At 45.6% G+C, this 222,519-nt stretch overlaps 2 protein-coding genes across 2 annotated transcripts; both read left to right on the top strand.

Annotated features, from left to right (window-relative positions):
- The first annotated feature begins 15,803 nt into the window (after positions 1–15,803).
- Positions 15,804–47,851, top strand: LOC141052949 (gastrula zinc finger protein XlCGF66.1-like). Its single transcript, XM_073550289.1, has 7 exons — positions 15,804–15,959; positions 29,118–29,247; positions 29,377–29,556; positions 29,639–29,762; positions 29,846–29,943; positions 30,683–30,773; positions 45,912–47,851. Exons 2-7 carry the CDS (start codon positions 29,170–29,172, stop codon positions 46,748–46,750), a joined length of 1,410 nt encoding a protein of 469 aa, XP_073406390.1. The 5' UTR covers positions 15,804–15,959; positions 29,118–29,169; the 3' UTR covers positions 46,751–47,851.
- An 18,742-nt stretch (positions 47,852–66,593) lies between these two features.
- LOC141052994 (uncharacterized) lies at positions 66,594–195,479 on the top strand. The gene is given in 25 exon segments (XM_073550317.1): positions 66,594–66,644; positions 77,149–77,279; positions 77,409–77,588; positions 77,670–77,793; positions 77,877–77,991; positions 92,986–93,022; positions 103,423–103,448; positions 116,269–116,353; positions 116,483–116,662; positions 116,737–116,860; positions 116,944–117,041; positions 117,240–117,330; positions 123,018–123,744; positions 133,355–133,700; positions 166,860–166,934; positions 166,937–167,026; positions 167,156–167,335; positions 167,419–167,542; positions 167,618–167,715; positions 175,739–175,846; positions 175,976–176,155; positions 176,231–176,354; positions 176,442–176,539; positions 176,733–176,823; positions 192,587–195,479. Coding segments are annotated over 24 exon segments (5,019 nt in total). The 5' UTR covers positions 66,594–66,644; positions 77,149–77,201; the 3' UTR covers positions 194,227–195,479.
- Positions 195,480–222,519: the final 27,040 nt, after the last annotated feature.

Below are 222,519 nucleotides of genomic sequence, written 5' to 3'. Positions count from 1 at the left end.
ACGAGGTGTACGGAGCGGAGCCGCGTGTGTACGAGGTGTACGGAGCGGATCCGCGTGTGTACGAGGTGTACGGAGCGGAGCCGTGTGTGTACGAGGTGTACGGAGCGGAGCCGTGTGTGTATGAGGTGTACGGAGCGGAGCCGTGTGTGTACGAGGTGTACGGAGCGGAGCCGCGTGTACGAGGTGTACGGAGCAGAGCTGTGTGTGTATGAGGTGTACGGAGCAGAGCCATGTGTGTACGAGGTGTACGGAGCAGAGCCACGCGTGTACGGGGTGTACGCAGCGGAACCATGTGTTTACAAGGTGTACGGAGCGGAGCCGTGTGTGTACAAGGTGTACGGAGCGGAGCCATGTATGTATGAGGTGTACGGAGCAGAGCCGTGTGTGTACGAGGTGTACGGAGCAGAGCCGTGTGTGTATGAGGTGTACGGAGCAGAGCCGTGTGTGTATGAGGTGTACGGAGCAGAGCCACGTGTGTACGGGGTGTACGCAGCGGAACCATGTGTTTACGAGGTGTACGGAGCAGAGCCGTGTGTGTACGAGGTGTACGGAGCAGAGCCGTGTGTGTACAAGGTGTACAGAGCGGAGCCGCGTGTGTACGAGGTGTACGGAGCGGAGCCGCGTGTGTACGAGGTGTACGGAGCAGAGCCGTGTGTGTACGAGGTGTACGGAGCGGAGCCGCGTGTGTACGAGGTGTACGGAGCGGAGCCGTGTGTGTACGAGGTGTACGGAGCGGAGCCGTGTGTGTACGAGGTGTACGGAGCGGAGCCGCGTGTACGAGGTGTACGGAGCAGAGCTGTGTGTGTATGAGGTGTACGGAGCAGAGCCATGTGTGTACGAGGTGTACGGAGCAGAGCCACGCGTGTACGGGGTGTACGCAGCGGAACCATGTGTTTACAAGGTGTACGGAGCGGAGCCGTGTGTGTACAAGGTGTACGGAGCGGAGCCATGTATGTATGAGGTGTACGGAGCAGAGCCGTGTGTGTACGAGGTGTACGGAGCAGAGCCGTGTGTGTATGAGGTGTACGGAGCAGAGCCGTGTGTGTATGAGGTGTACGGAGCAGAGCCACGTGTGTACGGGGTGTACGCAGCGGAACCATGTGTTTACGAGGTGTACGGAGCAGAGCCGTGTGTGTACGAGGTGTACGGAGCAGAGCCGTGTGTGTACAAGGTGTACAGAGCGGAGCCGCGTGTGTACGAGGTGTACGGAGCGGAGCCGCGTGTGTACGAGGTGTACGGAGCAGAGCCGTGTGTGTACGAGGTGTACGGAGCGGAGCCGCGTGTGTACGAGGTGTACGGAGCGGAGCCGTGTGTGTACGAGGTGTACGGAGCGGAGCCGTGTGTAGAGTGCTTATCCGTGTGTGTGACAAGAGATGAGCGAACGTGTTCGGGAAACGTTCGCCAATCTCAAATTCGGCATGAACGTAGCACATTCGGATTCTTGTTCGCTTTCACAAGCATTTTTACTCAAAGTCAGAAATATTCGGTCACAGTTTGGTAAATCATCACGTTTCCACTAATGCTGTTGTTATGACTTTGTCTAGGATAGTGCTGCTGTATGATGAGCGGGGGGACGTGTTTGATCATGGAAGGGAGTGTGGAGAGATTAGAGGAGCGGCGTGCTCTTTTTTCCCTTTAACTTTGTGTGTTGATTCCGGTGGCCAATCAGGGCACGCTAGATCAGATACATAGGATCCTGGGAGACTGTGAGACCGACCTTCCAGCAGATCAATCGCTTTTGCTCATTGTGTGACACCAGAGCACATTTCAGTATGGTCTTCAAGGGAGAATGAAAAAGAAGAGGTTGGACAAGGAAATGACATCACAGTTCTTTTTTTTTTCTGTTAAATAATATATCTTTATTTAGCTTACAAAAACGCAGACAAATCCGCATGAAAATCTGCACCAAAAACGCACGGATTTTCAACTGCGTTTTCTGCCAAGAGAGGAAGAATCTGCTCAGATTTTTACAACAGCAAATCCGCAACGTGCGCACATACGTGCTCCAGAAGGCACGGCAGATTTCTGAAGAAAAATATTTTGAGCTGGTAACATTTCTAGCCATGAATGAAAATACAAATTGCTTATGCTAATACTAGCGATAATATTCCTGAAACAAGGCTACATTTAAGTATAGAAATATTTAGCAACTAGCTGAAGAGCCCGGCGCTGCCCGGGCATAGTAACTAACTACGGTTATTTATAGCAAATTGTATTGATTATATCTATATATATAAAGCTGAGTGTATATCCCCGCCCACTCCGCATAGCCACTTTCACTATAATATCATCAGCCAGAGCCACCGGACTATTGCCCCTAATATCCCACATCCCGTCAGCCAGAGCCACCGGACTACTACCCCTAATATCCCACATCATCCCGTCAGCCAGAGCCACCGGACTACTAATATCCCACATCAGCCAGAGCCACCGGACAACTACCACTAATATCCCACATCATCCCGTCAGCCAGAGACACCGGACTACTAATATCCCACATCATCTCATCACTATAACTATCACTAATAGCCCACATCATCCCGTCACAGCCAGAGCTACCGGACAACTACATTTAATATCCCACAGCATCCCGTCAGCCAGAGCTACCGGACAACTACCACTAATAACCCACATCATCCTGTCAGCCAGAGCCACCGGACTACTAATATCCCACATCATCCCATCAGCCAGAGCCACCGGACAACTACCACTAATATCCCACATCATCCCGTCAGCCAGAGACACCAGACTACTAATATCCCACATCATCTCATCACTATAACTATCACTAATAGCCCACATCATCCCGTCACAGCCAGAGCTACCGGACAACTACATTTAATATCCCACAGCATCCCGTCAGCCAGAGCTACCGGACAACTACCACTAATAACCCACATCATCCTGTCAGCCAGAGCCACCGGACTACTAATATCCCACATCATCCCATCAGCCAGAGCCACCGGACTACTACCACTAATAGTCCACATCTTCCCGTCTCAGCCGCTGGACTACTAGCCGCTGGACTACTACCCATAATATCCCACATTGTCCCGTCAGCCAGAGCCACCGAACTACTACCCCTAATATCCCACATCGTCCCGTCAGCCAGAGCTACCGGACTACTACCTCTAATATCCCACATCATCCCATCAGCTAGAGCCACAAGACAAAGGGGTATTCTAGATTCCTCGTAGCGCCTATACTTATACCCGCAATCCCAGCCCCTAGCTCTCCTCCCCCTCATTACCCCTTATAAATAAATAAAGACCCAAGCCCAGGATGTTGGATAATTTGGCCACAGCAGCCATTTATTAACATAAACAAACATTTTACAGTAAATCACAACCCAGAGGGACGGTCTTCGAAGCCCGAAACCAAAATTCCAAGAAGTTAACAATCCCATATACCCTCAGGTCGAGTTCTTTACCTCCAGCCGTAAAGCACCAGCTCAGAGGCACCAAAACAACCCGCCTGACCAGAGCCATTAGCCTCGCCAAGATCCTCTCTCCCATCCTCGGGATACCTAAAATGGTCGTCCACTTGAGCCCGCGCTGAAGGGAGTCCAGGACCTCATTCCGATCTCCCCCCAGAGCGTCCAGCCTCACCAACTTCGAGGACCACCCCCGCGCCCGACTGCCATGACAGGAACTCACAAATAAACAAGAAAATGATTTGAATACACATACACTTATAATCGTAGACCGGATCCAAATAAGGGGAGGGTGGGTGGGAGATTCCTATTGCTACTAAAGGGTATCCAAAATGGTTGTCCCTCTAAAATGGCTTCCCTTATTTATACTAGCAGCCCATGACCCCCCATACCATGTGACCATCTTACGTCTTAGCCCAGCCCAGCCATGCCAGCACCGAAAATTAACCCCTTATTCTCCCTTCCATTTACCAATCACCTCCGTATCTACTTCCCTCTCTACCCTGTCATGGCGGCCTCCCTTTTAAGGCCTATGGCCTAGTACAGCCTCACTTGACAAAGGGGTATTCGAGATTCCTCGAAGCTCCTATACTTATACCCGCAATCCCAGCCCCTAGCTCTACTCCCTCTCATTACCCCTTATAAATATATAAAAACCCGAGCCCAGGATGTTGGATAATTTGGCCACAGCAGCCATTTATTAACATAAACATTTTACAGTAAATCACAACCCGGAGGGACGGTCTTCGAAGCCTGAAACCAAAATTCCAAGAAGTTAACAATCCCATATACCCCCAGGTCGAGTTCTTTACCTCCAGCCATAAAGCACCAGCTCAGAGGCACCAAAACAACCCGCCTGGCCAGAACCATTAGCCTCACCAAGATCCTCTTTCCCATCCTCGGGATACCTAAAATGGTCGTCCACTTGAGCCCGCGCTGGAGAGAGTCCAGAACCTCATTCCGATCCCCCCCCAGAGCGTCCAGCCTCACCAACTTCGTGGACCACCCCCGAGCCACCAACACAAATGTTTTGACCCCCCGCCTCAAACATTTGTGTCTTTCCACACCTGCAAGCCTTTTTCAATACCTTCTTGCACCGCTAGACACCACATATCCAACCCCACAGCATTGAGATGAATTCCATCTTTTCTCCAGAACTCCCCTTGTCCTGACTCCAAATCCAAATGACGCACTACTATCGCACCGTTTCATGCCATAAAACGAGCAACCGCCCTATTCACTTTAATTCTGGCCCTATTAACGCCCTGAACAGACCGAGCCCCATGCCATTTTCTTCCGTGGCCTCTCCAATGCGAAAAGAATGGCCACTATAGTTTTCGGACGGAATGCCCCCTTTCTCCAAACAAGCTCGAAAAACTGTCACGAACTGATAGCGCGACAGAAACGAACCATCCTCATGAACCAGAAGTGGAGAATCCGGTACCCCAACGTCCCCCCCCCAAAATTTTTAAACATGTAACCGGACACATGGGAGAACCCCTGACCTCGAAAAGAACAATCTTACAACCTTTACCGATTCTATCCGCTTTCGACCTCCGAATGAATATAACTAACCTATCCCCATAAACATCCAAATCCTGCCTCAATAGACCACCTTTCCTTTTCCTGGATGGACTAGGCTGGTTTCACACTAGCGTTTTATCGCGCAGTGCATCGTGCGCTATCGGGCGCACGCGCAATGTTCCCCTATCTTTAACATGGTGGTCGGAGGGTCTTGCGATTGTACGCGCTCAGCAGCGTTTAGTGTGCGCTGCGCATTTTACAGGTGTGTGCCCAGACGCTCCGTACGCTACATGTTGCATTTTTTGTTCCACCTACATCGTTAAAAAAATCACGCATGCACGTGGGAGCACGGTGTGCGCCCAAAAATAGCATTACAATCTATGGGGTCGCTGACGTGCGCTTGGATGTGCGTACGTCAGAGCTTTGTGCGCACACGCGATTTGAGTAAATGTCTAGACACTTGTCTAAACCTCCCCCTAAACAAGCAACATTGTTTGGGAGGAGTGTTGATAAAAGAAGGTGTCTTCAGGGTCAGACCAATACTCTACAGACAGCCTTGCAGAGACCAGACAAGAACCTACAAGAGCTTTCCTACTGTGGATTCAAGCTTCAGAAGCCAAAATATGAGTATTCTTCAACATAATGTCTGTGTGTCCCGTACAATTTTTTAATGTACTAATTTATTTCTTGTTTAAATTTCAGCATGTCCACTTCTGTATCGGTCTATTCGCCATCTTGGCAAGAACTGGCCCAAGCTGATCGTGAGGTGAGGATGTTGCTGCCTTTGTGTAAGTTTAGCTGCCTCTAGAAATGTGTTTTAACTTTTTTTTCTTTACAGACATCGGACACGGCCAGTGAAGGTGAAGTGCACGAGCGGTCTTAGCGGGAGCAGTTTGAACGGGAGGATTCTGAGCGGGAGCAGTGTAGTCAAGTCGTGGCGAGGAGATGCAATGTTAGTATATAATCTGTCCTTTTTTTCTGTCTTTATATTCATCTTTTATCTTGCTTCTTCTCTGTTTCTTTTTCTATCTTTTTCATTCTCCAAAATTACAAACATTCTAATAGTTTTTTTTTTCTAGATTCCACAACGGGATGACGAAGAAGTGTACATCGACAACGAGCACCTGATCCGCCTTGTTGAGGAGCGTATCCCGTTGTGGGACAGCCGTGACCAGCAGTACAAAGACACAGTGGTGACCCGGCAGCTCTGGAATGAGGTGGCCACAGCGATGATGGATGGCTGGGGCAGCGCCTCTCCAACTTCAAAAAGGGCGTTCAGTAAGTATAAAGATACTCTGTGATACTGCATTGATTTTTGGTCCAGATGGTGCTGATGCCTTGTGGAAAACAGTGATTGCTTTTTGTTTTGAACCGCTGTCTGGATGCTGCATTGATTTATGGTCCTGATGGTGCTGGTGTGTTTGTGGCAAGATATATTCTTGCATCAAACACACCAATGCCTTGTGGAAAACAGTGATTGCTTTTTGTTTTGAACTGCTGTCTTGAAGCTGCATTGATTTATGGTCCTGATGGTGCTGGTGTGTTTGTGGCAAGATATATTCTTGCATCAAACACACCAATGCCTTGTGGAAAACAGTGATTGCTGTTATGAATGAGTCACCGTAGGAGGCAAAAACAGAAATGCTAGCTAAGTCCAGAAAACCAGAGAAGTTGGCAGCTATCGGATTGCAGACCCCTGAACCTATCAACAACAACTAGCAGTAGCCGTGGGGGGTTCCTACGATGCCCTAGACCCCTCGATCACAGCCGGAGAACTGCCTAGCCTAAAGACAGAAAGGGAAATCTAAACTGCCTCAGAGCAGACCCCAAAGCAATAGGCAGCCCCCAACATATAATGACGGTGAAACAAGAAGAAAAAACACTAACACAGATAGAAAGATAGACTGAGCAAATGATGGGGCCCAAGCTAACTAGATAGGACAGGATAGGAAAGCTGCTGTCTGCAATCCGCGAAAAACCCTATGAAAATAAGAGCCAACAGACTGACAGGGAAAAAGGCCCTGAAGACGCTAGGCTTCAAAAAGACTATGTCAGTACTCAGGTATTTTCTGAAGACAGAGCAACCGACAAAAAAAGAATTCAGCTCACCCCAGCAGGGAATGGCAGAATCCAGAAAAGCAAGTCAAACTAAAACCAAAACACAAATGCAAAAAGGCAAAGCAGAAAACTTAGCTTTTGAGGAGCAGGAATCAGACTGGTCTCCTAGAATTCCACAGAGAATTCACCAGCGAGGAGGAAGGGCGTCGGCTGCCTTATATCCAGTCAGAGATCCCCATCGCCCAGTCATCCTCTCCCAGCTCAGGTGCTTGGTAATCAGCCTCACTACCTTCGTTCACCAGAAGAGGAGGTTCATCAGACCTCAATGTGAAGGGGAAAATGAACTCATAACAGTACCTCCCCCTTGAGGAGGGGTCACCGAACCCTCATCCACGCCACCAGGGCGATCAGGGTGAGCCCGATGAAAGGCACGCACCAATCTTTTGGCATGAATATCAGAGGCAGAGACCCAGGAATTATCCTCCTGACCATAACCCTTCCACTTAACCAAATACTGGAGTCTCCGTCTAGCCAGACGGGAATCCAGTATCTTCTCTACCTCATATTCCATGTTACCTTCAACCAATACAGGGTCCGGAGGTGCCACCCCAGGAACTACTGGTTCAACAAACCTCTTCAACAAGGACTTATGAAACACATTATGGATTTTAAATGTGACAGGAAGAGCCAACTGAAAAGAGACCAGATTAATGATCTCCAAAATCTTGTAAGGCCCAATAAATCTAGGCTTAAACTTAGGAGAAGCTACCTTCATAGCGATATTTTTTGATGATAACCAAACCATATCACCCACCTTAAACTGGGGACCAACGGTCCTATGTCGGTTGGAAAACCGCTGGGCCTTTTCCTGGGAGAGAGATAACTTATCCACCACTTGGTCCCAGATCTGGTGCATTCTCTCCACCACAGTGTCAACACCTGGGCAGGCAGAAGGCTCCACCTGCCCTGAAGAAAATCGAGGATGAAACCCAAAGTTACAAAAAAAAGGTGACATCAAAGTGGCAGAACTAGCTCTATTATTTAAAGCAAATTCGGCCAAGGGCAAAAATGAAACCCAATCATCCTGATCAGCGGAAATAAAACATCTCAAATACGACTCCAAGGTCTGGTTTGTTCTCTCCGTCTGCCCATTGGTCTGAGGGTGAAACGAAGAGGAGAAGGACAACTGAATTTCCAGCTTGGAACAGAACGTCCTCCAAAATCTAGACACAAACTGAACTCCTCTGTCAGATACAATGTTCTCAGGAATCCCATGCAAGCGAACCACCTGTTGCAAAAACAGGGGCACCAACTCAGAAGAAGATGGCAACTTAGGGAGTGGTACAAGATGAACCATCTTAGAGAACCTATCACAAATCACCCAAATAACAGTCATTCTCTGAGAGACAGGCATATCAGAGATGAAATCCATTGAAATATGGGTCCATGGCCTCCTGGGGACCGGCAAAGGCATCAACAACCCACTAGAACGAGAACAAGGTTTAGACCGGGAGCAAGTCCCACAGGACTGCACAAAATTCCTGACATCACGAGACAAGGCGGGCCACCAAAAAGACTGACTCACCAGATCTCTAGTACCAAAAATACCTGGATGACCAGCCAATGCAGAGCAATGAACTTCAGACATCACTCTCTTCTTCCACTGGTCAGGAACATACAACTTTCCACTGGGACAATGCTCAGGTTTGTCCTCCTGGAACTCTTCCAGAGCACGTCTCAAATCAGGCGAGATGGCAGAAAGAACTACCCCTTCGCCTAAGATGGTAGCAGGCTTGGTCACCACAGGAGAATCAGCAAAGAAGCTCCTAGAAAGAGCGTCAGCCTTGACATTCTTAGTGCCAGGAAGAAAAGAGACCACAAAATCAAAACGTGTAAAAAACAAGGCCCATCTAGCCTGTCTAGGGTTCAAGCGTTTGGCCGACTCCAGGTAAATCAAATTCTTGTGGTCAGTGAGGACCACGACTTGATGTTTAGCTCCCTCCAACCAATGTCTCCACTCCTCAAATGCCCATTTCATGGCCAACAGTTCCCGATTCCCCACATCATAGTTACGTTCAGATGGGGAGAACTTTCGGGAAAAGAAAGCACAGGGATTCATTTTAGATGTTACAGGATCCTTTTGGGACAAAACAGGTCCTGCACCAATTTCAGAAGCGTCCACCTCTACCTGGAACGGGTGTGAGACATCAGGTTGCCGCAAAACCGGGGCAGAAGTGAGTCTTCGCTTCAGCTCCTGAAAGGAAGAAACAGCCTCCAGAGACCAATTCAACACATCAGCACCCTTCTTAGTCAGATCAGTCAATGGCTTGGCAATACTAGAAAATTTTGCTATAAATTTCGGATAAAAATTAGCAAAACCCAAAAACTTCTGAAGGGCCTTCAAAGAAGTGGGCTGAACCCAATCATAAATGGCCTGTACCTTGGCCGGATCCATTTCAATAGTTGACGGAGACAAAATAAATCCCAAAAATGAAATCCTCTGTACCCCAAAAAGGCATTTCGATCCTTTGACATACAGGGAATTCTCCCTCAAGATCTGGAACACCGTCCGAACATGTTCCACATGAGAATCCCAATCCTTTGAGAAGATCAAAATATGATCCAGATAGATAATCAAAAATTTATCCACAAAGTCTCGGAAAATGTCGTTCATGAAGCACTGGAAGACAGAAGGGGCATTAGTGAGCCCAAAAGGCATCACCAGGTACTCAAAATGTCCCTCTGGAGTATTAAACGCCATCTTCCATTCATCCCCATGCTTAATGTGGATAAGATTATACGCCCCCCCTGAGGTCAAGCTTGGTAAACCAGCAAGCACCTTTAACTCTGGAGAATAGATCCGAAATCAGGGGTAACGGATACTGATATTTAATAGTAATTTTGTTGAGGGCACGATAATCAATACAAGGCCTTAATGAACCATCCTTTTTGGCCACGAAAAAAAACCCAGCACCTAATGGTGAAGAGGATGGTCTAATATGACCCTTCTCCAACGCCTCCTTAATATAGGATCGCATAGCCTCGTGCTCGGGTACAGATAACTCCTATGAGGAGGCAAAGACGCAGACTCATTCTCACTAAATACATCATAAAAGTCCGCCAAATAGTCAGGAACATCATGTGACTGAGGAGAGGTGGAAAAAACCGGAGCCTCACTAAGGGCACACCGACAACCCCAACTCACCACAGACACAGATTTCCAGTCCAAAACTGGATTATGAATTTGCAACCAGGGAAACCCCAGAACAATGGTATCATGCAAATTATGCAACACCAAAAATCTGCAATTTTCTTGATGGTTTGGGGCGACCCGCATTACCACCTGGGTCCAAAACTGAGGTTTATTTTTCGCCAAAGGAGTAGCATCAATCCCCCTCAAAGGGATAAGCGTCCACAGAGGTGTCATAGGAAATCCACAACGTTTAGCAAAATCCAAGTCCATTCAGGGCTGCTCCCGAATCCACAAAAGACTTGGCGGAAAATGTGGACAGGGAACAGATCAGAGTAATTGCCAGAAGAAACTTAGGTTGAACACCACCCACAGAAAACGTGTGTGCAAAACATTTCTCTCGTTTAGGACAGACAGAAATAATATGCAAGGCATCTCCACAAAAAAAACACAGCTTATTACGCTTTCTGAACTCCTGACGTTGCTCCCTGGACAAAACTCTATCACAATGCATAGGTTCAGACACTTGTTCAACAGGTGGCAACACCTCTCGTGCAGTCCTGCGTTCACATAAACGCCGATCAACCTGAATGGCTAATGACATAGAATCGTCCAGACCAGAGGGAACAGGAAATCCCACCATAGTATCTTTTACGGCTTCTGACAAACCCTTCCGAAAGAGAGCTGCCAAGGCATTATCATTCCAGGCAGTAAGGACCGCCCACTTTCTGAATTTTTGACAGTACATTTCTGCAGAATCTCGACCCTGGCTCAATGCCAACAGGGTCTTTTCAGCCTGATCAATAGCATTAGGTTCATCATACAACAACCCCAAGGCTTGAAAAAATGCGTTCACATTAGTCAGACTAGGATCATCAGGTTTCAAAGAAAACGCCCAATCCTGGGGATCGCCACGCAGCAAAGAGATGACAATTTTAACCTGCTGCGCGGAGCTCCCTGACGAGTTAGGCCTCAAGGCAAAAAATAATTTACAATTATTTTTGAAATTCAAGAATTTAGACCGATCCCCAAAAAACACATCAGGAGTAGGGATCTTTGGTTTAGCAGCATGTGAATGAGCAAGGTAGGCGGAAATTCCCTGCACTTCCGCAGCAAGCTGCTCCACACAATCAGACAATTGGTTTATCTCCAGTGAGAGGAAAAAAAAATCCCCCTACGGCCTCAGAGATATAGAGGAAAAAATATACACACCTTGTTTTTTTTTTTAAATTCTTTCCTGCTATTGAGTACCCTAGGATCTGCGGTATGGCTGGTGATTCTGTTATGAATGAGTCACCGTAGGAGGCAAAAACAGAAATGCTAGCTAAGTCCAGAAAACGAGAGAAGTTGGCAGCTATTGGATTGCAGACCCCTGAACCTATCAACAACAACTAGCAGTAGCCGTGGGGGGTTCCTACGATGCCCTAGACCCCTCGATCACAGCCGGAGAACTGCCTAGCCTAAAGACAGAAAGGGAAATCTAAACTGCCCCAGAGCAGACCCCAAAGCAATAGGCAGCCCCCAACATATAATGACGGTGAAGCAAGAAGAAAAAACACTAACACAGATAGAAAGATAGACTGAGCAAATGATGGGGCCCAAGCTAACTTGATAGGACAGGATAGGAAAGCTGCTGTCTGCAATCCGCGAAAAACCCTATGAAAATAAGAGCCAACAGACTGACAGGGAAAAAGGCCCTGAAGACGCTAGGCTTCAAAAAGACTATGTCAGTACTCAGGTATTTTCTGAAGACAGAGCAACCGACAAAATAGGAATTCAGCTCACCCCAGCAGGGAATGGCAGAATCCAGAAAAGCAAGGCAAACTAAAACCGAAAACACAAATGCAAAAAGGCAAAGCAGAAAACTTAGCTTATGAGGAGCAGGAGTCAGACTAGTCTCCTAGAATTCCACAGAGAAATCAACAGCGAGGAGGAAGGGCGTCGGCTGCCTTATATCCAGTCAGAGATCCCCATCGCCCAGTCATCCTCTCCCAGCTCAGGTGCTTGGTAATCAGCCTCACTACCTTCCTTCACCAGAAGAGGGAGTTCATCAGACCTCAATGGTGAAGGGGAAAATGAACTCATAACAGATTGCTTTTTCAACTGCTGTCTTGATCCTGTTTTCACTCTTGCTCCGGATGATACTGTTGTTTTGGCTGATACATATATTCTAGCAGGAAACATAACAGTGTGCTCAGGATCAACAGTGACTGCATTGTGTCTACAATTTATTTGTGCTGGAGCATTGACTGTTTGCAAAGTTCTATCAGGTGTGTGTGCTGATAATTATGTTGCCTTCAGTGCATTGTCTAACGTTTTTTAATTTTTTTTGCCAACAGTCAACAAAATCCGCACACGTTGGCGCTCGATAAAGGACCGCTTCAACACTGATGTTCGTGCTGAGGGACAGGTCCGCAGTGGTTCAGCGGCAAGGCGCAGAAGAAAGTACCGCTACTATGGAGAGTTGGCTTTCCTGAGACCGGTCCTTGCCAGAAGAGCGTAAGTATTTTTTTTTTTTATTACTATGTGCTTTTCTTTTCCACACCTGATGCTTCTTGTTAATGCATGATACTAATGTTTTCCCTTTCTTTCCACAGCACTTGGAGCAGCACCCTGCAAAGTGTCCCGGGAGCGGTTCTTCATCGATCGACCTCGGACCCGTCCCAGCCATCCGACAGCCAGGAAGCATCTTGCAGGTCAGCAACACAGAGAGCTGGTGAGTAGGAAGCTGGTCCATCAGGTGTTCCCCTATCCCAGGTCTCTGTCACTGGTTATGCGGGTGGGTCGCCCTCCGTCCCAGGGCTGTGGGGTACTCGGTACCGGGCCGGTGTCATGGGAATGTGTCACAGCGGCGGTGACCCGGTCCGTGGCCCTGGGCGCCCAAATCAATGGTGGTTTGTAATATAGTTTATGTGATAGTTCGTGACGCCACCTGTGGTGTTTGGCAAGCAAGATGTTAAGCCAACACTGCGTGCAGATCCTCTGGGGCTGATGGTGTGTTGCAGCATTGATGATGTAGCTCCCCACAGGTGAAGCTGTAACCCCAGGGCAGTGTAGTTGCACTAGATGAGGATAGGCGCAGGCAGTGTGAGGAATGTTGGTACCCAGATGTAGCAGTGCTGACGGTGTTAGCGCACAAAGGAATGGAAGACACCAGGGCTTGCAGTTCCAAAGCTTTACTCACAGTTCGTGGTACACACTGGTGCCTGCCTCCGTGCCACGTCCACCGGGGCAGAGACTCAATCCACCTCCCGGGCAAGTCAGGATCCTCCTCTCCAACACTCCGCCAACATGTACCTTTCCTGAACGACTCCTCTATTGCGCCTTTTAGTGTGAAGAGCTCCAGTACCGTGGTACTCTGAAGTTCCTCCTGTCAGATGTTCCTTACAACTCTACCCCTAATATCCCACATCATCCCGTCAGCCAGAGCCACCGGACTACTACACCTAAAATCCCACATCGTCCCGTCAGCCAGAGCCACCGGACTACTACCCCTAATATCCCATATCCTAACTTCCATACCGAGTATTAAGAGGGAAGATGTGCCTACGGGATGGAGGATGTGTGATGGGTATATGGGCAGGGAGGGGGTGATTCATTTCTGTCATGTGCTCTCTGCTTCTTTCTGGGGGCAGACAATGGCTGGTAGCTTATGTTCCCTGGGATATTAGATTTCTCCCACCATGGCAGTGTCTGCTGAGGTGTTGTCATGGAGTGAGAAAACTATTGCTCATAGCAACCAATCACAGCTCAGCTTCTTTTAAACAGCTCTGGTGAAATGAAAGATGCTTCTTGATTGGTTGGTGATACACACATACATACATACATTCATTTTTATATATATAGATGAAAAATGACACACACACGAGACTCCACTCCTTACATACACGGCTATACTTCGTACACCAATGGCTCCGCTCCGTATACATCATACACACATGGCTCCATTCTAGTACACCTTGTAAACACAGCTCTGCCCTGTACATCTCATACTCGGCTCCGCTCCGTACACCTCGTACACATGCGGCTCCGCTCTAGTACACCTTGTACACATACAGCTCCGCCCTGTACACCTCATACTCGGCTCCGCTCCGTACACCTCGTACACACGCGGTTCCGCTCCGTACACACGTGGCTCCGCTCTGTACACCTCGTACACACACGGCTCCGCTCCGTACACACATGGCTCCATACGCCTTGTACACACGAACCTCGTATACGGAGTGGCTCCACTCCGTACACCTTGTACACACACGGCTCCGCTCCGTACACCTCATACACATGCTGCTCCGCTCCGTACACCTCGTACACACGGCTCCGCTCCGTACACCTCATACACATGCTGCTCCGCTCCGTACACCTCGTACACACGGCTCCGCTCCGTACACCTCGTACACACACGGCTCCGCTCCGTACACCTCGTACACACGCGGCTCTGCCCCATACAACTTGTACACACGCGGATCCGCCCCCGTACACACACGGCTCCATACGCCTTGTACACACGAACCTCGTATACGGAGTGGCTCCACTCCGTACACCTCGTACAAACACGGCTCCGCTCCGTACACTTCGTACACACGCAGCTCCGCCCTGTATGCCTCATACACACGCGGCTCCACTCCGTACACCTCGTACAAACACAGCTCCGCTCCATACCGTACACCTCGTACACACGCGACTCCGCTCCGTACACCTCGTACACACGCGGCTCCGCTCCGTACACCTCGTACACACTCAGCTCCGCTCCATACCGTACACCTCGTACACACGCGGCTCCGCTCCGTACACCTCGTACACACGCGGCTCCGCTCCGTACACCTCGTACACACACGGCTCCGCTCCGTACACCTCGTACACACTCAGCTCCGCTCCGTACACCTCGTACACACACAGCTCCGCTCCATACCGTACACCTCGTACACACGCGGCTCCGCTCCGTACACCTCGTACACACGCTCCGTACACCTCGTACACACGCGGCTCCGCTCCGTACACCTCGTACACACTCGGCTCCGCTCCGTACACCTCGTACACACACGGCTCCGCTCCGTACACCCCGTACACACGGCTCCACTCCGTACACCTCGTACACACGCGGCTCCGCTCCTACACCTCGTACACACTCGGCTCCGCTCCGTACACCTCGTACACACACGGCTCCGCTCCGTACACCTCGTACACACTCGGCTCCGCTCCGTACACCTCGTACACACACGGCTCTGCTCCGTACACCTCGTATACACGCGGCTCCGCTCCGTACACCTCGTACACACTCGGCTCCGCTCCGTACACCTCGTACACACACGGCTCCGCTCCGTACGCCCCGTACACACGGCTCCACTCCGTACACCTCGTACACACGCGGCTCCGCTCCGTACACCTCGTACACACTCGGCTCCGCTCCGTACACCTCGTACACACACGGCTCCGCTCCGTACACCTCGTACACACGCGGCTCCGCTCCGTACACCTCGTACACACTCGGCTCCGCTCCGTACACCTCGTACACACACGGCTCCGCTCCGTACACCTCGTACACACACAGCTCTGCTACATCCACCCTGTAAACCCCTCCTGACCCCACACAGAAACTTCCCCTCATCCAGCACCATGACAACCAGCACAGCAGAGTCCTGCCTACACTGAGGCCCCTGATCATGTGACCCCTGACTTCTCCCCTCCTGTGACCTCATCCCAGGTCCTGTGCGCACAGAGCAGCCATATATGTGAAGTGCGGCTCTGCAGGTGGAGGTAGGTGCTGGAGATTCCCCATTACTGGGCACAGGGGGCAGTAACCCCTCCATTACTGGGCACAAGGGGCAGTAACCCCTCCATTACTGGGCACAGGGGGCAGTAACCCCTCCATTACTGGGCACAGGGGGCAGTAACCCCTCCATTACTGGGCACAGGGGGCAGTAACCCCTCCATTACTGGGCACAGGGGGCAGTAACCCCTCCATTACTGGGCACAGGGGGCAGTAACCCCTCCATTACTGGGCACAAGGGGACATTAACCCCTCCATTACTGGGCACAGGGGGCAGTAACCCCTCCATTACTGGGCACAAGGGGGCAGTAACCCCTCCATTACTGGGCACAGGGGGCAGTAACCCCTCCATTACTGGGCACAGGGGGCAGTAACCCCTCCATTACTGAGCACAGGGAGCAGTAACCCCTCCATTACTGGGCACAGGGGGAAGTAACCCCTCCATTACTGGGCACAGGAAGCAGTAACCCCTCCATTACTGGGCACAGAGGGCAGTAACCCCCTCCATTACTGGGCACAGGGGGCAGTAACCCCTCCATTACTGGGCACAGGGGGCAGTAACCCCATTACTGGGCACAGGAGTGCAGTAACCCCTCCATTACTGGGCACAGGGGGCAGTAACCCCTCCATTACTGGGCACAGGGGGCAGTAACCCCTCCATTACTGGGCACAGGGGGCAGTAACCCCTCCATTACTGGGCACAGGGGGCAGTAACCCCTCCATTACTGGGCACAGGGGGAAGTAACCCCTCCATTACTGGGCACAGGAAGCAGTAACCCCTCCATTACTGGGCACAGGGGGCAGTAACCCCTCCATTACTGGGCACAGGGGGCAGTAACCCCTTCCATTACTGGGCACAGGGGGCAGTAACCCCTTCCATTACTGGGCACAGAGGGCAGTAACCCCTTCCATTACTGGGCACAGAGGGCAGTAACCCCTTCCATTACTGGGCACAGGGGGCAGTAACCCCCCCATTACTGGGCACAGGGGGCGGTAACCCCCCCATTACTGGGCACAGGGGGCGGTAACCCCCCCCATTACTGGGCACAGGGGGCGGTAACCCCCCCATTACTGGGCACAGGGGGCGGTAACCCCCCCATTACTGGGTACAGGGGGCGGTAACCCTTCCATTACTGGGCACAGGGGGCGGTAACCCTTCCATTACTGGGCACAGGGGGCAGTAACCCCTCCATTACTGGGCACAGGGGGCAGTAACCCCTCCATTACTGGGCACAGGGGGCAGTAACCCCTCCATTACTGGGCACAAGAAGCAGTAACCCCTCCATTACTGGGCACAGGGGGCCGTAACTCCATTACTGGGCACAGGGGGCCGTAACTCCATTACTGGGCACAGGGGGCCGTAACTCCATTACTGGGCACAGGGGGAAGTAACTTCATTACTGGGCACAGGGGGCAGTAACCCCTCCATTACTGGGCACAGGGGGAAGTAACCCCTCCATTACTGGGCACAGGGGGAAGTAACCCCTCCATTACTGGGCACAGGAAGCAGTAACCCCTCCATTACTGAGCACAGGGGGCAGTAACCCCTCCATTACTGGGCACAGGGGGCAGTAACCCCTCCATTACTGGGCACAGGAAGCAGTAACCCCTCCATTACTGAGCACAGGGGGCAGTAACCCCTCCATTACTGGGCACAGGGGGCAGTAACCCCTTCCATTACTGGGCACAGGGGGCAGTAACCCCTTCCATTACTGGGCACAGGGGGCAGTAACCCCTTCCATTACTGGGCACAGGGGGCAGTAACCCCTTCCATTACTGGGCACAGGGGGCAGTAACCCCTTCCATTACTGGGCACAGGGGGCAGTAACCCCTTCCATTACTGGGCACAGGGGGCAGTAACCCCTTCCATTACTGGGCACAGGGGGCGGTAACCCCTTCCATTACTGGGCACAGGGGGCGGTAACCCCCCCATTACTGGGCACAGGGGGCGGTAACCCCCCCATTACTGGGCACAGGGGGCGGTAACCCCCCCATTACTGGGCACAGGGGGCGGTATCCCTTCCATTACTGGGCACAGGGGGCGGTATCCCTTCCATTACTGGGCACAGGGGGCGGTATCCCTTCCATTACTGGGCACAGGGGGCGGTATCCCTTCCATTACTGGGCACAGGGGGCGGTAACCCTTCCATTACTGGTTACAGGGGGCGGTAACACCTCCATTACTGGGCACAGGGGGCAGTAACATATAATGCACTGATAACTGTTAATAACACATATCTGGTGAGCAGGAGACAGACAGCCGCTCCTCTGTTATCTCTCAGTAATAAATGTACAATTACAGTGATAATGACGTATAGAGAATATTTTTTGTACGACTTTTCCACAATAATATCTCATTGCTCATTACTGTCCGCCTCTTTTTCAATCCTCCCTAAAGGTAAAGTGAAAATTATATACAAAATTACTGCGCTGCACAATATATAGAGCGAGTCATGGCATGCAATGCATGAACATACAGAAAAAAATTAACACCAGAGCAAAAACAACAAAGTAAAAGTACACAATAATAATAAGGCAGTACAAGTCTTTAACCCCTTAGCGACTGCCAATACGCTTTTTAAGAATAAGGGAATTGCACCTCCTGACGGCAGCAATTCCTGCGCCTGTCCATTGTACGTGTCAGCTGACACCCTGTCTGGAACCCGGACGGTTTTGTATCTTATCAGGGATGATTAACCCCTTAAATATCATTGTCAAACGCGACAGCGGTATTTAAGTTGTTGCGAGGGGGTTAGTAACGATCGGTCTTTCGAGATGAGAATCATTGGTCCCAATGGTTACTATGGTACCCTGAGCTTGTGTGATCCCCAGAGTACGGTGGCCTGTGAGATCCAGCTATAAGTTATTAACAGTCAGTGAGACAGTGACTGCTCTCATGCACTGCAATACACGAGGACTGCAGTATATGAGACCAGTGATCAATCTGAAAATTATACGTATCCCACAGTGGGACTAATTTTTAACTTAAAGGGAATCTGTCACCCTTTTTTGCCCTATCAGCTGCGGCATTGACATCAGGGGCTTATCTACAGCATTCCGTAATGCTGTAGATAAGCCCCCGATGTAACCTGAAAGGTAAGAAAAACACGTTCGATTTTACTCACCGGAGGGATGGTCTGGTCCGATGGGTGTCGCGGTCCGGTTCCTTCCATCTTCATACGATGCCGTCCTCTTCTTCCTTACTGTAGTGGCTCCGGCGCACTGCATAGCTTCATAGCCCATGTTTTTCCCAGTTTCAGCGCTATCAGAACCGGAGAAATAGATCTCTCCTGAACCGAGTGGAATAACTAGTCCAAGTTTGGAATCAATGGAAAGCTAATTTCAATTTTCAATATAAGGCAAATGAGGGTTCTGCCGATATTCTGCTAGGTTCTCAAGCCCAGTTATGATCGTTATAAGTTTTCAGAGCCAGATGTGTAACTCTGAGCTAGGGGAGGTCTGTCACAAGCCAGCCCCTTTAGTGATGTCACAAGCCCAGAGGTATAAGGTATCTGCACACAGGACAGCCCTCATTCTAGCCTGGGAAACTGCTGCATCCAGACCCCTCAATGCATTGTGACGTTTGGCTCCTCCTACCAGCATGGTTCTGCCTAAGATGATCTAAGCAACGTGTGAGTTTTATTCCTTCTCTTAATCCCCTTTTATTTGTATTCGCATTGTACATATTTTAATTGTCTCATTTTGTAAAATCTTTTTATAGCTCTGTAAACACTGCCTGTCTTTTGAGATTAAAATATAAAATTATTACTTCTGTCTCCATGCTCTATACCGAACTTTTACGTGACTAAAGTGATTACGCTACTAATTTGGGTTGGCTTCATACCCCTTTATTAATTTTAAATATTAATAGAGAGATTGGAAGCTGGTGGCAGCGAAGTGTGTTTTGGCTAGGTCGGTAGCGCTGACAGTGACAGAGCGGGTTTTATAAGCTGATTGTGTGGCTGCGGCCAAAGCATTTATAATTCCCTCTCTGCAGCGTGCCTAATAGCCAATGTACATCACGTGGCCCGTCCGGCGACTAATTATCCTAGGTCCAGTTCTCTAACTGACCTGAGGGTAAGGGGGCGCAGGAGAGCTACAAGTTCAAGAGTGGAACTGGAAAGTGGGATATACTTAAATCCCTGCAGTTCGTGACATAGAGCAGTGAGCAGTGGGATAACTCCAATAAGCTCCTGTGGTAAATTGTTAGGGCAAGACTAGCTTCCTGTTTTTCATCACTTTGTGGCAGTTGTGGGATAAATAAGATAAGCTCCCCTACACATGTGATAGCCGTGTGCAGCCAAAGGTCAACATACCTCCTATCCTTGACACTCAAGATCCATCTTCAGCCCTTTATCCTGGTGAAGACAATCAAGAGGCAGGGATGCTCCAGGCAGCAGATCACTGGTATAGTTGCTGGAGACGTGTGAAGAGAATGCCACCGCTTCCCCCTCTTCGGAGGCGAAGAAGACGACATAGCTGACTGAGTCTGATGCAAGGGAACCAGACACCTTTTGTCACTTGGTTGTTTCAAGCGAAGTACTTTGCTGGGTCTCCAGATATAAATGGGCACAAGGATCTCTGGCTCAAAATGACCCATGGGCACACCAGACAGCAAATGGAAGAGGAACTTCTTTGTGTATAATGCTCCGACCTGGAGCTGTAGTTGTCATTGCAGGACTAGACTGTTCTAAGAATAGGGCTCGGCCATCTCTAGATAACGCTCACGCCAGTTTCGGGAGCTGCAAGACAGAAACCACACACTGACTCCGAATGGCTGGCGGCTTAAACACACCAAAACTCCCTGAAGGCAGAGAAACAGTCATTGGCTTCACAGGGCAGAGACCGTCAGGATGTTCCTTCACAAGACCAGACTCGCTGCAAGCTTGCCAGCCCCTTTTTATTAGACCTCTTGAATCTTGCATGGGAGGCCGGCTTGGCAGGCTGTGGAACAGGCGGACGAGACGATTTACCCACAGGTTTTTTCCGTCTGGTCCGTTTCTGGAAGCTTGGGGGGGGGAAGACTTCTCAGGAGATGCTGTACTAGGCTTGTCGAAGGCTTTGCAGAAGGCCACCAGGAAGGCCGGAAGACTCGAGTGATGGGATCCCCTGCTTCCCAGAGGGGGTTAAGCCACTCCAAGGTATCTCCTGTTAGGTAGGACATTAGCAGACCTACCTTTACCCGATCAGTGGCAAAGAAGGGAGCATGCCATTGAAAGTACTGTAAGCACTTCTCCAAAAAGCGGATCCGAGGGGGGCTCAACTTTAGGAATGTCAGCCTCAAGTTGAGCAAACAGTTGATTGGAGACCACAATGGTAGGTGGAGCAGTGAAAGATCGGGCTTCAGACTGGTTAAAAAATTAATTTGATTGCTCACGCTGGCAGGGAAAAAGTTCATCATGCTCAGAGAGCGTAAAGACATGGGACTTAATGGGGACCATGGCCTGTGCAAACTGTCACTCTCACGCCCTGACTGATGGGCGTGAGCCAGGGGGTTGTGGCCCCACTGTGCCACAAACCAGACTACCCTGGAAGGGGCGTGACTAAGACAGCTGCCTTGGTTTTCACTGGAGCCTCTGATGGTGAGGTCAGGCTTGTGCGGCAGGTAGCTGCCAGGTGCCACTCCAGGGTGGTGTCTGGCTGTGGCTGCTGATCCCACTTGGGGAGACGGTACGGGCAACAGGCACGAGTATCAGACGGACAGATGAGCATGGCGGGCACAGCTGAGACACTGGCAGACGGGCACGACAGAGGCACTGGCAGGCGGACACGGCTGAGGCACAGGTCAACCAGGCACGGCTGAGACACAGGGCAGGCAGGCACGGCTGAGACACAGGGCAGGCAGGCACGGCTGAGACACAGGGCAGGCAGGCACGGCTGAGACACAGGGCAGGCACGGCTGAGACACGGGCAGGGACCAACTGGAAAGGCACCAGGACACGGGCAGGAAGGAGTGGTGTATGGAATAGGTAGGGTCTTGTTCACACAGTGGGTGCAGGTACTGGTACTGACAGGAAGGAATGGTGTATGGGGGAACAGGTAGAGACCTGTTCACACAGCAAGTGCTGGTACTGGCAGGAAGAAATGGAGTATGGAGGAACAGGTTTGGATCTGTGCGCACAGCAGGTAGAACCGCAGTATTATATACACTTCATGGATAAAATCACTTGCTCAGATTTGTACAGCTAGAATCAAGATACAATCACTTAGTAGCATTGTAAGGCTGGAGCAAAGAGATACATGTAAAATGGGACAATATTGAGAAAGTCGCACTAGAAACTGAATATAGAGAAAAAACAAACGACCGGAAATCTCACAAAAGAATATGATAATACAAAATATATTTTATTGAACAATCAATAAGACCAGAGCATGTGAAAAACACAGTGACATGGGAAATCCAAGTCTGCTTGTGCATGCAGAAAACACCAAAGGACACACATGTAGCGGGAGGGGGAAAGAAAGAAGTATAAAGCACATATGTAGTGCCTGTCAGCAAAGATAAATATAATTATACTTACTCGTAGCAAGATTGCACATCCCCCAATAGGCCTCATAGAGTCCACATCACCAGACATGTATCCATAATGGATAGCAAAATATGATGAGAATGTAAAATGTTAAAGTCATACCTGGTAAGGATAAGAGGCAACCCGCCTGGTGTGTGTCCCCCCCAGAACCGCAGTATTGCGGAGCACAGGCAGAGCCTCAAGAGTACGGAGCACAGGCAGAGTCACAAGAGTACGGAGCAAGCAAAACCGCAAGAGTGCGCAGCATAAGCAGAGCCGCAAGAGTACGGAGCACAGGCAGAGTCACAAGAATACGGAGCCAGCAAAACTGCAAGAGTACGGAGCACAGGCAGAGTCACAAGAATACGGAGCCAGCAAAACTGCAAGAGTGCGGACCATAAGCAGAGCCGCAAGAGTATGGAGCACAGGCAGAGTCACAAGAGTATGGAGCAGGCAGAACTGCAAGGGTGCGGAGCATAAGCAGACAGAGGGAACACAAGGAAAGACACAGCAAGGAATGAAGCCAAAGACAAGGAGAATGACAGAGGTAAGACTAAGGCTGGAGTCACACATAGCGACTCACCAGCGATCCTGACAACAATATCAATGTGTCAGGATCGCTGGTGAATCGCTATGTGATCGCTGGTGAGCTGTCAAACAGACAGCTTCACCAGCGATCAGCACAGCGACGCCGAGCGCACTGCGTCGCTGTGCACGTTAGTAACCAGCGCGCTGATGCAGGGAGCTGGTAACTAACGTACACATCGGGTATCCTAGGGACGTGCGTCCCTAGATACCCGATGTGTACGCTAGTTACCAGCTCCCTGCATCAGCGCGCTGGTAACTAACGTACACATCGGGTATCTAAGGGACGCACATCCCTTGGATACCCGATGTGTACGTTAGTTACCAGCAGATTGCTGGTCTCCCGCCTGTCACACGCAGCGATGCGTGCTGGCCAGCGGGAGACCAGCGACCAAAAAAAGTCCTGGCCTTTCCTGCATCGATCAGCGATACCGGCAGGGGGGCCGGTCGCTGATCGCTGTCACACACAGCAATCTCGCTGGTGAGATCGCTGTTGTGTCACAAAAATTGTGACTCAGCAGCGATCTCGCTAGCGAGATCACTATGTGTGACGGGGCCTTGAGTTCAGACAAGGTAACGGTACAAGACCAAGGACACAGGGACCAGGATAAGAAAAGACAAGGAATAATAGCAGAGGGACCAGGATATTCTGCCTCCTGGAGGGTGGACAGGAGGAGTACGAGGCAAAGCAATGAACAATAGCACAGGGACCAAGATATTCTGCCTCCTGGAGGGCGGACAGGACAGGTACAAAGCAAAGCTAGGAATTAAGCATCCGGAGAAGGCTAAACACAGAACAAGACCTGGCAACTCAGTAGCAAGAACTAACTGAGTTAACAGTGCACAGGCAGGGTCCACTGGGTGGAGCTGCCCTAAATACCAGAGACCGCTTGACGATTGGCCAGGAGTAGGAAGGTGCACACTGATTCCATAAGAACCAGAGAGTGCCGGCGCCGCCCCCTTATGCACACAGCCAAGAAACATGCAGAGAGCAGATGGGAAGCAAGAGGCACAGAGCATGGAGCTGGCAGCAGACAGAAATCATAACATGACCTGGAGCAGTGAGTAAGTTGGTGTGTGGGGGATGGGAGGCCATGCAGTGATGCCAGCAGGTTTGTTACATTCGCACTTCAATACCTGGAACTGCTGCTGGCACTCGGATCGGAGCATTCAGCTGTATGTATTTCTATGCAGCTGAACGCTCCGATCCAAGTGCCGGCGGTGCCAGGTATTGACTTGCGAGACTCGTGCGAGTTTCTCGCATGTGAGTATGAGCCCTAAGAGAAAATCAGAATAAGGCTCGGCTCGCATTTATCCTGCGCTCTCCGCAGAGCGCTTATGTCAGGGTTTCCCTGTAATTTCCCCAAAACAACGATTCAGACAAAACCCCGGATGGAACTACTTAATTATGAGGCAGATGAAGACACTTTGAACTAGTCTCTGATCCTCTAGTGTCTCATCATTTAAAGCATCTTTTTAGCGAACAAGTGCAGGTGACCACAGATATTTGCACGTCTAAAAAGATGGATCTCACCAGAGCAGATGCCAAATGGAATCCAAAGTGTTTCCATCTGCTTCATTATGGTGGGTGGTTCCATTGGGGGATTACTCTAAATCGCATTTTTGTGGGATTTACTCGGTAACCCCCACGTAAGTGCTTGGCGTAGAACACAAGAATGTGATCCCAGCCTTTTAAATAGCTGTAACAACCCTGCTGGCATCACTGCATGGCCTCCCATCCCCCACACACCAACTAAGGCCTGGATCACACTTCCGTTTTTTTAAATCCGTCCAAATCCATCGTTTTCCGTTAAAAAATGGATCCGCCAAAAAAACGGATCCAAACGGATCCGTTAGCGGCAAATAACGGAAACGTATCCGTTTGGCGGACACAAAAAAACGGATGTGTGAAACAGGGCTTACTTTCTGCTTCAAGCCATGCTGTGAATTCTGTCTGTTGCCAGTCCTGTGCTTCTGCTCTCCTGTATGCTTCCAAACTATGTGTGTATAGGGGGGCGGTGCCAGAACTCTGGTTCTTATGCAGTCAGGGTGCACCTGTGTAATATGTCCCTGACCAATCAACTAGAGCCCTTGACTATATAGTTCCACCACTCCCATTAACCCTTGCCTGTGCAATGTCTTTACTCAGCTCCTTGCTACTGAAGAAGCCAGGCCCTGTCCTTTAACTTGCCTTCCTTGAGAGGCTTTATTCCTAGCATTTCTAGTTCACTCTGAGTGCCCACCAGGAGGCTTATATCCTGGTCCCTGTCTTGTCCTAGCCTTGCCTGAGTACTTGCCTGGTACTTCTTTGCTCGCCCTCCAGGAGGCAGAATATCCTGGTCCCTGTATCCTTCAGTCCCTGTACCTTGTCTTTCTGTCGGAACTCCGTCTTCCCCTGTCCGTCAGTCTCCTTGTCTGTGGTTCCTTTCCCTGCTGTGTCTTTCCCTGTGTCCTCCCTGTCTGTACCTTGCACTCTTGCAAGCTCCGCCTACCTTGCACTCTTGCAAGCTCCGCCTACCTTGCACTCTTGCAAGCTCCGCCTGCTCCGCACTCTTGCAAGCTCCGCTTGCTCGGCACTCTTGCAAGCTCCGCCTGCTCGGCACTCTTGCAAGCTCCGCCTGCTCGGCACTCTTGCAAGCTCCGCCTGCTCGGCACTCTTGCAAGCTCCGCCTGCTCGGCACTCTTGCAAGCTCCGCCTGCTCGGCACTCTTGCAAGCTCCGCCTGCTCGGCACTCTTGCAAGCTCCGCCTGCTCGGCACTCTTGCAAGCTCCGCCTGCTCGGCACTCTTGCAAGCTCCGCCTACTCCGCACTATTGCTTTTGTCATATTCCACTCTCTCCTATCCATACCCGTACCTGCTATTTGAACAGGACCCCACCTGTTCCTCCATATTCCATTCCTTCCAGCCAGTACCTGTTCCTGCTGTGTGAACAGGACCCTACCTGTTCCTTCGCACACCACACCTGCCTTCCCTGTGTCTCAAGCCGTGCCCGCCTGCCCTGTGTCTCAAGCCGTGCCCGCCTGCCCTGTGTCTCAGCCGTGCCTGCTTGCCCTGTGTCTCAGCCTGCTTGTCACTTGTACCTGCCCTGGTGTCCTGTTCCCGAGTGGGATCAGCAGCCACAGCCAGACACCAGTGGCACCCGGCAGCTACCTGTCGCACAAGCCTGACCTCACCATCAGAGGCTCCAGTGAAGACCGAGGTAGTTGTCGTAGTCACGACCCTTCCAGGGTAGTCTGGTTTGTGGCACAGTGCGGCCACAACCCCCCCGGCTCGTGCCAATCAGCCTAGGTGCGAGCGTGACAATAGCGATATAAAAATATTTTATACCCCAAAATGTTACCAATAAAACCCCTAATTTATCCCGCACAAAACCAGCTCCCACTCAGGTCCGTCATCTGTAACTGGAGCTATAGGGGGTTCCCATGTTACTGGTAGAACAAAGACTCTGGAAAAGCGACATGGCTCCTGACCCCTCAAATAAAATTCTGTGAATTCTGCGCTCCCAAATCCAAATGCCCCCCTCTCTTCTGAGCTCCACTGTGCCTAAACTACAATAAGCGGCCATATGTTTGGTATTATTGTAGTGGGGAGAACGCACTTAACAATATACGGGGTATGTATCGCCAGAAACACAAGCTGGGCACAATATACTGTATGTGGACATTACAATATATGGGGGCTCTACACTGTATGGGGACACAATGTATGGGCACTAGACTGGCAGATTTGAAATTCTTCAGAAAAAAAAAGCAGGGCGTAGATGTTACAAAATAGTCAGTGCAGTCATAGATGAATTAATTGTGAGGTGCAATTTCTACAATGGGGTCATTTTCAGTACACCCCTATATGAATTCCTTGAGGGGTCTAATTTCCAAAATGGGGTCACTTGTGAGGGGTGAGAAATGTGACATGGCATTCACAATCTATCCCAGACCATTAGTGCTCTTTCCTTACCTAGCCCTGCCATATGCAGCATAAGTCGGAAATGATGCTGTGCTAGTGCGGCATGCGCAGAGAAGCAGGTGGACGGCTGCCTTGATGTGCATTGTTGATGTATGGAAGCAAGGGCATGGCCCAAAGCAAAGAGGAATAAATATAGGACTAATGTGGGAAATGCATAGGAGAGGCTGAAATAGTGTAGAACTGGGGAAAGAAAATGAGATGAGAATGGGGGAAGGAAGGTGAAAAAGAATGGAAAAAAATGCAAAAAGGAGAGATGACTAAGCAAAATGAAATGATGAAAAAATATAAATAATATAAAATAATAAAAAATGGAAAAGTAAAATAAAAATGAAGACATGGATGGGGAAAAGGGACACAGGTGCACTTACCAGGGTAGGATGTGTGGGAATCAGTGACTCTGGCAGGGTAAATATATGATTGGAAAGGAGGAAAATCCTATGCAAAAAATCCCAATACGTTGATTATGATGCATTGCTGACATGAATAACTGAAGGAAAATGCATTAGGCTCATTGGATGCCAATTGAGCCATGCGCTGCAGTTATATATTTTATGTACAGCAAACCTGTTTATACACAATCATTGTACCAGTAGATCTAGTTCCCTGTTGAAAACCCTTTGGTGATAGAGTCTGTAAGGCATGAATCTATTAAGTTTCCCTTTCTTTGAGAAGTTTTCTATGATTGCCTCCCCTCATCTAGGTCTGGGGACTTGTTCCAAAACCTGAAATCTGAGTTATGATACTGAGTGTTTAGCAGCCCCAAAATGATGAGCTGTTCTGTCCTTAATGTGTTCAGTGGTTTCACCAACGTAAAGTAGACCACAGAAGGTACCCATGTAAAAGCCTTTAATGGGGTGATGTCTTCCGGTGTGGGTGGATAACATCACTAGGCTTTATCACGTTGGAGCAAGCAGTGCAACCAAAGCACGGAAATGTGCCCATCCTCCTGGTCCCAAGGAATCTTTGTGTAGGTTGTTTGGACTGCTGCCAATATCGGCTCTAACCAGGTGATCTCTGCTGTTTCGTGGTCAAACGCCAAAAGGTGCATATTAGTGCTGGAGCTTTGAAAGCCTCTACATGTGGATAGGCTCTGGTTATTAGGGACCAATGTTTCCTATTGGTATTATATATTTTGGATATGAGAGGATGGTGGGTATCCCATTTGCTAGTTGCTTATTTGCATGACTTCTATATACGGTCCATTTTGATGTAATTGGCTCATTCCCTAGTATGTTAAAGACTCATACTGTCTTGATGATTATGTACTTTTTACCTTGCTTTTTGTTTTTGTTCTCGTGTTTATTTTTATCTATATGTTCATGCATTGCATGCCATGACTCACTGTATATATTGTACAGCGCAGTAATTTTGTATATATTTTTCACTTTAGCTTTAGTGAGGTTTGAAAAAGGCCCGGACAGGTCAAAACGTAACCTATTGCTTTCTGTCCTGATTCCCAGCACTGTGGTGAAATACTGCATTTATTTCAAATCCTCTGCGAGTGCTCCAGATTATCTCCTAGTGACTGCTTGGATTCTCCAATTCATCCTGCTCCCCCCTGCCAATGCTAAAGGGCCCGTTACACATAGCGATATCGCTAGCAATATCACTATAACGTCACTGGTTTTGTGACGCAGCAGCGATATTGCTAGTGATATCGCTACATGTGATACTTACCTCCGACCGGCTCCCCCGCTGGTTATCGCTGATCGCGCGAGAACGTCCTGGGCCATTTCTCGTCATCTGCTTCCTGCTGGGCTTCCTGCTGTGTCGACGTGTGGACGCGGGCGGGAGGACGTCTTCATCGCCTCATCTGACCGCTGTTATGTCGCTGGTGAGATCTGCCTGTTTGGCAGCTCACTAGCGACCACTTAACGATGCACCAGCGATCCTGACCGAGTCATATCGTTGTCGGGATCGCTGGTGCATCGCTAAGTGTAACGGTACCCTAAGTGCGCAACTCATTCTTCCAGACAAACGATAAATACAATTCTATTATCATTTATGTGTCACTTTATTATCTCTAGTAATTGTATTATTCGATGACATCTTTATGATGATATAACGGCCTCATTTTCTCATTCAAGTCAATATCTGATCCTCTCAGAGGAGGAAATTTTCCTCATTGACCAGTCAAGGATGGATAAAGACAGTAAAAAGAAGGCAGAGAGGATATTACACCTCACCCTAGAGATCCTCTTCCGGCTTACTGGAGAGGTGAGAGATTCTGATGACGTCACATTACATCATTCTTATCTATGGGAATAACAAATGGACAGAACTGGAGAGGTGAGGACTCTGGAAATGTCTGTAGTGAGATTTATTAATGTGTCTCTCCATAACCAGGATTACACAGTAGTGAAGAAGACCTCTAGTGAGCGCTGTCAGGCCCCTGTGTCTGAGGGATGGGGAAGACCAGTGAACCCAATCACATGTCCTCCTCCTCACCCCCTGATACATGAGGACATCAATGACCAGAAGATCCTAGAACTCACCTACAAGATGATTGAGCTGCTGACTGGAGAGGTGACACTGCTGTGAATGCTGGGACATTATACAGTAATGCTATGAAGGGATTGGGGGATGACGGTATCATTTTATGTGTCAGGTTCCTATAAGGTGTCAGGATGTCACCGTCTATTTCTCCATGGAGGAGTGGGAGTATTTAGAAGGACACAAAGATGTGTACAAGGACGTCATGATGGAGGTTTCCCAGCCCCTCACATTACAAGGTAATAGACAGGACTAAATACACACGGCCTATAATTATCTGTATGTAAAGAATGAATTCAGTCCCTGTATGTGTTTCCTATAGTTCTATCCAATAAGAGGACAACACCAGAGAGATGTCCCCGTCCTCTTCTCCCAGAGAAATGTAAACAAGAGAATCCAAATATTCCTCAGGATCATCAGGTAGAGGGTGAGAAGGTGGCATGAGATCTCCCCTATGATGTGTAGAAGGCTGTGAAGGTCTTGTGCTCAGTCTTATGTTTTCCATCAGTATTATGCAGCTCTGGCAAACATTAAGACAAGAGAACACTTTCAAATGTTCAGTTTGTCTGATTTTTCTCTTTATAGGTATATCTTTGAGTAAAATGTAAATTGTTCTTTTAGTCTACAAACTATTGACAACATGTATTCGAATTTCCAAGCAATAAATTTTGTCTGAAAAAGAGAAATGGTCAAAAGTAAAAAAAAAACAAGTGCTTTCAGACCTCAAATCAAATAATGCAAAGAAAACAAGTTCATAATCATTTAGAAGCAACAATACTAATGTTTTAACTCAGGAAGAGTTCAGAAATCAATATTTTGTGGAAGAACCATGATTTTTGAAAACGGCTTTCATGCGTCTTGGCATGCTTGCCACCAGTCTTTCTCACTGCTTCTGGCACAAAAATTTAAGCAGTTCTTCTTTGTTTGATGGCTCGTGACTATCCATCATCCTCTTGATTACACTCCGGAGGTTTTCAGTGGGGTTCAGGTCTGGAGAATGGGCTGCCCATGGCAGAGTATTGATGTGGTCGTCTCTTAATTTTTGCCAGAGCTCTATATTTTATACTTGTGTAATGAAAACGATGGAGATGGCAGGATTAGGGATGATCATAGATGTGACTTCTCCCTCTTTCTGTGATTTTTACAATATTTGTTTCAGGGTAAAGATCTGACTCATATTACTGCTACAGAGACATATTTGAGGGGTGATGAACAGTGTAAAGAGGAGATTTCTACATATGACTACCCAGGTGAGTAGTAACCACTAAAGGCATCACAGATTCTTCAAGTCATTGGCTGTTACTGTATAATCAGCACTGTGGAGTCGGTAAGCCAAACCTCCGACTCCTCAAATTCCATGACTGACTCCCTCATACCAGGGCTGTGGAGTCTGCAAGCCAAACCTCCGACCCCAACTCCTCAATATCCATGTCACCCACTCCAACTCCGACTCCACCAAAATTGGCTCTGACTCCGTGACTCTGACTCCACAGCCCCGGTTATGATACTGGTGGAGCACGACTGCAATCCAGTAGCCGGAAAAAACATGAGCGGGGAGCAGCAAGTGGTAGTTGAAGTTCTTGGAATTAGCACTAGGAATCATAGGCACAAGAAAGTAGAGGAGTGTTGAAAGTCTGGGTAAGACAGTTCTCAGGAGCTGGAGACTCAAATTAGACTAAAAGCTAGACAAAATATTCAAGCAATAATTGACAGTTCCATATAGCTATAAGTAGACCCCAAAAAACCAAGATGGCTTCCATAGTTTCGACATAGGCCATCTTAGGAGAGGGCGATGACAGAAACACAATAGAAGCCTCTAGTTGTGAAGAGTGGAAATGCAGTACAATAATGGAAATGACAGCCACTCAGGGTCAAATTACAGAAAAGAAACAGAATCCTGACACTGGCTGTGTCTCCTTTATCGACGGTGTAGTCTAGGCATATCGTAATCATATGATCACTATTCTGCCTCCAGACCACAACATTCTTCTTCATCAAAAACTGTTCAAATTACTTTGGGCATTGAAAATCCTTCTTGTATAGAGTTTAAAACGTACAAAGCCAATAGACAACGTACGTAGAATGTGCTGACAAGTTAGAAAATTAAAAGTTATTATGGTGGATCTCTAACAGAAAGCAAACGGTAATGGTGCTGTTGCCTTCCTAGAATCCTGGCATCATATAGGATGAAGCTACAAGACCAGGTCTAGTCTTTCTGGCCAAGCTTTGCTTTTATGATGGACAACATTAAATGTACAGTGAGGCAAAAGTGTGAATTTCTCTACAATAGCAAGATAGTTTCGCTTTATACTAACTTTTCAATTTCTTTTAAAACCATCTAACTTCAAAGAGAATTGCGATAAACTACACAAAAAACATCACATCTGTGCCATGATATATCTCTAAGCTTTGCGTGACTGCTGGCTCCGATATACATTTATTCACATCTGCAGGAGATGTGTTGTCATGGCTCGAGACCTGGATTCATGGAATCACTCCACGTCGTATGATTTAAATTCTAAGGAATTCAGATTACCTCATATTCATTCCTGAAATGGAAAGTACTAATACATTCTCTATGTCATGTCTCTGTTTTGGGATTCGATCTGATAACCTTTTCCTGCGTTGTTGGTTTCCCTCTCCGCTGGGCTACAGTCCTTTTCTTCTGTGTCCAAATGTTGATGGTTTCTTTTGTTCTCTTGTCTTTTTTTTTCTCTAGTCACCTTCCACGACGGTATACGGAGGTTGCCTCTTTGCCCTGATGGGGGACAGGAAACACAGAGAGGTTAAAAGGCCCTCCCACTCACCAGTGTCTTTCCTGTTCCCCATGGGTCAGGGAGAGGTCCGTATACTGTAGTGGCCGGCAGCTGCAGTTCCTCATGTTCACAGGTTAGGCCTGTAGCGCCGGGCAGCTTGGGTCGCGCTTCGCCTCCTCCTTCAGGCTGCTCCTGTCGTCCCCCGCAGTGGTGCCTCCCGCTGCCTCCCGGTCTTCTCCTCCTCCAGCGCGCACCGGCTCAGCGTCCCGGAAGTGACGTCGCTGGATCCGCATGTCACTTCCGGTTCTTGCGTTGCACTCTGGAGCGCACGTACTTCCTGGTTTCGGCCTGACCGAGTGGCACGCGGTGCTCACGGCTACACCGCTGATGGACCCAGGAGGGGGAGGGGAAATCAACGCTGGGGGCAAGTGCTGGCTCGTCGCTTAAAATCCTGCCCGAAGTCGCCACAGAGGTAAGACTTTGACCCCTGCCAGTATGGATGGCACTTCATGCCCTGAGTCTGCAGAGCCCAGCGCTGCCCCTGCTTCAGTAAGTGATGCAGGGAGGGGGTCCCGGGGGAGGGGACGGCTAGTTAAGGGTCCTATTGCTTCTGACACTTCTCTCCTCTTATTTTAGGGAGACAAGCCTACCCCCCAAGCCAATGTCAGGAAAAAATGCGCCATCTGTAATATTAAGCTACCCTCTCAATGGGATAAAAAGCTCTGTGAGTCATGTATCGACAAGTTAGTGAGAGCAGAGCAACCCTCTCTCTTGCAAGAGATTCGCTCACTAGTCAAACAGGAGGTGCAGTCTTCCCTGGCAGCATTCACTCCTCCACCACCCCTATCCCCGGGCAAAAAAAGGAAGATACAGGTCGAGGACTCGGACTCTGAGTCTGACCTATCTCATACATCATCCTCCAGTAGGTGGGAGGAACCCGCATCACCCAAAGCCTCTGAAATCAGAAAGTACCTCTTCTCTTCTGATTATGTTGAGGATCTGGTATCTGCACCATCGGGCTAGAAGAGGAGTTAGAGCCTCAGTCCATTCAAGATCAAATGTTTGGCGGGCTAAAATCTGAAAAACGTGTGGGGTTCCCAGTACATACTAACACGGACATGATTAATCAAGAATGGGAACTGCCTGAAAAACGGCTTAGCACCCCCTCCGAAATGAAGCCTGGATTTCCCCTGGAAGGTGATTCTGTTAAATTGGATGTTCCTAAAGTCGACGTACAGGTGGCGAGAGTTGCAAAAAGAACAGCCCTCCCATTTGAGGATTCCTCACAATTGAAGGATCCTATGGACAGAAAAATAGAAAGTCTCCTAAAGAAATCTTGGGAGACATTTACGTCCACCTTAAAGGCGAATATCGCCTCCACCTGTGTAGCTAGAGCTCTCTTTCGTTGGCTAGAGGAATTGGAATCCCATATATCTCAGGGTACTTCCAGGGGTGAGTTAATAGACTCACTGCCTATCCTACATAGAGCTACTGGGTTCTTAGCGGACGCCTCTATGGAGTCTATCAGAGTGGCCGCTAGATCTCTTGTGCAAACCAACTCTTCTAGGAGAGTTCTCTGGCTCAAAATGTGTAGTGGCGACATCACCTCCAAAGCAAGATTGTGTTCCATACCCTTCAAAGGGGAGTATGTCTTCGGGCCAGCCTTAGATTAAATCTTAGAGAAGGCCACCGATGAGAAAAAAGCCCTCCTGGAACAAAACTCCCCCCCCTAAAAAAACGTTTTTTTCGTGCCCCACAGACTCAAACCACCCAGGCGAAAGAGAAAGGCAAGACCGGGAGATGGAGCTACGCAAAAGGCAGAGGAAAGAAGAACATCCTCGTTCCACAGCAGCAGCAGTCCCAACCGGAGAAGCAATGATTCCGATCCAGTGGGGGGGAGACTATCAAGATACACACATCAGTGGGAAAACATCACCAGTTCCCACTGGATCCTCAATATCATCAGGGAGGGCCTATTGATAGAATTCATCTCCTCCCCTCCACAGGGTCTAAAAGTCACTCCAGCTCCAAAAGATCAAACAACACTGCTGTTAGGTCTCAAAGATCTTATAACATCAAGAGCAATCACTCCGGTTCCAGAATCCCGGCTATTTTTTGTTACCAAACCCTCAGGCGAGGCCCGCATTATTATAAATTTGAAGGGGTTAAACCGACATGTAAAATACCGCAGGTTCAAGATGGAATCTGTAAAAACAGCCATTCCCTTGATCAGGCCTCACTTCCTTATGTCGACCATAGACTTGAAGGATGCCTATTTCAACATCCCAATACATCCGAGGCACAGAAAATACCTCAGGTTTGCGGTACAGGGGAGTCGTCAGGTAGAGCACTATCAGTTCAACGTCCTTCCGTTTGGCATCTCGTCAGCGCCGAGAGTCTTCTCCAAAAGTAATGGCAGAAGCTGTGTCATTCATCCGGAGTCAAGGCGTCTGTATAGTGCCTTACCTGGACGACTTACTGATAGTAGCTTCTACCAAGACAATCCTGGAAACTCCGGTGTGAAATACTCTGGATACATTAACATCTCTGGGGTGGATCCCGAACCTGAAAAAATCTCAGCTGCGGCCCTCCAAGACCAGAAAATTTCTTGAGTACTTTTGGACTCTGCAAGACAAATTACCTTTCTTCCAGATGACCACCGTCTGACCCTAATATCAAAAGTCAGGCATGTCAGTGTTAGGCTTTATGCCAGCTTCCATACAGTCGGTAGCCTGGGCTCAGGCCCACTCCAGAGTCCTTTAAACTCACATCGTAGAGAACTGGAGCGGTCATCCCGGTACTCTGAACAGAAGAGTGCACACGCCAGGTCGAGTAAGAGCCTCTTTGGCATGGTGGATGAACTCCAGAAACCTCCTCAGAGGCGTAAGCTGGACTCAGGTCCCGCTAACCACAATCATGTCGGATGCCAGCAAAAGAGGCTGGGGGGCCGTGATAAACCATACTCCGTTCCAGGGACTCTGGGACCAGACAACGAGCGAGAAATCGTCCAATTTCAGGGAGCTGAAAGCTGTGGAAGAAGCCCTTCTGGCAGCAGGTCACCAGATTGGTGGACAACACGTCCGGATATATTCGGACAACATGACCACAGTTGCTCATATCAAGCACCAGGACAGTACAAGATTCAACAGCCTAAAAAGAGTCTCTGCTCAAATATTCTGTTTGGCCGAAAAACACCTACTGTCCCTGACGGTGGTCCATCTAAAAGGCACTTCCAACATACAGGTGGATTATCTAAGTCGCCAAGACATCCACCCAGGGGAATGGAGTCTAAACAATCAGAGCTTCCAAAAACTAGTAGACAGATGGGGCCTACCGGAAGTCGATCTTTTTGCGTCTCGCCAAAACACGCAGGTTGAGGCCGCCTTCTCCTTGAACCTCGGGGACAATCCCAAAGGGATAGATGCTCTAGCCCAGAGGTGGGACTCTCACCTGGCCTATGCATTTCCACCAATTCCAATTCTGGCAAAGGTTCTACGGAAGATCCGAGAAGACCGGACCCCAACTATCTTGGTTGCCCCGCTGTGGCCAAAAAGAAGTTGGTTCAACTTGATCATCGAGTTACAGGTAGATGGGCCGGTTCTATTCCCAGTAAAAGACGACCTCCTCTCACAGGGGCCCATGCTTCACTCAGATCCCCAAAAGTGGAATCTAGAGGCGTGGTTACTGAGGCCCAGGTACTGAAATTCAAAGGTTTGTCAGGCCGGTTTCACATTTGCGCTTTATAGCGCAGCGACAGCCTGCGCACGGCCGCCGCTAAGCCCCACCCCCTGCCGGCTCCCTGCCCGCCCCTGCGGGATTTTGCTGCGTTCGGCGCACACGGGCGCACCTTCAAAAGTGCGCAGCGCACGGCAAATTCCTGCTAGCGCACGGCCAGCGCACGATCTGCGCACCCTATGCTAAAGATAGGGTGCGCAGATTGCAAGCGCCCATGTGCGCTAGAAGGCGGTGATGACCGGAAGGGGCGAGCAGGGAGTCGGCAGGGGGCGGGGCTTAGCGACGGCCGTGCGCAGGCCGTCGCTGCGCTATAAAGCGCAAATGTGAAACCGGCCTCAGATCCAGTAATTGCTACCCTGCAAAAATCCAGAAAACGGGTAACCAATGCCATCTACAATAAAATCTGGAAAAAGTTTTCATCCTTCTGCCTACCTAACCTACCGGACCTGCTTAGTCCGAATATGTCACAGATCCTGGATTTCTTACAAAAAGACTTGGAGGTTGGCCTTAGGCCTAGCACCCTGAAGGTCCAGGTCTCAGAGCTAAGCTCTGTCTTTGACCAGGATCTAGCAGGTCATCGCTGGATCAAGAGGTTCATGGCATCAGCCGTTAGAATGAACCCTAAGAGACAGTCGATAGTCCCCCCTTGGGATCTAAACTTAGTGCTCCAGGGGCTCACAGGTCCACCCTTTGAACCGTTGTCTTCCTGTTCTCCCAAATTCCTTGCGTACAAGGCAGTCTTCTTGGTAGCCATAACCACGGCCAGAAGAATAGGAGAACTGCATGCCCTATCAATAAGGGAGCCTTATTTGCTTATTAGAGACGACTCAATAGTCCTTCGTCTCGACCCATCCTTCCTTCCGAAAGTAGTTTCGGATTTCCACAGGCTCCTAGGAAATTGTTTTGCCATCATTTTGACAAAATCCAGCAAACGCTAAAGTAGAAAAATTCCACACGCTCGATGTCTGACGTGTTATTCTGCATTACCTAGAGCAAACCTGTCATCACAGAATTGATCAGAACCTATTTGTCCATCTGTCAGGTCAAATAAAGAAGGTGGCAAAAAGCACTATCGCTAATTGGATAAAAAAAGCTATAGCGGAAGCGTATATGGCTCAAAATGAGCCACCCCCAATGAGGGTCAAGGGCCACTCAACCAGGTCCACATCAGTCTCCTGGGCAGAAAAAGCAGGCGCATCTGCAGAGCAGGTCTGCAGGGCAGCTACGTGCTCCTCACTGCATACTTTTGCAAAACAGACTGGACGTATCATCCAGTAGGGATCTAGTCTTCGGCCGAAAAGTTCTCCAGGCCATTGTCCCTCCCTACTGCCAAATAGTTGGTATTCCTCCGTATACCGTCGTGGAAGGTGACTAGAGAAAATAGAATTAGACTTACCGGTAATTCGGTTTCTAGGAACCTTCCACGACGGCACTAATTCCCACCCTATACTCCTGGATAAAATCTGGGAATCAGAAGATAACCGGTGCTATGGTCTCAGTTATAAGTCACTGGCGAGTGGGAGGGCCTTTTAACCTCCCTGTGTTTCCTGTCCCCCATCAGGGCAAAGAGGCAACCTCCGTATACCGTCGTGGAAGGTTCCTAGAAACCGAATTACCGGTAAGTCTAATTCTATTTTTTTTTTTTTTCCGGTTGGCTTCTCTTGACTTGTTTTCCATTTTCCTTTTTGCCTCTGTGCTATCACGTTTTGTGATGGGCTTTATATGTTCACTAGTGATGAGCAAACATGTTCGGATAAGATGTTATCTAAGTATGCATGCTTGGATAATATGTACGAGTCCCTTGGCTGCGTGATTTGCGACTGTAAGAGAGCCTCAACACGTGGTGATTGCCTGTTTATTATGCAATCCCTGCATGTGTTGAGGCTGTCTAACAGTCGCAAATCTCGCAGCCGCAGGGACTCGAACATATTATCCGATCGCTGCCAAGTTAACTCTGATAACACCCGAGCATGCTCAGATAACACCTTATCCACGCATGTTCTCATCAGTAATGTTCACCTATCACTTGCCTCACTTGCTGGCTATCATTCCATGTAGATTGTTTTTTGGAGTTCCAGCTTTTCTGCTAAGGGTTTACTTAGTCCGGTAAGCACCAGTTGTTTATCCTGCTTTGAATCTGTGGGTTCTCCTTCTTAGTACCTTTCTTTTATCCATGTTTGAAGGTCTGGTAGGTTTCACTTATTCTGTTTGGTGTTTTTTGTTCTCCTTATTTATCCCTGTCTATCCTTTGTGAACGTGTTTTATTTTCTTACCCTGGGTTCTCGCTTCTCCCTGCACGCTTTCCTCTACATTTGTTCGATTTGTGTTGCAGCGTCCCCTCTGGTTCATCAGGAGGTAAAAGAAACCCCTGAATAGCCTTTTAGGGAGCCAGGTTCGAATAGTTGTATTTAGTTATGCGGCTAGGGCCTTTCTTAGTCTGTACAGGGACTAGTAGGGTACAGGTGTGGCTACTTTCTTTGGTAGTTGGTAGTTCTTTCCCTCTTCTGTTACACTTGTGAGTGTGTGAGCACAATCATAACACTCTACCTTTCTGGTACAAGAAACTCCATGATAGCGGTTTAGGGAGCCAGGTCCGAGGAGGTTTATTCAGTTGTTCTGGGGCCTTTTTTAGTCTGTAGAGGGACTAGTTGGGTACAGGTGTGGCTACTTTCTTTGGTAGTTGGTAGTTCTTTCCCTCTTCTGTTACCCGTGTGAGCATGATCATAACACTCTACTTTTCTGGTCAGGACTCATAGTAGCTCCAATGGTCCATCATAAATAAGTTTAGTTTTAGAGATCTTCCACCTAAACATATGGCCTTATTGGGGATTTAACTTTTTTTTGTTCTATGTTTGATGGCTTTTTTACAGGTTCATTCTTTATTTTATGTCTGATTGTGGAGGTATTGCCCTACCCCACTTAAGTGAGTCTGCAACTCCCTGGTAGTCTTTAAAAATAAATGTCTCCATTGCCTCTGCTAAATTCATCTGATAAAAAATATTACTATAAGGGTAGTTTGGTTTGCCAAGAGCTACCAAGCCACATGCTTTTAATTACTCCAGAGATGGTTCCTCACTAGTTACTAATTTTTTTATTCATGAAGGGTCATGACTCAGCTGTCGGGTGACCCGGGACCAGGGGCTCCTTCCCTGTCTCTACCACTAGGGGGCGCCCTAGCTTGCCCTATTCCCCAGGATACTTCTGAAGAAGATGATGCTGGGGCCGCCACCCTTGCCTTATCTCCTGAGTTAGCCCACCAGCTGTTTTCTTCCCCCACCCAGGGGAAAGGGGCGCTGCTGTGCACCACAGTACACCAACCCGACAAACAAGACAACACAAACAAGGGTAACTGAAAATAACAGGCATACAAATATTCACAGGGATGCTGCTGGTTCCCCATGCTATACAAGCGATCAGCCTGCAAAAAATGATAGTTCCATAGTGGGACAAAGTAAAAAAGTTTTAAAAAGTTAGAAAAAAGTAAAAAAAAAAATAAAAATATATTGTACCCATGAATGAATATTTTTATAAAAAAATAAAAGTACACATATTTGGTATTGTTGCGTCCGAAACGACCCAAACAATGAAACTGTCCCACTAGTTAACTCCTTTAGTGAACACCATAAAAAATAAATAAAAAAAGGCAAAAAACAATTCTTTATCATCATACTGTCGACAAAAAGTGGAATAAAACGCAATCAAAAGACAAATAGAAATAAACATGGTACCACTGAAAACATCATATTGTCCCCCCCCCCCAAAAAAAAGCCATCATAAAGCTCCATTAGTGGGAAAATAAAAAAGTTATAGCTCTCAGAATAAAGGGATACAAAAATAGTTAATATTTCTATAAAGTAGTCTTTATTGTGTAAAAGCACCAAAACATTAAAAAATTATATAAATGTGGTAGCGCTGGAATCGTACTGACCTGAAGGATAAAACTGCCTTATCAATTTTACCACAATCGGAGCAACATACAAAAAAAATTCCTGAATTGATGTTTTTGTTCATTCTGTCTTCCAAAAATCGAAATAGAAAGCGATCAATAAATGTCATTTGTCTGAAAATGGTAGTAATAAAAAAGTCAACTTGTTCCGCAAAAAAAACAAGCCCTCACATGACTTTGTCGGCCGAAATATGGAAAAATTATAGCTCTCCATATATGGGGATGCAAAAACTAGTTTTTGCAATAAAAGCGTATTTTAGTGTGTGACAGCAGCCAAACATACAGACCCGATATAAATCTAATCTCGCTGTAATCACACCAACCTGAAGAATAAAGTCATCTGATCACTTATACCGCACATGGAACGGCGTAAAAAATAAATAACACCAATTCTTTACCTGTTTTGTACATTCTGCCTCCAAAAGATCACAGTAAGGCTCGGTGCATATTTATCCTGCGCTTTGCGCTGAGTGCTTACACCGGGGTTTCCGTGTAAAACTCTGAAATACGTGATTTCGTAGGAACCCCCGGTGGAAGATTTCCTATAATGAGGCAGATGGAAGCACTGTGGATGCCATAGGATCTGTGATCTGGCAGTGTTTGTCTTTTTAGGATCACTTAAAAGTGAATTTGGCCACAGTTTTGTGCATTTCTGAAAAGAAGGACTCCGCTGAACAGAGGCAAGACGGAGTCCAGAGTAACTCTGCTGCCTTATTATAGTGATTGGATCCCTCAGGGGTTGCATCTGTCACATCACTCGGAGATTTAGATGGAAACCCCAAAATAAGTGCTCAGCATAGAGTGTCGAATAAATGTGATTCCAGACGTTATGTAAAATGTTCTCAATAAAAGCTTCAAATCAATCCACAAGAAAAGCAAGTCCTCACTTAGGTCTGTCATCTGTTAATGGAAATCTAGGGGGTTTCCACGTTACTGGTAGTACAAAGGCTCTGGAAAAACGAAATGGTTCCTCACCTCTCCTCTCCCAAATCCAATTCCCCCCCTCCCTTCTGAGCCCCACAGTGTACCTAAACCACATATAGTGTACACATGATAGGCATTTCTGAAGCGATGAGAGCCTGCCTAACTTAGGGGTGCATGACTCCAGAAGCATGAGCTGTTCATAACATACTGGTCATTACAATGTACTGATCACTACAGCCTGCTGGTCACTGCAATGGCAGTTTGCAAATTTCATTCCGCAACATTCATTGCTGTTTGCTTCTGGAAAACACCCATGGTATCAAAATCATCACTACGCCTGTAGATAAATTCCCAAAGGGGTATAATTTTCCAAATGGGGACAGTTGAGGGGGGATCCTGCTCTTCTATCAATTAGGGGCTCTGTATATGGAATCCACAAACTATTGTAGGAAAATCTGCACTCCGGGAGGCAAATAGCGCTCCGTCCCTCTCAAGTCTCTCCATATGGCTAAGCAGTGCTGTACAGCCACATGTGGGGTATTGCCAGTAAAAATTGTGGGACAAATTATGGTGCCATTTCTTGTGTGAAAATGTAAAATCTGGGGCTAAAACAAAACATTTTGGTGGTAAAAATGTAGTTATTTTTTCTTCACTGCCCAATGGTATAAATTTCTGTAACACACCCGTGGTGTCAATATGATCACTGCACCCCTAGATAAATTCATTGACATCTAAACACATTTGTTGAGTCTAGTTTCTAAAATGGGGTTACTTGTGGAGGGTTTCTACTGTTAAGGCACATCAGGGGCTCTCTAAACGGGACATGGCATACACTAATGATTGCAGAAAATTTTACATTCAAAAAGTCATATGATGCTCCTTCGCTTCCGAGCCCTGACTTGCGCCCAAACAATAGTCTTCTCCCTCTTATGAGGTATCCGCGTACTCAGAAGAAATTTCACTACAAATTGTATGGCACAATTTCTCCTGTTACCCTTATGAAAATGCTAAATTTGGGGCTAAATGCATATTTGTGGGGATAATGTTATTTATTTTTTGTTTTCACGGCTCTACGTTATAAATTTTTGTGAAGAACCTGATGGTCCAATGTGCTCACCACACATCTAGATAAGTTCCCTGATGTTCACTGTTTAGGCACATCAGGGACTCTCCAAATGCGACATGGCATCCTCTAATTGTTCCAGCAAATTTTGCATTCAAAGTCCAGTGGCGCTCCTTCCCTACCGAGCTCCGTTGTGCACTCAAACAGTGGTAATCCCCCACATATGGAGTATCGGCATGCTACTGAGCAATTGCACAACAAATTTTGTGGTCCATTATTCCTGTTACCCTTGTGAAAATAAAAAAAAATTGGGTATAGAGTAAATTTTTTGTGAAAAAAAGTAAATGTTCATTTTGTAACATTCTGTTGGAAAAATGAGAAATTTCTGGTTAACTTTCTAACTTCCTAACAAAACAAAATTTATTTTCAAAAATTGTGCTGATGGAAAGTAGACGTGGGATATGCTATTTATTAACTATTTTGTGTGACACGTCATCTGATTTAAGGGCATAAAAATTCAAAGTTTGAAATTTTTCGCCGAATTTCCATTTTTTTCACAAATAAATGCAAGTTATATCAAAGAAATGTTACCACATTCATGAAGTACAATAAGTCACGAAAAAACAGTCTCAAAATCAGTGGGATCCGATGAAGCGTTCCAGAGTTGTTACCACATAAACTGATGGTGGTTAGAATTGTAAAAATTGGCCTGGTCATTAACCACCTTGGGGGGTAAAGGGGTTAAATGTGTATTCTCCTTAATCAGATAGTGATAACACACAAAATAGTTTATAAATAATATTTACCGTATTTCTACTTTGAGGCTGTGTGCCCACGTTGCGTTTTTGTAAGCGTTTCCGCAGCGTTTGTGCCGGATCAGACGCTGCAGAAACACTTACAAGATGCTTCCAATTAATTTGCATGCTTTTTTTGGCTTTTTGTGCCAATGCATGCATTTTTAAACGCTCAGGAATCGCTTAGCGGCTAAAAACGCAGCATGCTCATTAATTCCCGCATAGCTGAGCGTTTCCCCCAATGTTCCCAGAAAACGCGTGTCAAAACACGCGTCAAAAACGTGCGGCTTTTTGGCAAAAAACGTGCAAGAATCGCGCGGAAAAAGACGCGCGTTTTCTGTGAAAGGGGATTCGATTCCGCAGCGTTTAAAAACGCTAGCGTGGGCACATAGCCTAAGTCGACAGCACTTTTCCAATATCCCCTTTTATTTATTCAACATGCTTTTATTTTTTTCGGATGATAGAAGGCTTACAAGGTTATCAAGTTTTTATATATTCAATTAAAATTAGAAAACTAATTTTTTGAGTAATAAATCACTTTTGAAATTATTATGAAGAGCTTAGATTTTACATAGTTGCAACTCTTTTTAGTTTTAAAAACCACATTGAGGAATTAACACAAAGTGGAATACAAAACTTCTTACTTTTTTCCACTAAAATGATGTTTAGCCCCTATTATTTCATTTTCACAAAGGATAATAGGAAAAAAATGCACCTTACTAATTATTTTCCAACTTCTACTCAATCTTACAATATCCGATATACGGAAGGAGCTCCATTTAGCTTTTGGAACACATAAATTTTGTCATGGGTTTACCGCGGCGACAAAGAGAAGCCAGAAGACTGCATCATCTGATTTTCCTACTCCTGCACTGAATAAAAGCACTTCAACTTCATATTAAACAGTGCAAGATTCTTTTAGCAGTGCAGGGGTTAATCTGCTCAGTTGAGAGCTCCTGGAAGTTTTCCTTCAATAAGGCTCTCAGCTGTGCACTGTTAGCCACTCCCATCTCATATATAAACTGGGTCCTAGTTAGCACTCATTGACAGAGTTGCTTATGGTGCATGGCTGGAGATTGTTGTTGGCTGTTATTGGAGAAAGTGTTTGGGGGACTTATCTGTGAATGTTGCTAGATTTTGAGTGTGTGATAATTCCCTTTCTTCTCCTACTCCTCCGCTCCCTGGTGCATTCCTCTGTTGTTTGTGTTGTATATTTGGTATTTTTCGTGATCCCTGTTAGTATTATCTTGTTAGTCTGGTTTGTGTATTACGATACACTACTTCTCCACTCTTCCGTGGGTGGGGGAAGGGTACAGACTGTAGGAAGATTCAGAAGCTAAGGCAAGGTATGTGGCCCCCTCGTTTTCACCATCAGAAGTAATCCGAGAAACAGGGCGAACTAGGGCACCCCCTAGCGTTATGGACAGGAAAGGAGCCTCTGGTCCTGGGACACCCGACAAAAGTCGTGACATATTCCTGGAATAGTTTGCAGGCAAAATGTAACTGATTCACTGTACATTGTCACCTGGCAGCTCAAAAGATTGCATCTACCAACAGGCTTGGCACGAACTACTTTATTTTCCAGATCCCAGGGATTGCCCTACTTATCACCCTTATACATACTGAGACCCATAGGCTGCATCCACGTAGTTAGCTGCTGTTTGGTTGTGTGAAATGGCAAGAAATCAGGATAGCCGGGTCAGAACCAGGACGACAGAGAAAATACAAAATCAGAACACGCAAGAGTAGACAGTAAACAGGTCGGAGTCACAACAGGAAACAAATACACAAGCCGAGAGCTGAGCACAGATGACTGAACCAGAGGAGAATAATGCTGTATCAAGTGACTTCCAGCAATATGCTTTGAGCTTTATTAGAGTGTGGTGCTTTCCAATTGCCTATGGCAAGGAGCTGATTACTCTACTAGACTGCACACACCCACACTGTAGGAGTGGATGATATTATAGGTCCTGGCCACCCTAATGTTAGTGGCTGGACAGAGCCTGCTCCATCCAGAGCTTCTGGTTCCTACGTCTCTGCCATCATGAGCATCACAACAGAATGAATGAGGTGGCACCTGGCCATAGAAGCAGATGTCGCAGGAGCAGATCCCAGAGGAGATGGGACACACCTTTTGCAGAAGCCCTCATGTGACAGAATGGCAGAAAACCAGAGCAGTAGAAAACCCCATAAGTTACTCCATTTCTATAAGTGACTCCATTTTGGGATTTATAGCTCAGTGAATTCATCTATAGGAGTAGTGGCTGTTTTGACTCGGCAGGTACTCTTCTGAAATTATCAGGCAGTCGATGTTGGAGAGCAAAAATTGCAAATATTCCATTTTATTAGTGAATAAAAAGCCTTTTCCTCATCATTTTTTCTGAAAAACTTATTCCCTCCAGCATCACAGTCCACCCATTTGTTTATCCAACTGGACCCAATATCTCCTGGATGATTTATCCACCAGCCACAGGGCAGCAGCAGCTATTTTTCTTCATGCCTACATAGGAGTTGTGCCTGTCACAGCTTCATCAGTTGATTGTAACCAGCACTCTCGTACTCTCACTCCATAGGGTATCACCCTATTGTGTGCTCTGTTTCCCACTTATAGATTGACACAATTTAATACCCATCACATCGTTCCCAGAAGGTGCTCCAGAGATACGCACACCATAAATTAAGTGGGTTCTTCTCACTTCTGCAATGCCAAATACATGGATGCTAAATGTGGTTTGGGCACACTGCAAGTCTCAGAAGCGAGGGAGAGATTTGACTTTTGGAGATTGTATTTTGCTGGAATGCTTTATGGAAGGCATGCTGCTTTTAAACAGTCTTTGAGTCACTAACAATGTGGAAACCTCTGTTTTTACATTTACAGATGATGGACCTCAGTGGGGACTTGTTTTTTGTGGAATGAGTAGAAGTTTTTATGGGTATCATTTTCGACTACATAACATTTTTTGGTGGCTTTTTATTCCAATTATTGGGGGCAGAATGAACAAACAGTTGAACACAACACTCTACTGGTTCTTGCCATGAGTTCTACTATTACTGTGATCCGTCATTCTCATGGTGAATAATTCCATAGACAATTTAATTAGAAACGATAAAAAAAATATACATTTCAAGGCTATTTTATTCAAAATTAATTTGTTTTCTTTTTTTGGCAGATGACTGTACTAGAAGATCAAAAGGAATGATGACATCTTCAATTTTTAAACCAGATTACACAGAGATTACACACAATACAATTGAAGTGAATGCCATTACTCCAGATACACCATCATCCCTTCACCGCAAAGACCTATCATCTGATCCTTTGAAACAGGTCCTATCTTCTGATTCATTACAGACTACTAATACAAATAAAAGTCACAAAAGAGGCATTAGAAAACAAACTGCTCTTAAAGCAAAGAAGACCTTTTCACATTCAGAATATGGAAATGGTTTTCCCCTCAAAACGTCTTTTGTTAAACATCAAAAAATTCACACAAATGGGGAGAGATTTTCTTGTTCCAACTGTGGGAAATATTTTAACCGGAAAACAGATCTTATTAGACATGAGAGAATTCACACTGGCGAGAAGCCATATTCGTGTTCAGAATGTGGGAAGTGTTTTGCACAGAAATCACATCTTGTTAGTCACCAAAGAACTCATTCAGGGGAGAAACAATATTTATGTTCAGAATGTGGGAAATATTTTAACTGGAAATCGACTCTTGTTAAGCACCAGAGAATTCACACTGGGGAGAAGCCTTTTTTATGTTCAGAATGTGGGAGAAGTTTTACAGAGAAAGCACATCTTATCTCACATCAGACAACTCACACAGGGGAGAAACAATATTTATGTTCAGAATGTGGGAGATATTTTTTCCGGAAATGGCATCTTACTATACACCAGAGAAGTCATACAGGGGAGAAGCCTTTTGCCTGTTCAGAATGTGGGAGACGTTTTACACAGAAATCAAATCTTATCTCACATCAGAAATATCACACAGGGGAGAAATAATATTTATGTTCACAATGTGGGAAATATTTTAACCAGAAATCACCTCTTGTTAGGCACCAGAGAATTCACACAGGGGAGAAGCCTTTTTCATGATCATAATGTGGGGATGTTTTAACCAAAAATAGTACCTTTTTAAACATCAATAATCCAACATGGGGAGAAGCCATTACTATACCTAGAATTTCAGAAATGATTTACTTGAAAATATTTTGTTGACCATGAAAAATAACTTGCACGGGGGAGAAATTATATATTTTGTGAACAAATTGTAAAAATAAATATACGATAGTGGACTAAAGAAGAATGGGATATTAGTTAAAAACTTACCATTTTCCTGTTTCCAAGCTCCTGAATCCAAAAGAAAGACAAGAAAATTCTGAGTTGCTAATTCTCCCTGTCTTGTAGACATTTGGAGATGAAGCATCTTCAGCATCGGCTCTTTATCTCTCCACACAAGGTCTTTGAACACATTTTCTATGATTTTAAATGCTTTTTCTTTTTTTATCCAAACTGCATTATACTCGTATGAGAGCACAAATGGTGGGAACATATACCACTTTTTTTCCAATCACATTTTTTATCATGTTTTTTTAAAAGGGAAATTACAATAAAATATCTTTAATCACCTATTCTCTTCTCCCAAACCCAAAATACTAGGGTAAGATTATATAGAGACCCCATGTAGAGAAATAATAGATCTACAGCAACATCACCTATTATATACAGAAGAATAGCGCTATCTCCATAGTGCTTTGTACAACGATATGTAGATGAGACAAGGTCATCATATTTAGGCAGTTTCAATTATATTCATATGCTATTCATAAGAACAAGATCAGTGAGTCTCATTATACCAAGTAGAGAAGCTCCAGGGACAAAGACCTCATCTTCTACTAACACGCTGGTGGCCCGGAGTATCCAGCCACAGTGCACGGATTCTCTAATTTTTGACTCTGGCGTTTCTTTTAGAATAAATCACTTTCTCATACAGTCCTGCAGAAATGGCTTTTTTTTAATCTTTTGTAGGAGGGTTCACCTGAATCCATCTGTATGGAATTGATTTTATGTGCAAGAAGCAATAAACGTCCTACTGCAGTTTTACCGTGTGTGTCCAGTGTCAGATCTTCTACATTCCGCCATAAAATACCTTCGTGTCTCCGACCAAACCTGCTGATTATTATTTGATTATTATTATACAACTGAAATCATTTTACTCCAAAAATGTTGCAAGATTATAAAAACGTGTTTAAGATCAGCAGCTTCCGCTAGACACTTTGAACCTTTGGCCTCTGTACGTGTGCCAACATGTGGAGAAACAGAGCGTTTATACTGTATATCCACTATGGATGATTTATAGTTATGACTGTCTACAATGTTCCAGTAGGGATATAGATCTTTCTGCTTCAAGGATGCTTTTCCAATGGTTGTCAGTAGTGGACCCAATGTCCACTTCCCAGTTACCCATACTAATTATTTCTCGTTCCACTCATTGGGGGACACAGAACCATGGGATACATGACAATAGAAAAAGTATGCGGCACTCGCCAATAGCGTTCGTGAAGAAACTCCTTTATTTCATCAGACAGTTACAGGAAATTAGAAATGGCTTGCTAGGTGCAGAAGAAAGCGGGGAGAGAGTGACGTGGACGACGGCCGTTTCGCGTGTCTACGCTTCAACGGGTTCAGGTGAGTAATTAGTTAAAGATACTCCCTTCTTAAGGGCTGTACAAGTGAATCAAAAAACCATGTGTAAAACAGACACATTATACATAATCAAATAAAACTAACAAAAATTACAATCTTTTACAATGCTGCAGTATTAGAGGAAAAACATAAATCAATTGTATCAATAAGACCGATGGGACCTTGTGCTTGCGTTTTTAGAATCCATCTGGCTTCTTGTGTAAGCAATATATTATTACGATTTCCAGCTCAAGGTCTCTCGGTCTGAATTGTGGTGACTTTTCATATGGTTAATTAGTCTCAAAGAACCTTTTCCTGAGGAAATTGATCTATAATGCTCCCGAAATCTTGTTTTTAACCCCTCAGTGACAGAGCCAGTTTGCAGCTTAATGACCGGCCAATTTTTACAATTCTGACCACTGTCAATTTATGAGGTTATAACTCTGGAACGCTTTAATGGATCCTGCTGATTCTGAGAATGTTTTTTTCATGACATATTGTACTTCATGTTAGTGGTAAAATTTCTTCGATATGTCTTATGTTTATGAAAAAAACAGAAATATGGTGAAAATTTTGCAATTTTAAAACTTTAAATTTTTATGCCCTTAAATCAGAGAGATGTGTCACACAAATTTCTTAATAACTAACATTTCCCACATGTCTACTTTACATCAGCACAATTTTGGAATCAAAATTTTTTTTTGTTAGGAAGTTATAAGGGTTAAAATTTGACCAGCGATTTCTCATTTTTACAACAAAATTTACAAAACCATTCTTTTTAGGGACCACATCATATTTAAAGTCATTGTGAGGGGTGTACATGATAGAAAATACCCGAAAGTGACACCGTTCTAAAAACTAGAACCCTCAAGGTGCTCAAAACCAAATTCAAGAAGTTTATTAACCCTTTACGTGCTTCACAGGAATTAAAGCAATGTGGAAGGAAAAAATTAACATTTAACTTTTTTTGCAAAAAATTTACTACAGAACCAATTTTTTTATCTTCACAAGTGTTAAAAGAGAAAATGAACCACAAAATTTGTTGTGCAATTTCTCCTGAATACGCCGATACCCCATATGTAGGGGTAAACCACTTTTTCAGTGCACGGCAGAGCTCGCAAAGGAAGGAGCACCGTTTGACTTTTTCAACGCAGAATTGGCTGGAATTGAGATCGGATGCCATGTTGCGTTTGGAGAGCCCCTGATGTTCCTAAACAGTGGAAACCCCATTTTGGAAACTAGACCCCTTAAGGAACTTATCTAGATGTGTGGTGAGCACTTTGAACCTTCAAGTGCTTCACAGAAGCTTATAACGTAGAGCCGTGAAAATTAAAAATAATTTTTTTCCCTCAAAAATCATTTTTTAGCCCGCTATTTTTTATTTTCCTAAGGGTAACAGGAGAAATTGGACCACAAAAGTTTTTGTGCAATTTGACCTGAGTACGCTGATACCCCATTTGTGGGGGGGAACCACTGTTTGGGTGCATGGGAGAGCTTGGAAGGGAAGGAGTGCCATTTTGGAATGCAGACTTTGATGGAATGGTCTGCGGGCATCATGTTGCGTTTGCAGAGCCCCTAATGTGACTAAACAGTATAAACCCCCCACAAGTGACCCCATCTTGGAAACTAGACCCCCAAAGGAGCTTATCTAGATGTGTGGTGAGCACTTTGAACCCCCAAGTGCTTCACAGAAGTTTATAACGCAGAGCCGTGAAAATAGTCTTTTTTATTTCCACAAAAGTGATTTTTAGCCCTCAATTTTTAGACCACCAAAGTTGGTAAATGGTGGAAACCCCTCAATTCTTGCTCCAACCCTAATCCCAACCCTAACCCTAATCCCAACCCTAATCCTAATTCGCCCTAAACCTAGCCTTAACCCTAACCCTAATGGATAAATGAAAAAAAATATTTTCTTTATTTCATTATGTTTGCCTAACTAAGGGGGTGATAAACGGGGGGTTATTAACTATTTTTTTTATTTTTCACACACAGCGGTTTTTTTAGCGGTTTTCACTATAAAACCACTATAAAACCGCTAAAAATAAGCTTCCCAGTCATTTCTATTCATTTTGCACTTTTTGTGCACATCGATGTGTTTTTTTTTACCGCGAAAAAAAAACATCGCGGTAAAAAACGCAGCATGCTCATTAATTTTGCTGGTTTTTCCGCGTTTCTAGCTTGTTCAATGCGTTTTGAAAACGCTCCGGAAAAAAACGCCCAAAAACACGCAAAAACAGCGCAAAAAACGCGAAGACAAAAAAGATGCGGTTTCTGGGAAGGGAGTCAGGTTTTTGAGCAGAAATTTTCTGCTACGTGTGCACTTAGCCTGATAGTTTATCATAGAGATCAAAATGAATGAATGGAATCTGCCAGCCGGAGCCTGCAGATTACCGGCGGGAGCACTGCGCATGCGCCTGCCATTTTCTCCGGATCCAAGATGGCGGCGCCCACCGGAGGACGCCGGCGGGACGCAGGACCACCGGGAGGGGACCCTGGACCACGGAGAGGTACCAGGGGGTATCGGGGACCCTCTTTCTCCTCTGATGTGAGAAATTAAAAGTAAAATTGCGGCTTTTTTTTGCGGTCGCCGTTATAGGGTTAATAACGGCGATCGCAAAAGCGGGGTCGGCAAAAACCGACCCGATTCATGTTCTCTGGGGTCTCGGCTACCCCCTGCAGCTGAGACCCCGGAGAAAATCCGACACTGGGGGGCTGTGGTTTAAGTACCCTTAATTACCGCCGTTAAAAGGCATATCGGTGGTTGTTAAGGGGTTAAAGGTCTTATTGTTTTGCCTATGTAAAAAAATTGACATGGGCAGAATAGAATATAAACGACAAACTGTGTTCTACATGTAATAAAGTCTGTGACAGTGTGTAAGGTTGAACAAATACTTAGTGGATTAGCACCTTAAATCCAAGCGTTCAAAGCTGCAAAGCTCACGTATGGGAACTGTTGTGAATTCACTTTCTGGCATACCTCTGGTTGCTGGTGAAGGTAGTGGAGATGGTTGTATTGACAGAGGGGTCGTGAGTTCTTTTTCTGGGCTCCCTCTGGTGCTTACAGGAGGTAATGGAGCTGATCTAATTAACAGAGGCCTGCCACCTGATAATGAGGAGGACGATTGGACATTGGGAGTTTCTGACTGGATTTAAGACAGCCGACTCCCTCTATCCCTGCTGGTGATTTTTTCCTGCTTCCTGAGGTCTTAGATTCCAGCTCAGTCCCTGCATGCTCAAGCTAAGTGTTCTTTTGCTATTGTTCACATTTGATTTGGTTTTGTCTATTTCAGTTTTGTGTGGTCAGCCAGCCCCGGCTGGGGCCGTGCTGAATTTCCATCTTTATGTTACTGTTTGTGCCAGTTTGTTTTTGTCCCTTATTAGATTGGCCTCTCTTTACTCTGTTTTCAGAATATACCAGATTGCTGATATAGTGGGCGAAGTCTAGTGACTTCAGTATTTTTTCTATCAGACGTGTTGGACTTTTTTGCAGGGTTTTTTGCGTGATTGCAGACAGTGTCTTTCCTTTCCTGTCTAGTTAGTTTGGGCCCCAACGTTTGCTCAGCCTATTTTCCTACCCGCGTTTGTGTTTTCATCTTGTCTCACTGACAATATATGTTTGGGGGCTATCTATTCCTTTGGGGTCTGCTCTGGGGCAGTTTACATTTCCCCTTTCTTGCTTTGGGCTTATTTAGTTCTCTGGCAGTGTCGAGTCGTCTAGAATCATCGTAGGTACACTCCACGGCTATTGCTAGTTGTGTGGATAGGATCAGGGGTCTGCAATCCGCTTAGTTGCCAACCTCTCTGGTTTTCTGTGGCTTAGCTTGGTCTTGCTTTCCTCCTCGGTGACCCAATCATAACAGGGAACCACCCTCTGTCGCAGGGATTGTATTCAAAGTACACTGGTGCCACTTTCCATATATCTATTGACGTTCCAAAACCATGGGATAGTCTGCTTCCAACTGGAGGCTAACACTATTCTTGCATTTAAATAAAATGTGATGTTCCTCCCCAGCAGACTATATCTCGCCTGCTGGAGCCAGGTTTCATCAGTTTATTGTAGTGTCCGTTGGATGCAAGATCTGTCTCGTACCTTTCTTAGGTTAGGCACTAGCCAACCACTTTGCTTTTATTTTTCAGATGGATGTCTCCGGGTAACAGAGTATAATTGTGCACTTTGTTTATCGTCCACCCATGTCAGCGCCATGAAAGAGGGGATCTGCTCACCAAGGACAGGAAACCTTCAGGCTAAAAATGGCAACACCTCTCCCTATCATTAGTTGGTTTCTTGTCCTTAATAGGGAAACCTGTGCAGGCTTACCTTTGAAGATATAGACGACGAAAGTATCCTTCCCAGACCTGGCCTGCCGCCTTAGGCAGGAATCCCTTCTCTTCCTCGACAGATACAGGATGCCTGGAAGTGCCACGGTGGGCCCAAGGGAGGCTTTACACGTGAGCAAGCGCAAAGTGAGTGGCATCCCCTGACTGTGAATGGACGACTCTGGCTTGGCTCAGGTGCCTGGCCTGTCCTGCATACCCTCCTCACAGCACTGTGCAGCATGGCCAAAGCCGGAAGTGCCGCACTGCTGGAGCCAGGAGGCGGGCAGATGACGAGCGGTGACACGGTCAGGGGGGCACGGTTGATGTCCTAATGACTCACCCCGTGATGCGGGGTTACCCATCCAGAGTGCGACTGCACCAAGGAATCACACCGGTGTGCTCAGAATGCGGAGAGGCGCTACCTGCTGAAGGGGAGAAGGGTCTATGATGACGACACCAGGAGGCGTGTCAGACAGGAGCCCTGTGTCCTTGAAATGCCGGGAGTACCAGTGAGCGCAGGTGCCAGTATAAAAATAAGCTGGCACTTCTGCTCAGGCCTTCCTAGCTCACCAGTCCTTATTACCTTGGAGACAGATTTGGAGCAGCAGCATTGGAGGCCCCAGGAGCGAGTGGAGTGTCATCGTCCCCATCGTCTCCCTCAGTAGAGGGAGCAGCTGGTCGGCTATTGAGAGCAAATCCAATCAGCGAAGTTCCAGCAAGGTAGGCGAATGGGCAGCCTCCAGGGATGATCTCCCACCTGAGACACATTCGACCTTTAAACTGGTTCCATTTGATTACTGCAAGGTGGTAAGTGATCTTCGTGAAAGATCACTTTGTAATGTGGACTCCTGTCGGAAGAGGTTCTGTAAATCCCATATAAAGCCGACCTCATCAGATAGTGGGTCAGGCTGGCATTGTGGTTAGGCTAGTAAAATTGGTCAGATTCTCTATGGCAATTATGGACACTAGACCTGAGAAGTAAGTGCAGGATATAATGTTCCGAGGCATAGACTAGAGGAAACGAAGATGCTTGAATGAAAAGATCAGGACTTTAATGCAAAAAAGAATGGAAGAGGCCAGAGAGAAAGGGCTCCCTATCCCCTTCTGTTGTGATAACCAAGGCTTACAAAAGAGCTTCTCTGCACTTTGATGATAGGGGGCATTAATGGATCCCCTGTATAAAAAAGCAGACACCTTTCTTAAGGTGACTTGGGAGAAATCTGCAGGTGCCCTAAAACCAGCAGTAGCAGCGACGTACTTGGCCAAGTCCTTGATGATCTGGCAGGACAGACTGGAATCCCAGTTAAAGGGCAGGGTGTCAAGGGATGACATCTTGACCACCATTCATCTGCCTTCCTATGGGATGCCTAAACGGACTCTGTAAGGTTGGCGGCAAAGTTGGCCGCCTTTTCCAATGCAGCTTTATAGTAAAGGAGAGGTATAAACCATCTCACCCCAACTCAGGCGTGTGGACGCGCAGACTTCAAGCGACTGCTTGAGAGGGAAACCATATGAAGAAATGGGTCCAGCTTTCAATATAGGCAAAATGTATTAAAAAATTATTAAAAATGGTAGGTTATGCATAGTAACAGCAACACGTTTCGAATGCTAGTAGCGTTCTTTGTCAGAGCTGCATCCATATTGATCACATAACATTTTATACTAAAAACACCCTTGAATACACCCACAGCAATAACCTGATTGCTATAAAACCAACCCCTCAAATAGCAAATTTTAAAACGTAGGGAAAAAACCTACAAAGGACATAAAGAATACATATATATGCATAAATATCACTGTAAAATTGCATAGAAATGGGTCAGAGCCCACATCTGCAGAAACAAAATGAGCACTGAATTAAATACCACAATTCAGTAGTGGAAACAATAGCTCCCTGCGCATGTTTACATAGTAACATAGTTATTAAGGTTGAAGGAAGACTTTAAGTCCATCTAGTTCAACCCATATCCTATTCTAATTTGCCCTAACATGTTCATCCAGAGGAAGGCAAAAAAAAACCATGTGGCAAATAGTAAGCTTCACATTGGGGAAAAAAATTCCTTCCCGTCTCCACATACGGCGATCAGACTAGCTCCCTGGATCAACGCAATATTAAGGAAACTAGTGTATATACCCTGTAATATTATACTTTCAAGAAAGGCATCCAGGCCCTTAGATTTTAGTAGGGAATCACTCATTACAACATCATATGGCAGAGAGTTCCATAGTCTCACTGCTCTTACAGTAAAGAATCCGCGTCTGTGAGTATGCTTAAACCTTCTTTCCTCCAGACGTAGAGGGTGCCTCCTTGTCCCCGTCACAGGTCTAAGAGTAAAAAGATCATTAGAAAGGTCTGTACTGTCCCCGCATATATTTATACATTGTAATAAGATCACCCCTAAGCCTTCGATTTTCCAAACTATATAACCCCAAGTGTAATAACCTGTCTTGGTATTGCAGACCCCCCAGTTCCCTAATAACCTTGGTCGCTCTTCTCTGCACCCGCTCCAGTTCAGCTATGTCTTTCTTATACACCGGAGACCAGAACTGTACACAGTATTCTAAGTGTGGTCGCACTAGTGACTTATATAGAGGTAAAATTATGTTCTCCTCATGAGCATCTATGCCTCTTTTAATGCATCCCATTATTTTATTTGCCTTTGCAGCAGCTGCCTGACACTGGCCACTAAATGTGAGTTTGTCGTCCACCCATACACCCAGGTCTTTTCCAGTGACAGTTTTGCCCAGTGTTTTACAATTAAGCACATAATTATACATCTTATTTCTTCTGCCCAAGTGCATGACCTTACATTTATCCCCATTAAAGCTCATTTGCCATTTATCAGCCCAAGCTTCTAGTTTACATAAATCCTCCTGTAATATAAAATTGTCATCCTCTGTATTGATTACCCTGCAGAGTTTAGTGTCATCTTCAAATATTGAAATTCTACTCTCTCTGCCCCCTACAAGGTCATTAATATGTTAAAAAGAAGCGGGCCCAATACTGACCCCTGTGATACCCCACTGCTAACCTTGACCCAGTCTGAGTGTGCTCCATTAACAACCACCCTTTGTTTCCTATCCCTGAGCCAGCTCATAACCCACTTACACATATTTTTCCCTATCCCCATTGTTCTCATTTTATGTATCAACCTTTTGTGTGGCACCGTATCAAAAACTTTTGAAAGGTCCATGTACACCACGTCCACTACATTCCCTTGGTCCAGTCCGGAACTTACCTCTTCATAAAAGCTTATCAGATTAGGCTGACAGGAACTGTCCCTCGTAAACTCATGTTGATATTGGGTCATAAGGTTATTCTTCTCCAGATACTCCAGTATAGTATCTCTTAGAAAACCCTCCAGGATTCTACCCACAGTTGAGGTTAAACTTACTGGCCTATAATTTCCAAGTTCAGTTTTTGTCCCCTTTTTGAATATTGGCACCATATTTGCCATACGCCAGTCCTGTGGTACAGACCCTGTTAATATGGAATCTTTAAAGATTAAAAATAATGGTCTATCTATGACTGTGCTTAATTCCTGCAGTACTCGGGGGTGTATCCCATCCGGGCCCGGGGATTTGTCAATTTTAGTGATTTGTAGACGCCGCCGTACTTCCTGCTGGGTTAAGCAGGTGACATTTAATGGAGAATTTTTATCACTGATCATGTTATCTGTCATGGGATTTTCTTGTGTAAATACTGTTGAAAAAAAGTAATTTAGCATAGTGGCTTTTTCCTCATCCTCATCCACCATTTCACCCAGACTATTTTTAAGGGGACCAACACTATCATTTTTTAGCCTCTTACTATTTATGTAGTTAAAGAATATTTTGGGATTTTTTTTAGTTTCTCTGGCAATGAGTCTCTCTGTCTCAATCTTTGCTGTTTTGATTTGCTTTTTACAGAATTTATTTAATTTTCTGTATTTATTTAATGCCTCATCACTACCTACTTGCTTTAATTCTCTAAATGCTTTATTTTTATCTCTTATTGCGCCCCTTACAGCTCTATTTAGACATAGTGGTTTCCTCCTATTTCTCGCATGTTTATTCCCATATGGTATATATCGTGCGCAGGTCCTATTCAGGATGCTAATAAACGTCTCCCATTTTCTTTGTGTATTTTTATGTCTCAGGATATCGTCCCAGTTAATTGCACCAAGATCATCTCTCATCCGTTGGAAATTTGCCTTCCTGAAGTTTAGTGTCCTTGTAACCCCTCTACTACACATCTTATTAAAGGATACATGAAAACTTATTAATTTGTGATCACTATTACCCAAGTGACCTTCAACCCTTACATTTGATAGGCGGTCTGGCCTGTTGGTTAATATTAGGTCTAGCAGTTCCCCCCTCCCCTTATCTCTACCCACAGGGACTCTACATTTTCATTAGATTCATATATATTATCACACAGGATGGGTTTTAAGGATGATTTTACATATAAACACACGCCTCCCCCTCGTTTATTTGTACGGTCATTTCTGAACAGACTATAGCCCTGTAAATTAACCGCCCAGTCATGGCTCTCGTCCAGCCATGTCTCAGATATCCCCACCATGTCATAATTATGTTCCAACAACATTAACTCCAATTCTTCCATTTTGTTGGCGAGGCTTCTGGCATTAGTATACATGCACTTTATGTATCTCTCTGTACCTCTATTCTTTCTTAAATTATTAACTGTTCTAACCCTACCCCCCATGCCACTCCCACCCCCAATGTCATTATTTGTGCCCAGGTCTCTATCTGCACTGTCTTCCCCTCCTATAAAAGAATACCCTCCCCCCCGTCCCTAGTTTAAACACTCCTCCAACCTTCTAGCCATTTTCTCCACCAGCACAGCTGCACCCTCCCCATTGAGGTGCAGTCCGTCCCTAGCGTAGAACCTGTAGCCAACTGAGAAGTCGGCCCAGTTCTCCAGGAACCCAAACCCCTCCTTCCTACACCAATTCCTGAGCCACTTATTAACCTCCCTAATCTCCCGTTGCCTCTCTGGTGTGGCACGTGGTGCAGGAAGTATTTCCGAAAATACCACCTTGGAGGTCCTTGCTTTAAGATTGCAGCCTAATTCCCTGAAATCATCTTTAAAGACCTTCCACCTACCTCTAACTTTGTCATTTGTGCAAATGTGCACCATGACCGCTGGATCCTCACCAGCCTCTCCCTATAATCTGTCAACCCGATCAGCGATGTCGGACTCGGGCGCCAGGTAGGCAGCACACCGTTCGAAGATCCCTGTCTTTGTGACAGATTGCCCTATCTGTTCCCCTAATAAATGAGTCCCCCACTGCCAGCACCTGTCTGCCCTGCCCTGCTCTCCTATTTCCCCCCTTACTGGAGCAGACACTCCTCCGGCTTTCAGAGGACATGCCTTGCTGCAGCAGTGCTACTCCTGCACTAACACTCCCCTCATCTGCCAACTTAGCAAACTTATTGGAGTGTGCCAGATCAGGACTAGCCTCCCTGGTGCTCTTCCATCTACCCCACCTTCTAACTGTCACCCAGCTAGCTGCTTCACTGTCCTGCAGCTCCAACCTAGCATCCCCCCTCATCTATCCCATTGAGCGTCTGTTCAGTGAGCAGAAGACTCCTTTCCATATTGTCTATGGATCTCAGTGTTGCCAGCTGCACAGTTAGATCCAGTATCTGGGCTTCCAAATGCACAACAGCTGACATCTCACACAGCAGTATGCACCCTCGACTGGCTGTTCAAGGATTTCATACATGCGGCAAGACGTACACTGGATGGCATTGGCAATAGTGGAGCACATCCTAATGGGGATTGCACCAGACAGAAAAGATAAGTAAAAATAAAGAGAATTAATAAAATATAACAACAGTAATTCAGTAATACCTCCCTTGGAAACTCCCTGAATCCAAAGTCACTGAATCACAAGTCACACACTTACCACAGTTCACATTTACGCTCAGGTGAACCCCCACCCTTAATTAACCCCTTGTGAATATAGTTACACCTCAAGATTTAAATGCGATATAGTTAACCCTTAAAAACATAGATAGTAAAATAAGAGATTAACCGTGTAGAGAGAAAAAATAGGTTAAACAAGCCCTCCAAAAATTGAACAGGTAGAAAAGCACTCAGCAACCCACAATTCAGCAAATCACACCAATTCACACAGGTATTTGTTAAAGGTTTTCCAAATACCTCTTCACTGATTCACAAGTCACACACTTACCACAGTTCGCACTTACGCTCAGGTCACACTCAGCTCGTTCACACTCGCTCAGGCAGAAGATTTAAGAGATTTTTTTTTCCCTTTTACCAGCAAACCACCCTGCTGCTCAATGCACTTCCAAAAGGTCCATTTAGTCCGTTGGGACTGCACGTATTAAGATTGAACATCCAAAATGCTTCATGATCCCTGAGGCGCTTTCTTATGTCGCCTTCCCTTAATGTAGACGGGACTTTTTCAATTCCATACACTCGTCTCCCATTGATGCTATTGAACGAAGTGCCTGAATTCCTAAGACATGGAACAGAAAGAATCAGCGGTATTATAAATGTCAGGTATTCCGATACACATTTTTTCAGGTTCCTAGAAGTGCAACCAACATAAAGCTTATCACAAGTATTTAATGATATAGATGACATTGTCACTGTTACAATTCAAATATTGTTTAATATATTGTTGTGACCCACCCAAACTGGGTGCTATTCTCGTACCCATAGCAGTCTCAATCCCCTATATTCGTTTGTACACTACTGTCTGGGCACAAGATAACGGTCAGAAATTAAAAATGCTATTGGACCCCAGATTTTGCTGGGATAGTTTGGCTGCACCATTGGCAGACCAGTTAAGATACCAGAATGGCAGAAAATCCTATAAAGTGGCTCCTTGTCAGACATTATACCCCTCACGGAATTCATCTACTGTGGCATGTAAAAGTTTATGTACCTTTTATTGTGAACAGTTAAGCAAGTTGAAGATTATATGATCTCTAAAAGGGCTAAAGTTAAAGATGACAGATTTCCTGTGTGTTTTAGCCAAATAAAAATATGTATTGTAATTGTTTACATTTTAAAAATTACAAAAAGACAAATGGGCTAATGAAAAAATTTGGGCACACAGCATGGTTAGTAAATAGTAGCACCGCCTTTTGCAAGTATCACAGCTTGTAAACTCTTTTTGTAGCCAGCCAAGAGTCTTTCCATTCTTGTTTGAGGAATTTTCATCCATTCTTCCTTGGAAAATGTTTCCAGTTTTGTGAGATTCTTGGGTCATCTTGCTTGCACTTCTATTTTGAGGTCTAGCCACAGATTTTCAGTGATGTTCAGATCAGGGGACTGTGAGAACCATAGTAAAACCTTTAGGTTGCGCCTTTTGAGGATGTCTATTGTGGATTTTGACGTGTGTTTAGGATCATTATCCACTTGTAGAAGCCATCTTCTTTTCAACTTCAGCTTTTATTTTTACAAATGATGTTATGTTTGCATCAAGAATCTGTTGAAATCTCATTGAATCCATTCTTCCTTCTACCTTTGAAATGTTCCCTGTGCCATTGGCTGCAACACAACCTCAAAGCATGATTGATCCACCCCATGCTTAATGGTTGATGAGATGTTCTTTTCCAGAAATTCTGTCCCCTTTTTTTTCCACACATACGTTTGATGATTGTGGCCAAAGAGTTCTATTTTAACCGCATCGGTCCACAGTACTTGTTTCTAAAATGCATCAGGCTTGTTTAGATATTCTTTTGCATACTTATGACGCTGAATTTTATGGTGAGCACGCAGGAGAGGTTTTCTTCCGATGGCTCTTCCATGCAAGCCATATTTGTGCAGATGTCTCTGAACAGTAGAACAATGTACCACAACTCCAGAGTTTTCTAAATCTTTTGTTTTTTGCAGTCAAGCGGGTTTCTGATTTGCCTCTATCAATCCTACGAGCAGCTCTCACTAAAATTTTGCTTGCTTTTCCAGACCTTATCTTGACCTCCACTGTTCCTGTTACCTGCATTTAATTATATTTCAAACTGAGGAAAGAGCAACTTAAACACGTTGCTACCTTCTTATAACCTTCTCCTGCTTTGTATGCCTCCACCATTTTTATTTTCAGAGTCTAATGCAGCTGCTTAGAAGAACCCATGACTGCTGTTTTTTGGCACAAAGGAAGCTGTGTTTTTATAAAACTGGGAAATCTGCATCACCTGACATTTCCTAATGATGATAGTGAACAAGCCATAATCCTAACAGGTTAATTAAGGTCTGAAACTTTGGTCAACGTTATCTGAGCACACAAATAAGTGTATTCACAATTTTTACCTCACAGGCACTTTTTAAGACATTAGCACGCAGATGATGATTTTCAATAAATATTGAAAATATGTTATTTTAGTGCCCAATACATCGTGTCCAGATTGTGCTTCTGGAGAAACACACACCATAAATTGTAATTTGGGTAATCCAGCAACAGCAATGCCAAACTTGTGGACACTGATTTTAATTTAAGCAATATGCAAGAGCATTCGCCTTTTGGGAGCACGGCTTTTTGTGGATTGGTTTATGGGAGCCATGTTGCTTTTTAAGTAATGAGGGAAGCTCGAGTTTCCCATTGACAGATAATTGACCGAATTAGGTTTGGTTTTTTTTTCTTACTTTGGACTACATTTTTGATGGCTATTTTTCCAATATTTGAGAGGCAGAATGGAAAAAAAAAAGAGATGAACATTATGATCCGCTGGATCAAGGTCTGAGGTCTACTGTCAGACTATAAACTCTTTTTGCTTTTATGAATAAATGACTTTTGCTACATACTTTTCAATTTATGTGGATGTTTTATTTAGAAATGTTATAAAAATATATTTTTTAAGTCATTGTATAAAAATAATTGGTTTTATCCTTTGCAGATGACTGCTAGGAGTTCATATGGACATCTGACGTCTTCAATATTTAAATAGGATGAACAAGATATAACTGAAGTGTATGCCACTATTCCAGATATACCAACATCTCTTCACAGCAACTGATCCTTTTTTTCATATTCTATCTTCTCATGCATCATACACTATTAAGAACACTAAAAGTCACAAGGGAACTGAAAATCAAATTTCTATTATAGTAAAGGAGCCAATTCCATGAACAGGACACATCCAAAAAATCCCTCACAACTTCTTTTGTTACACACAAAATGATACAGAGGAGAAAAGATTCTCTAGTTCAGTGTGGACAATATTTTAAAGGGCATTCAGAGATTATCATTCATGAAGTCTGAACTTCAACTGCATCTGAATTGTTTTGTTTAAAATTCATTGTGGTAATGTCTAGAACCAAAATTAGAAAAATGTTGTCTCTGTCCAAATATATATGGACCTAACTTTATATTTACACTGGTCCTGTACAGTATTTAGGGCAAGCCAAAACATAGGGATCCATAACAGTAAAAAAGGGACATATCCAAGGGTGGCAGTGAGATAAATAACAAGTGGCATATCTCAATAGTTAGCTGTCATATTTAGACGGTGAGCGCAGGAGACCCGATCCAGCACCGACATCCACCCCAGGCATTTCAGAGCGGACTTTACGGCGAATGACAATGATGTCATACGCTGCCGACGTGCGCGCTGACGTCAGCTGCCAGCCTCCGATTGGCTGGCGCCTTTTAACTACTGCCGTGTGGGCCCGCACAGCAACAGAGTTTAACTGAACCTGCATCTCGAACGCAGATTCAGTTTCTGCACTGGCAGAATCCTGCCACTAGTGCCCGATGAGCAGAAGAGACGGGGCTCAATGCGGGCCTCCTCTGATTATCGGGCCCCATACACCGGACAGGGCATTACTGCCCTGATGACGGCCCTTCTCACCCCTCGGGGCCCCATTGCAGCCTCGTCGCCTGCTGCTTTGGCAATACGCCACTGAGCTCTGCTATGTCAGCATAAGCCTCATTCAGTCGTCCCTGCATTACAGACATTTGAAAGAGCACCACACTGACAGCAGAGTCGTGTATCTAATCCCATCTCGTGTGATACAGTCCACAGTGCCATGTATCTAATCCCATCATGTGTGATACACTACACTGAGTCCTGTATCTAATCCCAACACATGACTCTGCTCCACACATAGCATGCACATGCGGCTCCCCTCCGTACACCTCGTACACACAGGGCTTCGCTCCGTACACCTTGTACACACAGGGCTCCACTCTGTACACTTTGTACACACGTGGCTCCGCTCCGTGCACCCTGTACACACACACGGCTAAGCTCCGTGCACCCTGTACACACACAAACACGGCTCCGCTCCGTACACCCCGTACACACACACGGCTCCGCTCCGTACACCTCGTACACACACGGCTCCGCTCCGTACACCTCGGACACACACGGCTCCGCTCCGTACACCCCGTACACATGCGGCTCCGCTTCGTACACACACGCGGCTCCGCTCCGTACACCTTGTACACACGCGGCTCCGCTCCATACACCTCGTACACACGCGGCTCCGCTCCGTACACCTCGTACACACGCGGCTCCGCTCCGTACACCTCGTACACACGCGGCTCCGCTCCGTACACCTCGTACACACGCAGCTCCGCTCCGTACACGCCGTACACACGCGGCTCCGTACACCCCGTACACACACTGCTCCGCTCCGTACACACACTGCTCCGCTCCGTACACCTCGTACACACGCAGCTCCGCTCCGTACACGCCGTACACACACACGGCTCCGTACACCCCGTACACACACTGCTCCGCTCCGTACACACACTGCTCCGCTCCGTACACCTTGTACACATACGACTCCACTCTGTACACCTCGTACACACGCTTCTCAGCTCCGTACACCTCGTACACATGTGGCTCTGCCCCGTACACCTCGTACACACACGACTTCACTCCGTACACACACGGCTCTGCTCCGTACACCTCGTAGACACGCGGCTCCGCTCCATACACACACTCGGCTCCGCTCCGTACACACACTCGGCTCCGCTCCGTACACCTCGTACACACACGGGTCTGCTCCATACACCTCGTAGATACGCAGCTCCGCTCCGTACACACACCGCTCTGCTCCGTAAGCCTCGTACACGCATGACTCCACTCCGTACACACACGGCCCCGCTCCGTACATCTCGTACACATGTGGCTCCACACGGTACACCTCATACACACACGGCTTCACTCCGTACACCTTGTACACACGCGGCTCCGCGCCGTACACACACGGCTCCGCTCCGTACACTCCGTACACACACGGCTCCGTTCTGTACACCTCGTACACACGCTGCTCAGCTACGTACACCTCGTACACACACGGCTCCGTTCCGTACACCTCGTACACACGCGGCTCCGCTCCGTACACCTCGTACACACACGGCTCCGCTCTGTACACCTCGTACAAACGCTGCTCAGCTCCGTACACCTCGTACACACACGGCTCCGCTCCGTACACCTCGTACACATGTGGCTGTGCTCCGTACACCTCATACACACACGCGGCTCCGCTCCGTACACCTCGTATACACGCGCCTCCGCTCCGTACACCTCGTACACACGCGGCTCCGCTCCGTACACCTCGTACACACGCGGCTCCGCTCCGTACACCTCGTACACACGCGGCTCCGCTCCGTACACCTCGTACACACGCGGCTCCGCTCCGTACACCTCGTACACACGCGGCTCCGCTCCGTACACCTCGTACACACACGGCTCCGCTCCGTACACCTCGTACACACACGGATCTGCTCCGTACAACTCGTACACACGCGGCTACGCTCCGTACACCTCGTACACACGCGGCTACGCTCCGTACACCTCGTACACACGCGGCTACGCTCCGTACACACACACGGCTCCGCTCTGTACACCCCGTACACACACTGCTCCGCTCCGTACACCCCGTACACACACTGCTCCGCTCCGTACACCTTGTACACATACGACTCCACTCTGTACACCTCCTACACACGCCGCTTCTCAGCTCCGTACACCTCGTACACACGCGGCTCCGCTCCGTACACACACTCGGCTCCGCTCCGTACACCTCGCACACACACGGCTCTGCTCCATACACATCGTAGATACGCAGCTCCGCTCCTTACACGCCGTACACACACGGCTCTGCTCCGTAAGCCTCGTACACACATGACTCCACTCCGTACACACACGGCCCCGCTCCGTACATCTCGTACACATGCGGCTCCGCTCTGTACACCCCGTACACACACTGCTCCGCTCCGTACACCCCGTACACACACTGCTCCGCTCCATACACCTTGTACACATACGACTCCACTCTGTACACCTCGTACACACGCCGCTTCTCAGCTCCGTACACCTCGTACACACGCGGCTCCGCTCCGTACACACACTCAGCTCTGCTCCGTACACACACTCGGCTCCGCTCCGTACACACACTCGGCTCCGCTCTGTACACCTCGCACACACACGGCTCTGCTCCATACACCTCGTAGATACGCAGCTCCGCTCCTTACACGCCGTACACACACGGCTCTGCTCCGTAAGCCTCGTACACACTTGACTCCACTCCGTACACACACGGCTCCACTCCGTACACCTTGTACACACGCGGCTCCGCTCCATACACGCCGTACACACATGGCTCCGCTCCGTACACACACTGCTCCGTTCCGTACACCTCGTACACACGCTGCTCAGCTCCGTACACCTCGTACACACGCGGCTCCGTTCCGTACACCTCGTACACACGCGGCTCCGCTCCGTACACCTCGTACACACATGGCTCCGCTCTGTACACCTCGTATACACACGGCTCTGCTCCGTACACCTTGTACACACACGGCTCTGCTCTGTACACCTCGTACGCACACGGCTCCGCTCCGTACACCTCGTACGCACGCGGCTCCGCTCCGTACACCTCGTACGCACGCGGCTCCGCTCACCTCGTACACACACGGCTCCGCTCCGTACACCTCGTACGCACGCGGCTCCGCTCCGCACACCTCGTACGCACGCGGCTCCGCTCCGCACACCTCGTACGCACGCGGCTCCGCTCCGCACACCTCGTACGCACGCGGCTCCGCTCCGTACACCTCGTACGCACGCGGCTCCGCTCCGTACACCTCGTACGCACGCGGCTCCGCTCCGTACACCTCGTACGCACGCGGCTCCGCTCCGTACACCTCGTACGCACGCGGCTCCGCTCCGTACACCTCGTACGCACGCGGCTCCGCTCCGTACACCTCGTACGCACGCGGCTCTCCTCTGTACACCTCGTACACACGTGACTCCGCTCCGTACACCTCGTACACACGCGGCTCCGCTCCGTACACCTCGTACACACGCGGCTCCGCTCCGTACACCTCGTACACACGCGGCTCTCCTCCGTACACCTCGTACACACGCGGCTCTCCTCCGTACACCTCGTACACACGCGGCTCCGCTCCGTACACCTCGTACACACGCGGCTCCGCTCCGTACACCTCGTACACACACGGCTCCGCTCCGTACACCTCGTACACACACGGCTCCGCTCCGTACTCCTCGTATACACACGGCTCTGCTCCGTACACCTCGTACACACGCGGCTCTGCTCCGTACACCTCGCACACACACGGCTCCGCTCCGTACACCTCGTTCACACGCGGCTCCGCTCCGTACACCTCGTACACACGCGGCTCCTCTCCGTACACCTCGTACACACACGGCTCTGCTCCGTACACCCCGTACACACACGGCTCTGCTACATCCACCCTGTAAACCCCTCCTGACCCCACACAGAAACTTCCCCTCATCCAGCACCATGACACCCAGCACAGCAGAGTCCTGCATACACTGAGGCCCCTGATCATGTGACCCCTGACTCCTCCCCTCCTGTGACCTCATCACAGGTCCTGTGCGCACAGAGCAGCCATATATGTGGAGTGCGGCTCTGCAGGTGGAGGTAGGTGCTGGAGATTCCCCATTACTGGGACAGGGGGCAGTAACCCCTTCAGTGCTGACACTACTGTTCCCTCTGCCTCCCTTATCTCTGGTGCTGGGACCTTTCTCTTTCCTCCCATGTCTCTGGATCAGGTTTTCCTTATAAGGCCGGTCCCGAGTGCCGGCGGTAGTGCCAGGTGTTGATGGAAGAGACACGTGCGAGTTTGTCGCATCGCACATGGTAGTGTGATCTCGGCCTAAGGCCGGGGTCAGACTTGTAAGAAACTCGGACAAGTCTCGCACATCAATACCCGGCACTCGGATCGGAGGGTTCAGCTGCATGAATTTTGATGCAGTCGCCACGCCAGTCCCGAGTGTCGGTGGCAGTGTCGGGACGTATTGACGTGCGAGACTCGTCCGATTTTCTTGCAAGTCTGACCCCGGCCTTATGGGATGAGTTGTATTTTGTCACCATTTTCGGCTCCATGTAATGTAACTGATCGGCTTCTTTTCATATATCTGGTGAGCAGGAGACAGACAGCCGCTCCTCTGTTATCTCTCAGTAATAAATGTACAATTACAGTGAGAATGACGTATAGAGAATATTTTTTTGGACGACTTTTCCACAATAATATCTCATTACCGTCCGCCTCTTTTTCAATCCTCCCTAAATGTAAAGTGAAAATTATATACAAAATTACTGCGCTGCACAATATATAGAGCGAGTCATGGCATGCAATGCATGAACATGCAGAAAAAAATAAACACCAGAGCAAAAAACAAAGTAAAAGAACACAATAATAATAAGGCAGTACAAGTCTTTAACCCCTTAACAACTGCCAATATGCTTTTTAATAATAAGGGAATAGCGCCTCCTGGCAGCGGCAATTCCTGTGCGTGTCACTTGTACATGTCAGCTGACACCCTGTATCGGACCGGACGGTTTTGTATCTGATTGGGGCTGATTAACTCCTTTAATATTGTTGTCAAATGCGACAGCGGTATTTAAGATGTTGCAAGGGGGTCACAAGACCCTGTTAGTAACCATCAGTCTCCTGCGATGAGAATCACTGATCCCGGTAGTTACTATGGTACCCTGAGCTTATGTGATCCCCAGAGTACGGTGGCCTGTGAGATCCAGCTATAAGTTATAAACAGTCAGTGAGACAGTGACTGCTCTCATGCACTGCAATACACGAGGACTGCAGTGTATGAGACCAGTGATCAAGCTGAAAATTATACGTATCCCACAGTGGGATTAATTTAAAAAGGTAAATAAAATATGTAAGATACACAAAAAAGTGCACACAAATCACAATAAGCCCTTTCGCAACTACACTGCTCAAAAAAATAAAGGGAACACTTAAACAACAGAATATAACTCCAAGTGAATCAAACTTCTGTGAAATCAAACTGTCCACTTAGGAAGCAACACTGATTGACAATCAATTTCACATGCTGTTGTGCAAATGGAATAGACAACAGATGGAAATTATTGGCAATTATCAAGACACCCTCAATAAAGGAATGGTTCTGCAGGTGGGGACCACAGACCACATCTCAGTACCAATGCTTTCTGGCTGATGTTTTGGTCACTTTTGAATGTTGGTTGTGCTTTCACACTCGTGGTAGCATGAGACATACTCTACAACCCACACAAGTGGCTCAGGTAGTGCAGCTCATCCAGGATGGCACATCAATGTGAGCTGTGGCAAGAAGGTTTGCTGTGTCTGTCAGCATAGTGTCCAGAGGCTGCAGGTGCTACCAGGAGACATGGAGGGGGCCGTAGGAGGGCAACAACCCAGCAGCAGAACCGCTACCTCCGCCTTTGTGCAAGTAGGGACAGGATGAGCACTGCTAGAGCCCTGCAAAATGACTTCCAGTAGGCCACAAATGTGCATGTGTCTGCACAAACGGTTAGAAACCGACTCCATGAGGATGATCTGAGGGCCCGACATCCACAGATGGGGGTTGTGTTCACAGTCCAACACCGTGCAGGATGCTTGGCATTTGCCACAGAATACCAGGATTGGCAAATTCGCCACTGGCGCCCTGTGGTCTTCACAGATGAACGCAGGTTCACACTGAGCACATGTGACACACGTGACAGAGTCTGGAGACGCCGTGGAGAGCGATCTGCTGACTGCAACATCCTTCAGCATGACCGGTTTGGCAGTGGGTCAGTAATGGTGGGGGGGTGGCATTTCTTTGGAGGGCCGCACAACCCTCCATGTGCTCGCCAGAGGTAGCCTGACTGCCATTAGGTACCGAGATGAGATCTTCAAACTGCTTGTGAGACCATATGTGGGTGCGGTTGGCCCTGGGTTCCTCCTAATGCAGGACAATGCCAGACCTCACGTGGCTGGAGTGTGTCAGCAGTTCCTGCAAGATGAAGGCATTGACGCTATGGACTGGCCCACCCGTTCCCCAGACCTGAATCCGATTGAGCACATCTGGGACATCATGTCTCGCTCCATCCACCAACGTCATGTTGCACCACAGACTGTTCAGGAGTTGGCAGATGCTTTAGTCTAGGTGTGGAAGGAGATCCCTCAGGAGACCATCCTCCGCCTCATCAGGAGCATGCTCAGGCATTGTACAGTAGGGAGGTCATACAGTCACGTGGAGGCCACACACAATACTGCGCATCTTTTTCTTGTCATGAGTCATTTCCACTGAAGTCGGATCAGCCTGTAATTTGATTTTCCACTTTGATTTTGAGTATCATTCCAAATCCAGATCTCCATGGGATATTCATTTTGATTTACATTGATAATTTGTCACGAAGTGACTGGCCCTGTGTGACACGACCCAACAAGCGGTCGGTCACTAAACGACAAACAAACAAACAAGGGAAAACCGGGGACATAATTACAACGGTGGGCCTTGGGAACAGGGAAATGGACACCTCCTGAACTCTCCTGAGGCTGTGCCCTGGTCTATCCTGACGTCCCTATATGGCTTCTTTCAAGCCGTCGCTGAGCAGGATACCTTAGTCCTCACTTGCCCTGCACCTATCCCTCAATAGGGAATTGGCAAGTGCGGATACTGGTACCACCGCTACACTAATATAACACCAAGGGAAGATATACAAACAAGGTAAGACAAACAACACTTAGCTTTCTCTGCTACAATGCACCGCACAGCAGAGTTAGGCACCAGATCAAGGTAATAGCTGAAGTTCCACTGCACACAGCCAGCTCCTGACTCCAGCTTGGTTGGTCTCCAAAGAGGAAGTGTATCACCAGCAGTGAGCTGAAGGATCAGGTAACCTTTTAAAGGAAGGTGGGAGTGGTCACCACCTGCATCAGCAAACTCACTTAGCAATGCAATTACACCAGCAGCCACTGGGGGGGAAAACTGATATTAATCCCCAATGGCCTGAAAGGAAAAAAGGTTTAATATGCAAAGCAAAATCTGCCACAGATCCAAAGATGGATCATGACATAATTGTTATGTTTTATTGTTCTGAACACATTCCTCTATGCAATGAATACAAATTTGCAACTGGAATATTTCATTCAGAGATATCTAGAATGTGGCATTTTAGTGTTCCCTTTATTTTTTTGAGCAGTGTATAAGAATGGCATATTATTTCTTCCGTATGGCAGACACCATAAAAAGAATAAAAAAACACCAAAAAAAGTTGATTTTTCATCATACTGACTGACAAAAAAGTGAATAAAAAGCAATCAAAAGTCGTATGTTAAAAAAAAAGGATAAATGAAACCGCCAAACCATCACGCAAAAAACAAGCCCTGATGTGGCTCATTCGGCAAAAAAATAAAAAAGTTACAGCTCTCAGATTATCTGAATATGGCAGTGCAAAAACAAATTCATTTTTATAAAATATTGTTTTTAGTCAGTAAAAATATAAAAGCATAAAAAAATATAAATTTAGTCTCGCTGTAATCGTACTGACAAACAAATTGGTCTTGTCTCTTTTACCGCATGGTGAGCAGTGCAAATAATAATAATAATTGAATTCCTGCTTTTTGTTCATTCTTGAAAAATATGAATAAAAAGCTCTGAAAAAAATGATGTGCCCCAAAATGGTACCAAAAAAATCTGCAAGTCGTCCCGCAAAAAATAAGCCCTCATACAGCTTGCTAAAAAATAAAAAAGTTACATCTCACACAATATGGCGATAAAAAAACTTACTTTTTTATAAAAAAAAAATTATTTATACTGTGTGATAGCAGCAAAACTGGTATCACTGTAATCACACCAACCCGAAGAATATATTTGCCTTGTCACTTATACCGCACGGTGAACTGCGCAAAAATATAAATAAGGGCTCATACTCACATGCGAGAAACTCGGACGAGTCTCACACGTCAATACCCGGCACTGATGCTGGCACTCTGATCGGAGCATTCAGCTGCATGTATTTCTATGCAGCTGAACGCTCTGATCCGAGTGCCGTCGGTGCCCGGTATTGACTTGCAAAACTCGTCCGAGTTTCTTGCATGTGAGTATGAGCCCTAAGAGCTATTCTTGTATTTCTGTCTAGTAGTTCATCCTGTCTCCCAAAAATCAGAATAAGCCTCGGCTCGCATTTATCCTGCACTCTCCTCAGAGCGCTTATGTCAGGGTTTCTCTGTAATTTCCCCAAAACTGCGATTCAGACAAAACTACGGATGGAACTACTCACTTATGAGGCAGATGAAGACACTTTGGACTGGTCTCTGTTCCTTTAGTGTCTCATCATTTTAGGCGTCTTTTTAGCAAACAAGTGCAGGTGACCACAGATATGTGCACGCCTAAAAAGATGGATCTCACCAGAGCAGACGCCAAATGGAGTCCAAAGTGTCTCCATCTGCTTCATTATGGTGGGTGGTTCCGTTGGGGGATTAGCCTGAATCACATTTTTGTGGGATTTACACGGAAGCCTCCACATAAGTGCTCAGTGTAGAACACAAGAATGTGATCCCAGCCTTCTAAAAAGCGATATAAAAATATTTTATACTCAAAATGTTACCAATAAAACCCCTAATTTATCCCGCACAAAACCAGCTCCCACTCAGGTCCGTCATCTGTAACTGGAACTATAGGGGGTTACTGGTAGAACAAAGACTCTGGAAAAGCGACATGGCTCCCGCCCCCTCAAATAAAATCCAATGAATTCTGCGCTCCCAAATCCAAATGGCCCCCTCTCTTCTGAGCTCCACTGTGCCTAAACCACTGTAAGGCTACTTTCACACATCAGGTTTTTCCGACAGGCAAGATCCGGCTATTTTTAGAAAAACTGGATCCGGCGAAATCAGGCACTGGAACCGTTTTTCTCTCATTGAATTGTATTAGCGCTGGATCGCGCTGCATGGCCTTCTGTTTTTTCTGGTTTTCGCCGGATCCGGCAAAAATTTTGTTTCCGACATCTGGAAAAGCTTCTCTAGTAACGTTTTTTCTCTGTGGCGAAAAACCGGACAGCGCCGTATCCAGCGCTTCCCGCTTTTTGCCACAATGGAAGTCTATGGGCGCCGGAATGCGCCAGATCCGGAAAAAGACGGATCCGGCCACCGAATCCGTTTTTTTAAGACTGCGCATGCTCGGATCCAATTGGACAGCCCCCGGGAAACAGATATAAACCTGCTAGCCGGATCCGGCAGAAAAACGGCTCGTTTCTACAGTTCTCCAGAATTTATGCCGGATCCGGTTTTTCTAAAAATAGCCGGATCCTGCCTGTCGGAAAAAACCTGATGTGCGAAAGTAGCCTAAGGCTGCTTTCACATATCAGTTTTTTTACATCAGTCGCAATCCGGCAATTTTTGAAAAAAACGGATCCTGTAAAGGATGCCGCCGTATCCATTTTTTTCTCATAGACTTGTATTAGCGACGGATTGCGATGGATAGCCTCATATTTCATCCGTCGTTCGCCGTATCCGTCGTAAATTTAGTGTCCGGCGGCCGGAGACAACCAACAAAGTAAAGTTTTTTTGTCTCTGTCGAAAAGTCAGACCGTGACGGATCCAGCGCCGTACGTCGTTTGCTAGAATGGAAGCCCCTATGGGCGCAGGATCCGTCGCTGTCCATCAAATGATGGAATCCAGCGACGGATTCAGTTTTTTTTTAAACTGAGCATGCTCCAATTATTATTACCAGGTAGGGCAGTCGGATCCGGCGAAAAAACGAATCTGTCACATCAGTTATTCACAATCTGCTTTGGATCCGTCGAGCCGATGGATTGTGACTGACGCCAAAAAACTGATATGGGAAAGGGGGCTTAGCCGCCATATGTTTGGTATTATTGTAGTGGGGAGAACGCACTTAACAATTTATGGGGTATGTATCGCCAGAAACACAAGCTGGGCACAATATATGTGGACATTACAATATATGGGGGCTCTACACTGTATGGGGACACAATGTATGGGCACTAGACTGGCAGATTTGAAATTCTTCGGAAAAAAAAAAGCCTGGTGTGGATGTTACAAAATAGTCAGTGCAGTCGTAGATGAATTAATTGTGAGGTGCAATTTCTACAATGGGGTCATTTTCAGTAAACCCCTATATGAATTCCTTAAGGGGTCTAATTTCCAAAATGGTGTCACAGAAAGGACAAAAATCATATGCAAAAAATCCCAATACGTTGATTATGATGCTGACATGAATAACTGAATGGAAATGCATTAGAGTCATTGGATTATGCCGATTGAGCCATGCTCTGCAGTTACACAGTCATATGTTAAAGTTTGGGCACCCCTATTAATGTTAACCTTTTTTCTTTATAACAATTTTGTTTTTTGCAACAGCTATTTCAGTTTCATATATCTAATAACTGATGGACTCAGTTATATTTCTGGATTCAAATGAGGTTTATTGTACTATCAGAAAATGTGCAATCAACATTTAAACAAAATTTGACAGGTGCAAAAGTATGGGCACCTCAACATAAAAGTGACATTAATATTTCGTAGATCCTCCTTTTGCAAAAATAACAGCCGCTAGTCGCTTCCTGTAGCTATTAATGAGTTCCTGGATCCTGGATGAAGGTATTTGTGACCATTCCTGTTTACAAAACAATTCCAGTTCAGTTAAGTTTGATGGTGGCCGAGCATGGACAGCAAGCTTCAAATCATCCCACAGATGTTCAATGATATTCAGGTCTGGGGACTGGGATGGCCATTCCAGAACATTGTAATTGTTCCTCTGCATGAATGCCTGAGTAGATTTGAGCGGTGTTTTGGATCATTGTCTTGCTGAAATATCCATCCCCTGCGTAACTTCAACTTCGTCACTGATTCTTGCACATTATTGTCAAGAATCTGCTGATACTGAGTTGAATCCATGCGGCCCTCAACTTTAACAAGATTCCCGGTGCCGGCATTGGCCACACAGCCCCAAAGCATGATGGAACCTCCACCAAATTTTACTGTGGGTAGCAAGTGTTTTTCTTGGAATGCTGTGTTTTTTAGCCTCCATGCATAACGCCTTTTTGTATGACCAAACAACTCAATCTTTGTTTCATCAGTCCACAGGACCTTCTTCCAAAATGTAACTGGCTTGTCCAAATATGCTTTTGCATACCTCAGGCGACTCTGTTTGTGGCGTGCTTGCAGAAACGGCTTCTTTCGCATCACTCTCCCATACAGCTTCTCCTTGTGCAAAGTGCGCTGTATTGTTGACCGATGCACAGTGACACCATCTGCAGCAAGATGATGCTGCCGGTCTTTGGAGGTGGTCTGTGGATTGTCCTTGACTGTTCTCACCATTCTTCTTCTCTGCCTTTCTGATATTTTTCTTGGCCTGCCACTTCTGGGCTTAACAAGAACTGTACCTGTGTTCTTCCATTTCCTTACTATGTTCCTCACAGTGGAAACTGACAGGTTAAATCTCTGAGACAACTTTTTGTATCCTTCCCCTGAAAAGCTATGTTGAATAATCTTTGTTTTCAGATCATTTGAGAGTTGTTTTGAGGAGCCCATGATGCCAATCTTCATAGGAGAATGAAATAAGAGAACTACTTGCAAGTGGCCACCTTAAATACCTTTTCTCATGATTTGATACACCTGACTATGAAGTTCAAAGCTCAATGAGGTTACAAAACCAATTTAGTGCTTCAGGAAGTCAGTAAAAAGTAGTTAGGAGTGTTCAAATCAAGAAAATGATAAGGGTGCCCATACTTTTGCATCGGTCAAATTTTGTTTAAATGCAGATTGCACATTTTCTGTTAGTACAATAAACCTCATTGGAATCCAGAAATATAACAGTCCATCAGTTATTAGATATAAAAAGATGCATATTAGTGCTGGAGCTTTGAAAGACTCTACATGTGGATAGGCTCTGGTTATTAGGGACCAATTTTTCCTAATGGTATTATATATTTTGGATATGAGAGGATGTTGGGTATCCCATTTGCTAGTTGCTTTTTTGCATGACTTCTATATACAGTTGTGGCCAAAAGTATTGACACCCCTGCAATTCTGTCAGATAATACTCAGTTTCTTCCTGAAAATGACTGCAAACACAAATTCTTTGTTATTATTATCTTCATTTATTTTGTCTTAAATGAAAAAACACAAAGAATTGTCCTAAAGCCAAATTGGATATAATTCCACACAAAACATAAAAGAGAGGGTGGACAAAAGTATTGCCACTGTTCGAAAAATCATGTGATGCTTCTCTAATTTGTGTAATTAACAGCACCTGTAACTTACCTGTGGCACCTAACAGGTGTTGGCAATAACTAAATCACACTTGCAGCCAGTTGACATGGATTAAAGTTGGCTCAACCTCTGTCCTGTGTCCTTGTGTGTACCACATTGAGCATGGAGAAGAGAAAGAAGACCAAAGAACTGTCTGAGGACTTGAGAAACCAAATTGTGAGGAAGCATGAGCAATCTCAAGGCTACAAGTCCATCTCCAAAGACCTGAATGTTCCTGTGTCTACCATGAGCAGTGTCATCAAGAAGTTTAAAGCCCATGGCACTGTGGCTAACCTCCCTAGATGTGGACGGAATAGAAAAATTGACAAGAGATTTCAACGCAAGATTGTGCGGATGTTGGATAAAGAACCTCGACTAACATGCAAACAAGTTCAAGCTGCCCTGCAGTCCGAGGGTACAACAGTGTCAACCCGTACTATCCGTCGGCGTCTGAATGAAAAGGGACTGTATGGTAGGAGACCCAGGAAGATCCCACTTCTTACCCCGAGACATAAAAAAGCCAGGCTGGAGTTTGCCAAAACTTACCTGAAAAAGCCTAAAACGTTTTGGAAGAATGTTCTCTGGTCAGATGAGACAAAAGTAGAGCTTTTTGGGCAAAGGCATCAACATAGAGTTTACAGGAGAAAAGAAGAGGCATTCAAAGAAAAGAACACGGTCCCTACAATCAAACATGGCGGAGGTTCCCTGATGTTTTGGGGTTGCTTTGCTGCCTCTGGCACTGGACTGCTTGTCCGTGTGCATGGCATTATGAAATCTGAAGACTACCAACAAATTTTGCAGCATAATGTAGGGCCCAGTGTGAGAAAGCTGGGTCTCCCTCAGAGGTCATGGGTCTTCCAGCAGGACAATGACCTAAAACACACTTCAAAAAGCACTAGAAAATGGTTTGAGAGAAAGCACTGGAGACTTCTAAGTTGGACAGCAATGAGTCCAGACCTGAATCCCATAGAACTCCTGTGGAGAGATCTAAAAATGGCAGTTTGGAGAAGGCACCCTTCAAGTATCAGGGACCTGGAGCAGTTTGCCAAAGAAGAATGGTCTAAAATTCCAGCAGAGCATTGTAAGAAACTCATTGATGGTTACCGGAAGCGGTTGGTCGCAGTTATTTTGGCTAAAGGTTGTACAACCAAGTATTAGGCTGAGGGTGCCAATACTTTTGTCTGGCCCATTTTTGGAGTTTTGTGTGAAATGATCAATGTTTTGCTTTTTGCTTCATTCTCTTTTGTGTTTTTTCATTTAAGACAAATTAAATGAAGATAATAATACCAAAGAATTTGTGTTTGCAATCATTTTCAGGAAGAAACTGAGTATTATCTGACAGAATTGCAGGGGTGTCAATACTTTTGGCCACAACTGTACGGTCCATTTTGATGTAATTGGCTCATTCCCTAGTATGTTAAAGATTCATACTGTCTTGATGATTATGTACTTTTTACCTTGCTTTTTGTTTTTGTTCTGGTGTTTATTTTTATCTATATGTTCATGCATTGCATGCCATGACTCACTGTATATATTGTACAGCGCAGTAATTTTGTATATATTTTTCACTTTAGCTTTAGTGAGGTTTGAAAAAGGCCAAAATGTAACCTATTGCTTTCTGCCTGATTCCCAGCACTGTGGTGAAATACTGAATTTATTTCAAATCTGCGAGTGCTCCAGATTATCTCCTAGTGACTGCTTGGATTCTCCAATTCATCCTGATCCCCCCTGCCAGTGCCAACGCTAAGTGCGCAACTCATTCTTCTAGATAAACGATAAATACAATTCTATTATCATTTATGTGTCACTTTATTATCTCTAGTAATTGTATTATTCGATGACATCTTTATGATGATACAACGGCCTCATTTTCTCATTCAGGTCAATATCTGATCCTCTCAGAGGAGGACATTTTCCTCATTGACCAGTCAAGGATGGATAAAGACAGTAAAAAGAAGGCAGAGAGAATATTACACCTCACCCTAGAGATCCTCTTCCTTCTTACTGGAGAGGTGAGAGATTCTGATGACGTCACATTACATCATTCTTATCTATGGGAATAACAGATGGACAGAACTGGAGAGGTGAGGACTCTGGAAATGTCTGTAGTGAGATTTATTAATGTGTCTTTCCATAACCAGGATTACACAGTAGTGAAGAAGACCTCTAGGGGGCGCTGTCAGGCCCCTGTTTCTGAGGGAAGGGAAAGAACTCTGAACCCAATCACGGGGCCCTCACCTCAAATCCTGAAACATGAGAACATCAATGACCAGAAGATCCTAGAACTCACCTACAAGATGATTGAGCTGCTGACTGGAGAGGTGACATTGCTGGGAATGCTGGGACATTATACAGTAATGCTATGATGGGATCGGGGATGATGGTATCATTGTATGTTTCAGGTTCCTATAAGGTGTCAGGATGTCACCGTCTATTTCTCCATGGAGGAGTGGGAGTATTTAGAAGGACACAAAGATCTGTACAAGGACGTCATGATGGAGGTTCCCCAGCCCCTCACATCACCAGGTAATAGACAGGACTAAATACACACAGCCTATAATTATCTGTATGTAAAGAATGAATTCAGTCCTTGTATGTGTTTCCTACAGTTCTATCCAATAAGAGGACAACACCAGAGAGATGTTCCCATCTTCTTCTCCCAGAGAAATGTCAACAAGAGAATCCAGATGTTCCTCAGGATCATCAGGTAGATGGAGAGAAGGTGTCATGAGATCTCCCCTCCCCTATGATGTGTAGATGGCTGTGAAGGTCTTGTGCTCAGTCTTGTGTTTTCCATCAGTATTATGCAGATCTGGCAAAAATTAAGAGAACACTTTCAAATGTTCAGTTTGTCTGATTTCTCTCTTTATAGGTATATCTTTGAGTAAAATGTAAATTGTTCTTTTAGTCTACAAACTATTGACAACATGTATTCGAATTTCCAAGCAATAAATTTTGTTTGTTTTTTCCTGAAAAAGAGAAATGGTCAAAATTAAAAAAAAGAAGTGTTTTCAGTCCTCAAATAATGCAAAGAAATCAAGTTCATAATCATTTAGAAACAACAATACTAATGTTTTTAACTCAGGAATAGTTCAGAAATCAATATTTTGTGGAATATCCATGATTTTTGAAAACGGCTTTCATGCGTCTTGGCATGCTTGCCTCCAGTCTTTCCCACTGCTTCTGGCGCAAAAATTTAAGCTGTTCTTCTTTGTTTGATGGCTTGTGACTATCTTCTTGATTACATTCCAGAGGTTTTCAATGAGGTTCAGGTCTGGAGAATGGGCTGCCCATGATAGGGTTTTGATGTGGTGGTGTCTTAATTTTTGATAGAGCTGTGTATTTTATACTTGTGTAATGAGAACGGTGGAGATGGCAGGATTAGAGCCGATCATAGATGTGACTTCTCCATCTTTCTGTGATTTTTACAATATTTGTTTCAGGGTAAAGATCTGACCCATATTACTACTACAGAGACATATGTGAGGAGTGATGAACAGTGTAAAGAGGTGATTTCTACATATGACTACCCAGGTGAGTAGTAACCACTAAAGGCATCACAGATTTTTCCAGTCTTTGGCTGTTATGATCAGGGCTGTGGAGTCGGTAAGTCAAACCTCCGACTCCAACTCCTCAATTTCCATGACACCCACTCCGACTCCAACTCTGACTCCACCAAAATGGGCTCCAACTCCATGACTCCGACTCCACAGCCCCGGTTATGATACTGGTGGAGCATGATTGCAATCCAGTAGCTGGAGAAGCATGAGCAGGGAGCAGCAAGTGGTAGTTGAAGTTCTTGGAATTAGCACTAGGAATCATAGGAACAAGAGAGTAGAGGAGTGTTGAAAGTCTGGGTAAGACAGTTCTCAGGAGCTGGAGACTCGAATTAGACTTAAAGGTAGACAAAATATTCAAGCAATAATTGACAGTTCCATATAGCTATAAGTAGACCCCAAAAAGCCAAGATGGCTTCCATAGTTTCGAAATAGGCCATCTTAGGAGAGGGCGATGACAGAAACACAATAGAAGCCTCTAGTTGTGAAGAGTGGAAATGCAGCACAATAATGGAAGTGAATAATACAAGCCACTCGAGGTCAATTTGCAGAAAAGAAACAGAATCCTGACACTGGCTGTGTCTCCTTTATCGGCAGTGTAGTCTGGGCATATCGTAATCATATGATCACTATTCTGCCTCCAGACCACAACATTCTTCTTCATTGAAAACTGTTCAAATTACTTTGGGCATTGAAAGTCCTTCTTGTTTAGAGTTTACAACCTGGATGATCCTCCTACCCCGTGGAATTAGAAGATGCTGACTCTTACCGCCTAGATATGTAAAATACAAAGCCAAAAGTCAGTGTACGTAGAATGTGTTGACAAGTTAGAAAATCACTCGAAGAAAAGTTATTATGGTGGACCTCTAACTGCAAGCAAATGGTAATTATGCTGTTTCCTTCCTAAAATCCTGGCATCATATAGGATGAATCTACAAGACCAGGTCCAGTCTTTCTGGCCAAGCTTCATTTTTATGATCAACAACATTAAATGTACAGTGAGGCAAAAGTTTGAATTTCTTTACAATAGCAACATAGTTTCGCTTTATACTAACTTTTCAATTTCTTTTAAAACCATCTAACTTCAAAAAGGATTGCGATAAACAACACAAAAAATATCACATCTGTGCCATGATATATCTCTAAGCTTTGCATGACTTCTGGCTCCGATATACATTTATTCACATCTGCAGGAGATGTGTTGTCATGGCTCGAGATCTGGATTAGCATCACTCCACGTCATATTGTTTCAATTCTAAGGAATTCAGATTACCTCATATTCATTCCTGAAATGGAAAGTACTAATACTTTCTCTATGTCATGTTTTGGGATTTGATCCGATAGCCTTTTCCGGTGTTGTTGGTTTCCCTCTCTGCTGGGCTACAGTCTTTTTCGTCTCTGTCCAAATGTTGATGGTGTCTTTTTTTCTCGGTTGGCTTCTCTCCAGGTGTTTTCCATTTTCCTTTTTGGCTCTGTGCTATCACATTTTGTGATGGGCTTTTATATGTTCACTAGTGATGAGCAAACATGCTCGGATAAGATGTTTTCCGAGTATGTATGCTTCAATACTATGTTCGAGTCCCTGCGACTGCATGATTTGCGGCTGTTCGACAGCTTCAACATGTGGTGATTGCCTGTTTATTAGGCAATCACCGCATGTGTTGAGACTGTCTTAACAGCCACAAATCTCGCAGCCACAGGGACTCGAACATATTATCCGATCATTCCCAAGATAACTCTGATAACACCCGAGCATGCTCAGATAACACCTTATCCAAACATGTTCTCTCATCACTAATGTTCACCTATCACTTACCTCACTTGCTAGCTATCCTTCCATGTAGATTGTTTTTTGGAGTTCCAGCTCCTCTGCTAAGGGTTTACCTAGTCCAGCAAGCACCAGTTGTTTTTCCTGCTGTAAAACTGAGAGTTCTCCTTCTTAGCACCTTTCTTTTATCCATATTTGAAGGTCTAGTAGGTTTCACTTATTCTGTTTGGTGTTTTTTGTTCTCCTTATTTATCCCTGTCTATCCTTTGTGAACGTGTTTTATTTTCTTACCCTGGGTTCTCGTATCTCCCTGCACGCTGTCCTCTACCTTTGTTGTATTTGTGTTGCAGCCTCCCATCTGGTTCATCAGGTGGTACAAGAAAACCCTCAATAGCCTTTTAGGGAGCCAGGTCCGAGTAAGTGTATTTAGTTATGTGGTTAGGGCCTTTCTTAGTCTGCACAGGGACTAGTTAGGTACAGGGGTGGCTACTTTGTTTGGTAGTTGGTAGTTCTTTCCCTCTTCTGTTACCTGTGTGAGTGTGTGAGCACGATCGTAACACTCTACTTTTCTGGTCAGGACTCATAGTAGCTCCAATGGTCCATCATAAAAAAAGTAGAACTCTGGTTTAGTTTTAGAGTTCTTCCACCTTCACATATGTTTTTGTTGGAGATTTATCTTTTTTTGTTCTATGTCTTTTTTTTTTACAGGTTCATTCTTTATTTTATGTTTTGATTGTGGAGGTATTACCCTACCCCACTTAAGTGAGTCTGCAACTCCTTGGTAGTCTTTTAAAGGTGTCCATTGCCTCTGCCAAATTCATCTTACCACAAGCATAGTTTGGTTTGCCAAGAGCTACCAAGCCACATGCTTTTAATTACTCACTAGTTACTAATTTTTTTATCATGACTCAGTTGTATGGTGACCTGGGACCAGGGGCTCCTTCCCTGTCCCTACCACCGGGGGGCGCCTTAGCTGGGATACTTCGGAAGGTGAAGATGCCGGTGCTCCCACCCTTGCCTTATCTCCTGAGTTAGCCCTCCGTCTGTTCTCTTCCCCCATTACTGTGCACTTCAGTACACCAACCTGACAAACAAGGCAACACAAACAAGGGTAACTGAAAATAACAGGCATACAAATATTTATTTTCTCATTTATATAGCGCCGTTAATTCCACAGCTCTTTACACACATTATCATTGATGTCCCTGATGAGCTCACAATCTAAATTCCCTATCAGTATGTCTTTGGAATAAGGGAGAAAGTACCCAGAGGAAACCCACGCAAACACAGAGAGTACATACAAACTCCTTGCAGATGTTGTCCTTAGTGGGATTTGAACCCAGAACCCCATCGCTGCAAAGCTGCAGTTCTAAACACTGAGCCACTGTGCTGCACCACTCACTCACATATAACAGAGGAATGCACCGGGGAGTGGAGGACAGGGAAAAAACCTAAGTAGGAGACGGAAGGGAATTATCACGCTTACAAATTACACAACAGTCACAGAAAACTCCTTCTCATATGAACACCTCTCTTCCTAAGCCATGCAGCAAATGCTAGCTCTGACATGGATTAGAATAAGGACCCATAAATTATAAAGGGGATTATAAAGATGAAGGGAGTGGCTAACTGAGCTCAGCTGAGAGCTCAGAGTTTCCAACATTGCCAATTAACCCCATTCTGCCAAAAGAAATAAACACCATTAAAATGAAGGAGAAGTGCTTCTCAGTGCAGGATTAGGAGCAATCAGACGCTGTGGTCTTCTGGCTCCTCTCTGTTGCGGTAACACCGTGAAATGAAGACTGTGGAGTTTGATCATTTCAGTAGATGTGTTATTGTCTAAAGTCAGTTTGTGACTACAGTAGTTAGTTCCCAAAATACTCTTATTTAACCACTTCCCGCAGCCAGTTTTGTGTTCCTAACCATGCTTCATTTTTCTGATCTGATATTTGTCACTTTGTGGTGATAACTTTGGATGCTTTTTCTGATTCCAGTGATTCTGAAATATTTTTTCTGTGACACATTTTACTTCATGTTTCTGGTGATTTTAGGTTGATACATTTTTTTGTTTGTTTTAGAAAATACCTGAAAACTACCAATTAACATAGAAAGATTTGTAATTTTCAACCTTGGACATATTCATACACCCCTGTGACCCGGGTCTAATTGACCTGGGGCTTATGGATACATTCCGGCGATTTTGCGCGCACACGGACTGTGCATGCGCGATCGCCACCGGGTGTCCACTGATTCTGACAGCTGACACCCGTCACGAAGTGCTAGGAGCGGTCCCGCATCACTCCCGATGCTGTAACCCTCTAAATGCTGTGATCGATCGTAGCATTTCGGGAGCAGGCAGAGGGCTAACAGCCCCTCTGCCTTTGGATCAGAGACCCATCACTGGGTCTTAATCATTAGTATGGTGACACGATGTTGTCATGATGACATACGAGTTACCAGAGCTTGGAAAGTTGCTGATCATGTGCAGTGCATGATCAGCAAATTTGTCATTGCTGCGCTGACAGTTTGCATAGCATAGGGATGCTGCTGCTTGCCCATAGTATACAAGTGATTAGCCTGCAAGAAATGATAGTTCCATAGTGGGACAAAGTAAAAAAGTTTAAGGCTAAGTGCACACGTACCGGAACTCTCGCGGAAATTACCGCGAGAGTTCCGGAATTCCAGTCCGCGGGAAAATCGCATTTTAAATTCCCGCGATTTTCCCGCGGAAAAACTAGCATTTTGCAAGCGTATTTAGCTTGCAAAATGCTAGCGTTCTCCAAGCGATCTGTAGCATCGCTTGGAGAACTGATTGACAGGTTTGTCACACTCGTCAAACATAGTGTTTGACGAGTGTGACCAACTTTTTACTACTGAGGCTGCCTATGACGTTGCGCGAATGACCGCGAGAACGGACGCCATCGCGGGCATTTTCGCAAAGGATTACTGGGAACGAGAGCGTGAAGAGAAGCGGGAAGGCTGCGCGGGACGTCGGAGGGTGAGAATAACAATATTTTTTATTTTTAAATTCTATTTTTTACAGGGATATGGTACCCAAAGCCCGGAGGACAGTCTCTTCTCCTCCGGACCGTGGGTACCATCCGCAAATGTTCTGCTTACTTTCCGCATGGTGTGCACAGCCACATGCGGGAAGTAAGCGGAATAATGCATTCCTATGGGTGCGGGATCGCCGCGATTCCGCAAATTAATGAGCATGCTGCGGTTTTTACCACAAAGCGATTCCACCGCGGTAAAAACCGCAGCATTAGCACAGCATTGCGGAATCCCATAGGAATGCATGGGATGCTTATTTTTCGCGTTTTCGCGGCAAAATCGCGCGGTTAAAACCGCCGCGGAAACGCGAAAAAAACGCCACGTGTGAACTAAGCCTAAAAAGTTAGAAAAAATGTTAAAAGAAATAGTAAAATTATGTAAACAAAATCAAAAAATAATAATAAAAAATATAAATATATTGTACCCATGAATTAATATTTTTATGAAAAAATAAAAGTACACATATTTGGTATTGCCGAATCCGAAACGACCCAACCAATGAAACTGTCCCACTAGTTAACCCCTTTAGTGAACTCCATAAAAAAAAATAAAAAACAAGGCAAAAAACAATTATCATCATACCGCCGAACAAAAAGTGGAATAAAACACGATCAAGAAGACAAATAGAAATAAACATGGTACCGCTGAAAACATAATCTTGTCCCCCAAAAAACTAGACATCATAAAGCTCCTTCAGCGGAAAAATAAAAAAGTTATAGCTCTCAGAATAAAGCGATACAAAAATAATTATTTTTCTATAAAATAGTCTTTAATGTGTAAAAGCGCCAAAACATGAAAAAACTATATAACTGTGGTATCGCTGTAATCGTACTAACCCGAAGGATAAAACCACCTTATCAATTTTACCACAAGCAGAACAGCATTAAAAAAAATCCCGAATTGATGTTTTTTTTTTCATTCTGTCTCCTAAAAATCGGAATAGAATGTGATCAATAAATGTAATTTGTCTGAAAATGGTAGTAATAAAAATGTCAACTTGTTCTGCAAAAAACAAGCCCTCACATGACTTTGTCGGCCAAAATATGGAAAAAGTATAGCTCTCAATATATGGGGAAGCAAAAACTAGTTTTTACAATAAAAAGCTTCTTTTAGTGTGTGACAGCAGCCAAACATACAGACCCGATATAAATCTGGTATCTCTGTAATCGCACCAACCCGAAGAATAAAGTCGTAAGATCACTTATACCGCACAAGGAACGGCGTAAAATGTAAATAACCCTAACTCTATACCTGTTTTATTCATTCTGCCTCCCAAAGATCAAAGTAAGGCTCGGCGCACATTTATCCTGCGCTCTGCGCTGAGCGCTTACACTGGGGTTTCCGTGTAAAACTCTGAAATACGTGATTTAGAAGGAACCCCCGGCAGAAGATTTCCTATAATGAGGCAGATGGAAGCACTGTGGACGCCATAGGATCTGTGATTCGGCAGTGTCTGTCTTTTTAGGATCACCTAAAAGTGAATTTGGCCACAGTTTTGTGCATTTCTGAAAAGAAGGACTCCGCTGAACAGAGGCCACATGGAGTCCAGAGTAACTCTGCTGCCTTATTATAGTGATTGGATTCCTCAGGGGTTTCATCTGTCACATCACTCGGAGATTTAGATGGAAACTCCAAAGTAAGTGCTCAGCGTAGAGAGTCTAATAAATATGATCCCAAACTTTATGTAAAATGTTCCCAATAATAGCTTCAAATCAATCCACAAAAAAGCAAGTCCCCACTCAGGTCTGTCATCTGTTAATGTAAATCTAGGAGGCTTCCACGTTACTGGTAGTACAAAGGCTCTGGAAAAGCGAAATGGCTCCTCACCCCTCAAAAGAAGTTCAGCGCTCCGAAATCCAAATCCCCCTCCCTTCTGAGCCCCACAGTGTACCTAAATCACATATAGTGTACACATGATAGGCATTTCTGAAGTGATGACAGCCCGCCTAACTTACGGGTGCATGTCTTCAGAAGCATGAGCTGTTCATAATGTACTGGTCATTACAATGTACTGATCAATACAGCGTATTGGTCACTACAATGGCAGTTTGCAATTTTCATTCCGCAACATTCATTGCTGCTTGTTTCTGGAAAACACCCATGGAGTCAAAATCATCACTACGCCTGTAGATAAATTCCCAAAGGGATATGATTTTCAAAATGTGTACAATTGAGGGAGGGATTCTGCTCTTCTAGCAATTAGGGGCTCTGTATATGGAATCCAAAAACTATTCTAGGAAAATCTGCACTCCAGGAGGCAAATAGCGCTCTGTTCCTCTCAAGTCTCTCCATATGGCTAAGCATTACTGTACAGCCACATATGGGGTATTGCAACGTTCAGTACAAATTGTGGGACAAATTATTGTGCTATTTATTGTGTGAAAATTTAAAATCTGGAGCTAAAACAAAATTTTGGTTGTAAAAATATAGTTCTTTTGTCTTCACTGCCCAATGGTATAAAATTCTGTAACAGAAAATGGGTTGAACTAGATGGATGGACTTAGTCTCCCTTCAACCCTAAATACTATGTAACACACCCGTGGTGTCAATATGATCACTATACCCCTAGATACATTCATTGAGAGGTGTAGTTTGTAAAATTGGGTCACTTATGGGTAGGTCTTCTGTTCTGGCAACTCAGGGGTTCTCCCAGTGGGTCATGGCTCCCGCAAATCATAACAGTAAAATCTGCACTATAGTATGGCGCTCCTTCCCTTCTGAGCTTTGCACTGTGCTTGAAAAATATTTCCCGATTTAAGTAAGGTATTGGCGCACTCAGGAAAAAATAGACCTCTTTTTGTTGTAAAGAAATTTCATATTAGCACTTAGAAAAATTAAAAACTTGAGGCTAAAACAATTTTTTCTTTCTTCACCACTCAATGGTATAAAATTCTGTAAGGCACATGTGGTGTCAATATGATCACTGCACACCTAGATGAATTCATTGGGGAGTGTAGTTTGTAAAACGAGTTCACATATGAGGTGTTTCTATTCTGGCACCTCAGGGGCTCTGCCAATTGACATGGCACCCTCAAACCATTCCAGCAAATCTGAACTCCAATATTGCGGCTCTGTCCTTCTGAGCTTTGAACTGGGCCTCAAAAGTAGTATTCCTTCAAATATTGGGTATCGGCGTACTCAGGAGAAATTGCACAACAAATTGTATTGTGCAATTTCTCCTATTACCCTTGTGAAAATAAAAAAAAAATTGGGGCTAAAATAACATTTTTGTGGGGAAAATGTGATTATTTTATTTTCACCGCTCAACATTATAAACTGTGAACAACCTGGGGGTTAAGGTGCTCAACACACATCTAAATGCATTCGTTGAGGGGTCTGGTTCAAAAATGGGGTTACTTGTTAGGGGTTTCCACTGTTAAGGCACATCAGGGGCTCTCTAAATGGGACATGGCCTACACTAATGATTCCAGGAAATTTTACATTCAAAAAGTCATATGATGCTCCTTCCCTTCCAAGCTTTGACATGCACCCAAACAGTAGTTGTCTCCCTCTTATAGGGTATCGGCATACTCGGGAAAAATTGCACTACAAATTGTATGGCACAATTTCTCCTGTTACCCTTATGAAAATGCAAAATTTGGGGCTAAATACATATTTTTGGGGAAAATGTTATTTTTTATTTTCACGGCTCTACATTATAAATTTCTGTGAAGCACCTGAGGGTTCAATGTGCTCACCACACATCTAGATAAGTTCTCTGAGAGTGTCTATTTTCCAAAATGGTGTCACTTGTGGGGGATTTTCATGACCTTAATGAGTGGTACCATGTGACCGCTCAACACAGGAAGAGACTGCCGGCCCTGGAACAACGGAGGATGCAGGGGACTTTCAGCGATTGCACAGGAGGGTGAGTATGATGTTCCAGCCACCTGCTCCTGCCACTGCTCCCCCTCTCCTGATGGTTTCTGCACCATGACTTGTGTATAGGCCAAGGGGGCATTTTCAGCACAAAAAAATGTTCTGAAAATCTCGGCTTAAACACGAGTATATACGGTACACAAACCGGGAGCTGAGCACAGATGACTGAACCAGAGGAGAATAGCGCTGTATCAAGTGACTTCCAGCAATATTCTTTGAGCTTTATTAGAGTGTGATGCTTTCCAGTTGGCTATATCAGGGAGCTGCTTACGCCTACTAGACTGCCCACACCCATACCTCAAGAGTGGATGATATTACAGGTCCTGGCCACCCTAATCTTAGTAGCTGGACAGTGCCTGCTTTGTCCAGAGCTTCTGGTTCCTACATATGTGCCAGCATCACAACAGAATGAATGAGGTGGCACCTGGCCATAGAAGCAGAAGTCGCAGGATCAGATCCCAGAGGAGATGGGACCCACCTTTTGCAGAAGCCCTCATGTGACAGAATGGCAGAAAACCAGAGCAGTAGAAAACCCCATAAGTTACTCCATTTTGGAAATTATAACTCAGTGAATTTATCTATAGGAGTAGTGGCTGTTTTGACTCGGCAGGTACTCTTCTGAAATTATCAGGCAGTGGATGTTGGAGAGCAAAAATTGCAAATATGCCATTTTATTAGTGAATAAAAAGCCTTTTCCTCATCATCTTTTCTGAAGAATTTATTCCCTCCAGCAGCACAGTCCACCCACGAGTTTATCCAACTGGAACCAATATCTCCTAGAGGATTTATCCACCAGCAATGGTGCAGCAGCAGCTATTTTTCTTCATGCTTACATAGGAGTTGTGCCTGTCACAGCTTCATCAGTTGAGAGTAACCAGCACTTTCGTACTCTCACTCCATAGGGTATCACTCTATTGTGTGCTCTGTTTCCCACTTCTAGATTGACACATTTTATTGCCCAACACATAGTGCACAGAAGGTGCTCCAGAAATGCGCACAACCATAAATTAAGTGGGTTCTTCTCACTTCTGCAATGCCAAATACATGGATGCTAAATGTGGTTTGGGCACACTGCAAGTCTCATAAGCGAGGGAGAGATTTGACTTTTGGAGTTCTACTATTACTGTGATCCGTTGTTGTCTTGGTGAATAATTCAATGGACGTTTTAATTAGAAATGTTAAAAAATATATGTATCAAGCATATTTTATTTAAAAATAGTTTGTTTTGTTCTTTTTTGGCAGATGACTGTACTAGAAGATCAGAGCGAATGATGACATCTTCAATTTTTAAACCAGATTACACAGAGATTACACACAATGCAATTGAAGTGAATGCCATTATTCCAGATACACCATCATCCCTTCACCGCAAAGACTTATCATCTGATCCTTTGAAACAGGTCCTATCTTCTGATTCATTACAGAATACTAATACAAATAAAAGTCACAAAAGAGGCATTAAAAAACAAACTGCTCTTAAAGCAAAGAAGACCTTTTCACATTCAGAACATGGAAATAGTTTTGCCCTTAAAACATCTTTTGTTAATCATCAAAAAATTCACAAAAATGGGGAGAGATTTTCTTGTTCCAACTGTGGGAAATATTTTAACCGGAAATCAGATCTTATTAGACATGAGAGAATTCACACTGGGGAGAAGCCATATTCATGTTTAGAATGTGGGAAATGTTTTGCACAGAAATCAGTTCTTGTTATTCACCAGAGAACTCACACAGGGGAGAAACCATATTTATGTTCAGAATGTGGGAAATATTTTAAACAGAAATCAGATCTTATTAGACATGAGAAAATTCACACTGGGGAGAAACCATATTCATGTTTCGATTGTGGTAAATGTTTTGCACAGAAATCAATGCTTGTTAGTCACCAGAGAACTCACACAGGGGAAAAGCAATATTTATGTTCAGAATGTGGGAAATATTTTAACCGGAAATCAGATCTTGTTAGACATGAGAGAATTCACACTGGGGAGAAGCCATATTCATGTTTAGAATGTGGGAAATGTTTTGCACAGAAATCTTTTCTTGTTAGTCACCATAGAACTCACACAGGGGAGAAACAATATTTATGTTCAGAATGTGGGAAATATTTTAACCGGAAATCGTCTCTTGTTCAGCACCAGAGAATTCACACTGGGGAGAAGCCTTTTTTCTGTTCAGAATGTGGGAGAAGTTTTACAGAGAAAGCACATCTTATCTCACATCAGACAACTCACACAGGGGAGAAACAATATTTATGTTCAGAATGTGGGAAATATTTTAACCGGAAATCGCATCTTGTTCAGCACCAGAGAATTCACACTGGGGAGAAGCCTTTTTTCTGTTCAGATTGTGGGAGAAGTTTTACAGAGAAATCACATCTTATCACACATCAGAGAACTCACACAGGGGAGAAACAATATTTATGTTCAGAATGTGGGAAATATTTTAACCGGAAATCGATTCTTGTTAAGCACCAGAGAATTCACACAGGGGAGAAGCCTTTTTCATGTTCAGAATGTGGGATATATTTTAACCGGAAATCGACTCTTGTTAAGCACCACAGAACTCACACAGGGGAAAAGCGTTTTTCATGTTCAGTATGTGGGAAAGGTTATGCAGATAAATCAAGTTTTGTAACACACCAGAGAATTCACACAGCAGAGAAGCCTTTTTCATGTTCATAATGGGGGAAAGTTTTAACCAAAAATAGTATCTTTTTAAACATCAATAATCCCACACGGGGAGAAGCCATTACTATACCTAGAATTTCAAAAATGATTTACTTGAAAATTATATTTTGTTGACCATCAAAAATAACTTTCACTGGGAGAAATTATATATTTCTTTATCGCCTTATTGGGGGGACACAGATGACCATGGGTGTATGCTGCTGCTGCTAGGAGGCTGACACTATGCAAAACAAGAAACTTAGCTCCTCCCCGGCAGTATACACCCACCGACAGGCACCAAGCACCTCAGTTTGTGCTTAGTGTCTGTAGGAGGCGGACCGGGATCTCCCCAGATCCGCATTTAATCCTTTTCTTTTCAGGTTTTAGTTGTGTTTTTTTAATGATTTCCCCTTTCTTTTCCAGATACAGCATCAGGAAACGGGATGTGAGTTCATCCTGCTTTTCCTATTGATGCGGCTGAGCGAGCAATGTGGTATTGCCCACATCGCAACTCTCAGGCCTGCAGGCAGGACCTTTCCCTATCACCTTCGGGTGCTATGGTCCATGGATAGGTGTCCGGTCCTTGCCGATTCCCCTCCTCATCCCTCTCCCAGGACAGGGCTGAGAGGAAGACGGCGGTCGCCAGTGGTGATGTTTCCCGACACGGGGATTGGAGCCGTCTTCTGCACCATACGGCTGGTGCGGGTACTGAGGATCGTCTCCCCCAGCGGCCTGCGCTCTATCGTGGGCCCCTGTGGTCAGCCTCTTCAGGGACATCAGGTAAGCCTGTCTGAATGTTCCCTGCATCCCTGCGCTCACAGACCAATCAAGGACCACATTCAATCACGTACAGCAGAGTACCTCAGCGCTGGGGCTCCTCCTGTTTGAATTCCCCGCTCTTTTGACCCAGCGCCCTGACAGGCGCGCGTCCCTCCTGTCGCGAGGGGGGGGTCCGTCGGGGGGGGCTGCGCTTCCTCTGTCAGCGCTCCCGGTTCTCAGTATTCAGCCCGCAGGGAGCCCGGGCGCGCCGTCGCTAGTGAAAGCTGAGGGAGCGCTTTCACTTTCAAAAGCGGTCCTCCCTCTCCCTGCGCGCGCTTTCTTCGCGCGCTTCTACAGCCTATCTCAGGGCTGCTTTCATTTCGACCCTGTCAGTCTCTTTAACTGCACCCCTCCCCACTGGGGTCTCAGCCAATCACGCGGTGCGGTGGCTTAGCTCCGCCCACCGCCAGCGTTCCTTCCTGAATTGCCGAGCTTCTTCTTCCTTCTCTCCGGACCTTGCCTGGGGGACACATCGCTAGTTTCTTCTGAACCTCGGTAGGCTAGACGCTGACTATCCCTGACGCCTAACTTAGCTTCACCCCCGCAGTTTTTCCTCAGGTGGTGTTTTCTACCACTGAGACTTATGCCCAACCCTGCAAGGGTCTTCTACTCCAGACCCACCGCTACTCACTACGCCTGCGCGTGCTGTAAAAAGAAGTGGGCTTCGGGTCAGTCGTCTCCCCTCTGCCCGTCCTGCAGCCCTTCCACCATGTCTGCCCCTCAGGAGCACTCCGAACCCCGGGCGGAGACTACCCCACCCCCTGAGTGGGCCGTGGCGATGTCTCAGTCAGTTTCTGAGCTGACAAAGGTGTCTCAATCGCTGGTCCAGGTCTTAGAGCGGTTACCTCAGTTATCTGCAGTCACCTGTGCACCGACCGCCTCGCATAGTGAGTCGACAGCACCGGACCGTGGCCCTCAGACGGACAGACCAGGTAGGGGCTCTAGGAAGCGGGTCCTGTCTGGCTCTTCTTCCGGTTCGCAGGGTCCCTCCGCTTCTCTCAGGCTATGCTCCTCGTCTCCCTCATCGGCAGACGATCCTGGGTCAGACGAGGATTCACAATCTGGATCAGACTCAGAGGCGGACGACATAGCTAGAACTCGGGAGATGGTAGATAGTCTCATATCGGCTATATACCAAACACTCAAGATAAAGGAGGATAAGGCCCCCCCTCAGGAATGCTCTGTTTCCCTTAAGAAGGCGAGGCCTCCATCTCGAACCTTTCCTAATAAGGATTTCGACACTTCCTTAGCCAATCACTGGCAACATCCTGAGAAACGTTTCTCAGGCCGCAAGTACTTAGATGTACTTTATCCCTTCGATGTGGATCTAGTCACGAAATGGACCAAAGCTCCCGAGGTAGATCCACCAGTTTCTCGGATTTCCTCTAAGACGGTTCTTTCCCTTACGGACGGAGCTTCTCTTAAAGACCCATCAGACAGGCAAATAGAGTCGTTGGCTAAGTCTATCTTTGAGGCATCCGGTGCATCCCTCTGCCCTATCTTCGCATCCGCTTGGGTGGCGAAAGCCATTTCGGCTTGGGCGAAAATTCTGCGCAGGGGCATTTCAGCGGCAGCTCCTCAGGACGAGCTGGCAGATTTAGCAGACCAAATTAATCACGCAGGCAAGTACCTTCTGGCCGCCTCCTTGGACGCGGCAGGGTGCGTAGCTAGAGCTAACAGCAACATTGTGGCCGTACGCCGCATTCTTTGGTTGAAGTCTTGGAATGCGGATACCACCTCAAAGAAGTCGCTCACCAACCTGGCATTTCACGGCACTAGGCTCTTTGGCGCCAAGCTGGATCAGATAATCTCGGATGCCACTGGTGGAAAGAGCACTTCCCTTCCCCAGTCCCGCCCTAAGAGGTTCTTTAACAAGAAGGTTTCTCGGCCTTTTAGGTCCTTTTGCCCCTTCTCTCCCACAGACGGTTCATCCCAGCAGGACCGGAACACTTCTTCCAGTGACCGGAGAAAGCCATCGTATAAGCCGGCCCCTCGCTGGAGATCCAGGGGTCAGCCTTCCAGGTCCTCAGGCTCTCGATCCGGAAGGTTTTCATCTAAGTGACGGGTCACCCCCACCTGGAAAGCTTTCCAGGGTGGGAGGCAGACTTTCCTTTTTCAAGGACGCGTGGCTATCCGTTGTCGACGACGCTTGGGTCAGGGAAATCATCACATCCGGATACAAAATCGAGTTTTCTTCCCTCCCAAACAGTCGTTTCTGTCTGCCTCGAACCCCAAAACAGCGATCTCAGGTTCCAGGGTTCCTTCAGGCCGTCTCCTCTCTCCTTTCCGCCGGGGTCATCGTTCCCGTTCCTACAAACGAGCGGTTTTTAGGGTTCTACTTGAATCTCTTTGTAGTCCCGAAAAAGGACGGCTCTCTTCGCCCAATTTTGGACCTTAAGCTGCTCAATCGCCACGTGAAGATCCGCCACTTCAAGATGGAGTCTCTGCGTTCGGTAATAGCCTCTATGGAGCCCGGAGAGTTTCTCTGCTCGGTGGACATACAGGATGTCTACCTCCACATCCCCATTTCTCGGCGGCATCAGAGATACCTCCGCTTTGCGATTCAGAACAATCATTATCAGTTCGCGGCCCTTCCCTTCGGCCTAGCCTCCGCCCCTCGTGTCTTCACGAAGGTGATGGCAACAGTCATGGCCATCCTTCGATCCAGAGGGATTCTTATCATCCCTTACCTGGACGATCTCCTGATCAAGGGCTCGTCCCGCCAAGACTGTCTTCACAGTCTTCACATAACCTTGGATGCCCTCAGATGCCTGGGATGGATAGTCAACAAGGACAAGTCCACTCTGCGCCCTACCCAGCGTCTGACCTTTTTGGGCATGGAGTTCGATACGAATCTGGCCCGAGTGTTCCTACCGAGGGACAAGTTTTCAACCCTTCGCAAGGGGATCCAGTTCCTTCGGCGCTCGAGGATCATGTCCCTTCGGTCCTGCATGAGAGTCCTGGGGAAGATGATAGCCTCTATGGAAGCAGTGCCATTTGCACAATTCCACTCTCGCCCTCTCCAACTGTTCCTCCTGTCAGTCTGGGACAAGACCTCGTTTTCTCTGGATCGCCCCATTCTTCTTCCGCTCACAGTCAAACAATCGCTGACTTGGTGGACGTTGTCGGCGTCAGTTCTCCGCAGAAGATCTTCTCTCCCGCCTCGGTGGCAGGTCATCACCACCGATGCCAGCCTCCTAGGATGGGGGGCGGTCTATCAGAGAACGGCCCAAGGGCGTTGGAACCCCCAGGAGACTCTTCTGCCCATCAACCTTCTGGAGATCAGGGCAATCCTCCTCGCTCTCATTCGTTGGCAGCATCTTCTCGTAGGCAAACCGGTCCGCATTCAGTCGGACAACGCCACGGCCGTGGCATACATAAACCACCAGGGCGGTACTCGCAGCAGGCAGGTGATGTCAGAAGTGGCAAGGATTCTCCGCTGGGCAGAGCGTCATGTGCCGGCAATTTCCGCCATTCACATTCCAGGGGTGGAAAACTGGGCAGCCGACTTCTTGAGTCGCCAAGGTCTAGCGACAGGCGAATGGTCCCTTCATCCCACAGTCTTCAGTCAGATATGCCAGCGCTGGGGCACCCCGGACGTCGATCTCATGGCCTCTCGGATGAACAACAAGGTTCCTCACTTTGTAGCCAGGTCCAGGGATCCATTAGCCGTCGGTTACGACGCCCTAGTAATTCCGTGGTCCCAGTTCCACCTACCTTACCTGTTTCCTCCGCTTGCCCTGATCCCAAGAGTGGTCAAAAAGATAAAGTCAGAGGGTATCCCGGTCATCTTAGTGGTTCCAGACTGGCCGAGATGCCCTTGGTACGCGGAGCTGGTGAACATGCTCACGGACGTCCCCTGGAGGCTTCCAGACCGTCCAGATCTTCTCTCGCAAGGCCCCCTTTACCACCAGAGTTCTCAGTCTCTGAGTTTAACGGCATGGCCATTGAGGCCGCGATTCTGAAGGAATCAGGGTTTTCCAACCGGGTCATTCAGACCTTGATTAAGGCTTGGAAGCCGGCTTCCTCCCGCCTTTACCATAGGTACTGGAAGGCCTTTTTTCGTTGGTGTGACGAAAACGATGTTTTTCCACTATCATTCTCAATTCCTCCCATTCTTGGTTTCCTCCAATCCGGCTTGGATGCGGGCCTATCCCTCAGTACTCTCAAGGGCCAGGTATCTGCCCTAGCAATCCTTTTCCAGACGGATCTAGCTTCCTTACCGCAAGTGAAGACTTTTCTCCAAGGAGTCGCCCATGTGGCTTCTCCTCATCGTTCTCCGATAGATCCATGGGATCTCAATCTTGTTCTTGGCGCTCTCCAGAAGGCGCCGTTCGAGCCGATTCAGGATATCCCTCTGTCTTTTCTTTCATGGAAGGTGGCTTTTCTAATCGCCATTACATCCATCAGGAGAGTTTCTGAGTTGGCGGCCTTATCCTGTCCTCCTTACCTTATCCTCCACCAAGATAAGGTTGTTCTCAGGCCAGTTCCTTCTTTCCTTCCGAAAGTGGTATCCCCCTTTCACATTAACAAAGATATCGTCCTTCCATCGTTTTGTCCTGCGACTGCTCATCCTCTGGAAAAGTCGCTCCACAACCTGGATGTAGTGAGAGCCTTGCGTGTTTACCTTGCCAGGACTGCTTTCTTTCGCCAATCTGATTCCTTGCTTGTCATTTCTGAGGGTCGCCGGAAAGGTCTTCCAGCTTCCAAATCCACAATTGCTCATTGGATTCGGTCTACCATCCTGGAAGCCTACCGTCTTCAGGAGAAACGGCCCCCTCCGGGGGTGAAAGCCCACTCCACCCGGGCTGTAGGGGCTTCTTGGGCTGTGCGGCACCAGGCTTCGGCCTTACAACTCTGCAGAGCTGCGACCTGGTCGTCTTTGCACACCTTTGCGAGGTTCTACAGGGTTCATACCCAGGCCTCCTCTGATGCAGCTCTTGGTAGGAAGGTTCTGCAGGCGGCGGTGGCGCATCGACCGACCTAAGCCCTTCCTTATTTCGTTCTTTTATTGCTGTTCCCACCCTCGGGACTGCTTTGGAACGTCCCATGGTCATCTGTGTCCCCCAATAAGGCGATAAAGAAAGAGGGATTTTGGGTTCTTACCGTAAAATCTCTTTCTTGGAGCCTTCATTGGGGGACACAGCACCCTCCCTGTTTAAGTAGTACCGTGTTGGGTCTGAGAGTCCCTTGTTGAGTTGGTACATATGTTTATGGTTTTTGGTTGCTTCTCCTACTGCTTTTTTCACCAACTGAGGTGCTTGGTGCCTGTTGGTGGGTGTATACTGCCGGGGAGGAGCTAAGTTTCTTGTTTTGCATAGTGTCAGCCTCCTAGCAGCAGCAGCATACACCCATGGTCATCTGTGTCCCCCAATGAAGGCTCCAAGAAAGATTTTACGGTAAGAACCCAAAATCCCTCTTTTATCGACAAATTGTAAAAATAAATATAGTAGACTAAACATGAAAGTGAAATTACCGTAGTTAAAAAACTTGCCATATTCCAGTTTCCAAGCTCCCGAATCCAAGGGAAAGACAAGAAAATTCTGAGTTGCCAATCCTTCCTGTTTTGTAGACTTTTGGAGATGAAGCATCTTCAGCATCGGCTCTTTATCTCTCCACACAAGGTCTTTGAACACATTTTCTATGATTTTACATACTTTTTCTTTTTTTATCCAAACTGTAGTATTTGAGAGCACAAATAAAATGGTGGGAAAATATACCACTTTTTTTAAACCACATATTTTATCATGTTTTTTTAAAAAGGAAATTACAATAAAATGTCGTTAATCACCTTTTCTCTTCTCCCAAACCCAAAATACTAGGGTAAGATTATCTAGAGACCCCATGTATAGAAATATTAGGTCTACAGCAGCATCTCCTATTATATACAGAAGAATAGAGCTATCTCCATAGTGCTTTATACAACGATATGTAGATGAGACAAGGTCATCGTATTTAGGCAGTTTCCAGTATATTCATATGCTATTCATAAGAATAAGATCAGTGAGTCTCATTATATCAAATAGAGAAGCTCCAGGGACAAAGACCTCATCTGGTACTAACACGCTGGAGGCCCGGAGTATCCAGCCACAGTGCTCGGATTCTCTTAATTTTTCGTTCTGGCATTTCTATCAGAATAAATCCCTTTCTCATACAGTCCTGTAGTAAGGACTTTGTTTATTACGTTTTGTAGGAGGGTTCACCTGAATCCATCTGTATGGAATTAATTTATGTGCAAGAAGCAATAAACGTCCTACTGCAGTTTTACCGCATGTGTCCAGTGTCAGTTCTACATTCCGTTATAAAATACCTTCATGTCTCCGACCAAACCTGCTGATTATTATTATACAACTGCAATCATTTTACTCCTAAAATGTATTTATAATCTCTCAGCATGTGTATATGATCAGCATCTTCCGTTAGACATGTTGGACCTTTGGCCTCTATACGTGTGCCAACATGTGGAGAAACAGAGCGTTTATATATCCACTATGGATGATTTATAGTTATGACAGTCTACAATGTTCCAGTAGGGATATAGATCTAACGGATTCATGGATGCATTTCCATTGATTGTCAGTAGTGGACCCAATGTCCATTTCCCAGTTACCCATACTAATTATTTCTCGTTCTGCTCATTGGGTGACACAGAACCATGGGATACATGACAATAGAAAAAGTATGCGGCACTCGCCAATAGCGTTCGCGAAGAAACTCCTTTATTTCATCAGACAGTTACAGGAAATTAGAAGTTGCTTGCTAGGTGCAGAGGCATGCGGGGAGAGAGTGACGTAGACGATGGCCATTTCACGTGTCTACGCTTCAATGGGCCCAGGTAAGTAATTAGTTAGAGATACTCCTTTTCTAAGGGCTGTACAATTGAATCAAAAAACCATGTGTAAAACAGATGCCAGTGCAGAGGTAAGCTGGCACCTCTGCTCTGGCCCTGATGACCATGGACGGAATAGTACGTCATGAGCGATTAGCCGCGCTGACGGGTGGAGAGCGGCTGGGTGTCAGCGGATTCTCACAGCTGACACCTGGCACGGACCGCTCACGGCACTTTAACCCCCGGAACACTGCAATCAAACATTGCAGCGTTCTGGTAGCAGGCAGAGGGGCTGTCAGCTGTGACAGCCCCTCTGCCTTTGGATCGGAGACCCTGCGTCATGATGCAGGGTTCCAATCGCTGCCATGGAGACCCGATGTCGTCATGACGACATCCGGGTCTCCAGAGCTGTGAAACTTCCTGTCATGCGCAGTGCATGTCAGGAAGTCTCACAGGTCAGTGTACAGAAGCTGCATGCTATAGAAGCGATCAGACTGCACAAAATGAGTGTCCCATAGTGGGACAAAGTGTAAAAGTAAGAATTAAATTAAAAAAGTTTTTAAATAATTGTACAAATATTTTAAAAAAATAAAATCAATATTTATTCCATCAATAAATATTTAAAAAAAAATCTAAACAATAAAAGTACACATATTTAGTATCGCCACCTCTGTAACGCCCCGACCTATAAAACTGTCCCTCTAGTTAATCCCTTTAGTAAACACCATTAAAAAAGGCAAAAAAAACAATGCTTTATCATCATACCGCCAAACAAAAAGTGGAATAACACACAATCAAAAAGACGGATATAAATAAACGTGGTACCGCTGTAAAGGTCATCTTGTCCCGCAATAAAACAAGCCATCATATGGCTCCATCACTGGAGAAATAAAAAAGTTATAGCTCTTAGAATAAAGGGATACAACAATAATTATTTTTTATATAAAAGTTTTTATTGTATAAAAGCGCCAAAACATAAAAAAGATATAACTTTCGAATGAAGCCTTTAGTAGATTCTCCTGGATATACTCCGACAAGGCCTGGGTTTCGGCAGGAGATAGTGGGTATATTCTACCCCTAGGTGGGGTAGAGCCGTGAGCGAGGTCAATTGGACAGTCGTATGGTCGATGTGGAGGCAGAGTCTCAACCTCCTTCTTGTCGAAGATATGTGCAAAAGACCAGTAAGCCGCCCGCAAACCTGCAGGTGCCGAGGATGGACAGGCAGAACCCATCGTATGGACGAGCAGCAGGCATTTCTTCTGACAGGATGGTCCCCAACGGAGTACATCACCAGATCGCCAGTCGAGAGTTGGCTCATGTGCCCGTATCCAAGGGAGACCAAGAAGAAGGGTATGAGACAAAGTCGACAGGACGTAGAGGGAGATCTCTCGATGCAGAGCTCCAATCTGCAGCTCCACTTCTTTGGTGACCTGGGTAACGGTCTCCTGCAAGGGCTTACCATCGACCGAAGCTATCAGCAAAGGAGCTTCCAGAGATCTGAGAGGAATCCGATATTTATTCGGACTCCCATGACAGCACCACGAGAGAGGGGATCCGCCCTATAGGAACAGGAAACCTACAGATACAAAAAGGGCGGCACCTCTCCCACGCATCAGTTGGTTTCCTGTTCCTGAGGGGACGGGATCCTACAGAAGTCATGGAGTCATCCAGCAAGGAGGTTGGTCCCAGGCCGGCCAGCCGACTCCGGTAGCGAGGGGGTCTCCTACCTCGGCCTGGTTCGGATTTCCTGGAGGACGCCACGGTGGCCCAGGATGGGTGTCACGGCGGTGGCGTGGACAGCAGGGAGCGGCGTCCGGAGGATGTCCGTCTCCAGGAATTTAGCCGCCGCCGGTAAGTATACCCCCCCGGGGATTCCCGGCTCCGGCGGCGCATATGGGTTGGCAGCGCTGTGCGGGGGGCTGCGACCGGGCGCTGCTCCGGAGCTCCCGGGCGTCCCGCGGGGCTTCCGGCGTTTCCGGGGTAGCGGTGACGTCAGGGGGCGGGCGGAGGAGGCGCTTCCGGGTCAGCGCGCCACTGCGCATGCGCGGCGATTCCAAAATGGCGGCGCCCATCGGAAACACCGATGGCGCGAGTTCGGGCGCCAGCTGGGGTAGGGAGCTCCGTTAAGGGGGGGGAGGGGCGCGGCATGGATACTGCTGACCGGAGGAGGGGGTATTTAGGCGGGACCCGGGCAGGGTTCCTTGCCTTGGCCACATTACTACATGCAGCAGTGTGCAGCAGCAGCAGTGGTAATGGAAAGCGATCGAGAGCAGCAGCAGCGGCAGAAGCAAGGGCAGCAGCGGCAAACATCACTGCCGCCCCTGGATGACCTTCGGCAGGTCAAACAGAAAAAGAAAGGGTCCCGTGACAGTAATGCGGGACGAAGTGACCAGTCCACTCGTAAGAGCTCCTCCAGGCAGACAGGAGCATCGGCTGAAAGAAATCCCCCTCGTTCTCCGGTACTTGATTGTGGCACTGGTAAGTGATCTTCGTGAAAGTTCACTCAGTGACGGGACCCCCCTTCTGTGTTTTTTCTTTTTCTAGGGAAAAAAAGCTACAAATAAAAATAAGCATAGGGAATGCGCACTCTGTGCATGCCCATTACCGGACGCATGCCTCAAAAGATTGTGCCCCCCCTGTATTCAGCAGACGGTGGCAGAAGAGTCGCCTGCAGTAGCGGCGAGTTTGAGAGACATTGTCAGGGTAGAAATGAGGGAAACCCTAAAGTCCTTGTCTCAGCCGCAAAGTCTAGAATCATAGAATCATAGAATCGTAGAGTTGGAAGGGACCTCCTGGGCCATCTGGTCCAACCCCCTGCTCAAAGCAGGATTCGCTAAATCATCCCAGTCAGATGTCTGTCCAGCCTCTGTTTGAAGACTTCCATTGAAGGAGAACTCACCACTTCTCGTGGCAGCCTGTTCCACTCATTGATCACTCTAACTGTCAAAAAGTTTTTTCTAATATCTAATCTGTGTCTCCTCCCATTCAGTTTCATCCCATTGCTTCTAGTCTTTCCTTGTGCAAATGAGAATAAAGTTGAGCCTTCTACAATGTGACAGCCCTTTAGATATTTGTAGACAGCAATTAAGTCTCCTCTCAGTCTTCTCTTTTGCAAACTAAACATTCCCAAATCCTGCAACCTTTCCTCATAAGACAGGGTTTGCAGACCGGTCACCATTCTGGTCGCTCTTTTCTGAACTTGCTCCAGTTTGTTGATGTCTTTTTTAAAATGTGGTGCCCAAAACTGGACACAATATTCCAGATGAGGTCTGACCAAAGAGGAGTAGAGGGAAATAATGACTTCACGTGATCTAGACTGTATGCTTCTGTTAATACATCCTAGAACTGCATTTGCCTTTTTTGCTGCTGCATCACACTGTTGACTCATATTCAGTCTGTGATCTATTAGTATACCCAAGTCTTTTTCACATGTGCTGTCACTTAGCCCTATTCCTCCCATTCTATATATGCTTTTTTCATTTTTATTGCCCAGATGTAGTACTTTGCATTTCTCCCTGTTAAAAACCATTCTGTTAGTTACTGCCCACTTCTCCAGTTTATTTAAATCTTTTTGAATCCTCTCTCTCTCTTCTCTAGTATTAGCTATCCCTCCTAGCTTTGTGTCATCAGCAAATTTAATCAGTTTACCCTCAATTCCTTCATCTAAATCGTTGATAAAGATGTTGAACAATACAGGGCCCAGGACAGAGCCCTGTGGTACCCCACTTGAGACATTCTTCCAACTGGATGTGCAGCCATTTACGACCACTCTTTGGGTCCGATCACTAAGCCAGCTATGAATCCACCTAACAGTTGCCTTGTCCATTCCATACTTAGTCATTTTTTCAATAAGGATTGTATGAGAGACTTTGTCAAATGCTTTGCTGAAGTCAAGATATACTATATCTACAGCATTTCCTTGATCCACCCAATCAGTGATACCGTCATAGAAGGAAATTAAGTTAGTCTGACATGACTTATTAGTTACAAACCCATGCTGACTCTGTTTGATCACTTCATTCTTATCCAGGTATTGACTTACATGTTGTTTAATAATTTGTTCAAAGATCTTTCCTGGTATAGAAGTCAGACTCACCGGCCTATAGTTGCCTGGGTCCACCTTCTTCCCCTTTTTGAAGATAGGAACAACATTTGCTCTTCTCCAGTCTTCTGGCACTTCTCCTGTTCTCCAAGAATTTTCAAAGATTATGGAGAGTGGTTCAGAAATTTCTTCTGCTATCTCCTTCAGTACTCTGGGGTGTAATTCATCTGGACCTGGAGACTTGAATTCATTTAGGTTAGCTAAGTGTTTCCTCACTATCTTTCTGTTTATAGATATCCTGGATTCTTCTATTCCCTTAATAGGACAGTGAATAACAGTTGGTGTTACATTTCCTTTCTGAGAGAAAACAGATGCAAAATAGGAATTTAAAAGTTCAGCCTTCTCAACATCCTGTCTTACCATTTCATCATTTTCATCCTGTAAAAATCCTATAGCATCTTTGACTTTTCTTTTACTTTTGACATATCCCCAAAATCCTTTATTATTGCTTTTGACATCTCTTGCAAGCCTCAATTCATTTTCAGCTTTAGCTAATCTGATTTGTGCCCTGCAGATTCTGCAGACAGCATTATATTCTTCTTTAGATATGCCTCCCTCTTTCCATTTTATAAACATTTTTTTCTTCCTTTTTAGCATGTGCTTAAGTTCTGTGTTCACCCATCCTGGTTTCCTTAAATGCTTCCTATTCTTCCCTCTTTTCGGAATTGTTAACAACTGTGCTTTGAGAATTTCATTTTTCAAGATTTCCCATCCTTCCTGGACATTTTTGTCTTTAAGGATATCCAGCCATTGGATTCCTCCAATTCTCTTTCTGAATCCCTTAAAATCTGCCTTTCTGAAATCTAACCTTGACGTCTGAGTCTTCACAGGTCTTCCGCCTCTAGTTATCCAAAATTCTAAAATAGCATGGTCGCTACCTCCTAGGGTTCCAGCCACTTTTACCTCCTCAACCATTTCCTCCCTGTTTATAAGGATTAGATCCAAGGTAGCAGTTCCCCTTGTTTTCTCCCCTACCTTTTGGAAGATAAAGTTGTCAGCAAGAGAGGATAAGAATTTCCTTGACCTGTTAGTTTTGCCTGAGAGAGATTCCCAACAAATGTCTGGATAGTTGAAATCTCCCATGACAACTATGTCATATTTTTTGGAGAACTTGGCCATTTGATGCATAAAGAGTTCATCCATATCTTCAGCTTGCACAGGCGGCCTGTAGTAAATGCCTACAATGGTGTCCTTTCCATTGTTCTGTCCTTGTATTCTTACCCAAACAGTTTCCACAGAACTCCCAGTCTCTGAAGCTTCAATCTCTGTGCAGATATATGCGTTTCTAACATACAATGCAACACCCCCTCCTCGTTTATCAAGTCTGTTTCTTGCAAATAAGTTGTATCCTTCTAGTCTTGTATTCCAATCATGTGTATCGTCCCACCAAGTTTCAGTGATTCCAATGACATCATATTTCTTTTCCTGTGTTAGTAGTTCCAATTCTCCTTGTTTGTTGCCCATGCTTTGTGCATTAGTATAGAAACATTTTAGTTTGTGATTGGTTTCTCTTTCTCCAATATTTTTATTAATTAGATTCTTTCGTCTTTGTTCTTCCTTTCCACTTCTATTAGCAGAGTTCTCAATAGCATTTGTCAGGTGTATGGCTTTTTCTGGTCTTTTGCTTCCCTTCCCATGTTGTTCTAGTTTAAAGCTCTCCTTACAAGTGTAGCAAGGCGACTTCCAAATACATGCTTTCCAGTCTTCGTAAGGTGCACCCCATCTCTAGCAAGTAGTCCATCGTATAAGTAGTTCACTCCGTGATCCAGAAATCCAAATCGTTGCTGACGGCACCATCGACGTAGCCAGTTGTTCACCTGCAGAATCTTATTCCACCTCCTTGTTCCATGGCCATCCACTGGGAGGATGGAAGAGAAGACCACCTGCGCTCCCAGTTCTTTCACTTTCTTGCCTAAGTCTTCAAAGTCTCTGCAGATGGTTTCCAGGTCGTTTCTTGCGGTGTCATTTGTCCCCACATGTAGTAGCAGGAATGGGTAGTCATCTGTAGGTCTGAAGAGTCCTGATATCCTGTCAGACACATCTTTAATTTTTGCACCTGGAAGACAGCACATTTCTCTTGAAGTTATATCCGGTCTGCAGATAGCGGCCTCTGTTCCTCTCAACAGGGAATCCCCCATGACCACCACTCTCCGTTTCTTCTTCACAACATTTTTCTTTCTCCATCCAGGAGGACTCTGAAGGCGTACAAGGTTGCTGTTTGTTGGCAAAGTCTTATCCTGATGTATTTCTTCATCATTTTCCTGCGTGAGAGCCTGGTACTGGTTCCTGAGCAGTATGGGTGCTGACTGCCTCCTGATCCTCCTGCTTCTCTGGGTCACATGTCTCCATCCCTCTGTTTCTTCAGGTGCACTTCGAATTTCTTCTCTTTCTGTAACATGAAGAGATAATTCTGCTCTGTCCAAGAACTCTTCACCTTCCTTAATGATCTTCAACGTAGCCAACCTCTCTTCGAGATTTTGCAACTTTTCCTCCAACAGGGACACAAGCTTGCATTTGTGGCATGTGAAGTTTGGCTTTTCCACTGGTAAGTCTGTGAACATGTAGCAAGAAATGCAGCTCACCAAATGGCTCCTGGCCTCTTCCATCTTGAGATTTCTTAAAAACGATGAAAGATGAGCCAAAATTCTGATTTCCTCTTTTCAGCTGCAACGGCCAAAACCCAGTGATCGTTGAGCTCGCGGAGACTCTTCACTTATCCCAGAAGGCACTGGGAATATGCAAATGATCTCCTCAAGACTCTTCCCCTGGTTTTCCGATTTCCTCTTTTCAGCTGCAACGGCCAAAACCCAGTGATCGTTGAGCTCGCGGAGACTCTTCACTTATCCCAGAAGGCACTGGGAATATGCAAATGATCTCCTCAAGACTCTTCCCCTGGTTTTCCGATTTCCTCTTTTCAGCTGCAACGGCCAAAACCCAGTGATCGTTGAGCTCGCGGAGACTCTTCACTTATCCCAGAAGGCACTGGGAATATGCAAATGATCTCCTCAAGACTCTTCCCCTGGGGCGAGGTCCCGGCGGAGTCTGATTCCTCGGCAGAGTGGAGAAAAAGCAGAGACTCCCGGGCTTCATCTCCCTCGTCCTCCTCAGGAGAAGAGGACTCGGGGCGATTTTGTCTGCCTCTTGACCGGGTAGACAAGCTGGTCAAAGCAGTCAGAGGGACAATGGAGGTAGAGGAGCCTAAGCCCCATTTATCCATGCAGGATGTCATGTTCGGTGGGCTGGAACAGAGGAAGCGGAGAGTCTTTCCGTTAAACCAAAAGATACAGGATCTGATCCACAGAGAGTGGAAAAGACCGGACAAAAGAGGGTCGCTACCACCAGCCCTCAAAAGGAGATACCCCTTCGACGATCCGGCAGTAAGTTCTTGGGACAGAGCCCCCAAATTAGACGCTGCCATTGCGAAGGCATCAAAAAAATCCTCGCTCCCCTTTGAGGACATGGGATCCCTTAAAGATCCCTTAGACAGGAAAGCTGATACTTTCCTGAAAAACACCTGGGAGATGGCGGCCGGGTCCTTAAGACCAGCAGTGGCTTCAACGTGCACGGCCAGGTCCATGATGGTCTGGTTGGACCAGTTGGAGTCACAACTAAAACAGGGTACATCAAGACAGACAATTCTTGGGGCCCTACCGACCATCCAAGAGGGAGCAGCCTTCCTAGCAGATGCCTCAGCGGATGCAGTGAGAATGGCCGCCAGAGCAGCAGGTCTCTCTAACGCAGCTCGCAGAGCCCTGTGGCTAAAGTGCTGGCAGGGAGACATCCAGTCCAGAGCAAAGCTCTGTGCGATTCCATGTGAGGGCGAATACTTGTTTGGAACTGTCCTAGACGAGCTGCTTGAAAAGGCGGGGGACGACAAGAAAAGGTTCCCAAACCTTTCATCAGCGTCCTACCGTCGCCCATTTGGTAGAAGGAGATTTGGCCAGGGGAGAAGGCGCAACTCTTCGCCTGTTAGAGATCGACCCAGATGGGAAGACAGAAGGAGACGAGGTACGGGCTATATGTTTACACGCTCGTCGAGAGATCAAAAGAAACCAAATCAATGACTAGCGGTTCCCGTAGGGGGTAGATTGTCATCCTTCTTCCCGGCATGGTCACAGATTACGAATAGTGACTGGACGCGCAAGGTAAATATCCACCGGGCTTAGGTTGGAATTTACCCAGATCCCGCGGGACACCTTTAAACTGACCCCCTTAAGATCTTCTCATCTCGAACAAACGGCTTTAGAAGCGGAAGTCTTGAGCCTATGTCAGAAAAATGTTCTGGTAGAGGTCCCAGAGGCTGAAAGAGGAAGAGGGTTTTACTCTCCCCTGTTTCTAATCCAGAAACCTGATAACACATTCAGAACGATTATAAACCTTCGTTCCCTTAACGAGTTTTTGATTAATCATAAATTCAAAATGGAGTCCATTAATACAACAATAAAAATATTGTTTAAAGGTTGTTTTTTGGCAGTCATAGATTTGAAAGACGCGTACTATCATGTACCTATCCATGCAGACTTCCAGCAGTTCCTGAGGGTGGCAGTTTCAGTAGAGGGCACAGTACGTCATTTTCAGTATAGAGCCCTTCCCTTTGGTCTCTCAGCAGCACCCAGAGTTTTTACAAAGTTAGTGGCCGAAGTTATGGCTCACTTACGGGAGGTGGACGTCTTAATCATTCCATATTTAGACGATTTCTTGATTGTAGGAAAATCAGTGGGTCATTGTAAATCCCAGATAGAAAAAGCTAAATCCAAGTTAGAAAACCTGTGATGGATTTTAAACTACGAGAAATCCCGACTCCAGCCCTTAAAAATACAGAAATTTTTAGGGTTGATACTAAATTCAGACACTCAGCGGTGCCTGCTACCACTAGATAAAATACAAAAGATACAGGAGCAGGTTCTTCGGGCAATGGATAATCCATCTATGACCCTCAGACAGGCCATGTCCCTGTTAGGTTCTCTAACTTCATGCATCCCAGCAGTAAGGTGGGCACAGTTCCATACCAGAACCCTTCAAAACGACGTCTTGATTAATAGCAGGGCCCTTGGAGGCTCCTTACAGGGTCGGATGTGTCTAAGCCCCTCAACTGTTGCATCACTGAGATGGTGGCTTGAGAGCGAGAACCTAGCGTCAGGGGTGCCCTGGATAACACAGATAACTCGTATTATAACCACAGACGCAAGTTCCTTCGGTTGGGGAGCCCATATGGGGGACATAGTGGTACAGGGCCAGTGGGATTCTAATTCTGAAATCTCATCCAACCAGAGAGCACTATTGGCGATAGAGCGGGCAGTCAAGAAACTCATTATCTACCTGCAGGGCCATCATGTGAGGATACACTCGGACAACCAGGTAGCGGTAGCATATGTCAACCACCAAGGTGGAACCCGCTCCAGCGCTCTGATGCAGATAACAGAACGGCTCCTCCAGATAGCAGAGAGAAATTGTCTATCTTTGACCGCGCTCCACATCAGCGGAAAGGACAATGTAAGAGCATACTTTTTAAGCCGCAAGGCTCTAAGACAAGGAGAATGGGCTTTGAACAAAAATATTTACCGCCAGATTGTCCGCAGATGGGGCCAGCCAGAGGTAGACCTCTTTGCCACCAGAAAAAACAGAAAAGAAAGATTGTTCTGCTCTCTGAACCCCAGGGAAAATCCCCTGGCGGTGGATGCCCTACTGATAAGATGGGATTTTTCTCTGGCATACGCCTTCCCACCATTAAATCTTCTTCCTCTGGTAGTCAGGAAGATCAGAGAGGATCAGGCAAGAGTCATACTGATTGCCCCCTTTTGGCCCAGGAGGACCTGGTTCGCATGGTTGAGGACCATGTCGGTAGGCGATCCCTGGGTACTGCCGAACCTTCCGGATCTCCTCCACCAGGGGCCAGTCAGCCACCCACAAGTAGCGGGACTTCATTTGACGGCGTGGCATTTGAAAGGTCACTATTAAAAAATAGAGGGTTCTCCAAGAACTTAATTGACACCCTCCTAAGAAGCAGAAAATTAACCACCACTAATATCTATGCTAGGACCTGGAAACGCTTCCTGTCCACCTTTCACTTTGACATCAGAGATGGAATTCCCACGAAACATATTCTGGAATATCTCCAGAAAGGTTTCGAATTGGGTCTCTCCACAAGCACGCTAAAAGTACAAGTTTCAGCCTTAGGGGCCCTGTTTGCAGCTGATATTGCAAAAGATTATTGGGTAGCAAGGTTCATCAGAGCAGCGGCCAGATCGAGACCTATACACAAAGACAGATGCGTACCGTGGGACTTAAACTTAGTCCTTACAGCCATGACAGAAAGTCCGTTTGAACCTTTAGATTCCGCCTCACTAAAGATGATATCCCTTAAAACAGCATTCCTGGTAGCAATAACATCCGCACGTAGGGTGAGCGACATACAGGCACTCTCCAGATTGCCTCCTTACACAGAGTTCTTACAGGATAGAGTGATCCTAAGGCCAGATCCAGCATACCTTCCCAAGGTAGCAACACAATTCCACAGGACACAGGAGATAGTTCTGCCTTCCTTCCTCCCTAACCCAACCAACCCTAAAGAGCAGAAACTCCAGGCGTTAGATATTAGAAGATGCTTACTGACATATTTAGCAGCCACGGATCCTTGGAAGAAGGAGAACGCATTATTCCTATCCTTCCAAGGTTCCAGGAAAGGATACAGAGTATCAAAACGCACATTAGCAAGGTGGATTAGGGAGGCTATCTCTCTTGCCTACACAGCAGGTGGCGGTCCGGCTCCACAGAACCTGAGGGCACATTCCACTCGGGCCATGGCATCATCCTGGGCGGAGAGATCTGGAGTATCAATTGATCAAATATGTAAGGCGGCCACCTGGTCATCTCCTTCCACCTTTTTTAACCACTATCGGTTAGACATGGGTGCCTCCTCAGACCTCACCTTCGGGCTAAGGGTGCTGCAGGCTGTAGTCCCTCCCTAAGTTAGTTTACATCTCTGTAATTCTCTCGTGGTGCTGTCATGGGAGTCCGAATAAAGTATTAAGTTACGTACCGGTAACGGTATTTTTCGGAAGCCCATGACAGCACCCTTAGTTCCCTCCCTTGTTCACGTATAGGGGTGCACTCCTTTAGAAGATTGTTCATAGAATCACCATATGTGGGAGATGGTATGAAATAATTCGGTTAAATAGGGTAGATAGGTTGTATATATCATATGTTGTGTACTAACCATGGTAGCCTCTCAAGCTCTGTAATCCAACTGATGCGTGGGAGAGGTGCCACCCTTTTTGTATCTGTAGGTTTCCTGTTCCTATAGGGCGGATCCCCTCTCTCGTGGTGCTGTCATGGGCTTCCGAAAAATACCGTTACCGGTACGTAACTTAATACTTTTTTAACCGCCTCAAGGCTGATAAAGTTCCCTGTCACACCTGAATCCACATATGCCTCCTGAGAATGACGTTTGGAACCAAAATTCAGCAAAACAGACACGATCAGGGTAGGAGAGGAATCATACACCTAGGGAGGCCTCTCCTAGCAGTCCTAGGCAGAGGAGTTTCCCGGCCTCTCGGGACAGGAGCAAAGGAGGTGGGAAGCACTCCTACAGTAAAAATAGTTCTTGTGCGAGCCTCTCCTTACAGAGCCATTCAGCCATCTTAAGTCGGTCCACCTGCATAGGCTAAGTACAGAGGCCTCAGAAGATAACGCGGGTTGCAAGTGGACAGGATTGCGAGTATACGAGGAGAGACGTGGGAGTCTTCTCTCTCTGGCTGCCATATGGGTGCGCTCCTGGAAGCGCAGATCAATGCTGGTCACGAGAGAGATTAAATCCTCCGAAGAGGTAAGGGTATCCCGACCCGCCAGTTTGTCTTTAATCCGACCGGACAGGCCTCGCCAAAAGGCCCCTACGAGGGCCTCATTGTTCCAACCGAGATCGGAGGACAAAGTCTGAAAACGGATGGCGTATTGGCCAACGGATAGAGTACGCTGATGTAGGTTGAAGAAGGACTCGGTGGTGGATGCCAGACGACCAGGCTCGTCGAACACCCTGCGGAAGGTGTCCAAAAAGGTGGAGAACTGATAGCCAAGTGGATCATCACGCTCCCAGAGGGGACTCACCCATGCTAACGCCTCCCCCTCTAAGAGGGAAACAATAAAGGCCACCTTAGCACGATCGGTGGGATATTGCTGCAGCAGGAGCTCAAAATGAAGTCGACTTGATTCAAAAAACCCCGACACAACTTGGGGTCACCACTATACCGGGGTGGTTTGCCTAAACGGGGCAGCGAGTGAGAGACTGAGGCTTGGGAAGAAACGGAGGTGACAGATTGCAGAGAAAGGAGTCGGTTATCTACCGACGCCATATGATTGAGGATGCATTGCTGAGTGAGTGAGCTCTTGTTCGACCTTCCCAGGGTCAGAGGACTGTAAGGCCAACAAGCAGGACTCCATAGATTTTAAAAAGGACATAATCCTAATCTGATTCTCCCGTAGAAACACCAGTTCCTTTTGGGCAGTGGCCGAGGTACCAGCGGGGTCCAGGGCGTGATTATGCTGTAACGACTCCTGGAGTGGACCCTCTGGGTCATGATACCAACCCACCCTGGGCAAGCTGACCTAGTGAGGACCACCCCCTATGCAGAGAGCATCAGGGGTAGGCCCAGGGGGATAAAGTACCATGACTGCTGGAATCAGGTGGCCGGCTCCAAGGAGGTGCGAGACAGTGCCTAGCAGGGTGAAGGGGGGCATGCAGGGTACAGGAGCGCATAGAGCGTGTGCCCGGGGGCACGCAGGGTACAGGATAGTGCTGAGCGTGCTCTGGGGAGCACGCCTGGGTACGAGGCAATGCAGAGTGCGTGCTGGGAAGCATGCCTGGGTACTAGACAATGCAGAGCGCATACTAAGTAGCACACCAAAGACAATGCAGAGGACGCACTAGGAAGCACGCCAGAGTACTAGACTATGCAGAGCGCATACTAAGAAGCACGCCAGAGTACTAGACAATGCAGAGGACGCACTAGGAAGCACGCCAGAGTACTAGACTATGCAGAGCGCATACTAAGAAGCACACCAGAGTACTAGACAATGTAGAGCGCGTACTAAGAAGCATGCCAAAGTACTAGACTATGCAGAGCGCGTCAGAGTACAAGGTAGTTGGACCTGAGAACAAAGAGTGACCATGCAGGCACCAAGCAGGCCTAGCAAGGAAGCAAAAAGATAATCAGGCGCCACCTACAGGAAGAGGCTGCCTGATATAGGGAATGCGAGCCGGGACTTCCGAGTCAGGTCCTCCAGGACCATAGAGACGTTAGTCTTAGTGCAGGGGCAGTCAGAGCTGCGGGTTGTGTGCAAGCGCGCCCGATGGGGCCCGGGGCCGGGCGCGCAGCCGCAGAGTCAAGAGCGTGCGGCACATGCGTGCACTCTACGGGACCCCAGTGCAGGCTGCGAGAACGGAAATGAAGATGTCGGGCGACGTGCACCAGCTCCGGAGGTGTGCGGTGAGAGCGGTGTAACAAACAACACCAAAGCATGATTGGTCATCCCCCATGCTTAGTGGTTGATGAGATGTTCTTTTCCTGAAATTCTGTACCCTTTATTCTCCACACATAAGTTTGATGATTGTGGCCAAAGAGTTCTATCTTAAAGGGAATCTGTCACCTCATTTTTGCTCTATGAGCTGCAGCCACCGCCATAAGGGGCTTATATACAGCATTCTGTAATGCTGTAGATAAGACCCCGATGTAACCTGAAAGATAAGAAAAACGAGTTAGATTATACTCACCCGGGTGTCTGGTCCGGTCCGATGGGTGTCGCGGTCCGGTCCGGCACCTCCCATCTTCTAGCAATGACGTCCTCCTTCTTACTTCTGCCGCGGCTCCTGCGCAGGCGTATTTTATCTGCCCTGTTGAGTGTGTACGAGGTGTGCGGAGCGGAGCCGTGTGTGTACAAGGTGCAGGGAGCGGAGCCTTGTGTGTACGGGTTGTACGGAGTGGAGCCACGTGTGTACGGGGCGTACGAAACGGAGTCCTGTGTGTACGAAGTGTATGGAGCTGAGCCGTGTGTCTACGGAGTGGAGCAGAGCCGTGTGTGTACGGATTGGAGCCGCGTGTGTATGGAACGGAGTCACGTGTATACGAGGTGTACGGAGTGAAACCGCGTGTGTACGAGGTGTATGGAGCAAAGCCGCATGTGTACAAGATTTACGGAGTGGAGCCATGTGTGTAGAGTGGAGCCGTGTGTGTGTGCGAGGTGTATGGAGTGGAGCTGTGTGTGTATGAGGCATACAAAGCAGAGCCATGTGTGTATGAGGTGTGCGGAGCCATGAGTGTACAAGGTGTATGGTAGGGAGCATTCATACCCCCCAACCGTCCCGGATACAGTCCCGATTTTGAGAGAGAGTCTGCCCCGCCCGGGAGCTTACTTTTCCTGCGGACACAGGAGTACACAGCGGAGCCCCGAGGAGCACTTTAGAATTGCAATGGGAGTCGGGCTGCTATAGTATCTTTATAGAATCTTTCTCTCTCTGTTTCTCTCTCTCTGTTCTTCCTTTCTCTCTTCTTTCATTCTTTCTCTGTTTCTTTCCCCTCTTCCTTTCTCTCTCTAACCTTTCTTTATCTCTCTGTTCTTTCTTTCTCTGCTCTTTCTTTCTCTCTCTGTTCTTCTTTTCTCTCTCTGTTCTTTCTCTCTCTGTTCTCTTTCTTTCCCTTCTTTCTTTCTCTCTGTTCTTTCTTTCTTTATCTCTCTCTGTTCTTTCTTTCCCTCTCTGTTCTTTCTTTCTTTATCTCTCTCTGTTCTTTCTTTCCCTCTGTTCTTTCTTTCTCTGTTTCTCTGTTCATTTCTTTCCCTTCTTTCTTTCTCTGTTCTTTCCCCTCTTTCTTTCTCTCTCCCTCTGTTCTTTCTTTCCCCTCTTTCTTTTTTCTTTCTCTCTCTGTTCTTTTTTCTGTCCACTGTTTCTTTCTCTCTCTGTTCTTTTCCTTTCTGTCTCTGTTCTTTCTTTCCCCTCTTTCTTTCTCGTTATCTCTGATCTTTCTTTCGCTCAGTTCTCTTTCCCCTCTTTTTTTCTCTCTGTAATCTTTTTCTTTCTCTCTCTAATCTTTCTTTCTTTCTCACTCTGTTCTTTCTCTCTGTTCTTTCTTTCTCTCTCACTGTTCTTTCTTTCTATCTCTGTTCTTTCTTCTCCCTCTTTCTTTCTGTTTCTTTCCCCTCTTTCGTTCTCTCTCTGTTCTTTCTTTCCCCTCTTTCTCTCTCGCTCTGTTCTTTCTTTCCACGCTTTCCTTTTTTTCTCTCTCTGTTCTTTTTTTCTGTCCCATCTTTCTTTCTCTGTTCTTTCTTTCCCCTCTTTCTTTCCCTCTCCCTCTCTGTTCTCTTTCCCCTTTCTTTTTCTCTGTTCTTTTTCCTTCCCCTCTTTCTTTCTTTCTCTTTCTGTTCTTTCTTTCTCTGCCTGTTTCTTTCTTTCTCTATCTCTCTGTTCTTTCTTTTTTTTTCTTTCTCTGTTCTTTTTTCCCCTTTCTCTTTCCCCTCTTTCTTTTTTCTCTGTTCTTTTCTTTTTTCTGTCCCCTCATTCTTTCTCTCTCTGCTCTGTTCTTTCTCTTTCTATCTCTCTGTTCTTTCTTTCCCCTTTCTTTATCTCTCTGTTCTTTCTTTCCTTTCCCCTCTTTCTTTCTCTCTCTGTTCTTTCTGTTTCTTTCTCTCTACCTCTCTGTTCTTTTTTTCTCTTTCTTTCTCTGTTCTTTCTTCCCCTCTTTCTTTCTCTCTCCCTCTCTGTTCTTTCTTTCTCTGTTCTTTCTTTCCCCTTTCTTTCTCTCTCCCTCTCTGTTCTTTCATTCTTTCCCTTTTCTTTTTTCTCTCTATCTCTGTTCTTTTTTTTCTGTCCTCTCTTTCTCTTTGTTCTTTCCCCCCTCTTCCTTTCTCTCTCTTCTTTCTTTCTCCTCTTTCTTTGTTTTTTCTTTCTCTCTCTCTGTTTTCTTTTGTCTCTCTTTGTTCTTTCCTTCTTTTCATCAGTACAAGTCAGTGTGCCCACAGTACCAGCTAAATGGGTGTGGTCGGGGCATGGACATGGGTGTGACCAGTTGTGAAATGGGTGTGGTCAGGGCATGGCCTAAAATTTACCTTCTTCAAAAGTTGGGATGTATGTGTAACGTCCGTCTGCGGTTCTGGGCTGCAGCCAGGCAACACCCCGAGAAACACTGATACCCTTTACCCCTATACAGGGATCTGGATTTACAACAGAGCCCAGGAGGTAGCTGTCTGAATATGAGCAGCGGCCAGAGCAGGACGGTCGTCAGAGTGAAGTACAAAAACGGCAGGCAATAGCAGAGTCAAATTCAGGCCAAGGTCAGAGTCAAAAACCAGGAGGGCGGCAGAGGTACAGAATCGTTAGGAAGTAGCAGAGTCAGAATATCCAGGCCAAGGTCACAAACCAGGAGAGTAGCAGAAGTACAAAATCGTCAGGCAAAAGAGGGGTCAGAAATCCAGGCTGAGGTCATAGTCAAACAGAAATCAATCACTAAGTGGCACACAGGGGAACCAAGAATATATCCGGCGGCTTGCAAGACCAGTCCCAAGGTATTTGAGGGATCAGGTCATCCCTCACAGGTTCCTGGACTGGTGATGTCATTAGGGCCGCCCCCAGGCCAGACGGTGATGCAGTAACCCCCTGGTGACTGACAGAGGGGCGGAGCCTGCGCCCACCAGATGCCTGCGCAGGAGCCACTTCTCTGTCACCACCATAACTCACGGGTGGACCACGGCGCCTCCCAGTGGCCGAGGCAGGAACAGCCGTCCCCGAGTCTGACGGTGAAGTGGCGGTCCGGCGCCTCCTAGTGGCCGTGACCGGAACAGCAGGCCTCGAATCCAATGGTGACGTGACAGACCGGCGCCTCCTAGTGGCTAAAGCTGGGACCATAGGCCCTGAGTCTGACGACGACATAATAGAACCACGGCGCCTCCCAGTGGCCGAGGCAGGAACAGCCGTCCCTGAGTCTGACGGCAAAGTGGCGGTCCGGCGCCTCCTAGTGGCTGCGACCGGAACAGCAGGCCCCAAATCTGACGGAGACGTGACAGTATGACACTGTACACACACGGCTCCTCTCTGTACACCTCGTACACACAGCTCCACTCCGTACACCTCGTACACACACGGCTCTGCTCCGTACACCTCATACATACACGACTCTGCTACATCCACCTCGTACACACACAGCTCCGCTCCACACGGCTCCACTCCGTACACCTCGTACACACACGGCTCCGCTCCGTACACCTCGTACACACACGGCTCCGCTCCGTACACCTCCTACACACACGGCTCCGCTCCGTACACCTCGTACACACACGGCTCCGCTCCGTACACCTCGTACACACAGCTCCGCTCCACACGGCTCCGCTCCGTACACCTCGTACACACTCGGCTCCTCTCTGTACACCTCGTACACACACGGCTCCGCTCCGTACACCTCGTACACACGCGGCTCCGCTCCGTACACCTCGTACACACGCGGCTCCGCTCCGTACACCTCGTACACACGCGGCTCCGCTCCGTACACCTCGTACACACGCGGCTCTGCTCCGTACACCTCGTACACACACGGCTCCTCTCTGTACACCTCGTACACACACGGCTCCGCTCCGTACACCTCGTACACACACGGCTCCGCTCCGTACACCTCGTACACACGCGGCTCTGCTCCGTACACCTCATACACACTCGGCTCCTCTCTGTACACCTCGTACACACACGGCTCCGCTCCGTACACCTCGTACACACGCGGCTCCGCTCCGTACACCTCGTACACACACGGCTCCGCTCCGTACACCTCGTACACACACGGCTCCGCTCCGTACACCTCGTACACACACAGCTCTGCTACATCCCCCCTGTAAACCCCTCCTGACCCCACACAGAAACTTCCCCTCATCCAGCACCATGACACCCAGCACAGCAGAGTCCTGCATACACTGAGGCCCTTGATCATGTGACCCCCTGACTCCTCCCCTCCTGTGACCTCATCCCAGGTCCTGTGCGCACAGAGCAGCCATATATGTGGAGTGCGGCTCTGCAGGTGGAGGTAGGTGCTGGAGATTCCCCATTACTGGGCACAGGGGGCAGTAACCCCTTCAGTGCTGAGACAATTTTGGTGTTTTTGTTGCCACTTTATAAGAATCACCTGATAGATACGGCCCAACTATGAAAGACAGGAAGTAAGGAAACATATTGTTCACAGTGCATTGCCCCCTCTGTTACCACACAGTATAATGTTTCCCCAGTACCGCTTCATTAATGGTTTTACAAGAGTTGGAGAACTTCATTATAATAGAATATTTTTTATTTACAAATAAAGCATGGATATGGACAGGGACAGAGACAAGATGGCAGAGAGGATATTACACCTCACCCTAGAGATCCTCTTCCGGCTTACTGGAGAGGTGAGATATTCTGATGACGTCACATTACATCATTCTTATCTATGGGAATAACAGATGGACAGAACTGGAGAGGTGAGGACTCTGGAAATGTCTGTAGTGAGATTTATTAATGTGTCTCTCCATAACCAGGATTACACAGTAGTGAAGAAGACCTCTAGTGAGCGCTGTCAGGACCCTGTGTCTGAGGGATGGGGAAGAACCCTGAGCCCAATCACTGGGCCTCCACCTCTCCCCCTGATACATGAGGACATCAATGACCAGAAGATCCTAGAACTCACCTACAAGATGATTGAGCTGCTGACTGGAGAGGTGACACTGCTGGGAGATTATACAGTAACACTATGAAGGGATCGGGGGGATGACGGTATCATTGTATGTGTCAGGTTCCTTTAAGGTGTCAGGATGTCACCGTCTATTTCTCCATGGAGGAGTGGGAGTATTTAGAAGGGCACAAAGATGTGTACAAGGACGTCATGATGGAGGTTCCCCAGCCCCTCACATCACCAGGTAATAGACAGGACTAAATACACACGGCCTATAATTATCTGTGTGTAAAGAATGAATTCAGTCTCTGTATGTGTTTCCTCCAGTTCTATCCAGTAAGAGGACAACACCAGAGAGATGTCCCCGTCCTCTTCTTCCACAGGACTGTAAAGAAGAAAATCCAGGTGTTCCTCAGGATGTTCAGGTAGATGGAGAGAAGGTGTCATGAGATCTCCCCTATGATGTGTAGATGGCTGTGAAGGTCTTGTGCTCAGTCTTGTTTTATCCACCAGTATTATATGTTTTTTACGTGTGTAATGAGAATGGTGGAGATGGCAGGATTAGAGCTGATCATAGATGGGACTTCTCCATCTGTCTGTGACTTTTACAATATCTGTTTCAGGGTGAAGATCTGACCCATATTAATACTACAGAGACATATGTGAGGGGTGATGAATGGTGTAAAGAGGAGATTCCTACATATGACTACCCAGGTGAGTAGTAACCATTAAATGCAGAGAAGCCACAGATTCTTCTCAGTCACCGGTTATGGCTGCTTTATTGGTGGTGTAGTCCGGCCATATCATAATCAATGATCACTATTTTGCTGCTAGACCACAATATTGTCCTTCCCCCCAAAAACTGTTTAACCCCCTTTCCCACCTTAGACGTATCCATACGTCCCTGTGACCTGGGTCTTAATGACCTGGGACGTATGAATACATCCCGGCGATTTTGTGCGCAACCAGGTTGTGCGCTTCCGATCGCCAACGGGTGTCAGCTGATTCTGACAGCTGACACTCGGCACTCAGTGCTAGGAGTGATCCCGCACTGCTCCCAGCACTTTATCCCCCTTAGTGCTGCGATCAAACTTGATCTAAGCATTTCGGGAGCCGGCAGAAGGATGACAGTCCTTCTGCCCTTGGATCATAGACCCCACAACGTCACACGGGTTTCTCGAGCAAGATCACCAACTTTATCAGTTCAGCGCTGATAGTTTGCATAGCATAGGTATGCTGCTGCATCCCCATGCTATACAAGCGATCAGCCTGAAAAAAATGATAGTCCCATAGTGTGACAAAGTAAACAAGTATATTAAAAAATAATTTTAAAAAATCAAGATATATTGTACCCATAAATAAAATATTTTTATGAAAAAAAATAAATACAAAGAAAAATATAAACAATAGAAGTACACATACTTGTTATCATCGCATTCACAACCCCTTTAGTGAACACCATAACCCTTTAGTGAACCCTTTAGTGAACACCATAAAAAATAAATAAAAAAACAAGGCAAAAGCAATGCTTTATCATTATACCACGAAACAAAAAGAGGAATAAAATGTGATCAAAAACAAGAATATAATTAAACATGCTGTAAACGTCATCTTGTCCTGCGAAAAACAAGCTGCCATACACCTCCATCATTGGAAAAAAAAGTTATGAATAAAGCTATGCAGAAATAATTATTTTCGATGTAAAATTGTTTTTATTGTGTTACATTGGGGCTTCTGTGTAAATCTCTAAAATACGAGATTCAGATTAAACCAGCGGCAGAAGATTCCCTATAATGAGACAGATGGAGGCACTGTGGACGCCATAGGACCTGTGATCCAGCGACGTCTGTCTTTTTAGGATTGCGTAAATGTGCCATCGGCCACAGTTTTGCATGCTTCTGACAAGGTCAACGCTGAACAGAGGCCAGACGGAGTCCAGAGTAAATCTGCTACCTCATTATAGTGAATGGATTCCTGGGTTTTTATCTATGAACTACTCCAATATTTATGTTTCTCCCTATCCCATAATGATAGTTCTGCTTCACGTCACTTGTCTTATCTATTGCATTTTATCTGTGCTGTGTTGTGCATATATATGTGATTCTTCAGATGTTGTATTAGTCAATGCCTGATGAAGAGACCTGAGTAGTCTCGAAAGCTTGCAATGTGTTACCATCTTTTCAGTTAGCCATTAAAAGATATCAACCACTGAGGACTCTCAATTCTGGATTCCTGGGGAGTTTCATCTGAATCACATCACTCAGAGATTTAGATGGAAGCCCCAAAGTAAGTGCTCAGTGTAGAGCGCCGGATAAATGTGATCCTAAATGTTATGTAAAATGTTCCCAACAAAACCTTCAACTCAGTGCACAAAAAAAGCAAGTCCATCATCTGTCAATGGAAATCTAGGGGGCTTCCACGTTACTGTTAGCACAAAGGCTCTGGAAAGCGAAATGGCTCCTCACCCGCCAAAAGAAATTCAGGAAATGCTGCACTCCTAAATTCAAATGCCCCCCTCCTTCAGAGCCTCACAGTTTACCTAAGCTACATATAGCTTCCCCGTTTAGCATTTTTGTAGTGATGAGAGCCCGGCTAATTTACGAGTGCGTGTCTCCAGAAGCATGAGCTGGGCATAACGTACTCGTCACTACAATCTAGTGGTCAGTACAATGTACTGGTCAATACAACGGCAGTTTGCAATTTTCACTCAGCAACATCCACTGCTGCTTATTTCTGGAAAACACCCATAGGCCGGGATCACACATGCACAAAACTCGGACGAGTCTCGTATCTAATACCCGACACTGCCGCTGGCACTCAAGAGCGGAGCATGCAGCTGCATGTATTGCTATGCGGCCACATGCTCCGATCTGAGTGCCGGGTATTAACGTCCGAGTTTCTCGCATAGGGTCAAATCTCACTACTCCTATAGATAAATTCCCAAAGGGGTATAATTTCCCAAATGGGGTCACTTGAGGGAGGATTCTGCTCTTCTAGCAATTAGTGGCTCTGTATATGGAGTCTGCAAACTATTCTAGGAAAATCTGCGCTACAGGAGGCAAATAGCATTCTGTCCTTCCCGAGTCTTACCGTATGGCTAAGCAGTACTGTACAGCCACATATGGGGCAATGCCACATTCCGTAGAAATTGTGGGACAAATTATGGTGCCATTTTTACCCACTTGTGTGAAAATGTAAAATCTGTGGCTAAAACAAAATTTTCGTGGTGAAAATGTAGTTATTTTTTCTTCACAGCCGAAAGGTATAAAATTCTGTGACACACTCATGGTGTCAATATGATCACTGCACCCCTACATGAATTCGTTGAGGTGTAGTTTGTAAAATGGGATCACTTATGAGGGGTTCTGCTGTTCTGGCAACTCAGGAGTCCTCCCAGTGGGTCATGGCACCCACAAACCATAACAGTAAAATCTGCACTATAGTATAGGGCTTTTTCCCTTCTGAGCTTTACACTGTGCCTGAAAAATGTTTCCCAAGTACATGTAGGGTATTGGGCGAACTAAGGATAAAATGGACCTGAGTTTGTTGTAAAAAAAAAAAGTCCTATTAGCCCTTAGAAAAATTAAAAACTTGGGCTAAAACAACATTTTAGTGGTAAAAATGTAATTTATTATTTCTTCACCGCTCAGTGGTATAAAATTCTGTGAGGCACATGTGGCGTCAATATGATCACTTCACACCTAGATTAATTCATTGGGGAGTGTAGTTTGTAAACTTAGTTCACATATAGAGTGTCACGATCCGTTTTTGAAGCTGTGTCAGTTTGGGCTGACTTTTTTCCTTTCAGACCATCGGGGGTTAACATTAGTTTTCCCCTCAGTGGCCGCTGGTGTTACTACATGTTGTTAGTCGGCGTGTGCTGGTGGGCCCACTCCCACCTTCCTATATAAGGTCACCTGGTGCATCAGCTTTTGGATACCAACCGTGGTGAAGACAGGCTGTGTGCAGTGGTACTTCAGCTGAATGCTGATCTGGAGCCTTACTCTGCTGCTCGGAGCATTGGCATCAGAGAAAGCTATGTGTTGTTTGTCTTGTTGTTTGGTGACTGACCGGTCGTCAGGTCGCGCCACGCAGGGCCATTCACATATCGTGACATAGGGGGTTTCTGTTCTGGCACCTCAGGGGCTCTGCCAATGTAACATGGCACCCTGAAACCATTCCAGCAAAATGTGAACTCCAATATTGCGCCTCTTCCCTTCTGAGCTTTGCACTGTGCCTCAAAAGTAGTATTCCTCTACATATGGGGTATCGCGTACTCAGGAAAAATTGCACAACAAATTGTATGGTGCAATTTCTTTCTTATGAAGATGCAAAATTTGGAGTTAAAATAACATTTTTGCGGGGAAAATGTGATTTATTTATTTTTACTTTTTTTAGTTTTTGTATTTATTTTCACGGCTCAATGTTATAAACTTCTTTGAAGCACTTGGGGATTCAAGGTGCTCACCACACATCTAAATACTTTCATTGAGGGGTCTATTTTCCAAAATGGGGTCACTTGTGGGGGGTTTCCACTGTTTTGGCACATCATGGGCGCTTGAAACGTGACATGTCAACCGCTAATGATTCTAGGAAATTTTACACTCAAAAAGTCAAATGAAGTGCCTTCCCTTCCAAGCTCTGCCATGCGCCCAAACAGTGGTTTTCTCCCACATATGGGGTATCAGCATACTCAGGAGAAATTACACACCAAATTTTGGGATCCATTTTTTCCTGCTACCCTTGTGAAAATGAAAAAAAATTAGAATTTTAGACACCCATGGGAACTAGTCAGAGGAGGACTAGCATGTGTAGTGCCTGCAACATTTAATCTTGTGTGAAGAGTCTTGGATACGGCGCATAGACATCCACAGGAACTAGTTAGAGGAAGACTGGCGTGTTTAGTGTCTGTAAAATGAAGGATGCCGTATGGTGAAATGGATACTAATTATATGCACTGAAGTTATATGTACTTGTGTGGTTTGGACTTTTAATGCTGTGAGGAAACACATTAAAAAGACTTTTGAGTTTGAATTTTGTGGTTCACTGCCTCTTCACTGTGTACGGTGCTACCACTGCCTTACACCCCATACAGTATCATGTTATCAGCAGCATATCTGCAGTTTTCACAGGGCGATGTGCTGCTGAAAACAGTGATTTTTGTTACGGCATAAACAATTCAATTATTCGATAAATAGGTATCATTTTTCTTGTTTAGCATAATGCACCCCATAGTGCTCCATATAGTATAATGCACCCTCCATAGTCCTCCATATACTATAATGCATTCTGCATAGTCCTCATCACAGTATAATGCTCATTCCATAGTCCATCCTCCATATAATATAATACACTCCCATAGTCCTCCTCATAGTATAATGCACCCCATAGTCCTCCATATAGTATAATGCACCCACCATAGTCCTCCACATAGTATAATGTATTCCTCATAGTCCTACATAATGTATAATGCAGCCCCCACATGCTATCATGCAACCCCCTTATAGTATATGCACACCCCATAGTCCTCCAGTATTATGGCCACCACATACTCAAATATTTTTAAAAAAATCTAATATTCACCTGTCCTCGTATACCTTCCTGCTCCGGTTTCTGCTGCATGTCTCCTCAGTAGCTCCACTGCCCGGCACAACGTGGCACGATGAAGTGACATCATCACATCTCTGTATAAGACACAGAGCGGGAATGATGGGAGAGTGAGCGTCACATGGGTCTCTCTCCTCCATCGTTGATTTCAAGTGTATCGGCATCTAGTGCTGGCACCGGGCCCCCCTCACTCACGAGCCCCACATAGGCCATGTGGTCTGCTGCTATTGGCAGCACACCACTAGCTGCAGACCCTTTGGGAGTGAGGGACCTGGGCAAACCAGGCATCCTAACGCCAGCCCTGCCTCCATCACCAGTGCCATCAGCAGAATGAATGATGGTGGCGACTGGTGACCGAATTCAACATCGCAGGAGCAGAGCCCAGAGGAAATGTGACACACCAATTGCAGAAGCCCTAATTTTACAGAGGGCAGGGAACCAGAGCAGAAGAAAACCCAATAAAGTGACTCCCTTTTGTAAATTGTAACCATCAGTGAATTAATCTATAGGAGGATGAGTAAAAAAATTTTGTTAGTATAATTTTCGCCTCCTTTGCATTTTTTTTTTTAATTCCAATATTTGCGAGGTACAATAAACAAACAGTTGAACATCATGCTCTACTGGTTCATGCCATGAGGTCTTCTATTAGTCTGTGAACTGTCATTGTCTTAGTGAATAATTCAATTTTGCTACATTATTTCCCATTTCTATGGACATTTTGAGTTGAAATGTTAAAATATATACATTTCAAGGATATTTTATCCAAAATTAGTAATTGGTTTTATTCTTGACAGATGACTGTACCAGGAGATCAGAGGGACAACTGACATCTTCAATCTTTAAATCAGACGACATTGAGATTAAAGTTAACGCTATTACTCCAAATATTCAAACCTATCTTCACAGCAAAGATCAGTCACGTGATCCTTTGAAACAGGCCCTACCTTCTGATTCATTGTGTGGAAAATATTTTAACCAGAAATCGATTCTTGTTAAATATAAGAGAATTCATACTTGGAAGAAGCCACATTCATGTTCAGAATGTGGAAAATGTTTTAAACAGAAATCACATCTTGTTAGCCACCAGAGAACTCATACAAGGGAGAAGCCATATTCATGTTCAGATTGTGGAAAATGTTTTAACAGGAAATCACATCTTGTTAGTCACAACAGAATTCACACAGGGGAGAAGCCTTTTTCATGTTCAGAATGTCATAAATGTTTTGGACATAAATCACATCTTATTACACACCAAAGAACTCACACAGGGGAGAAACCATATTCATGTTTACATTGTTTAAAATGTTTTAACCAGAAATCACACTTTGTTAGACACCAGAGAATTCACACAGGTGAGAAGCCTTTTTCATGTTCAGAATGTGGGAAATGTTTTACACGTAAATCATATTTTGTTACACACCAGAGAACTCACACAGGGGAGAAACCATTTTTATGTTCAGAATGTGGAAAATGTTTTGTACAGAAATCAGTTCTTCTTAGTCATGAGAAAACTCACTTACGGTAATAGCCTTTTTCCTGTTCAGAATGTGGAAATATTTTAACCAGAAATTGCATTTAGTTACACACCAGGAAACTCACAAAGGGGAGAAGTCTTTTTCATGTTCAGAATGTAGGAAATGTTTTAACTGAAAATGGTAAATTTATAAACATCAAAAATCCCGCACAGAGAGTCGCTATTATAATACCTAGAATGTGAGAAATGAATTACTGGAAAATCATGTTTTGATGACATTCAGATATAAATCAGTCAGGAAGAATTAATGTATTTTATTCACAAATTGAACTAAAAGCATATAACAGACAGTTGTATAATTAAACAAGAAAAGGAAATTACTTTAGAACTTATTGTATTTTTAGAACTATAAGATGCAATTTTAACACAAATAATGTTGCTATTAAGTGAATGCCTTTTCTAGTCCCGAGCAGCTTCCTGTGATAGAGGGGGGTATCACTAAGGCTAGTTTCACACTAGCGCTTTTGAGCGCAGCGACAGCCTGCGCACGGCCGCCGCTAAGCCCCGCCCCCTGCCGCGCCTCCGCCGGTAGCTCCGCCTACCGGCGCATGACGCTGCATGCGTCCTGCGTCCCCTATCTTTATCACTGGGGGCGCAGGCCGTGCGCAGTATGCGTTTGCCGGCACATGCATCCTTTTGACGGTGCGCCGACCTGCGCCAAACGCAACCTGCTGCAGTTTGGTTGCGCTCGGCGCACCGTCAAAAAGGCGCATGCGCCGCCAAACGCATACTGCGCACGGCATGCGCCCCCAGTGATAAAGATAGGGGACGCAGGACGCATGCAGCGTCATGCGCCGGTAGGCGGAGCTACCGGCGGAGAAGCGGCAGGGGCGGGGCTTAGCGGCGGCCGTGCGCAGGCCGTCGCTGCGCTCAAAAGCGCTAGTGTGAAACTAGCCTAAGACAGCATCCTTTCCGATCATTGAGAGAATTTCTCTCTCCTCCTGCCCCACACCTATATATATGATTGGTGAACAGCATGAGATGAAGGTACAGGGGCCTGCACAGATGCTGCACGTCCTGAGTGAGCAGCTGAAGAACCTTCCACCTGACTAGCTCTTGGATCTTTCACATGACCTGGATTCACCTGCAAAACTGGCTAATGTATACACAGTGTATGTGTATGCAAATGTGTGCATATGTACTAGAGCTGTGTGTGTATGTGTCAGGGATGACAGCCTAGAGATCATGCAGATATCCCCGGTGCCAACAATATGTTCGGGAACAACATTCCGCTACCTCCAATGGTCAGCACTAGTGATGGGCGAACCCCCTGATGTTCGGGATCGGCGGGTTTGCCCAAGTTTTTATGTAGATGACGCAAACTTGCCTCCGAACCCCGAGCTTGGACTTTACCGATATAGGATGGGGTGGGGGGGCTGTAAAACAAAGCATAAAATTAATAATAAACATAATTATACTTACATGTCCAGCGACGCGTCCTCCCATCCCGCTGTCTCCTGGCCACATCTTCCGGGGCCGCTCATTAACTTCGGGCCGTGATGTCAGGGTTCACCCCAGTTCATGACCCTGACGTCACTGCACGAACACTGCCGGATAAGGCCGTAGACTGCTGAGTGTAGTGAATACCGCCGGAAGTTAATGAGTGGCCCCGGAAAACCATGGAACCTTGTGACCGAACATAGTGTTCGGTATGGGGCCAGAACTTTATAGTTCAGGTTCGCCCATCCCTAGTCAGCACAGTTATGTAATTCACTGACAAGTGATGGACAAGGCCACAGCTGTTTTTCAATACTAGACCAGTTTTTGGTGAGCTCACAGTGAACATATAGTGTATACACATTTGATTCAAAGTCCATGGAGTACACAGTTCCAGCCAGGTTTCCATGTATTGATGTGGAAAGTCCAGAATTTTCTTTATTTATTTCATTAAAATACAAGCATGGCTGCTATAGTCATCATTGCGGTTTTTACCCTGACATGGGATAGCCGCACAGAGAGTGCCCAGGAGGTTCTGTACGCGTTTCGAGCGATACACGCTCTTAGACTCAGAATAACCCCAAAGAGCTAACACAGCAGAATATCAAGAAAGTCCACAGGTGCACATAATTAATTATTTAAAATAGACACAGAGAGAAAAAGAAAAACATAAAAACTACAGGAATGTATCCAAAAAGGACAAAAACACAAATATAAGTGAAGTATAATGACATTAAATTAATATATCACATCAACAATAAAATTAAAAAAAAAGCTTTATATGAATATGATTAATAATAAAGCATAAACTCTTTCCTCAAATTCATACCCATAGGTGTTCATGTATCAAGAAGGTAAATCCAAAATGTCTCTCTGTCTCTTAGTAATTTTTCTCTATTTCCACCTCTGGTTCTTTTTTTAATTTGTTCTATAGCATAAATTTGAACGAAAGAAAGATCCCTATTGTGAACAGACACAAAATGCCTCGACACATTGGATATATTGCGGGTTGCGGGCTGAACAATGTGAATACAGGTGCTCCCGAATCCTATCCTTTAATCTACGAATGGTCGAACCCACATATTTTAGGTTACAATGTCTACATCCCACAATATAAACAACAAAGTTTGAATTACAGTTCAAAAAATGTTTTATTTTATATTCTTTGTTGTTTGAGGAATCAAAAAAAGACCGGGTTTTGGATGAAAAGGTGCAGGATCTACAGGGAGACTGACCACATCTGTGGTAGCCCATTACCGATCACCAATTTTTATTTTTATTAGTACTGTATAAACTAGGAGATAAAAAATTCCCCAAAGTTGAGGCTCTCCTAGAGACAATCCTGATCCCATTTTTTAGTAGCTTGTCCATAACATCGTCATTACGGAGTAAATGTAAATTATTATTAATTATTTTACTGATTTCTTTGAGGTATGGACTGTGGGTAAGAACCAGCGTGGGACTATCATTCTGTTGAGTGCTATTTTTATTATGACATTTTGGTTTGAGTAATGTTTCCCTTGTTTTGTTATTTACGATATTAGCTGCTCTATTATAGTCCAGTTTGGAGAGCCACATTGGACTTTGAATCAAATGTGTATACACTATATGTTCACTGTGAGCTCACCAAAAACTTTTGTGGATACATTCCTGTTTTTTTTTTTTTTTCCTTTTCCTCTCTGTGTCTATTTTAAATAATTAATTATGTGCACCTGTGCACTTTCTTGATATTCTGCTGGGTTAGCTCTTTGGGGTTATTCAGAGTCTAAAGGTACTGTCACACTTAGCGATGTACCAGCGATCCCGACCAGCGATATGACGCGGTCAGGATCGCTGGTGCATCGCTAAGTGGTCGCTAGTGAGCTGCCACACAGGCAGATCTCACCAGCGACATCTCTGGGGACAGGGGTCGCTACTTACCTGTCAGACGCGGCAATCCTGACGTCCTCCCGCCCGGCTCCACGCGTCGCTCGTCGTCACAGCAGGAAGCGCCGCAGGAAGCTGACGACGAGAAACAGTCCAGCCTGTTCTCGCGCGATCAGCAATAACCAGCGGGGGAGCGGGTTGTAGGTATCAGACATAGCGATATCGCTAGCAATATCGCTATAACGTCACAAGTTATAGCGATATTGCTAGTGCTATCTCTTAGTGTGACAGGCCCTTAAGAGCGTATATCGCTCGAAACACGTACAGAACCTCCTGGGCACTCTCTGTGCGGCTATCCCATGTCAGGGTAAAAACCGCAATGATGACTATAGCAGCCATGCTTGTATTTTAATGAAATAAAGAGAATTTTGGATTTTACTCCTTGAGCTGGACTTTCCTTTTTCTATGAAGTATTCCAAGACGTCCAAGTGGAGACGTGTCGTTGCTCGGACCTTGCTGCAGCATCAATGAGGGGTGAGCTGAACTAAATCCTTTTTTCTCCAATGTGTACATTTTTCCACTTGTTTTTTTGCTCCCCCTGGTGAAGCAAAGATAGGGCCAAGATAAAAGCAATCGTATCTGACTACTCTTGCTTCCACACGGCTATATACTATTACTTTTGAAAGCCGTCCAGACTCTGCCCTGTTTAAAGGATTTTTTAACAGCACTTGTATACCTTTTTTTTTTTTTTGGCATTATGGATTCTTTGATCCCAATAGAAGGGAACGTGCGGTGAAGGTGTTTCAATCTGTTAATAAATCGATGGATACTCCACCAGATATATTGAACCTCATGCATGAAGTAGAAAAAAAGTCACTAAGTGAAACTAGAACATGGTGGGATAAAACGACACTGGAAAATTATATCCAGTGGAATATCATTCTTCGTGGTCTAAGGATCAAAAAAATACCCACCACTGTGTTTAATGACGACTTCACTGAAGCTTGGAATACTATTTTATCCAACTGCTCGCTGCAATTAATCGTGGAATATGAGAGCCAGGAGTTGATTCAAATACAAGCAGATCTGAATAAAAATCTTTTATCCTTGAAGTCCACTTTGTCTGCGGACACATATGAAAATTTCCAAAAGGATTTAGAAGCAAAAATGCTATCTTTGGAGGATTCTATAGTGGAATTCAAAAAGAAAAAATTCAACAGAGATTTATTTGACTATTCAAATAACCAAGTTTAGGAATGGGGAAGGTGGGAAAGACCAACACAGTCGCCTAAATCCATCTTAAAGAAACGCACTCGCACTTTCTCAAATGCCTCTCGTCAGAATCAAGTTATGTTCTCCTCTTCTGACTTGGAATCATCAGACACATCTGTGGATCCACCATGCGATTTCTCAAGTGATAATCGCACTAAAGTGAACAAGTCTCAGTCTAATTACTATAGGAAACCTCGTAGACTTAATGCCGCTCCAAAAAACGGACAAGGAGGGGAGCAGGAAACACAATAGACACTCCAGCCTTTCTAAAGAATCGATTGAGGAGTTCTCAAAAAATGAATCATTAGATGTTGTCAACCTTTCATCTTTTTCTCTGTCTCCATCTGAAATCAAATTGTTATCCAGAGGTCTGAATTTTGTTCCAACCAATTTAACCCCTTCACTACCAAGGGTGGTTTGCACGTTAACTCCCGGGCCAATTTTTACAATTCTGACCACTGTACCTTTATGAGGTCATAACTCTGGAACGCTTTCATGGATCCCGGTGATTCTGACATTGTTTTCTCGTGACATATTGTACTTCATGGTAGTGGTAAAATTGCATTCAAATAACTTGCGTTTATTTGTGAAAAAAACGGAAATTTGGCGAAAATTTTGAAAATTTTGCAATTTTCCAACTTTGAATTTTTATGCCCTTAAATCACAGCGATACGGCACACAAAAAACTTAATACATAACATTTCCCACATGTTTACTTTACATCAGCACAATTTTGGAACCAAAATTTTTTTTTGTTAGGAAGTTATAAGGGTTAAAAATTGACCAGCGATTTCTCATTTTTGCAACACCATTTTATTTTTAGGGACCACTTCACATTTGAAGCCACTTTGAGGGGTCTATATGATAGAAAATACCCAAAAGTGACACCATTCTAAAAACTGCACCCCTTAAGGTGCTTAAAACCACATTCAAGAAGTTTATTAACCCTTTAGGTGCGTCACAGGAATTTTTTGAATATTAAAAAAAAAAATGAACATTTAACTTTTTTTCACAAAAAAAATACTTCAGGTTCAATTTTCTTTATTTTACCAAGGGTAACAGGAGAAATTGGACTGCAAAAGTTATTGTGCAATTTGTCCTGAGTACGCTGATACCTGATATGTGGGGGGGAACCACTGTTTCGGCGCATGGCAGACCTCAGTAGGGAAGGAGCGCTGTTTGACTTTTTCAATGCAAAATTGGCTGGAATTCAGATCGGACGCCATGTCGCGTTTGGAGAGCCCCTGATGTACCTAAACAGTGGAAACCCCCCAAGTGACCCCATTTTGGAAACTAGACCCCCCAAGGAACTTATCTAGATATGTGGTGAGAACTTTGAACCCACAAGGGCTTCACAGAAGTTTATAACGTACAGCGGTACAATTAAAAAATCATATTTTTTCCACAAAAATGATCTTTTCACCACCAATTTTTATTTTTCCAAGGGTAACAGGACCCTAAAAGTTATTGTGTAATTTGTCCTGAGTACGCTGATACCCGATATGTGGGTGTAAATGACTATTTGGGCGCATAGCAGAGCTCGGAAGGGAAGCAGCGCCATTTGACGTTTTTGGCTAGAATTGAGATCGGACACCATGTCGCGATTGGAAACCCCCTGATGTACCAAAACAGTGGAAACCCCCCACAAATGACACCATTTTGGAATCTAGACCCCCCAAGGAACTTATCTAGATGTGTGGTGAGAACTTTGAACCCCCAAGGGCTTCACAGAAGTTTATAACGTACAGCAGTACAATTAAAAAATCATATTTTTTCCACAAAAATGATCTTTTCACCCTCAATTCTTATTTTTCCAAAAGTAACAGGACCCTAAAAGATATTGTGCAATTTATCCTGAGTACGCTGATACCCCACATGTGGGTGTAAACCACTATTTGGGCGCATGGCAGAGCTCGGAAGGGAAGCAGCGCCATTTGACGTTTTTGGCTGGAATTGAGATCGGACACCATGTCGCGTTAGGAAAGCCCCTGATGTACCAAAACAGTAGAAACCCCCCACAAATGACACCATTTTGGAAACTAGACCCCCCAAGGAACTTATCTAGATGTGTGGTGAGCACTTTGAACCCCCCAGTGCTTCACTGAAGTTTATAACGTCCGGGCGTGAAAATAAAAAAATCGTATTTTTTCCACAAACATGATCTTTTAGTCCCCATTTTTTTATTTTCCCAAGGGCAACAGGAGAAATTGGACCCCAAAAGTTGTTGTCCAATTTGTCCTGAGTACGCTGATACCTCATATGTGGGAGAAAACTACTGTATGGGCACACGTCGGGGCTCGGAAGGGAAGTAGTGACGTTTTGGAATGCAGACTTTGATGGATTGGTCTGCGGGTGTCATGTGCGTTTGGAGAGCCCCTGATGTACCTAAACAGTGGAAACCCCCCACAAGTGACCCCATTTTGGAAACTAGACCCCCTAATGAACTTATCTAGATGTGTGGTGAGCACTTTGAACCCCCCAGTGCTTCACAGAAGTTTATAACGACCGGGCGTGAAAATAAAAATATCGTATTTTTTCAACAAACATCATCTTTTAGTCCCCATTTTTTTTATTTTCCCAAGGGTAACAGGAGAAATTGGACCCCAAAAGTTGTTGTCCAATTTGTCCTGAGTACGCTGATACCTCATATGTGGGAGAAAACTACTGTATGGGCACACGTCGGGGCTCGGAAGGGAAGTAGTGACGTTTTGGAATGCAGACTTTGATGGATTGGTATGCGGGTGTCATGTGCGTTTGGAGAGCCCCTGATGTACCTAAACTATTGAAACTCCCCACAAGTGACCCCATTTTGGAAACTAGACCCCCCACGGAGCTTATCTAGATGTGTGGAGAGCACTTTGAACCCCCAAGTGCTTCACAGAAGTTTATAACGCCTGGGCGTGAAAATAAAAAAAACATTTTTTTCCGCAAAATTATATTTTTGCCCCCAATTTTTTATTTTCCTAAGGGTAACAGGAGAAATTGGACCCCAAAAGTTGTTTTGTAATTTGTCCTGAGTAGGCTGATACCCTACATGTGGGGGTAAAACACTGTTTGGGCACATGGCAGAGCTTGGAAGGGAAGGAGCACCATTTGACTTTTTCAACGCAGAATTGGCTGGAATTGAGATCAGACGCCATGTTGCCTTTGGAGAGCACCTGATGTGCCCAAACAGTGGAAACCCCAAATTATAACTCCAACCCTAACCTCAACACACCCCTAACCCTAATCTGAGCCCTAGCCCTAACCCTAACCCTAGCCCTAACCCTAACCCTAGCCCTAACCCTAGCCCTAACCTAACCCTAACCCTAGCGGGAAAATGGAAATAAATACATTTTCTTTTAGTTTTATTATTTTTCCCTAACTAAGGGGGTGATAACGGGGGGGTTTGATTTACGATTTATGGCGGTTTTTATGTTTGGCGGCTGTCGCACGCTAAAAGACGCTTTTTATTGTAAAAATTGTTTTTGCATCACCACATATTGTGAGCTATAATTTTTCCGTATTTTGACCCACCGAGTCATGTGAGGTCTTATTTTTTGCGGGACGAGTTGACGTTTTTATTGGTACCATTTTCGGGCACGTCACATTTTTTGATCGCTTTTTATTCCGATTTTTGGGGCGCAGAATGAACAAAAACCAGCATTTCATGAATTTCTTTTGGGGGGGTGCGTTTACACCGTTCCGCGTGCGGTAAAATTGATAAAGCGGTTTTATTCTTCGGGTCAGTACGGTTACAGCGATACCTCATTTAGGTCGTTTTTTTATGTTTTGTCGGTTTTTTGCAATGAAAACAATTTTATATAAAAAATAATTATTTTTGTATCGCTTTATTCTGCGAGCTATAACTTTTTTATTTTTTTGCGGATGATGCTGTATGGCAGCTCGTTTTTTGCGGGACAAGATGACGTTTTCAGCGGTACCATGCATATTTATATGCGTCTTTTTGATCGCGCGTTATTGCACTTTTTGTTCGGTGGTATGATAATAAATCATTATTTTTTGCTTCGTTTTTTATTTTTATTTTTTAAGGGGTTCGCTAAAGGGGTTAACTAATGGGACAGTTTTATAGGGCAGGTCATTACGGACACGGCGATACCAAATATGTGTACTTTTATTGTTTTTGGGTTTTTTTATTTTGAAAAAATGGATTTATTGGGGAATATTTTTTTTTTTTTTTACTAATTTATTTAGCGATTTTTTTTTTTTTTTTAATTATTTTTAACACTTTTTTTTTTTTTTTTTTTACTTTATTACCTTGTCCCAGGTGGGACATCACTGTCCTGTGACAGATCGCTGATCTGTCACATCACAGATCACTGTGACAGATCAGCGATCTGACACAGGCACTGCTGCAGACTTCCTCATGCCTGCGCTTTGCAGGCACTGAGGAAGCCAGCTTCCTCAGGCCCCCGAAGGCCCCCGTCGCCATCTTGGATTCGGGGGCCTGGAGGAAAGGAGCCCCCCGCAGCAGCGCTGCACATTGCGCTGCCTTGGGGGGCTCAGGGAAGCACGGAGGGAGCCCCCTCCCTGCCGATGCTTCCCTTTAACCCCCGGTACACCGCGATCGCGTTTGATCGCGGTGTGCAAGGGGTTAACGTGTCGGGGGCGGTCCGTGACCGCCCCTGACACATTGTGCCGGGTGTCAGCTATGATAATTAGCTGACACTCGGCCGCGATTAGCGGCGCTCACCACGTGGGCGCCGCTGATCGCGATGACGTAATATTCCGTCCATGGTAATTAGGTCCATGGTCACATGGACGGAATATTACGTCAATTGTAGGTAAGGGGTTAAATCTGGATGTTTTTTCAACATTGAAAGATATTAATAAATTTATAAGAGATCTCACTATCAGGAGACGCTTTTTTTCGGACAGTGACTCTCAGGCTGCTTATGTGATTCCTTTGGACAACCAATTTTTGGGAAAGAATTTTTTGGAGCAAAGTTGTTTGCTGAGTCTATCTGATATGGAGACTCCTAGCATGTCTTTTGATTCATTAACCTCTTATTTTCCTTTTAGGCTAAAAAACCCACAGTTCTATCCAGTACAGGCTAGAACTAATGAGATGGAAACATTTCAGGAATGTGTTGAGAATGATATTAAAAAACTATCTGACAATTCTGACAATGATTTGGCTGGATTTAATCTTACATCAGCTGAGAGAAAAGCTTTGAAAAATTTGAAATCTAACCCTGATATCATAATTAAAATGTCTGATAAAGGGGGCTCGGTTGTGGTTATGAATTCAGGTGATTATCTTACAGCAGTGAACGAGATGATCTCCAAGGATACAATTTACAATGTTTTACAAGGAGATCCTACCGTTCCTTTTCTCAGCAAATGTAAATCAATCATTGAAGACGGGGTTAAACAGGGTTTTTTTTTTACTAAAAACAGAATATCTTTTGATTGACAATCCTTTCATTCCAAATCTACATGCATTACCTAAAACTCATAAGAATGTATTTGCCCCTCCCATGCGCCCAATAGCGGCAGGCATAGGTTCAATGAATGAACGTTTGGGTCAGTGGTTGGATTCGGTTCTCCAGCCTTTAGTGCATCGTATTCCAGGGTTTGTAAAAGATACAAAAGATGTCTGAGGTATTTTTCACAATGTTTCTTGGCACACAAATTGGACATGGCTTACATGTGACGTAGTTTCCCTACACACGTGTATTGCCCATAACATTGCAATCTCAGCAGTACGTAATCATCTATGCAAATATAGTTCATATTGGATGGAACTACAGAACTACATTGTTGCGGTGTTACAATTTTTGCTGTCCCACAATTACTTCTTATTCAATGAGAAATTCTATCTGCAGAATAGTGGTGTGTCGATGGGGGCCAAGTTCTCCCCTTCGGTCGCTGACTTGGTGATGGCATGGTGGGAGGAGCTGTTTATTTTTGATGTAAATAATCCTTTCTTGGAAAACATTGAATGGTATATAAGATACATAGATGACCTGCTCATCATATGGAAGGGTGACGTCTGCCTCATTCCTCTTTTTATTGATTACATTAATGTTAATCAATTTAATTTGAAATTCATACATAGTTTTGATAGGTCTACAATTTGTTATTTAGATCTTCGTTTAGTTGGGATACCGCCACAGTGCATTTCCTCCTCCACACATCGCAAAGAGGTTGCCGGCAATACAATCTTGCATGCACATTCCTTCCACCCCGCTCACACAATTAAGGCGATTCCTGTGGGTGAATTAATCAGAGCAAAGAGAAATTGCAGTGAAACTTCGTCTTTTGATAGGGAATTTATTTCTATAAAAAATCGTTTAAATAAACGTGGCTATCCAGACTGGACTATAATAGAGCAGCTAATATCGCAAATAACAAAACAAGGTAAACATTACTCAAACCGAAATGTCATCATAAAAATAGAACCCAACAAAATGATAGTCCCACACTGGTTCTTACCTACAGTCCATACTTTAAAGAAAATCGGTAAAATAATCAATAATAATTTACATTTACTCCTTAATGACGATGTTATGGATAAGTTATTAAAAATGGGATCAGGATTGTCTCTAGGAGAGCCTCAACTTTGGGGAATTTTTTATCTCCTAGTTTATACAGTACTAATAAAAATAAAAATTGGTGATCGGTAATGGGCTACCACAGATGTGGTCAGTCTCCCTGTAAAACCTGCACCTTTTCATCCAAAACCCTATCCTTTTTTGATTCCTCAAACAACAAAGAATATAAAATAAAACATTTTTTGCACTGTAATTCAAACTTTGTTGTTTATATTGTGGGATGTACACACTGTAACCTAAAATATGTGTGTTCGACCATTCGTAGATTAAAGGATAGGATTCGGGAGCACCTGTATGACATTGTTCAGCCCACAACCCGCAATATATCCAATGTATCGAGGCATTTTGTGTCTGTTCACAATAGGGATCTTTCTTTCATTAACCCCTTAAGCCCCAAGGGTGGTTTGCACGTTAATGACCTTGCCAATTTTTACAATTCTGACCACTGTCCCTTTATGAGGTAATAACTCTGAAACGCTTCCATGGATCCCGGTGATTCTGACATTGTTTTCTCGTGACATATTGTACTTCATGTTAGTGGTAAAATTTCGTTCAAATAACTTGCGTTTATTTGTGAAAAAAATGGAAATTTGGCAAAAATTTTGAAAATTTCGCAATTTTCCAACTTTGAATTTTTATGCCCTTAAATCACAGAGATGCGGCACAGAAAAAACTTGATAAGTAACATTTCCCACATGTTTACTTTACATCGGCACAATTTTGGAACCAAAATTTTCTTTGTTAGGAAGTTATAAGGGTTAAAAATTGACCAGCGATTTCTCATTTTTGCAACACCATTTTATTTTTACGGACCACATCACATTTGAAGCCACTTTGATGGGTCTATATGATAGAAAATACCCAAAAGTGACACCATTCTAAAAACTGCACCCCTTAAGGTGCTCAAAATCACATTCAAGAAGTTTATTAACCCTTTAGGTGCGTCACAGGAATTTTTTGAATATTTAAAAAAAATGAACATTTAACTTTTCTTCACAAAAAAAATACTTCAAGTTCAAATTTTTTTATTTTACCAAGGGTAACAGGAGAAATTGGACGGCAAAAGTTATTGTGCAATTTGTCCTGAGTACGCTGATACCTGATATGTGGGGGGGGACCACTGTTTCGGTGCATGGCAGACCTCAGCAAGGAAGGAGCGCCGTTTGACTTTTTCAATGCAAAATTAGCTGGAATTCAGATCGGACGCCATGTCGCGTTTGGAGAGCCCCTGATGTACCTAAACAGTGGAAACCCCCCACAAGTGACCCCATTTTGGAAACTAGACCCCCCAAGGAACTTATCTAGATATGTGGTGAGAACTTTGAACCCACAAGGGCTTCACAGAAGTTTATAACGTACAGCGGTACAATTAAAAAATCATATTTTTTCCACAAAAATGATATTTTCACCCCCAATTTTTATTTTTCCAAGGGTAACAGGACCCTAAAAGTTATTGTGCAATTTGTTCTGAGTACGCTGATACCCCATATGTGGGTGTAAATGACTATTTGGGCGCATGGCAGAGCTCGGAAGGCTAGCAGCGCCATTTGACGTTTTTGGCTGGAATTGAGATCGGACACCATGTCGCGATTGGAAAACCCCTGATGTACCAAAACAGTGGAAACCCCCCACAAATGACACCATTTTGGAAACTAGACCCCCCAAGGAACTTATCTAGATGTGTGGTGAGAACTTTGAACCCCCAAGGGCTTCACAGAAGTTTATAACATACAGCCGTACAATTAAAAAATCATATTTTTTCCATAAAATGATCTTTTCACCCTCAATTCTTATTTTTCCAAGGGTAACAGGACCCTAAAAGATATTGTGCAATTTGCCCTGAGTACTCTGATACCCCACATGTGGGGGTAAACCACTATTTGGGCGCATGGCAGAGCTCGGAAGGGAAGAAGCGCTATTTGACGTTTTTGACTGGAACTGAGATCGGACACCATGTCGCGTTTGGAAAGCTCCTGATGCACCAAAACAGTAGAAACCCCCCACAAATGACACCATTTTGGAAACTAGACCCCCCAAGGAACTTATCTAGATGTGTGGTGAGCACAGTGCTTCACAGAAGTTTAGAACGCCCGGGCGTGAAAATAAAAAAATCGTATTTTTTCCACAAACATGATCTTTTAGTCACCATTTTTTTTCATTTTCCCAAGGGTACAAGGAGAAATTGGACCCCAAGAGTTGTTGTCCAATTTGTCCTGAGTACACTGATAACTCATATGTGCAAGAAAACTACTGTATGGGCACACGTCGGGGCTCGGCAGGGAAGTAGTGACGTTTTGGAATGCAGACTTTGATGGAATGGTCTGCGGGTGTCATGTTGCTTTTGGAGAGCCCCTAATGTACCTAAACAGTGGAAACCCCCCACAAATGACCCCATTTTGGAAACTAGACCCCCTAAGGAACTTATCTAGATGTGTGGTGAGCACTTTGAACCCCCAAGGGCTTCACAAAAGTTTATAATGCCAAGGTATGAAAATAAAAAAATCGTATTTTTCCCACAAACATGATCAATTAGTCTCCAATTTTTTTATTTTCCCAAGAGTAACAGGAGAAATTGGACCCCATAAGTTGTTGTCCAATTTGTTCTGAGTACGCTGATACCTCATATGTGGGAGAAAACTACTGTATGGGCACACGTCGGGGCTCGGAAGGGAAGTAGTGACGTTTTGGAATGCAGACTTTGATGGATTGGTCTGTGGGTGTCATGTGCATTTGGAGAGCCCCTGATGTACCTAAACTATTGAAACTCCCCACCAGTGACCCCATTTTGGAAACTAGACCCCCCACGGAACTTATCTAGATGTGTGGTGAGCACTTTGAACCCCCAAGTGCTTCACAGAAGTTTATAACGCCTGGGCGTGAAAATAAAAAAAATCATTTTTTCCACAAAAATAATATTTTTGCCCCCAATTATTTATTTTCCTAAGGGTAACAGGAGAAATTGGACCCCAAAAGTTGTTTTGCAATTTGTCCTGAGTATGCTGATACCCTATATGTGGGGGTAAAACACTGTTTGGGCGCATAGCAGAGCTTGGAAGGGAAGGAGCACCATTTGACTTTTTCAACGCAGAATTGGCTGGAATTGAGATCAGACGCCATGTTGCATTTGGAGAGCACCTGATGTGCCCAAACAGTGGAAACCCCTCAATTCTAACTCCAACCCTAACCCCAACACACCCCTAACCCTAGCCCTAACCCTAATGGGAAAATGGAAATAAATACTTTTTTTATTTTATTATTTTTCCCTAACTAAGGGGGTGATAACGGGGGGTTTGATTTACTATTTATGGCGGTTTTTATGTTTGGCGGCTGTCGCACGCTAAAAGACGCTTTTTATTGTAAAAATAGTTTTTGCATCACCACATATTGAGAGCTATAATTTTTCCGTATTTTGACCCACCGAGTCATGTGAGGTCTTATTTTTTGCGGATGATGCTGTATGGCGGCTCGTTTTTTGCGGGACAAGATGACGTTTTCAGCGGTACCATGGATATTTATATGTGTCTTTTTGATCGCGCGTTATTGCACTTTTTGTTCGGTGGTATGATAATAAATCATTATTTTTTGCTTCGTTTTTTATTTTTATTTTTTAAGGGGTTCGCTAAAGGGGTTAACTAATGGGACAGTTTTATAGGGCGGGTCGCTACGGACGCTGCAATAGCAAATATGTGTACTTTTATTGTTTTTTTTTATTTTCAACAAATGAATTCATTGGGGAATATTTGTTTTTTTTTTACTTATTTATTTAGCGATTTTTTTTTTTTTAATTATTTTTACTCTTTTTTTTTTTTTCACTTTATTACATAGTCCCAGGTGGGACATCACTGTCCTGTGACAGATCGCTGATCTGTCACATCACAGATCACTGTGACAGATCAGAAATCTGTCACAGGCAGTTCTGCAGACTTCCTCATCCCTGCGCTTTGCAGGCAGTGAGGAAGTCCGCTCCCTACAGGCCCCTGAAGGCCCCCGTCGCCATCTTGGATCCGGGGGCCTGTAGGGAAGGAGTCCCCCGCAGCAGCGCTATACATTGCGCTGCCGCGGGGGGCTGAGGGAAGCACAGAGGGAGCCCCCTCCCTGCCGATGCTTCCCTTTAACCCCTGGTACACCGCAATCGTGTTTGATCGTGGTGTACAAGGGGTTAACGTGTCGGGGGCGGTCCGTGACCGCCCCTGACACATTGTGCCGGGTGTCAGCTGTGATAATCAGCTGACACCCGGCCGCGATCAGCGGCGCTCACCAATTTGTTCTATAGCATAAATTTTAACCCCTTTCTGCCATTAGGCGTACTATCCCGTCCTTGGGAATTAAGTCCCAGGGCACATGGACGGGATAGTACATCTAATGGCAGAAAGGGGTTAAAATGTATGCTATAGAGCAAATTAAAAAAAGAACCAGAGGTGGAAATAGAGAAAAATTACTAAGAGACAGAGAGGCATTTTGGATTTACCTTCTTGATACACGAACGCCTATGGGTATGAATTTGAGGAAAGAGTTTATGCTTTATTAATCATATTAATATAAAGTTTTTTAAAAATTTTTTATTGTTGATGTGATATATTAATTTATTTTCATGTATACTTCACTTATGTTTGTATTTTTGCCCTTTTGGATACATTCCTGTTGTTTTTTTTTTTCTTTTTCTCGCTGTGTCTATTTTAAATAATTAATTATGTGCACCTGTGCACTTTCTTGACATTCTGCTGTGTTAGCGCGTACAGAACCTCCTGGGCACTCTCTGTGCGGCTATCCCATGTCAGGGTAAAAACCGCAATGATGACTATAGCAGCCATGCTTGTATTTTAATGGAATAAAGAGAATTTTGACTTTTACTCCTTGAGCTGGACTTTCCTTTTTCTATGACGTATTCCAAGAGGTCCAAGTGGAGACGTGTCCTTGCTCGGACCTTACTGCAGCATCAATGAGGGGTGAGCTGAACTAAATCCTTTTTTCTCCATATTGATATGGAAAACTTTAGGAGAAACTCAAAAGGTTTCATACGTTTTCCAGTTTTGATCAAATCACAGAGACAATTGATTGAAGGCAAGGGCACACAATCCGTGTCTGTCAATGACCCAGGCTTGTCTGAATCTCGGCTGCTCAGTCACGAGTCTTTATTACAGCCACAAAGATAAGGAAAAGTGGGAATGGATTAATACATTAAATTACCTAAGAAAGAAGCTATGAACGTTGGGAATAACAAAGTTGTAAATTATGGATTTGTCTGATTTCAAACTGGCTCTTTCCAGTTTCATATGCCTTCTGTAACAAGGAAAATTTAACACATACAACACCCTGTGTTATTGCGTTTATGAATAACACTTATAAAAATAATACAAGCACACAAAATTATCAAAGATTTATAGACAAACTGTCAAAATGATCATCAAAGCAAAGTATAAAATACTCATAAGGCTGTGTGCACCGTGCATTTATGGTGCATTTTTTGCAGCTTTTTTCTTTGCGGAATTGGCCCAAAAATGCTAGGGAATCCTTATGCCAGCAAAGTCAATGAGAATCCTGAAGTGCTGTGCCATGATCAGTATTTTTCCTTTCAGGATTTGTTGTGCTTTTAAATCCACAGTATGTCAATTTTTCGTGTGTTTTTGCCACGTTTTTCACCCCTTGACTTCAATTGAGTCAGTTAAATACTCAGCAAAAACACAAGTATAAAAATGTTTGCAGACTTGCTGCATCTTTTGCTCCTATATTGGGAGTTTCCCGTGCTGTCATCTGTGTGCCAGCTCGAGAAACACTGGTGGCTTTTGTCGGCGGTAAGATTGTTACCTCTGGTAGGAGCTCTGCGGGTCACTGTCAAATGTCAGCAAGAGTCCGCAGCTGTGACACTGACCGGTGGTAAAAAGCTTACTGCCAATCACAGGCTTCGGCTGATGAGACTACTACTCCCATCAGCCTATGCCTAATGCTGTTAACAGCGAAAGCATGCAACACTGATGGGCGTAGTCATCAGCCGGCGCCTGTGCTCAAAGTAGAGAAAAAAAGTTAAATTAAATGTTGAAATAAAACACATACTCACCTTAATCCATAAAGGCCTGGTCTTCTGTAAAAAAAATAAATACAAAAAACAACAATACTCACATTATCACCTAATTCCCAAAGTCCATGTCATCTGTAAAAGAGAAAAAATAATAAACCACCATATGCCTCATCTATCTGCCTTAATGCATAGTCACACAATGATTCGGTTCACCTGTAGAGCAGTCACATCAGCTGATGCGACTTCTCTACCTGGCAGCCGACTATACACTGACAGGGGCATGTAATCACTGCTGCAGTGTGTAGCACTGACTGGCGAACCTCATGGCACCACCGGTGCATAAGAAAGTTCTCACGCATCAGCGCCGTCAGTTTATCAGTGTTCATCAGCAGATGAACCCAGGTGAAACTTTCACTACACACTGACACAGGAGCGATCACCTACTATGTCAGTGTGAGCCTGCTGTCCTTCAGAGATGATGTAACTGCTCTCACAGTCATAAGGATCGTCGTGGGACATTATGATTTATCTCTTCACTTTGGACAGGTGAGGAATATGGTGGTTGTTTTTTTTTCAGGGGACAAGGGCATCGGGGATTATTTGTTAGGGTGAATATAATGTGTTTTTTATTTTTTAATAAATGTGTAAAACTTTATGGCCATTTATTTCAAATAAAGGACTGTATTATGGTGTTTTTTGCTTACAATTTCAATATAGGGTTAGTAATCGGGGTGTCTTATAGATGCATCTTCATTACTAACCCCTGGGCTTCATGTCAGCTGCCAATAGAAGGCATGAATCTCCCCCCAACTATCACCTCACTTGCCACTTGCTCAAGGGCAAGTGGGAAGATCGAGGCTAAGCACCAGATTTGGTGCATGTTATTGATGTGGCATTTCTGAGGCGGCTGACAGCTGATGTTTTTAGTTTGGAAGGGGGCCAATAACCATGGCCCTAAACAAGGCTATTAATATCAGCCTGCCCGCCAACGATCTGTGCTTTAATGGCCCAAATATTTACATTTATCCTGATTACTCAGCCGAGGTGCAAAAGCAGAGGATGCCATATGGTGCAGTGAAGAAAAGACTGAGAGACTTGGCTTTGGCTTACTATACCTTATATCCGGCAAAGCTCAGGGTTGTGGCCCTGGGAACAGTGCATTTTTTCCAAACACTGGAGGAGGCCGAGAAATGGCTCGACTTAAACAAGCGGCTCCAGGCAGATAAGGACAGAGGGAAGTGAGTGGAGTGAAATGCTGCACTGTGTCATGCCATTTTTTGACAAAAAGAAACTAAAAGACGGTGTTATATGGAGGTTTCTGGTTCCTGCATATTAACTGATTTTAACTATGGAGGGACTGATTGTAATAATAATGTCTATATGCATATGCGGAGGAGGTGTGGGAGAGTTTTAGGTAGATCATGGTTCAGAGGTAACGTTTATAGGGGAGCTAGACGTTGGAATACCCACTCTCTGGTAAGAGAGGGAAAAATACAACGGGAGCACTGTTATGGTTTGTTGGGTTACTGTATATGGGGAGGAGGGTGGGGGATAATTGTTTAGGGAAGAGTTTTATTGCATACAGAGAGCTGCAAGATATTTTTCAAGGGTCGGGAACTTGTATGTATAGAATTGTATGATGGGTGATAGAATTAAAATCCTTAGTTGGAATTTGAGAGGACAGTCAGAGGGAACACGAAGAACGGCGATCATGGAATATGCTAGGAAGAGGAGGCCAGATATTCTATGCCTCCAGGAGACTCATTTACTACGGGAAAAGGTGGAGGTGTTGAAGAGGAGGTGGATTGGGAGAGCATATCATTCCACATATTTTTCATATGCTAGAGGGGTCTCTTTATTAATAGGAGCGTCTACGCCATTTGAAGAAATTGAAAGCCATGTTGATAGTGAAGGACAGTATATTTTTGTTGTTTGTAAAATTTATGGGCAATCACTAGGTATAGTAGCTATGTACATACCACCGCCATATAGCGGGAAAAAGTTATGTGAGGTTATGGAATTATTTAAGCGGGGTACGGGATTACCATTACTTATTATTGGTGATTTCAATAATGTTATAGATGAGGGGTGGGATAGACATAAACAGAGTGCAGGTAAAAGCATTAGTAAATTGACGGCATTTGGGAATTATATTAAAGAGATTGGAATGATGGACCTGTGGACGGTGAGAAATGAGAATGCGGTGTGCTACTCTTGTTTTTCTGCGATGCATGGGTCTCTCTCACGAATAGATATGGCACTGGGAAATGAGCTAATGGCACAACTCGTCTGTGGAGTGGAATACCTCCCAAGGGTGATTTTGGACCATAAGCCTATAGAATTGTCCACCCGCTCTGTACACCCGTGGCTCCGCTACAGGGCCAGCGTCAGCACCCGGCGTACCCGGGCAAGTGCCGGGGCCCTGACGAGACGGGGGGGCCCACTCGGCATCTGAACAAGTTTATTTTTATTTATAAGTCCAGGGTCGGTCCCTCGCCCTCCCCAAAACATCATATTCACCACTATCTTTTTTCCTGTGAGAGCGCGCGGTCCACATGTTACCACTCATTAAGGTCGTGAATATGGATGCCACTCCACTCCCATAGGCATGGCGCCCATATTCATGACCTTAATGAGCGGTACCACGTGACCGCGCGCTCTCACAGGAAAAAGTTACCGGCGCCTGGACTCAGGTGAGCGGCTTTGAGAATGAGTGGCGGCGGGGCCTGGGGAGATGATAGTGAGTGAGGGGGAAATGAGCCCAGCGGGGGAGATGAGAGTGAGCTGGGGGGTAATGAGCCCAGCGGGGGAGATGAGAGTGAGTGGGGGGGAAATGAGCCCAGCGGGGGAGATGAGAGTGAGCCAGGGGGAAATGAGCCCGGGGGGAGATGAGTGAGCAGGGGGGGAATGAGCCCAGCGGAGATGAGAATGAGCCCAGCGGGGGAGATGAACCCATTCTCTATGGGGCATCATATGGGGCCCATTCTATATGTATGGAGCATTATATGGGGCCCATTATCCTGTTTGGAGCATTATATGGGGCCCATTATCCTGTCTGGAGCATTATATAGGGCCCATAAACCTGTATGGAGCATTATATGGGGCCCATTATCCTGTTTGGATCATTATATGGGGCCCATTAGCCTGTTTGGAGCATTATATGGGGCCCATTATCCTGTTTGGAGCATTATATGGGGCCCATTATCCAGTATGGAGCATTATATAGGGCCCATTATCCTGTATGGAGCATTTTATGGGGCCCATTATCCTGTATGGAGCATTATATGGGGCCCATTCTGTTTGGAGCATTATATGGGGCCCATTATCCTGTTTGGAGCATTATATGGGGCCCATTATCCTGTTTGGAGCATTATATGGGGCCCATTATCCTGTTTGGAGCACTATATGGGGCCCATTATACTGTATGGAGCATTATATGGGGCCCATTATCCAGTATGAAGCATTATATGAGGCCCATTACCTGTTTGGAGCATTACATGGTGTCCATTATTCTGTATGGAGCATTATATGGGGCCCATTATTCTGTATGATACATTATATGATGTCCATTATTCTGTATGAAGTATTATATGGGGCCAATTCTGTATGGAGCAATGTATGGGGCCTATTCTGTATGGAGTATTATATGGGGTCCATTCTGTATGAAGTATTATATGCTGTCCATTATTCTGTATGGAGCACTATATGGGGCCCATTATTCTGTATGGATCATTATATTGGACCCGTTATTCTGTATGGATCATTATCTTGGGCCCGTTATTCTGTATGGAGCATTATATTGGGCCCGTTATTCTGTATGGAGCATTATATTGGGACCGTTATTCTGTATGGAGCATTATATTGGGCCCATTATTCTGTATGGAGCATTATATTGGGCCCATTATTCTGTATGGAGCATTATATGGTTTCCATTATTCTGTATGGAGCATTATATGAGGCCCATTTTCTGTATGGAGTGCTGTATGGAGCATTGTATGGGGCCCATTATTCTGTATAGAGCATTATAAGATGTTCATTATTATGTAAGGAGCATTATATGAGGACCCTTTTTCTGTATGAAGCAATATATGGGGTCCATTATTCTGTATGAAGCAATATATGGGGCTTATTATACTGTATGAAGCAATATATGGGGCTCATTATATTATATGGAGCAATATATGGGGCTCATTATTCTGTATAAAGCAATATTTGGGGCTCATTATATTGTATGGAGCATGATATGAGGCTCATTATTCTTTATGAAGCAATATATGGGGCCCAATAAATTGTATGGAAGACTATGTAATGCCCAGAATACTGTATGGAGTTCTATACTGTCCGGTCTTAAATGAAAACTTTTGAATCTCCACTAGGGCACGCACTGTGCTCTGCAAGGATTTGCTGGTTTCTGAGCTATTGTAGAATTTACAATAGAGATCACTCATGTAATGTAAGAAATAAGTGATAGATTTGGCATTATACTATACCTATATTTCTTTGCCGTATCTGTGCATCATGAATTGTGGTACGTGTTAAAGGGGCCCACGAAAAACCTGGAGCCGGCCCTGCTCCGCTCCGTACACCTCGTACACACACGGCTCCGCTCCGTACACCTCGTACACACACGGCTCCGCTCCGTACACCTCGTACACACACGGCTCCGCTCCGTACACCTCGTACACACACGGCTCCGCTCCGTACACCTCGTACACACACGGCTCCGCTCCGTACACCTCGTACACACACGGCTCTGCTCCGTACACCTCGTACACACACGGCTCTGCTCCGTACACCTCGTACACACACGGCTCTGCTCCGTACACCTCGTACACACACGGCTCTGCTCCGTACACCTCGTACACACACGGCTCTGCTCCGTACACCTCGTACACACACGGCTCTGCTCCGTACACCTCGTACACACACGGCTCCGCTCCGTACACCTCGTACACACACGGCTCCGCTCCGTACACCTCGTACACACGCGGCTCCGCTCCGTACACCTCGTACACACGCGGCTCCGCTCCGTACACCTCGTACACACGCGGCTCCGCTCCGTACACCTCGTACACACGCGGCTCCGCTCCGTACACCTCGTATACACACGGCTCTGCTCCGTACACCTCGTACACACACGCTCCGTACACCTCGTACACACGTGGCTCCGCTACATACACCTCGTACACACGCGGCTCCGCTCCGTACGCCTCGTACACACGCGGCTCCGCTCCGTACACCTCGTACACACACGGCTCCGCTCCGTACACCTCGTACACACACGGCTCCGCTCCGTACACCTCGTACACACACGGCTCCGCTCCGTACACCTCGTACACACACGGCTCCGCTCCGTACACCTCGTACACACACGGCTCCGCTCCGTACGCCTCGTACACACACGGCTCCGCTCCGTACGCCTCGTACACACACGGCTCCGCTCCGTACGCCTCGTACACACGCGGCTCCGCTACATACGCCTCGTACACACGCGGCTCCGCTCCGTACACCTCGTACACACGCGGCTCCGCTCCGTACACCTCGTACACACGCGGCTCCGCTCCGTACACCTCGTACACACGCGGCTCCGCTCCGTACACCTCGTACACACACGGCGCGGCTCCGCTCCGTACACCTCGTACACACACGGCTCCGCTCCGTACACCTCGTACACACACGGCTCCGCTCCGTAGGCCTCGTACACACACGGCTCCGCTCCGTACACCTCGTACACACGCGGCTCCGCTCCGTACACCTCGTACACACGCGGCTCCTCTTCGTACACCTCGTACACACGCGGCTCCGCTCCGTACACCTCGTACACACGCGGCTCCGCTCCGTACACCTCGTACACACACGGCTCCGCTCCGTACACCTCGTACACACGCGGCTCCGCTCCGTACGCCTCGTACACACGCGGCTCCGCTACATACGCCTCGTACACACACGGCTCCGCTCCGTACACCTCGTACACACGCGGCTCCTCTTCGTACACCTCGTACACACGCGGCTCCGCTCCGTACACCTCGTACACACGCGGCTCCGCTCCGTACACCTCGTACACACACGGCGCGGCTCCGTACACCTCGTACACACGCGGCTCCGCTCCGTACACCTCGCACACACACGGCTCTGCTACATCCCCCCTGTAAACCCCTCCTGACCCCACACAGAAACTTCCCCTCATCCAGCACCATGACAACCAGCACAGCAGAGTCCTGCATACACTGAGGCCCCTGATCATGTGACCCCTGACTCCTCCCCTCCTGTGACCTCATCCCAGGTCCTGTGCGCACAGAGCAGCCATATATGTGGAGTGCGGCTCTGCAGGTGGAGGTAGGTGCTGGAGATTCCCCATTACTGGGCACAGGGGGCAGTAACCCCTTCATTACTGGGCACAGGGGGCAGTAACCCCTCCATTACTGGGCACAGGGGGCAGTAACCCCTTCAGTGCCGACACTACTGGCCCTCTGCCTCCCTTATCTCTAGTGCTGGGACCTTTCTCTTCTCTCCCATGTCACACAGTAAGCCATATATCTGGGGTGGCCTCTAGATTAGAGGCTCCTGTGAGATTCTCCGTCCTCCCAGCAACTCCTCTCTAGACGGCTGGAGGTGATTCCAGTAGCCTTATAGACTCCATGCAGAGAGAGTGGGAAGAAATGGTTTATCAGGAGACTTTTCTGGAATGCAAATTATATATATATATACATACACACACACACCTGCTTTAGAAATGTAAAGATTTTGTGGCTTTGTAACTCCCTAAGGACCACTGATACGCATTAAAACGGTGGTGGTTAAAGGTTCTCATTCCCTCATCGCCATTTTAAAACAGCGATCAGGAATAAGGGTATAGCGCCACCCAGCGGCCGCAATTCCTGCGGTTGTCAGCTGTACATGACCCAATATATGGACACTAAACCGGCATATTTGCACTTCTGCTAAAATAAAGCCTGGCGTGGAAATGATAAATTAGTCAATGCAGCTGTAGATGAATTAATGGAGAGGTGCAGTTTCTACAATGGGGTCATTTTTGGAGGGTTTTCTGATGTTCTGGCACCTTCGGGGCTCCGCAAATGTCTCCCGCAAACTATTCTAGCTAAATCTGGTCTACAAAAGACAAAGGGTGCGCCTTCCTTCTCAGCCCTGACTTGTCGCCTACCAGTAATGACATTTTTACCACTAAAATATTTCCACTTCTCAATGTTATAAAATTCTGTGAGGCACCTATGGGTTCAAAATATTCTCTACACCCCTAGATGAATTCCTTCGGCGGTGAAGTATGGGGTTACCTTGGGGGTTTCTCTTGTTGTGGGACCTAAGGGGCTCGGCTAAAGAATCCAACAGTATATTCCATCAAAATTTGCACTCGAAAAGCAAAGTAGCGCTTCTTACCACATGTGGGGTCCTGCCAAATTCGGGAGAAATTGCATTAAAAAATTGTCAGGTCCAATTACTTCCCTAGTGTAAATCATAAATTTGGTGCTAAAACGATATTTTACAGGAAAAAAAAATTTTTTTTGCTCTTACATCTAAATGTTCTTGGGTTTCGTAAATCACATGTAGTTTAAAAATGCTCAATACACCCCTAGATGAAATAATTGAGTGGCCTAATTTCCAAAATGGGGTAAATTGTGGAGGCTTTCTGCTGTTTTCGCATGTCAGTGGCTCTCCAAATGCGACAAGGCATACACAATCTATTCCAGACAAATAGCGCTGTCTACTTTCCTAGTTCTGACATGTGCCCAAAGAGAAGATTTTGACCACAAATTATGGGGTCCGTTTTCACCTATTATACAATGTCAAAATTACAAATTTGGGGCTAAAACAACATTTTCCGGAAAAAAATGAAAATTATCAATATGATGACCTAATGTTATCAATTTCTGAGTATCCGTGAGTTCAAAATGCTCACTATACACCTGGATAAAATCCTTGAGGGATGTAGATTTCCACTCCCAACTCCAAGACTTCTCCCGCGCTGCGCCAATCCTCTGGAATGCTCTACCCCAAGAAATTTGGTGTAATGAAACCTCCACCAGGGGGAGCTGGTGAGGGAAGAGAGGTTACACACTAAGAGCAGCAACCCTGATCAACAGCACAGGTGCCACAGGTAACGAGAGAGAATAGTCAGACGAACCGAGTCAGAAACTAGCAGGAGCAGACGTACCCGAAGGAGCAGCAATACACGTAGTCAAAATACCAAGCCGAGAGTCAGAAAGCCAGAACATGAGCACGGGGTCCAAAACGTGAGATGAAATACGTGGTCAGGGTACAAGCCGGGGGGTCAGATGCCAGAGAGGGAACGTAACAGCAGAGACGAATACCAAGAGACGGGGTCAGAAATCAGTCCGGGTCATACACGTGAATATCAGTCAAAGGCAGGAGGATCACCAAGGTTCAAGGGTCAAAGGCTCTAAACTTGAAGCTTGAGCTATCACTAACACTGGTCAGCAGGCTGTGAGAGACTGAAATAGCCCAGCTAGCTCCAGAACGAGGCTGAGGAGATTAACCCCCGCATGACCAGTCCGGAGTGAAGACAGCAGAAGATAAACTCCGGACTGGACCATGAAATTTGGACTATCCACAATTTGCACAGTTTTAGGCGCTCCCTCAAAAAGCATCTGTTCAGAGCGGCCTATCACATTCACTTATCAAAGTCATTCTATGTGTAAGTTGCGTGTGTAGCCCATTCACTATCTCCATCCATCCCTCACTCCCTCAAGATGGCTGGACCATCATTGTAAATACATCATTGTAAATCACACCTGTACTTTGTATCTCCCCCACCTCATTGTAGATTGTAAGCTCTCACGAGCTCACTTATTTTGCTTTAATTATTGTATTGTTAACGTTGTTACTTATGACTTGTGTTTTGAAACTGTTAAACTGTAAAGCGCTGCGGAATATGTTGGTGCTATATAAATAAAGATTATTATTCCCCCACATATGGGATATCTGGCAACCATTATAACATCATCTTCACCATGGCAACCTTTATGACATCAACGTCGCTATGGCAACCTATTGTGACATCATAGTCACCATGGCAACCTTTATGACATCAACATGGCAACCCAATATGACATCATCTTCGCTAAGGCAACGATTCTGACATCATCGTCACCATGGTAACCATTATGACATAAACGTCACCATTGCAACCATCACCAATGAGTAGGTCCACAGATGCCACCCCAGGGATAACCAGCGCCCATTCCCATATATTTATAAATTTTTTTATTGAGTTCCTTTTAATGTAAGTACCTCTCTCCAGCCATATGGTATTATTAATTTTAGCTTTCAATTCCTCCAATGTTGGGGGATTACGGTCTAACCAGTGCAATGTTAACAATTTCTTGGCCAGAAACAGTATTCTCAGAATGGCGGTAGTCACAGGGGATCTTAAATCTACCCCCAGAAGGCCCAGTATGCACCCCCTAGGATCAAGTTGTATGTGTATCCCGAATACGTGCTTCATCAGAGAGGTCACACCCACCCAGTGGTCATTTGTACCCCAGCCCTGAAACTGCTGTAGCTGCGAGGCTATGAAGTATAACCAAGCGTTTGGAACTGCTAGGCCCCCATTATCCTTTCCCCTTTGCAGGGTTTCAAGTTTATTTCTGGGTTGCTGTTTGTTTCCAGATGAGTTTTCGAAACAGCCCATGTATTTTATGAAAGAAAGATATAGGAATCCAAATCGGAATATTATGAAGAAAATAAAGGACTTGTGGCATTAGGATCATTTTCAAAAGATTACTTCTTCCCACTGGAGACATTGGGAGGCGACACCATATATCCACCTTAGATCTAAATTTTAACAGCACGGGGGCTAAATTATGTGAATGAAAGTCCTGAGGGTTAAAAGAGACTATTACCCCCAAATATTTAAAAGAGTTTACTATTTGAATTTGTGTATCCTCCAATGACTACTCCTGGAAGAGGATCAACAGGCATAAGTACCGATTTGCTCCAGTTAATTAGAAGACCCGTCTATTTTCTGTATGTTAATTATGTCCATTACTGGACCTATAGAAGTGCCTAAGTCCCCCAAAAAAGAAGCATATCATCCAAGTATGTAAAGATTTTCATCTCTATTGACCCACCCCGAAAGCCAGAGATTGCAGGATTATTTTGTATCAAATAGGCAATTGGCTCTATGGCTATTGCAAAAAGAAGGGGTGACAAGGGACAACCCTGCCGTGTTCCCCTTCCCAGATCAAACGATCCCGATATATGACCGTTAACCCGGAGTTTTGCCCTAGAAGAACTATTTAATAACTGGATCATTGAAATAAATTTATCACTGAATCCCATGCCCTTTAACATAGCCCACAAAAAGTTCCATTCGGCGCTGTCAAAAGCCTTGGTGGCATCTAAGGAAAAGATCGCCCTTGTTCCCGTGGATTTTGAACTAAGCTGCTTCCCCATATATATCTGCCTTATATTATTTGAGGTGTACATGTTTGGTATAAATCTGGTTTGATCATCGTGTACTACTTTGTAATCACCTTGGATAATCTATTTGCAAGAATCTTAGCCAGCAGTTTGACGTCGTTTGGAGGAGGGAGATGGGTCTATAAGAATCAGGCAGGGATGGATCCTTTCCAGGTTTCAATATCAAAACCAACACCACCTCTTTCAAAGATTCCGGGAGGTTACCAATTCTAATACTTTCTTGAAAATCTGCCAGTAAATTTGGAAGCAATATTTTTTTATATGTTTTGAAGAATTCTCCTGGTCACCCATCTGAGCCTGGGTCCTTCTCATTTTGGCACCCTTGAATGGCATCCTCCAATTCCTCAAGTTCAATTGGTTTGTCTAGTATATCCCTCTCTAGATTTGATAATTGTGGTAATGAAATCACCATAATCATCCTGACATGAAGAATCGTGTTACCAGCTCATTTCTAGAAAGGGCGTAAAAACAAAACCCAAAAACCAGTGGAATTATTTTGGTTTTCCTTGCTGATTTCATAGCACTTGGCATTTTATATTCAATTTTTCAAAAAACTGAATTGTCTCATTCAAAGCTACACTTCATCCAACAATAAACAAACTCTCATATGGCTATGTTGTTGCAAGGGGAGGTCAGGACTATAGTCGTGGCCAGAGACACTGAAGCATCCGTGTCCCGACCTTCCCTCACAGAAAACTGTAATCCACTGCTCAGCATACCTGCGTCTTCAGGTTTGGGTCCTCCTGGGCACTTCCCAAGCAGCGATGACCCTTCTCTGAGGCGACCCTCAGTAATAGAGACACAGCCCAGAATAACTTGAACATTTTCTTTACGTATGACTTCATACATTATATCCACAGTTGGCACATCATGGGATACACGTTCAACTTCACTTGTTTCCTCAGCTCTCCCTACTGTGCTGATGCTTTCATACGGCACACGTCCGGACCGGAACGTCTTAGACTGCTTCCCAGTTTCTTACTGGCCTAACCTCGCCATGATGACCATTCCTTCTGCATGTTTCGCCCCAGACTTGAAATCATCCGCCACCCGGTTTGGTTGCCTCTGGAAAAGCATCCAGCCTGTCATGATACCAGTGCTGGGTGACCGGCACTTCTGGGGTTAATGTTCTGATCGCAGTGCAGACTCTCACCTGCACACCTGGGACCTATTGGGGTGGCCTCTCATTGGTTCTGGGGAGGCTTCTTATAGCCTCAGGAAGCTCCCATCCCCTGTCAGTTATACTTTCGCCCTTGGCATTGTGTGGTGACCCCTGAGTGTGTTAGTGCTGTGTTCTGGTTGCTTGATTCCCTGTGTATGACTCGGTCTGTTCTCTGGATATCGCTTTGGATTCTGCTTGGTACCTTCTATGTCCGTTTGGTTTTTGATCTCTGCTTTGCCCTGACTGTCCGTTCTGTCTCATCCCTGGTACGGTATTGATATCTTGTGTATGACCTTTGGCTTTGTCTGACCTCCCGTCTGTTTATCCCTCCTGTACCTCGCTTGCCTGTATTGTGCCTGACCTCTGCTTTCCCTGACTGAGTTTTCTTCCTCCTCTGAAAGCAGGACGCTAAGCCCCGCCCCCTTGCAGTCACATGACCGTAGGTCCTGTGCCGGCTTTCTAAACTTCTACATTCAGGTCCCGTGCATCTTTATTGTCGGGCTGTTCTTGTCCCCAGGGGTCCCTACGGTGCGGGTGAGTCCCTGCTTAGCGGAGGCTGTACGCCGGCGCTGTCAGGACCCTGACACAGCCCATCTGTACCGTTACCTGTGAAGCTTCAACTTCCTTCTGTTCTTCCCTCCAACCGACTCCCGCCTGAAAGGTGTCCGCCCAGGCTATGAGTCGCCACATCTTCCTTCTACTGTACTGGCCCACTGCAATGATGCCCAGTGGCCATGGATAGCGTGGGCTGTCGCTGCGTAACGTTGCGTGGCTGCCGAGCTGTCCTGCGCCTATAGCCCATGTGGACACTTCGGGCACCCTGGCCCCGTCTGACTAACTTTCCTTCTGCTCTAACCTTAACTCCTGGCAGCCTGCTACTCTTAACCCTATGCTAACTGCTAACTTTTCTGTATACTAGAGTGCCCCTCTAGTGTCTAAACAAGAGCACTACGCTTTCCCTATACTGTATGTGGGAAGGAGGGCCCCCGCAGAGTGTCCGGGCCAGAACCAGGGGGACCACCATCTAGGTTCCTAAGGAAACTGTACCCGGGGGCGGAAGAGGATTGTGGACGGCTGAGAGTGACAGAACAGCAGGGGGAGGGGCAAGTATAAAAGGGGCAGGGAACGCGCATGGGAGTGAGTCAGCAGAACGGCAGAGACGGAGCAGGAGACTGTGGGAGCGTCAGAGTGCCGGAGCCACAAACAGTGACCAGAGAGCAGGCCAGCAGCAGAGGGGAGACTTACAGTGGCCTGCTGGGAGTAGGCGCCGAGCTTACCGACAGGAGACTGCCGCTTCACTCCATTCCGGAGTCGCGGCCTGCCCTCTGTCGTCCGCGGCCATTGACGCTGTACTCCAGCCCGTTGCGGCCTGTCCGCTGCCACTCGCGGCCGCTGCCGCCTCACTCCAGCCCGCAGTTGCGACCTGCCTGCTGCCACCCGCGGACGTTGCCGCTCCACTCCAGTCCGCGGCTGCGGCCTGTCCATTACCGCCCGCAGCTGCCATCACCCCGCTGCAGTCGACAGTTGGGGCGTGCTCCTCGCTAACAGAAAAACTCTCTGCACAGCCCCAGGCCGTGCACGCGGCTAACCGGCGCAACCCCGCTGCCTTCACAGGGGTTGCCTCATCAAAGGACTCGCCCAGGGCCTGTTGTGCCCCCACCCCGCCTGGGCGTCGGAGCGCCCGAAGACTACGCCAGATCCTCAGCAGCTGGGCCCAGCGGCTGCGACGCCGAAGCAGCATCATCCGAGATGCCGAGGGACGTCAGGACGGATAAGTGATACTATAGAAACTAAGGACCCGTAGTCGGCCATACCGCGGCCCTATAGTAACCGAGGTAGTCGTTTTCTCCTTAATAGTGTTTGTTTGTGCTGTGTCCCTGCAAGGACAATTGTTGTTACTTTGTTTTGGTTGCTTAGGATAGCCCTAGCGGCTTCCAGTTATAAAAGTTACTGTCCAAAGCACAAATCAGTCTCGCGTCTCGTCACTGCATCCTGCGTACCTGCTATTACCACATGTACATGAAATGTAGTGAAAATTTTCACAACTATGTGCAAGTAAGAGCAATAAAACGTGAAGACAAGGCAATGGTAATACCCAGATGGGGTAGCAGTACCATATCATACATGAGGTAGTACATGTAACATGTAGCAATACCAGTTAGCAAAAGGTCATAAACATTATTAACTTATCCCCTTTACATTGATCCAAAAGTAGAAAAGTTTAAGTTCTTGGAGGAAGAGTAGAAAAGAAAATTACAAGTGTAAAATAACCGAGTTATGAAGGAGTTAATCAACATTATGCAGTTAATTTTTTTTTATAAAAAATGCAATTTTCAAACTTTTAATTTTTGTGCCCTTAAATCATAGAGTTATGTCACACAAAATAGTTCATAAATGACATTTCCCACATGTCTACTTTACATCAGCACAATTTTGGAAACATGTTTTTTTGTTAGGAGGGTTAAAAGTTCATGAGAAAATACCCAAAAGTGACATCATGCTAAAATCTGCACCCCCTCAAGGTGTTCAAAACCACATTCAAGAAGTTTATCAACTCTTCACGAGAACTGAAGCAATGTGAAAGGAGAAAATGAACATTTAACTTTTTTCACAAAAAATGTAATTTACACCCAAACTTTATTATTTTCACAAGGGTATCATGAGAAAATAGACCACAATATTTGTTGTGCAGATTCTCCTGAGTACGCCGCTACCCCATATATCGTGGAAATCCACTGTTTGGGCACACAGCAGGGCTCAGAAGGGAAGGAGCTCCGTTTGACTTTTTGAACACAAAATTGGCTGGCATCGTGAGCGGACTACATGATCCACTTCAGAGCCTGTGATGTGGCTAAACAGTGAAAACCCCCACAAGTGATCCCATTTTGGAAACCACACCCCCCCAAGGATTTGATCGACATGTACTACACAGAATTTGATATTGAATATATCGCTATTAGTGTTGAGCGCAAGTGCTCGCTACTCCAGTTTGCATTGGGTGCTTGGGTATGCACCAAATATCACGGGTGCACAAGTGACCTGCTCGAGTCCCTGACCCGCATGTTTCGCGGCTGTTAGACACCCTAAAAAACATGCGGGGTTTCGTGATACTCTGTGCATACCCGAGCACCCGATGCAAACTAGAGTAGCGAGCACTTACGCTGAACACTCGCCGTCACATCATCATCATTTTTTTTTTACTTTTGGAAAGAAAAACTATTCAAACTCAAACCCTATCCCCAACCCTAACTCCAAACCTAACCATAACACAACCCTAACCCAAACCCTAACTATTAAGAATTATTTTATAATTTTTTTTCTAACAAAGGGGGATTTGATTTACTATTACTGATCACATGCGCCTGCCAATTTTTTCCAGGAAGATGACACAGAGGGCCGGGGATACGAGGCAAGAGGATCCAGGGATGGCAGCGGTATCGAGGGGTCTCAGGGGACCTCATTTCTCTTTTCTCTGATATGCTAGATTATATCAGAGGAGAGAGAAATTAATTTTAAATCAGACTTTTTTTGTGTGTGGTCTGTAAAAACTGTCCGCGTCATGTTCTCCAGGGTCTCAGCTACCCCCCAGTAACTGAGATCCTGGAGATTTCCAGATACTGGGGGGCACAATGCCCTTATTTCTCAGCACCGTTAAAAAGCGACGCTAAGGAATAAGTACCCTTAACTGCTGTTGTTAAAAGGCGTATTGGCAGTTGTTAAGGGGTTAAACTTTTTTCAACTACACTCATTAGTGTTATACAACATGCAAGCCTTTGATTGCTCAGGTGATGCTTTGTACTATTGTAGTGTATTATCCCTACCTATTAGTATAATGCTTACGCCACATTCACTCGTTCAGTATTTGGTCACTGTTTTACATCAGTATTTGTAAGCCACAACCAATATTGGGTGAAAAATACAGAAGTGGTGACGTGTTGCTATTATAATAATAATAATTTTTATTTATATAGCGCCAACATATTCCGCAGCACTTTACAATTAAACGGGGACATGTACAGACAATAAATTCAATACAAGTTAAGACAATTTAAACAGTGACATTAGGAGTGAGGTCCCTGCTCGCAAGCTTACAATCTACAAGGATATGGGGGGGACACAGTACGGTAGGTGAAAAGTGCTTGTTATTTCAGGTCTGGCAATTATAATAAATAGGGATTTTCATATAAAGCTGCATGATCCGGTCATCAGCCCGTGTGTTTAAGTGCAATAGTCAAGTATCAAGTGCAGTTATCGTGTGCATGGAGGGTGTGGAGACAGATGAATAGTAGGGTGCAGATTCAGAATAATATTTGGAAGGAGGGAACAGGGCAAAGTTAGTTTACGGATGTTAGTCTTAGGTCATTTGTAGAACGGAGGGCACGTGTAGGGCGATAGACAGAGATGAGAGAGGAGATATAAGGCGGTACAGAACTGTGGAGAGCTTTGTGGGTGAGAGAGAGGAGTTTATACTGGACCCTGTAGCAAATAGGTAGCCAGTGTAATGACTGGCACAAGATGGAGGCATCAGTGAAGCGGCTGGACAGAAATATGACCCTGGCTGTAGCATTCAAGATGGTTTGGAGAGGAGAAAGTTTGGTAAGAGGGAGACCGATCAGAAGAGAGTTGCTGTAGTCCAGACGAGAATGAATAAGAGCGACAGTAAGAGTCTTTGCAGTTTCAAAGGTGAGAAAAGGTCAGCTTCTGAAGATGTTTTTAAGATGCAGGTGACAAGAGCGAGTGAGTGATCGGATATAGGGAGTAAAGGAAAGTTTGGTGTCGAATATGACCCCAAGACAGCTGGCATGCTGCTTGGGAGTTATGGTTGAACCCTCCAGGGTTATTTCGATGTTAGGTAGAGTGAGGTTAATAGAGGGGAGAAACACAAGAAGTTCAGTTTTGGAGAGATTTAGTTTCAGATAGAGGGAGGACATGATGTTAGACACAGCAGACAGACAATACTTGGTATTTTGAATTAGGGTAGGGGTGAAGTCAGGGAAAGAAGTGTATAATTGGGTGTCATCAGCATAGAGATGATACTGGAACCCAAATCTGCTGATTGTTTGTCCAATAGGGGCAGTGTATAGAGAGAAGAGGAGGGGGCCTAGGACTGAGCCCTGCGGGACCCCAATAGTAAGGGGACGAGGAGAGGAAGAGGAGTCGGCAAAAGATACAGTGAAGGGGCGGTCAGAGAGGTAGGAGGAGAACCAGGAGAGGGCTATGTCCTTGAGGCCTATAGAGCGGAGCATAGTGAGGAGGAGCTGGTGATCCACAGTGTCAAATGCGGCAGAGAGATGCAGGGAGCAATGACCTTTCGATTTGGCTGTTATTAGATCTTTAGAGACTTTAGTGAGGGCAGTTTCAGTGGAGTGTAAATAGCGGAAACCAGATTGTAAGGGGTCGAGAAGAGTTATCCGAGAGATTAGACGGGAGTGGACCAAGCGTTCCAGGAGTTTAGAGATGAAGGAAAGGTTAGAGACATGTCTGTAGTTAGCAGTGCAGTTCTGGTCCAGGGATGGCTTTTTAAGTAAAGGGGTTATGATGGCATGCTTAAATGAGGAGGGAAATATACCTGAAGAAAGAGAGAGGTTAAATATTTTAGTCAGGTGAGTGGTGACCACTGGTGAGGGAGACAGCAGGAGATGTGAAGGAATGGGGTCACTGTTGCAGGTTGTAGGCCGAGCAGAAGCGAGGAGCTTGGAAACGTCATCTGAAACAGGCTCAAAGATGTCTAGTGAGCTTGAGGTGCGGCAAGGAAGGGTATCCAGGCACTGAGGAGATTGGGCTGAGATATCCTGATTGATGTGGTTGATTTTTTTCTAGGAAATAAGTGGCCAGACCCTCACCGCTGAGGTTGGTGATGGGGGCCTGTACTTTAGTTTTCAGGAGAGAGTTTAAGGTTTCAAAAAGTCGTTTTGGGTTGTTGGATAGTGAAGTGATGAGGGTGGTGAAGTAGGATTGTTTGGCCAGATGAAGGACAGAGTTATAGGTTTTGAGCATGAACTTAAAGTGGATGAAGTCTTCTGCTAAGAGAGATTTTCTCCACTACCGCTCTGCACACCTTGAGCAGCGCTGAAGAAAGCGTGTTTGTATTGTGTGCCAGGGCTGCCGTTGTCTGTGGCGGGTCTTTCTGCGTGTAGAAGGTGCTGCTTCATCTAGGGCATTCTTCAGTGTATTATTGAAGTGTGAAAAATGAAAAATCACAGTCTTTTTAATAGGTATTGCTCCTACTAGCCAGTTTCCTGCTCCCATTGATGAGGGGCAATACCCCGAAACAGCTGTCTGTGGATGAATGCCATGTTTTGGCATAGGTGGTTTTCTTCATTGGAGACTGCCCTTCCCGTGGTTGTTCCTTCCCGGGGAAAGACCTGGCTAGTCATTGCTTTCGCTGAGAAACATGTGATGGTGTCTCCGCGGCTTGTGTTTTGCATATTATTGAAGTGTGACAATGCTAAGTCTGGACAGGAGAGGGAGGAGATGGGGGCTAAAGATGTGAGGAGATTGTCCATAAGCTGCTGGGTATTAATGGTACGTGTATCCCGATAAGTGTGGTAAGTGGGGGTATCCTGGGTGAGAAGACAATTCTTAACAGAAAAGGAAAGAAGGTTGTGGTCCGAGAGCGGGAGAGGGGTGTTATGAATGAGTCACCGTAGAAGGCAAAAACAGAAATACTAGCTAAGTCCAGAAAACCAGAGAAGTTGGCAGCTATCGGATTGCAGACCCCTGAACCTAACAACAACAACTAGCAGTAGCCGTGGGGGTTCCTACGGTGCCCTAGACCCCTCGATCACAGCCGGAGAACTACATAGCCTAAAGACAGAAAGGGAAATCTAAACTGCCCCAGAGCAGACCCCAAAGCAATAGGCAGCCCCCAACATATAATGACGGTGAAGCAAGATGAAAAAAAAACACTCACACAGATAGATAGGCTGAGCAAATGATGGGGCCCAAGCTAACTAAATAGGACAGGATAGAAAAGCTGCTGTCTGCAATCCGCCAAAACCCTCTCAAAAACAAGAGCCAACAGACTGATAGGGAAAAAAGCCCTGAAGACGCTAGGCTTCAAAAAGACTATATCAGTACTCAGGTATTTTCTGAAGGCAGAGCAAAAAGGAATTCAGCTCACCCCAGCAGGGAATGGCAGAAATCCAGAAAAACAAGGCAAAACAAAACCAAAACACAAATGCAAAAAGCAGAGCAGAAAACTTAGCTTTTGAGGAGCAGGAATCAGACTGGTCTCCTAGAATCCCTCAGAGAAATCACCCGCAAGGCAGAAGGGCGTCGTCTGCCTTATATCCAGTCAGCAATTCCAGTCACCAAGTCATCATCATTCTGCTCAGGTGCTTTGTAATCAGCCTCACTACCTTCCTTCACCAGACCTCAATGGTGAAGGGGAAAATGAACTCACAACAGAGGGGAGTTAGTAAAGTCATGCAGCGAGCCGGGACTGGAGAAAACCAGGTCCAGAGTATTCCCGTCCTCATGTGTAGGAGAATTAGTAAACTGTGAGAGGCCGAATGAAAAAGTTAGAGAAAGAAGATGAGAGGCAGATTGGGAGAGGGGATCATTGATGGGGATGTCAAAGTCTCCCATGATGAGGGTGGCGATGTCACAGGATAGAAAGTGAGTAAGCCAGGTGGTGAAGTGGTCTAGAAACTGTCGGGAGGAGCCTGGAGGGAGATAAACAACCGCCACTCGTAAGGAGAAGGGCTTAAAGAGTCTGATGGCGTGGACTTCAAAGGAAGGAAATGTAAGTGTCACGCCCGCCACCGATACTCACCTGCAGGGTCCTGTGCGCACCTCCCGGCGCGCACCTCCCGGCACGTGCCCGCTCCTGACCTCCGGCCTCCCCGACGTCGCTCCCACGCTCCTGTGGCCGGCGCTCTGACTACACCATGTGACGCGGTGGCTCCGCCCCCAACATGGCGGAGCCCATCGTCTATTTCTGGCCGGCGTCTCTCCAGGTAAGACGCCTGTGTATCGTTCCCGGGTCGCTGTCCTTTTGGCCAGCGCTCAGTACGCTCTCAGGCCCTGCATATTCCCTTTGCTTTGCTGACTTAGGTTTTCTGCTATCTCTCTCTGGGTTCGCCATCCCAGCGGTCCTGGTTCTCCCTCGCCTCTGGTGCCTTCACCTCTCGTCCCTGCCGTCCTTTCTGTGTGCTTGCTCTCCTGTGACCCTCCTGTCCGTGTACTCTCTTACCCCTTTTCTCTCTCTTGCAGCCTCCAGCCACTACCAGCTCCGAACCCTCCAAGTCTCTGCGTTTCTCTGGCTCCTTCCGCTGTCTCCCGTACCGCTGCTCCTCTGACTCTCCACCCTAGTTCCCCTGGTGCTCACCCAGTCGTCTCTTTGGCTCCGGCTGTCACGGCTCCATCCCTTGTGGGCCTGCCCCTAACACTCCCTGTATAGTGGGTGGCTCCACCTGGTCCAGCTCACCCGCAGGGGCTCTGGAGCCGTGATCCAGAGGGTCCACTCCGGGTTGCTCTCTTTATTTTGCCATCCTAAGCACATTCCGTAACAGTAAGTGAGGGAACCGGGGGATAACCTGGAAAGCACATTGTGATGAAAGGGGCAAACCAACACCTCCACCCTGTCTGTTCTCAGGTCTGGCGGTATTTGAAAATTTCAGCCCACCAAACGAGAGAGCGGAAGCAGCGGTGGTGTCTGAATGCTGGATCCAGGTTTCTGTAATAGCCAGAAGGTTAACAGAATTAGAGAGGAAAAAATCGTGAATGTAAGTTAGATTGTTACACACAGACCGTGCATTCCAGAGAGCACATTATACTATTCCTCTGATTGTTCTACTCCAGGTTTGGGCTTACAGTTACTGATGTAAAACACTAACCAAATACTGAACTTGTGAACGGAAGCTATCAGCAGTATGCACATTAAATCAACAATCATTCGGCTGACCGCTATGTGGCGCCCCTGAGGCTTCAGTTGCCACAGAGGTACTGCACCTCCTCCTGAGGTGTGGTGCCCCACCATCCAGGTAAGGTGGGAACTTCTAACCACGCTCCAACACCTGCACCCCTCACCACAAAGTAGTGTAGCAAAGCCACATTGCGGCTCCATGCTTAGGCTGGTTTCACACTTGCGTTTTTTTTCGCGGTATTTTAGCGCTAAATAGCGCATGCGTTTTTTTTCCTATACTTTGCATGGGATGCGCTTATGTGCGCATACACATGCGTTTGTACGCGTTTTTCCGCGCATGCGTTTTTTTGCGGTATGCGCTCGGGCGCACAAAATGCAACCTGTTGCATTTTTTGGGCGTCCGACTTGCCTCAAAAAAACGCATGCGCGCGCAATGCGTTTTTTTACAGCAAGACACCCATTATAAGTCTATGGTGAGCATATGTGCGCATTGGCATGCTTATGTATGCGTTTTTTTGCACATGTGTTTTTTTTTTACCATTAGTTTAGACAATGGAATTTAGGGGTTTGGGTTAGAGTTAGGGTTAGTTAAGGGGGTTTAGGGTTAGGGTTAGGATCAGGGTATGGTTTGGTTAAGGGTTAGGGTCAGGGTCAGGGTTAGGGTTAGGATCAGGGTATGGTTTGGTTAAGGGTCAGGGTTAGGGTTAGGGTTAGGATCAGGGTATGGTTTGGTTAAGGGTCAGGGTTAGGGTTAGGATCAGGGTATGGTTTGGTTAAGGGTCAGGGTTAGGGTCAGGGTTAGGGTTAGGATCAGGGTAAGGTTTGGTTAAGGGTCAGGGTTAGGGTTAGGATCAGGGTATGGTTTGGTTAAGGGTCAGGGTTAGGGTTAGGATCAGGGTATGGTTTGGTTAAGGGTCAGGGTTAGGGTTAGGATCAGGGTATGGTTTGGTTAAGGGTCAGGGTTAGGGTTAGGATCAGGGTATGGTTTGGTTAAGGGTCAGGGTTAGGGTTAGGATCAGGGTATGGTTTGGTTAAGGGTCAGGGTTAGGGTTAGGATCAGGGTATGGTTTGGTTAAGGGTCAGGGTTAGGGTTAGGATCAGGGTATGGTTTGGTTAAGGGTCAGGGTCAGGGTTAGGGTTAGGATCAGGGTATGGTTTGGTTAAGGGTCAGGGTTAGGGTCAGGGTTAGGGTTAGGATCAGGGTAAGGTTTGGTTAAGGGTCAGGGTTAGGGTTAGGATCAGGGTATGGTTTGGTTAAGGGTCAGGGTTAGGGTTAGGATCAGGGTATGGTTTGGTTAAGGGTCAGGGTTAGGGTTAGGATCAGGGTATGGTTTGGTTAAGGGTTAGGGTTAGGATCAGGGTATGGTTTGGTTAAGGGTCAGGGTTAGGGTTAGGATCAGGGTATGGTTTGGTTAAGGGTCAGGGTTAGGGTTAGGATCAGGGTATGGTTTGGTTAAGGGTCAGGGTTAGGGTTAGGATCAGGGTATGGTTTGGTTAAGGGTCAGGGTCAGGGTTAGGGTTAGGATCAGGGTATGGTTTGGTTAAGGGTTAGGGTCAGGGTTAGGGTTAGGATCAGGGTATGGTTTGGTTAAGGGTTAGGGTCAGGGTTAGGGTTAGGGTCAGGGTTAGGGTTAGGATCAGGGTATGGTTTGGTTAAGGGTTAGGGTCAGGGTTAGGGTTAGTAAAGTCATGGTTTGGGTTAGTGTGAGGGGCCACCTAATGTTGGAAAAAAACGCAAACGCGGTAAAAACGCACTAAAAACGCATACAAACGCATAAAAACGCTGCGTTTTTTTCATGCATGCTCATAAAAATGCTTGAAAAAAACGCAGCATCTGTATGCGTTTGTATGCGTTTTTTCAATGCGTTTTTTTGCGGGAAAAACGCGCTGCAAAAAAAAGCAAGTGTGAAACTAGCCTTAGAGAGTAGCAGAGCACCTTTGGTGGCTCCCTGCTTGGAACACTAAACGTGCTGGGAGGTGGGTGGAGTTTAGAATACATAAAAGAGTGGGAAGGTATAGGATTTGAGGTCAGGTCAGTCGGGGAGTCACTCAGAGAGGAGTGAGGAGAGAAGATCCCTAAGAGAGGGATGGAGGAAGGAGGTGCTGCAGCAGATCTCAGTGACCTGGGTCTGTTGGCACGGGAAAGGAAAGAAGGAGAAAGACATTGAACTGAAGCCTGAGCTTCCATAAGAAAGAAAGACAAGTACGGAACGTAGGAGTAAAAGGGAACACAGAGGACGTGGGTTAGAGGAAGAACCCTGCCTAGCAGTTCTAAGCGCAATGCCGGGGCCTGGTCCCCGAGGTTGTATGGACACTAATGGTTCTGCAGCAGACACCGGTGGAGTAGTGGGCTGTAAATGCACTACTCCCATCTAAGACTTGGGGCACTACAGCAACTTGGATAGTGAGCCGGGACTCAGGAGTAAGGAGTCCCCGAAGCAGGCTACAGCTGTCTGCCGTACAAGTAGAGTTCTTGGGAATATCTGTCAGGAGGCACTTCAGTGTAACTCAGTACTAGGAGTACTTCACTTAAAGGCGCTATAGAGGAGACGTTCAGAAAGGTACATGTTGGCGGAGTGTTGAAAGGGAGCATCCCATCTTGCCTGGAGGTTGACTGAGCCCAGGACCCGGAAGACACAGCACGGAGGCAGGCATCTCTGTGAACTGCAGACTGTGAGTAAAGCTTTGGAACTACATGCCCTGGTGTCCTCCACTTACTCCTGCACCACTATACCCCGCACTACTACATCTGGGCACCAGCCTCTACACCGCCTGTGCCTCTCCTCCATTGCTACATCTACACTGCCCTGGGACTACAGCTCCACCTGTTGGGAGCTTCACCATCTTTTCTGCAACCCACCACCAGTCCCAGAGGATCTGCATGCAGCGTCGGCCTAACACCTCACTTGCTGAACACCACAGGTGGCATCACGAACTATTCATAAACTTTATTTCATTGTTCTTTCATTCCCTTTTTTGCCATGGAGCCCCAGGGCCACGGACCGGGTCACAGCTTCCGTGACAACTCCCATTGAGATCAACGGGCCCGGTACCGAGTACCCTGCTAGGCCCTGGTGGGGCGCTCCAGCTACCTCTCCTGACTTCCCCTTTAGGGCTTCTGCACACGACCGATCGAATATAATTCATGGTTTTCACGGATGGCACTCACACCCAAAGTTAACAATGCATGTCTCTGGGTCCGTGGAAAAAATCAAACCGAATTCAGATCATATTTGTGCAGTCACAGACTGATGTAACGGAGAACTTTTTCATTTATTTTTTCTCTCAATCTTCGAGAAAAACTGATGCCATTCTGATCAGTGTCTGATTAGCATAACCAGACCATTTTTCTCGGATAGAAAGAAAATGGTCGTGTGCACCTTGTGACACTGGTAATGTAATAGAGGAGTGATGTGTTTCACTACGCCTAATGGCGTCAGTGATCTAAAATCCAGAGTTGTATTTCCTCCAGCATAGTAAGTTTTGCGAGGGTTAGGTTATGTTATGGGCTGCTTTTTAAGGGGACCTACCTCCATGTGCAGCCGAGTGAGCCGCTCTACCACAACCTACTCTAACACAAACATTCAACTCGGTCAAGCTTTCTGGTTGTCTCTATGAGAACCACTGGAAGACTCCACTTCCAGAGGATTATCTCCAGATAGAAATTACTAGCAATGAACCCGTTCTATGCCCGGGTGGCTAGCATTTTTATTGGTATATAGTCTCCCATCTTGGTATATGCTAGCCCCCTCCTATCCTGGTATACATGGCACCCCTCATCCCTATCCTGGTAAGCATGGTACCCTCACCCTCCCAATCCTGGTATGAATGGTCCCCTCACCCCCCAATCCTAGTATGCATGGTCCCCTCACCCCCAAATCCTAGTATGCATGGTCCCCTCACCCCCCAATCCTAGTATGCATGGTACCCCCTCATCCCTATCCCGGTATGCATGGTACCCCCTTATCCCTATCCTGGTATGTATGGTCCCCTCACCCCCCTATCCTGGTATGCATGGTCCCCTCACCCCCTATCCTGGTATGCATGGTCCCCTCACCACCTATCCTGGTATGCATGGTCCCCTCACCCCCCAATCCTGGTATGCATGGTCCCCTCACCCCCCAATCCTGGTATGCATGGTCCCCTCACCCCCCAATCCTGGTATGCATGGTCCCCTCACCCCTCAATGCTGGTATGCATGGCCCCCTCACCCCTCAATCCTTGTATGCATGGTCCCCTCACCCTCCTATCCTGGTATGCATGGTCCCCTCACCCCCCTGTCCTGGTATGCATGGTCCACTCACCCCCCTTTCCTGGTATGCATGGTCCCCTAACCCTCCTATCATGGTATGCATGGTCCCCTCACCACTCTTTCCTGGTATGCATGGTCCCTCACCCCCTTTTCCTGGTATGCATGGTCCTCTCACCCCCCTATCCTGGTATGCATGGTCCCCTCACCCCCTATCCTGGTATGCATGGTCCCCTCACCCCTATTAAACTACACACATACAAAAAAAACCCCATTTATACTCACCCTTCTCTCCTGTGCTCCAGCGCTGTCAGGTTCTGCTGGTGGCCGGGGAAGGAGTGTGGCGCCGGAGTATGCACATGCCCATAGCATTGTCCGGTGCCATATTGCTGAAGGCACACTGCAAAGGTGTCTTCAGTAAATGGCGCCGGATCGCGCTATGCACATGTGCGATTCTGGCCGCACTCCTGCCCTGGTCTCCGGCCGAAGAGAAGTGCCGTGGCAACGCTCCTCCCGGTCAGGTAAGTATGGCGCAGGAAATAGCGGTATGCAGTGTGTACGCGTACCGCAATCTCTGGCGCCATACACACTCCTTACAACTGGATGCCTCATTCTGTCTGGAGCCAGACTGCGCAGGTGCATCGCGCTTGCGCAGTCTATAAAGGCTTCGGACAGAGTGACGCTTATTATCTCCAGATAGAAATTATATGCCACTGAAATTCTTTATGCCTGATCCTTATCTCCCCTTATAGCATCTAACGGTCAGCTGATCCCTCTCCCCTCACCCTCACGAAATCAGCAGTTTCGTCCAACTTCTGTGAATAGGAAGAAACTGCTTGTCGTGTATGTGGTCTAAAATAAGTAGTTTTTTTGGCAGATATAAAGAAAACAAGCCGAGAATGCTGCTGTAAATTAATAAAAATAGTTATCCTCACATTATCTTATTTTCCAACACTTTTTAGATCCCCCATCAGTCTCTATAATTCCTGTTGAGTTGGGTTGATCCCTACACCCAATCAGTTGTCAAAGTGACTGTGACTGAGATAATGGAGGACATATCTTCATAGAGCTATAGAGCTAGTCAACTTATGTTCCAGTCCATAAGAGAAAAGAGAATACAACATCTACATGTTCTATATCGTTATTATCTTCAGTAATTGTATTATTGAATGGGATTGTTTATAGCGTTACATTGGCTCATCGTCTTCTCATTCAGATTCCTACTATTTTGAACCCTTTCAGTGGAAATCTTCTATATAAAAGAATTTTCCTGATTGAGAATTCACCCTGAGTGACCCATCAAGGATGCAGTTGGACAGGGACAAGTTGGCAGAACGGATATCACACCTTACCTTAGAAATTCTCTTCCGGCTTACTGGAGAGGTGAGAGATTCTGATGACTTCACATTACATCATTCTTATCTATGGGAATAACAGATGGACAGAACTGGAGAGGTGAGGACTCTGTACATGTCTGTAGTGAGATTTATTAATGTGGTTCTCCACAACCAGGATTACACAGTAATGAAGAGGGTCACTAGCGAGCGCTGTCAAGTCCCTGTTTCTGAGGGAAGGGAAAGACCCCTGATCCCAATCATGGGACCTCCACCACACATCCTGAAACATGAGAACATCAATGACCAGAAGATCCTAGAACTCACCTACATGATGATTGAGCTGCTGACTGGAGAGGTGACACTGCTGGGAATGCTGGGACATTATACAGTAATGCTATGAAGGGTTTAGGGGGATGACTGTATCATTGTATGTGACAGGTTCCTATAAGGTGTCAGGATGTCGCCATTAATTTCTCTACGGAGGAGTGGGAGTATTTTGAAAGACACAAAGATCTGTACAAGGACGTCATGATGGAGGTTCCCCAGCCCCTCACATCACCAGGTAATAGACTAAATACACATCGCCTATAATCTGTATGTAAAGAATAAACTCATTCCTTGTATGTGTTTCCTCCAGTTTTATCCAGTAAGAGGAAAACACCAGAAAGATGTCCCCGTCATCTTCTTCCACAAGACTTTAAACCAGAAAATCTTGATGTTCCTCTGGATCATCAGGTAGATGGAAAAAAAAAGTGTCATGAAATCTCCCCTATGATGTGTAGATGGCTGTGAAGGTCTTTTGTTCTGTCTTGTTTTATCCACCAGTATTAGATGTTTTATACTTGTTGTGGAGACGCAACAAGTATACAGTAGCTGGTGCCCTGGTCTACTAGCCGAAATCGTATAGACCAGACATCATCCCACCAAACGCCTGCTCTTCTTTTACCGTGGGCATAATACTACTCAGCAAATTCTCCAGATAAGAGTGTGAGCCCTCGCAGGCAGGGTCCCCTCTCCTTATGTAATTGTGTGTCCCTTGTCTTACACATGTTTATTATACTTGTCTATATTTCCACTTTTCACATGTAAAGCGCCATGGAATAAAGGGCGCTATATAAATGCATAATAATAAGAGCAGCTGTTACTTAAGAACTTCCAGGGCTGACTACCCCACCTGTGGCACGCACACAGAGGAAGTAACTACAAGCTTAGGAAGATAATAGTCCATTAAGTTACAAGGCCAGTTGACTGGAGGGTCACAATCTTGCTTCTCTGAACATCTCCATGCACTCAGGGGACCGGTGGGTCCCATTCCTGTCTTTCACAAACGTATCCATGTTGCTCAGGTGACCGGTGGATCCAAATCCTGACTACCATGACTACCATCTATGCATGGTTCAGCGATGATTAATGAAGCAGATATGTATTCATCCAGCCGGAGTCGTGGTCCCCTAAGCTGGCATCCTGTAGAATGACAAATCTGTGTCCCTCATGATAGAGCCTTGATGTCTTGGCTGCTGTCCTGTAGAGAGTCTCTGTTTCTTTGCATCTCTGAATCTCTTGGCTGTCTGGAGGTATATCTGTATATAGAGGTATTTATCCTTTGTATAGTTAACAAATGTCCTTCAAGCCAGCATTCACAGGTAAAGGGGAAAAATGGTGACAAGACCAAATTGCATTGCTTGATTATGTAATCTATTTGCATAATCTTCCTCCTCTGTTTTGCAAGTCAACAAATTAGCTGACCTGGGCAACGTGTAATCAGCATATCAGCAAACATCATAGTTCAAAGACCCTGCATGAATGTTTTACAAAGAGAGCAGAAAATAAGTTTTTGGAGCTGATATTAGACACAAACATTAGCCATTCAAAAATATCATTTTAACCTACAAAGAGTCGACTCTTCAGACTCTTGACCAACTGAAGTAAAAACTCATAAATTATAAAGTCAGCATAGTGATAACAGTCTATTCATCCTGGCTTGCTAAAAATAGACGTCTGGTTAATTAAGATAAAATGCTGTGTTGTCATACTTGTGTAATGAGAATGGTGGAGATGGCAGGATTAGAGATGATCATAGATATAAAAAAAAACCTCTTATAAGTGCTCTTTATGTAGCTGGATAATAGCGAGAAAATAGCAATTAGTAATAGTCAATTGTAAGACCTCAGAAGAAGTGCTTAAGGGAAAAAGAATATATATAGATGCTGGTGGCAATCTTAGTTCCAACCTGAACAATCACAAACTAGAAAGGCATGAGTGAGGGTAAAAACCTGAAATCACTGAACAGGTTATATACTGCAGGGTAATTCTCCCTGATAGTAGCTTAAAAAAAAAAAAAAAAAAAAGTCAAAGTCAAATTGCAGCCTGTGAACGGCTGTGCAGAGTAGCCGCAATAGTAAATGCACAAGTCAGAGAGCGGTATCTGTAAAGATAATGCGATGCGAAGTCCTCACTCCAGTAAGCGGTGCAAGTTAGAATAGCGCTTTTTGCTCCAGCGCTTGGAAAAGGAGGGGGGGGTTTGTACACTGGGGTATAGACGAGTTACAGGGGCTGCCCCGGCCGGTGGCAGCCTCCTGTCAGTGTACCTCCAGCTGTGGAGCAGACGTGAGCGGCCTCTCGTGCTCCCGGCGTATGTGAGCTGCTCCAGGTATACAGGACCTTCGTGATGTGAGTCAACACATGACCACGTCAGTTTCACTTGCTGTTGGTTGCGACGGGGACCAATGGACTTTCCAACATGTTTCAAAGACTAGCTGTCTTCTTCCTCAGGGAGGTACACTGACAGGAGGCTGCCACCGGCCGGGGCAGCCCCTGTAACTCGTCTATACCCCAGTGTACAAACCCCCCCCTCCTTTTCCAAGAGCTGGAGCAAAAAGCGCTATTCTAACTTGCACTGCTTACTGGAGTGAGGACTTCGCATCGCATTATCTTTACAGGTACCGCTCTCTGACTTGTGCATTTACTATTGCGGCTACTCTGCACAGCCGTTCACAGGCTGCAATTTGACTTTGACTTTTTTTTTTTTTTTTTTAGCTACTATCAGGGAGAATTACCCTGCAGTATATAAACTGTTCAGTGATTTCAGGTTTTTACCCTCACTCATGCCTTTTTAGTTTGTGATTGTTCAGGTTGGAACTAAGATTGCCACCAGCATCTATATATATTCTTCTTCCATTAAGCACTTCTTCTGAGGTCTTACAATTGACTATTACTAATTGCTATTTTCTCGCTATTATCCAGCTACATAAAGAGCACTTATAAGAGGTTTTGTTTTTTTGTTTTTTTCTATAACCACCCAATTTAGATTTCCCTCTTCTTTGAGTGTTCCAAGCGCACACTAATATTATTAGTTATTTTACCTTATTTCTTTGACACCCTTGCAACAGGTGTCTTAGTGTTTGCTGCTGGAATTACACTCATACACAAGCGCCACTGAATCTCCATTTGTATGATCATAGGTATGACTTCTCCATCTGTCTGTGAGTGTGTACATGTGTGGGCATACACCAGGATGCATATTGTAAGTGGTTACTTTCCAGGGTTTTCGATCACAAATTGTAAAGAAAAGTAACTGTTAATAATAAAAATAATTTTTATTTCTATAGCGCCAACATATTCCACAGCACTATACATTTTAGAGAGGACTTGTACAGACAACAAAAACAGTACAAAATAGCATGTAAATCAACAGATACCAAAAGGAGTGAGGTTCCTGCTCGCAAGCTTACTCCCTATGAGGAAGTAGGGAAGACACGAAAGGTGAATGGTAAAAAAATGCTTGTATTGTACTGTTCAGCCATCAATATAATAAATAGGGTATTCACATAAAGCTGTATGAACAAGTCATCAGCCATTATGTGTACACGTACAGACACAGAGTGCCATTATGTGCATAAAGGGTGTGTGAACAAATGCAAGGGTTTTGATATTGAAGAAAATTTTGTATGGGCAAAACAGGGATAGTTAGATAAGTGAGATGAGGCAATAGGCCAATCTAAAGAAATGCGTTTTTAGGTCACATTTAAAACTATGGGTGTTGGGGATTAATCTAATTGTCCAGGGTAGTGCATTTCAAACAACTGGTGCAGCACACAAGAAGTCTTGGAGATGGGATTGGGAGGTTCATATTATTGAGGATGTTAGTCTTGGGTCATTAGCGAAACGAAGGACACGCATAGAGTGATAAAGATGGTGAAGAACTGTGGAGAGGTTTGTGGGTGAAATAGAGAAGTTTGTATTGGACTCTGTAGCGGATATACCACCAGTACAATGACTGTCACAGGGTAAAGGCATTGGTGTAGCGGCTGGAGATGAATATGATCGTGGCTGCTGTATTAAGGACAGATTGGAGAGGGGAAAGTTTAGTAAGGGGAAAATTGGTTAGTAAAGCGTTGCAATAGTCCAGATGAAAATGAATAAGAGCTACAGTAAGAATTTTTGCAGAGTGAAAGGTAAGAGAGGGTTGTCGAATTCTAGAAATATTTTTGAGGTGTTGGTGTCATGAGCGAGTGATCAGATGTAGGGGATGAATGAAAAATTTGAATCAAGTATGACCCCAAGACAGCGGGCATGTTGCTGAGGAGTAATGATCGAACCATACATGAAAATGACAACATCAGTCATAGGTAGGTTAGTGCAGGGAGGAAATACAAGTTCAAGTTTTTACAGATTCAGTTTCAGATATAGAGAGGACATGATGTTAGAGACAGTGGAAAGAGAGTCATTGGTATTTTGTAGTAATGAAGGGGTGATGTCAGGAGATGGTGTATAACTGGGTGTCACCAGTATAGAGTTGGTACTGAAAAATGAATCTACGGATGATTTGTCCATCAAGGGCAGTATATAGTAAGAGGAGGGGGCCTAGGACTGATCCTTGAGGAACCTCAACAGTAAGGGGTACAATAGAGGTAGGAGGAGAACCAGAAGAGAACAGTATCTTTGAGACCGATAGAGTGTAGCATAGTGAGGAAGAGCTGGTGTCCAGTGCTGCAGAAAGATCCAGGAGAATCAGCAGAGAGTAGTGACCTTTAGATTTAGCTGTTAGTAGATCATTAGGGACTTTAGTATGCGTAATTTCTTTACAGTGTAAAGAGTAGTAACCAGATTGTAAATTATCAGGAGGAGAGTTAACTGAGAGATAGCAGATGAGATGATAGTTGACCAAGCATGGCAGGAGTTAAGCTATGTAAAGAAGATTAGAGATAGGTGTGTAGTTAGCAGCACAGTTCTGGTCAAGGAATTTTTTTTACGTAATGGATCTATGCTGGTGTCTTTAAATGAGGAGGGAAAGAAGGGTCACTGCTGCAGGTAGCAAGGCAAAAAATGCAAGTAGTCCGTTTGCTTCTTCCGTGCCCGGTTTAAAGACCGAAAGTGATCTAGATGTAGTACGAGAGAGAGGAGAATGCATGCTATTAGGGAATTAGGATAACATTTGTTACCGGATATGGTCAATTTTTCCTTTGACATAATTGGCCAGATTGTCAGCGCTAAGGTTGGTTTATTAGGGCATGCACTCTTGGATTGGAGAGAATGAAAAGTGTCAGAGTCATTTAGGATTGTTGGATAGCGCTGTGATGAGGTTGTTGAAGTAAGTTTGTTTGGAGGGTTAAAGGGCAGAATTGTATGTTTTAAGCATAACCTTATAAAGGATGAAATCTTCGGCCAGATTGGATTTTCTCCACAGATGTTCAGCCCACCTGGAGCACCGCTGGAGAAAACGTATTTGCAGCATGTGCCAAGGTTGCTGCCATCATTTCTGAGTTGTTCTTATTGTAGGAGGTGCAGCTTCATCCAGGGCACTTTGCGATGGGTCATGATGATGTTTTGGTACAAAGTCAGGACGTGAGAGGGAGGAGATTGTGGCCAATGATGTCTGTAAATACTTTGCACGTTTCTGGGCGTTAATGGCACATATATTTCAGTGGGGATGTCCTGAGTGGGATAACAGTTCTTGAAAGAGAAAGAAAGAAGGTTGTAGTCAGTGAGCTGGAATAGGGAGTTAGTAAAATCATGCACTGAACCTGTAAAAGACACATACAGTGCTATCTGTCTTATGTAGTGGCACACTCTACTTCAGTATTCTATGCTTTTATTAATAGTGTACCTTGGCGCACAACTGTCCCAGATTCAGCGTGACAGTCCTGATTTAAGTGAGTTGTCCTGGGAAGTAAGATTGATGTCCTAACTTTCACTCACTTTGTGTAACATCTCGTCTCCATCCGTGCAGTAACTGCGAGTTGCTGATTTCATTGTTCAGTGCCTCTTCCTCCTTCTCAGTGGAAACGGCCGACATCTCATTGCTCTTTACATACTTGCATTCGGTTTATTAACCCATTCTCCTGTTTTATTGAAGCAGTTCAAACTCCCAAATTGTAGCATTGGAGGCAGCATCAGTAACAACAAGTCACACGCTGCCTGCGAAATATAGGAAATTATTAAGATTTGCGAGTCCTCAGTGCTTGATACCTTTTAATGGCTAACTGAAAAGATGGTAACAAATTGCAAGCTTTCAGGACTACTCAGGTCCCTTCATCAGGCATAGACTAACACTGTGATGACCGTCTGCAAATCTGGGCTGCAGTAGGACAGCGCCCTGAGTAACCCCGAGACCCTTAACCCCTATACAGGGATCTGGAATTGTAGCAAGGCCCAGGGGGTAGCTGTCTAGGGGTGCAGTGGACCAGAGCAGAACGATCGTCAAGGGGTTAAAACTAAAACCCGTAATCGTGGCCCGGAGATAGGAGTCGGAGGTCGGCGGACAGCAGAGGTACAAAATCAGCAGGCAGAAGAAGGGTCTGAAGTGCGGGCCAAGGACAGTAAAAAACCAGGAGGGCAGCAAAGGTACAAAATCAGCAGGCAGAAGAAAGGTCAGGAATTCAAGCCAAGGTCAGCGTCAAAAATCGGGAGAGAGGCAGAGGTACAAAAACAGCAGGCAATAGAATGGTCAGAAATCCAGGCTGAGGTCAGTTAACTATAGCAAATCACACAGTAGCACGCAGGGGAACCAAGAATATATCCGGCGGTTTGCAAGACCAGTCCCAAGGTATTTGAGGGATCAGGTCATCCCTCACAGGTTCCCGGACTGATGATGTCATTAGGACCGCCCCCAGGACTAGCCCAGATGGTGATGCAGTAACCCCCTGATGACTGACAGAGGGGCGGAGCCTCCGCCCACCAGATGCCTGCGCAGGAACCCCTTCTCTGTCACCACCATCACCCACGGGCGAACCACGGCGCCTCCCAGTGGCCGAGGCAGGAACAGCCGTCCCTGAGTCTGACAGCGAAGTGACGGTCCGGCGCCTCCTAAAGGCCGTGACCGGAACAGCAGGCCCCAAGTCTGACGGCGACGTGACAGACCGGTGCCTCCTAGTGGCCGAGGCCGGAACAGCAGGCCCCGAGTCTGGCGGCGACGTGCCAGTCCGGCGCCTCCTAGTGGCTAAAGCCGGAACAGCATGCCCTGAGTCTGACTGCGATGTGACAAACACAAAATCTAAAGAGTCACATATTGAAGCACAACGGGACACATAAATAATGCAATAGATAAGACAAGTGATATTCCCCCTTTGAAAAAGCTAAAACACAAACGCGCGTCAGGGGAATGTTCCCCCTTTGAAAAAGCTAAAATGCGAAATAAGCATCAGGGCCCGCGGAGAGAGTCGTGACCACTTATGGGTAAGCAGGTTTCATTCCTCTTTGTAACACAGGAGCTTGGTAGTTAGCACACTTATGTTGTTTGCTACTTTCCGCTAGTCTCTTGTTGCTTGTGATTGTATACTGGGTATTTACCTTTTTTCCTGCATCCTTTTGTTACACTTCGACTTTCCCTCGTATCTCTCCGCCTACCTTTGTCTCCTCCATTTTTTCCTCATTTTATTGTCTATGATGTTTTGTACATTGTTTATATGTGGTACTTTAATAAAAGTGATTTTGTACTTTTTATGCGGTGGAATTTCTATGCTCCATTTTTTCTTGTTTATAGTATTTCTTGTACTTTTACATCTATTGAGTCTAGCGTGATCATATTTTGGGAGGACTTCACTCTTATAGTTCTCAGCATTAATACCCATTGTGCTTTTTTGATTGTTGTTTCACTACATTTCTGTATACCAGTGCATTTCTATATACCTGTTTTCTTCCTATAAAGTTACTAAAAAAATAATGAAAAACAATTTTTAATTATTACATTTTAATGTATTTTCAAAAATAGATTTAAAACATTCTCTATTGAACCAATACAGCTTTGAATAAAAATGTAATGTTGAGCTTGTATTCACACACAGTTCACATGCTACTTTTTTCTGAATTTTTTTTATCTTTTTGGTTTTCTGCAAGTGTCTGGATCCCATCCCACTACACTGTACCATTCTTTCCTGATTATTGCATTTTTGCTGGATTTTTCTATGCATTTCCCCTCCTATTTGATTTATTTTTTGGTGCAGATTTCAAGCAGCATTTTTAGCTCTTTTTATAGTACGGAAAAATATTGACACCGCACTTAAAATGAAGCTACATCTTTTTTTACATAAATGTTGTTTAGGCTCGATATAGGAGCTCCTATTTTTTCTAGCAGAGCTCACTTCACATTATTTTTTATAACAAAGCCACAGCCTCTGTCGGGGCCTCGGAGGTGCTTCAAACAGTACTGCCCCCAACACTCCACCTCTTATGTACTCTACCCAACCATTGATACTCCAGATTGTCACAATATGTCATCGGCAGTTTCCAGACAGACCCACACTAACACTCTCTTCTTCAGATTTGCAGCAACCGCTTTCTATGTTTGGTTGAACCACTACGAACTACTTTGACCGCGGAGAGGATATTACACCTCACCCTAGAGATCCTCTTCCGTCTTAGTGGAGAGGTGAGAGATTCTGATGACGTCACATTACATCATTCTTATCTATGGGAATAACAGATGGACAGAACTGGAGAGGTGAGGACTCTGGAAATGTCTGTAGTGAGATTTATTAATGTGTCTCTCTATAACCAGGATTACACAGCAGTGAAGAAGACCTCTAGGGGGCGCTGTCAGTACCCTGTGTCTGAGGGATGGGGAAGACCCCTGAGCCCAATCATGAGATCTCCACTTCACCCCATGATACATGAGGATGTCCGTGACCAGAAGATCCTAGAACTCATCTACAAGATGATTGAGCTGCAGACTGGAGAGGTGACACTGCTGGGAATGCTGGGACATTATAAAGTAACACTATGAAGGGGATAACGGTATCATTGTATGTGTCAGGTACTTTTAAGGTGTCAGGATGTCATTGTCTATTTCTCCATGGAGGAGTGGGAGTATTTAGAAGGACACAAAAATCTGTACAAGGACGTCATGATGGAGGTTCCCCAGCCCCTCACATCACCAGGTAATAGACAGGACTAAATACACATGGCTGATAGCGATCTGTGTGTAAAGAATGAATTAATTTTCTGTATGTGTTTGTTTCTTCCAGATCTATCCAGTACAAGGACAACACCAGAGAGATGTCCCCATCCTCTTCTTCCACAGGACTGTAAACAAGAAGATCCCAATGTTCCTCAAGATCCTCAGGTACAGTAGATGGAGAGAAGGTGTCATGAGATCTCCCCTATGATGTGTAGACGGCTGTGAAGGTCTTGTGCTCAGTCTTGTTTTATCCACCAGTATTATATGTTTTATACTTGTGTAATGAGAACGGTGGAGATGGAAGTATAAGAGCTGATCATAGGTGTGACGTCTGTGACTTTTATAATATTTGTTTCAGGGTAAAGATGTGACCCATATTAATACTACAGAGACATATGTGTGGGGTGATGAGTGGTGTAAAGAGCAGATTCCTACATATGACTACCCAGGTGAGTAGAAACCACTAAATGCAGAGAAGTCACAGATTCGACTTCCAAATTGAAGACATTTGTGCTGGTCAGGATCTCCGCTATCTAATCCTGAAATTGGAGATGTAATTTATCTAGGAGAGATCTGCTAAATCCATTTCAACAGATGATTGTAAAAGACCTACCTTAAAAATAAGAAAAAATATGTTTTCAGCTTTCTATCTTTCTGCTGGTACAAACAGTGTAGAAACTTTAGGAAAAGATTCAGATCTGTAAGTGAAATTGATTCCAATGAGGTAATAGGTGGGAAATACCTTCTTGGTGGTACCTTTCTATTACTGAGCAGTACATCCCCAGAGAGCCATCAGACAGTAACATTATTGCACTTTATACTGTAGTCAGGAGCAAAAGTTTACCAGTGAAAAAAGGACCCGTCCTCCCTAGATGATTTTCCTATAAGGTTGGTAAATTAACCATTCAGTTTCAAATATATAAAGCTGTAAAGATTCTAGTCAATTCATTGCAATTTTGGATCTTATATAGTGAACATAAATCTCCTTTAAAAACAGATATTTAATTTCTTCTTTTTAAAATCACACCTGTCACGTGCCCCGTCCTGAGTGACACGGCCAGAAGGCCGGTAACTAATACAACAGGACGCGGCACGTGTAATCGTCCTATGTGACGCGGCCCGCAGGCCAGTTACTAATACAATAAGACAAGGGAATAGGGAAAACCTGGGTAACAATAACAATGGTGGCTCTGCGATAGAGAACGGGGAAGTGGAGACCTCCTGCACTTCCCTGAGTCAGTGTCTCTACACTCCTAACGTTCCCTAGGCCGTTTCCGCACCGGGCGCCGTTCAGGAACCTAAAAACCCTGACTCGCCCTGCACCTAAAACCTCACTAGGGAAATGGTCGGTGCGGAAAATAATCCCATCACTGCACTAAACACACATAAGGAAAAGTGACAAAACAAGGGAACACCACTTAGCTTTGCTCTGTTGCTTACGCTCCCAGCAACAGAGCCCACCACCTGCGTGCATCTTTTCCTCCGACCAGATCCAACACCATAGTGCAGCCTTGGAGCAAACAGAGTCCACCACCTGCGTGCAGCTGTCCAGAAACAGAGTCCAGCAAATGAGTCCAGCTTTTCTGCCAAAGAGTCCAACATTTTGAGTCCAGCTTTCCAGCAACCAAATCCAGCATCCTGAGTGCAGCTCTACACCATAGCTGCCACTCCACCAAGCCATGCAAGAACTCCTTGCTGACACCATAGCTGCGACTCCACCAAGCCATGCAAGAACTCCTTGCAGACACCATAGCTGACACTCCAGGACTCTCACTGAGCTGCCCGTGACTCTCCTTCAGCTCCATTCTTCACCCAGGCTTGCTTGCAAATGAGGAACTATCACCAACAGTGATTGACACACCTGACACTCTTTTATAGAGCAATCACACCTGTTACATAATCACATGCACAAACTAAGGTAACCAGAGTGCAATGACCCTAATGGCCACCGGGGGGAAAACTACAACTGAAATCACCACAGTGCAATGACCCTAATGGCCACCGGGGGCAAAACCACCTTTGCCACACAGCCAAAGGAAAAAAAAGGTTACTTTGTGCATTTAATCTGTCAGATCCCACCTGGATCACGACAACACCTAACCCAGTGTAGAAGGTACAAAGAGCCAACAGATACAATGTCAAATCCCTGCCTGCCAAGACCCTGCAACACACCTAATCTTACTCCTTCCTTACTGTGGAGGTTGGCACCCTAAGAAACGATTGTTTGGCGCCCCCACTCAACGTGGACTATCCCTCTCTCCACTGATGTGACCCTATAAATATAGGTGGGAAAACAATATAGTAAACAAAAGAAATGAAAGGAATAGTTCCTTATATAATATTTAACATCTCATCTCTTAGGTTTGCTTAATGGAGCTGCTGTGTGAAGATTGTTTGAGGGAACATTTTTTGGTTACCCTCAATTGGTGTGAATCGGTTTTTGGGCTACACCATTGTTCATTGATGCTATAATGCTTCTTTGGGTAAGGACTACTGTATCAAGATCTGCCAGAGGACTATCGAGCAAGCAGTTCTTGGGCATGTTTTTGCATTTTTTTGTTTGAATTTTGTCCCTGTTCTGCCTTTTCCATTAAGCAAACCTAAGAGATGAGATGTTATATATTATATAAGGACCTATTCCTTTCATTTCTTTCCTTTACTATATTGTTTTCCCACCTATATTTATAGGGTCACCTCAGGGGAGAGAGGGATACTGGAATACTCTTCCAAATGTAGTGACAATTCCTCTTCTCTTGGCTGCAAATTCACAGGACTAAAAGCCCCCATACACATTAGATAATTAGATCATTCGGCTGACAGCTATTTTTCACAACTCCTCCTTATACAGCAACACTCAGCTTGTCCCAACATTCCTTTGTTCTCTATGAAAGAGCTGCTTCCAGACTCCTCTCCAGTAGTGGCTTATTTCCTTGATGGCAAAAGAATCGGCTGTTGGAAATCCATCAGGCTGGATTTCTTTATTTACCCAACATCATGATTTTGATGGGGAAATCACATTAGACTGTCAGCAGATCCCATTTATATCAGAGAGTTTGGCTGACTTTAGCCTTTTATATATCGGGCCTTAAAAAGGTTATCAAGTAACCTGACTCAGATACTGTTTTTGCCATTAATGCCTAAAGATAATGCCCCAAAGTCATCATACTTTTTTCCACCCATTTTCATATTGTTTTGTACCTTTCTGCTTTGTTTCCTGTGCCCTGAGACCAGCTCTGATGTCACTGCCATTCCTTAATCCTCAGCATCCTCTGCTCCCTTATTACTACGTTTCCCATCAGCCCTGTTGCTGGGTTGCAAGCCAGCAGTGAGCACACACAGTATCAGCTCTATGTCCTGTGCAGGACACACTTCCAGGAAATGGAAGTAATGCACAAAGCACCAGAACAGCAGCCCTGCAAAAAAAAGATTATCCCCTACTCCCTCTTCCTGACGGATGGATGGAGAAAGATGTGAATGTGTTCATGTTATAGAGAGTATACAGCAGCGTGTATATACATTACACAGGGTGTACAGCAAAGTGTGCACATATATATATACTCATCCTGCTACATGCATACATACAGATAGGAGAGAGTGCTTTGTCTTCAGGAAGACCTTTGTCTGCCCCAGCGTGCCCAGGATCAGTGTGAGCTCTGCTGAATGAAGCCATGCCTACCGATCAGTTACCAGAGCCCCGAATACTAGAGCCCCGAACTGAGGTACGTTTTGAGATTTCACAGGAAGCCAGGTTACAGAATGATTTGTAAAAGCAAAGTATTTAGGAAAGTGTTTATCTTTATCTGAGTAACATTTCTTTCCCTACATAATTTATTATCCCTTTCCTTTATATAACCACTCAATATAATTTTTCCTTGTACCCAAAACAGTTTTACTGACCTGTTTTGTTCCCACAAAAAGGGCACAATTACTGTTCAGATGGAACCAAGAGGAAAATAGCAGCAGAATGAGTTGTGCCTGGGAGAAGGCTTCATGGTGGTCAGGAGCAGATAGAGAATAATACGGAAAGCAGACGATTAGTGATTGGATGTAGCTGTATTATATAAATCTATATATGTATCTGACCACTGTTCAGTGACTGAGATCGTACCAACTTGTGCATGCTCCACAATCTAATATTTCTATGAATAATAATTGGTATCAACTTATGCTTCCTTTTAATTCCTAAAAATGAAGCATGTAAATTGTTCGGTGGAAGGAGGTCAAGCTAACCTTCTGGATGTTGTGATAATCCTGGCCTGAACTTGCTCCAAAAGCATTGCTTTTTTATTGCATGAACAATTTGTCTTGATCTGTGTTAAAGTGCATACAGCTTGTGAGATGAAACGTTACTAATAATTAGAGATGAGGAAATCTTTCAAGGTCCGGTTCGGACAGGCGAATGTCTCAATGTTCACCGAACAGGTCGTCTAACATATCCAAATCCCATTGAATTCAATGGGAGGTAAAGCCAAATGCATAGACAACACCTTCAGCAGGGCCAAAAAGCTGCCAAAACAGCTCAAACAAGGATCAGACTCCAGCAAGTGGCAGCAATTGACTCAGTACAAATAGTGTAATTGCGCAGCAAGGATGCATGGGACAGGGCTTGGACCAGCATTTCTAGCTTAAACATTGATCAGTAACAGGTGGATGAGTTACAGGTATAGGCCTGGTGTTCCGAGACCCCTTCCAAATTCAGTCAACACATATGAAGGAGACCCAACTTGAAGTCCAAACGTTTCCAAAAATTATTGCCTCCCATCACTAAAGCGGCATCAATTTCCCCAGAGTAGAAATATTATAATTATGCAGCATTTTGAAAACTTGTTACTGGAAAGACTACTCGACTCACTTTCTTTGGCAGCCTCACAGTGGTATTCTTATTATTATTTATTGTTATAGCTCCATTTATTCCATAGCACTTTACATATGAAAAGGGGTATACATAATAAAAACAAGTACAATAATCTAAAGCAATTCAAGTCACTGACTGGTACAGAAGGAGAGAGGACCCTGCCCATAAGGACTCAGTCTACAAGGGACGGGTGAGGATAAAGTAGATGAGGGTAGAGCTGTTCGTGCAGTGGTATTGTGGAACAATGGTTACTGTAGGTTGTATGCTTGTGGGAAGAGGTGGTTTTTCAGGTTCCTTTTGAACGTTTCCATGGCATTCAATAGTCTGATATGTTGGGGTAGATGAGAAGAAAGGGAGAAATCTTGTATGCGATTGTGGGAAGAGGGGAGAAGAGAAGGAGATCTTGTGACTATCGGAGGTAAGTACCAGGAGACTAGATGTATGGAGGAGACAGGTTTGGATGCCATGGTAATGGGGAGCCAGTGAAGGGATTAACAAAGAGGAGAGGCATGGGAATAGTGGGGGGATAGGTGGATTAGTTGGGCAGCAGAGTTTAGAGTAGATTGTAGGGGAGCAAGACTGTTAAAAGGGAGGCCACAAAGCAGGAGGTCACAGTAGTCGAGGCGGGACATGATGGTGGCATGGACTAGGTTTTTGCTGATTCTTGATTAAGGAATGTAGGGATCCGGGAAATACTTTTGAGTTTTAGGTCGGATTCCAGGGTTACCCCGAGGCGGCGATCTTGTGGGACGCCCTTATCTACGCCTTGTAGATGAGGGACAGAAAGAGCATGTGCTCCAGTGGAGGATAAGCTCTGCATCAAGTAGCCTCTCCTCCTCTTCCTCCACATTAACATTACTCACAGTATTGTCTGTCACGACTAGCGACCGCGTTCGCGGCCGAGCCGGCGCCTCCACGTTGACCGACCACGCGGACGTGGGGCGAGCATCCCAGGTGGGAATGGAATGTGGACCCACTGGACCACAGGGGGGACCCTGGCATACCCAGACTAGGGAAGAGTAGTGACCGGGGTCTGTGACAGCTGAGCATGTGGACGAGGAGGCAGAACGACACCGCACAACTTCAGGTATAGACAAAGTTTACTTGAACAAGACATGGTACAGAAACATGGTACAGTTATGCAAGGCTCCCGGTTCCGCACATCAGGGAAGGGTACACGTCTCAGGATAACAGACGAAGGCAGGAGGACATCACGGGTTGATGCAGTCCAGGGTTGTCTAGGGCATACTAGGGCGGCCTCTTCCTCAGGCCTCAGGCGTAGCACAGGCTCAGCAGGAGAGCATCAGACACATACCCAGGACAGACGTCAGACGATGGCAGGAGTCATCACGGGTTGATGCAGTCCAGGATCCTCTGGCACGGGCATACTAGGGCGGCCTCTCTCTCAGGCCTCAGGCGTAGCACAGGCTCAGCAGGAGAACATCAAACACCGATCCCAGAAGGACGTCATCACTGGGTGGACCTCAGGGAATTGGCGGAACATTGGGACACGGACATCAGGACACCAGGAACACGGACATCAGGACACCAGGAACACGGACATCAGGACACCAGGAACACGGACATCAGGACACCAGGACACAGGCAGGGCATCCGGACTCGGATCTCAGATAGAGCATCAGCACACTGGCATCGGACTCCGGACATCTGGCAGCGACCGACAGGATCTGGACATCAGGCTGCGGACATCAGCTCCGGACATCAGGCCGCAGTCATCAGGCTCCGGACCACTGGCAGCGATCGGCAGGCTCCGGACATCGGGCAGAGAAGCATAGGATCCGGACATCTGGCAGAGGACATCAGGCACAGCACATCTGGAAGGGGTCGTCAGACACCGGACATCAGGCCGTGGTCATCAGGCTCCGGACGAGAGGCCACGGTCATCAGGCTCCGGTCATCTGGCAGCGACCTAGAAAGGAACCCCAGCGGTCTGGTGCAAACCCTGCTGGGTTGGACTGGAACCGGCAGGGAATTGCACCGAATCCCCAGCTGAGCACAGAGTGGCAGAAACTCAGCGGACACACCAGACTCCTTCTTCCAAGATGAACCCAGGTTAAATCACAGCAAGTCAGGTAGCAAAGAGTCACAGTCACTGGGCACAGGGTTCAAGACACGGAGGGACCTCAGGAACATCCCACAGAGGACACAATTCAGACAGGGTCAGGTAGAGGAGCAGGTCCAGAATTCAAGGAACAAGACACAACATAGACAGGCCTGGATATGCAGCCTCCAGGAAGGGCAATCTGGGTATTACTGCCCCCAGAGCAGGCGAAGAAACAAGACACAATTCAGACAGAGTCAGGTGCAGGGATAGATCCAGGATCAAGGATTCAGGAACCAAGACACAACATGGACAGGCCTGGATATGCAGCCTCCAGGAAGGGCAGTCTGGGTATTTCTGCCCCCAGAGCAGGCAGACAAACAAGACACAGTTCACACAGGGACGAAGAGCCACAGCTCCCCTAGAACTGATCAGAATCAGAGCAGGAGCTGAACACACACTCACATGGCTAGGTTCAGGAACTCAATGCGAAGCTCTGGCGACGCCCCAAAGGGGGAGGGAACTTTATATAGCAGCTGCCTCACAGTGATAGGCTGGAGCAGCATTTGTAGCACACACCCATTCCTCATAAAAGCAGGGGAGGTGTGGCCGCGCGCACCTTAAGCAAGGCCAAACAAATCAGTATTGCAGAGGACACCTGGCGAGAGCTGCAAGCCTGAACAAACGTGGTAAGCCATACACAATGTAGAGGACCTATTAACCCACGGATAGCTTTCCACAGCAGCAGCCAGGGACCGCACCAGCGGGTGGTCTTGCAAAGCAGCGGAGCCACGCACGCATGTACAGCTACGCAGCGGGGCAGGGACCTGTGCAGCATCCATAACGGTAACAGCAACAGTATCCCCGCTAGTTAGGAGGAGAGGAGCAAAGGGTTAATGCAGACATGCAGAGTAACGCCGGGGAAGCAAAGTACAAACACACCGGCGTTACACTGTCCTCAGAGGTGGCACCCCAATTACTCTCTTTTTTTCCCCCTGTGTCACAACTCTTTAACCGCCCAACTGACTGTGTGGAACCACAGATGGCCAAGTCTGCTGAGCTGTTCACACATTCTATTCCGTGGGAATTGGAGGTCTTCTCCAAAGATTCACAGACCCAAGAGAAGGAAAGCATCCGCACCTTTGCCCAAAATATTTTTCATTTTGATCCATGGCCAGACAAAGTAGGGTCCAAGCAGGATCCAGACTCTCATTACCAGATATTAACCCCCAGGGATGATGAGACTCAAATAACTGAGGCTCACGCGGACTGTACTGTGCTGTGAAGGCAGGAAGAGGAGGAGGGTGACTCTCAGGGTGAGAAGTGGGAGAACAGAGAGGATGAAGATAAGGTTGTAGATCCCACTTGGTGCGAATCCAGAGGCACGCAGCTGAGTAGCTCTGCAGAAGAGGAGGAGGAAGACGAGGAGGTTATGTTGTGGCTTCCCGCACAGTGATGCAATCATGACATCCTCAGCCTTAACTCTGGCTGTGGCCAGCAGTGGTCGCAGGTCTGCAGCTCGCATGGATGACAAGGGTTGCCTAGCCTGGGCCTTTTTTGAGACTGAAAAGGATGACCCAACTCACGCTATCTGCCAACTTTGTAAAAAAAAAAAAAAACTCAGTAGAGGCAAAAATTCCAATAATTTGACAATTACATGCATGAACCGGCACATGCGTGATCAACATGTGTTAGTCTGGGAATCTCACTGTGCTAAAATGCCTAACGGGCCTCGTCAACCACTGGTCGCTCCATTAACTGCATCTGCTGCTTCTTCCTCCATCGTCACCATGGCAAGTGTTCTCACACAGACCTCCGGTAGCAGAACCACCACTTGTTTACCTACTACAGTTGGGGTCAGTGAGAGCCTGTCAGCTGTTATGGAAGTGGACATACCTGCTGTTTTTGACCGATCTCAGACACCAAGCACATCACATCTTTCTCAATCCGCCATAACAACTCCATTTGCACCTCACTCACAGTTCAGCAGTTTGTTGTGTTCACCCTACTCCACCCTTTCTCAGCACAGCAGTCAGCCCTCAGTCCCGCAGTTGTGGTCACGTAAAAGATTGTTTCCTCCTACACATGCCAAAGCTAAGAGCTTGAACTTCACCATCTTTAATCTCTTGGCCACGGAAATGCTGCCTTTCTGCCTGGTGGATACAGAGGGTTTCAGAAAGCTGATGGCCGTTGCAGTCCCTCAGTACCAGTTGCCCAGTCACCATTACTTCTCTAATATGTGCCTTCCACACACCAGCATGCCACAGACATCACATGCTCCTTGAAAAGATTTGTCTGCCAGGGTGCATTTCATCACTGACACCTGGACGAGCAAGCATGGCCAGGGACAGTACATCTCGGTGACTGGGCATTAGGTGATACCGGTGGCTGTGGGGGCAGGCAGGGAAGGGTTTGCTCCACAAGTCTTAGACTCACCAAGGCTTGCCTAGTGCTTGGGGATGTAGAGCTAAACCACTATACACCAGAGGATGGAGAACTAAACTACTAGACACCAAGGGATGGAGAACTAAACGTCTACACACCAGGGGATGGAGAACTAAACCTCTACACACCCGGGGATGGAGATCTAAACCACTAGACACCAAGGTTTCATTAGATACAAAGTCTTGGAATCCCCAAGGCTTTTGGGACAAAGCTCTGTATGCTTCTGCCTCCTCTGTCTCCTCTAGGGTCTCCACCTGTGCCCTCAACCTCTCCCTTAATATGACACGTGTTCCAACAGTACAGAGAGAATTCCCTCACCTCAGTAGAGGACAGCCAGGGCTCTCTGCAATCAGGCAGTGTTTAAATTAATATGCCTTGAAGACTGCAGTCACACAGCTCAAGAGTTGTGGACAGCTATCCAAGCGGAGTTTGAGCAGTGGCTGTCTCTACAGAACCTTTAGGCAGGGAAGGCCGTGTGCAATAACGGTGCGATCTTGTGAGCGGCCCTACGCCGTGACAACCTCGCACGCGTTCCTTACATAGCTCACATCCTGCCTGGATGCGCTGCTGCAGAAAGCATGGTCACTGTGTGCCCACTTCTGTCATTTGCACCCCGCGTGTCATCGACTTGCATCGCTACAGATGTCTTTCAGGCTACCAGGTTGACATGCGACATGCCAAACGGTGGAATTCCACTTTGCACATGTGGCAGTGACTGTGAAAGCAGCTACGAACCTTGGGCAGTATGTCATTTTGCATAGCCTTAGCCAAATCAGTACAGACATGGTTGAAATCACGCTTGCGGAGTGGGCAATACATGTTTGAGCATACTTTGAATAGTCTACAGGAGGAGGTGGTGGTCCCAGTGGAAGAGGAGGAAGTAGATGAGTATGCATAAGGGATAACAATATCTCTAAGTTCTGAACTGTCGTCGCACAGGCGGGTGTTATTAGAGGGTAGATTACAGCGATCAATGGGGGTTCATGGTACCAGACAACGTGTTTGTCAAAGTGCAGAAGCAGAGGAACAAATGCAGAAGGCCAATAAAGAAGATGTGATGGGCGCGCCACAGTCAGGATATGAAATGAAAAATGTTCCCCTATTTTGTCCGTGGTTGGTGAGATGGGATAGAGCAAGCAAGCTTGGGTCTTACTCCGCCACCAACACACTATAGACTTGAACCTCATGGAAGCACCCAACACGTTATCACCTTCTTTCTGCACTATCTGCAACATGATACAAAATATTTATAGTATTAGAAATAGTGATGACTACTGGGTTTCCACTTAGTAGATCCATGGTACAAAAGTAAATTTTGCAGATCCCCACCCCCACCCCCCGGAAAGGGACGTTTTCCCCAAGACAGCACTGAGGCACACAGTGTGCATCGCAGTTCTAGACTTTCAACCCTGGGAACATCATCAATGCAAAAACATTAGCAGCAGTTCAAGTGACAGAAGAAATTTCTGTGACTTGTTTCACGTATTTTTTTAGACCAGCTCATGCACCAGCCAAATAGAGTACAAGTCTGACACATAGTGAGCGACTGGAGAGGATGGTGCAGGAGTATCTTGAGCTCAATATCAATGCCATCTTGGGGTGGACCCTTTTGCATTTTGGTCTTCAAAAATGTAAGAGTGGCTTGAGCTCGCCTCTCATGCCTTGGAGGTTTTGCCATGCTCGGCAGCCAGCGTTCTCTCAGAATGTGTTTTCAGCGTTGCTGGTGGTGTCCTGACGGATAAGCACATCTGGCTGAACCCTGAAAGTGCAGACCACCTAACTTTAGTCAAGATGAACAAGTCATGGATCTCCAATGACTTTTTCACCCCAGTTGCAGACTGGGCAGAATATGGTGATGTAGTTTTTAGTGTGCTGCATTGATCTCACATTATTGCAGTCTGTGACACCTTTGTGCCTGCTGTTGCTACTGCTGCTGATGTTGCTAACAATTTTTTGAAATATGGAGACTCAAAGTTGTTTCTCCATCTAATGGGTTGCCTGTAGTGGAGGGGGTCAGAACCTCATTATATTATTTCTACTTTGGGGAAACTGATGTCACTTTACCGGTGTCTGTCCCTTATTTTTGGAAATGTCTGGACTCCAAGTTGGAGTTAATCATCCATCTGTTACTGATCAATGTTTAGCCCCTTCCTGACATGCACCGTACATATACTGCTCTGTGGGAACTGCGTCCACAAAGAGCATTATATGTACGGCGGCACAATCTCATGGCCTCACGCTGGGCGCCACAGCGATCGCATGCGGGTGTCAGCTCTGTATGAGAGCTGACACCCCACAACAATGGCCACGATCAGTGCTAGCACCGGTTGCGGGCGTTTAACCCCTCTGATGCCGCTGTCAGTAGTGACAGCGGCATAGAGGAGCATCTCGCAGGGTATCTGTTCCCTGCGTGTTTCCATCAGGACAACGCGATACCTCCTTCCCTGCCTGCCAGATCCTGATCTGATACTCTGCACTGAAGAGTATCAAATCAGCGATCTGATGTAATATAGTAATGTCCCTTACTGGGACAATGTAAAATCAAAAAATGCCATGTGCCCAAAAATGGTACCAATAAAAACATTATTATTATTATTTATTATTATAGCGCCATTTATTCCATGGCGCTTTACATGTGAGGAGGGGTATACATAATACATACAAGTACAGTAATCTTAAACACTACAAGTCACGACTGGTACAGGATGAGAGAGGACCCTGCCCGCGAGGGCTCACAATCTACAACGGGATGGGTGAGGATACAGTAGGTGAGGGTAGAGCTGGTCGTGCAGCGGTTTGGTGGATCGGTGGTTACTGTAAGTTGTAGGCTTGTTGGAAGAGGTAGGTCTTCAAGTTCTTTTTGAAGGTTTCCATGGTAGGCGAGAGTCTGATATGTTGTGGTAGAGAGTTCCAGAGTAGGGGGGATGCGCGGGAGAAATCTTGTATGCGATTGTGAGAAGAGGAGATAAGAGGGGAGTACAGAAGGAGATCTTGTGAGGATCGGAGGTTTCGTGCAGGTAAGTACCGGGTGACTAGGTCACAGATGTACGGAGGACTCAGGTTGTGGATGGCTTTGTATGTCATGGTTAGAGTTTTGAACTGGAGTCTTTGGGTAATGGGGAGCCAGTGCAGGGATTGACAGAGGGGAGAGGCCGGGGAATAGCGGGGGGACAGGTGGATTAGTCGGGCAGCAGAGTTAAGACTAGATTGGAGGGGTGCGAGAGTGTTAGAGGGGAGGCCACAGAGCAGGAGGTTGCAGTAGTCAAGGCGGGAGATGATGAGGGCATGGACTAGGGGTTTTGCAGATTCTTGGTTGAGGAATGTACGGATCCGTGAAATATTTTTGAGTTGAAGTCGGCAGGAAGTGGAAAGGGCTTGGATATGTGGTTTGAAAGAGATCAGTGTCAAGGATAACCCCAAGGCAGCGAGCTTGTGGGACTGGAGAGAGTGGGCAGCCATTTACTTTAATGGATAGGTCCAGTGGGGGGGATCACATCAGCTCATCCCGCAAAAAACAAGCCATCACATGACTCTGTCGGTTGACATATGAAACAATTATAGCTCTCAAAACATGGTGATGCAAAAAAAAAAAGCATCTTTTAGCGTGTGACAGCAGCCAAACATAAAAACCCGGTATAAATCTGGTGTGGGGAAACGGGGTGGGGGGGTGTCGGCTGGCGCCTCGGTCAGCTAGCCAGAACCGCATGGACCAGGGATCGTCCCGCCTAATGCCTGCTTTCCCTTTAACGTGGGCATAACGCTACTCAGACAACAACGCATGGTGACTGTAAAACAGTGCGGTAATGCTTTATTGAGCCACAAAACAGGCAGATAACACATAGAACAGTCCCAGCAAAATTCCCCAATATGGTGCACATTAGAGTCTCACTCTTTCACTGACCTGCTAGGATATTGGCAGATGTTATGTCAGAGATCCCAGGGTCAGCTACCCCACCTGTGATACACACACAGAGAGGAGGTAACGACAAGCATAGGGAGATGACGTCCATTGAGTGCATACGAGGTCCAAAGCCAGTTGACACGAGAATCATCACCTGGCTTATCCGAACATCTCCATGGAGCCAGACGACCAGCGGGTCCCAATCCTCGCTTTCTCCAAACATATCCATGGTTCAGCTATGGTCAATGGAGCAGATCTGTATCCTTCCATCCGGTGCCAAAAACACTTAGGTTGTTTCCTATAGAATGATAGATCCATGTCCCTCGTGATGGTGCCATGATGAATTGGCTGCAGTCCACTCTCTCGTCAGTTGGGTCTTTTGCATAATATTCCGCTGTGTCGCTCTCTCCCAATCTCTTTATACAGAGGCATGTAACCTATTTTGAGATTTACCCAGTGTCCTTCAGTCCACCCTCACAGAAAAGGAGAAGAATGGTGAAGACCAAGTTGCCTTGTTTGATTATGTACGGTAATCTGTTTGCATAGATTTTCCTCCTCTGTTAAAAACAACAAACTATCTGAGCTAGACAATGTGTAATTAGCATATCATTAGACCTTACTATTCATCAAGGATGAGAGCACACTATGTTATATCAAATATCAGCTTACAAGTCAATATTCCAGGCTTACACAAACAAAAGTCTGTTTTCTTGACTAACCAGAAATCAACACTTAAATCCAAAAGCCAACATACAGATAAAAAGTCCATTCTTCTTGGTTTGCTAAGCATAGTTGTCTGGGTAATTAAGATATAATCTGTTTTTTTTCACATCTGGTATTGCTATAATCGCACCGACCCTAAGAATAAAGTCACTTATATCGCACGAGGAACGGCGTAAAAAATAAATAAAACCAATTCTTCAAATGGTGTTGCTTTTTCATTGTGCCTCACAAAGATCGCAGTAAAGCTCGGAACAGTTTTATCCTGCGCTCTGCTCTGAGCACTTACAAAGGGGTTTCCGTGTAAAGCTCTGAAATACGTGATTCAAACAGAACCCTTGGCAGAAGATACCCTATAATTAGGCAGATGGAGGCACTGTGGACGCCGTTTGACCTGTGATCCGTCTGTGTCCATCCTTTTAGGATTGCATAAAAGTACCGTCAGCCACAGTTTTGTGCGCTTCTGAAAAGGACACTGCTGAACAGAAGCCAGAAGAAGTCCAGAGTAAATCTGATGCCTCATTATAGTGAATAGATAACTTGGGAGTTTCATCTGAATCACGCCGCTCAGAGATTTAGATGGAAACCCCAAAGTAAGTGGTCATTGTAGAGCGCCGGATAAATGTGATCCCAAACGTTATGTAAAATGTTCCCAATAAAAGCTTCAATTCAATCACAATTCAATCCACAAAATAAGCAAGTCCCCAGTCAGGACTGTTATCTGTTAATGGAAATATAGGGGCTTAGGTTCTAGAAAAACTAAATGGCTCCTCACCCACCAGAAGAAATTCAGCAAATCCAAGTGCCCCCCCTTCTGAGCCCCAGTGTTAGACTGGTTTCACATTTGCATATGGAGGAGCTGCCGAGGGATGTGGACTTCCTCCGTGAAGTTCCGCCCCTGCCACGCCTCCTCCGTGAAGCTCCGCCTCCGTCAGTATGCGGCCTGCGTACCCTATCTTTAGCATTATGTACACATGCCGTGCCGCTGTATGCGGATGCCTCCGCATGCGTCGTTTGTGCTGAACCTGAGACAGTGTGGCTGGGCCACAGAATTAGCACAAAAGATTTAGATGCTGAAACGTGGACTGATGTCTGGACCACACAATTAGTACAAAGAATTTATAAGCTGAAATGTATACTTCTGGCTTGACCAAACAGTTTGCACAAATAATTTAAATTCTGAAATGTGGACTCCTGGCTCGACCACACTAATAGCACAAACTATTTAGATTTTGAAATGTGGACCCCTGGACGAGTCTATTAACAGAAAGTATTTAGATTCTGAAATGTGGCCTGGTGTTTGGATCACACTATTAGCAGAAAGGATTTTGATTCTGAAATGTGGCCTGGTGTCTGGACCACACTATTAGGAGACAGGATTTAAATAAAAAAAATGTGGACTTCTGGCTGGACCACACTATTAACAGAAAGGGTTTAGATTTAGAAATGTGGCCTGGTGTCGAAACCACAATATTAGCAGAAAGGATTTAGATTCAGAAATATGGCCTTGTGTCTGGACCAAACTATTAGCAGAATTAATTTAGATTCTGAAATGTAGTCTGGTGTCTGGACCACACTATTAACAGAAAGGATTTAGATTCAGAAATGTGGTCTTCTAGCTGGACCAGACCACACTATTAGTAGAAAGGATATAGATTCTGAGATGTGGTCTTTTAGCTGGACCACACTATTAGCACAAACTATTTACTTTCTGAAATGTGGACTACTGGCTGGACTACACTATTAGCAGAAATGATTTAGATTCTGAAATGTGGACTCTCCTGACTTCACCACACTATTAGCACAAATGATTTAGATGCTGGAAGGTCAAATTAACACAGAATGCTATCTAGTTGAACTAGCTGACAATACACTGCATAGCTAACTATCTCACTACTTGCAGCAGGAGCAGCCTCTGCGCTGTTACACAGACAGAATGGCACAAAAACAACATGTCTGCTTTGTATATGTATACTGTGGGACTTCTCTCAGCTTTTTCTGGCAACCATATAGAGAATGAAAGGAGCAGCAGTTGAGGATCTGACCTACTACAATATTTTGCAACTTGGATAAAACTGCTCTGTCAGGGATAAAAATTCTTCACTTTGCTGACCAATGCAGGTCCCAGCAGTTGGACTCCCATTGATCAATAAGTTTTCACCTATCCTTTGCATAGATAACTTGTCTTAACTTGAGAACCATTTTAATTAATATTATGTTTTTTGGCAGATGACTGTTCCAGGAAGTTAAAAGGACATCAGATATCTTCAGATTTCAAAGCAGAAGTTGTCAATCGAAAGAAACATACATGTGAAGAGCATGGTGTTATTCCAAATGTACCCTCAACACTTCATAGCAAAGATATATGGTCTGAGCATTTTAAACAAGTCCTATATGTTAAGGAAGCAAAAACTTACAAAAGGGCTGATAATCTTCAAAGAACCCACATTGAAACAAAACCATATTCATGTTCAGAATGTGGGAAAAGTTTTAATCGGCAATCAAATCTTGTTAGACATGAGATAATTCACACAAGTGAGAGAGGAAAAAAGCCATATTCATGCCCAAAATGTGATCAACGATTTCATTATAAATCATCTATTAAAAGGCATCAGCTAATTCACACAGGGGAGAAACCATTTTCATGTTCAGAATGTGGGAAATGTTGTAACTCTATTGCAAATCTTTTTAAGCATGAAAGACTTCATTCAGGACTCAAGCCTTTTTCATGTTCAGAATGTGCTAAATGTTTTAACGATAAATTAGATCTTGTTACACATCAGAGAACTCACACAGGGGAGAAGCCATATTCGTGCCCAGAATGTGAAAAATCCTTTCATAGTAAATCAATTTTTATAAGTCATCAGATAATTCACACAGAGAAAAAGCCATTTTCATGTTCAGAATGTGGAAAATGTTTTAGACGCAAAAATAACCTCATCACACATCAGAGAATTCACACAGGGGAAAAGCCTTTTTTATGTTTAGAATGTGGAAAATGTTTTAGCACTCAATCTTCTCTTATTTATCATCAGACAAATCACACAGGGAAAAAGCAATTTACTTGTTTAGACTGTGGAAATTCTTTTCTCCATAAATCAAAATTTGTTATACATCAGAGAAGTCATTCAGGGGAGAAGCCATATTCATGTTCAGAATGTGGTAAATGTTTTGCATTTGAATCAAGTCTTGTTACCCATAGGAGAATTCACACAGGGGAGAAGCCATTTTTATGTTCACAATGTGGGAAATGTTTTATAAACAAATATAAACTCATTGCACATCAAGCAATTCACACAGGTGAAAAACCTTTTTTATGTTCAGAATGTGGGAAATGTTTTAGCATTAAATCCTCTCTCATTTCTCATCAGATATATCACAAGAAAAAGAAACATACCTGTTTAGAATGTGGAATTTCATTTCACAAGAAATCTTCACTGGTTAGACATCAGAGAATCCACACAGGGGAGAAGCCATATTCATGTTCAGAATGTGGTAAATGTTTTGCACTTAAATCAAATCTTGTTGACCATAAGAGAAGTCACACAGGGGAGAAGCCATATTCATGTTCACAATGTGGTAAATGTTTTGGACATAAATCAAGTCTTGTTACACATAACAGAAGTCACACAGGGGAGAAGCCATTTTCATGTTCACAATGTGAGAAACGTTTCAGTGTTAAGGGACATCTTGTTGCACATCAGAGAAGTCACACACGGGTCAAGTTACTTTCAGAATATGGGAAACCCAGCATTAGTTCAAATATCATGCAACAGGGAATTCAAACAAATAAGCCATTTTCATGTTCAGAATGTGGGAAACATTACAGCACTAAATCATATTTTGTTAAACATCAGAAATCTCACTAGGGAGAAGCCATTTTCATGATCAGAGTGTGTAAATTGTTTTAACAAGAAATCAAATCTTGTTATATATATTCGAGAAGTCACAAAGTGGAAAAACAATTTTCATGTTCAGAATGTGGAAAATGTTTTACAAATACAGCTCTGGCAAAAGTTAAGAGACCCACTTTCAAATGTTCAGTTTGTCTGATTTTTCTCTTTATAGGTATATTTTTGAGTAAAATGTAAATTGTAGTCTATAGACTTCTGACAACATGTCACCGAATTTCCAAGCAATAAGTTTTGTATTTTTTTCTGACAAGGAAAAATGGTCAAAATTAAAACAACAAAACAGTGCTTTAAGAGCTCAAATAATGCAAAGAAAACAAGTTCATAATCATTTAGGAACAAGATACTAATGTTATAACTCAGGAAGAGTTCTGAAATCAATATTTTGTGGAATAACCATGATTTTTAAAACCAGCTTTCATGTGTCTTGGCATGCTTTCCACCTGTCTTTCACACTGCTTCTGGCACAAAAATTTAAGCAGTTCTTCTTTGTTTGATGCCTTGTTGATGATCCATCATCCTCTTGATTACAGTCCAGAGTTTTCAATGGGGTTCAGGTCTGGAGAATGGACTGCCCACGACAGGGTTTTGATGTGGTGGTTTCTTAATTATCGCCTGAGCTGCATGTCAACATTGCTACGCATTAGAGAAAGCACACAGGGGAGAAGCCATTTTCTTACCGAGGATGTGGGAAATGTTTAATTCAGAAAACGAGCCTTGTCAAGCATGAAAAAAAAACATGACTGAAAAAAGTATACAACAGAAACAAAGTAAAGTCACATGTCATACATGAGAAAGAGGAAACAGTTGGTCTTGCAAATATAATTCACTGTTGATGTATAAAACGGATGGTAATACAGTCAGTTTTTTCCTGGATCAAAATCTGACAATTTTTTTTATATACTTATATGAACTTAGGCTTACCAGTATCAGCTAATCCAAACCATGTAATTTAGATCTTTTTATAGTGATAAAATTAAGATTGTACAGAATTAAGCATAGCCAATTGTTTCGACCCTCCACTTCAGTCCCATTTTCTCATGTTTGGAGCACTAAATGATGATGAATAAATCTCTGCATGTACTAATAATCATCTTAGCCAAAAAAAGATAACACTCCTATATAAAATATATGCATTGGATATTTCACATTAATTTTTATAATATAGTGTCTCAAATCTTGTTAAAAAATAAATATTTATTTTAAACTTATATACTTGGTCTCAGCCTTTATCATTTTGACTTCCATGTGAGAAGGTGAGCAATCCTTACGGCAATACCACATAGCGATGTCACATAGCTGCCAGGACACGTTACTTAGGAAAGAACACGTCAGACTATGGATCCCAGCAGTAGCATAACTTGAATCTTATGGGTCCTGAGACAAAATGTGGAACCGAGTCCACACATGCATGTACTTCAGATGTATGAGCCCTTGTAGTGTTCCAGATTCTATGAAGAAATACGTGTTTGCCCACTCAGGGAACAATGTCCCACATTCTGTAATAATGTCCCTGATCCTGGCCCCTTCCTGTTATAATATCCACCATCTTGTGCCCCTTTCCTGTAATAATATTCTCCGTCCTGGCCCCTTCCTGTAATAATGTTACACATCCTGGGCCCCTTCTTGGTATAATGTACTCCATGCTGAGTTTTTTCCTGGTATAATGTCCGCCATCCTGGGCCCCTTTCATTAATAATGTCTTCCATCCAAGTATAATTTCACCATCCTGGGCCCCTTCCTGGTATAATGGCTCCCTTTCCTGGTATATTGTCCTGTATCCTGGGTGCCTTCCAGTAATTTATGCCCCTCATCCTGGGCTTCTTCCAGTTAAAATGTCCCTATTCTGCAATTCTTCTCCAACAAATAAATAAAATAAATGATTCGACTCGCCTCCCTCTCACGACACACGGCAAACTCTTCCATAGCCAGTGCAGAAGCCGGCAGCTGACTTCAGATTGCAAGTGATGGGCATCGCGTGATTAGCCGGCTGCGTGTATTGCAGTGCAGGGTCCCGGCATGTCAGCAGAATCTGTTCCATCAAAAAATGCATACCCAAGGGTTTTTGATGTTAGTTAAGTTTGGATAACCTCTGAAAGAAGGTTTGTTATTTCAGTCTAGGGCCTCATTTACACATCAGTATTTTGCATCATTGAGTGACATACCGGCTCTGGCATGCCAAGGTAAGGAGACTTATTCTCTGTGCAATGCTCCTCTAAGAAATTTAATATGCAAATTGACTTTTCAGAGAGGAAGAGGACTTGAACTCTATAGCAACACCTGTTGGAAGCTTACAACAGGTGAAGCTATAGAGTTCAAGCCCTCTTCCTCTCTGAAGAGGTAATTTGCATATTAAAACCAGGAGTGGAACTTTCAGAGAAAAACTATAGTTGAAAGATTACCACCTCTTCTGTGTTTTGGACACAGTCCTAGTTTTGGCATACAAGTACTGATGAAATACTGATCAAAAATAGAGATGTGTGAATAAAGCCGTCAAGGTACAAATACCAGGACAAAACCATATTAGATATGATGTTTGTCCTTCGTAGTCGAAGATGACCATGGCTTCAGGGTTAAAAGAGAATTAATAGTTATGGGTCCAGAGGTGGCTGATGAGGCCAATCTGGGCCCTATTCAGGCTCGATCTGGCCTGGCAGGGTACCGGGTAAATGCCCGGTGGGCCTCGAGGGTCGCGGGGGCCCCTTTAAATTTGCTGGCCCTTTAAATGTTTTGGCCCTTTAAGAGCCGCGTGCACATACCTTTGCGCCGCGCGCGGTCAGTCGGCGACCCCCTGACTGGCTCGCTGGCTCCGCCTCCGGCTCCTGACACTCACCGCTCTCATCCTGGCAGCCGCGTGACCTTGCTGCTGCAGAGCAGACAGTTGGTTCACAACAGCGACGCCGCGTCCTGTTCTTGATGGACGGTGTTTCCTCTTCTGTAGCTGGCTGCTGCCTGGCTAATAGCAGCACCAGCACACAGACAAGAGGATGCCGCCGGCCCTCTGCGCTCTGCAATGCTCACCCTGTGCCTCAGTGTGTACACAGCCCTCCGGTCCGGTGAGTAGAAAATAGGGGAAGGGGAGAGTCAGGGTCTGTGCCGCGTCCAGTGTCCTCGGCTGTGTGGTGGTGGTGGGGCCCATAATATACTATATGGAGGAGCAGAGCAGGGGGCCCATAATATACTGTGTGGAGGAGCAGAGCAGGGGGCCCATAATATACTGTATGGAGGAGCATGGGGGCCCATAATATACTGTATGGTGGAGCAGGGGCCCATAATATACTGTATTGAGAAGCAGGGGGCCCATAATATACTGTATGGAGGAGCAGGGGCCCATAATATACTGTATGGAGGAGCAGGGGGCCCATAATATACTGTATGGAGGTGCATGGGGGCCATAATATACTGTATGGAGGAGCAGGGGGCCCATAATATACTGTATGGAGGAGCAGAGGGCCCATAATATACTGTATGGAGGAGCAGGGGGCCATAATATACTGTATGGAGGTGCATGGGGGCCCATAATATACTGTATGGAGGTGCATGGGGGCCATAATATACTGTATGGAGGAGCAGAGCAGGGGGCCCATAATATACTGTATGGAGGAGCAGAGCAGGGGGCCCATAATATACTGTATGGAGGAGCATGGGGGCCCATAATATTCTGCATGGAGCAGCAGGGGGCCCATAATATACTGTATAGAGGAGCAGGGGGCCCATAATATACTGTATGGAGGAGCAGGGAGCCCATAATATACTGTAAGGAGGAGCATAGGGGCCATAATATACTGTATGGAGGAGCATGGGGCCCATAATATACTGTATGGAGGAGCATGGGGGCCCATAATATAATGTATGGAGGAGCAGGGGACCCATAATACTTTATGGAGGAGCATGGGGCCTATAAAATACTGTATGGAGGAGTATGGAGGCCCATAATACTGTGTGGAGGAGCAGAGTGCCCATAATATTGTGTGGAGGAGCATGGGGGCCCATAATATACTGTATAGAGGAGCATAGGAGCCCATAATATACTGTATGGAGGAGCAGAGGGCCCATAATACTGTGGAGGAGCATGATATACTGTATGAATGAGCATTATATGTGGCCCATAATACTGTATCACAGACTATGTGGTGCCCATAATACTGTATGGTGGACTATGTGGTGCCCATAATACTGTATGGCGGACTATGTGGTGTCCATAATCTCACCCTCCCTCTTACCCCCACCTCACTTTATCTGCAGAAATACTCCTTAACCTCAGACCTCTCCTACTCACATACAATACAAGACGATCACTCTCCTTCACCCATCTGCTTTCCCTTTCTCTGCTTCTTCTCACTGCTGGTGACATATCCCCCAATCCTGGCCCCTCTGCCTCATACATCCCACTTATTCTCACCCCTATCTTTCTCACACTAAGAGAAACTACCGCAATCCCTCACACTTAAAACCGGTGCCACTTAGCCCATCCCACCCGCACCCTCTTTCTGGAGCACTTTGGAATGCTCGTTCCATCTGCAACAAGCTCCATGTGATCCATGACCTCTTTACCTTCTGCAACCTTTCCTTTCTGGCCCTCACTGAGACCTGGCTGACACCCCCTGACACGTCCTCCCCGGCCGCACTGAGTTATGGCGGCCTCCACTTTACCCACACTCCTCACTCTGGCAACAGACATGGTGGAGGAATGGGTTTCCTCCTTTCTAAAAACTGCTCCTTCAACCCTATCCAGCCCCCACCCTCCCTTATCCTCCCTTCTTTCAAGGTTCACTCTGTCAGTATCTACTGTCCCTCTAATCTCCAAATGGCTGCCATACCGACCACCGGGCTCAGCCACTACCTTCATTGACCAATTTTCCACCTGGCTCTTCCACTTTCTCTCTGCTGACATCCCCACCATCATCATGGGGGACTTCAACATCCCTATTGACACCCACCAACCAGCAGCCTCCAAACTCCTGTCACTTACCTCATCCTTTGGACTTACTCAGTGGTCCTCCACAGCCACCCACACAGATGGACATACATTAGACCTCATCTTCACCCGCCTCTGTTCCAATCTCACAACCTCTCCCTTCCCCCTATCTGAACACCATCTACTCACCTTCTCATCCTTGTCCTTCTCACCTGCCCCCCATGTCCATCCACTAGCACATCCTCGCAGAAACCTCGCACACCTAGACATTCACAGACTCTCAGACTCTCTTCTACATCTGTCCTCCATATCTTCACTCCACAACACGGACAGTGCCACCGCTTTCTACAACGCCACTGTCACGTCTCCGTCAGATTTGGGGCCTGCTGTTCCGGTCGCAGCCACTAGGAGGCGCCGGACCGTCACTTCGCCGTCAGACTCGGCGACGGCTGTTCCTGTCTCGGCCACTGGGAGGCGCCGTGGTTCTATTATGTCGCCGTCAGACTCAGGGCCTATGGTCCCAGCTTTAGCCACTAGGAGGCGCCGGTCTGTCACGTCACCGTTGGATTCGAGGCCTGCTGTTCCGGTCACGGACACTAGGAGGCGCCGGACCGCCACTTCACCGTCAGACTCGGGGACGGATGTTCCTGCCTCGACCACTGGGAGGCGCCGTGGTCCACCCGTGAGTTGTGGTGACAGAGAAGTGGCTCCTGCGCAGGCATCTAGTGGGCGCAGGCTCCGCCCCTCTGTCAGTCATCAGGGGGTTACTGCATCACCGTCTGGCCTGGTCCTGGGGGCGGCCCTAATGACATCACCAGTCCAGGAACCTGTGAGGGATGACCTGATCCCTCAAATACCTTGGGACTGGTCTTGCAAGCCGCCAGATATATTCTTGGTTCCCCTGTGTGTTACTTAGTGATTCATTTCTATTTGACTCTGACATCAGCCTGGATTTCTGACCCCTCTTTTGCCTGACGATTCTGTACTTCTGCTACTCTCCTGGTTTGTGACCTTGGCCTGGATATTCTGACTCTGCTACTTCCTAACGATTCTGTACCTCTGCCGCCCTCCTGGTTTTTGACTCTGACCTTGGCCTGAATTTGACTCTGCTATTGCCTGCCGTTTTTCCTACTTCACTCTGACGACCGTCCTGCTCTGGCCGCTGCTCATATTTAGACAGCGCCTCCTGGGCTCTGTTGTAAATCCAGATCCCTGTATAGGGGTAAAGGGTATCAGTGTTTCTCGGGGTGTTGCCTGGCTGCAGCCCAGAACCGCAGACGGACGTTACATTATATCCGGCCATAAAATTAACTGCTTCTTGTGTATATACCCAACATATACAAAAGCAGTCTCCCTGAACTTTTTTTTTTTCTCTTCTTCTGACTGAGCTGATTTTTAGCCTGAACACCTGTTGCATTGCCCAGCCTGGAAGATCACTTTCATTTTCCTGGACAACTATGCGGCAGTCTGGAGTCTTCAGGGAGAGAGCTGCACCTCAGAGATCCATGCTCCTGGCACGTCGACCTCTGGGCAACTACTCTGGCTATGGTTGCCCAGAGGTTCAGGTATTGCCCGCAGATGCGGCTAAAGTTTTATTACCCATTTCAGTTTCATGTGGTCAGAAAACGCTGTGTTTAAATGCGTATGTGGGTAGTGGCTCTGAAGGAAATTTTATGGATTTCTTGACTGCTAGGAATCTGGGTGTAACACTACTAAAACTTAACGCCCCTATTAAAACCACGGCTATTAATGGCACATCCATTATTCAGGAGGGGGTTAAGTTTGTTACTGCCAAGGTTGCTATGTCTGTGGGAGCCTTACACACTGAGCTTGTGTCATTTTTTGTGATGGACAATTTAACCTCTGCAGTTATTTTGGGTATGCCATGGTTACGCGAGCACAATCCTGTCATCGACTGGCACTTGGGTGACGTTGTATGCTGGAGCCCACAGTGTCAGAAAAATTGCATATCCTTGGCAGTAAACCAAGTTAAGGTTAAAACCCCCCACATACCGTTTGCTTTCAGAGATTTTGAGGATGTCTTTTCTATTGTAGAATCTGAAAAGCTACCCCCTCACAGAGAGTATGATTGCCCTATTGATCTAATTCCGGATGCCCGTCTCCCTAAGGGAAGAATATTTAATTTCTCTGGTCCAGAGCGTCAGGCCATGAATGACTATATTGCAGATAGCCTAAGAAAAGGGTTTATCAGACCGTCCATTTCTCCAGTTGGGGTCCGGGTTCTTCTTTGTGGAGAAGAAAGATGGTGGTCTCAGACCCTGCATTGATTATCAGGAGTTGAATGCAATCACTATAAAAAACCAGTATCCGCTTCCACTCATCCCTGATCTTTTTAATCAGCTAACAGGAGCCCGTTGGTTTACTAAACTTGACCTCCGGGGGGCAAATAATCTGGTCCGCATAAGAAAAGGAGATGAGTGGAAAACGGCCTTCAATACACCCCTTGGCCATTTTGAGTACCTCGTAATGCCGTTCGGACTCAGTAACGCACCTGCCGTATTTCAGCACTTTGTTAATGATATTTTTAGAGACATTTGTGGGGTGTATGTCGTGGTGTATTTAGATGACATTCTGATTTACTCTGCTGACCCTGTGACACACTCTCAACACGTCTGTTCTGTGCTACAAAGACTACGTGAACACTCCTTGTTTGCTAAACTGGAGAAATGTGTCTTTTTTGCTGAGGAGGTACAGTTTTTAGGATACATGGTTTCAGGTAAAGGCTTCCGCATGGATCCTGCCAAGGTCCAGCCTATTAAGGCTTGGGTGCAACCCAAAACACTGAAAGTGCTGCAGCGATTTTTGGGGTTCGCTAATTATTACCGCAAGTTTATTAGAGGTTTCTCAGAGATTGCCAAGCCACTCACGGATCTGACCCGGAAAGGGGCGGACGTGGCAAGCTGGAATCCTGAGGCAATTCAGGCGTTTCTTACGTTAAAAGAGTGCTTTGTGGCCAAACCAGTTTTGGTTCAGCCGGATCTGGACCGTCCATTTATTGTGGAGGTGGATGCCTCTGAAGTCGGAGTGGGAGCAGTGCTATCACAAGGCACTACATCCCTCACTCAGCTTCGTCCATGTGCGTTTTTTCCCGCAAATTCTCTTCCACGGAGAAAAACTATGATATAGGGAATCGGGAACTATTGGCAATTAAATGGGCCTTCGAGGAATGGCGTCACTTCCTCGAGGGCGCAAACACAAGAACACGGTAATTACCGATCATAAGAACCTGACATACCTAGAATCAGCAAAAAGGTTAAATCCTAGACACGCAAGGTGGGCATTGTTTTTCTCTAGGTTTAATTTTATAATCACCTTCCGCCCTGGTACAAAAAATGTGAGGGCCGATGCCCTCTCTCGCAGTTTCTGCCCCTCACAAGCTGAGGACTGTGAACCAGTTCCGATATTGGCCACTGGGATCGTTGTGTCCGCAGTGTCATTGGACCTTCTGGAGGAGATCCGTAAATCCCCAGAACAAGCCCCTGACACTACGCCACCCAACAAATTGTTCGTTCCGCCTGCGTTTCGCCTACAAGTGCTTAGAGAATCACATGACTCTGTCTTGGCAGGCCATCCTGGTCTCAATAATACCGCCAGATTGATAACTAGGAATTTTTGGTGGCCGACGGTGGTTAAGGACTGCAAAGAATATGTCTTAGCATGTGAGGTCTGTGCCCGCGCCAAGTCCTCCCATAATCGCCCTGCCGGCTGGCTCCAGTCCTTGCTCACCCCCGAGAGTCCATGGACCCACATCTCCATGGACTTCATTACGGACCTACCGTCCTCAGATGGAAAGACGTGTATCTGGGTGGTGGTGGACAGGTTCAGTAAGCAATGTCATTTTGTCCCCCTGTCGGGGTTACCTAACTCGGAAACGTTGAGTAAACTGTTTATTGTACATGTGGTACGTTTACACGGTGCCCCGGTCAATATTGTGTCTGACAATGGTACCCAATTCGTGTCAAAGTTCTGGAGGGCATTCTGTAAACGCATTGGTATTGAGCTATCTTTTTCCTCGGCTTACCACCCTGAAACCAATGGTCAAACCGAACGTGTCAACCAGGCTCTGGAGCAATACCTTCGTTGCTACGTCTCAGAACACCAGTCTGATTGGGCAGAACATCTGCCACTAGCCGAGTTTGCGCTAAATAATCAGTATCAGGACTCCATTAAGTCTACCCCCTTTTTCTGCAACCACGGGCTGCATCCGCGCTTTGGCTCATTCTCGGCCAGAATGTCGGAGCTTCCTGGAGTAGAGAAAAATATACATCGTTTAAAAACCATTTGGTCTGAGGTAAACTCGAACTTGAAAGGGGCCCAGGTTAGACAGACCTCGGCAGCGAACAAACGGCGATCCAAAGGACCACACCTGGGAGTTGGAGACAAGGTTTGGCTCTCCACCAAAAACATCAAGCTTAAAGTACCGTCTGCCAAACTGGGTCCCAGATTTATTGGTCCATACGAGATTATAGAGGTGATTAACCCGGTGGCCTTCCGTTTAAAACTCCCTCAGTCTTTCAAATTACCCAATGTCTTCCACAAGTCTCTCCTCAAGTTGTATCGCTCCCCAATTCACCCTGTCCCGTCCCCTCCTCCTCCCGTTTCGGTCGGAGGGTCCTTGGAGTATGAAGTCCAGGGTGTCCTTGACTCCCGCCTTGTAAGAGGGTCCGTACAGTATCTGGTACACTGGAAGGGCTACGGCCCGGAGGAGAGGTCCTGGGTCCCTGCGAGGGACATCCATACAAAAACACTAATTAGAAGGTTTCACCTCCTTCACCCTGACAAACCAGGTTTTGAGGGTCCGGAGGCCCCTCTTGGAAGGGGGGGAACTGTCACGTCTCCGTCAGATTTGGGGCCTACTGTTCCGGTCGCAGCCACTAGGAGGCGCCGGACCGTCACTTCGCCGTCAGACTCGGGGACGGCTGTTCCTGCCTCGGCCACTGGGAGGCGCCGTGGTTCTATTATGTCGCCGTCAGACTCAGGGCCTATGGTCCCAGCTTTAGCCACTAGGAGGCGCCGGTCTGTCACGTTACCGTTGGATTCGAGGCCTGCTGTTCCGGTCACGGCCACTAGGAGGCGCCGGACCGCCACTTCACCGTCAGACTCGGGGACAGCTGTTCCTGCCTCGGCCACTGGGAGGCGCCGTGGTCCACCCGTGAGTTATGGTGGTGACAGAGAAGTGGCTCCTGCGCAGGCATCTGGTGGGCGCAGGCTCCGCCCCTCTGTCAGTCATCAGGGGGTTACTGCATCACCGTCTGGCCTGGTCCTGGGGGCGGCCCTAATGACATCAACAGTCCAGGAACCTGTGAGGGATGACCTGATCCCACAAATACCTTGGGACTGGTCTTGCAAGCCGCCGGATATATTCTTGGTTCCCCTGTGTGTTACTTACAGTCATGGCCAAAAGTTTTGAGAATGACACAAATATTATATTTTCACATGATCTGCTGGCCTCTGGTTTTTATGTGTGTTTGTCAGATGTTTTTATCACATACAGAAATATATTTGCAATCATATTATGAGTTACAAAAGGTTATATTGACAGTTAGAATGAGTTAATGCAGCAAGTCAATATTTGCAGTGTTGACCCTTCTTCTTCAGGACCTCAGCAATTCTCCCTGGCATGCTCTCAATCAACTTCTGGATCAAATCCTGACTGATAGCAGTCCATTCTTCCAAAATCAATGCTTTTATTTTGTCTGAATTTGAAGGTTTTTGTTTGTCCACCCGTCCCTTGATGATTGACCACAAGTTCTCAATGGGGTTAAGATCTGGGGAGTTTCCAGGCCATGGTCAAAAAATCTCTATGTTTTGTTCCCTGAGCCATTTAGTTATCACCTTTGCTTTATGGCAAGGTGCTCCATCATGTTGAAAAAGGCATTGTTGATCGCCAAACTGCTCTTGGACGGTTGGGAGAAGTTGCTCTTGGAGGACATTCTGGTACCATTCTTTATTCATGGCTGTGTTTTTAGGCAAGACTGAGAGAGCGCCCATTCCCTTGGCTGAGAAGCAACCCCACACATGAATGGTTTCAGGATGCTTGACAGTTGGCATGAGACAAGACTAGTGGTAGCGCTCACCTGATCTTCTCCGAATAAGCCGTTTTCCAGATGTCCCAAACAATCGAAAAGGGGGTTCATCAGAGAAAATGACTTTACCCCAGTCCTCAGCAGTCCACTCCCTGTACCTCTGGCAGAATATCAGTCTGTCCATGATGTTTTTTCTGGAGAGAAGTGGCTTCTTTGCTGCCCTCCTTGAGACCAGGCCTTGCTCCAAGAGTCTCCGCCTCACAGTGCGTGCAGATGCACTCACACCTGCCTGCTGCCATTCCTGAGCAAGCTCTGCACTGCTGGTAGCCTGATCCCGCAGCTGAAACACTTTTAAGAGACGGTTCTGGCGCTTGCTGGTCTTTCTTGGGCACCCTGGAGCCTTTTTGGCAACAAGGGAACCTCTCTCCTTGAAGTTCTTGATGATGCGATAGATTGTTGACTGAGGTGCAATCTTTCTAGCTGCGATACTCTTCCCTGTAAGGCCATTTTTGTGCAGTGCAATGATGACTGCACATGTTTCTTTAGAGATAACCATGGTTAACAGAAGAAAAACAATGATGCCAAGCACCAGCCTCCTTTTAAAGTGTCCAGTGGTGTCATTCTTACTTAATCATGACAGATTGATCTCCAGCCCTGTCCTCATCAACACCCACACCTGTGTTAATGGAGCAATCACTGAAACGATGTTAGCTGGTCCTTTTAAGGCAGGGCTGCAGTGATGTTGAAATGTGTTTTGGGGGATAAAGTTAATTTTCGAGGCAAATATTGACTTTGCAAGTAATTGCTGTTAAGCTGATCACTCTTTATAACATTCTGGAGTATATGCAAATTGCCATTAGAAAAAATGAAGCAGTAGACTTTGTAAAAATTAATATTTGTGTCATTCTCAAAACTTTTGGCCATGACTGTAGTGATTGATTTCTGTTTGACTCTGACCTCAGCCTGGATTTCTGACCCCTCTTTTGCCTGACGATTCTGTACTTCTGCTACTCTCCTGGTTTGTGACCTTGGCCTGGATATTCTGACTCTGCTATTGCCTGCCGTTTTTGTACTTCACTCTGACGACCGTCCTGCTCTGGCCGGTGCTCATATTCAGACAGCAACCTCCTGGGCTCTGTTGTAAATCCAGATCCCTGTATAGGGGTAAAGAGTATCAGTGTTTCTCGGGGTGTTGCCTGGCTGCAGCCCAGAACCGCAGACGAACGTTACAGCCACCCTCACATCAGCCATAGACTCAGTCACTCCTCTCATGCATGGCAAAGTGTGACAAACCAATAGGCAACCCTGGCACAACAACCTCACCAAAAAACTTCGACAAGCATCCAGGGTTGCAGAGCGGCGTTGGAAGAAAACACGCCTGCCAGACGACTTCACTGCTTTCAAACAAGCTACACTTGCCTTTAAATCAGCCCTCACCTCTGCTAAACAGACCTATTTCACAAACCTTGTATTTTATCTTCACTATCCCACAACCCAAAACAACCCAAAACAACAAGCACATTCAACTCTCTCCTCCGCCCCCCACTGCCACCTCCAACTCCCCTCATCTCTGCTGAGGACTTTGCCACCTACTTCAAAAACAAGATTGACCAAGCAAGGCAAACCTTTACAGTTCCATCACTCCAACGGCTCCACATACCAGACCTCTGCCCTTCCCTAATAACCTCCCTCGCCAACATCACTGAAGGAGAGCTTACTCATCTCCTTTCCAAATCACGCCTCACTACCTGTGGACTTGACCCCATCCCTTCCCACCTGCTCCCCAACCTCACTAACGTGATCATTCCAGCCCTAACCCATCTCTTCAACCTATCCCTAACTTCTGGTACCTTGCCCTCTGCCTTCAAACATGCCACCATAACACCCATCCTCAAGAAAACAAACCTTGACCCAACTGCTATGCCCAGCTATCGCCCCATATCACTGCTCCCGTTTGTTTCCAAACTCCTTGAACAGCATGTCCATGCTCAACTTTCCTCCCATCTCTCATCTAACTCCCTCCTTGACATTCTGCAATCTGGCTTTCGCCCCCACCACTCCACTGAAACTGCCCTGACCAAAATTATTGATGACTTACTGACAGCCAAAGCTAACAGACAATTCTCCATCCTCCTCCTTCTTGACCTGTCCTCTGCCTTTGACACAGATGACCACTGCCTACTGCTACAGATTCTTTCTTCCCTTGGCATCAAAGACCTTGCCCTATGCTGGATTTCCTCATACCTTTCTGACCGCACATTCAGTGTCTCCCACTCCCACACTACCTCCTCATCCCGCGCCCTCTCTGTTGGAGTCCCCCAAAGCTCTGTCCTGGGGCCCCTATTTTTTTCCATCTATACTCTTGGCCTAGGGCAACTCATAATTTCCCATGGCTTCCAGTACCACCTGTATGCAGATGACTCTCAGATCTACCTCTCTGGCACAGATGTCACCTCTCTGTTGTCCAGAATCCCGGAGTGTCTATCAGCCATATCCTCCTTTTTCATCTCTCGCTTCCTAAAACTCAACGTAGACAAAACTGAACACATTATCTTTCCTCCATCTCACACATCTTGCCTACCTGATCTATCTATTATGGTAAATCTCATCATGCTCTCTCCCGCACCTGAAATCCGCTGCCTTGGAGTAACTCTCGACTTTGCCCTGTCCTTCAAACCGCATGTCCAATCTCTTGCCACCTCCTGTCGCTTCTAACTCAAAAATATTTCCAGAATCCGTCCCTTCCTCAGTCCTCAATCTACTAAAACTCTTGTACATGCCCTCATCTCCCACCTTGACTACTGCAACACCCTCCTCTGTGGCCTCCCTGCTAACTCTCTTGCACCACTCCAGTCTGTCCTCAATTCTGCTGCCCGACTAATCCACCTCTCTCCTCGCTACTCCCCTGTCTCTCCCCTCTGCAAATCCCTCCATTGGCTCACAATTCCCCAACGAATCCAGTTCAAACTACTAACAATGACCTACAAAGCCATCCACAACCTTTCCCCTCCCTATATCTCTGAACTAATCTCCCAATATCTTCCCTCACGTACTCTTCGATCCTCCCAAGACCTCCTACTCTCCTCCACACTTATTCGTTCCTCACACAACCGCCTCCAAGATTTCTCCCGAATATCCCCTATCCGCTGGAATGCCATGCCTCAACACGTCCGATTATCCACCACCCTCGGATCCTTCAAACGGTACCTGAAAACCCGTCTTTTCAGGAAAGCTTACAGACTGCAATAACCATTCTGCCACCTCACCACCGCCTGAGCTGCCGCCTCATCACCACCAGAGCTGCTGCACCCCCGACCTTCTGTCTTTTCCCCGCTATCCCATAGACTGTAAGTCCGCAAGGACAGGGTCCTCTCCCCTCTGTACCAGTTTGTCATTGTAAATTTGTTGTGGAAACTTGTTTACTGTTAACGATATCTATAACTTTGTATGTAACCCCCGTCTCATGTACAGCACCATGGAATTAATGGCGCTATATAAATAAATAATAATAATACTGTATTGCGGACTATGTGGTGCCAATAATACTGTATGGTGGACTATGTGGTGCCCATAATACTGTTTGACGGACTATGTGGTGCCCATAATACTGTATGGCGGACTATGGTGCCCATAAAACTGTATGGCGGACTATGTGGTGTCCATATTACTGTATTGCGGACTATATGGTGCCTATAATACTGTATGGTGGACTATGTGGTGCCCATAATACTGTATGGTGGACTATGTGGTACCCATAATACTGTATGGCGGACTATGTGGTGCCCATAATACTGTATGGAGGACTATGAGGTGCCCATATTACTGTGTGGAGGATTATGTGGTTCCCACATATTGTACTATACCTGTATTTTTTATCTATGCATCAGGAATCCTCGCATGTGTTAAAGGGACCCACTGATACTCTTTTACCCAAGGTCCATGAAAACCTGGAGCAGACCCTGGCGGCAACGCACATCAAGATGAATGTCGGCTGCAGCTGTGACAGGGCGCTCTGCTCTGTGACAGCCCTTGCGTTGATGTCACATAGCAGTTTTGTGAAACTACTCCTGCAACCTTTGATAAGCCGGCGGCCTTTCAATCTTACTGCTATGTGATGTCAGCGCGCGGCCTGTCACGGAGCAGAGCGCCCTGTTGCAGCGGCAGTTGGCAGCCATTTTAACGACCACTCCAAATGTGAACCCACAAGAGGACGCTGGCGAACGCAAGAAGGTGAGAAGAATCCCCCCTCTGTGATTGGGCAAGGTTGTGGCCATAGGGTCGGACATAGGGGCCGAGGGAGGTGAAGTTATTAAAGTGGGGGCCCAGGATGAAGACATTATAAATGGAAATTGGGGTCCAGGATGGGGACATTAAATAAATTCTTCATCTGACATAGTGTAGAAGTCGAGGAAAATAGTGGGGAATGTGCTCTGGAAGTGATCAATATAGATAACTGTGCTATTTTCTGCAGAGACGAGTCCTTGCTGGAACAAGTGATGGTGGTCTGCACTGGATGAAGATGAAAGACTTCCAACTACAGACATCACAGTTGAGTCAGTGTGTTACTTGTACACTTACACTATATACTGTATACTGTGTACAGAGCTCATGTGTATAATGTCACTGGTGATCACTGTATTACCTGTACACTGACACTATATACAGAGCTCCTGTATATAATGTCACCAGTGATCATTGTATTATCTGTACACTCACACTATATACAGAGCTCTTGTGTGTAATGTCACTGGTGATCACTGTATTATGTGCACACTGACAGTATATACAGAGCTCCTTTGTATAATATCACTGGTGATCCCTGTATCACCTGTACACTGACACTATATACAGAGGTACTGTTTATAATGTTACTGGTGGTAGTAAGTGTTGTTAGCATTGTGGTGTATTCATGATCAATATTGTAGTATTCGGTCACTATGTGGTGGTAATTTGTGGTCTGGTCACCGTGTGGCAGTATTTCTCCTTGTATTTGGTATTATTTTGTCCCTATATGCTGGTAATATGTCATATTATGCAGTCACTATGTGGTGGTAATATGTGGTATGGTCATGGTGTAGCTATATTTGTCCCTTGATTGTGGTATTAGTTGGTCACTACGTGGTCTGTTCATGGTCTGGCAGGATTTGTTCCTTGTATGCAGTGTTATACGGTTACCGTGGTCTGGTCATGGTGTGGTTGTATTTGTTCCCTGTATGTGGTATTATTGGTCTTGGTATAGGGGTTTGTGTTGTGTATGGAAGTCATTTGTTCTCTCTGATATTACTTAGGCGAAGATTCTTTATTTCCATTAGAGATTAAATACTTGGATCACAGCGTCAGAGATATAGTTACAGGAGTTCGCCTGTGAAAAAAAAGTAATCACCTCTCCACAGGATAAGTGATAACGTATTGATTGGTGGGGGTCTGACTACTTGGACCCATTCAGCAAAATGTGGAACTTTTCATCCCCATTAAACTGGAGTGGCATGTTCAACTTGACCAATGATCCATTAATTCCCTCAGTGGCTGCACTTGTTTTTTTCTAGAAGCCCCAAAGAGAATGAATGGAGCTGCAGTCAGACATCCCACTTGACGTTCCATTTTAAAATGAGGATAAGTGTTCTATCAACGATAAAACCTCCTCATTCTTTCAATCGATGCAGTTTCTAATGGTTGGACCTAAGCGATCACCTATCCTGTGGAGTCCACCCATAGATCGGTGATAACTTGTTTTAACCAAAGAATCCCATTAATGTAAACTACCGTAATTATACATCCAGTTATGGGGGCGCACAGTAGATGTGCAGGAGCTGCCTGTGCTTTACAGCCGATGCTCCACTATAATCAGGATAAACGACTGACAGATATTTGCATATACCTGTAGGGTGGGCCCCTAGAGTCCATTCCCCTGGTGGGCCCCAGACACCCCAGTCCGACCCTGGCCCTATTAGATATATAAAATAAATGTACATTTCCTTTGATAGTGAATTGACACTACCACTTCCAAATATCCTACAATGTGCATGGCCAAGCAGAAGGTTAGATGGATCTCCAAGCTTTGTTCTTTTAAAGCCAAAAGTGATTTTTAATCAACATCTGGGTTAATATATGTACCCAAAAACATAATTTGTACACCCTTTACCACAGACGGCTAAACAAAAAAATTGTTAACGTTAGAAAGAGCATGGCAGGAAAATTCTAGATAACTTCAGAAAATGGTGTCAGTTTCTCTTCATCTGATACACAAGCCTAGCTTGTACTAGGATGTCTGAGGACCCAAAAGCCAGCCAGCATCCTACACTCAGCAAAATTGCTGCTTTAATAATCTAATTGAGACTCCTAAACACTAATAAGGGATAAAAAAAAGGCTCAGACTTGATGTGAAGTCTGCAGTCAATGAGATGTTGATTCAATCAGATGAAATACTTGCTACAGGGTGGCAGTACTGGTCCCGGAGGTTTCATTATTTTCTCAACTCCCTGGGCCCATTAAAAAGGTGCTAGGCAATAGTGAACAATCCCTTCAAGGTACCTTCCGTGTAGCTGAGGGAAAATAACTTTCTTTCCCAAGTCCAGATGGCATAGACACATAGGTTTCTAATACTTAATGATTCCATAATCACAGGGTCTGTTACAAAGGATTGGCACAAAGCAAATGTGGTGCCAATATTGAAAATTTGTCAAAAATGTGCCTGGAAAATCTGGGCCTCCAAGTTTAAGTTTAATAGTGGAAAAATATTTGGTTTTCTAAGGAGTATTTCATGAAAAAGCAATGGATACCGAGCCACATAAAAGATTGCTACATAAAATGAGTACAAAGGGACTATGGGAAAATATGTAATTGTGCGTAATAAATGGCTTAGGGTGCTTTCACATTGCGTTCTTTGTCCACATCAGGGCATACGTCCAAAATCTCCCTCAAAATGGGGTCCGGACACTTGCAACGATGGGGCCAATAGACTGCAATGGTGACTGCACAGCAAATGTGAGCTCTGCAGCACCCTTTTTTCGGGAGTGTACTCATACAGAAGACAGACACTCAGATGCAGAGTACTACATCTCAGTGGAAGGGATTTCGGATGTGTGCCCCAACGGGGACACAGAATGCAATATGAAACCGCCCTTAGTTATAGGAAACAAAAGATGGTTATTAATGGAACATACAGTGGGGAAAAAAGTATTTAGTCAGCCACCAATTGTACAAGTTCTCCCACTTAAAAAAGATGAGAGAGGCCTATAATTGACATCACAGGTAGACCACAACTATGAGAGTCAAAATGAGAAAACAAATCCAGAAAATCACCTTGTCTGATTTGGCAAGATTTATTTTGCAAATTATGGTGGAAAATAAGTATTTGGTCACCTAAAAATGTATATCTTTGTACCGTGTTAGCCAGTAGATAGAAAAATATTCAGAATTGAGAGTCCTCAGTTAGCCATTAAAAGATAAAAACGTAAGATTTCTGGCTCTCTCAGACCTGTAACTTCTTCTTTAAGAGGCTCCTCTGTCCTCCACTCATTACCTGTAGTAATGGCACCTGTTTGAACTAGTTATCAGTATAAAAGACATCAGCAGGGGCGTGCTTTGCTGATGTCACGGGTGCACAGCACACTGGGAGGCAGCAGCAGGGGGTCTGAAGCCGGCGATAGCTGGAACCTGTACCACCTGCTCTCTTATGATTTGGCTACAACAAATAGAGGAGCAGCTCAAGGACAAGACCTCAAGGGAGAAAATCCTAGTCAACATGCCCCTGTTGCATGGAGCTGCTGCATTCCTGGGGGACACTTCCACAGACTCTGTGAGGCTAGCGGCTAGATTAGCAGACCTATCAAATGCAGCAAGACAAGCCTTTTGGCTGAAGGGCTGTCCAGGAGATTTACAGTCTAAAAATAGACTATGCGCCATTCTATGTGATGACCAATTTCTATTTGGAAAGAAATTGGATGATATCCTGGAGAAGTCCAGTGACAAAAAGAAGGGATTTCCCAGATTCTCTAGTGAAATGAGAAAGTCTTCCTTTTGGAGGATAAGATTTAATAGGGGATGTCCTCTGGGAGAAAGAAGGAAGTAGGAGTTTCAGGGCAGAAAGGAGGCAGGATTTATGATCGGTGGCCCAACATCATCTTCCAAAAAGCCCTCTCAATGACGCCAGACTTTCCCTCTTTATCCAGGCCTGGGAGAACATCTTCCCCAGTCGCTAGGTTTTGAATATTGTAAGAAAAGGCCTGAAGATAGACTTTGTCCACCTGCCACGTCAAACCTACATAGTGACAGCCCACAGGGGGTCACCAGAAGAACATCAAGCGCTGGAAACAGAAATCATGGGTCTTTTAGAAAAACAGGTTCTGTGCAATTGTCACAGAGTATCTGACCCAGTGTGACATAACCCAACAGTTGGTCGGTCACCAAACAGCACAAGACACAAGAGAAAACCAGGGAAACTATGACAATGGTGGGCCCTGACAATAGAGAACGGTGCAATGGACACCTCCTGCACTCACCTGAGGATGTGCCCTGATCTCACTATCATCCCTATACGGGTTCTTTCACCCCGTCGCTGGATACCTAATCTGTCACTTGCCCTTCTTTTATCCCTAAGTGGGGAACTGGCAGGTGAGAGCACTGGTCACATTGCTGCACTAAAACAACAAAAGGAATGGAAAGACAACTACCAAAAGGGACAACATAACAAAAAATGCAACACTTAGCTTTCTGATGCAAAGCACCGCACAGCAGGATAAAGATGCCAAATATTTTTACCCTAGCGTTTAGTTTAAGGATATGAGGTGTCACACGCACTCCCCCGGAAGAAGCTGGGCGAAACGCGGGCGTCGGGGCTAGGAAGCAGAGTCTCGTGACAGCAGCACCTCATATCCTTAAACTAGATGCTAAGGTAAAAATATTTATATGGCACACCATGTTCTCATATAAAATGTATTATGCTCAGTACCGGACTGAATAATAGTCATTGCTTAATCATTGCATTAGCAATAAGGCATATTTTATATGAATAGGGTATAGTGGCTGACATTTATATACAGTCATGGCCAAAAGTTTTGAGAATGACACAAATATTATATTTTCACATGATCTGCTGGCCTCTGGTTTTTATGTGTGTTTGTCAGATGTTTTTATCACATACAGAAATATAATTGCAATCATATTATGAGTAGCAAAAGGTTATATTGACAGTTAGAATGAGTTAATGCAGCAAGTCAATATTTGCAGTGTTGACCCTTCTTCTTCAGGACCTCAGCAATTCTCCCTGGCATGCTCTCAATCAACTTCTGGATCAAATCCTGACTGATAGCAGTCCATTCTTGCAAAATCAATGCTTTTATTTTGTCTGAATTTGAAGGTTTTTGTTTGTCCACCCGTCTCTTGATGATGGACCACAAGTTCTCAATGGGATTAAGATCTGGGGAGTTTCCAGGCCATGGTCCCAAAATCTCTATGTTTTGTTCCCTGAATCATTTAGTTATCACCTTTGCTTTATGGCAAGGTGCTCCATCATGTTGAAAAAGGCATTGTTGATCGCCAAACTGCTCTTGGACGGTTGGGAGAAGTTGCTCTTGGAGGACATTCAGGTATCATTCTTTATTCATAGCTGTGTTTTTAGGCAAGACTGAGAGAGAGCCCATTCCCTTGGCTGAGAAGCAACCCCACACATGAATGGTTTCAGGATGCTTGACAGTTGGCATGAGACAAGACTGGTGGTAGCGCTCACCTGGTCTTCTCCGAATAAGCCGTTTTCCAGATGTCCCAAACAATCGAAAAGGGGATTCATCAGAGAAAATGACTTTACCCCAGTCCTCAGCAGTCCACTCCCTGTACCTCTTGCAGAATATCAGTCTGTCCATGATGTTTTTCCTGGAGAGAAGTGGCTTCTTTGCTGCCCTCCTTGAGACCAGGCCTTGCTCCAAGAGTCTCCGCCTCACAGGGCGTGCAGATGCACTCGCACCTGCCTGCTGCCATTCCTGAGCAAGCTCTGCACTGCTGGTAGCCCGATCCAGCAGCTGAAACACTTTTAAGAGACGGTCCTGGTGCTTGCTGGTCTTTCTTGGGTGCCCTGGAGCCTTTTTGGCAACAAGGGAACCTCTCTCCTTGAAGTTCTTGATGATGCGATAGATTGTTGACTGAGGTGCAATCTTTCTAGCTGCGATACTCTTCCCTGTTAGGCCATTTTTGTGCAGTGCAATGATGACTGCACGTGTTTCTTTAGAGATAACCATGTTAACAGAAGAGAAACAATGATGCCAAGCACCAGCCTCCTTTTAAAGTGTCCAGTGGTGTCATTCTTACTTAATCATAACAGATTGATCTCCAGCCCTGTCCTCATCAACACCCACACCTGTGTTAATGGAGCAATCACTGAAATGATGTTAGCTGGTCCTTTTAAGGCAGGGCTGCAGTGATGTTGAAATGTGTTTTGGGGGATAAAGTTCATTTTCTAGGCAAATATTGACTTTGCAAGTAATTGCTGTTAAGCTGATCACTCTTTATAACATTCTGGAGTATATGCAAATTGCCATTAGAAAAAATGAAGCAGTAGACTTTGTAAAAATTAATATTTGTGTCATTCTCAAAACTTTTGGCCATGACTGTAATGTGTGATGTGAACATATCGTGTTAGGTAGGGTTCACATTTGCGGCTGGGCGAGCTGCAGAGGGCTGTGGACGTCCTCCGTGAAGCTCCGCCCATGGCCGCACCTCCTTCGGTCAGCTCCGCCTACGGCCGCATACTTCTGCATGCGGCCTGCGTACCCTATCTTTAGCATTGGGTACGCAGGTCGTGCCGCAGTATGTGGATGCCTCCGCATACGTCATTTTGACGATGCGGCGACCCGCGTCAAACAGACCATGTTGGAATTTGTTTTTTTCGTCACTATATATATAGCACTAAGCACTTTATCTTATCAAATTATAGGACAACTTTTCTATGAATAATTATGGGACATTTTGCACTTTTGCAATTCATATTTTGCTATTCCACAATATGAATGTATAAGAAAATTTAATCATGATTACGGTAAAGTAACACGGGCGCTACCTATCCAAAAAACTCAGATGCAGCTGGTGAAGAGACAGGACTGTGTCAGCTCCTGTTATAAAGTCTGAGCGAACCGTATATTTGTGTGATTCACTGCGCTATGCTGAGCAGATGTGTATAAAAAAAAAAAAAGAAGGGAAATACTACTTAACAGCAGTTATACGTACTTACTTAAAAATGAAGTTGATGTCGAATATTCTGTGTAAGTTGAGATGTCTACGTGGTAAGTAGTTTGCAGGTTATCTGATGGTAGAGATCTCGTTTTTGATAGCTGCTGATGCTATTGGAGCAATGATATATTAAGGTACCAATAAAACATACAAAAGGTCACACCACTCCTTGCATGTCCACCATACTCACTGGCTGTATCTTAACGTTTACATTCTCTTCGGGGTGTTCCCTTTATGGTGGATCAATTGATACAATACTAAATATGAAGAGAATTTCAATTACTAACAGTGACCACAACCTTGATATTCAGTCCCAGTTCCTGGGGTACATATGCACTTACTTGTGCTAGATTTGTTATGCTACCCAGGTGTAAATCCTGATAGACTCTCTATAATGGTCTTTGTTGGCTTTATTTAGAGCCAGTGCAGGGACGATATCCACTGTTGAAAAAAATGACAAAGTGCTGGGTAAGGAGGGATCCACTAAACCCACAAATCGTGCTAGCGTTCCAGTAGCCAGTTAGTCCTGGTAGGACTTCTATGCACTTACTTCTGGTGATTGCTCTGTCGCAGTCTGGCTGAGGCAGCGGATGCTGATAGAGTGATAAGCGATGCAGTGTAAGGAGGGATCCACTAGACACCCTAATTATGCTAGCGTTCCAGTAATCAGTTAGTCCTAATAGGACTTCTATGCACTTACTTCTGGTGATTGCTCTGGCGCAGTCTGGCTGAGGCAGCGGCTGCTGATGGAGCGATAAGCTATGCAGCGTGTAGTAGGGGAGTGGGTAGACGCCAGCAGCTCGTGTACTCCGGCCGGAAGTATTGACGAGGACGCGGCGAGAGTGGGGGGGGGGGCGGAGCTACTGTGACGTCACAGGCAGGGAGGAGGACAGGTGCAAGAGAGGCACAAACCAACCAACATGTTTCGAGGGGGGCTTCCCTCTTCGTCAGGGCTTTTTTTTATACATCTGCTCAGCATAGCGCGGTGAATCACACAAATATACGGTTCGCTCAAAATTTAATCATGGTGTTATTCTAGAATCATAGAATCGTAGAGTTGGAAGGGACCTCCTGGGCCATCTGGTCCAACCCCCTGCTCAAAGCAGGATTCACTAAATCATCCCAGACAGATGTCTGTCCAGCCTCTGTTTGAAGACTTCTATTGAAGGAGAACTCACCACCTCTCGTGGCAACCTGTTCCACTCATTGATCACTCTGTCAAAATGTTTTTTCTAATATCTAATCTGTATCTCCTCCCATTCAGTTTCATCCCATTGCTTCTAGTCTTTCCTTGTGCAAATGAGAATAAAGATGATCCTTCTACAATGTAACAACCCTTTAGATATTTGTAGACAGCTATTAAGTCTCCTCTCAGTCTTCTCTCCTGCAAGCTAAACATTCCCAAATCCTGCAACCTTTCCTCATAAGACAGGGTTTGCAGACCGGTCACCATTCTAGTCGCTCTTTTCTGAACTTGCTCCAGTTTGTTGAGGAGTAGAGGGCAATAATGACTTCATGTGATCTAGACTGTATGTTTCTGTTAATACATCCTAGAATTGCATTTGTCTTTTTTGCTGCTGCATCACACTGTTGACTCATATTCAGTCTGTGATCAATTAGTATACCCAAGTCTTTTTCACATGTGCTGTTGCTTAGCCTTATTCCTCCCATTTTTTATGTTTTTTTCATTTTTATTGCCAAGATGTAGTACTTTGCATTTTTCCCTGTTAAAAACCATTCTGTTAGTTGCCCACTGCTCCTATTTATTTATATCTTTTTGAATTCTCTCTCCTCTAGTATTAGCTATCCCTCCTAGCTTTGTGTCATCAGCAAATTTAATCAGTTTACCCTCAATTCCTTCATCTAAATCGTTGATATAGATGTTGAACAATACAGGGCCCAGGACAGAGCCCTGTGGTACCCCACTTGAGACATTCTCCCAACTGGATGTGCAGCCATTTACGACCACTCTTTGGGTCCGATCACTAAGCCAGTTATGAATCCACCTAACAGTTGCCTTGTCCATTCCATACTTAGCCATTTTTTCAATAAGGATTGTGTGAGATACTTTGTTAAATGCTTTGCTGAAGTCAAGATATACTATATCTACAGCATTTCCCTGATCCACCCAATCAGTGATTCTGTCATAGAAGGAAATTAAGTTAGTCTGACATGACTTATTAGTTACAAACCCATGCTGACTCTGTTTAATCACTTCATTCTTGTCCAGGTACTTACATACATGTTGTTTAATAATTTGCTCAAAGATCTTTCCTGGTATAGAAGTCAGACTCACCGGCCTATAGTTGCCTGGGTCCACCTTCTTCCCCTTTTTGAAGATAGGAACAACATTTGCTCTTCTCCAGTCTTCTGGGACTACTCCTGTTCCCCAAGAATTTTCAAAGATTATGGAGAGGGGTTCAAAAATTTCTTCTGCTATCTCCTTCAGAACTCTGGGGTGTAATTCATCTGGACCTGGAGACTTGAATTCATTTAGGTTAGCTAATGGTTTCCTCACTAACTTTCTGTTTATAGACATCCTGGATTCTTCTATTCCATTAATAGGACAGTGAAGAACCGTTGATGTTACATTTCCTTTCTGAGAGAAAACAGATGCAAAATAGGAATTTAAAAGTTCGACCTTCTCAACATCCTGTCTTACCATTTCATCATTTTCATCCTGTAAAAATCCTATAGCATCTTTGACTTTTCTTTTACTTTTGACATATCCACAAAATCCTTTATTATTGCTTTTGACGTCTCTTGCAAGCCTCAATTCATTGTCAGCTTTAGTAATCTGATTTGTGCCCTGCAATTTCTGCAGACAGCATTATATTCTTCTTTAGATATGCCTCCCTCTTTCCATTTTATAAACATTTCTTTCTTTCTTTTTAGCATGTGCTTAAGTTCTGTGTTCATCCATCCTGGTTTCCTTAAACGCTTCCTATTCTTCCCTCTTTTCGGAATTGTTAACGATTGTGCTTCAAGAATTTCATTTTTCAAGATTTCCCATCCTTCCTGGACATTTTTGTCCTTAAGGATATCCAGCCATTTGATCCCACCAATTCTCTTTCTGAATCCCTTATTGTCAGTTGAGAACTCCTAAAGACTTCCATATTTTTCAGTACCTTTTCCTGCAAAAATTATTGTTTGAAAAAATGTTTTTAATTAATTAATAAACTTATTTTTTATGAATACTTTTTGGGTCACTTCAAATTATTATTTTTTTCTCAGTCAATGAGATATTTTTACAAAAAAATAGGTGGTAAAATTGTTCTGAGAAGTAAGTGCAGCCTATAGGCATTTGTGATTGCGAAGGACCTTGCATGTAAATTACACCAGCAGGCCAGCAGGGAAAAAACTGACATTAACCCCCGATGGCCTGAAAGGAAAAAGTTTTAATCTGTGAAGCCAATCTGACACAGATCCAAAAATGGATCGTGACAGAGATATCCCAGGGGAAGAAAAGGAAAGGGGATTATATTTTCCCCTCTTTTTGAAAAAAAAAAACGGCTACTCCCCCAGCCTGATGAGCGCCGTTTCGCAAATTGCTTCTTCCGGGTGTATAGGTGTTTTAAGAGGTGTTTGCTATAGGGGCGCTCTTACTGGTCCTCCGGCTACATGCAGCAATAACATAACACTCTATGAGCTCTCTGCACCTTATTTAAATATCTCTCAAAACACGTATACAGCTGTTCATGCCCCCGGAAGAAGCGATTTGCGAAACGGCGCTCGTCAGGCGGGGGTAGCATCACCAGCAGACGCCGCTCCATGCATAGCATTACAGCACCAGTCCCAACCTCATTCACATAACAGGTAATCAACTTACATGAGCTTCTTGAATGCTTATACTTGTTACTTCATTCTGGTCACTATGACTATTGGTATTGGAAAGACTGCATAACTACTACAAGCACCCCTTTTTCATGCTTCTTGTTTTTTGTCTGCTCCATTCCCTTCAGAGCTCTTCTACTGGATTGTCAATGGCTTGAAGATTTTCACCATGATAATATTACAGGTGATGGCCTACCTTCACACTTGGAACACCATTATTGGCCCTTACTTTTTTATAGTGGAAAGATCGGAAGACCACTTTTGCTTCACAGTTTAAGAGATGTGAGAATCGTCCCAGAGGATCTTGGCTGGATGGTGAACACCCTCAAGCCAAGACTAAGACCAGAGAGGATACATTTCTTTCTCGGCCTGGTTCTAAATTCCAAAGGCCAGACCTGTCTCTTACCCGAGGACAAAATAGTGAACCTGGCCTTGAAAGCAAAACATCATCCAAGAGTAATCTTAAGGAAAGCAGTGTTCCGGTTAGAATCCCTGACATCTGCATCCCAGCAGTAAGATGGGCCTAATTCAACATGAAATGGCTTCAGTGGGAAATTCTGTCTGCACAGGGATTGCTAAGAGGACATTTAGAAGGGAAGGTGGAACTTTTCTTTAAGGATCAGAAACGCCTTCTGGTGGGCAGACAGAGTAAATAGGTCCAAATTTTAAGGTCGGTAGACACCAGATGTGAGCAACTCAGGTTTTGGGGCACACTTGAGAAATCACACAGTTCAGGGGACCTGGTCATCTCTTGAGAGAAACCAAGCATCAAACCTGAAAGATTTATCGGCTGTGGAAAGGGCTCATGTCGGACAACAGGGTTACTGTGGCATATATCAACCACCAAGGGGGAACAAGGTCTCACTCCCTAATGATGGCAGTAAGCAAACTCTTCCAGCTGGCAGAACACCTTTTGTTTATTACAGCACTTCATAGAAGGGAAGTAGAGAATACCAAGGCACAGACTTCCTGAGCGGCGAAAGGCTGAAACAAGAGGAATGGACTTTGAACTCCCAGGTCTTTCAGCAGATAGTTCTTGCATGGGGCGGCTGGATATAGATCTATTTGGCAACAAACCGAACAGGAAGGTGAAAAACTTCTGTTCACTAAACCCAAGGGAAAACCCATATGCCATAGATGCCCTTCAGATCCCCTGGAACTTCAGGATCACCTGTGCCTTAACTCCAATAGTGATCAACGGTCATGAGGAAGATCAGAGAGGATCAGGCGAGGGTAATTCTGATTGCTCCGTTCTGAATGAAAAGATCATGGTTTTTCCTGTTAAGGTCAATGTCAGTGTCAGAGCCATGGATCCTACCTGAGAGATCCTGGACCTTCTTACCCAGGGTCCAGTATGCCACTCTCAAATGAAGGGCTTCCATCTAGCAGTGTGGAATTTGAAAGTGCAACACTAAGTCAGAAAGGGTTTTCACCAGGGTTAGTCCCCACCCTGTTAAGAAGTAGAAAACTGATAACAACAAGGATTAACAGCAGGACGTCCAAAAAATGTCTAGAATTTTCAGAGCAACCTCTGGGTGACAAGGCTCTTGTAGGTTCCATTCTAGAATTCCTGCAGTCATGTTTGGCTCTAGGATTATCGACTAGTACCTTCAACGTGCAGTTCTTGGCCTTAGGCATATTATACAATTGTATTCTTGTGGCAAATAAATGTGTGTCATGATTCATAAAGTCCTGTGGTTTGTCCAGGCCGGTTGCAATCCCAAAAATTCCACCATGGAATCTAAATCTGGTAGTGGATGCACTAACTAAAGACCTGTTCGAACTTCTACAAGAATTGTCAGCTAAATTCCTTACACATAAAACCATTATATTTGTGACTCTAATATCAGCCCGCAGGGTGAGCGATATACAGATCATGTTCATATGCCCTACCTATGCACAGAGCTCTGCAAAGGAATACATGGATGTCTTCCGCGCTGCCCAAATGATAAAATTCCAGAAGGATAATAAAGTTTGACAGTGGTTTATTCTAAGCGTTTTAAGGTTTTTTGCAACCTCTTCTTCAGGAAATACCACATGAAGCATACATAGGTGGTGCATTAAGTACATACAGATTTAAAAAAAAAATGAGCTCCAAACAGTCAGATGACAGTCAGATGACATATGTCAAAGTTCATAGTTAGCAGACAGTATAAAAATTCATAGTAATAGTTAGAAGCTGTTCTTATATTGACATGTCTATTTTAATTTCACAGGTTGTTGAACAAAAGG

This window comes from Dendrobates tinctorius, unplaced genomic scaffold (genome assembly GCF_039654945.1).
Source record: "Dendrobates tinctorius isolate UK_male_01 unplaced genomic scaffold, ASM3965494v1 ptg000164l, whole genome shotgun sequence".
Classification (NCBI taxonomy): domain Eukaryota; kingdom Metazoa; phylum Chordata; class Amphibia; order Anura; family Dendrobatidae; genus Dendrobates; species Dendrobates tinctorius.
Note: the sequence above shows the minus strand (reverse complement) of the source record. Positions and strands in the feature narration are given on the sequence as shown.

What these genes read in the sequence shown, in the direction of transcription:
- LOC141052949 (XM_073550289.1), top strand. Translation starts at nt 29,170, where the DNA reads ATGGATAAAGACAGTAAAAAGAAGGCAGAGAGGATATTACACCTCACC. An exon ending in TTGAGCTGCTGACTGGAGAG is followed by an intron (nt 29,557 to 29,638) that starts GTGACACTGCTG and finishes TTTATGTGTCAG; the next exon opens with GTTCCTATAAGGTGTCAGGA. An exon ending in TTCTACATATGACTACCCAG is followed by an intron (nt 30,774 to 45,911) that starts GTGAGTAGTAAC and finishes TTTTTTTGGCAG; the next exon opens with ATGACTGTACTAGAAGATCA.